The 273,409-nt window shown below is 45.6% G+C and overlaps 2 protein-coding genes across 9 annotated transcripts; one reads left to right on the plus strand and one right to left on the minus strand.

Moving 5' to 3' along the window:
• Window positions 1-30,426: 30,426 nt before the first annotated feature.
• Window positions 30,427-158,096, minus strand: RASAL2 (RAS protein activator like 2). 8 transcript variants are annotated; one of them, XM_054515736.1, is made up of 20 exons: window positions 157,980-158,096; window positions 113,998-114,125; window positions 105,339-105,462; window positions 77,932-78,038; window positions 67,565-67,674; window positions 58,729-58,882; window positions 57,102-57,200; window positions 55,779-56,333; window positions 53,512-53,656; window positions 50,756-50,900; window positions 49,645-49,881; window positions 48,790-48,991; window positions 46,307-46,506; window positions 44,274-45,126; window positions 40,856-40,990; window positions 39,618-39,820; window positions 39,093-39,180; window positions 37,145-37,175; window positions 35,207-35,266; window positions 30,427-35,105 (listed from the first exon to the last, which is right to left on the minus strand). In XM_054515736.1, the coding sequence occupies exons 1-20, from the start codon at window positions 158,026-158,028 to the stop codon at window positions 35,041-35,043; spliced, it is 3,690 nt and encodes a 1,229-aa protein (XP_054371711.1). In that variant the 5' UTR covers window positions 158,029-158,096; the 3' UTR covers window positions 30,427-35,040. The 8 variants fall into 8 exon arrangements, with proteins under 8 accessions (XP_054371711.1, XP_054371714.1, XP_054371713.1 ...); XM_054515739.1 differs by lacking the exon at window positions 37,145-37,175; XM_054515738.1 differs by having other exon boundaries at window positions 35,002-35,266; window positions 46,307-46,485.
• A 65,498-nt stretch (window positions 158,097-223,594) lies between these two features.
• SEC16B (SEC16 homolog B, endoplasmic reticulum export factor) lies at window positions 223,595-244,448 on the plus strand. Its single transcript, XM_036388114.1, is given in 26 exon segments — window positions 223,595-223,854; window positions 224,820-224,926; window positions 225,444-225,543; window positions 225,660-225,756; window positions 227,279-227,423; window positions 227,760-227,917; window positions 228,510-228,571; window positions 230,175-230,310; window positions 231,473-231,697; window positions 232,329-232,426; window positions 233,376-233,457; window positions 233,573-233,690; window positions 234,206-234,317; window positions 234,506-234,611; window positions 235,542-235,682; window positions 238,528-238,641; window positions 239,274-239,346; window positions 241,347-241,574; window positions 241,577-241,597; window positions 242,052-242,127; window positions 242,381-242,537; window positions 242,699-242,806; window positions 243,652-243,733; window positions 243,835-243,926; window positions 244,019-244,087; window positions 244,386-244,448. Coding segments are annotated over 26 exon segments (3,030 nt in total).
• The last annotated feature ends 28,961 nt before the right edge of the window (window positions 244,449-273,409 follow it).

Here is a 273,409-nt window from a genome sequence, read left to right on the forward strand (position 1 = left end):
GTTGTGAGGAAAAAAGCAATGTCATAGACCCAAAACTAACAGAGATTGAACATGTAGTCATTCATAATCATGGTGAAAATCCAAAAGAGGAAGGTGTTTTTAATTTTGTTGTAAATACCCTTAAAATAATCTAGAAAAAAAATGGTACAGAAGGAGACAATATTTGTAGGAGATGTAACATTACTCCTAATTTTGGAGCAGGTGGTGGAGATACTTGGGAGTGACCCAGCTGTGTAGGAAAAAAATATGGTGACATTCAATATTAATAAATAATCATCAGTACAATGCAGAGGATACTGGAGGAAAGAATTCTGAATAGGCATCACAGAGGGGTCCAAACCAAAGGAAATAGTTTAAAAAATGCTCAGGCATCCTGGGCAGTGTTTCAGTAGAAATCTCTCCTCAGTTTATGAACACAGTCATGGACACAACACATCAAGAGATAAAATGAGAAAACAAGAAAATGTTGTCTGTCTTGCCTTCATTTCATATAAAAAAGTTTTACAGAATGACCAGGGAGGAGAATGTACATTAGACTGTGAAACTGAAATGTCCAATTCCACTCAAGTTTTACACCAGAGCCCCACATTTAGCTGCTTTTCACCTACAATTCCAGAATCTTTTCCAAGAAACACCTTCCAATACTCACTTGCCAACTCTATACACACAGCTGATGTTCCTTATTATTTTACAGGAACAGATCTTCCCCATTTCCCTAAATAATCCATTTAAAATACATTATTAGTTAAATATATTAGTTAAGTATTCCATTTAGAATACATTATTAGTGGAATGTTGCAGCTGTGCTGTTAGATATTCAAATCACAAGAAGGAGTGAAAAGAGGAAACGACTAGATGAAAATATGTGGCAAAATAGTCAGTTAAAATGAAGAAAGCTGCTGTCAAAAATAACAGGAAACCACTGTCCCTTGTGACTGGCAGCTTGTGATGAGGGGATGGGTGCAGAGGCCAAAGCTGAGCCAACACAGCCACGGGAATTGCTGTGAACACAGCTGGAAATCTTACAGCCCACGGGACACCACACTTGCCATGATCAGCTTTCACCCAAAAGAGCCAATTGAGGGATGGTATTTGTCTGGCCAGCTTGCAGTATTCTTCTAGTAGTAAATAATTATTTACTATGGATCTCATAGGTTCTTTTTTGGACATGTGTATCTTAGATTTTATTAGGAATGATTATTTTTATAATTCACCGCCCAACGAGCTGCATCTCCCTGCAAGACTGTAACCAGCTTCACTGTACCTAACCCTCCCAAATTATAGAGGATATAACATTTCCTTTTGAAAGCAGTATCTTGCATCTTCAACATAATCTTCCAATTGAGAGGAGAAAATTTATCTGTCTATTTTTAATTTCACACATGAAAACCATTTTTCCATTAGGCAGCACTGAAGGTGCATGCTTCCATACACAAGCTGCAATGTGCCTGCAGGAGTGGCTGTAATGAAATGTTGACATTGCAATCCAGGGCACTTGTTGATGTAAATTTGAAGTCTATAAAAATGCCAGCAGAGTACAGTTTATTATACTTTTTCATTACCAGAAGGTAGCATAAGCAATTTAGAATAGAACATTCCTAATGTAAGTTACTTTAATGCAATCGGCTTTAGTTGTGTGGATTATAATGCAGATTATTCTACACCATTTAAGAAAAAAGGAGAAATAGTACTGTATTATGGGTGCACATACCATGCTCTGGGATTAAAACTATATATTCATATAAAATCAAATTATTTTTGCTGCCTTTCCTCCAAGCTTCCTCAGTACTGCAGAAAAGTACTCAGGAAATACCTTTTTAATTATGTAACAAATGATTTGAAATAGTATATCTTATATTTTGGTTAATTAATTTCTAATTGCTTGGCACTAAGTAAAGTTCTTCTATCATTGCCTGAATCTAGAAACAGTTACTATCATAAAAAAATCATCAGTTAATTTGATATAAGATGTCCCAATGGATGTCTGCATAGGCATTTAGTTCCCTAAGGAATGGGAATATAGTAGAAAATATCTTATTTATATAACTGGTAAATGTTATTTTCTATTCTTACTCTTTGACTAAGTTATTCCGTGAGTCTGACTGCACTTAATTCACACAAGTACATCAGGGTGAGAAACACTAAAGAAATGCAAAATATTGCTAAATTTACTTGTCAACTTATGAAAAGAAAATGGTATAATTTTTTGTTGAAACTGCATAATCGTTTCTAACAATTGCAGCACAGTTCTGGTATCTGCCACCTTAATTCTGTTATTTCCTGATTTTAGAGTGCTTACCTATACAGGTCTTTTATAAAAGCAGTGCCACTAATATTAATTGTGCAATTAATATTCAGGTTCTAGTAAGGTGCACAATCTGTGCCATTTACACCTACATACTCCTACTTTTGGATCTGTGATCCTGTGTGATGTCCTTGCCTTCATGACAGGGAAAATAGGAGTCAGAACTGGATAAATATAACATTGCTGTAACTATCACCTTCTTCCTCTTTCCTTTTGGAGGATGTTTTTGCTTAGTACATAATACAAATATATTAGCTTCTAGCCCTGAATAAGGAGGATGAGCTTCCTGCTTCAATCATAACTAAATGAAATTTTCAGTCCATTCAGTTAAATTTGAAACCAAGCATTAAGAAAATATTTTAATTGATAAAAATGTCTGTACCAGAGAACTCTGGTTCAAATAGACACTAGACAGCCTATGTGTTTAGAGTTTAGAACTAAGGAGAGCATTCCTTCCTAGGAATGCTGTGCTGGAGAGTAGATGGATGTTTCACAGCTCCTCTCACTCACTGTGTTCAGCTGATGTGCTAATATTTGCTCCCCAAGGTGTTGGGATTAACGCTAGAACACCTCCTTAGGCTCACACCTCTGCTTGTTTCTCATTTCCCACAACCATGAAGTGAGGAGCTGGAATTAGAACAACACAAGAGCACTCTGAACCAGCTTGGGATTTTTCTTAATATTTTAAAAATCACAACTTTTAAAGAGTGTATCCAGGGAGCAGCTTCTGAACTCGCCCAAGCATACACGTAAATATTTATATTTACATGTAAAGTGAGTATATACACGCACAGCCGCTTTAAGAGGACTTCCTCTACATCTGCAAAACATTGTTTTCCCAAGGTCAGCAAAGGCTCTTCCACCCGCCTCAGCAGCGAGGAAGCTGCCCCCGGATAACACGGATACCGCGTTATTTCCTCGCTGTCTCTCCCACAACCTATGGATTTTTCCACAGAAGGAGGAGGCTGTTCTTTCTGTGCTGCCTTCCCACGCTGCAGATGCAGGAACTCAAACCGCGCTTTCTGTTGGAGCCGTTTGCGGCAGGGCCGCTGCTGGCAGCGCCGGGGAGGGAGCCAGAGGCAAAGCCCGGATTGGCAGCACAGAGGCTGAATGCAGATGTCTTTCTTTTTCTGCTTCCCTGGTCCATCACCAGAGACAGCACAGCACTGCTGCTAAACTGCTTAAAAGGAAGCAAGCACCATTTTTATGTGGTATCAATATCTATCTACACATTTTCCAAAAAGGATGGAGATGCTGGGATGCCTATATGATTTATGCACAGTATGGAAGTAGCACAAACACGATGATTTACAACAGATTTTAATGACCCTCTGAAAGGGGAAAGATACCAAATATGGTCAACAGCAACTGTTAATTGAAACAAGTCATATTTCATCTATGTAAACAAAGTAATGATCACGTCTGCCACAAGATTTCAAGAGATTTATCTTCCAGGCTCCCTAATATGGTTACATCTGTCCCCTCCTTAAATCCTATGTTCTTGCCATCTGCTCCTATGCACTTCTTTTCACCCTAAAGCAGTGATTAAACAACTATCTGGAAAAGAAAAAAAAAGTACTTTTCAATTTTTGAGCAAAATGTTTAACAACTGGAAAAAAACTAGAAAACCAAACCCACAGCCCCTTTGGGTCTCAATGGTTTTCTGTGGTTGGGAATGTTACTAGTGAGATGCTCAGGTGAAGTTTCCAGGAATCTTTACATCTCACTGTACAAAAGGAAACACTGCACCCATAGACTAAGATAGTTTTGTTATGGAGTGTAATACATTTGGAGCAGATTAAACTACCACTCAGTCAAATTGTCACTGAGAGGTAATGTTATATGGGGAGATCAGGAAGCATTTTGCTTTAAAAGGAAGGAAACTTCCTAGAATTCTTTATTTGCGCTGTGGGAAGCCTTGCTAGTTGTGTTCCTTTGAGATGTGCTTTGTACTTACCTCTCCTTGTCCAGACATGGAGCAGCAGGAAGGACAGAGCTGCAGCTCACTCTCCTTTCTGTGTGAGGAGGACCAAAGAGCAATTCCACAGGTGCTGTGCTCCTGCCTTCTGGGCAAGCCTGCAGCCTGCTGGTCCTCATGTGGGTCACATTAATTAGGGGAGCACTCTGCTCTGCATCCCTCACCCTCTGTGGCCACAGAATGGGCAGTCATAATCCATCCCTTGGTGTTTATTTGAAATCCTGAAAGGTATTAGAGATGCACTGAGCATCTTTTTACCAGAGAGACTTGATGCAATGACAATACTGTCATGATAAAAAATTGCCTCATCTCTTAAGAGTTTTGTTAAACTTTCTTTTATTTGCTTGGGCTGCTGCTTTCTCCTGTATAGAAGAAATTATGGATATCACCTAATCATTCCCTTGAGCTTCATAGGAAGTACCTGGACTTGGTAGCTCTGCTTTTCAGTCTTTGCTGCTTTGCTGGTTTACTCTGCTGCTTCTACCCCCTACCATTGTAATTGTTACTGCTTGCAAAGATGGGAAACCAGAATTTTTTTGTACTGTTTGTAAAACATTGTGAAGTATTTTCAGAAATAATGCATAAGAAGGCAAATTTACCATGGCTTTTTTATCCACAGGTAGTAATCCTTGTCTGAAAATCTAGGCCTATAATTTTAATTTCTACTGGTATAAATAGGTGCAGCTCCATTAAAGGCCTTGCCATGCACTACTGGAGGGCTTTGCTATGAAGGATGTGGAGAGTTAGGCAGTTCAGTTTTAGATTCAATAAATACCATTGCTTAAATTACTAAGATACACAAACCACATTGTTTTACAGGCAGCATTTTTAAAGCAACTTACACAATTTTCTTGGGAATAACTTTGGGATGAGCAGAGCCCCCAGCCATCATCTGCTGCAGTCTGTGCATCTTGTCTAGAAGTCTGAGCTGCTGGTAATCCCTTTGGTACTGTGCTGCTGTGTGCCCCAGGGCTTTGCTGGCTGCTGGAATTAGCTGAATGTTGTTTTTTTAGGTGGATGGATGACGTTTTGCTCCATACCTGCCTCAGTGAAAGTCAGAAAGCCAAGTTACAGTATACTCACTCATTTTCAAATGAACAAAAAAGGTAATGCCTCAGCTAATCCAAATGCTGTGTTTTTTCCTGTGTATCTCAGGTATTGTCAGGATAATTGGGTTCAGTTAAAGCGTCAGGACATGGAGAAAATGTCAAATGTTTGGATTTTGCAAACACTGTTCTAGACAATTTACATTAAAAGGAAAAGAAAACATTTAGGAAAACACCTGCATAAGGTTTCAGTATTCTCTACCCAAACTAAGAAATCCATGTATAAAATTAATCCAGGTTTCTAGATCAAAATTCTGTCTTAAGGCATGAAAGACTTTTCTTACCAATACAAATACTACAGGAAAAGTAGAGAGTTTTTAAAATTTCATTTTAAATAGGATGATAGGATAACAATGAAAGGATAATAATGACATTTTCACATTCTTCTAATGTGAAAGGATTATAATGACATTTTCACATTCTTCTAATACCCAAGCTGAACAGTCACTTTAACATTCATCAGAATAGCTTCTGATAGAAGAAAAAACCACACCAATAAATATATTTTTAAAGTAAGTAAGTCAGTGTGTACGGAAACAAGGCTGTTTCTTGAGAAAAATCTGACCTGGAGCACTTGGACTAAGCAGTCCAGTGTTTATAAATGTGACTCAGCTGGAGATGGTTTCTGAACTTCTGAAATTTTCAAGAGATTTTTCCTGTATACTCTGGAAAGGCTTCAAAGTCCACTCAGCCAGCAAATTTCAAAAATACAACAGCTGTACTTTAGCTGGTTTTCACCTTAAGTTTTAGTGCAGTCTGATGGAGTCTGTGGCCAAACCTGACATGTATAGGCTAATTATCATTTGCATATCATCCTTTCCCATTGCAGTCCTTGGAAAGAGGAAAAGATTTATTCAAATACTGAAATCTGAGTCTTACAAACCTAAACAAGACACATGCTGACTCTGAGAGGATGAAATCTCTGTTTCCAGAGTTTTCTTTTACTTTTCAACAGGAACCCATCCATCATGAGGACAAGGAACCTAATCCAATACTGATTTGAAAAGAGAGTTTCTGACAGTTTGTGGTTAATGCTTTCTACAAATACATTAGAAGTAAACATTCAACACTGCTGCAATCTAAGTTCATCACTTTAAAATGTCCTCTCCAGCTACTTCTGTGTGTCATGTCATGTTAGGAAAAAAACATACCTGAGACTCCAAGGAGCATTGTTACACCCTGAAACACTAGACATTCATTATAAATTATTCTTTGAGAGCTGCAGGAGAAAACACTTTCCCACCAATTATCCTGACATAATGTGGGACTGGAGTAGTTTATTCTGTACCACAGTTTATGACATTGCTTTTGCCAACACATGAGGTGAACACTTTTCAGCCCATCATGAACAGCAACTAAAACTGGACCAATTTATTATCTTGTTCTCCCTGGAGGAGAAGGGTAAATAAGCTCCATTGTTTTGCAGTGCTTTGTGTTTTAGATGTTCCTCAACATACTCTTAGTTTTCAGTAGAGAAGATAAGATTGAAGAGGCACATCCTGGACTTGAGTCAGAAATTAGAGTTTTCCAATGGTCCTTCACTAGGACTATTCTTCTGGACACTGTTCAAACAAACTGAATTTGGGAACCTCTGTCTCAATCAACAGCAGCTCAGGTGGGGTTTATGGAGTTACAGGAGTATGATATAATGTAGATCTGGTGTTGGGAGCAGATTTTAGAAGATGAACTTAAAATCAAGCAGTTTGCTTAATTATGGGCATATGACAATAAAAATTGAATAGGACTCAAGTATTATATAATTAAACAGAGCAAAGGGAAAACATGAAAAATATTATCATATTTTTAGCAATAGATCCTTAGCTTAAACACTATTTTGCATTTTGCCTTCTGGCTTAAAATCCATATCAAAAAATAAAAGAGGATTATGAAGAAGAATTTAAAAGAGCTACAAGAGAAGATTGTAAAACAAGAGAAACTAGAAACAGTGTGTTTAAGTGCTTTGTTCTGTTCATGTTACTGAGAATGAGAGACAAATTTCTTCCCTCCATTACCATCATCATCATCCAGTGACATGAGGAGGCCATGCACTTGTAGGTACACACATCTGCAGGTACTGACAGTTTCTCCTCTCTTTAGTTGCATATTAATGCAACATACTTTGGCTCTGGGACTGTGTGCCAGAGAACAAATAGCTCAGCCAAGGAAACAGAGCTTGGAAGATTTTTATAATGGCTTGACACATGCATGTATAATAACAATGTGCTGACAGTGCCAGCCTTACTGTTGGTGATGCTTCACAGCATAAACTGATCCCTCACTAGAGAAATTTCTCTCCTTTATTTTACATAAAGTTTGGGTTCATTATGCCTTGGTTCTACTACTTGGAGTTTTTATCACCAGTTATTTATAATAGATTATTAAAAAGTCAGACTGCATCAATTTTGCTTGGAGGCAGAGGGAATAAGCATGTGCATATGTGAAATTTATGTCACTGCATATTTGGAAAAAGAACATTAAGATAGGATCTTAGAAAAAAGGTCATCTGTTTCTCCACTGAATCCTCTAATCCCATTTGAGTTAACTGCTTATTTGGATCCCTCAGGTAGGAAACATCTTTCAAGACTTTTCCCTTTCAATTCAATAAATCTCTTCTGCTGGTTTCTTTCTATTAAGTAACTGGAGACAGGTACTTAAAGCAATTGCTGCACAATGAGCCATGAGGAAAGGCAGCAGGTTGGATGGATGCTTACAGAAGTACACTGAAGATATTACCCAGTTCCCAGCTCTTATCTTTGTGAGCAGAACAGAATGAGGGCAACTTGACTTCCTAGCTGGTCTACTGACCCTTGAGAATAAAGGGAATAAAAATGTCACTGGGTGATAAAACAGGCAAGACTTGCAAAGCAATAACAGAATATGCATAATAGCTCAGAAAACATCCTTAGGAAAATAATTTAGTAATTTTATGCTTCTCTTTGTATTAGGAAAAATATAAAGGGAGAGAACCACTAGCAACTGTGTGGAACAGAGCTAGCTTTTCAGGAAAATACACAGGGCCAGATCTTCCCTCCTACTTCTTTATATGTTTTCTGCTCTTCAGGCCCATGGAAACATGCCAGGAAAAATTAATTGGCAGAGGACCATATTATCTCTTCTGGACAGTTCCCATGTAGTGTCTCAGAGAAAGACCATGCAGCTAGGGAGCTGGCTGGAAAAGCTGCCTGCCTGGGGAAAACTGTCCTTGACTCCCACAGATCCCAGAGGATATGTCAGAGTCCAGCAGGACCTCTCTCTCTTGTTGTTCTGAGACAATCTGAGGAATTCTCTGAGATTTCCTTCTATAGATGAAAAGCTGGGGCTCATTTGAGCATTGGGGTTTTCCCATGAGGAGGTTTTGGCTAGAAGGATGAATGCTGATTTAAGGGCAGCTCTCTTAAAGCAAGCACTACTGATGGGTCACTGATTGAATGCAAGGTCAGTAAGTCTGCAGCTGCCTCAGAAAAGTGGAAGAGGATTTGATCCTGGATAAATGAAACAAGGAGAGTATAAAGTCCTGCTGTGGCTTGCTCCCACACAACCCACCCCCTCCCCAACCCTTCATATTTGGAGTTTCCAGGTTCTTGGTACCCAGGAAGGAGGATGGATGTTGTTAAAAGTAGCTGATTCCCCACTTTAATATATTATGAACATAAAGCTTGATCCAGCCTACTGATTTACACAGGAACTATCAACCACCAACCTTCATTTCAGTTTCCTATTAAGTAATACACATCCTTCTCCTTGATGTCCAGTGGAAAACCCCATGAAGTAGAAAAAAAGGAGTCCACATTGATAAATTACTTAGGCTGCCTCTCCAGTTGGGGTCTGTGAGGCACATGGAAGGATCAGAGCCTCCATGTCCTCAGCCCCTCATCTCCTCAGGGGATTTCTGCATCCCTTCCATTAAGTGCCATTGGAGCCCTGTTCCCTCCTCCATCATTTCCTGCTCCCTTTGCTCTCCAGGGCTCCTGCAGCAGGGCTCAGTTAGGAACTGTTCTGCATGAGCTCCCTCCCATATGGCCATGCACTAATCCCCCCTCCCACACACAGCCAGGCAAACAGGGAGGAAACTATGGATGTGCAAGAGATGCTTCCTGAGCAGCAGTGTCTGCTAGCCAGGCAATTAAAAGGTGCAAAAGATTCCTGCTGAACAGTACTGCTGTTTTCTTCACCATTCTTTGCAACATCTGCAGAGCTTCCAAGTATCCTGAATTTGCAAATAAAGATTCTTTATTTTTTTTAGGGGGAGTCTTAGAATTGGGAGATAGCTTGCAATCATCTTTCCCATCCACTTACAATGTCAAGGTACTTTCCACAGGTTTTTTAATTATTAATTTTGCTCCCTTGTCTCTTCTGATTGATCAAAAGAAAAATCAACCCTGGAACTTACTGAAGAGTGAGAGAAGATTGAAAAGAAGTAAATCACTGACATCAAAATTTGTGAGAGTTTTTGAAAAAGCTCTGCTCTTGCCTATTCCCATTGAAGCTTTTTTTGCGTATGCATAGAAAGGCTGTCAGGAAACAGACCATTTGTCAGGTCGGGCTGTCAGCCCAGTGCCCAGCAGCTCCCCGTGCCTGCACAGGGATATCCTGGCATTACAGCCACTGTCACATCTCATTGCCTAATGCTCGCCCTGACGCCGCCTCCTGCCCGAGAGCGTGCTCCATCAGGCTCTCACTTGGGAAACACCGAGCGAGCGCCACTCGGTGTCACCCGCCCCGCTGAGCTCACCTAATGACACCAACAGGAACAGCATCAGCATGGTTTCTCCAGGTGGCAGATTTACCTCACTACACAAGTCACACGGTATTAACACACAGTTTTATGTTAAGCAGAAACTCAGCATATACATCCTCAAAATGTCAACAGGCATTTTGAAACTTATTTCTCAAAACCCCTTAGTGATTCCTGGGAAAGAAAGCCACAGTCTTCAAACTAGGAAAAAACAACCCTCCAAGCACATAAATAAACTCCTTTTGCTTTACCCACATCAGCAGCATGGCAGTGGGATTTGGGGATTAAAAGAGGTGAGCAACATTTTGACTCGAGAGGTCCTGGGTAGGAAATCTGAGGCTGGAGCCTTAGCAATGACAGCAACCAGGGCCTCAACTGGCTGTCAGGTGCCATTGACTGTCATCTTGCAGGTCACAGCCTCCCCCTCCCAGGGCATCCTGTTCTTCAGAGCCTCTCTTGTTATACAGTGCAAAAGGAGAACAGAACTGAGGATCAGAACCCTGTATTACTCAAACCCTTCAAGAACACATAAGAAACCTTGAATTGAACTCAGCAAATAGCAGCCAGATCTCAGAGGTCATGAGAGCACTAATTTTGCAGGTGAAGCCCTTTGAAAAAGCCACTCTGCTGTTTTCAACACAGCTGTGTTCAGGCCTTTTATTCCCAGATCTCAAGCATTTCAGTGAGATTGGTAACTGTGGCAAACAGCTAATGCTTTTTTACTTAGGTCAAGAGTTTGGAAATACAGGCTTTAATATGATACTGAAGAGAGAAATGACTTCAGTAAAAAGCATTCTAAGCCAAACAGAGGTGTGTAACTGCCTCTTTCACTGAACATCAAATAAATATACTCTAAGCTTGTGGATTTTATGCATACATACAACTCAGTGCATGTACATTTTTAATTGACTACTCACTTCTATATAACACTATGGGAAAGAAAAATACAGAACTTTTCAAACATTCATTGAGAACAGTATCAGGAGTGATCAGGACATGAAGCATCTCTAACCAAGAGACAAAATCTGCACCTTAGAACAGATTCTGAACAGATGTCTGAAATAAGTTCCTCCAGATGGGACAGGGAAAATAACATCATTCTTAGGAAGTCAAAATCTATGGAATCTTAATTCAAAGATATCTTCCTTCCCATTAACTCTTTTGGAAATTACCGAAATAATTTTCTCAGTCAGTTGTCTTTAATACAATTTTTCTGATGAATACCCCTTACACAAAAGGATTTCCCATAAGAAAACTGCTAGTGATAATTGTAACTTTTGTATTATTCAATACAGTAAAATAAGATAGTCAGTGAAGGTGGTTTTAATCTAATCAACTTCATTTAGGTTTGGAATAAGGCCCTTGGCTGGTTATACATTATATGTACCTTCACATAAGTAGCAGTTGATGATCTATATTGTGGCACTCCTGGAATACAAGTAGGCATACTCAGCTCCATTTGCAGGTCACTCTCTAAGCCACCACTATTATTTTCAATAATTTTCATTTTCAAAACTAGGGATTTTGTGGTACAAATAAGAGAGGAAGGCACACTTGAAACACTCAAATGGAAGAATTATCCATGGCAATGTATAATGTTTGCCAGAAAAAAAATGCAAATAGTACTTGGACTCCAAACAAGAAAACTGTCTCACGGATCATGCATCATTGTGTTAACCCAATAATTTCCCAATTCCATAAATGTTGATAGTTTTCAGCTTGTTAAAGAGACCATCAGATTTAGCGTGTCTCCAAGGTGATGCAACTGCATTTCACTGGGCAACCCATCGAGCTGTCCCTTCAGTGTCACTCTGCTCTCTGCTCAGAGGAGCAGGCTGGACATCAAGGATGAATTTTCCACCTCTGAACCCCTTGGCACTGCAGAGCCTCCCTGCTGAGCAAAATCTGAGCATACCAAGTGCAGCTCAGTGTGCTTGTCTAGACACTCATGACCCAGCCCTGCCTCATTGTCCCATCTATCCCCACACAACAGACAGGCCTCTCTCAATGATTATTTCATTCCTCATGTCTCAGACAGCAGATGGGACCCAAGGAACAAATTAAAATTGTTTTAGCTGCAGTGTCTGCAGGGCATCTGCAGAATGCAGCAGTGCTCCAGCCATGCCCTTTCCTGTGTCAGAGAAATGAGGGTAATTCCCAGCTGTCTACACAGCTGTACCCTTTCCAGAGCTCCCCTGACACCTGGGAAATCTTTCTGCAGCCAAAAAGAACAACTACTGACAACTGCTTGGCTTTCTCCTGTGCTATTCAAGGGTCTTGGGCGGGATCACTGCTGCCAAACACCACTTTCCACCTGGCACCTCTGCAGTGGAAGTGAAAACACCCCCACTGGAAAGGAACTGGAGCTGGGATGTCTGCCATGGTCTGGGCAGCAGCTGCCCAAGGAACAGCCCAGGCCTGCACTGCAGTGCTCTGCGGCTGTGCCAGAGCTCCAGCACAGCTTCATTCCCAAGGAGTCAACACCCAGTGCAGGCCTGCACTGCAATGCTCTGCCAGAGCTCCAGCACAGCTTCATTCCCAAGGAGTCAACACCCAGCCCAGGCCTGCACTGCAATGCTCTGCAGCTGTGCCAGAGCTCCAGCACAGCTTCATTCCCAAGGAGTCAACACCCAGTGCAGGCCTGCACTGCAATGCTCTGCGGCTGTGCCAGAGCTCCAGCACAGCTTCATTCCCAAGGAGTCAACACCCAGTGCGTGCCTGCACTGCAATGCTCTGCTGCTGTGCCAGAGCTCCAGCACAGCTTCATTCCCAAGGAGTCAACACCCAGTGCAGGCCTGCACTGCAATGCTCTGCGGCTGTGCCAGAGCTCCAGCACAGCTTCATTCCCAAGGAGTCAACACCCAGTGCAGGCCTGCACTGCAATGCTCTGCGGCTGTGCCAGAGCTCCAGCACAGCTTCATTCCCAAGGAGTCAACACCCAGTGCAGGCCTGCACTGCAATGCTCTGCCAGAGCTCCAGCACAGCTTCATTCCCAAGGAGTCAACACCCAGTGCAGGCCTGCACTGCAATGCTCTGCCAAAGCTCCAGCACAGCTTCATTCCCAAGGAGTCAACACCCAGCTCTGGAGGCGCAGCTGGGCTCCCGGGCAGGCCCAGACCTGTCCTGGGCTGAGCACACACCCTGCTGCAGCAGGGATGTGGCCATTACACTGCCAGAACTCTGCAAAAACACCTGGCAACTCCTGCCTTCTTATTCTAGTGTTACCAGAAAGACACGAGACAGCACATGGCTTTTGCAGCTTTTTGGTTGGTGAAGTTATAAAATTTTCCAACATTTTCACAAAATGGTCAGGAAAGAGGAATATAAATATTCTCAAGTCATACAACAGTAAAGACTGGCACTCCTTGCAGTTTTGCCACAGAAGCTCACAACCACTGTCTTTTGCCCTTGCCTACTCCGACTGCTAACACAGCCAACAGTTCAAATTTGGAAGGAATCTGCTGCTGGTTTTCTCTTCCAGACCCTGAGCCCTCATGTGGGTTACTATGCTTCTTCTGGCTCAGGTTTCACAGACACCTGACTCCTAAGGATTTCCAAGGATCCACTCAGTTCTTGAAGAATCCATACAACTGAGACTACGCCATGTTGAACTTAGAAGGGAGGGCAGAGTAGATTTTATATTATGTGGATGACTCCTGTGAGTTTTCCAGTTTGGTTTAATCCAGATTTTAATGCTTATTATATAGAGAAAAGTACAATCATGAATAATGGGAAGAAGTTTCTTTATCTCATTTCTCCTGCATTTTTAAATCCAAATAAAAGCTTCACAAAGTTCTGATTCACATACCTGGAATCTATAAAAACAGAAAAACATCAAAGCACCTCTAAACCTGATCCAAAAGTGGTGTTCTCTGGAGTTTTGCCCATGACAGCTTGGCCCAAAATCATGATAGGTATTGGGTCTTCTGACAGCAACAATCTCTCTTAGAAACACAAGGATTTCTTAATTGCACAGCTCTTTTTAAAAAATAAAATATGTTTTAAACAAAAGATAGATGAAAACCAGGAACAAAAAAGAACCAGAACACGGTATCACAACACAGTTAAGATTAGGCCTTCAGATGACCTTAAACCTGCATGGTAATACAAAGGCTTTGACCCAGCTGTATGGTATTAGCCCTTTTCTACATCTGCTATGCAGCTGCAATTACAAATAGCCTTAGAGGATGTGCTGATGCTCAAGGAAAAAAAATGGGAATTCTGAGTTGCAGAAAAGGATATTTGCTCAGCTAGTTCTGTATTTGCCATGAACACTAATCTGGACCCCTTGCTTACAGGAGATAAAAATAATTACAGATAAAACCTTCATAACCCAAAAAAGTCTCTGTTTCTACAAAGAAATTATCAGCTTACTAATGTGAAGTCAACAATTTGTCTTAATTGTTTGCTGGATTTTTTAGATTTTAAAACACATAAACAGAGCATGTTTGTTTATCTAACCTGAGGTACTGCCAGCAGTCATCACCTCAATACAAGTTGTGTAAAGTGCCAGCTGCGTGCCCTTTGTGTGACAGAGAGAAGTCTGACACCTCAAAAATATCACAGGACAGAGAATTTGATAAAATGGGTTATCTGAAAGTAATGAGACTTTAAAATGGATAATTTTCTCATCCATTTTTCTCATTTATATATTGTGCAAATTTAAACACATATATTCATGTTCCTTACACATTCCTATCTTACAGCTTTCTCAGTGAGCAGGTTAAAGTCTCCAGGAATGTTCAAAGTACCATGTACAATGTCACATTTTCCTGTTGGCTCTGATCCTGCCACAGACTTCAAGAGAAACTGCTGCTGGGGTGGCAAGCTGGACAATCAAAAATACCTAATGAGAACCAAGACAAAGACAGTGTACCTGGCTAAAAACACATACCAGTGCATGCAGGCAGAATGTAAGGGAAGCTAAACAGAGGGAAAAGATCTTCTTTGCAGTGGAAGTCATAAAAATTTGGTCACACATGGAAAAGGAGCAGTACCAGGGGTTCAGTGTCAAGCCTGCCAACAGCCAGCAATGTGTAATAATGCACTGCACTCACTACAAATTGGAAAGGAATTTAAGACCAAAACAAATACATTCAGAATTAGTTCTATTTATAATAAAAAGCATTTTTCCTGAAGTGTTTACAAATTAAAAGAGTAAAAAAAAAAAAAGAAATTTTATAACTATGTAAAGAAATAAACAGGAATGAACTGAAATCTGAAATGCAGTTACTGCAATGCAATGCAGAGTAATTGTATCAAGAGTATAAAATTTCACTGGGGGGTCTACTTTAAAACAAAAGAAACCCTAATAGTCTTTGAAATGTAAGCATGTGGCAAGCCACATTCCCAAGAGCAAATGTAACTCCCCAGGATTTGTAAGAGCAGAACAAACAGTCCCACATGTGCTCAGGTTAAAAGCACCCCCCAGATAAAGATGATCAAATTGGTACACAAACCTGCCTGCAGAAGAGGATGCACAAGATAATCCAAAGGAATTTGATTAAGTGCTTAAGAGCCTATAATGAATTCAGGAAGTAAAACACAACATTATTACAGGTACAAGTGCATTTATGTGTTATGTAAACACTGCTGGCACTGAAAGTTAACCTAAGGAGTGAGGCTGACCAAATCCTAAAATGAGGCTTTATTAAGAAAATATCACTATTGCCCAGATGAATTAATGATTTACTTCCTATAATAACACATATCAATAATGTTCCTAGTTTCACTGCAATAAAACCAGCCAATACTTGGTGTTATTTCACAGGGCCAGCTGGGAATACTGATATTTCTGGGTAATTCCAGTACATCCTTCTCAACAGAGAAGCTGTAAAATTGCACTCACAACTCACTTTCTAGAAGCTTAAAAAAGGCATCTCAGAATCATAAATTTTATACAAAAGCACTGAAATAAGAGTATGGTTTTAAAAAAAGAAAGCAACCCTAAGATTTCTATCATTGTAAACACTCATGTGCTGGGACCCATCCAGCAGGAATCCTGCCCACCAGCTTTATGTAAAACTGAGGTTTCTATAATGTAGAACACTTCCTGCTGCTCAGAACTGAGGCTGGAAAAGAATGTACCAGCTGTGGAAATACAGCAGCTTCTAACACCTTATAATCCCCCATTAAGAACCCAAAGCTGTAGGAAAAAATGGGGGGTTTTAGAAATACGACTTAGAATATATCTTTCTGAAACACAAGGTGATACCATGAGCTCAAATGTGACATATAAAGTGACCCAAGCTTATCAGTGCTTGCAAGCTCCTCCTGGTGCAGGTATGGATTGTACTGCTTTAGGTGATGGGATACAGGGCAAAATCCTCTGTGATGTGCTCTTCTACCCCAGGAAAACTGTCCCCTGGCCTAGAAAGGAAAGATGATAGGACTTGGCCTACCTTCTAAGCCTGCTCTGTCTCCACACTTATTTGCATTTGAGCTCTCTAGTTACAGTCACTGTGCCACCTTTTTTACTTAAAGAGTAAAAACTTACTACATCAATACTCCTCCCAACACCAGCTATGTCTGGAGAAATATTCACCCCACAAGCACTTAAATGCATACAAGCTTCACACTGCTGAGGTGTTGTGGGATTGAGGAAAGAAAAATGACTTGTCAATACCTGAGGTGCATGAAAACAAATCCAACTGAGCAGAAGATGAGTCTGCTGTGTCCTGTGAGGTGCTCCCAACTACTTCTCCAGAGATGGACGTGCTGCTCGTGGAGAGATGAATGGACAGTGTGGAAGTTTTGGTAATAAGTGGTTTGGTAATACATGGTTTGACCACAACAGCCCCACTGGCACAAAGCACTAAAGGAACAGTTGCAGAGGTCCTCAAGCTATCCAGGAAAAAAAAAATAGCACATAAGGCAGAGCAATTAATTTGCTGCTATATCCATATTGTATTGCTGTATACTGGGAAATAATTGAGTGGTGTGATTTAAACATTTAATTTGAAAAGTGGTCTTTCCTTCACTAGAATTGTAATATATTTTTACGAATGGAAGTTTTCCTTTTTAACATGATCACTCTTGAGAGATGCTGAACGTGCACAGCCAAGGTCACAACTCAGTTTTGCATTTTTAATAGTACTCTTAAATATAAACAATATAAATGCTCTGTTGAAAGCAACTTTGAATACCCACGATTCACACTGCCAGCCTGAAGGGCAATTAAAAACCAAAAGAGAGAACTATTTCAGAGCTAATAAAGGCTGCAGCAGAATGGACAGCATGGAGCACAGCACTCCAACCCTTTTCAGAGCTGTATCTCTCCCAGCCCTTACAACTGTGTATCAGCCCAAACTCTCCCTGGCACTACTACACCCTTGTCTCACAGAGAGGAGTACGTGAGCATTGCTCACATATTTTCTTTTCAGAGAAATAAATGATAAGAAATAGTGTTTTAAGATGCTGGCTTGGGAAAATAACTCAGAAATGACATCAATCCATGGCAGACAGCCTTGTGGAACTACAAACCCTCTGAGCCAAAATGTGAAAATGAAGATGGCTCTTGAAATCCTCACAGAGAGACTGCCAGCACAGGAACACACAGACCAACTCCTGTGAGTGCTTGGGGAGATCATCAGCGACTTGTCAGGCCTGGAGCAATCCTGTGTGAGAAACCTCATCAGTTACAGGCACCTACTTGTGCTGCAGAGCAGGAGAGAAAGCATTTTCTTCTTGCTAAAAATATTTCCTTCCCCTCTTCAAAATGACACAAGTATAACTGCACCTGACCTATTTTTCATCCTTATTCATTTGGTGGAAATCCTGCAAAATTGACACCTAATTTCCAGGTGCTGTTGCTTAGCTTCTTAAATTATTAATGAGTGTAATAATGATGCCTTTGCATCATCACCTGGGTCAGGGAAGAGATGCAAAGATTACAATCACATCAGCACCCTCACATCAGAGCATTTTTATGGTATTGGAAGATCTCTCTGCCAGTTTCAATCCATAAGCTTGCATTTGATACCATGGCCTGATGATACATTATGTTATATACAGGGGAAATAGGGACCAAAACCACGGATGTCTCACCAATTTGGTGTGTTCAAGAGTGGTGCCAGCTGGAGCCAGAAGCCACCAGGAGTGGGGGAGCACTGGGTGTGCTGATTCTGACACGGGTTTACACAGAAGTGAGGAGGAGAGGAGAGATGGGACTGGTGATGGGGTCTGACAGGGAGCTACTGACTTACAGGAAAATTTCAGATGTCTTGAAAATGTCAGAAGTATTTCAGAAGTGAAAAGCAGGGATATTTCCACAGCTGTACCCTTTCCTGCAGAGCTGTGTCAGCTCCTATTAGGATGTGGCCAACAGGGAGAGCTTTTCTGCTGGATTAGCTGTCCATTCTCCCGAGGCCAATGACAGACTTCTTCTCAGCACTTCTGGCTGAGCTGGCTCAAGATGTTCTGCTTCACAGGTGCCCATCAGCACCTGCCAGCTGGGAGCTACCCACAGAAACCTGTGAGCCCTCTCACACTTCGGAAAAGGCTGGATGAGCGAGCTGTAACCCCTTTGATCAGCACTTGAAATCTCACCTGGGGTGGGGCAGGGCACAGTCTCTGCTGCTGGCACATAAAGGTGACTGCAGCCTCCAGCAGAGCCCTAACAGGTACAAGAGGAGAATAAGGTCTTCCATAGTCACAGCTGCCGTCAGTGTGTCTTTTCATGGCCTGAACAAAATCCACGTAACAAAAGCACAGCTGCTCACCAGTGGTAGATCCACACCTACACCTTCTCCTGGCACAGCTGACCCTCACAGGACTTGGAGCCACAGGCCCAGCTGGATTCTGGAGCTGCTTTTGCTCTCAAAGCTGTAGGCATGGAGACATTCAGCCACCGTAGCTAAACTCAACAGGGATAATGAAATGGAGCTCCTGACCAGCAGGACACACGCTTCGGGAAGCTGCTCCTCAAGGAGAGGCAAGAAACAGCCACAGTGCCACCTCGGCTGGCACCGGGCACCCTCCAGGACCGGGCAGAAGGCTCTTAAATAGTCCCCAACACGTGGCCAGCCGTCAGGAGATCAGGCTCTGCTGCGAGCCAGCTGTGGGAAAAGGGCAGTGAGAGGAGGAATCGGTGAGATAAGGGGAGTCTGGTTGCAGGTGGAAAGCAGGGAACTGGAGCCCGAGTAAGCAGGACGGGACAAAGAACAAATAACGAGCACCAAGTGATCTGAACAACCGCGTTCGCCCTCCCGCTGCTCGGCCCATCTGCTTGGAATTTGTTTTCAAAACAAGTCCTATTTTCCCTACGCCTGCCCCATCCAAGCTCCCATCCTGTCCTTCATGGATCCGGTGCTGTCACTCAAAATCATTTCGAGCAGAAAAGCTGAATTGAGAAACAAAGAAAACGTACTGTTTAACATACACATTCTTCACCCCGATAAGTTCCTCTCGGCTGTGTTTTCCCTTCACTTATTCAGGTCAGAGCCTTTATTACAGGCACTCAGAGACAACGATGATTTCACATGACTGACTGTGCTACGAATGCATCACAAGTCCTGTTTGTGTGGAGATCCAAACAAGAGCACCCTGTTGGAGCACCCTCAGCCCCCGAATGCGTTCCGTGACCTCCCCTAGAGCGGAATGAGGTCACCGCCATAATGAGCGCTCCAGAGGGGGCTGCCAACAGCCCAAACCGGCTTTTCTCCGGGAACGCCAAGTTACACAAGGAACGGCACGAACTAAAAGGGCTTCAGCTCCACCCTGTGGTCGTGAGCAGCTTCCCAAACCATTGCTCTGCTCCGGGACCAGGGAGGGACGGCACACGGGATTTTTAAACTGAAGCGCTGGACGCCTCTGCATGGGCACTGCCGTTTTACATCTTGAGGTGTTCCAGGCCACAGTGGGACACCGTGGTCTGTGCCTTCATAAACGGGGGTTAATCGTTACTCTGATTATATGCACCAGCCATCACCATCCTCTTTGGGATTTGTGAATTTTGAACATTTCACTCACCATCTTACAAACAACCAGCTGGCCAGGCTTAGCACCACGACCTTGTCTCTCCCTGCAGTGATTTTGGGAGCAATTAGGATGTAAAACTTCTCTTTTCTAACTCATGTTCCTGCCTTTAACCACTTTTCATATTTCTCTGATGAGACACTGCTTGCATATAACTCTTACAAATAACTTTTAGAATTGGGGATGCTTTTAAGGAATGTTTATCTTGCCCAAGTTTTAAAGAAGGGAATGGTTCTCTAAATGAACTTGCAATTTCAATGACAGGAACCTTGAGAAATTCAAAGCCAGCTTCAGCTCTGTTGGTTGGCCAAAAACTAAATAGTTCATGTCTGACCTAATTAATACTCAAATACACATCAGCAACTTTCAGGCTCTAAGGCACAAATTTGTGATGAGTGAGGCTCAGGAAAATACTGTCTCTTCACCCAGCACAAAACCCCCTCAGTATCCCTGTCATGCAGAATACTTTGGGGTGGCACCGAAATGCCTCTTTGTGACTCTGGGGAGCAGGTTCTGGGTTAGACAGACTCAAGTCCTGTGTAAAATGTTAGAGCCCTTTATTCTAGCTCTCATCACTGCTCTGGTCCCTCCTACCTGCCCCAGGTGCTCTTCCTCAGCTTTTCAGAAGGTGTGTCATTTTTACCTCTTTATTACCCCCATATCATACTGATACTCCCATATCAGTATCTTTACTGTGGCGTTATTTACATTTCAAAGCGTTGAGCCTGTAGCATTTGTCTGTGAGTTTTGAGAGTCTAATTAGATGCAGTGCCTCATTTTTAGCTAAATACTCAAAAACATATGCAAAAGTTGAAATACATTTTAACCAATGTGTGTTGCATGTAAGCAAAGCTGTGGATTTTTTCCAGTCTGAAAAGCTTCCAAACCTATTCACTTCAAGCATTCCCTTGTGCACTCCCTCTCACCTACTTAGAGAGGCCCATATTTATTTTCATTTTAATAATATTTTCACCACAAAACTGGTTTGATATGTTTATCTTTCAAACTATATCACATTCATCAATTAAGGCTTGGAAATGATACACAAACAACATGAAAAAAAATGCAGCCATCTTTCCTTCTCCCACGCAAAATCTAACTTGTAAAACCAGAATTTCACGGCATTTTATAGCAGCTATTTAATTTTTCAGTTCCTCCCAGATCAAACTAAGTTTTATATGCAGCAACAACTTGGACAATGCATTGAGTACAGCACTGCAATGGTTTCACTTGCAGGACGAAGGGAAGTAGCCAATGCATGGAGGCTCTAGCACACACCTACCACTGCCAGTGTGGGAAGAGGGAGGAAGGTGAAGAAAAGGTGGATGCTTCTGTCCCATATAAATTCAGCAGGCATTTTATCACCAAACCCCTCAAAATCTGACCCCTTGTTAGCACAAATGCAATGCCAAGGGAGTTTGGGAACTCTCTGATTTGAAATAATGGGCTCCATCTGTGCCCATCTCCCCACCTTTTGGGTAGTGCTGTTGGTGGTTCAGGAGATTCTTGTCAACTGAAAGTATTTCTATAGTGCACAAAGTTTGTTTTTATGGAAGGTAGGGGTTGTTCCCCCAAGCTGTGTGTAGGTAAAACAAAATCTGTAAGAGACATGACCGGCAAATTTCTAAGAAAAAGGGTTCACTTTACAGCTAGAACAGTTGTTATTTCAGTCTTCCCTTTTCCATGTCATATAGCAAAGCCAGAAGATAAATATTTTGGGGTTTGCCATTTAGTCACTAGCACAAGCACCTCATTTCTAGTCTTTCATTAAATCTTTAGCCAAATACAGCCTGATGTATTTGGTGCTCTAAATACTGCTTTAGCACTCAGGGGAATTTCCAGGGAGAAAAAGCCATTTCAGAGCCCCTCACCTTCCAAAAGATCACCCACAGTTCATATTTTAATAAAGCTCTATCAGGTAGAAACAAGCATCCAGCTGCCAAGCATTTAACTGTTAAACCACAACAAATGAGGAAAAAAAATCTGTCTTCTACCAAAATCATGGGCTGAGGGGCAGAAATGCTTTGATGATACTTTTATGAAACATTAACCTTCAAACATAATTACCACAGGCACTGAGGTTGCACCTGAAGGCTGCACTGCTGGGGAGAATTGCTGCAGAAGTGGCCTGCAGGGCAGGAACGTGGCAGGTAAACACAAGGAATGTCTGCACAGAGATAATGGGATACAGGGCAGCAGGAAGAGCATGGCTTCAGGGGATGGAAGTGCTGCCACTGACACTTTCCACATGCCAGCAGAGGTGATGGTGACTTGGTTGACATTGCATGAACAGTAATCTTTGAAAACAGACACTGAAGCATAAAGCTGAGCTGGAGAGCATGAAACCAATGCAATCCCTGCTAAAATCTTGTAATGCTGAAACCATTTTAGTGGCAGAAAAAAAAGAACTGAGCTAGGTTCACTCTGAACAGTTCTACATCTACATTGTACCTTGAGATCAGAGATAAAAGGAGCAGGTATTTCAGTCTTTGCAAGTTTTCCATCCCTATTTTGCAGATCCAGGAGTTAAGGAAGAGGCATAAGCATCCAAAGTCTGGTATGGCTACATGATCCTTATCTCCTGCCTGCATTACCTGGTGTCTGCAAAATGCAGTGACTGAGACTGTGTGCTGTGCCTTCTGAAATTACAGTGAGGGGAGGGACAAGACAAGACTGAAAATCAGCTTTTTAAAATTTCTAGACCACAGCACTAGTCAGTGCCAGTACACTTAGATGTGTATCAGGACAGTCTCTAGCCCAGAGTGATTTCTTCTTCTTCAGACATCTGAGGTAGACTGATCTATTCAAACTCCCTGCACTTCCCCACTCAGCCTGACCTTTACAATCAGCTCAAAAGCATTCAGAAGTTGTATGCAAATATAAAAGATGTAATTGTTGGAGCTCGTGTTTCAGGGCATGCAAATAAGAGCAGCATGGAAGGGGGCCAGGCCTGTTTGGGGTGTGATTTGCAGAAGCAATTGATGTGGAAGATCCCAGTGTTAGCAGGCACAAGAGAAAAGACACACAGCCAGTTTTGAAAGGCAGCAAATTCCAAGTCTTTCTTGGCCTTCCAGTTTTTTCTCCCTGGGATGAGTTTTAGGAGGTGTGCCAGGGATGAAAGGCCCTGGCTCACACCACTTGCATTGCACCCTGGACTGGGTTTCTGCCACTGTAAAGCAGAAGCAATGGGTTGGCTTTAGTGCTTAGTGTCTCAGAGAGAACATTACCAAAACAGCTTCTCCAACAGTCCACTGAACCAAACATTAAGGGCCTTGCTCTCAACAGCCACAGCTGTGTGTCCCAGGATAGTGCAGGGATAGCACAGTATCCCTTGGGATTTGCTTACATCATCTCACAAATCTGCATGCTCTGATGGCTGTGATAAATTTGTGCTTTAAACCACTAATGCTTCAGTCAGAGCTGAGCTCCAGGGATTTTACAGCACTATTCCTGTCTGCCTCCAGCTCCACAGGGGGCTTGTCTGCCTCCACAACAGGGAGAGAGGCACCAGCAGGAAACACAGGGAAGGAACATGTCTTACCTAAGTTCGTGCCTCCACAATGCACAGCATACAATCCAGACAATCCTGAGTTTTGCTTCTCTGTTGGTTTTCTGTTCCTGGCAAACTGGGTGCCTGAAGAGGGAGAGAATACACCAAATTCCATGGTGGAAGTCATCAGTCAGGGTGTTCTAGCTCAGTGTGAAGCCAAGGTAAGCCCCACAAAGCCTCTGCTGGGAACATGGCATTAAAATCCTCACATGGAGATAAACTCCCTGCATTCAGGGCTGGATCTGTCCTGCTTGCCTAGCACACACTTTGGATGGAGCTGCAAAGGCCAATGCTCAGAGGATCCTGCCCTCTTGGAATAACACACTGAAATGTGCAGTTAGCATCCTCCAAAATGTTGCCTGAGATGGCACAAAAGCTGAGCCTCTTTTTAGCCCTGTTTGCAACAAAGCACCCAGCCCATGTAACAACAGTTCATTCTCCTCAGGATTTCTGTTGGCACAGGGGAGAAATTAAAATCCCTGCTATGTGTAACAAACTTCCATCCCTGCAAAGGAGATGCAAAGTGGGTGGTGCTGCCATGGCTCTGCCCTGGTTTGCATGGCTACATGTGGAACAGCCTTTCTGTGCCTGCTGTCTGGCTGGCTGATAGGCCAGGTGGGATTCCCTCACACATTTCTGCACAGTGAATCACTAATTACTACATCCAAACCCAGTCACAGTGTTATTACAATTTGTAGCTGTATAACTTGTCTAACTGTCTGTACTTTCAGTACTTTCCTTCCTTTTCCCACACCTGAACCATCGTTTTATTCCAGCCCTTTCAGTTAGTTTTCCAAGATGCTCTAGTCCTCACATGTTTGAGGATAGCTCCCAAATTTGCATCCTCCAAGTCTTGTTAGCATATCCATGCTGTTTATCCTGAGGTCAAAATCAATAAATGCCAATCAGTGCCACAGTTGAGACTCACCATACAACTTCAGAAGGTTTTAAGCATTTGCCCACACAGAGTAACACCAGACCACCTCAGAAGGCTGCAAGCACCTCCCTTCTTGTTCTTTAGCCCAGCCTTTTGTACCCTCATGTTCACACACTGCACCTGTGTGCCCTCTGCTCCCTTTGGTGGTTGCTCAGTGCCCCTGGGCACTCCATGGCTCATTGCTGCCAGTGCTGCTCACCTGCTGCTCACAGCTGTAACCCACTCCCAATCACCACAAACTGTGTCCCTACAAATCAAGGTCTTGGAAGTGCATTTTATGACAATTTACTGCCCTCCTTTCCAGAGAGATTCTTACCTTCCAGTCTGGTTGTAATCTTCTGACCTCCACTTAAAGCAACAGCTTTCTATGTCTTATCCAGGATCTGTCCAAAGCTGAAGTAGCAAAATCTGCTGCATATCCCTCATAGGGAATGCCCCCAACTCCCAATTACCACTCTTCAGTCACAGAAACATGAAGCCCTTTACTCACAGTCTCAACACTTGACCTTTTTTGCTGGGGTGAGAATTTGCCAAGGGGGAGTAGGTTCCATGGTGAAGAGCCTTCAGAAATACAAACATGAAGGCTACAGACACCTATATTGTCACCTCTTCCAGAATCCAGATGTGGTTCCTTGAGAGGCCAGGTTCAGAGTGAACCACAGCGTTCTGTGGCAGCTGCCTGACAGCCCAAGAGAGATCCTTCACCACAGGACCCAGCAGCCAACTTCCCCACACGGGGCCCTGCTGCTGAGATGGGCTGTCCTGCTCTCTGTGAGCACAGACATGGGTTCCCAGCTCATCCCCATGGATACAAGCAAAGCCTGTCATTATTGCTCTCTGTCCACTTCTCATGCCAGGCTCTTTATTTACATCAGTGTGTTATTGCACAACCATTGATCATTAGCTCACTTTTCCTAATAATCAGTTCTGTAAGGGAAATATTGCAGCCCAGTGCTGTGGGTAGGAAGGAGAGATTTGTTTAGCTGGGCAGCATCTGCTTTGTCCTGCTTTTTATGTTCCTAGTTCTTCAGTGGGACACAAATTAGAGGGCAGCATGAGTGGGAAGTCTCCATGGACAGTGTCACAGCAACAGATTTTGATGTGATCTCAGAGAGGTCTGGAGTTAGCAGGGATGGCCTAAGGCTTTCAGGAAAGATGAGCATTCTACTGACAGCCATTCCAAGTGGATTGAATTGCAAATGTTACTGAACCTGTTTGCTGATAAGGCTTGTAGCTCTCCCAGCATCTGCACAAGTGTATTTGCCCAAGATACTCCACATACTTGTTTTTCATGCTGATAAGGGAGCAGTGGTTAAGGAAACACTTGTAGCAATGAGTGTGTTCATGTCATGCCTGCGTAGGAATCATTTATCAAATTCATTCCAGACTCACTCCAGTAGAGGCCCCTCTGATAGCTGTGACCCTTAGGAGACAAAAAGTGTAGCAGGAACGTGAGAAATGAGGAAAAACTGGGCTTGAGTGTGGTATGTACCCACCCACCACTCACAGAGCTATTAGAGAGACTAAAATGAAATTAAACACTTGCAGGTTCCCTGTGGAGCCCTGGCAATGAAAATGCCAATCCCCACATGGAAGAACTACAGGCAGGTTGAAATAGCGATGCCAAAACTTTTGATTGACTGCATTTTCTCCTTTCCCATGGGGAAAGCAGCCAGCCTGCCACAAACTGGACTGGGCCAGATCCAAGTTAAACAGATTCCAGGTCGCTGGGCTCCTCCAGGTTTTCCATCAGCTGATAAAAGCATTACCACTCTGATGAGCCCACCAGGATGGTCTCTCTATGATGATGCACCTTCAAATCCCTGATCAAAGTCAACTGCAAATGTTGCATTGGAAGGTGTAAAAGCTTCACTGTCACTTTAAAACTTTCAAACTATTTGATTGCACCCTGCTTTGTGTCTGAGGGGTGAGCCAGCAGCCAAAGTACTGGTGCTGATGCTCCAAAGACTGTAAGACAACAACCCCACCTTTTACCTTGTGCCAAGGTGCACAGTGAACGTATCTGGAGCAAAAATTGCTTTTACTGTTTAGGGCCAGGCCAGGTTAGTATTTATTGCCCCAGTCTGGAAGGGCGTCTGTTGTTGGGGAGCATCAGCATGAGACCAGGCCTGCCCCAGTGAGAGAATGAATCAGTACCAGCACAGTCCTACACCTGGGCAAACTGCAGGAAAGCTGTGAATCCAGGAAAGCTGCACAGAGCCAAATCACCAGGGAAACACCTGCCCAAATTCTTCACATCCAGAACCAGCCAAATACTTGGATCCTAAAATCATCCTGAAATCAGATGCCTGTGTATTTTTGACCCAAGGACCATCTGAGCTGCTCCCCAAGGACAAATCTGCCAAAGGAGCTGATTCCTGCCCCACAGCATTGCAGCCATTCCTGCCCTGGGCTGAGGGCAGGGCAGCAGCTGTGCTCCCACCAGAGCTGCTGACAGGACACCAACCCTGGCTGGGACCCACCCAGCTCCTCTGGGAGTGGAGTGGCTGCCACCAGCTGATGAGGTCATTTTAGTCGTTTGGAAAGGCAGCTGAAAAGCCACTATTGACAAGAAATTGTTCTTTTCCCTCAGGATTTCTGATCTCTGGGATAACCACTGCTGCTTGCTGTGAACTCCCCAGGTGCCCCTGATAACCCTGAGCTTCTGTCCCTGGCCAGGACAGGAGAAACCCTGCAGCCAAGTGGGAGCAGCAACTGGGGACATGATGCCAGCTCTCCAGGGCACATCACCACAGCAAACACCCTCAGGAAAACCCCCCAGACAGCAGCACACGGGCAGAGCTCTCACAACAGCTGGGAGCCACGAGGGAGCAGAGCATTGCTGTGGTGAGCTGTGAGTGGGACTGGGGACATGGCTTCCTTCAGCCTTTCCCTCTTCCCCCTTAGGCACTGATTCCAGTGGCTGATTCCAGCAGCACACTTGTCAAGTCAGCAGTTGGGGCAGATGGACTTTCCATTTTAAGATCCCTGTTTTCCCAAAGCCTGTCTGGACTCTGCCCACGGGGAGAGTTTTCAAAAAAAAACCCCAAAACAAAAGCAAAAAACCCCAACACAAAACAAAAGCCCAAAAACAACAAAACCCACCAAAACTCCCAAAAGCAACAACCAAAAAATCCATCAAAAAACCCCAACAAAAACCCATGACAAAGAATTTGTAACTGAGGGAGCAACAATCTTTCCACCCTTCAGTCAACCCCAGAGGAGATGGCAAGTATTTTATCTACTTTTTGCTGCAGCAATGACTTTCTAAATGCTTCCCAGTAGAGCACAGATTCTGGCATGACAGGGAGCTGCCAATCAGTTTCCTAAAGAATGAGAAAAATCTGAAAGGCTCTACTTAATCCCAGTTATGACAGTCTCTATCACGTCCAAGTTCTTCTGGCCTTCCTGATCCTAAACAACATCCAACAATATAAACTAAATATTTGCAGTACCTTTTCTGAGGAAAAGGGAAGTCAATCCTCCACCAATCCTTCCCACCAGGGAAGTCCTGAGTCCTGGAAAAAATCCTTTGAAAGTGCTGAGGGAACCAGTGCACACAGAGGTGTCACTTAGGACCAGAGCTTTGAACTGTGAGACACACCTATGATCCACACCTGCAGTCCAGGGAAAAGGGACTTGTTCTGGGTACAACCCCATGCCCAAAGGGATGTGTGCTCCCAGGGACTGCAGCTAACTGGGAGGCCACACTCTCACTGGTAAGAACTGAAATCCACCAAGCATCTTTTCAAAGCCTTCAGAGAGCTGTTTTTTACTGGACATTCCTAATTTGTGTCCCTGGTGAGGGCAGTTCCTCCTTTCAGAGACGCTGTTGGCTCTGCAGCAGGATGTTTTGCACAGCTCTGGAATGCTCAGGAGTAACAGCCCTGCTCTCTGAGGGAGGAAGGGCAAAACCTCACAACGGCCCCTGCTACACCAGTAACAATCCATAGTGGAGTTCAGGTAGGGTCCAGCATGGATGGTCCATGTCAGACCCTCGTGAAGGCAGGGAAGGGCTGAGCACCTGCATCCTGCAGTAACTGCATCCTGCAGCTCAGCTCTAACTCCTCCCTCACTGCAGGCAGAACTTGCACCTTGCCATGCAGAGCAGGAACTGCTCCCACTGTCTGCATCTGCTGGACAGCAGAGAAAAGGTGGTGAGAAATGTCACTCGTCTCTGTGCAGGTCACTTTTCACTCTCAGTTAGATTCTGTCATCACTGTGTCATTCTTCACTGGGGTCAGCACTGGGTCCCTTGTGATCCCCCTCCACTTGTGACACAACAGCCCTTTGGGTCCCATTATAGTGTGAAAGCTGGAAAACTTGGAGGGTGCTGGGACCATCAATCCCAAATGCCCTGCTCCTGGCAGCCACCATGGCATCTGCAATATTAGTAATAATTCCTTCCATTTCAGCCCAGGCTGCTTAGCTACTGAGCTGGGCTAAGGAGGGTCTTGAAAAGTGGGCTCAGCTCCACAGAACTCACATTTCCAATCACGTTAGCAGGATGGAGCTGAGTAAGGACAAGGAATTCATGCTGGCTGCAGGAAGAACAGACAGGTAGCCAAGTCTCAAGCCTACAACCAGGATATTTGATCTACCCCTACAGCAAAAAGCAGGAATTTAACACATCTTCTGGAGACATGAGGATATTTAATCTGTGGGACCAGGAGAAAGGTGAAGGGCAGCAATGTGAGATGGGTCCTAGCAAGACCAAGCACTCTCTTCTGACACTCATATCTCAGAGTAAGCAAATTGCTATTCCATCTGCTAATGGATCTAAGCAGCAGCTGCTGTTCAATGTAAAGCAGCAGCACACATCCTTGGAAATCAGTCAAGGCTGCACACTTGCATCCTTTGGGCAGGAGGACTCTTGGAGGGGAGCTTCTCCCAAGAGATTTCCCAAGGGAACTTGGGAAGAGTGGCAGGACAGGCTCCAGAGCCCTGTGTGCTCTGTCCAGAGTGGCTGGAAATGGGAGAAGAATTTGCACATTCACATACACAGTGGAGTAAAGTGGAATCCAAAGCCCTCTGCCAGACAGAACACCTGGGTTTGGGACAGAAAAGCCCAGAGTTGCCCCAGTTTTACTGCTGTATTATCCCAGTGCCATGCAGAGGCTGGAGCAGAGCACATGGGGTAGGGCCAGCCCCAGGGCACTGTGGGTCTGCTGTGGGCATCCTGCAGGCTTTGAAACTATGGAGAAAGAAGAACTCTGTGAAATTCAAATAGAGAAACTTTGCCAAAACCCTCCCTTGAGTATGGATTTTACACTCAGTAAGTTCACTGTGGAAGGTTTTCCCATTCACTATTTCATACATATATGAAGAATAAATGTAAATATCTTAGATTCCAGCATTTGATGTGAACCTGTAAATAATGTCCCTCTGCATGTTCACGCCTCCAACTCTGCAGCTTTGGGCTGCTGTGTGAGAATGTGTAATTTAGGAATGGACTGAACAGGAAAACTAGGCTGATCACATTCATTGGTTTGGTGTGAGGGGAATAACCACAGTAATTAATACACAGAACTCTCTTTTCAGCACTCAGTGAAAAACCCTAAAACGGCTAAAGGAAGCAGAGAGCAGTTCTCAGTGTCTCCACAGCTTGTCGCTCTCTCACTCCACAATGCCAGAGATTTCCCAGCCTCAGGAGGCAGGAATTGATCCTGTTCCCCTCAGCCCTTGGTTTGCTCAGGCTGCTCCAGGTGGGAGCTGCTCTGTCCCAAACATTTTGTCCCAGTGGGAATTCCTTCCCCTGCACCCCCTGCATTTACACGAACACAACCTGAGCACAGAAAAGAGGGGGACTTAAAATCAGTGTAAGTTTACAGAGTCCAAACTGTTTAAAGTTAAAGTTTATTTGTATTCTTTGTAGGAATATCAATAAAAGTCCTCAAATGTATCTATATCTGTACATATTACAAGAACCTTCAAAAATTATTCACAGAACAAAAATAAATCTTCTTTAGAACAAACCCAGGCAATGAAATGCAGAAATGGATCTCAGAGACCAAACAGTCCAGTGCTACAAGCATAAAAATACGGCTTGAAAAACAAGTTTATTCCTTTTTAAAGGTGTACTTTGTTGAAATAAAAAATAAATTATTTAGAGCTATCACTGTAGAACAGTTCTGTGTAGTAACACTCTTATTAAGGCCCTTGAGACAGAAAAATCTATTTTTGCAGGTAGGATTCCTGGCAGGCATGATCTGTAAGGACATGCTCACTCTCCTGGGGGTTAACTTACTGTGGAGAAGGAAAACATTTAAAAACATCACCCTAAATTTAACCCTTTTTCCTCTGGCAGACCATGCCCACCACTGATGGAAATGCACGTCATGGTTCAACTGGGACAGGAATTGTTCTCCAGGAACAACACAGACATTTTTGCAGAACACAAGCAGAATTCATCCACACAAGTAAGTATTGCTGACACATTCCATGGACATGGCTGTAAAATTCATGGACTTCTAAGTTAAAAGCTGGTGGGTTTATGCAAGCATCAGAACATGAAATGAATATATCATGGGGGAAAATCTCACAGGCAAACCAAAGCAATTACATGAATGCAAAATAAACCCCATTTCTTTGATGATTTTAGATGGATGAATAATTTATTAGTGGATACACCTCATATTCTCTAACTAGAAAATACACACATCCCTTTCCACGCTCCTGTAGATTCCCTGCCTGAGTTATGCCACTGAAGAAGAATGTGGCAAAATGTGTAGCTGTATGGATCTGTGCTTTTGTAAAAAGCTACCCATTTTGGATACACCAGGGAAGTAACAGTTGGTAATTCCTAGATGTGAAATCTATTTCCCCTAGAAAAAAAAAAAGGCCTGAATTCCTACAGTTGCAAGAACAGGGATTTACAGGATGCTGCCTAGGCCATGCTCCCTCTGTCCTCTCAGAGCCCGTCCCTGCTCACCTCACACCCTGCAGACACCACACACAACCTGCCAAGAGGCCACACACAGGAGGCTGCTCCATCTCCCTGCCCTGCTGTGCTGGCCTCAAGCTTTTCCTGAGCACTCAGGAAGCCCAGGTGGCTTTGGGGTTTGGAGAGAACCCTCCTAGAATGGTACCAACGTGGCCAGCATGGACTGAGACACCAAGATGGGGTGACTTTCCTGTTCAGTCTGAGGAACACGAGTATTCCTCCTCCAGGCTATCCAATTTTTCCTGCACTACATCATCTGTTCCCCAGTGAGAGCAGCAGCTCCTTGCACAGATTAGAGACAGCCATCAGCCTTTGCTCAGAGTGTGAACACAAAGCCAGCTCCCCATCACACATTGCACCATTCACTCCCTCAGAGCCCACTGGCCATGAGTCTAAACCCAAACGTGATCAGGCCCAGGCAGGGCTCCTGCTCCTGAACAGAGCATGGATTTCATCAGTCTGGACAAAATGGAAACTGGCATTTTCACATATTGTCAGCTTGAGGCGGCTGAAAGTTTTCTGGAAGGCTGCTTGGTAACAAACTAGGAGAGACAGCTGCCTGCAGGACTCAGGAGCAGTGTTTTGTGCTGCAGCAGATCAATTCCAGTCTAGCAGCACTGACTCTGCAACCTTCACCCCTCGGTGGCAGAGCTGGAGGAGCATGCCTGGCACCTGAGGGGAGAAAGTGGAAAAGCAGAGAAACAACCAACCTAGAAACGAGCTCTGAGACCACAGCGAGGGGTCAGGCTCTGAGAGAGCCACTGCTTCTTCCTACAAGCATTCTACAAGCTTGAGAAACACACAGGAGAACGTACAGTACTGGAATGATGCACTACCAAAGACCTCACCAATACTGAGGCAGGGATTTTTATTTCCCCTCTAAAAATCCAGGCTGAAATGCTGCCCCTATTGCAGAAACCAAAGTGGACACCTCAGCATCAAACCACACAAGTCAGCCAGTGACCCCTGACATTACCAGAGCACTGGGGAGCTCTGGGGAAAGGTGTTTCCCAAAATAATGCTGGAATAACTCTCCTAGACCAACGCATCTGCTTCTGCCTTGTTCTGTCAGTGCAGCCCCACGGGCACTCGCTCACACCTCGCTCACAGCACACCCACATCACCTGCACCGTGCCACAAGGGGGGCAGGTTCACATGCCCATCCCAAAAGGGATGGGAACACGTTCCCCCATGCTACAGCTGTACAATTACAGTACATGGCTCCAGGGACATGCAGATCCCACAGAAAGAGCCCACAAAAAGGGTTTGTGTAAATGAGGCCCGCACATGACAGCTCAACACAAACTGGAGAAGTTGCTACGGCTGCGATGCCTGAAGGGAGAAAGGAGAAACTCAAAGGCACAGTTTGAGGAATAAAATATCAGAGGTCAGCAAGGATCTAGAGCTGGAAGACGGTTTGGAAAGTATGGAAAAGTAACCACTGCTGAGCCAATGCAGAGCACAACCCCAGGTGTGTCAGTGCCACCAGCACCGAGTCCCGACCGAGCAGCCAGAGCAGCTCTGATCCCAAAGAGCTGAGCATTAACCCCACATCCCAGCTCACTGCTGTGCTCCAGAAGGCCTGGCTAGGATTGATGCACACACATCCTACAGCACAGGGGCTCTGCACTGATGCACAGAACACACGGGGGTGGTGATGGTGGCTTGAGCATCGTGACACCAGAGCACACACACTGCTCTGCCACCTCCTGCATCAGCCAGAGGGCTGGGATGAACTCATTTCCAAAAACCAGGCAAACTTAGCAACAGACACCAGGTTTGGGTCTTGGTATTGCCAATAACTCATGTGCAGGGAACTGGCTTAGACACTCCTGCATTTTTCATGAGACAATCCCACACTGAGGCACCTCTCAAGGTTTTGTCTCAAACTGAAGTAAACTTTTCCAATTTCCACAGCACATGAGAATGGTTAATCACACTTGCTGTTATCAGTATGTTTCTGTAATTAACAATTTCAATCAGTGCTGCAATACTTGCATTTACTGTGAGGGTTTGAGGGCTAGAAATGCACAGCAAAAGCTGAAAGTAAAAATTCACACTTGACTTCAGAATCTGAGATTAAAAAAAAACCAACCCTCTCTCAGATAAAATATCGTGGCACTTGATGAATCATGAGAATTGACAATACCAAGCCATTTAGTGTTCATCTGTTACAGGTTGTGAATGTCACTGTCTCCCAGGAGAAGGTCACTTTGGAGCAATATCCCATTCACACACAGTCTGGAATCATGCTTCTATGAAACACAACTGAAAGAAACTGGAGACAAAAACTTAGTCAAAACTCCTAAAAAGAACTGCAGTGTACAGAACTCAAAAAATCCCTTTAAATTATCCAGAGAAAGGAAAATTTCAGCAGAAATGGAAGATCTTTCAACAAAGGTGCAGAAAGTACCTTTCATTGGAACTACACTGGCTAAGCAAGTGGCTGAAATAGTGAAAATTAGTGAGCATTAAAATACAGAAATCCTCTAGAAAAAGGGACTTTTGCATATGGAATTTCCTGTGCTGGGCATGGGCACCCTTTGGTTAGCCCTTTCCCGAGAGGATTAACCTGTCTGTTCCTGATGGAGAGCAGAGAGGGAATTCAGGGTGCCTCTGCAGGGGGTGTACAGTAGGGATTGGCTAGAAATCGTTAAAAAAGTATTTACAGGTCTGTAAATCCTCCAAACAGAAGAAAATATAAAACTGCATCAGAACTGGGCTACAAAAGAAAGAATCCTACCACAAAATCCTGCAGATTCCCTCTGTCTGACAGGAAGCCTGACTGTGCAAATTCCAGGAATCCAGCTTGCTGCTCCCACTTTGTACCTTCTCCAGAAAGGCTGTTTTATGACAGAGCCCTATCAGAAGTAGGTACAGGACACAGCAAGAGCCAGTTCTCGTGCTAAAACATTTGCTATCAAGTTTGCATTCAGCTAAAGACCAGCTGGGGAAGAGGGGAATAAACCCAGCCGGTGAGTTTTCCTATGGAATTCATTTCACTCCATTCATGTCCTTTGATCAGCCAGTTGCTGCCTCGGGTCACCCGCTGCTCACGTCTCACCCACAACACACACGCACACACACCCCCCTCTTCCTCCTCCCAGGACTGCAGTGCTTTCAACAAGAGAAAAACAACAACATCAACAATAACAACAACAACATAATAATAATAATAAAAAAAATAGCAATAATTAAAAAATCTACAGTATTCACTTCCTTTTGGTATATTACATTGGCATTTTCTGTACACAACCCAAGAGCTCCCTCTATTTACACAGTGATCCACAAGGACTTATTCTGGGGAGCCTGGTTCTCCTGGCCCTGAGTGGGGAATTAAAGCCCACCCTTCAGAGTTGCTTTTCAATTTTATTGAATGTACAATACTATCTTAAAACAATTTAAAATACAATTTTAAAATACAACTCTAAAACAATTTTCGAACAATCTTCAAACAATACAATCTTCAAACAATACAATTTTCCTTTTACAGAAGAACTATGTGCAACAATCAGTGACGGTGAGGGGTCTTGGCTCTGCTCCGTCTTGCTCTTCCACGGAGGTGGTTGGCAGCACCTGCAGAATTAGAAACTGCTGTTCTTAAATTCACCATTCTCCGTGATGGAAAGCTTGGGAGGGTTGCCATTCCGGACGTGCATGGTGTAGCGCTCCTTTACCTGCGTCAGGGCACTCATCAGGCGCGTGTTGGCCGAGTCCAGGAACACGATCCGCTTCTCCTGCAAAGACACCCCACAGTGTCAGAGCTGCTGCCCGCCCTGGCTGGGAGCAGCCTGGGCTCTGGCAGAGGCAGCTGGGCCAGCGCTCCCTGCCCAGATGGGCTGTCTGCCTCTTTCTGTTTTCGGGGTGCCACGGGCTCCTCTGCGGCCGCTCCGGCCCTCCGGGGCTTTTTGTGCGACGAATCCGAGTTACAGCAGGGAATTGATCCGGGCATGGAGGCTCCACCCAGCCAGGCAGGGTTTCGCCACAGGGAGTGGGAGGGGGTTGGTGTTAATAACAATGGTAGCCAATTTCCATATTACATTTTAGAAGTATATTAGAAAAACAGAAACAGGCAGCAGAAAATAAAAGTGGTGGGGAGGTTTCATCTGGCAGAGAAAAGTGCAAGTGGTATCTGCCGACCATTGTCTCTGTGCTTTGGATGGAGTGTGCTCAGAGTAAACTCATGGGATGCTTGAAATAAATAAATAAATAAACAATAATAAAAAAAAAAAGCAGATAATGGCAGCCTGCGGTGACGGTGCAACAGCAACACAGAGAAGCAGCAGCCAAAGCTAACGCTGAGGGTTACTGGAGGTGAGGGGGAGAGGGCGCTGTGGGTGGAGGGAAGATGCCATCGACAGAACACAAAGAACAAACATGGAACACGCTGCTCCTAAACCCATTCCAGCTTGGGGGGCTCCTGGGCTCCTCAAATGCACGTGCCTGGTTGATTGTCCTTGCACAGAACGTGCCAGCCTCCACTTGGAGCAGACAGCTCAGGGATGTGTGCAGCTAAATTGACATAACCCATCACCAGACCCAGCCTACTAACAGTGGGATACAGCACGGAGGGGCAAGCCAAGGAGTTGTTGGCATAATCAGAGATGACAATTTCCATCTTTCCCCAAAAAAATAATAATAATGCAGTTGCAGAAAGCAGTGCTGGAGACAGCGGGAAGGTAACTGTGCTCTCCATGCCACCAGCTGATTGGCTTTTGTTCTTTGAGAAGGGAAAATGTCTAATTTGCTCAACCAAAACAAGTTGCAGATAGGAACTCTTCCCAGTCCAGCCCATTGAGAAACAAAATGGAGGGAAGAACGATGCACAGAAGGCATAAACATTAAGGAAAGTTCAGACACACTGCTCAGGAGACTCACGTGCTACCACAGCCCCTCGGGATTCGGATCCCAGCACATCAGTGCGTGCTACAGCACTAATCAGCAATGCCTGCTTTTCTCAGTGGGCTCCCCCACAGGGCTGAGTGCTTGGGTGCAAAAACAAAACAGAATTTAAGTCCTGCTTCTGTTACAGCCCTCAAGATGCTGAGTTCTGTGTAAAGCCAATAGAGGAGGAAGAGGCACAAGGCACAGGGCCTGCCTTAGCCCTCATCCCAATGCAGCTGATGGGAGCAGGGAGAACACGGAGCCAAGGAGTTACAGGCCTCTCCTCCCAGGCTGAAATGAGCCCTGCAGCAACTGCCTCAGAAGGAATGTGCTCCTCAGCCAGGCAAAGCTCCAATTCCTCCAACTGTATTTCACCTGGAACATACAATTTAAAATGAAAGTTTTCCTTCTGAAACTTTTCCTGAAAAATTTCTAAAAATTCTTTCCAAAGAGTTGAGAATGAAGGGGTGGGTGTTTTCAGACACTGCTGAGCACTCACTGAGCCAGTCTGCAAAACAGCTGGAGATCCACACTTGGAAAAATCAATCTGAAAAGCACAAGGCTGGTGAGTTGAGGCATCTTCTCACTGAAAGGAAAATTGGATCTACCAGGCACGTCTCTGTAACATGCTCAGGGCACAGGGAGCAGGAGGAGCTGGAATGGGTAGGAGGTCAGTGTGCTGGGCCAGGACTGGGTACTGCTCAGCTAGAGAACTGATTGGGTTTACTTGCCTGTTGGAATTATCTCATCCCCATTTATGACCTGTAATTTAACACAGCGGAGATGTCACTTGCAATAGCAACCGGGCCAGTTCTCTTTGCAGCTGCGCCGCTCCGAGGAGAGACTCTGGCCAGACCTATCCCTGCTCAGCTCCAGAGCCAGGAGAACAGCTCGTGTCTGTGTGCATGGGGGCAGTGCTGGGAGCTGCACTGCACCCCTCAGACCATCCCAGGCTGGTGTCCCTAGGCACAGATCCCAGGTCACTGCTGCTCCTGGCAGCCTTTAACTCTTCAGCTGGGTGCGACGAGCCGGGGTCCAGCCCCACACGATGAAATCTCACACAAAAAACCACCTTTCCTTTTCTAGCCACTGAAGGAATCAGACTAAATAAAATCTTCCAAGCACGACTTCAAGGGATTGCTACAGAACCCAGCAGACCCCTGGGCTCCCCTGGTGAGTCTGTTCTGAGTCTTTCACCCGTTTCCTCCTCTGCTCAGGTACTCAAGGAAGGACAGTGACAACTGCACTTCCCCCATGCACTGCCTGACAGTGAAGCAGTTGATGTTTGCCAGTGACCTTGCTTGACCAAGAAAAAGAGAAATCATTAATGCTGCTGTTTTGCTCCTGTTTTTTCACTGTTTTTTCACCGGTTTCCACCACAGGTGATAAACACTGCATCACTTGATGAAGTGTGACCAAGGACTACACCCTTCCAGCCCTGAGGGTCTGAAGGTCTCACAGGTCAGTAGAGGTCCCCTCTGCCAGCTGGTGACACTGGGATCACAATGGTCCATGCTCCACCTTGCTAGCCCATAACCAACACCAAGGCTGAGAGCCTCCTGGCACGCACAGGTAACAGGCAAGTTTCTTACTCAGTCACAATCTCTCCCCTCCAAAAATCACTTTGCATGTTTGCCCAGTGCCCTTCCACTGTCTTGAGGTAGATGAAAAATGCATCCACCAATTTCAGAATCCAGGCTGCTGCCTGGATGAGCTGCCATTCCATGCCTGTAACAGCAAGATGCCCTAACTGTGCCTATCTCCAAAAAACACAGATCTTTGCTGCTTTATATTTTCCCTACAGTTCCACAGGAGTTCAAGTATTTCTAATACCCCAGTGCCATGTTTAACCATGTTCAGATGAGACTCCCACCACCACTCTTTGTGTAGGAATAACTTAGGTTATTCCTGAAAAAATGGTTAAAGAAACTTTCCATATGGAACTACTGAAAAGCCAGAAGCAGGAAAGAGACCCTCCAAATGCAAATACCACAAATGTAAACATGGCAGGCAGATACAAACCAGTCCCAGGTTCTGTTGTGGGATCAGCACAGACACAGAGGAAAAGCTGGAATGACCCCACAGGATACACCCACATGCACTTCCCACTGGGTTCCCTCCCCACAGCTGCCCAGGGTGACCAAGGTGGGAGCTGCAGGTTTGTGGGAAATGGGCATTTCCCCAGGACTGCTGGGGATGGCCAGGGGGTGAAATGCCACACGTGACATTCCCAGGACAATGCTCTGGTGCAGCATTCTCTTTCCTGGACTCCACTGTCCAAAGCCATGCTGTTGCTGGCACAGCTGAGATGCATGCACATGGCAGCTAAACTATGCTGGGGTGAGGCACAGCTTTCCCACAGGTGCCAGGCCCACACTTGGAACAGCATCTACACAATGCACTGCTAATCCTTTACTCCCTTGGGATCTCACAAAGCAGCAAAGGTTTTGGAGACATGATCAGTCCTGGGATTTGTTGCCAGGCTGCCTGGCTGCCTCAAAGCCCAGGTCAGACAGTATAAAATAAAGTCCAAAGTTGTCTCCCAGAGGCAATAAGTGACCTGTGTCACACTGAGGGCTGATATGGCTTGGAAGGTAGAGAACAGTGCTGGGGCAGGAGAGAGGGGCCAAGAACAGGTTCTACACACAGGTTCTGGGAGATCCCAAGCTCTTTACCTACCTGTGCATCAATGATTTTCTGCTTTGCATCAATGACTGCTTGCATCTCAGCATGATCCTTTTTCAGCTCCTCTTCAACAGCCATGAGTCTGATGAGCAAAGAGAGGGACGAATTAGGACAGTTTAGTATCATTCCCAAGTGTTTCAGGTACTCTGGCCTATTGGTTTGACTTCTCTGCTTCTCTTGGCTCTCCAAGAGAAGAACTCTGCTGCTCTCAGGAAAGCTTATCTCTCCATATGACACTCCCAGTTGCCCAACCTTGCTATTTTCAGAATGGACATTGCCAAAAACGCCACTGCTCTGAAAAACTAATTTCACGTACAGATTCCAAACAACAACAAAAATAAAGACCTGGACCCAGAGACCTAAAGTAAAAATTCCTAAATATTTTCTTTTACCTTCCTGACAATCTCAGGCAAGTTTCCACACCTGCATCCCCATTTCTTCAGCTCTGAGGATGGAGCTGCACAGGGGAGCCGCTTGTCTCGTTTGGAAAGCCCAGTCCTGAGCTTCCCAAAGCCTCACCTGCTGATGATACTTTTCATCTGGCTGTCCTTCTCCTCCTGCTGCCTGCGCAGCCTGTCCTCACTGTCTTCCAGTCGAGATTTGTAGTCTGTGAGCAGCTTCTGCATCTGCTGCTCCTGCACCAGGAGCCGCCGCTCGTACTCCTCCAGCCGGCGGCTGGACACGCGCAGGCGCTCCTTCAGCTTGGCGATCTCCTGCTCGTACTGAGGGCCAGGGAGGCACCAGGGAAAAAGCAGAAAAAAGAAGAGGTCAGATCCTTATAATGCTCTGCTGCTCTTTAGGGGAGTGTTGTTGTTTGGTTTTTTTTTTAGGGAAAAATAAGCTGACGGAAGTAAAGGAAGTGAGAAGCAAACATAGGGGCGACCACAGAGAAGGAGCATCCAGCTGCTCCCACGCTGTGGGGTTATCACCCTGCAGCACAATTCCAGCAGTCAGAGGGCTCTGACATGGCTCCTCAGCCCTGGCTGGTCACATCCTGCCTTACTCCAGACTCCAGCAGTTCTCAGGCAGATGCTGCTAACAGTGCTCAATTGCTGGCCTGGGCTGCCCAAATTTAAAGACCCAGACTTATGCAGAACCCAAATAACTCACACTTTAGGACCTAATCAATCAGGGCAGGTCAGAGCAAACCAGTCACTGCAAACCAGAGCCTTACTTGGCTGAGCTTTTGTTCTTCTTGTCTCTCTGGGCAATAATTTCTGCAATAGTGCCATGAATCTCAATATATTGCTTTGTTTTGGGTTCATTCCCCTTTCCTAACAATCCTATGTTTCTGCTTCTTTGTCCACTAAATGTTCTTCTCACTCTCTGCCTTCTCAAAATACCAGACCTCTTACACAACAACTCCATCCTCACAGCAACACATGGCTGTGACTGTATTTGGAAAAATGGGATCTACTCCTGAAAAAACACACACTTTCAAAAACAGACCATGCAGATTTCTGTGCAGCTCAGAAACCTTGCAGTACCTGGGTGGCAGGCAATTGCCTCAGGAGAAGCCCAAGACAAAATCTGATTGCTGCTACTGATAAAAGCTGAGCTGCAGCCCTGCATAGTCCCTGTGCATGTCCTAAGCTATGCTCAGTGGGGTTAACAATCCTAATTTACTTTATTTACAGAGTTAGTGATCACTGTAACTAATATAACCTGAGTGAGAATGTGTGATGCTGTGACAGCAGGGCCTGAAAGTCCCTCTGAACTCTCACTGTGGGGTGCAGAGCACTCAGAATCAAATCTACCTTCTCAGCATGCTTGACTTCATCCAGGCTCTGAGTCGTGTCCTTCTTGGTGTCCTCGTACTGGCCGTTGTTGAACACCCACGCCGCCGTCCTTTCCACCGGGGACAGCGTGGCCGAGTCCACTGGTGACTGCACCTGGGGCAGAGACACCTGGTGTTGGCATCCACCAGAGAAACTGCACACCTACCAGCTCTGACATCCAGCTCAGCTAGAGGAGAAAGATACCCATGGGTCTGGCAGCCTCAAAGGAGCCCCAGAAGATCTCCTGCAGGGATACTCCATCCTGCCTTGACTTTGGACCTACAGCACCTACCTGAATCCCTCTAAAACCAATGCACTTTAGAAATTTTTCTTCTTCTCCAAGTGAGTTACTCTCTGAAAAAGTTCTTGTTTCCCAATCCCATTCACATCCACCTCTACCCTTTACCACACTGCCAGCAAGGCTTTCTCACCCTGCCACCTCTTGCACAGAGAACACACAGTGACAGAGCTCTGCTCACAGCGTCTTCAGGTGAGACAGGCTGGTTTCCCTGAGTGCTGAGGAGCTCCAGGAGCAGCTTCCTCAGCCAGGCTGGGACAGACTGCAGTGGGGCATGGGACTGCACAGCCTGGCAGGACTTGATGTGGCAGGGAGGTGTGACATGATCCCAGCAGTGCCTGCCAGGTTTGGATGGTCCATTGCAGTGTAGCTGCCCTGCCAGGACCAGCTGTGCTGACTGGGAGAAATGTCCAACCTCTCTGGAGGCTCTCTCTCCCCTCTTCAAGGGAATCCAAAATGAGAGCCAAGAAAAGAGACAAGAAACTCTCTGCCTGGCTGGGGAAAACATGGCTTGCTACAAATTCCAAGCAATTTTCACAGACAAATACAAGTTTATAAGCGCAGGAATTAGCATAATTACTTCTGAAAGAGCAACATTGTCTTATGTTTTTGAGAAATGCAAAAGATCAACTTCTCCCCAACTGCAGCTTCTTTTTGTGCCCAGGCAGCTCTTCAGCTCCCTGCCTGGCCCAGTGGTGCACCCAAGTGCACTGTGCTCCCTGAGCTCTCCATGGGGGAGGAAGAGCTTCTTTAGGAGCCAGGGATCATGCCACCCTCTTGCTGTGTTTCTGCTGTTCAGGAAGACAGGGCTGGTGCTGGATCTGCTCCCACAGCTCAGCTGTCCTGAGCAGCCATAGACGCTCCAGCAAGGGAAGAAGCCTCAGCAGAAGTGTAAAGGCAAAGAAAAGGCATAGGAATTAGGCTAAAATTCTTGGATTTAGGCAAAGGCCTTTTGCATAGAAGGAAGTTTTCACAACAAGTTAACAGCCCCTTAGGTGTGGTGTGGCAGCCTGGCAAAGCTCATGAATTCAGATTTTTTTGATGGCATTTGCTGTCAGGCAGCCAGAGCAAGGGAGACCATGGCCCATGTGTGGCTGTGAATGGCTGGAGAAATCAGGAACAGGAGGGATGAACACTGTCACCAGCCACTGGAGCTGCAGGGGACTCAGAGAGCAGAAAGGTGACATCCCCAGCCCTGCACCAGACTGCTGAGCAGCAGCAAACCTGGCCAAACAAGCTTCCAAGTGTAGCACAGAATATTTCCAGCAGCCAAATTGTAGAAGCCGTCAAGACCAAGGGGATGGCAAGTCACACATGCTAATGGGTTACAAGTTATTCTCTAATAAAGGGCAAAAAAAGAATTAGCCTGCTAGGATTGTGTATTAATTCCCCTCTTTGCCTCTCTTCCAGAGGAACACACTGACATTTCTGTTCCCACCTACCTCCTAAATGGAAATGGAAGGCAAAAAGTGACCTCTCCCAGCAAACAAAGGGCCCAGCTCTATATTCAGAAACAAATGGGACTTGTAGAGAACAGAGTCTAATAATTATAACGCCCACAAAACATGCCTAGAAAGAACATGCCCAGAAAGAACATGCCCAACTTCTCTTTTCCCTTTCTCTTTTTTAAACAAGAACAGAATTCCACAACAAGATTTGCAATTAAAAGAACCCAATGGAATTTGCCTTGAAAAAAATGTTGGCCACTCTATTTGGCACCATTCAAGACATTGTTGATGGGTGTGGGGAAGGAGAGAACAAATTGATTTCTCTGAATAAAGCAGGAGCAAGAACTCTAATGAATCCAGTGGAAACAATTAGTACAGAAAGTACAGTGGGAAAACAAGCGGATGCACATCCCCTGCACATTTATCCTTGTTACTGGCCTAAAATGTGCTATCAGAACCACACAAGGTCTGGTTGTATTCCTCAAAAAACCCTTCACCTAGCCATGCCCCTATGCCCCACTGTAAAACACACACTGCAGGGAGTACAAACACACACACACCTCAAATAACAAACAATTACTTCCTTGGGTATTACTAACTTGGCATACTAAGCTTTGGCTTGTGATTCAGTGTTTCTGGTCTCATACTTCAACGAATTTGAGGTATCAAAGTAGTTTTGAAGCCCTGATTGCTCCTGGGTTCCCAGGCATCACCCAGGGATGTAACATTCAGGAGTTTCCCAAGAAAGCTCCACTGGCAGGGAACACCAAGAAAAGTTTGGGCACAGCAGAGATTGTTCTGCCACCTTCACCTCACAGCCCAAAGCCTTCCCTCTCCAAGAGCTCTGATCTGCAGATCATGTTTTCCACCTTCACTGTAGCATTGAAATACTCACTTCTTCTGTAAAATTAAACTAATGTAGGAAAGTATTTTCATACACAGCAAATCACAACAGGATTTTTTTTTTTTAAAGATAAAGGAATGTTGGCGCTTTGACAGGAAAATCTTGATTTATAGTTGCCTATGAGCAACTGATAATGTGCATTAGGAGTTGGTAGATATAAGCACTCCTTTCCACAAAAAAATTTGCATTATTCATAGTTTGGGATGATTAATGAAAAAACAGCACTTTTCTGAGGAACAGCAAGAGATTGCTTCATCACGGTGAAATATGGATTTCTCCACACTTTAGACAACTGTGCTTATTTGTTATTTTGGCAGCAGTTATCCTGTGATGTTTTATCTTTGTTCATTTCCCTGTTTCGAGGCAGCTCTGCTTTTAAATTAGCACCACAGGGCAAACGCAGTCTCATGTGGCGATCTGAACTACCACTACAAAGCTGCTCCTGTTTTTTTTTTCCTTTGTGTTCAGGGAAATTTTCCAGTTTTGTTTCTTTCAGCAGGTTTGCTGCTACCTTAGTTAAATGGAAAACAGTTGTTTTTTTCTTCAGATTTAGCACAAAAGCATCCCAGTGGCACAGATAAGGTGGCTTGCCGAGCTTGTGAGAGCGACAAGCACGATTATTCCTTACACTTGCTACTGGCCACTGGTGTAAGTGCTGCTGTTATTGATTCAGCTTAGAGGTCAAGAAAGCTTTGGAGGCCGAGGGCTGAGCACCAAAGCAGAGGCCTGGAGGCAGGACTGCCTTACCTGCTGCGTTTGCTGCCGCTGAATGGCCCGCACCTTGGGCACGGGGCTTTCCCGGGAGGACGAGGACTGGTGCCGGGAGCGGTTCCCGTTCTGCACGGGCTCCGTGCCCAGGGCCGCCGAGGCGCCGGAGACGCTGCCCGTGCTGCGCAGGGAGGGGCTGTGCGTCAGCGTGTGCAGCGTCTTGGCCCTGGTGCCCAGCACGGCCTGCTCCATCTTGCGGATCTGCGCCTGGCTGCTGCTGTTCTGCCGCGGCAGCACCACGGGCACGTGCCTGTCGGGGCGCCGCGCCGAGTCCTCGCTCTGCGAGCTGCGCTTGGCCGACTCCTCCAGGCTGCTGTTGCTGCGCCCGCTGGGCTTGAAGTCCTCGCTGTTGCTGCGGCTCCGGGAGCTGGCCGTGCTCAGGTTCTCCGGGCTGGAGTCCACAGAGGCCTTGGCCGTGGGGGGGCTCGGGTTGTTGAGCTGGTAAACCGGGTTTTGGAAGGAGAGGGGCCGGAGGCTGCCCTGTTGGTTCCACGCCGGGTGCAGCGGCCTCCGGACCTGGGGAGCGCTCTGGGGCGTGCTCTGGGCGTCCCACAGCTGTTTGATGTTGGCCACCTGGGTGACGGAGAGCTGGCTGCCCGCCAGGCGCAAAGGCACGTCGTGCATCATGGAGGCGGCGTCGCCGTGAGCTGCGTGGGGGTCCTGCAGGTCCATGAGGGAGATGCTACGGCCGTTGGGCAAGACACTTACCTTCTCATCCTTCTCTGAGCAAGTCATGCTCTGGGTGGATGCCTGCTGAACCAGCAGTAAGGTCTTGCCCCTAAAATGTCCATCTACATTTTCCTGGGTTGGAGACTTCATCTTGTTTATGTCACTGTGGAGTGGAAAGGAATTTGGTTAAATTTTTGAGCAGCCAAGACCCCGAGAGATCTGTCCCAGAGAAGTCTTTCTACCTCACTTAACCTCCCCCCACTGAAAGCTTCAAGGAGCCAGACTTCCTTTTAAGAGCTCTTTGTGTGCAAGTCAGAACACACTCTTCCTTAATTATCTCTTATCTTGGAGAATGGTGTTTGATTCAAGACGTCCTTCATCTTTATTTTTTTTTTACAGGTGAAATCTAAACCATTCCCACTAAATCTCCCCCCTTAGTCACTTCTGTCTCTAGCAACACCTCAGATGCCATTTAACCCTTTGCCATTACAAGAGATGGGACAAAAGGAAATCGCCTCAAGTAGTGCCAGGGATGGTTTTTAAATTGGATACCAGGAAACATTTCTTCACCCAAAGGATCGTGAACACTGGCTCAGGCTGCCCAGGCAGTGCTGGAGTCACCATCCTTGGAAGGTGTTGAGATGTGGCACATGAGGACATGGTTTAGCGGTGGCCTTGGCAGTGCAGGGCTAATGGCTGCACTTGAGACTCTTAGAGGGCTTTTCCAACTTGAATGATTCTGTGACTCTGTGTATTATGGAGGTCTTAAAATTCAGCAGGAGCTGTGTGAAGGCTCCTTCAGAGCTGGATGTAAGCTCAGGGGGCACGTGCCAAACTGGCCCTTGTACCTGACAGCACAGGTACTGCAGCAGCTGAGCCCTTTGGCAGCTCTGCCATGTCACAGCTCCAGATTAACAGCTGTTACGGTGTGAGAAATGCTGCATAAAACACAGGAGGGACTACTTCTGCTGTTCCACAGGCAATACATTTCACCTACAGCTCAGTTTTTCCATTAGCAGCCTGATGGCCAGAAGGAAACACCATGGCTGACTGTGCACTCAGGCTGGCAGTAAATCACAGAACTGTTTTTTTTATCAGCTCAAGTCACTGACTCCCAGAGATGTGGTTGAGTCCTGGGTAAGTCCAAAGCTCCAGGTGCCCAGTGCCACCTCGTGCACCTCTTACTGGGATGGTCTATTCCCTGTGAGAGAGGCCCCATTCCACAGCTCAGGTGATGAAGCCCCCAGCCCTCAGAACCACAGAAGGATTTTGCTGGAAGGAGACCTCAAAGATCATCTCCTTCCAACTCCTCACAGCTTTACAACCCCACAGCTGGGACGTACCCATCGCTGGGGTCCTCAGTTATCTTCTGAAGTCCCGAGGAGAGACTTCCAGCGACGTTTGGGCTGGAGCTGTGCTCCGTGAAACGCTTCAGCTGCTGCTGCGTGGGTGTGGGGCTGGTCATGGATTTTGTGATATCCGCAAGAATACGGGGGAGAGGTCCCAGTTTTGCCACGGTTGCCTGTAGGAAGGAATTTTCACCCTAATTGGATACAAGCACCACGACATCCGGCGGGTTTGTGATTTTTTTGGTACCGATGCACAGAGGCGGAGGGATGGAGTGGAAGGAAGGAGGGTGGGTGGTTGTGTGCGGGTGTGCCAGGATCGGAATGCAGTGTTATGGAGCAGCGCAACGACGGCGACCAGATGGATGGAGGAGACGAAACGGGGTGCAGCAGACATTGAGGAAAGAAAAGGAAATAGAAAAGAAATTAGGATTGACCCCCAAAAAATAAAAATCATGCTCAATAAAACAAAACTACTGCCATTCCAATGCAAAACTATCATGCAAAGCACACTGTGTCCCGGGTGGGTGAAGTCAAAGTGAAAACTACGGCATCTGCTCATTGAAGGGCATTCAAAGGCTACAGATTCAGCTGGTGGGGGGGACTTTCCAGGCAAAGGGGGTCATGTGGTAAAGGAAATGCATGCCAACAGATGAGGGGATCATGAGAGGATTGAGGGTGATGGGGAAAGGGAAGGTTTTCATTTCATAAACCTTTCAGTTTTGGTATCCTGCATGGATGCCATCTCCTTTTGCACCGTTACCAACAATTAATTAAGCCATTCTTCCCTACCCAAACTTGAAAAAGAACTGCATGAGAGCATCAGTGATCCTCATCCCAGTATCACCCCATCAGCATGGGATGAAATGTGTGGCTCCAATTACAGGTTAGCACAGTGCTGGCCAGGCTGAGGGTAAGAGCAGCTGGCCTTCAGCAAGGAAGGCTGCTCCTCCAGGCCCTGGCTGCTCACCCCTTTGGGCCACTGCTGGGAGATCAGCTACAGGGCATCTCCAGGCTCCTGGGACTGCAGGAAGAAGGTGAAGGAGCTGCAGATTTATTAAAAAATTAAAATTCTGCTACAAAATCAATGTTCTTCTCAAAGATACCCTTGTTTTCCCCATAAGCAGGTATTCAGCCAGTTTGGCTCCAGAGAAAGGTCTCTTTAAAGACACTTTCATACAGCACTGTGGCTATTAAAATCTCCAAGGTGGCTCCTCTCCTTATTTCCCAGCCATTCCCTACAGTAAAGCCATAATGCATGTAACTTTACCCCTTAATTCTCTTTTTAGGAAACCACTGTACCAGCTCCCAAGGGCCTGCTAGGATAGATCCATACATCTAACCTACAGAAAGGGCCATGCAGATCCATACATTTGGAATCTACACTGTCTACATGGATGAGGTAAACTGAAAAACAAAATCATAACTTATTATCAAACTAAGATTAATACACAGACTGTCTTTTTGAGTCAAGGGCACTTCAATTTACTCTGACACAACAAGCTCAGATTTTTGTTTTTTTTCTTTTAAGTAATGTACAGTGAAAAAATAGATACACAACCAGTAACTACTTTGGCAAACCCTAATGCAATAAAAATTGAGTGCATTGCTATTCACCTTACTTCTCCAGTTTCAAAAGAAAGAGTAATATACATGGAACATGGACAAAATAATGCACCTCTAAAAATTGAAGTATGGAACAGTTCCAAGCACTTAAAAAAATAAAAATACTCAGTTCAGCTTTTCTGGGCCTTATCAACTACCTTTGCTATCAAGATTTTAATGATTTTGGTTCCTGCAAACCCACATAGCCAAGGAAGATCAAAGCTCTGTCTTTGCTGCTTCTATAGCTAAAAGGAAGCAGTGCTCATTGCTGGTGGTGTCTGCTGGGATCAGAAGAACAGAACCTGGACACTGCACACGAGCCCAGCCCAGGGCACAGCAGAAAGCATCTTGCTCTGCTGCAGGATGGCACTCGGAGCAGATCCAGCCTCTTACAGGGCATTCCTTGCGTGCCAAAACCAAAGACTACGGAAATGAGAGCATCTCAGCAGGCTTTGGATCGGGCTCTTGATGAGAACAGCTCCACAGGGCCAACTCATTCCTCCATCAGAACCAGGGGAGGGCCTGCTGTGCAGCAAAGCACCACAAGGCACAGCAAATGTGGCCTTTTCCTGTCCAAATGCCTCACTTATGAGACAGGACCAGCTGCCCAGGGATTTCAGGTCCACTTCCAAGCAATCCCTCAGCACCTGACCTTCCTAAAGGCTCTGCAAAGGGTCTGCAGGGCTGCTGAAGCCCAACCACCTCACACACCCTGCTGCAGGCCCTGATCCGAAATCCCAGAAGGAGCAGCTGTGAAACAGCACCATCACACATTCCCCTCCAAAGCTCCTGCCTTCCCCTGGTACTCCCCAGTGTTTGCTGTTGCCATGGAACCATCCCTGTATTCTCCTTCCAGGGCCTCCCAACAGCTTTACCTTATCAAGCTGGGACACAACCTCCCAGAGGAGGGAATGCAGCACCGAGAGCTCCTTGCCCAGGTCGATGTAGCCGTCGTATCCAGGCATGTTGGAGATGGTATCTGGGTTAGAGAGCTCCCTCAGAAAACGCTGCATTCCTCCCCACTCGTGTTCCAAAAACTCATTCATGAAGGCCATGTACTCTTCCTTAATACCAAACCTGCAGGAAAGGGAGGTGGGGGGAAACCCAGTCAATAACCTCCACACAATATACAGAGTACAAGTGCTTACAGACAATGACTTAAACTCTTTACTTTAGACCTGCCTTCCTGAAGATTTGGAGTATCTTCCAAAAAAAAAAAAAAATCAAAATCTGAAGATTTTGAAGCCTTGGAGGGAAAAAACCACATGGACAATTTAAGACATACACTGCTTTGTTGTACTTACTTAAATACTACTACCTCACAGTTTATATTACAAATCACAGCTCTCCCTGCTCCCTCCCACAGATACTCTTTCTCTCCTCCCATGTAGGAGATGTGCTATGCCCTTTGTATCATTCAGTGAGAACTCTGGAGGGAGAAAACATGAAAATCATGATCCTTGAAACAGTAAGGATCTTCTTTCCCTTTGAAACAGCATAGACACTATCATGGTAGTGCATGGTTTTATGCTGTGTCCCCTCCACAGAATTCAGCACACTCCAGTCTGCACGTAAGGAGAATTTATCTGACGTGTCTCAAGTGTTCACACCCACGTGAGAAGATTCCCCCTGTGCTAAATCTGTTTTCAGTCTGCCACAGAAGCAGCTGCCTGTGAGCACAGCCAGGAATGGGGCACGCTGCAGGTTTTGGTTCCCCTGGCAGCACCTACTTGGCAAAGTTGGCGAGGTTCTGGATGACCTTGGCGATGAGGGTGAGCGTGCGGGAGGTCTGGTCATCAGGGTACTCCTGCATCAGGTTGAAGAGGCTGGGGGACATGATGGCAGGGCACAGGAAACGCAGGAACAGCGAGGCACTGATCAGGCGCTCACTGATGTCCTGCTTGCCCCTGTTCAGGCACTGCTGCTTCCAGGATGCAAACACCTCCTTCAGCTCGCGAGGGAACACGCTGAAAAGCAAAAGAAAACAAAAAAACAGGGAAATAAAATTGCACTGGCAACGAGATGCAAAAAGTTGAACTGGTGATCAGTCACCCAAAACACTTATCTGTGAGAAAACATCTTTTTTTACCTCCCCTTTTTTCCTCTTTCTCTCTAGGCTAGGTAATGTCATTAAGCCTCTATTCATAGATCCCCATTTAATCTGGTGGCACTTAAGTAGTCTTTAAAGCACCCCTTGTTCATCTGTGTTAAGTGAAGCCATTTCCAGACAGGCTGATTTGCAAGCTAGAACTACTTATCCATTGCTACCCTGGAGCAAACAGGCTATTAGAATACTGAAAACAAACGAGCCAAACTGAGCTCATCTCCATATCTGACAGTTTTACCTTGCTTGTTAAGCTCTCAATATTATGCCTTTGCTTCATGCCAAAGCAGAAAGGCCCCTCTTCTTCCACTGCTACTCAGAAACAGAGATGAATAGAAATCTCCCTGCCAGTGCTTCCTCCCTGTGATTTCCTGTTCAATTCCACATATCTGAAGGGTCTAAAACTCTTCTGTACACATCAAAACATGCAGCTTTTTAAGCCAAGTCCAAGCTAAGCTATTATCTTCTGACTTTATTCCCTCCTCATCCAGTCACTCTCAGTATGTGCTCCCTTGGCAGGGGATTTGGGGAGGTGTGGTTTGTGGGCTGGGACCCCTCAGTCTGGGCACAGGTTCCACCTGCAATCTGGAGGCAGGGAGGAGAGGGCACAAAGGCAGCCTGGGAGGATGGAAGGGGCTGTGCTCTTTCCCTGTCCCACTGCTGCTCCCTCACCCTCAGAGGAGGAACAGGCACCCCTGAGCAAACAGGGACAAAGGGAGGGAAGGAAGGTGCCTTACCAGTAAGAATTGATAATCTTGCAGAAGACCAGCTCACAACACATTTTCAGGTTGCACTGATGATCTGCTAATTCACTCTGTGAGCACCTGCTGGGATCTGCTTCACAGTTTTCATCTGACTCATACACAGCCTTGATAAACTCCCCTGGAAAAAGGGAAGAGGAAGGAACCAGGGTAGTTACAAGAAAAGCCTACTTGACACACCTTTAAATCCTGCTTATGTCTTTCCCTGGCAACTGCCTGTCCTGCTCTGGGTGTCTGCAGCTCAGCCTCCAGACACCAGCTGTTGGGGACACTCCTCCCAGCCCTTTCCCAACAGAGCACAGCCTGGGCTCTGATGCTGCAGCCTCCTGTGCCCTTGTGTCCCCAAGCACAGATGCAAAAACAGGATGGCTCGGCTTAGCAACCCTACAGGCACTTCCCTTATGGCCTAGAGAGGAGGATTTGACTTGGTATTCAAACAGTGTTATCAACTATTAAATTATCCACAGTCCTAGGAATGAAGCTGTGTGTTATTTGTCTTCATAATTTCCCCAGAAAATGCTCTGGCAATGATATTTATTTATATTATTGCTAAATCTGCCCTTTTTTTTTAATTTTAAAAAGTGTCACCTTGCTCTTGAATAGGAGTAATACCCAAGCCCTAGCTAGATGCTGCTGACTTTCTCAACCTCTTATATCAACACCTTACAGCGTTTTTATGGCCTGCATCTTCAAGCTCCTTGGCATTTCTGTCACCCTTCCCTTTCAGCATCACAACAGAAACTGCTCACATACAAACCACGTGAAGCTGGCTTTGTCTGACAGACTGGAATGAGCTACTCAGTGGTTTCCCTCCTCTATATGCAGGCATTCCAAGTGATTTTTAAGCTGTTGGGTGTTCACTAGGAAAAACCCTTTATTCACTGGTTTAATGATTCAATGTCTTTCAAGTTCATCTCCTCAGATGATCTCACTGGCTCTGAGCTAACACAAGGTTTATTTGTGGAAAAGGGGTTTGTTTTTAGCCTTTGCTTTCCTAAAACCCCTTAAACACCTCTCAGCCCCTTCCCAAATCTCAGCTTGGTGTTGTTGCAAGCAAAGCCGGCACATTTTCTTAATTTTTGCTTGCAAAACTGCTGGCGTCACTTTTGTTGAGCCAATTCTGTTTTAACTCTTGTTTACTGGATAATATTTTTTTATCCTTAAACATATTTGAAACTTACTCTTTGTGGCCCAAAAGACCCTGCTATAATCAGATATAAGATTCCCTTCCAGACATGTTACATTGCTAACACCAACCACAGTGTCATTAATCCTTTCAAAGAACAGGGCAGCTGAGTAAAATGACATTTAAAACCTGACAAAGAATTAGATGGGGATATTGTCATGAGTGAAGTTGCCCCGAGCTGCAGACAAGGCTGGACAGCCTTAGGGGCATTTTCCATCTCTCCTGCCTGTGATTTACCATCTTATCACTCAGTGCTAAATGATATATTAGAAGTCATTAATGATAGAATATTTTATGCAATTACTGCACATTAAGGAGCTTACAGTCAGCTGTAATGGAGTGGTCCCACAGCTGATGTTCAGCCTGCTGGGAAGCACAGCACAAAGCACCAGGCTGCTCGTTTCTCTGTACCAGGTGAGAGCCTACAACTGTGACTTACACTCAGTGGTCCCACCCAGGAGAATAAGACTACCAGAACAGGCTCATTACACTCCAGAAATGGCCAAACTGGATGTAATCCCAGAGCTGACTGCAGTGACCCTTGGAGCACTAATTTAGCCAGCTATCTCCTTGATGCCTTGCCAGTGTCTGGGATTGCTGAGGACAAGCGAGACTGCTGGGAAAGCAAGCAGCTTGGCTTTTTTTCCCCTTTTTGTGAAAGGATGTGGTGTGGGACTTGGCTTTGGCCTGATCTTGTTTCTCTTGTATCAATTTCCAAAGCTTTCTTCATCCCAGAAACAACAGGGGGTGGGTGGCTCATTGTGCAACTGTGGAGAAGGAAGATTTGTGTGGAGCGGCTGAAACCCGACTGTGGTGAGGCTGTGTGAGGCAGCCAGCCTGGGTTTGGTGCCCTTTGCTGCTGACTTTGTGTGGCCAGGAATTCCCCAGGCACTGGGTTATGACTAGAGCAGAACCTTTTGGTGGAGGGGGGACAATAACAAAATTTTCAGAGTCCACCCTGGCATGTAACAGTGGGCATGAAGACCCTGTGGGGAGAAAGGAGTAGGAGATCTCAGGATGGCCAGAGAGTTTTAATGAGTCAGTGAATAAAGAGCAGGGATAAACACAGGGAAGAGGCTTCCCAGACAGGATGCATCTTGACCTCCTGTCCTGGGATGCTCAGCAGCCTTGCAGCCTCACTCCCTGGCCTTGTCTCTTCAAGGACTATGTGTCAAAAGCCCTTTTTCAAGCTGTTTGTATATCAGATGGAACAAGCACCATTGCTCACAAAGAAATTGCAGTGTTAAACCTCTTTAGCACACTAGAGACACAAAAGAAAGTTACCCAGAAAAACAGAACATGGTAATACAAACTTGAAGAGGGACTGAGCTACATCAAATCTTGCCTTGCCTTGGGTGCTACTCCTGCAGGCAGCAAAGAGCACCCTCCTCCACGTGGAGGAAGGGCATGGAGAGCAGGACAGTGTGCTATCTGGCAATGAGACATCAGGCTGAGTGCAGCTCCTTCCCATCCCACATTCCCAGCTGCAGCCTCAGCTCAGGGTCAGCCCTTGCTGTGCAAACAGGTGGCAGATGGAGTTTCTTACCCAGTGCATCCTGGAGGTACTTCTGTCCTACCAGCTTGAGGTATTCCTCAATAGCTTTGGTAGCAAGTGTGTTCTCCCTGAAGATCAAGACATCATGTTCTGCACAACGATCTACCTCAGCCATCACCAAATCTGTCAAGAAGTCCTGAGGGAAAAAGGTCAAATGGCAAAGGTGATTTGAACCAGCTCAGTTGTGCCAGGCTAACTGCAGAAGCCAAGAAGAAAGGATATTTCAGGATAATAAATAATTTCTCAGCCTGAGACAAGGGGTGCAGCTGTTACATGAAGTAATGACCGAGGAAATAGCCAGGTCTCCTCTTGGGTTTATTATATTTGTAGAATGATATAAATCACAAATTATAAAGGGTGAAGCAAACGTCTCTAAAAAAAAACCCTTTATAGCCAAGCTTGTGTTTCAGTTTAGCTCCAGAACAGAACCTCTCAGCAGCTTGTTTATCAGAGGCTTTGTCTGCTGAAAGAAACTGTGCTATCATATTTATCCTTATCTTTATAAGCAATATTCCATAGAAACATGGATTTAAAAATCCAAATTGGAAGTGACACACAAGTTATTAGAGCCTGATGATATTTGAATAAGAAGAATGGCTTAACAAATTAAATTCACAAACCAAGACTGCTTTAGGATTTGGAAAAAAAGAAGTTAACATTCAACTTGCTGGTTATCTACATGGCTTAACTTGAATGTATTAGATTGTCCAGGCAGGAACTGTCAGCAAGCCTTGATACAGAGAATAATCTCTTGATATAGGGTCTAATTCTACAGTAATACTTATTTCCTCAAGTGGTAACTTTATGTGAGTAAACAACATTTAGTACTCTTGGATTTCAGTCCATTATTGCTGTTCCTTTTCAACAAAATCCACAAGAATTCTTTTCACCTGGCACAAAGTGGGAACATCCAGCTGTATCCCCAACAGCAGAAGTACGAGCTGGAAGTACCCTCTTAGGAGCTTTATGGCAGCCTGAGCCACCTGTGCCTCCCACAAATAGAGGTTCAAAACTTCACACACCAGGAATGCCAAGTTATAACACTAATTTATCAACTTGTTGCAGCAGGCATTGCAGCAATCCAGAGCCTGTTTTCCAGCAGGGTTTCAACATAATCTTAGCTACCAGCTTCTCTCATCAGATCACTTAAGGAACGTGTTCCTGTCACACACACTGTCACAGAGATGTTTCCAAGGAGCAAGCAGAAAAGGGCCTTTGCTGGAATAGTTAGGTGAGGCTGTCCCTTGGGTGTTGTCTGCAGCCGTCCTTCCACATCTCTATCCCTCTAATTTGTGCTTTACTTGCTCTAGCTGGATTCACTGGCACTACTCACCCAGCAGCAGCAGCAGCAGCCAGAGAGATCAGTGCAGGCTAATGCTTCCAGAACTTCCCATGACCTGCAGGACACTCTCCCACAACCCATCTGAAGGAACCAGTGTGCACCCAGAAGCCCTAAGAGCATCCTTGGGGCAGGGGGGATCACCATTAAGTCGGTACAGATCCCCCAAATGGCTGTTCAAACACTGACCAGATCGATGCTGCATTGATCTGCTGACTCAGTGCTGACTCAGCACCAGCACCCACTGCTCAGTGTAGTACAGTGGGTATTTATTTATAGAAGTTTACCAACCTCCTGTTCACTCCTCTCTTAACCTACATCCTGATTTTAGAAATGCAAAGGACACTCAAAGGTAGGTGCTGATTTCAGAATAACACGAAGTTACAGAGTCCTCCTGCTTACACTTTGTACACAACATCTATTGTAAATCAGAGGCGACTCTGATCAAGGAGAAAGAATTATGAGGAGGACTCCATGGATATCAGAAGGCTAATTAATTACTTTATTATACTATACTATAAACATTTCATCTAAACTGAGTCTGCCAAGCACTCACTCTGCACACACCTGCTCACACTGCACAGAATCTCTTGACTGTCAGCCACAGTCCCCACACACACTTGGCCCTGATAGGCCAAGGAAACAAAACACCATCACTTTGGATAAACAATCTCCATATTGCATTCTACTTTGGCACAACAGGCACAGCAGGTCATAAGAATTGTGTTTTCCCTTTCTCTGAGGTTCAGAGAATGTGAATCTTAGAAATCCTTGGGAAGAATTGTGCCTTGCTTTTCTCTGTGAAGAGGAATGTGGTAACAAACATCTGCTGCTGCTTACTGTCATGGGCCCCCCAGTTTCCACCAGGAATCCCTTATCAGTGGCCAGAGTCACTCCAGCAGGAGCCAGCTGTGCTTACCTTGGCTCTCCCAGTGCTCTGAAGGATGTGCACCAAGGCAGAAGCCATCTCTTCCTTGTTCTTGACACTGATCACGGGTTCCAGCACGGAGCACAGCAGGGCATAATTGCTGGTAACATACTCCCCAAATTCTTTGTACTGCTCCATGGGCAAGATGGTGATGGTCTGGTAGCGGGATTTGATGCGAATGGAGGGGCCCCCTGCCTTGCCTTTGTTGGCTGTGGGGGTGCTCACTGGGTACCATTTCTCCACAAACTGGCGGCCGGTCACGCTGGCCGTGGGGATGTTGACCAGCCCTACGTAATTGTTCTTGTCCTTTTTCTTCTTCTTCTCCACGTCCTTGTAGATGTGAACCGTGATGCTCTGAATGTGTGGGAGGCTGTAGAACTCAAAGTGCTCCCCCCAGAAAATGTTATCTGCTTTTGCTTTGCTGGTGGTGCGGGCAAAGAGGGTGTCATCAAGGCACAGCTCACAGAAGTATTTCTTCTTAGGGGTCAGGTCCTTGGCCTCTATGATCCAGAGGCGAAGCACGTTTTCAGCTCGACGGCAATTGTCCTGTGCAGGAGAAAGAGATCAGTTCTGACTCAAAACCCCTAAAAGTTGAATATTTCATCTTCTGAAGCAGCAGCAAAGGTGCTGCCTTTTCTGTCTGAGGCAAGGACAGAGTCAGAATTCAGAATCAGACAGTCTGATCCAGAGAGAATTGGAATCTCTAGAAAAATTGACATTTTCTAAAACAGAGGCAAAGGGCTGTCTTTTGTATGTCAAGAGTGTTGGAATATTTTTCTTCTTCAAAAGATGTATCTGAAATGCTTTAGAAAACAAACACTCCACACAAGGGCCTGTCCAAAGCTGCCAGACTGGCGAGGAACCCCAGAGCACTGTTATCCTGCCCCTGGAAGGTAGGATTGCAGCTGTGGAGCGACTTATCAGACATTTCCAGCTGATCTATAACTTGATTCCTTGTCTCACTCCAGCTCCAATTGGTTTAATGTTGGTTTTTTGGGTTCCTAGATTAAAACATGATCCTAATGAAGGCATGCCCCATCTTTCCCAGGTGCATGGCCTCAGGAATCCAGCCTGCATCCCAGGCTGGCACTGGGCAGGGATCAGGAAGCAGGCTGGTGTGTGTTTACTCATTAAAGCTCTGCCCTGCTGCACTCCTGGAATAGCACAGGGCAGCTTTAGGCACACGGATGAGCGGACGGCTCCCCAGACTAAATTAATTGAGGATGCATCTGTGGAAGGCCTGGTACACTGGACTAAAATCCAATCATGCCACCTCCATTCCCCAGCTAATCTCATTTTTGCAGTTCCCCTTACCTTCATCGGCTGCGATAGTCTGCGTATGTTTTCCATCCACCAGTCCCTCTCTGCTGCAGAGGAACAACTGAAGCATTTACTGCCCTTGGAGTAGGTTACCTGGAATGAATAAATGACAGACTGAGCTCAGGCAGGCCTAGGAGACATGGAAGAGGCTGCAAAAAGCAAGGAGGAAGATAAACAGTGCTTGAGTAACAAAGTAAATCTGAAAAAGGGAGGCAAAAATACAGCGGCCTAGAAGGCAGAGAGGATAAAAGGCCCACAAAATGCAGAGAGCAAAAGAAGTTTGAGGTTCTATAAAACTAGAGAAACTAAAGAATTTATATAAAATTAAAAGCACCAGAGGCTTCTCTTAAAGACTTTTAAACAAAGCTTTAATCATCCAGTTAATCTTTCTTTTTTTAAAGAGTTGTTAATTGATTTGTGGCTATTAAAGCTTGCTGATTTCCCTGTGAAGGCCCAGGGACACAGGATTTGGTTACCAACAGTGTAAAGACAGAAGTGACAATGCATTAGCATAAGGCAAAACACACTGGCCATAATGACTTCAGTAAAAACAAAATATTTCCAGGGGTCCATAAAGACAGCAACAGCCTAAACAAACTGAGGGTGTTGTGCTCTGCTCCAGCCCTGACAGCTCTGCTTTCCCACACCAGGGAACTGCCTCGGTTCCTCCCCCTCTTACGTGGCCTGACAAGCCTCATTTACTCTTTCCATTCATTTGTGCTCACAATTACAAAGCAGTTTGAGGCAACAGCCTCAGAGCTAAGCTGTTGCCAATGTTTTCCACCCAACTCCCCAAGCCCAAGCAAGCTGCAAAGAGTTTCCATCCAGATGAATGAGGCTGAAGCAAACAGGAACAGTTTCTGGATGCATCATGAGGGACCAGAGCCTGATATGCTGGTTTACTGCCAGAATTTTCCAGGTTGTAAACAGATCTTTGTTCCAGAAGTTCAGACACATCTGACTAATCCTGCTGAGGACAGAGTGACCTGCCCCTGCCACGACAGGTGACGTGGCCTCAGCTGCATGCAGACACACAGGGCTGCACTGCTGGAGCTGTGATGGCAGGACTGAGCTCACACAGAGTCTGTGCCTGTGTCTGGAGCAGAGCTCAGAGCCACAGCCTGCAGCCTCTGCTGAAACAGCAAAGGGAGCTTTGGATCCTGCTTCACGGAGCCATGGACACGTCCTCAGCCACTGAGGCTTCTCCTTCAGCAACTTGAAAGCACTGAGCTAATGGAATGGGGCTCTGACTGGAAAGCTCATTTCTTGGTTACAGTCACTTTTCTAAATTCAATTTCAGGTGAATTTGGAGGGGTAACACACAGCTAATGTACATACTATTGCATATCCATTGTGATGTATGTATCAATCATACATTTGCATGCACACTACAAATGCTTATCAAACTGAAGAGATTTTTCAATTAGAAAAAGATTTCTCTCTGTTCAGTGGCTGATGCCATTAGCCTCAAGGACTTCAAAAGTCACATGGTGGCTCAACAGCCCCCACCCAAACCTCAGCCAGGCAGTGGCTGCTGCTCTGTTTTCCAGGCCCAGTCCTGGAGCAGCATTCCCAAGGGTTCGGGGGGATGGCAGCTGCCTGTGTTGGAGCCTGTCCCTACCTCAAAGCAGAAGTCTCGTCCAAGGATACTGTTGTGAAGTGGTTTGACAAAGACTGCTTCTTCTGCTGCAAAGTCCAGAGTCTCTATGGTGCTGGCTTGGTTCAGTAAAGACTCATGGGAACGGGACTCCTTCAGCTTGGGCAGCTCACGTGGTCTGGAGGACAAGGAGGAAAGGAAATGTCTTGGTTTTTCTCACAATTACCAAAAAGAGCTGGCAAGATGCCAGACAAAGCTGCAGCTTGTCTCGGTGCTTATTCAGAGCAACTTCCACAATTAGTCTGCAAACCTTATGAAAATAACATTAGGCCAGCAACCCCAGACTCCCAAGGCAATATCCAGCCTAGGAAGTCCATTCCCACTGACCTAGAAATTATAGCTGCCAAGCTGTCAGTGAAAGAACAGCAGCAAAAAATTCAGAACTTAACTGCTGAAATTTTTTAGAAGCCCATACAGGTAGCTTTGGGTGTAATACTGGAAATACTTGTTACTAGCTAGATTAGTAGACAGATGTTGTGTATTAGCAGCAAAGAGCACATGGATCCCTAAATCTGTAACCAATGCAGAATGAGGATTATTCATTAGAGCAGATGACCCTTCACAATATACTTGATTTTTAACATTCAAAGCCTCTACACTAAATATACAAATACACAAAACACACAAATTCCATCCCACTTCACCATTGCTCAAACCAGTAATTTTACATTTTCCTTTTCAGCTGCTTCTTCCAACTTGAATTTCCAATTTTTTGGGATACTTTCTTTCTCTTTTAACTTCTCACTTACACATACTGCTTCTCCTTTCCAGCTCATTGTCCTGTAAATCCCTGAGCTCCACCAGAGCTGAAATCTCCCACATTCACAGCATCTTTTTATCAAGGCAGTTTTCTCTTTGTCCCCACCAGTTCTTGAACACTTCTCAAAGACACTTCCCTCCCTCCACTATGCCACAGCTTGGCAATCAACAGTGACATTATCAAATGTGTTTTAACCCTTTCTGTAATCTCCCAATATGATTTAATGCAACATTTGTGCATGGTGGGGAGCTCTGCTGTCAAACAGAACTGCAAAATGTGCCCAGTTTAGAAGTGATGTGGCTTCTCCTTCTGCCTCCAAACCTGCCCTAGAGGCTTCTGCAACAGTCACATAACACCTGAGGCACAGCTTCCATCTCAAGGTAAACATCACATGCAGACACATCTTATTTTTCCTGTGGCAGGAATTCAGTCAAGTCCTTCACAGCTGACCAGCAAGGAGGAAGAGCACAGAGTCCCAGCTTAGCAGAGAAGGAGCTGTTGGCCTGGCAGGTCTAGCTTTTGTTAAGATACTGAAGTCCCTGTGCTCAGTGATCCCTGAGGCAAGTCCATAAATGTGGCTGCCCATCCAGCAAGTGTGACTGGGCACAAGGAACAGATGTGGAAGCAGAGAGGCATCAGCTCTCTGCACACCACTCAGAGAAACACAGTGCTCCTGTGTTCATCCTCACAGCGTTTCCTCTTTGATTCAGTCCCCAGTATCAAACGGAAATTGTTAAAAAATGTTATTTATAGAGGAAAGAAAAGCACAGCTACCTCTAACAGCTTCCCTAATTTTGAAAAGTAATTCATTTCTCTACACTTCTCTCACATATACAAAAAACCAAAAGTTCCTCACATTCTTTATCCTTAGCAAAACCAAACTCCTCCTACCTGTGAGCAATTCTATAGGGGAACTCGGAGGCAAAAAACCCCAAACATTTGGAAAAGGCACCTGAATGAAGGCTGCTTAACAAAACCTTGGGTACCACAAAGGATCCAGGCAATGCAACAAGCAGAGCTCACCCAGCTGCTCTTTTGTATGGAATGAAATGCTGCAGGTATTGGAGCAGATTCACACACGATAAGATTTATTAAGCAGCGAGGGAGAACTTTGTTCCCATTTAATATACTGAATGACCTGAGTGCAGGCAGCAGAACCCTTTGATGGGAGGAATATTCCAAAGACAGATTTCAGATGCAAAGCAGCAGCCCTGGTAGGAGCCTTGGCTGTGCTGTGCTTTGTTCTAACAGGTTCCAGCAGCAGCTGAACCAAGGCAAACCCAAACCTCAGCCATGTATAATTGAGCACTTGCTGCAGTTAAGGTAGGGCAAGTCTAAAATAAACACACCACAATACACCACTCTAATGTCATCTCTGCAAAACCCTCTCTAATTTCTCCTCTCAAGAAAGCACTGCTGAGGTCACTTGGCTTCTGTCCCTGCCTCAAACTGAGCAATTCCTGTCCTTACAAAGTACTGGGAGCCTGCAGCCAGCACTCACTCAGTGGAGGAAAGCATGGAGTGAGCACAGAGAGGGGGAAGAGGAGAGAAAGAGAAATAATTACCAAAGAAAGGATGAAAAAAAGAAAAAAAAAAGATATGTAGCAATTTGCAGTTAGGCAGAGGCTGCACTTGGAGCAAGACAAGGTGAGCAGACCTACACAAAACAACTGTAGAGCCACTTAGCAGAGCATCTCCAGATCATAGCGGTGCCTCATGCCACAGCCCTTCCCTCCAAACCTCCTGCTCCCTGCTACATCTCACACAACAAATCCTGCCCAGAGAGGAAGAAAGGCACAAACAAATCCAGCAGGAGCTCTTCCTCAAGCCTCAGGTTACAGATTTCAGAGGAACACCGTGCCAGGCAGATAGGCTGGGGCCAGGAGAGCAGCCACAGCTACGGTGAGGAAAGCTCCCTCCTTGGTGAGGAAAGCTCCCTCCTTGGTGAGGAAAGCTCCCTCCTTGCCAGCTGTGCTCCCACCCCACAGGGCCAGGAGAGGCTCCTGCCTGCTCCTGGGTTGCCAAGGCACAGCATCCCCTAAGGAGATTAGGGAGGCAGCTCTGCAGGCATGGCTAAGGTGACCTTCCCAGACAGAGAAGTTCCTCCTTGTCCTTTCCAAGAGCTTTGATGAGATCCAGACATTAAAGGCAATGTGAGAGAGCAAGGAATCTTCCAGGAAAGCCTCCAAACAGCCTCTGGGAACAGGGCAGGGGCAAAGGCAGGTACACACAGCAGATGTACTCCAAGCCTGCACATCCCATCTTGCAAGTCACACCTTTTAGGAGCATCTCTGCTGCTCCACTGCTCTTCTGACTAGTGGGCTGTGAGCATTTGGGTTTGCTGCAGAGCAGCTGGAGCACTGGTAGTTTTGTTGACTCAAGGTCCTGTGGCAGACAAATGTCAGTCTGTTCCAGCAGTCCTTTGAAGTTACCATATTTAAAACAGCTCAATAAACTGATGAAGTGGCTTAGAACTGGCACTTTATCTTCCACAAACATCAGAACATCCTAAAGCTGTTGGTTAGATGCAACCACATGCATTTACAAACACAAGTACATGCATTTGTGAGCACCACGGTATAGATTTCATCTATTGATAGATCTGCAAAGCAAATCTTTGCCTTGTGCCTGTATCAGCAGCATCCCAATCAATACAGGCAATAATTATACAGAAATAATACTTCTCTGCTGCTTTAAAGCCTCATCTGATATGCTGAATCTGCAAAAAGGAAAGAAAATTGCTTGCTGGCTTCCTTTGCCATAGATGCCACTAATTCATGTCCCAGTGTCCAGCAAAGGGGCTGGATTAACAGGGTCCTTCCTGTATTAGGTAGGAAGCTACTGGGAAAATGAGCATTGCTCAGACTCTGTCAGCAGAGAGGTAATCCCAGGGAAGCAGATTACTGTAGACAGGAAGATCACACATGCAAAAAGTGGGGGAAGGGTTGTTTGTACAAATCTGTTTCTGTTAAACAGCTCCATTACCAACACAAATCCTGTTTTAAATTACAACTAACCTCCCATGATCAACTTTTCATCCTGTTGCTTTTTCTGTCTATGTCTGTAAACAACAGCGATTGCAAAGGAACTACATGGGAGTTCAAACAGTTATCAAGGCACCAAATAATACTTATATATTCTCCATAATTTCTTTCCCACAGGAGAAACAGAGGAGGAGCATGTCAGGGAGCATTTTAAACTTCTCACCTCTTTTCACATGTTTTGGAGTACTGGTCTTCAGAGCTGCATCACTTCCTTGTAAATCAGAGCCCAGACAATGCCCTAAACCACTGACCTGGCAGCAGCATGCAACTGCCACTGGAAAAGAGCTCTCCAACCACTCCATCTTGCTGGCCCAGCCCCAAGCTGACCCTTTCTCCTTGCACACCATAATTCAGTAATTTTCCATGACAGGAAAATCTCAGTTGTAAGCTGGGAACTGGAAACCTCTGGCTTTCAGTGGCTGCCCATGGCACACAGCAGCCTATTAGCAAAGTTCTGTTGTATTCTACTGTCTATAAGGCACATAGAATAAAGGGTTAAAATCCTAATTGCTCTGGTTATGAAGCTCTCCTGCTGATTTTGACCTATTTAAAAGCCAACCTACAAGGCACAAAAGACTTCCAATTACCGAGCTTACCAGGGAGAGCTCTATATTACTTGTAAAACAAGCCTGTGGACATCAATAATCCAGAAGATTTGAAAAAAAAAAAGTTTAAAAATGAACTTTCCTTTACCAAATTGGTGTGAAAGGAAAGAACTCAGCCCGAGCACCCAGCTACAGCCAAGTCTCCAAATTGCCTTACACCAAGCTGCTCGTCTGCATGCTTCAAATCATTCCAGCAATCCCCATGTGCAGGGAGGCACTCCCCGAGAGCAGAAAGTCGAATTCAATACTCAGCCACTCTGCAAAGTCACAGGGGAGAGCCTGGACTGTAATGTAGAGAATTTTCTGCTGTTCTCCCAGCTCCCAGCCCCGTGGAACGGGACCCTACCGTCTCCAGCATCACCTGCAATTCACCCGGCTCTGCCCGTGCTGCAGCACCAGGATTTTCCCTGTCCAAATGCTCATTTTGTAGGCACCACACCCCTCTTCATTTTCCAACTGCCAATTATCTGAACATCCTATTACTTGGTCAACAATTCTACAAGTCTAACCAGTTTTATTATTAATTTTTTTTTTTTAAATCAGAAACTTAAGGTAACTTATTTATCTGCAAGGTTACTCTCAGGTGTGATTAAACACTGGGTTTTTCTGAGTATATAGTTCTAGTCTTCCACTGAGATTCTGGTCTTTTCTGGCAAAGTCCTACCCAAAGCCTCATTGTTTGAATCCTGGATTTGCAAAGCCCTTCCCTGCCTGCCTGCTCTCCCTGCAGATCACAGCTTGTCTAGCAGACACCTCTCAGGGCTCAGCCAAGCAGACTGCTGAATTTCACAGCAGGAGAGTTCTCCTCTCTCCTCTGGTCTCTGCTGTTAACGTTTCCAATTGGTTTGTCTTGATGGACCAGAAATGCTTAATTGATGCAGTTTCATTTCCCTACTAATCTCAAGGTGAATGCTTCATGGAGGAGCCTTTGCAGAGAAGCATCAGCCATTAGGAAATATCTATTTATAAAGGGGTCAAGTGAGCTTGCAGGTGGGAGAGAGCAGCCCAGCACTAAGGGGAAGGTCTGTGACAAATGCTGGGGTCCTGTTCAGTTCTCAGTGAAAAACCAAACAACTGCTGAAAGAAATACGTTCACCAAAGCAGGAGTGAGGCATCCCTCCAGAAACAAACCACTCCTCCCTCCCCTTTCCCCACACTCCAGAGTGCTGATAGCTACAGATATGCTGAATGAATGCAAGCTGGGAGTGAGTCAAGCCTTAATAAGGCATTGTGTAACACAAATTTCCATCCTGACAGCTAAATCAGGGTGAAAATCCCCCACCCTTTTTTTCAAAAACCGGCGTTAAATTAGAGCGAACCTGAAAAACACGGCGGGTTTTGCTTCTATGATTTACACGAGCCCTGCTATTTTCTCACTGCAAAGAGGCAAGGAGGGAGGAACTGGAACTCACCCAAAGTAGAAGAAGCTGTGGCTGGAGGAGTGGTACCTTTTGACCATGAAGCCCAGAGCCATGGCTACCTGCTTCCCTGTGCCCTGCCAGAGCCCATTCCCAGCCCTGCTGCCACTGGCTCATAATGCCATAAAATGACTTTTAGCAAAGCAGGAGGATTCCCACGTGGCAGTAAATCCCAACAGGGCAAAGCCCTCCCAGCTGTCTGCAGAGCTTTGCTGCAGTCACTGACACCATATGCAGCCAGTCAGAATCATCTTTGCTCCCTCTCTGTAAACAAAACTGCTGGTCCTCTTGCAGATACCCTCAAATTCCTGGCCACAAACTGGAAATATTCATTTGGTCTCTCCTTTCAAACAAAATTTTCCTTAAGTCTTTTTTCATGCTTTTTAAACATGCTTTATATATTATGGACACTGAGAAAACATTACAGATGAATGTGTGAGTTGAAAAGCCCAAAGGAAGCAGGAGGAAACAGGCTGGAAAAGCTGTGAAAGATGCCACAGTGACACGGTGCCAGGTTCCCTCATGGTGAGAGTTGTTGGCAACCTGGTGAGATGCTGCACTGGCCACACATTAAAGAGCCTCACTCCCACCTGCCCTGGCTCACAAAGGAGCACAGTCTAAGTCCTGCCACAGCAGTGGCTTGTAAAGACAACATATTCAAGTACAAAAAACCACCAGCAAACAACCTGAGCCTGAGAAACAGGAGGGATGTGAATTACAGACTGAGAGGTTATGGATTTATTCCTACAGGACACCTGAATGCTGATCAGTCTTTCTAGAGGGGCACCAGAACTCTCTCCTCTCCCTACCCACTAACCCAGACACACTGAAATAAAGTTAAAAACCAGAAAAGGTACATTGGCCAATTGCTTTCTGCTGAAACAGAAAATCTGATTACAAAAAAATCTGCAACTCATCTCCATCCCAGCTCCCTACAGCATTCCTAACTCCCTTCTGTTTTAAATCAACTCTGAACAGAAAGCATCCATCCTCTGTCATCATGCAGCATGGCATGCAATGTTACAGTATCCCAAATCTTGATGTGCACCAGGATAACCAATCTTCCTTAGTCCAGAATTTTAGAGGTATTTATCTGTAAAATCTCCACTTTCTTGACAGGTCCCAAACACCCCAAAAGCATGAAAAGGCAGTGTGACAGCAGCCTCTATTTCCTTCTAATCCATGCAGGGTTTTAATTTATAAAGCTGTATAATAATTTCTTTGAAGGCAGGGCTCTTGTGTTTGTCAGAGCAAGAAAAGGGAGATGCTATCAGTTCTCCTGAAAACCTGTGCAACACCATGACATCACCTAGAATCACCTGCTTGAAATGGGAACGGGCTGACTCACCAGGGCAGGACAGGAAAGTTCTCACTGCCACAGACTGAGAGGCTCAAACAGAACGGGGGGGAACAGAAGGTGAGAGAGTGGCAATTCCTCCTCATGAATTTAGAGTCAGCTCTATGTTCAACAATTGCCACCGTGTGAACAAGTACCTGGATTTTATGCTTTTGTGCTTTCATGAATTTATTGAAAGTTTTTGAATTTTCATCAAAGAAAATTCACATTTCATTTCAGTCTAGTTGAAAATTTGTGCCCACACTGGCAGGGAGTAGAAGGGGATCTGCTTTTTAAGAGAAGGCAGCTTTGCTGAGTGTTACATCATGTCTTAAACCAAAGATGTAGGAATTAATTATTGCTATATTTATTAGCTTTCCCAGAACAACAGTACTTCCCTGACACTACAAAAGCAATCCAGCATGAGTGCCAAGCTCAGGAAATACAACCAGATTATTTATGGCAAAGAAATCTTCACATTACAAAAATTTAAGCAAAGCTGCTTTCAAACAATGGCAAAAATAACAGGTACTTGATTGCCTGGTGGCATGATTGAAGATGCTTATGCTCACTGAGTTGCTATTATAGCCACATTGCAACACTCTGAAAGTAGAGATTTATAGGAAAACTTGCATCAAAGCAGCCTGGGTGGACTACAGGAGCAAGGCTATCTAGATGGTTAGTCACATCTGGTAAGCTGCAGGCTTTTCTGTAACTCCTGATGTTAACAGACCTCCAACATCCACAGCCTTGCTATCTCTATGATTTTATGGTCTGCCTTTCAGATGGAGAAGGCAGCACCATTGATTGAAGCAGCACAGCATGACAGATACAACTAATGAATGCAGCTCAGCTCAAGGAGAAGGGAAAATGCACTGAACAATGTCAAATCACAGGAGCCTGCCGTGGCCTCGAGTACAGGCCAGCTGATTTTTCACTCTATCTACTTCTCCTGCTGGGCTACTGTGGAATGTAACACAGAATATGTTTAATAAAAACAATCAAGGGACTTTGCAAACAGTTAGGAAACACTGTGTGTAAGAGCCTTTGCTTGCCTTGTATACATTCCCAGCCTGGTTCTCCAGCCAAAAGCAAAGATAAACCAAATGGAGCACTAAGATGGTCAGAAACTACTGAGTTTTCCAGTTTTCTGAAAAAACAGATCATCTGTTCCTTGTGGTAACACCGCAATAACCAAAACACCAACACTGCAAGGGTCCTCAGAGTGCCTGAATTGCATTGCACATCTCTGGGCTGTGCCAGCACTGGTGGAACCACCCTGCTCACACCAACACAACTCCTCCTCTCACTGGCCTGCAGGCAAGCCCTGCATGCAGCAAGGCAAATTTCTCTCCAGCTGATCAATCCCGTGGTTTTGTATCATAAAATTGGAAGTCTGCAGCTTATTTGAAACAGATGCAGGACAAGGTACTGGAGTCCATCTGCTTGACCTGAGCTTTTGGACAGATGTGAAGATCAGCAGTTTCCCATCCTGTATCAGCAGCACACTGCACACTAAGCTTAAAGGTACAGAGGCAGCCCCACAAACCCCCCTCGTGCCAGCTGGACAATAAATCCCCTTCCTGCCCTCCTCCCCTGAGTGCACCCACGTGCTGGGTGTCAGCTCTGCACCTCACCTGTCCTCAGAATTGTTGGGAGATGGCAGACGGAAGCTGATATTCCTGTCCAGCTTGGATTGGCTCTTTGTCCTCTTGATGGATCCTTTCAGGCGCTTGCTGAAGAAGCCCTGCAATGAGAAGGTGCAGGAGTGAAACAGGGAAATTGATGCCAGTCATGAATCACTCAGGGCTCTGCCACTGAGCCCAAACACAGAGGTTTGGTGGCACTCACAGGATGGGCTCTGGGATTGCTCTGAGCAGGGGGAAAGGCAGGGCTGGCTTGGCAGTGACAGTTCCAGGAGGGGAGAGCCTCAATTGCAATAATTAGCACTACTCACATTACTGGGGCACTTCAGTGGATTCCAACTATTATACAAGAGACCCAAACCCCCAATTATCATTTATAAAGGAGCAATCTTCAATATCAGTATTTGTTCCTACTTCCCCTCTCTATGCCATGTTTTTAATTCTTGGTGAGCTTCAAAGTACAGAGGTTCTTACATTATGAGCTTCTATTGAGCCCACAGTTGCAGCCAGGTTTGCCTTTTTAATTGGGATATAGCACATTAAATCTTTAAATAATTCATAATTTCAATAATCTGGCTAGCCAGAACAGAAAATTTCAAAGCATTTCCCACACCAGTGGCTTCAGAGATCAGTTATAATATTGGTAAGAAGCAAAGTTCAATTCAAAAATCTGCTTAGGATCTAAAAATAAAATAAATCTTCAAAGAATCTGTCTTCAAACTACAATTTTTCACCCAACAATCACAGCCCAAAGCCATGTTAGTTGGAGGGAGCCTCTGGGATCATCTCCTGCTCAATGGGAGTGTGCTGCCTACACTAGGTCAGTCTAATTCTGAGTTGGTCTAGCCAAGTACTGAAAACCTCTGGAGACAGAGGGAACAAAGGAAGAGGAATCTGCTTTCTGCATCTGAAGGCACTGCTACATTTAAGACTGCCCTTCAGTTTTAGTTTCTGAGCCAGAGGCTCCTCAGGGGTGAAAGCTGCTACATTCTCCTGATAAAAGTGGAAAAGAAAAGGCCTGATATCTAAATATGAAAAAAAAATTTAAAAAACCCAAAAAACCCAAACCTCCAAAACCACCCCCAAACAACAAAACCCACAAAAACCAAACCCCACAAAGGTATACAATGTGTTGGGGGAAAGGTCCTGTCAAAAGAGAAGAAGTGTTTTCAGCTGTGTGTGCCACTCACACTCTGCCCATGATGCTGCACTTCTCTTGGTCCTGGTATTGAAAAAGTGCCTTTGAAAAAAGCCTGTAATCAATAGATGCTCCTGGGCTTCTCTTGGGGCAGTTGCTGGAATTCAAGTAGAGGATGTACAGCCCTTTCAAAGGCACTTTTGTATATTCTGACCTCTCAGCATAAAAGGTAACAAACCCAGCCACAGGGACTCAGATCTGGTGGACTCTGGCTTCAGCCCAGTACCTCCCAGTCTACTCCAGCTGCAAACATCAAATAACAAGGCTTTTTCCCCTTAAGGGCAAATAAGACAAAGCTGACCCAATTCAGCAGGGGTCCAGAAGTATTTGTACTGAATAATTCCAAATCCCACCCAGAGAAGGATGGTGAATATTCATTTTTGTGTGCATGTACAGTTTTAAATTGGTACTGTTTTAACATGGAACATGCTCTTGGTTTAATTGAACATAATCTATACCCCAATGAAACAAATGTTCTATCTGGGGTTGAATAAGGCTAGCCAGAGTTGACTATACAAAAAACCAAAATAAAACAAAACCAAAAACCAAACAGGGTAAGAACATATTTAAAGACAAAAATTTATTCAAACGAAGGGTGTGCTTATTGGTCATCCTCAAAAGAGTTGAAAACATTTTCAATATTTGTTCTGTGCTGGCAGTTCATGCAGGGCCAGTGCTTACAGATGGACAACCTGGGAGCAGCATGAAAAATTCACACGTGCCAGAACTGAGCAGAGTTTTTTGACTCCCATTTGCCAAAGGAAATGCTTTTAAGTATCAAATGCAGATAGGAAAAAAAAATATAGTGATGAAAAATAAACTTCTATCTGCAACAACACCACCTAACTGAAAGTTTTATTTCCTTTTACTCCTATAGACAAGAAATCCCTGCCAATGTTTATAAAGCAGCTCGAACCATTAAAAGGACAAAAACACCTCTACTGCTTTTCTTATTGTGCAGGTATTTCTCCTAAATACTTATTTCAACACAAAACTGTTGGGGTTCCAGGAGTTTCTGGTTCTTATACCTAAATGTAATGGAGTGTCTGAGCTTTAAGAATAATCATGGAGCCTCTTTAAAACAGCGAGAATTTTATTGCTTAAACAAACACCCTCAGACAAAAAGATGTAAATTATTATTCAAACTGCCTAAATTGATGAGACTATGTTCTTAATCAAAAAAGTACAAAATATTTGGTAGGACTAACTAGGTAGGATGAAATTTGAAAAGAGATAGATTTGAGGTTCATACTTAACTGCTCTCAGAATCACAGGTTTAGGGGAACAGGGATAGAAAAGAGACATGAGGAGAGAGCAATGGTGCACAACCACACACACACAATCAGGAATAGGACAGGGCTGGTTTGTCACCTCATCCAAAAGCATCAAACACTGGCCTAAGAAAACCCAATGATAACAACCTCTAAAAATAATTCAATCCCACTGAGAATTCTATTCATCTCATTTGGAAGTGAAGCCACTCGACTCTGCCCCTCTGCCAAGAAACAATCTCCACAGGAGAAGGGATAATTCAGCAGGCTGTTGGAACCTTCCCCTCATAGCTGCACAGGGAAAGCACAGAAACTCTCACCCCCAAGTATTTCCAACCCCAGGGTGGTGGCTGTTGAGGGCAGTTTAGGCTTTAGGAAAAGATGACTTTGTCCAAAGATGCCAAGTGGCTGTTTGTCCTTAACCTGAGCAGGGCAGCACAGAACTGTCTGACAAATTCAAAGCCAGCCCAAGTATGAGCTACTCAGCTCCTGGACTGCTGCTCCCTATGGACATGGTGATTCTCCACTCCAGGGAGAGCAGCCCATGCATAATAAATAATGCTTGTCCTGGCTGTTTTAAAGGGAAAGGTGAATTCAGCCATGAACAAATGAAACTGTGTATAACCATAACACAGATCAGCCATCTATAAAAGGCAATGGTATCAGTGGAAGTTTCAAAGCACTAAAGTAGGGTAAAATGGGCAACAAAAAAGGTCCACCTTACACACAGTGCTGTTACCTCCATTAGTTCTTTCTGGGGACAAACACACTGCATCTGAGCCTTGCAATGCTTCTTGAACATCTGTAATTGTTGATGAGGAGCACCAATGCATTATTAATAACACCAGGTGGGTAACTTCATTTACAGAGCTATGAGACTCATCTTCTCTGAGGGGAAGGGCTGATGGGTACAAAGATAACCCTCAAGTGGCTGAGGATGACAGCAGAACTGCCTCCCCATGAACGTGCCTGGTGAGGACATGAAGTGTTTTATTCCTTAAGCTGTTCACAAGCAGCTATCAAGGAAAAAAACAATGTCATAGCCAAGTGAAAACAGTGTCCTGTGCCAGTAATGTTGTACAGATATGGGAAGGCAAAGAAGCTGGGGAAGATGGCCAGGTGGTAAAATGGAAAGATCAAACTAGAAGGATATTCCAGGAATGAGCAGCAAAATGCTGAAGTTTGCTATTCCTTGCAGAACAGCAGCAGAAGGCCAATTTAACCAGCAAGGGAAGTGAAGTCTGCTTATGAGCCCAGTAACACTCAGCATTAAAATATCAGCAGTGACTCCCTTTGAAAAGCCTCTGGAGCACTCACACAGTAGCAAAGCAGATGAAAACAAGCCTGGATACACTTTGGAGGTGATATCCAGAACAAGACAGGGACTTACAACAGCCACGTTCCACCATCCAAAAACCTCGCTCTATGTCACTGAAGAGGAGGTTTGTGCACAGGCACAAAACAATAAAAAGCATGTTTGAATGTCCAAACAGAGGATAAAGCCCAATAAAAGCAGAGTGGTGTTATGTAAAGCTGCTGTAGCTTTCACACTAATGCATCACTCTTCCGATTTTCTCATCTCAGCAAGAAAGCTAGAACAAAACAGAACTCCAGAAGTATAAACTGATTAAAGGCAGACAAGAGGGGGATTTACAAATGATATATTTTAGAGACCAACTATTTATTTTAGGAACAAAGGCAAGACAGGATTATAGATGTATAAAACAAATAGAATGGAAATTATCTAAGCTCCTCATGCACCCTGTTACATAAGAAAACCAAAGGGCAATTTAACATGAGAGGCAGCACGTTTCAGATTGTCAGGAGACTTTTCCTAATGCTATCTATAAATGAGCCCATCCAATTCACCAGCACAAGATATTATACACACATTTTTTTTCAGCAAGATTAAAAAAGGATTATGTGTTTATATAAGGAAGAATAACATATGTAGCTGCATTAGTCAGGTTTAAAAATAACAAGAGTGAGCAATAATCATGCTTCAGGACACAAGCTGATCAACAGCAAGGATCAGGAAAGATATTTTTCCCCTGATGGGACAGCACTGCAGATTTGGCCAGATAACAATTTCAACTTTCCAATGAAAGATGGTCTGCAGCTACAGGAGGGATGCAGAATAGGAGGAACAAGTTTAGGAACAGTAATAAGAAACCCAGGGAAATGCAGAGGATACTGTAACAAGGGAACATTGATAATACACCTGTTAATAAAATGCATCCTAGCATTGTGTGCACTCTGCATGATGTGCAGCCAAAAGTCCTGCAGGAATCCAATTTCCAAGTCCCTGGGAATTGTACTGAAAAATGCATGAAGAAGCAAGAGCTACCTGATAGCCAAGAGGGCCACATCAGCTTTTCAGATCCCAGTTCAGCAAAGTGTTTAGCACAGACACAACTGGGAGCAGCACCTGGCTGCCCACAGCAGGGACAGCAGATGGAAGGAGCATCCTAAAAAGCCCCTATCCAGGAATTAAGGAATAAAGGTAAAAAGTCTGTCTGGAGAACAACTAAACAACAGTGATAAAAAATTAACATGATAAGAAACAGGTCACCTGAGCCTGTCAGGAAGGGCAGGCAATGATTTCCTGGCCCTGGCTCTTTCCCTGGCATGCAGCCCAACACTTCAGAACACCTTTTGATAACACAGCACACATGCTAATTACAAAAAAGTTATTAAAAATGAGCTTTGGTAAAGCTCGTAACATGAACCTGAGGAATGGCTGCAGGAATATCTAAAAAGAGTAATTACAACAAGTGATAAGGTATCAAGGCAGAAGGAAGGGTCCAATGGGATGTGGTGGGATAGTGGCCTGACTGCTTCTGCTTAACATCCTTGTTAATCATCTGGAGGCAAAGTTAAACAGCACATTAATTACACTGAGCTATATTAAATTAGGAGGTGAAGTGAGGGCCAGGGAGGACAGAGAAATAACACAAAGGGCTAGGAGGAATTAGGAACTGGTAACACACATTCCTGTGAACTTCAGTACCAGAACTTGGAGAATCAATTGAAGGGAATTAAAAACACAAGAGCAAGAAAAGTGATAAAAGGGCCAGAAGGACTAATTTGCAGAGGATGAATTAATTAAACTTTGCATAACTTGACTAAGTCATGATTTGGAGGCGAAGAACAAAATGAGTTGGTGCATATTTAAATACTACTAAGCCAAGGACAACTGGGATGTGAGCAGTGTTTAAAGCTATGTACATTCATAGCTCCCCTACAGTAAGTAAGGAATAAAAGGAATTGGATAAAGTCAGGTTTACACCAAGCATGAGAATAATGCTCATGCTGTTGAGGTCCACCAGACAGTGTCAGAGCCTGGATATCCCCATCATTGATGCAACACTGGAGTTTGATGTAATGAACAAATCTGCTGTGGCAGCAAGACACTGTGAAGGTTACAGAGCCTATGAGCAGCACTACCCCAGAATAAATATATGGATGAAAGTGTGGTGAGCACCCTGGAGATAGTCAGTCACCTATTTATGCTTTCTGACACAGAATTCGTGGAATAGCCAGCACATCTAAGGCATCACAGCACAGGCAAGTGATAAAAACTAAAGGAGATACAAACAACCATGTTACAAGAAGTAAAGAGTAGAAAGTGGAAGGAAAAATGTAAATTTCAATGGAGGGGACAGATTTGAGCACAGTATTTTTCATGGGGGATGCTGTGGTGCCTCACATTGATGCAAATCAACAATTCCATCTCTGCATTGGTGCTGATGCAGAATTAAAAATGTGTATTTGTATGCCACAGGGTCACACAGGCAGCACAGCTCAGCCTTGTCCTACCCTGGCAGCACAGCAGGAGCAGAGCAGTGCTCTGGAGAAGCAACAATCTTGCTGACTGCATAAAAGATGAGGCTGGGCAGCCACGAGATCTCATCAAGCTTTGACCTTCACTGGGGCTGGCTGCATTGTCTTCTGTTCCATTTAGCAGTACTCTTAAAGAGCAAAGAGGCAGACAGCACTTCTATAGATCCAATTATACCCTCAGCCAGAAACAAACCAAGGAAGGCAATCTGCAAGTATCCTACATCAGGGTTCCTATAAAAATCATTGTATTTACTTCAAGGATTGTGCTCTGGCTTTCCTGTCTCATTCACACTTGTTCCTTTGCCTCTTTCTCATCTTTCTCTCCCCATTAGCCAGCAGACAGGGATGAATCATATTATTTGTAATAACAACTCTGAGCCAAAACTGGAGAGCTCAGCAAGAGTCTGAAGGGTGAGTTTAGAGATTCCTCTCCATCCTGCAGGAGCTCTGAGGACGTGGACAGCCCCATATTTACCCAATTCCAACTGCAGAGCAGTGAGGGAATGTGCCAGGCTGCAGCAGTGCTGCTGGGGCTGCACAGTGCCCCAGCAGGGAAGGGGATGCAGGGAGATGGAGGCAGTGCCAGGACATGGTGTGTGTGGGAAGGGAAAAGCTGCTCTCTCGCCCACCCATGCGTCACAGATCCCACTGGGAGCCAGCTCCCTCTGCCTCCCTGTTTGTTCAGTCAAGTAACATCCATTATTAAAAATATGACTTCTTCTATAGGTGTATTTATAAACAGCACACATCTGTCTGTATGTGAGTAGAGACATTTCTTCATCTCTGTTTTGCTACCTTTTGTGCCCTTCCCTTCTCTTCTGACACACCTGGAAATTGTCAAACATCAATGTACACAGCTGAACTTAGATGGAGACTAATGCTTCAAGTGCAGACAAGAAAATTTGGGGCAATGGGGAAGAAAAAAGAAAGGACAAGCACCAAGAGCTCTTCTCTCTGTATGTGTTGTGCAGTGTCAGCATTTGCAGAATACTCTTTACTCCCCTTGGTGGGAGATAACCAGAACAAATCATGGAATCAGAGAATGGTTTGGCTTGGGAGAGACCTTAAAGATCATCTCATTCCAACCCCCTGCCATGGGCAGGGACACCTTCCACTACCCTAGATTGCTCCAAGCCCCCTTCAGCCTGGCCTTAAACACTGCCAGGGATGGGGCACCCACAGCTTTTCTGGGCACCCTGTGCCAGGGCCTCACCACCCTCACAAACACATAGGACATGCTGGTCCATGGAGTGGTTCATCCTATGAAAGAGCATAACTACTGAAATTCTGCATTTTTTAGTAAACTGAAATATACATCTTTTCCTCCAGTGGCCATGCAGGAAGTAAAAAGGCAAATTTCCCAAACTTTACACATCAGCCCTTAAAAACAAATCCCTCACTGACCACCACTGCTGAAGAGACGACTTAAAAATGCATTGTCAAGGAAATGTTTGCTTAAAGGCAATTATGCTGTTATGAATCAAAATTCCAGATGCTAAAGCAATGCCAATTAGCAGTATTAAAAAAACAGATGCCTTGTTCTGAGTGAGTACCACTGCCTGTGCTTGAAAGGAAAAAACCTGCACAGAACATGCTGGAAGCCACTGTCCTATTGAGAAGACAGCTTTTAAATAGCTGCTCTGAGAGACAAACTTAAAAAGCTGTAAAAGCAACTTATTATGAAAGTCTCAGCATAATTTTCCATCAGGATGGAAGAAGGTTAAGCTGTCCCCTGCCTTAAGCTGCTTTCTGTTAGAAATCCAAGCAGTGAGTAGACAAGGTATGGCACAGGGTCAGGGCCAGGGGAAGAATCACTGAGACAGCACTATGCTGCAGCTGCCTGTAGCCCTCCAAAGCCTGGAAAAACAAAAAAGCAAGTTCTTTTACTATTAATCTCCTTTATATGCAGAATAAATCCCTGTCAACTAGGGACAACCTCACAGACACAAATTTGAAGCCATCTTTTGCATCCTTCACTTGCAGCTCTTCTCAGATCAGTGATCCAAGACTGAGACTTTCATGAGGTGCACAAGTCACCTTTCCTCCTTCTGAGAGCTGGGAAATTCTTATTATCAGTCAAAGGCAGGAACATGATTCCTCCCCATCTTCTCAGCCACCTATTAGGTCTGTGCCAATCTACCAAGTTAACAGTGGGTTTGGTTTCAGCAGTTTTGGCTTGAGCTCATCTGTATTGTTAAGAAAGCTGACTTCTAACTGCAGCTTGCTCTTTTAAACAGCTCACAAGGTGCCATGCTTTAAAACAGGGTGATCTCAGCCCCCATTTAGGAGTAACAGGCTATAAATGGGTTACTCAGAACAAAACCTCCAAAGCCAGAAGCCTTGTCCCCATGAGGAGGACAGGAGGGTGCATTATGCTCCTGGGTGTACAGGTGGTCAGGCAGACAAAGCAGCAGAATCCAGCTCCACGTGGCACAAATAGCTTCTAGCTCTCTGCTGGTTTGTGCCCAAGAAAAGCAGCCAGGTACTGCTTCCTGAGCCTATTTGCCAGAGTCCTAAAAGCACAACACACCACCAGGGGAAATGAGAAACATTCTGCAGGGTTCTTGTTTTGAAAGGGAACAGGAGCTAAGAAATATCAGAGAACTATTAGAGAAGAATTAGGGAGCCATTAAAACATTACTTAAGAGATAAGATCATCATTAAAAGGAATGGTACAAAAATGAGGAAAAAAGGAGGCATGTAAAATAAACAATACAGATAGTCATCAAACACTTCTGACACTTGTTAGACAAAGGCTACTACAAAGCACATATACATCTAAAGGATTGAGCTATTACTTATAGATGAAGGCAAAGAAAACAGAATTTCTGATAAATGAAGACATGGACAAGACTTTTTAAGGTTCTCAGAGTTCAGAAATCTTCCTGGAACTCTGTGAATCATGGACTCTATCAAAATCCCAGAACTTGACATAACAGAATATTCTGGTATCAACTTCACATACAACTAGATCAAGGCCCTTTTTTCCCCAAGTACCATCTAGAAAACAGATCTCTGAAGTGACAGAGATAATTCACAGAACACAGAATAGCTCAGGTGGGAAAGCACCTCTGGAGATTGTCTAGTCCCTTCCAATCTGTATTATTCTATAACTCTGAAAAAAGCCCAAGTAAGTATACCCACTGCATTCACTGCTTCCTTGGTCCCTTTCTGCATTCCAATATATCATGAATTCACAGGTTGCTTTAAACACCATGTATTCTATACACTCTGACCAACCTTAATACTTGAAATATTTAAATAACTCTCATTAAATCTTTTGGCTGTTTTTTGAATTTTATTTTTAAAATGACATGATGCAGGATTTATTCTGAAGTACGAAGATTGCTTGCCAAAAGTAAAGGAGAGCATGAAAACATTCACAATATTCAAGTTAGATATTTTAAAACATGAACAAATATTGTTGAAAATTACTGGGCACCTCATTTTAACTTGATGATTTGTCCTGAGTCTAATAATAGAAATGCCTTTGTGCTCCTGGACACACTGACCATAGACTGCCCAAGCAAAACCCAGGCTGTAGCTGAACAACTCTCATGCAGACTCACAGCCAACCAAACTCAGGACAAACCCCAAAGAGCTAAAGAGGAATTAACACACCTGCAGAAATTTCATCGGCTTCTGAATAAACTATAAAGCATTTCAATTTTCTATGTACTTCACTGGCAAGAGGGAAAAATAACCAACCTAAAGGAACTTGTTTCCTAGTCAGGATTGAATATGGAATGCAATCCCTGGAGGCGACTTCAAAAGTATTTATATAGGTCGCTGCCTACATTAACACTGATGTTTCTCTATCTGCAACTTTACATCAAGGCAATGAAAAGGAGCAAGTTCGGGATACATCAGGAATCTTACTGATAATACATGACACTTGATGGCAAAACCTCTTGGTCAACTGGCAATATTAACCAATAATATTCCTCTGCCCCCAGGCTCCCCCAGCCTGGCTGTACCCTTGATATTTGAATGTCCTCCTCCCATCCAATGAGACAAATGCCCCTGAGCAGGGAAGGCACACTTACTGGTACTCTGAAAGGAGAAGTGTTCGGGACATCCATGGAGTTGGTTTTCTCAGAGGTGCTGGTCCCCGAGATGCTCCGTCTGCGAGGAGATCTCTCTGCTGGGACCTCTGAGGAAGAGAAGGAGAAGGTGGTGAATGGGTGCCCGGGGGTGGGGAATAGTCAGGCTTTGTGCTCTCTAGGACAGGAGCCTCAGGAAAGTTTTGAGTGCATTACTAAACTGCCGAATGAACTCACCTCTATTTACCTGTATCTCACTCACTTACTAACCTACAATGGCATTTTCACTGGCAGATTCAAGGTTGTGAATCTGATTTGACCATAGAAGATTAAAATAAAAAGTGCTGGTAAAGATCAATACCTGGACATACTTAATATTCCGTTACTGTTTGAGAGACAGTATTCAGAGAACTTAAATCTATTTTGTTTTAGATGGAATTTTTTAATGTAAGCAGTGCAGTAATTAAGAGAAAACTCCAACCAAGACCCAGGGAAGCTCAGTTTTAGTCCCAGCTGAATGCAATTCGGCAAAGGTCAAAGTTCGGTCGCGTATGATCCCACTACTTGCTCAAAGCATGCAACCAGCAGAAGACTTATAAGTGCCTGGTAATATGACATATATATCTCTGCAGATAAAAAAAAATAGGTCAACTTCTCCTTGTTCTGGCAGTATGACCTTACTAAGACACGACTTTGGCATCTTAAATCCATGCAGACCGATCTGATGAGCACAAATATTCATAAAAGCTGCACTAGTCTTTGACTAGTACAAATACTGGAATAACAGCATAACAAAGTACACACAGCATTAAAAACCTCTGCACAAACACACATCTATGCATTTTTATATAGAGCTAGATATGCACATGTATGCAGACAGATACCTTTATCACAAGTGCTGCCCATCTCCAGCTCAATTGCCAGACTTTAAGAAATCCAGCTTCACAAAACACCCCCCGACTCGGGGAGGGAAAAAATCACTTCCTAGCAGAAAGTCCATTGTTATCTTCTGAACCTTAAAGAGCAGGAGCAAGCCGTGACTCCAGGCAGGGACATTGTGACTCCTGCCGTTCTCCTCTCAAGAAGAGCCAGATGCTGCTTCAAGTTCCATCGCCGGCCCCGGGGATCCGTGACTCGCCCCGGAGGGATCGCGGGTGCCTCCGACCGCCCTCCCTGCCTCCCTCCCTGGCGGGGAGCAGCGAGCGGAGCAGCAGCAGCAGCGCCCAGGACTGGCTGCAGCTCCTCAATCAATCGCTCCGGCTGCACATCCTCATTAGTTACTTTCAGGCTATTAACAGACGCCCAACTGCCGGCTTCCCTCCGCTGCCGAAATTTTCCCTGAGCATCCTGATCCGCGGCAGCGAAAAGCAAGGTTTATGGGGAGAGACAGCCAGCTGGTGCCACGAGAGCGGCGTTTTCCTCCAAAGAGCCGGGGGAAATAAAGGAGAGAAGCCTTCTTCAGGGATAGCATTACTTGTGATGCCTTTGCACGCCGGATTTTGATTTCAGCAGAGTTATGATACGTCTCTCCCATGGATGCTCGGAGACTGACAAAATGGAGCACAGAGGAGGAGAGGCGAAGGAATCCGGACCCTGCAGTATTAGTGTCTCACTCGGCAGATATTTATCTTTTAACAAAAGCAAACTGCTGACACGGAGCCCCTCGGTGTTGGGGAAAGGAGTGCCAAGAGGGGGAGCAGCCTGGGGACCGGGCAGAGCCCAGCACACACAGGTGTGGTGCTCCACCGAGGCACAGCCGGCTGAGGGGGCGATGCCTGAGCCCTGCCCGCACCCACCGAGCCCATCCCGGCCCGCCAGAGCCAGCGGGAGCAGCAAGGGACAGATGCCCTGTGGGGAGAGCCCTCCTCCTCCTCCTCCTCCTCCTCCGGAGCAGCACCGGCTCTGCTACAGCATCACCTGCTCCAGAGCTGCAGGGTGAGTCCCCATCAGGGCATCCTTGGAGAACAAAGCACTTGGAGCAGGGCCAGTCCAGCCCAAGGTTTTTGAGTCCGTCAGTCCCAGCAGCTCAGGAGCCTTTGCAGTGCTGGCAGTTTTACCTGACAGTGCACTTTCCTATCACCAGCTGCCTCCCTGGCCTAGGTGAAGGGAAACTTTATTTTCTGCAGCACCTGTAAGTACTGCTCTGCCCAGAGCTGTGCTAGGTAGGACACAAAGAATTGTCTCTGCCATTCCCATGTCCATGTAACAAAGGCAAACGGGATTGATGTGTTACTCCATTGGAACAGGGCTAGAGTGAGCACCTTTGATCTCACTCTGCCTAGGAAGCAGTAACGTAAGAGGTTTGGCTTCCTCCGCTCCTCACGAGCAGGAAATCACATCAAAGCTGCCCCGGTAATTTAAAACACTCTGTTAACTTTGCTGAGTCATAAATGGAAACACCAGCACTAATTCCCCACTATTTTCCACAACACGTTCTGCAGGAGGGGCAGTTTGGGGAAGAGCTTAACTTTAAACTGAATGGAGTTGAAAAGCTGCCACAAGGAATGTGCCTGGCTCCCCCACCTTCCCTCTCCTCCCCAACATCCCCCCAGCAGCAATCCAACTTTTCTGCAAATAAAATGTTGGCATTTCATCAGGAAAATGAATTTCTTCTTTTCTCACACCATCACAGAAGTGTACCAAATGAAGAAGGGAAAATGAAATATTCACTAGGTGCCTGCAGTGAACTAAAAATAAAAACTACCTTTCCCTCTCTTCTCCTTCTAAATAACAAGAACAAACAGACACACTTAGTCCCTAGGACTCACATACGGCAAAATTGTCGGGATATATTAACTGGAAATCAAAAGCTGAAGCAACTTGCTATGACGCCTGTAGAACAGCATTTTTGCTGAGTCTTGAGAAAGAAATCTATACTGTCACCACCAGGCAAAAAATTGAGACAGTTCCCTCCCCTGCTCCACTAGTAATGCTTGAGGCTACTCTTGCATAATCTTCACCTGCTGCAAAAATCAATGCACCTCTCATCAGCTTAGTATTAAATTACAAGTGCTTTCTGCGTTGCTCACTCTCAGGGACCAAGGCTACAGATAGATCACATTGTTTATCCATCAAAACAACCTGAAAGCATTTTTAACCGGTCTGTTTCTGGGAAGAAAAGGGAAAAAAAAGGCAAAAGGGAAGAAAACCCACCTGACAGCTCCTCCCCATTTCAACCTTCAACAAAAAATTGTAGAATCTTACAATGGTTTGGGATTGAACAGGCCCTAAAGATCATCCAGGCAGGGACACTTTCCACTATACCATCAAACAAATGAGTTGTAAACATCCTAATGGGTCACTTTTATCACCTGCTATCTTGGTGATACCAGTAATACTTATGGAAGTAAGTATTTATCCAAATAACTATTTACACACCACATAGCAACAGTCAGTTCCTAATTAGTTGAGCCAATTACTCTGCAGTGGCAGATGCCTCTGAGGAGGGAACTGCCCAAGGATACAATGCAGGTAGGTCTCTTCTCCCATCCTGTTGAGCCACTCTCTACCCACAGCAACACCAAAGCTTGTTCTGTAGGCCAGGAGGAAGGTTTGTGTAAGCCAGGTGCCACTTACTACATGGAGCAGTGGTGAGGGTTGCCCTCCTTTGAAGGGAACCCTCTCTGCCACAGTGGTGTAGCCTCAGTGCCCTCTGGTCACAACAGAGCTCTGGGGGCTCACCTAAATGTCCTACTGCTGGGTGCTGTGGCCACTTGAAACATTTGCTGTGGTGGAAATTTGTATTTTCCCTGTGAAGAGCTTTTTCTCCAGGTGGGAGAAGCAGACACTAAACAAACCTCCCAGCTTTGTGGGACAGCCACACCAGGTAGGAATTATTTGCAGATATAGAAGGAAGAACAAGAAGAGAAGAAGTGTCTCAAGAACATTTTTCTGATGGGGATTACCTAGTGAAATATGAAGCTTCATATAAAAGTAAATAAAAATGTTAATGTTTCATCTTGCAATAAGCATTCTATCTCATTTTGCTCACTTGGGGAGAATTCAGACTTGGGCCCACTCCACAGATTATCATAAAAATTTCATTAAATGCCTGTACAAGAAACCTAAGGTAAAAGCAAACTCAAAGCCCCCTAATCTGTTTTAAGTCCTGAAGTCCAAGTTTGTATTCTGACTAAAATACATTATGCAAATTCTCCAAGACATAACTTGAAGGAAAAAATGGAAATTTACAGAGATAGCTTTTCCACATTTATCAAGGTAACCAGATGGGGAAAATAATCACAAGAAGATACATCAGAGTGAATGCAACCAAGTTTCAGGACACTGAAATGCACAAAAGCTGCCAAGCCTGGAAAAGGAAACACAAAGGGAACCCTGCAAAGCTCACTGGCTGTAGAACTCCAGCATCAAACAACTGCTAGATACAAACTATGATCAAAAACTCTCCCAGTCCATCAGCAGGGGTTTGAAAAGACGTTACTGTGCTTTACTAGGAATTGAATCAATCAGATAAATCTTGGAAGATGATCCAGGTAACCATAAAAGATTTTCAACTTACAGACAGGCAATTCTGTTGGTGTTAGACACTTGCATTGTGCTGGCATATAAAAAAGGTGTAATTGAATTAGTGCCCAGTATGGAAGGTGCATAGAAAGCAACCTAAATTATACAAAACGTAACTTAAAAGAGTCTTAAGTCATTGATTCCTAAACGACTTTACAGTCTGAAAGACAAGACCTAACATGTGAAGCAGAGGAATCCTAGAGGAGGCTGGAAGAAAGGGCACAGATATCACAGGAGAGAATAATTTAGGGGTTTCAAGTATAAACTCCCACAATTTCTTTTCCCTGAAAGTTTGGAGGAAACTGTACATGGCATTGAGTGAGTGCAACATCAGCTGTGCTTACACTGATGCATTCACTTTAAAGCAGAACAAATCCTCCAGCTCTGCGAGTCAGAAATGAAGCAGATGCACATCCCTAAACTGCTCAACACATCCTCTGCCTGGCTGTACAAAATTTGGGATAGTTGTTCCTTTTTGACCTCCCCATGAAGCAGCCTCTAAAACCTCCCTTAATGGTTGACTCCACACACAGCCAAACAAATTGCCTGGACAACAGCGCCAACACAAAAGCAGAGACAAGGAGCTGCTGCCCATGACCTGGAGATGCTGATGTCCTCGTTAGTTGCTAATGGTCTTGGACTGCCCCTGCTAATTCAAATTACCTTGTGTTTGCTGCAGAGATTGCACACAGACAATTAACACGGATCAGCTGAGGCATGGTAACTTGTTCCTGCAGCCTAATTTGTTTAGAGGCTTATGACTTAAACACACATTAGTATGATATCAATATTTATTGTCCTCATTATTAAACAACAGCCTTGAGCCACAGCTTTCCAAACCAATCTTTTTACTGTCTGTAACAGGGCTGTGAATAGAGGCATTCTCTAAAAAGCAATCCTTTGGGACAGCCTCACTGGCTCCTGAACACACCAAAGCTCAACAGCTCCTGCCTGCTCCTCTCCATGGCCCAGAAAGCCGCTCCAAGCCTCAGCACTTCTTGCTCTGTGGCAGGATTTTGTCTCTGAGCAGTAGGAATTATTGTTACGGACACAGGAAAAGACACAATGTACTGCAGACATCCAAGAGGTGCCACTGAACTCTAAACGTGGTCCCAGAGTTAAGACACCACTTGGGAATTTTTATTCTAAATGCATCTGCACATTTCTCCTAAGAAGAAAAACTTTGAGCAGTCTCCCCTGATTTATCTTGCTACCATCACACAGTTCAGAAGTCAGGCAAGCTGACAGAAATGAGAGGAAGTGGACTGAGCCCAGTGATCAGCTTGTCAAACGGCACAGAGAAGAAAACCAGAGCAGTAAATAACATTGTTTAGTCCAGTTTAGTTCATTGGCTGCAGGGCACATGCCCATTTATTTACAAGGTACCCCTTGCCCAGTGTGTTTGTAACTATTTCAAACAGGCTGCAACCAAGTTTAATTAAAACTGCACACCACTTAAAAGCTCTTAAAAAGAAATAAGGTCAGGTAACTGAAAGACCCAAGAAATTAAGCACAAAAGTGGTAAAGTTTCCCAGTAAAGTGTTAAAACCCCAAAAATGCAGTTTGTACCCTACCGTACCAAGGAATGAGAGAAGGCTTTTCTCATCTTCCGTGCTGCTATCCAGCCATTCAGCCACATGCCCAGGGGAAAGCAGACTTATTCTCCAGCCAGAAAACTTTTCCATACAGAACACAGTAAGGGAACGAAGCAGGGTAGGAAGGATGGAGAGGAGCTGATGGTCTTGGGATTCCAGCACTCCAGTTAGAGCCTACACTGGCAAACATGGGAGTGTGATCCTGCCCTGTTCTCTCAACCCTACCTCTGCCACGGCAGGCATGGGTGGGAGCAGCAACTGGGACTTGGACTTGTCCCTTTGTGTCAGGTTTCAGTCCAAGCAGGAACAGAGAGAAGGCAAAAGAGGGAAGCAGGGGACACCGAGGTCTCAAAATCCAGAAGAGGCAGCAGGTTATGACAGAATCAACTTAAGTAAAAAGTAGAAACACATCAGTGCTGAAGAAGCTCAAATAAGTCAGCACAATAGCTCATCAGCTAAGTGCAATGTAGCCCTACCACTCCTCACAGTGTTGGCTTTGTTTGAAGGCTCAGGTATTGTGCTTTATGCTAGGAAGAAAAAAAAAAACCACAACCCAGCAAGCTCAGAGGCAATTTAAATCCCCTCCCCTCTACTAACGAGCCTGCATTCCCCTGTTTACAAGCCCCTTCCTGCTCCAGCTATTATCCCAGCATCCCAGCCTTCCTTGCAATGAATTTGTTCATGCAATGGCAGGTTGATCAATGTGTGAATAGGAAGCTCCCACCCCTCCCTCTCCCCTCCTCCTGCATGGCGGCGGCATTGATCGGCAATAATGGAATCTGCTGCTGGCTGCCAACAGCAGCACGGACAGGGAACTGCTCCTCTTCCTCAGCACCAGGACAGGGGGAATCCCTCCTCTTCCTCAGCACCGAGCACAGCCCTGCTGGATTCAGCCCCCACTGCCACAGACACAGGTAAGGACACAGCAGCAATCTTGGGGGCTCAAAGAAGCCAGCAGCACTGATGGGTGTTATTTATCTAAAAAAATTAAAACCAAGCCATCAGCACTGATAGGTGGTTATTTATCTAAAAAAAATTAAAACCAAGCCAGCAGCACCAATGGGTGGTTATTTATCTAAAAAAAACCAACCAAACAAAACAAGCTAAATGGGAAATAACTCTGCCCTGCACGGACAACGAGCTTGCTCTGCAGTGAAGCCTCGTTGCTGTGGCTTTATGAAGGGTCACATTTAATCGTGCAGGATTTACAGTGTAAGATTTATTCCACACAAAAGAGCGTTTTGCAGGTTTACACATGCACGAGCAGTGACGAATCCTGGTAAGTGAGGGACTCCTGGGCCCCACAAATCAAAATTGCCTTTGTCCTCAGGGGATGGGGCTGATGCTCTGATCAAACTGCACTCTTTAAAGAGACAGCTGCCTTTTGCTCACCAGTTTCTGAACCTGTCTTTATTTTAAATAATTCATACACTTGCCAGTCCCTATTACAAATAAGGATATTTGCTGACCACTGACTAAAACCCAAGCTACACCAAAAAGCCATTAGATCAGCAAAGCAAAAAATGAGATACCAACCAACAAATGAATTGAAAAAAAAAAAAAAGAGAGCTATCAAGTCCCAGCAGGGAGGAAAATTCCAATTACTAAGACAAACTGTAGCAAGTATTGTTTGTGCAGGACAGATATTTTCATAAAACACCTGCCAAGCAGGGCAGATGCTCTACAGAATTCCCAGTTAATGAGGGAACATGGGACAGGCAGCTCAGGAGCCAGGTACCCCAGCAGCATGCCAGACTGAGCAGAGCTGTCCTCCTGTTCCTGCTGAACAAGTGCATCTGTATCCCATGGCTGGGATGGAAACCCAGAAACATTCCCTACATCATATAAAATCCTGTGATAGATAGATAGATTTTCCACCCATGCTAAATGAGCTGATTTATTATTTTTTAAATTAACTGTTCCAACAAATTTCCCTCTGTGTGTGGGAGGATCACATTTTGTCCACCTTCCACAAGTAAAACCTTTTCTTTAAGACTGTGCAAACTGATGATGTAAATCTACTTGCAATGAGAATGGAATTAAATAACTTTTAGAGAAAGGATTAGATAGTTATTTTGGTCTATCTTGTTGGTCATATGAAATGAAAATTTCAACTCCTTTCTTTTAGTTCCCTAATCGAATACTGTACTCACAATCACCTGGGTGTCTTCCCATTAAAAACTTGCAATATTAACTACCATCTCTATAAATAAAAGGTTCTAGAGAAAACAGAGTTATGAGTATTGATTTCCCATGAACACTCACCAATTTTGTATCCTTTCTAAGAGTACAAATCACATACAGATCCTGTTTTCCTCCCTAGCTGCCTCATCTTGAGTAATAATTTAGCTTTATTAATCCCTTCCAATATTTTAAAATGTTCATGATAGCAGGGAAAATATATTGCATATCAAATAAGAAACTGGCTTATTGGAGTATTTTAAAATATGGGAAGATAAAAAGAACTTTGTTAAAAATGTAGCTAGAACTGGCAAAGACTTCAGCCAGGAGGATGCAACTAGGAACTGAAAGGACAGTGAAGTTTTTGATAAGCAGATTTTCCTGGGAATTAACATTCCTGGGGAAACCCTACATAAATACATCCCTATTATTTATCTTACTTCTGTGTGGTTTAACAGGTCACAGTAACATGCAGTGCAATGCAACAGTCACCTGCCTGCAAGGGACTGTCAGGAGGTGGAGACAGACATCAGAACAAAAGCAAGAATTAAAAAGTCCTTGTAAGAGAGTAAGTCATGAACACAGTCCCCCTAGAAGTCCTGGGAATTTGAAGTGATAGAAAAGATGTAGAAGAGACACCAGATCCATCTAACCTGACTTGAAACACCTTTAGAACCTCCCCCAGTGACTTCATCCATTCACTGAATTATCTCTGAACAAAGACCTGGTTCCAGAAAAAAGGACCCCCAGTTGTCAGCACCCTCACAAAGACACAAAGAGCCTGTCTGATCCCCTGTAAGCTGTTCCAATGGTTAACTCCACTCTGCTTAGCAAATTGCTCCTTAGTTCCAAGACTGAATTTATCAAGCCTCATCTCCCAGCCATGGGCTCTGGCTGAGGTTTGTGTGCTTTGACAGACCATTATCAAACACTGGGATCAGAAGTGTCCTCACTGCTTACATCCTTTGAATTCCTAGTTTCAAACAATCCCTTCAAATATATCTTCAGACTCCTCTGGAGCATTGATTTTGATTTTTAAACCTTTGCTGTGCAAGAAAGCCAGAGACACAGCTCCACAGCTGCAGGAGGTGCTGCTCACAGCAGAACTTTTATTGGGAATAGCTTCTTCAATTTGTCTTAAAGGAGATCTTGTGCTCTAAAGCTTTCCAAAAACCATACAAATGTCTTGTCCAAATTTTCCAGGACAGCCAGATTGTAAGATAAAATGCAAATCAGCATGAGAAGACTATTCAAAACATGACTAACTTATTTTCATGCTGTGGGATCTACCTACACTGGGAGTTTGTTGAACCAATGCAAATCCAGATACAAATGGCTCTATTGACCAGAGCAGAAGTATGGAAAATATGAAAATATAGAGAGGTGGGAAGCAAAGTAGTAATTTAAAAAAATACCAAAACAAAATACTAATCAAAAAGCAGGGACAAGAAGCAGTTAATATCCATTTGAGAGACTGCTTTCCAAAATTAGCACCAGTAGCTGTACAGAGTAGCAGGTGAGAACATGAGAAAACCTGTTCAAAGTGTTTGGGTTTATCTCCCTCACCCCTGAGTTCTAAAAGCAGATGAATTCTCAAGCCTGGAAACTAAACCAAGCCCTTCTGCTTTGGAGCATCTTGCAAAAACCAATAATTTAAAACTTTTCTACATCCCTCCCTGGTAATTCCTGCATTACAGCCACTGACTGAACTCTGCAGTTGTCACAAATGTCACTGTCCTGAAGTTATGAGTCTGAAACCTGTGAAGCTAAGCAGCTTTGCCATCCTGTGAATTTAAAAATTAGCTTTCTTGATCAGTGAAACTACCCAGAACCATGAGTCTCAGAGTTTTCTACAGGAATTTTTAGTAAATGAGAATTCATAATATATGCAAATAATAGAGCAAAGATGACTTGTGATGCAGATGCTTTGTAAGCACATAGTCAGTGTGGGATTATAAATCATAATGTATTAATGTTCTCTGCATGAGGCATTTTCAAGGGGAGGAAAAATGGGTCTTACATGCACTAGGGACAGGTGCTGACAGACTGACTGATGGATATTGCTTTAGGCAGGAGATGATGTCCTCACAGCAATATATGTTAGATATTGTACACCCAAACCATTCTTAATAAAATGTCTTACAGATAATTTAGGAGGGAATAAGAAACAATGAGTGTTTGTTTCCTCAACCCCTGGAACAATGTCATGTGTCAGGCAAAACCACTCACCTTCATACCTGCCCATCAGGAAATAACAGGAGTTATCTGAGCACTTTGCCCCACAAAAATGCAAAGCAGTACTAACTTTCCAGTCCTATTCTCAGTGCCACAGCATGGAATAAGCAGCTGGCTTGAAAATAAGTTTCCCAGACAGCTAAAAATGTCAATTCTATATGCACAAGGCTCCGTTTCCTTCATTAAATCATTTTAAGTGCCTATCTATAATGAAAGTAATTTTGCTTTGAGGAGCAGCATTGCAATATAACAGCCTCCTAACCAAGCTGTGATCTAGTTCAACAGGATCCCAGTGGACAAGGCTGAGTAACTCAATCTGTATTAGGAAATCATGATGGGAGTATTCACAGTTATTTTGGAACATGGGTAACTTTTTTGGCTTAAGCTACCTGAGCAAAAGCAGTGTGTAGTGAGTGCTGTGACAGGACCCTGTGAACAAGCTACCAGCAGAATAACTCTGTTGCAGTGTAAATCAATAGCAGATTTATGTCAGACATGACAAGATGTGGGCAGCCCCAATGGAGCATGGCAAAGCACACAGAAAGCCCTTTTTAATCAGAAAAAAATAATAAATATGGATGGACACTCAAGCCTCTCTTCAAGCCAGTTCATTTATTGTGGAAAGTGAAACCCTGCTGATGAAGTGCCAGCCCACACATACACATTATATCCCAGTGTTTTATCCTTTCAGATTGCTTAATGAAGTGATTTTAGCACAGTCACTGATCTCTACACTTACTCTCAACAGCTCTTAGCCAGCTGCAGATGACAACCTCTGCACACTGATGTAATATTGTCACTTAGCTGGGTAATTGTTCTCCTCCCTTCCAGAGTGAGCACCACCAGCCCTCCCAGCCCAGCTGGGATCAGAGACTTTAACCAGTGGTTACTCAGGAGGGGGGCAGAAAAAAAGAATTTCCTAAATAACAATTTCTGGAGCACAGAGGAATCCAGGGGCAGTGAAAGCTGTGCCTGCTGACAGCCTGGAAAGATAAGTAGGGACAGAAAGGCTCAAAATGAAGGTGAGAAAAACAACAAACCTTGAACTTCTGTAGTATATAACAATACAGGTAATTCAGCTGGGCACAACTGTTGGATTTTCAGAACTTCACTGATGAACAACCATGGGGTATTTTTTCCCACTTCCACACCAACTTAATTACATTTTTGTACTCAAGCCAACTTCCTTGGTATCCTCAGAATAGCCAAGGGATTCAGCTAAGTTACACTTCTAGCAGGACTGCAAGTTTCTAAGTACCTATTAATGACCACTCCAAAAATATTAAGCTAATTTAATTCCAAATTAGGGCCAAGATGTTATTTACAGAGCCATCCACTCTGGAGTGCCTTTCCAGACTGTGAACCATATGCCTCATGTCAACAGAAATCTTGTATTAAAGTATGAATACACCCAGCTATATATATTTAATGAGCAGAATGTAAAGGGTGCTTCATTTCTGATGCTGGCATTCACAAGATGTCATTTTTCCCAGGAATTTTTCTTGCTCACCTTGCAGGCCACATAGTTTGCACAATTCTTGTCTTCACAAGTGCTGTATTTTGTGAAAATAATTGATTAAGGCAGTTTTGTTGGCATGCTGCCACCATTCATGTTGGTCTCTACTATTATTTCCTGACCTACTGTTTTTCCTTGGGCATAGAGGCTCAAGCAGAGCTGGGAAACACCCAGGATAGATTTTTCTTATTTAGACTCATTTGGATGACATCTCCAACAAGCAAACAAGTGAAAGAACACGTTAGTGAGGGCTGGGGTTTGGGCGGTGGTTGGTTTGGAGTCCTTCTATGACCTCATTGAATAACAGAACTAGAGTTTTGAGAAAACCAGTTCACATGGAAGAGAACTAAATATGAGAGAGAAGTAAGTATCTTATCATTCAGTCTGCACCATTCTGATTCCATCAGAATGCCTGACACCCACACAGATGGCTTCCAAGTGCTGTGGGATGCCATTAACCATAACCAATGTGATGATCTACTGACCATGACACTTAAGCTTCTGGGCAGATCACACAGGAACTGCCCAATCAACTGAAGCATTATTTACCCTCTTCCTCCAAGGTTTGGCTCCAGGTAACAGCCTCACAGAGCACTCCCACAACGAGTCCAACTTGTTGCTTTCAGCACAACCTAAATACCAGCAATTCCTGCAGAGCAGGGTTGAGGGTGCCCTGCCAGCAGGGAGCTTTACTCCACCCTCAGGTCACTGCTTGCTCCCTTTATGCATTAAGAAACCACAGCTTTGCCAACCATCAGGTGGGAGCTGAACTCTCCATGACTGGCACAGACTTAAAAAGAAGTTACCTGCATTTTTAACACCGCATAAGGAGACATAAAACCACCACCAAAAAGCTCTCAGTGTGCAGTGGCCCCAAAGCACGTGGCTGGCACTTACCAGGTAAAAAACAGCACTTCCCAGGCAGCAGAAAAGCAGGAGCATTCCAGAGAAGGAGTGACTGTGACCAGCAACATGATTCCCTACCCCTGCCCATGAATCATGGTCTCCCTGCCTCTCACCACTCAGTTCCACCTGTGTTTATAGGAAGACTTGGTTAATCTCTGCCTGAGCACCAAAATACAGCAACTGGCAAAGCCCAAGGCCCTGCAAACACTGGAGATTGGTGCAAGAAAGGCAGCATACAGAGGGGATTTTTAATCTGTTCCCAAATTAGAGACCAGATTTGGTGGTGAAGGAAGGAAGCACAGCAAGGGAAGAGACTGCAGAGTTGAAGGAATTTTTACAAGGACATACCAAGTCCTCCATCTTGTGGACATGACCTTAATTTCTGACTGATGCAGTATCTTAGAGCTTCCTCCTGGACACTCTGTATGGAGAAAATACAGCTGACATTTTGGAGTGACCTTGGGACATACTGGGCCAGGGCTTTAAGGGCATGAATGCTTTAAGGGCATGAATGCTGTGAAAGCTGGCATTAGAATTATGCTTTCTTTTGTATAGTTGGCATTTTTCTGTAGCCATTACCCCTGGAACCAAACAGATGTGGAGACAATTACAACATCTATTCTAGAGAAAGGACCTGTCTGTAACAGTTTCAGTGAGACTGAGCTTGGGAATCTGACTGAAGCCTACTCCAAAATGAATCAAAACAATTAGGAAAATGGATAAATAAATAGAAAAAAAATAGTTTCAATCCCATCTTTTTAAGCCAGACATTGATTTTTTCAATGCTTGGGAGTTGGCAACTTTTGAAGGTTGCCCAGAGACTCGACTCTAAGGAAACATGTTGGCAGAGCTGTTTCATTTCTCTGGCAGGTGTTCACATCACAATATTGCCCTCCTAAATTCCCTGCTCAGCACACTGCAGGTGCAGGAGAAGAAAAATGCAATATCACACTTTACCACAGCAGACCCACAGCCCAAGGATCAGCACTGTTCTGCTAGGCAAAAAGGCATCAGGAACAATTTCTTCACTGAAACAGTGGTCCAGCACTGGAACAGGCTGCCCAGGGAAGTGGAGTCGTCACCTGGAAGTGTTTAAAAAATGTGTGCATGTGGCCTTTAGGGACATTGTTTAGTGGTGACCTCAGAGGTGCCAGGTTAACGGTTGGAGCTGATGATCTTGGAGATCATTCCCAACCTTAATGATTCTGTGGTTCCACACAGAGTCACCACAGCCATTCTTAGCTGCCACCACCTGCTCAGAGAAGCAGCCATTCCTCTGTAACCCAGTTTTTACAGTCATGTGTATGCACCACGACAGTTTCACCATCATTTCCATTAAATTTGTTTCCCATTAAATACACACTCCTAGCCTGTAGACAATTTCACATGTGGAGGTGATAGTGCTGAAACCATGAGTTCTGCCTGTAGTTGCATTATTTGCTTGCTGACTTCCTGTGCAGATTTCCCTCTCCCTTACCAGAAGCAGTCACCCATAGCTAAAGAAAATTAAATGGAAGGGCATCATTAGGTCTCCCTTCTGCCACTGGCCCAGTTTCAAATCCCACCATTATTAGCCCTCCTAAAAAACATTTGTGCTGTCTGATGCCAATTAGGCAAGAAATGTAGATAAAAGGAAGCTCTCCCTTTGTGGAGAATTAAAGCTTGGACAAGGTACATACCTCTAGAGGCTGGAGAATGAATCTGTCTCTTGATGCCAACGAGCCATTTACACATGCCATCCACACCCTGTAATTTGCTGCAGCCCCAAATTCTTTGACTTCCAATATTACACGTTACACTGACTCCCAGATATCAGAAAATGGCAAGATAAGGCTCAGTGTAGCAGAATGTCCCTTCCTCCTGCTCGTGCACAAATGAAGCTGATTTGTTCCCATGAGCTGTAAAGAGCCATGACAGATCTTTCTGACACAAGTCACCTCAAGTATTCATTGCAATTACACTTTTTTTCCCTCCCTGGAGATTTTAAAGAGAGAAAGAGTACTCACAGAGTATCAGATAAAGCTGGGCAACAACATGAAGAATTTGCAGGAATGTAAGTTGCTGCTCACATCTGCCTTCCACAGCTCCCCAGTATTGTACTTTTAATTCTCTACCCTATTAACATGTTAATCGTATGAAAGAGCCCCAAAAAGACAGGAAATTCTAAAGGCAACCTCGTGGTAACTACTCCAAAAATCACTTAAATGAAATTTGGAAGGAATAGGCATTGTGGTGCCTTGAACTTTTCTGAGCAGTTTGCCAAAAGTTTGCTTTTTCAAAGAATTGCATGTTTGTCTGAAAAAAACGCTGAGGCAGAAGGTTTTCATTTTCTGATCATGTAATTCAAAAGCAGCTGCAGAACAAGCCCATTGGTTCAGGCTAACAAAAACAGTCTCTCCAAGTTAGTAAATTAGTATTCACCCTGTCTATGGATGAGGAGGAAAATGACTAAGGAGGAGGTTGTAATCAGCACCTATTAAAGGAGGTTTCCAAGGTAGAAAACATTTGACTCAGGAGATTCCATTCCCTGGTTCCTTAGACAACATTTATTGGTTTTGTACCTACTGGAAACTTTTCAACCATAGCAAAAGGCAGGAAACTTAAATGCTTTCTAGCTTGCTATCAGTTAATACATTTTAGCACAAAAGCTGCTGGAAAAGCAAGTGGCATTGCTAACGCATTGTGCTTTATATTGAAAAGAAACCAAATCTTCTTGTTTTTTATGTGCAACCTGTAGGATGCCCTGAACTGCTTGATTTACCATCACTTTCTGGGGGACAGGAAGCAAGGTTGGCAACATCCTTCCTATATTGGAAACATCACATAATGCCGGCCACAAGTAAACTCTGACAAATGTTCCCACAGGGTGCCCTTGAATGATGATGTCTGGCCTTATCTAGAAACCCAATGTCATTTAAAAATGTACTGACTTAGGTAAGGTAAGGGCTTTCAGTGAGAGGGAGAAAAATAAACCTCATTATTTTAGTGGTAATAAACTAGATTTTAAGCTGTTTACAAAAACCTGTTCTTCATCTTTGCATCTACACGCTGTTCTAATACTAACACCTAATTTCTGTACCAGTGAGCAGAAAAGTACCAATGTAAACATCTCTTTAAAGGAATGGATCTCTTTAAAGAACTTTGCACCAAGCTGAAACAACGAATAAAAGGAAAATGCATAAATGAATAGAAAATGCACAGCCATGCAACAGGGACAAAGCCCCGGCAAGTTTCTAGTCGCTTTGAGCCAAGTCATTTAAACCTCCAGCAGAACACCTCTGTGCCTCCAGCCAACCCCGCCCCGCTGCGATCGCGGCAGGAATCACGGTAGGAATCGCGGCAGGGATATCGAGGCAGGGACATCGAGGGCAGGGATATCGCGGCAGGAATATCGAGGGCAGGGATATTGAGGGCAGGGATGTCGAGGCAGGGATATCGAGGTAGGGATGTCGAGGGCAGGGATATCGCGGCAGGGATATCGAGGTAGGGATGTCGAGGGCAGGGATATCGAGGTAGGGATGTCGCGGCAGGGATATCGAGGGCAGGGATATTGAGGGCAGGGATGTCGAGGCAGGGACATCGCGGGCAGGGACATCGCGGGCAGGGATATCGAGGCAGGGACATCGAGGGCAGGGATATCGCGGCAGGGATATCGAGGCAGGGACATCGAGGGCAGGGATATCGAGGGAAGGGACATCGAGGGCAGGGATATCGCGGCAGGGATATCGAGGGCAGGGATATCGAGGCAGGGACATCGAGGGCAGGGATATCGCGGCAGGGATATCGAGGGAAGGGACATCGCGGCACGGAATATCGCGGCTGGGAATATCGCGGCTGGGAATATCGCGGCAGGAATCCGGCCGTGTCCGGAGGGATCTGTCTCACCTGTGCCCTGCATTCTGTGGGGATGCTGTCAGCTCCACCATGGTCCTGCCAGGATGCCAAGCAGGGGCAGCGGAGGCTCCGCGCTCTGCTCCCCGCGGCCGGGCAGGAACGCAGCGCAGCCGGAGCCGGGGTCCAGCCCAGCCCAGCCCAGCCCAGCCCAGGCTCCCTATGGAGCTGCCCGGCTCGGGCTGGCCGAGAGCCGCCCCCCGAGAGCCGCCTGCCCTGCCAGCCCCACGGCTGCTCCCCAAAAGCGGCGGCAGGACCCAGGCGGGACGGGCACACGATCCATTCTCCCGTCCCCAGGAGGCAGCGCAGGAACTCGGGGTGGGGTGGGAGGGGTGTGGGCAGCAGGAGACGCTCCTGTGAAAAGGCGCCTGGTGCTGAGAAAACTCAGGGATTTCGAGCAGCTGGCTCCGAGGCTAAAATCAGCGACAGGGAAACTTAGGAGGGTGATAGCTCACTGCAGACGCTGCCCAGAGTGCAAGAAACCGGTTTACACGAAAACATCTCATGAGCTGGACCAGGAAATGTATCTGAATCTGCTCGATAAACTGTACTTCCTTTGAAGATGTTTCCCCACTTCAAATGCTTCTACAGCTTAGGAAATACACAGCAGCACAAAAGCCCCAAGAGTCACTTAGGCAAACAATAAACTTCCCTCCCCCCTCTTTGTTTTCTGCACTGCCTTTTATTTTTGTCTTTAAATTCAAAGATCTGTGGCTTTGGGAGTGAAACGGTGCAGTCTGATACCAATTGCCTTTTCCTGAGCTCTGTTCTTTTTTTTTTTTTTAATTTTAGAAGTGCCGAGAGCTGAACTTGCAGGCATAGCATTTTCATTTATTTATAGCTCTTTAAGGCACAGAAGCAAACCCTACACAGTTTGGTTGCTCCTGCCACCACGTTGTGACACCCCGACAAAAGAGTGTCGTGTTTAAAAGCCCATTTTTAAAGTCTGCCCTCCAGCAGGTCCCACCTGCCAGCCAGGGGCACCAGAGCACACACACATACACACACAAGAAGAATGTGAAGTTGCTCAGCCTGTTGCTAAACAAAAATTACTCACCAAGAACTGAGGGGCTGCCTTTTGCTGTTGTCAAGAGCAAGAGTTCTCTTTATTTTTAATTTTCTTCAATTTTTTCCTAGTTTTCTCTAATTTTGCCATTTGATTGCAATACCTCTGATTCACCCCTTTTTTTCCACTACCTTTTCTTCTTGCAGGGTTACTTAAAACAGCTCCTGCACATTGGCTCAGGTAACAATTTCCCACACCCTCAGTGTCTCCCCTGGAAGAAACAGCTTTGGTCACCCTGCCTCCTGCCAAGGCTCAGGTGGAAAATCTGTGTAAAAAAGCAAGCCTAACCCTTGGGAAAGAAACTTACTGAATGTGTGTGTGCTTAAACAATACTGACTCCAAAATAAATAATAAAAAATTGTTACTGCTCCATTGCCCTCTAAAACCATTCACTAAATTACACCCAGGGATCCTGCATCAAGAATGGCACTGGAAGAGAAGAGAAGCTCCAAAAAAAAGGCATTCTCCCCCAAAAATAACAGAGTAACATAATATACAGTCCCTCCAAAGGACAAATTGGTTTGACCTGCTGCTTGGAAATGCCAAATTACTGGAAGCAGCAGGGAAAACTTGGGACCAGGTGGAGCCAGACTTTGTAGAAGGGCAGCAACAGCTCCTAAGGGCCCATGATCTCCTCTCTCCAAGGCAGAGAGCCAGGAATGCTCAGTAATTACACAGCATCTGCATTCTAGAGCTGGGCATCAGCACCACAGAAAAGCATCGCTCCAGAGGGTGGAGCAACAGCACACAATGCATGTGTACCACAGGGCACGAGGGAAAAAATAGAAAAGTTAGGTACTGGGACATGAAAGTTAGCCTGTACATCTCTACAGAGGGTTCTTGTGCTTTTTTGGGCAAATCGTGGCTTCTTGTTTTTATTATTATCATCCTCATCTTAATTATCATTATCATTACCACCATTCTTATTACCATTATTATCACAATTATTATTATATTTACTTTTAATTTTTTATTATTTTTATTTATTTATTCTTAATTTGGATTTGTTCCCATGTTTTGCTTTTTTTCTTTTTCCATCATTTAGAAATCCTCTGTTTTAAAGTCAGGTTCTAACTGAAGGGTTAAAGCTTCAGATTAATCTCTGCAATACGGCCATAATCTGCCTATTTCTCCCAAAGAAGCCATTTTTAGTGATGCAGGAAGGTTCCATCCTCATAGCTATTTTTGTCAATCCTACAACTTGCTGTATGGGCCCCCAAAAAAATTTCTGAAATGCTGAAGAATCTGTCTGACTCAAGCAAAGGCCTCTGCTGAAGACTTAGGTAGAAAGAGTGAATGGGGCAATAATAAATAAACATATTAGGGGTGGAAAAGGCAGATTATTACAAGTACTTGGAATTATTCTAGAAATCTACCCAGATTCAGAAATTCAAAATGCAATTTGTAAAGCCTAGGGATAAAAGTTGTTTCCAAAAGACTGTGACAGTGACTAAAAATTATTAGAAACCCCTGATAATATTAGATGACTTCTGTTCAAATAATAGGACTTCTATGCTACTGCTTTAGCTTGTCCATGCCACAGAGCAGTGGAAAAGACCATTGGTGAGGAGGAACAAGGGGGATGACTGAGTTCTCAGTGGTCAGATCCTCACCTATACTGCATCCAGCTTACTGAAAGGTCAAGGAAATATTTGCAGTTTCAACTGAGACAAAAAAATAAAGCAGAAAAATCCTTCACTGGGTGATGCACGAGATCAAGCAGCCTCCAAAATCAAGAATTATTAGTTTTTATTAGCACTTTACTGGACACCAATTGTACCTTAATGGGCACTAATCACTGCTGGAGTGTACAGTCCTCTCCAGCTCCAAGGCTGCTTTTGGGACTCCAGGATTAGCTTGCAGCACAGAGGTGCCTGCTGGAGGAGTTCCTGATGAACTCCAGTGGAGTTCAATAGCCCAATTTCCTCTTAGAGGAGTTCAATTTTCCTCTGTGGCTTTATTATTTCTCCTTTAAGTAAATTATCTCTCTCTGCTGAGCTGCTCAAACGTTTTTTGTCCATTTTGCAGATAAAAATCACAGTTCTAATCCTTCCCTCCCCTTGTGCCATTCAAGAGGGATCACTGACAAAGGGTGGCAGGTTAATAAAATCCCCAGTACACACTTGGGCTGTGGCTCCACTCCTACTGTGAGAGCACTGGCTCCATCAAAGCCAGCACAGAGAGCAGCTCTGTATTACACCCAAGCTCCTGGAACTCCAGGCTGCTGCTGGGGCTGATTTGGAACATGTCCCATGTCAGACTCAAAGCCAGCCCATCACCACAACAAGGATGTGAGCAGGACTTCTCTGCATGGAGCCGAATCCATTCCCCTGGCAAGCGACAGCTGCAGCCCCAAGGAGGGTGGGAGAGCAGGGAGACAGGAATGTCACAACCCTGCACAGAACAGACAGCTTTGTACATTGAATTTCAAACTAAATGCACCTAATCCAATCTCATCAATACCTGCATTTTTGAGCATCAATTTATACTAAAGCAATAAACTGATCAACAGCTTATTCTGTAAACTAAAACCCAACTCTGAATCAGTATGTTTAAGTTCACCTCAACAGTTCAAACTAACTCTAGACAAGACAAGGTAATTCAGGCAGTAGGAAGGGAGGCTAATTGTCCATTAAGTGTTAAGCCAGTTGTTACTGATGGAAAAAAGGTAAGTATACATGGATGAGTGAAGTGTACTTACTTTTTGCCACAAGATAAACAACTAGAAAAGAGAAGCTACCAAATTGAACAATCCACAGTGAGTTCATGTATGATTTAAGGTAGATTTGTCTAAAGAACTTAAAAATATTTTTTTATTGCTATTCCTGAGAAAACAAAGGAAAAATCACAGGGTCCTTCATAACAAACCAAGGTTTGGTTAGAACACAGGCAACAAATCTGCCCCAGATGGCCCAAGAGCCACCAGTTCTCAGAAATTACTACATTGCACAATATGCTCTCCTCACAGGGTGCTCTTTATACTCTCAACATAAAATTAAAAAATCACTGAAGTGATTTTTTTTGTGTATACTCTGGAAGCAGTGGGCAAGGATGTAATATACATTTCCAAGGGAAAAAAAAAAGCCCTAATGGATTATGTGTCAATATTAAAAAGCTGAGATTATGTGTTCTTACCCTTTATCTCTGCCCTAAAAAGGTTTAAGATCTAAACAGATAAAATTTGCTTCATGATGAAACTCAGCTTTCAGCACAGATGATCTATGTGCAGGGGAATAAAGTTTCAGCAGCATTCAGAACAAACCAAAATCCTTTGGCTTCGCTTGTGTTATAGAAGAAGAAAGATAGCAGCTTGGCAATTTTCTGTATACAAATAACTCCAATTGCCCAGGGGAATGTCACTGAGATCCAGGCATTCTGTTTGTTACATCCAGCCTCCCTGGAGTCAGCTTTAATTTCAAGCAGAGTTGCCTAAACTCTCCATCCTTCCAAGGCAGGCAAATTGCACTGTACACTGTCCAAATTTCAGATCACTTCAGGGCTTTTCCCAAAGTTTCCTAACCTCTTTTGTGGATGCAAAAGATAGCAGGGCACTTTTTGCACAGTAGATGTTTCCCTCTGTAGCCTGTAAAGATGTCCAAGATGTCCTGGATTTCACAGGAGGTTTTTTAAAAGGCAACTCATGTTTTGCATGCATTTGCATTTTGGGATAGACCATGATGGGTAAACAATACCATCTAAAGACTTAAAAGTTTTAGAATTTCAATTGATCTTGGCATAATTACACTCCCTACTCCTCGTACCCAAGTCACAGCACTAAGAGATCATGACCCAAGGCAGCAGACAGTGAAGCAGGCAAAGGCTGTGGTTGTCAGCAAAGCCTTGTTTGTGTAATTACATGAGCCAAAGGCTTCAGATCCCAGCTTGCTAAAGGCTCCCACACATGGGTTCTGGCAACTCTGGCAGGTCTGGGCTGAAGGGAAGCAGAGAATGAAAGCAGAGAATGCATGGGAGCACCTGCAGCCTGTGGAAACACAGGGAGGTGTCACATCCCCAGGGTGCAGAACCCTGCTGCTCCCTGTCCCCCCTCAGTCCAGCAGCACCTTGCAGCTGCTGGGGCCACTGCAACTGAGCTCTGTGGTACAAAGCACAGCTCAAAAAGGAAAAGAAGATCCCCAACCACTCAGTGAGGCTTGCTAAATGACATGATAAAGGGAACTGGCAATAAGGAATCTGATTCTCCTGTGTCTGCAGAGAGGAGGATGGGAGTCTCTCGCAGGTACACACAAACAGGCTCGTGCAAGACCAGCTTGGGCAAACCCAGAGAGCTGCAAACATGTCAAGTCAGCACATCTGAACCCATCTTCCTGCCAGAGATACTGCCAAACACACCCTCAGTGTGAGGGCTAAACCCAAGCCCTGTTTTGTATCCCTGCCATGCACAACAGTTGGCAGTAGATGGGTATTTTGCACATGGCAGCAGGGTGAAAAAGCAGACAGGGCTACTGGGAAAATTACTGCACCAAGACACATCATAGGTCCCTACAGATGAGATACAGGGAGCTGTGAAGTACATTTTTGCATCCCTGCTTTCTACCAGATATTCTTTTTGGCCAAGCTGAGTGGTGGAAGGGGAAGGACAGCCCTCTTCTTGGCACACAGTTTTCTCAGAAGTTACAGGGCTTCCATTATATCAAATTCCTTCATATCTCCTAAATAAATCTTTGCTGAACATAAAAACCTTTCCTGAGTGTAAAAACTGGTGCATTGCAGATTCTTCCATTGAGCAGGTCACAAACAATCCATTTTGTTCCAATACAAGCTGTCTCCCTCTCCCCACCTCTAAAACTAGTAACCCTTTCCAGGTATTTATCTTAGCTGTTACTGCACAAGGATCTTAATTATGTGGTGAGCACAGAGTAAATATATTTTTTCTTTCATCACAAATACTCATTCCAGCTGGAATATACAGAAAGCAAAGCTCAGCTTTTATAGTTTTAGTTGTAAACAACTTTGTCTTAGAAAAAGAAGTTATTAAAATCACCCCAGAAATCTTTTTGGCTCTTTTCTGCTCTCTCCTGCCAGGTTTTTACCTGAAGGAAGAGCATGGGCTGGGTATTGGAGCAATCCTCCCCAGGCAGGAGGGCTCAGCAGAGACTTGCAGGAGCTGTTCTAAGAGGCACACAGCATGCAGCAGTGAAACCAGATGCTGCTTAACTCATCTTCTGATGCTCACTCCAATTCCAAAGCCTCTGGATTTTTAGGAGAGTAGAGAGGCAGGATTTCTGCCCAGCTAACTGCTCACCTGGTAGCAATGCAATTTAGGTCTGGCATCAAAACAGATCAGAGCTTCATTCTCAATGCTAGTGACTCGGGGTGAGGACAAAACCAAAATTTGCAAGGGGCACCTTCATCTCTGACCTCCTTTCACCAACCCTTTTTCAAGAGATGCATATTCAGACTGAGAAAAAGCAGGGTTAACTTGTTTCAACAAGTGAAACAGTCTTTTTTTATTCTTCTTGGATTATTTCACCTCCAAATATAAAAAGATTTATTTGCATCACTACTAGCTTTTCCAAGCATCAGAGAATCTCAAAAACTCTCGCTGATGAGGCTCTTTCCTAATACTTGAAAATTTAAAAAAACAACAGCAACAAAACCAGACCCCAAAGCCTTTCCTCACTTTCAATTCCTCCTGATATTTTCACATATTCAGGCAAAAAAAAATCTCTTATTAATGCCACAAAGCTGCCAGAATCCAAACTTTTGCTGTGTAGTCTCCTTAACAACTCTCATTTAGAGTGAGCAGGTGGCAAGAAGGAAGCAGAGCAAGAAAGAAGACAATTATTTTGGGAAAGGAAGTGGTAACTGCTACTAGCCTGTCAAACAGCATGAATGGTGAAAATCTGAATCATGCTTTTACTGTATGAATGGGCTAATTCCAACACACTGCTATAAACAACAATCCTCTAAAAGGAAGTAATCTCCCTAACAGGAAAAAATACACCTGTTAGAAAAAGAGCAGGATCTGAAGCAGAAATCAGGCAAAACAGAGATGGGCCAGCTTGAGTTCCTCTTCCTGTGACATTTAGGTGCTGGTCTCCAGGGCCTGCATCACACTTTGTGACAGAATTACCCCATTGCAAATAACACTTGAAAGAAGGTTAGAGGCTGTCAAGCTGGAGTTAAGAAGAAATTACAGCTCCATTTTTAGCTTTCTTGAATGGAGGCTCCTCTGAGTAAGTGCTGCCAAGATGAAATCCTAGCAAGCAAATGACATATTTAGAGTGTGCCTGTTCACTCACAGAGGTATTACTACAACGACAGGGATTATGCACCAAGGAAATTTCAGGGCATATATTTAATGGATGGCTTGCTGACACCACCCAGGCTACAGTGTATCTTCCAGACAGGAATTAAAAATCTCAGCATTAGCAACAACCTCTGCCCTGGCCTGCAAGCAGAGGGCAAGTTTCTAAGCTAGCTGCAGATGCTGAGTGCCTCTGGAGTTAGAGTTTTTAAATGATCTTATTAGCTTTCAGTGTTTAAACAAGTCACTTTATATCTTGTCCTTTTTTTTTCCTGTGCTGCCCCTCTGGCCCTCGTTTGAGGGTGACCACAGCGGTTTGTGCTGCTCAGAAGGGATGGCTCAGCTGCTCCTCTGGCAGCTGCTGAACCATCACAAATTACAGCTTGCTGTACAGAAGTATGTGGAAATTGGTGTCTATCTTAGTACAAGGGACTGTAACCACAGTGGTGCAGCAGCTGCCTCCCAAACAGCTGAGCCAACCCTGCAGCAAGGGGGAAAATGAAAGACACTGAGAGAATGACTTCAGCAGCCCTTGGGTGAAGCACACTTGACTGAGTGCTGAACTTTGGGGAGCTACACATTTCTTGCTTCCATTTCTCAGATGTAACGTGGGTAGTTTGTCTCCCACACACTTCCTAGGAATGGTGCCACATGGATGTGTGCATAATTCTGTAAAGAATGCCACAGAAATCTGCAGAATGGGTGCTACAGCTGATGATGCAAAGCCCTTGAATAACACGCACTGTTCCACTTGCTCCAGTAACAAAAAGACTCTCATACAAGTTCTAACTTTATTGCTACCAATGAAAAAGAGCCCCATCACCTTATCCCTCCTTTTTGATTTTTAAGAAATAAATCTATTAATTAGTAAATCACAAGAGAGCAAATGCCTTCACCTCTGCACTAGAGCCAATCCTAAGGAGCTCTTGTGCAAGGAGTAATTTCAGATATCACTGTCAGATGCACGGCCTGCAGTTACCATGTTATCCACATGCTTCCCTGGGACAAGCTTGATATTCTTATCAGCTCTGCATAGCAATTTCTCTACCAGATACTGTAGCTGCCTCTGCTGTGCCTTTCAGCTTTTGGTGTCCATTCCAAAGCTATTTTAGTGCAGTTGTTATCTGTACTGCTTGTGATACGTCCTGGCTGCCACCATCTGCTTCTTTCTCTGTATAAAGATGTGCAATGGTTCCCTTCACTAATGTGTCCTCTGGCTCAACATCTTGACATAAAGCTATTCCCACTGCTTGCTATCAACCCACTTTTTTCATTAGCAGGAATTCTGTAATCCTGACAAGAGACATTTTTAACCAGGATGTGAGAACAAAGGGACTACCTAGGGCACTGCAGTCTGAGATTATATATGACCTTCCCCCCACTCTCATCCATACTCACAGAAAGGGCATTGCTCAATTTTCCCCTTCCCACTGCATGTCCAGTTCCTTTACCCACACACTCTGTGACATCTGTATTCACTACAGTTGTAGCTCTCACATGTATCTTGTACTTTTAATATATTCTTGTCAGGCATATATCAAATAACACACTACAAGATGCCACTTGCATCTGAAACTAAAGCAAGATACACAGCAAGGCAGATACCAAATAGCAGAGTCATCCATTCTCTGTGGCCTTCAAGGAAAATCAAGAATGTTACAAGGTTCCATATAAAAACATAACACTGGGGTTTCCAGCTATTGAGATACTCAGAGAAGTCTAGAAAATCCACTCATTTTTGCACATGGTATAGAAGAAGGAATTTAAATCTTAATTTTTTAAAGGTCTTTCTAGCTTGTGAAGCTATAAATCATATTCACTGCCTAGTGCAGACTGGCTGCAATACAATTCTTTATTCCCCTCACTAGCCATATACCTGGAGTAAGTATTTTGCCTACAACACTATGTAAAGATGATTAATACCAGGTTTAGTTCCAAACAAGAACGAACATTTATTCATCTGGCAAAACAAAATGATCATTTAGAGGTGTATTTGAAACTCCACAAACAAATCCAATCAGGGCACTTTTCATGTCACTCATCTCAAAGAATTTTGCGGTTTTTCCTCCTAAATCCCCAACTCTGCCCTGTTTATTTTCAGACTTCCAATCCGTAATCTAAGAAATAAAAAAAGAACCTTATCTACCTTCCTCAAATGAGGAAGAGTTAAACAGTGCTATTGACAAGTACAAATAAATAAGCAATATAATTCAATGTATTAATTAACTGTCTACAAGGGTGGGATTTTCCTTACTTGTGTGCAATATACTCACAAAATAAAATACTTAGTAAAAAAAAAAACAAACAAAACAAAACAGCCGAGGCTGTGAAATGAAAAATACCTTATCTGCTCTTTACCTTGGATAGCAGCTATCAAGGCTCCTTTACTATTTACAGATCCATGTTCATTCCTCATAGCTCAGTCTCCCAGGAGTGACATTTTTCACAGCTGAACCAGGGAAGAACTGCTGCTAAGTCTCACCAGCCTATGCAAAGGAAAAGCTTCTTGCATAGGCTGGGAAGAGAAAGAAGAGCTCATTTCAAGAGTGTGGTTGCTGCCTCTTCCTTCTTTTCTGGGAAGAGCTGGAATGGTGTTCTTTATGCAGCCACAGGTGGGGTGAAAAACACAGGGAACTGGGCCAGACCTGGACTTGGGGAACCACTGCAACTTTGCCTGTCATTTTTAATACTTTTCTTATGCTTTGCTTAAATTTCAACGTGTATAATTATAGCCAACAGCAGGCAGATGGCTGCTTCTTTTAGGAACAGCACCCTGAACAGGTAAGCTAGAGAAAAACCTGTTATTGGGTGCTTGTTGTGAAAACACGAAGCCAAGGAAATTCCAGAGGTGAGGTAAAACACAACCAGCTACCAGTTCTAAACCAGCAGGAACCACTTAGAGCCATCCACAAGAGCTGCATTCCCACTGACCCGCATCCAGCAGCTCTCACCTCTAAATCCCAGGGCTGCCTAGTGAGTTTAAAAACACAGCCACAAAGCTGCCCATGTGTCAGCATCCCATAACCATCCCCCTGATATCTGGATAAATCCTGGCGCTTGGCAGTCGCTTTGCTGGAGGCATTTTACACACAACGCCTGGGCTGTGCGACCTCTGCATCCCGCGGTGGTACCCGCCTGGCCAGGCTGCTCTGGCAGGTGCTGCCCTCTGAGAGCTCGCAGCTCCCGTGATACATTTATTTATTTCTTGCCTTCCCGTGGTTCTCTTACCTAGTTGGGCGGCCCCCTCTGCCGGGTACTCGGGGAACTGGCCCTCCGAGGGGACGCTGACCGTGCGGCGCAGGCAGCGCCCGCGGGAGGCATCCTGCGGCTCCTGGATCCCTTCTGCAGGCACCTGCGGAAAAACCAACAGCTGAAACCTCGGCACCAGCCCACCCTGTTAATATGCCATCTTGATAGGGGACTGTCACTGCCAAGTTTTCTGAAAAATCCTCTTTGCCCAGGATTTCTTCTCCTGGGAAGCTGAGAAGCCTCAGAGAAGAATAAAAACAATAATTATCTGATTGCTTCTCCTGTGTTTTGCTGCTTTGGAATGTGGTCTGGAGATTGTTATCCAACAGGTGGTTGTTTGATTGGTTTTATGTGAATTGTTTTGACTTAATGACCAATCACCATCAGCTGTGTCAGGACTCTGAAGCAGTCACGAGTTTTCATTATCATTCTTTTATAACCTTCTGCCTGTATCCTTTCTCTAGTCTTTAGTATAGTTTCAGTACAGTATATAGAATCAAATTCTGAATTCCTCCTTCATCCTTGGAGCCCTGAAAATACCACAGGGGACTTAATTTTCTCCTCATCTGCTAATAGCTCTCAGGCATAGTGTGGCATTTGTGGCCTTAAGACAAAATTCCAGAGGTTCCCTGGGAAAGTGTGGTGGCAGAGGGCACACTCAGCCCAGCGATGGCCACGAGCAGCTGCCAGCATCCTCTGACCCCAACTAACAAAGCCCTCCTGCCTTTCCAAACTGCTTCCCCAGTGCCAGACCATGGCTGCTTCCAGAAGCTGCTGCTCAGATGGCTCCAGGCAAAACTTGGAGAAAATAAAACTTGTGCCGGCTACCTGGTGCACTCCGGCACTGCACAGGCACTCCCAGGCTGCAGGGAGCCTCACCCTGAGCAGCAAACTCAAGGCTATGGCCCAGCAGGTCCTGCCATGCTCAGGTGGTAACTGAGCTCAGGATTGGAGAACCACTGGTTCACCAATTGGTGAATTTGTGCTTCACCACCATTGGTGAATTTGTGGTTGCTCCAGCCCAGAGAGACCTGCAGCCACCTGCAGCACGCAGGCAACGGCACCGCTCAGTGCTGGCCACCATAGCCTCTCTGTTGGTTGCCACCACACCTTCTGGTGCTTGTTTCCATGCCTGGAACCTATGGCTGGGCAGGGCTCTCCCCTGAACCTTCCACAGCTGGAAGGAACCTCAGGGACGAGGGAGATTCAGCACCCAGGGGCTGTGGGGAGGCACAAAACATCTGAGTGTACTTTTGATGAGGGCTTTGGTTCCAGCAGTACATGTAGCATGGCACTTTCTTTTCATGTGGCTACATAACACACAGCTGGCACCTAAAGAAATAGAAGCCCCTGTCCTATTTCCTGTGCTGCTTCTCCTTTCATATCTTCCATCAATTCTGAAAAATGAGTATTAATAGCAAACAAAAAGCTATCATTCATTTGCACTGAAGGTTGTAAAAGACCTCAGAGATACTGCATTTTTTAGGCTGGACACTACAATGGCTCTCAAAACCATTTCTGGCATTTCCTGATTTCTAAGCACTTAACATTCTCTTAAGGTCATTTTTAATGCTATTTATTACTATCCCAGTCTGTTTGTCTCCTTCAAACAGTGCCCATTTTTGAAAACAAGTTTCCCAAACTCCTGGTGCTTATTCTGATCAGACTATTGTCTCCTCTGGTGATTTTTACAGCTGTATAAGCTCTGTGCAAAAGCACATTGGTAAGTTAACCAGAGACCAATTTTGTTAGTTTATGCCACATTTGTTCAATCAAATTCAGGTATTAAATTTTTGGTTCTCATCTGGAGGTTCCATTTAGTCTTACTCCCTTCTAAACATTCTCCTGATCCTCTGCCTCTCCTGATTTTCCTGATTTTCTTCAGAGAATTTTTTGGTGGGATGCTGAGAGCCAGATTTCCAGATCAGCTATCACCAGTCACACCCCACACCTGCTTCAGCAGCCCTTAAAGCCCTGCCCCACTCCTGTCACAGTGAACTCACTGCACCTACACCCACCTGCTTGCTCTAGACCAATACAGCTACTGCAGCATTTATTTCCCCACTAAAGTAACTCAAAAAGATTCCCTTAAGTCTGACTTGAAAATGCTTTGTTATTTACAGTAAAACTCCTCCATTTATATTGACAAAAAGAACCAACATAGTCTCCATTTATATTGACAAAAAGAACCAACTCCAAGACTGCAGGACCAGTATTTATTGCTTAGCATGAGACCAGCCTGCTCTAAAAAAAAAATAAAATAGAGATTTGTGAACATGTAAAATGAGCTTGGCTCAGCAGCTCTGCATCCCTTGGGACTGGACACATTTTAAACAGTTTTATAAAGTGTTCTGTGCTCAGACAAATGGATTCATGGATGGGGAGACACCAAGACACAAGGAAGTGCACAAATAAATACCATGTGAAAACCAAGGTAGACATCTGCCACCTTCCCAACACTCCTGTAGCCCCTGCCATTCCAGCAGGCACTTCAGCAAAGGATTGAAGGGAATGACACAGCCTTGAAGAGTCAGGACTCTAATGGTGATTCAGTCTTTCAGCTCTTTTTTTTTCCCCCATCCAGCTTTATCCTCTTCTTTCCCTGCCGAGACTTCACCACCCTGGGAATTCTCTGAGCCTGAGCTGACATGCTGAAGCTGCTGGTTCAGGACTGGGGTCTGAGCAGTGTTAACTCTGAGAAAAAGGGACACAGGGACAGTCCTGATGCTGAGCATTTCAGCAACCTTAACAATTTTCATCACAGGTCATGTTTTCATGGAAATTTCACAATTTAACAAGGATGGGTTCAGAGCTCAGACTCTAAATCCGTGAACACCATCCCAGCTCACCTGCCACTGAACATACTTTTTAAGTATAAAAAGTCTGTATTGGGGATTTCTAACAGTTTGATGATGAGGAGATTTCAGAAGAAATAGGAGCAAGAGCTTTCCAAGCATTAATGCCTCTTATAGGCAAACTAAGATAGTCTCTTTTTAAAAAAGCAGATTAAAAAAATGTCTTCATTGCAGGTAACATTTTTCCAGATTGGAAAGAGTGGTTCAAGACAAACTTGAGAATTTGCAGACTCTTCTGATTTAACAGTCAGCAAGTTTGGAATCATGTCAAAACCATTAAATAATGCATTTTAATTTCTACCTTCCTTCAGAAAGTTTGAAGCTAGCTAAAATTCTGACACGGAAATCCACTTTAAAAATGTTGACAGCAAACATTTCTCTGGGCTTTTGGAAATTAAATCATTAAATTTGCTTGGGAATTAAGGCAAATCTTACCTTATGGCTGGGTTCAGCCTTAACAAACTCTTATTTACAGGTGAAACATGTTTGCTGTAAGACCCCCAACCTGACAAATCCTTTGAGGAGGGCAGTGAGATCTGGGAAGAGCTTCCCCATGGGCCCCATGCAGCAGTGTTTGCTCCCTTGGGATCACCACTGTCACACCACTACTGGTGTCAGTCACAGGAGATGGAAGAGTAGGAAAATACCTCCCAGGTGTGCTGCTGCTGCTGGCCTCTGTCACCAGCACCAGTGAGCAGCAGATCTTGTCACAGTGCATGTAGGTCTTTGCTATCCTTTGCCCTTGATTAAAACCATCTCTAAATCCAAGAAGAAAGATGAGGTTTGGGTGCAGGGAGGGGAAAAAGGAGAGTCTAACACAGTGAAAAGTGTTGTTCATCTTCATTTCCAAGTGAACACAAGACAAACATTTTGCAGGACTGCAGCCAAGTTGCTGACAAAGCCCAGCTGAAAAGCAGCCCAGAGCCAGGTGCAGCCATTTGTCACATGCCTCCAAGTGGAAGTGCTGTGCACAGGGTTGTGTGTCTGGAACCACTCTTCATGAACACTCATTCCCTTTCCTTGTTTCAAATGGCTCTGATTTTACAGACATGCCTACTTGTTGGTACCCAAGAAATTCCCTGGCTGCCCTGGAGGACTCAAGCCCCTACCCAGGGGGATCAGAGACCTTGGCACAGAGCCCAAGACCTCTGTGCCTTTGATTTAGCCCTTGGAAAAAACAATTACCAACCTTATATGAAGAATTACAAGCCATGAAAGTTTAAGTAGAATGATAGTGAATTTATCAGAGGGTGAAAAAATAGATTTTTGGGGTTTTTAGCATGGGGGTTCAGGGGACAAGATGGAGGAATCTGGGCGTGTTATGTCTTTCTCCTTCTTCTTCTTGGCCTCCATCTTTTGGGTGATGTTGGCACTTTCAGATTGGTTTAGAGTAGAAGCTCACTGTCTAACATAGGTGATAGGTATTGGAAAGTAATTGTAAATATTGTACACGTGGTTTTTGTATAAAAAGATAACACTGCCCCAGGGGCAGGCAGAGTGCCTGGACTGTCTTGCTGAACGGAACTTGGCTGGACAGGAGAAAAAATTTTATAGATAAGGAACAATAAACAACCTTGAGAACGAGAACTGAAGAGCTCTGACTCCTTCTTCGAGTGCTGGACTGGGAAAAGAGACTTTCTAACACAACTTGGGGTCACTGTGAGCAGCAGAGAACCTGAGACCTGCTGTGCCCTCACAGACCCTCCCACCTGATGGAACAGGTTTCCCAGAGCAGATGACAACATCTACACCTTCCTGACAGGGAAAACTCTTCCTTGTAGAAGAAATACCTGATTTGTATGGGCATCAATCTAGGCCTGTTTTCCTTGTCTTGGAAAATGCTGTTAAATATTATCACACTGTGTAATAATTGCACACCTCCTGTCACTCAGGACTCCTTATTTGCTAACTCATCTCCCATGCTCCTAGAGGGATTAATTTTCATTCTACTTACTTTTTAGGCATTGAACTCTTCCTTTCATTAATAATTTTCATTCTTCAGTCTCACCTATTCTCACTTTATAAAGTTGACAAGGTGTCAAGTAATTAATGTTTTTCTACACTACACAAGGTGATACTGCCAGACTATTTTTGTCTAAGTAATTACAGATATTTTTGGATCAAGTTGCACTTCAAAAGGCCTCTGATTTTCAACCTACTCTTGCACAGCACAAACTTTCTTTTGCATATTCTTCATTCAAACTGCCTTCACAATAAATCCATAGTGGTGGGACACTATGAGAAATGAGTTTTCTCTACTACAATGTTTATTTCTGTAGTGTTCCCTTGGTCTTAAAAATCTGCTGTATTTTTCGCAGGACTAACTGTAAAAACTCCAAATTTAGCATTATAACTGAAACAGTGGAGAATTCTTCCATTTACCTGCTTACATTTTGTATATATTTTTCACTTTCTGACTTGGACACACATGCCTGCGGAAGGATTTTACAAAGCAGTATAAACACACATCTCTGTTCCATTCCAGACTCACATGGGCCAAGCTTCTTGGATTTCATTCCATGAAGTAACAAGCAGATGGACAGAGAATAAAATGAGAGGTTTCAGACTTACACCTTTGAAGTTATGTCAGCCTTGTGATGATGCAAGTGCTCCTAATGCCTTAAGTTTGAGCTTTCTTATGTTCCAGATTCTGTACTGCATTAATATATAACTCTGAACTTCATATAAAAAGTCTTAGCAAGTTCTCTTCACAGTTTAGTTAGACAAAACAGTCCTTTTCCAGCCCCGGAACCAAGGACACCATTGCAGCTTCAGGCCCAAAAAGTTTAAAGAACAAGGAATTGAGGAGAGCAATCTGGGAGGATGGGACTGCATCACCTGGAGCTGGAATTGGACAATCAACCCCAATACGGAAATGGACCAAAACTTATAAAAGTGTGAAAACTCATGACCCATCTTGGGTGTAGCCTCAGCCAGGCACTTGTGCTGCCCAAGGGGTATCCTGTGAAGGCCTTTTTAATAAATACCTATTTTATTCCATAACACTGCCCAGCCTCTGTTCCAGGCAGCCTCTCAAGGCATGCATCACTCCCTCTGGGCTGCAAGGGCACTCTGCTCTTGCCATCTCTTCCTTCTTCCCCCACTGGTGGGTGTCCCTCTGTCCTGAACATGGTTTCTAAGATTCTCCTCAGCAGACTGTGTTCAGAGCAGGAATCTCTCCTGCTTCTGTTCCCTATTGCCTGGTTTGAGTCAACAAAACACTTCCTCCAGCATCACCTTTCCAATAATTTTACTCTGAACATAATCCTCATTTTTTTCTTAAAGTAACCTCCCTCTTCTTTGTTCACCTGGTCTTTGCTTAGGCTCCCTGCACCAGTGGTCCCACCCAGGATCCTTTTATGATTCCCCTTATACAGACTTTTCCATCATCATGCTCTTAACAAGCATCTCACCCCACTGCTGCCTTAGGCCTTTGTGCACTCCTGTTTCTAGATCACATTTCATGGAGCCTCTTTCAACTCTGAATGACTTGCCAAGAAAAATTTAACTGCATTGCCTCTCCTCCCCTTTCTCAGGAAGGCTGCAAAGGGATACTCCTAGTTCAGAAAAACTAGAAGAAAGTGTAAATCCAGAGTACCAGCCCCGTGTCTCTCTCCTGACTGGCAGCTCTACATGTTGTGTGTTTCTGTAAGGGACTGTGTGTCCAGACTCAGAAGCCAGACTAAACCAACCTCTGATTTTCCTACTGAACACTCATGGCTCTGCAAGGAGTTCCTTTTTTTCTTTCATTTCACAGTAGCCACAAATTACTTGAAAATCAGAATGGCAAATCTGACTCCAGCTACAGGCTTCTGAAACAAATCCCATTATCAGCATGTGGAGTCACACCTGCACCAAAGGCATGTCTGCTTGGCCCATCTGCATGCAGCATTTCCCAAAATAAGACATTTCTCATTGTGGTAGTGCAAGAAGATTCCTTTGAAAGAGCACTGCAAGAATTTACACTACTGCTTGCTTTTTTGGGGCTTATTGCTACTCTTAAACCTCAGGCCCTCTATAGCTTTTGTTGAATTTCCTCACCTTCTGACAAAAACCAGTGTATTTAACCATAGAATATAATGTGATCCATTGGACTTCCCACATTTACTCCTCAGGATCTAGTCAAAGGACTCATCTTACCCCCAGCAAAATGCTTTCAGCTGTCTGTGGTAGGGGAAATAAGAGCCCTAAATGCATGATTATCCCTTTCAGGTAGCTATTTGTGATATGAACCAGTGTTGTTTCAATTACATTTCTTAATGAGATGCATCCTTTTGGTCCAGCCATGCTGGAACAGCACTGTTTTAGAAATGATTCTCACATCTCCTTAAGTTTCTTCAGTGTACACTTCAATTCCTCGGGTGTCAGTCCTGTCAGACTAGAAAAGGAATTACATAGTAAATAAATACCATTAAATGGGCCTTCCATTTTGCCTGCTTTTGATCACCTCTCCCACACATCAGCATTAATGCTGTTCCCTTCTAATAACTCAAGTCCTTCTCTAAACCATTTCCTCCCACTCTCCCTATGCAAGGCAATATTTCATTGCAAATAAACCTGAGCACAGCTGACTAATATTTTGTTCCACACCAGAAACAGGTCTCACTGTCAGGCTGTAACAGCCATACAAAAAAGCTTCAAAAGAATCAAGAAAAAACACAAACATTGGGGTCATCCATAGGAAACTATGGAATTAGACTAAAAGTCATGGATAAAAAGCCTTCACTTTTCTCTACCTTTATGCCTGCACTGCCATACAGAGGCAGCTTTACACACCTGTGGTGGCTTTAACCACCATTAAAAGAAGTGGTAACACAGGAAGACACAGTGGCAGACAAACACAGGCTGCAGAACTCCAGGAGGGGGTTTGCACTTTGGCTGCTGTCACCTCTTCTGTGCCACCAGCACCTGGGCCAGCTGCATTATAACTGTGTGTACCACCCCACTCACACACAGGAGAGCTTAGCTCCCCTTTTCATAGAATGGGAAGGGGCTGGAAGGGACCTTAAAGATCACCTGTTCCAACCCCCTGCCATGGGCAGGGACACCTCCCACTAAACCAGGTTGCTCAAGGCCTTATCCAACTTGGCCTTGAACACCTACAAGGATGGGGCATCCACAACCTCCCTGGGCAGCCTGTTCCAGTGTCTCATCCCTCTGGCAGTAAAGAATTTCTTTTTAAATTCTCTTTTCCCCATTGCATGTGTTTCAAAGGATTTGTGAGTGAAGTAAAGGGGAGAAGAAGAAAGCTGCCTTCTCCTTTTACCAATAAAGGCTGATGCCTTCTGAAGGCTGACCTAGAGCAGAGACTAGACCGAGCTAAAGAATAAGTAGGGATTTATTAAGAGGCCTCAATGGATCCACCTTGGGCAGCACAACCCAAAATGGCCACAAAATGGACAACTGGTCCCAGGTCATCCATTTAAACTTATAAAACTTTTATAAGTTCTGGTCCCTTTGCATATTGGAGCTAATTGTCTATTTACAGCTCCAGCCCATGAAATCTCATCCCTCTTGTTTTTCTCTCTTCAGCCCATGGTGTTTGTGCTCTTGGGCCTGAAATTTGGATCATTTGTCCTTGGTGCCCAGCTAGAGAAGGAATTGTTTTGTCTCCCTGCTCTGTGCAGAGCTCACCATCCCCTCATATGAAGCCCAGACCCACACACTAAACAGAATCTGAAAAATACAAAAGCCAAAACCAGAGGCATCATTTCCCCCTGTTCCCAGAGGGCAGATACATTTCTCCCCTATTCCCAAAGGGCCCCAAAGTGATCTTGTCTCACCTCCTTCTCCCTGTTGAGCAGCACCAGCTGGCTGTCTGTCAGGATGCAGTATTTCCTCTCCCATGTTGTCATCTCGGTGTAGGGGGACTGGCCACAGGACAGTCTGTGGGTGGGTGGTCCTTTCACATCTGGGAACAGAAAACCACCACCTTGTTAGCACGTGGCATTAACACCTTCTTTGCTTTCACAGCTCTGCAGTGAGATCTGAACCAAAAGCTGCACTCTGTGCTGAGTGGGGCCTGTTTCAGCATTTTAAAAGGTGAAATGGGAATCCTGGGAGGCACCCATGTGCTACTAATATTTATTTACTTATAGCATGACTTACAAAAATAGCAATACCAGGGATGAATATGAATGTCTTTGTCAAAGGCTGAAATATATTGAAAAGACCAAGAGCTCTTATGAAAACTTAATCTTCCTTCCACTCCCTTCTCAAAACCATGATTCAAAGGAGTACAGCCCTGAATGTACTCTAAATCTTAATAAAGTGGATTATTTGAGACTAAGGATAGAGAGATATAGGAAAGAAGACAGGGATCAAGGAAGGCATGATTGAAGAAGGGAAGGAAAAAATTCAAAGGGATGAGCATTTAATCGAGAAGGGCTTACTAGCACCTTTTGGTGAGGAACTACTTGATGAAATTGTGCATTTTCATTTAGCCACAGACACTATAGTGACAAAAACTCATTCTTGAAAAAAACCCCAAACACCACAAACCAAACCATAACCCAACTTGTTTGGTTCCCAGTCCTGATCTATTAAAATTTATTTTAAAATCTATTTCCTGTAAGTTTCTTATGATTGAGCTGCATATGACATTGTGCCTGTCACTACTAACAAGGTCCCTTCCAACCCAAACCCTTCTAGGATTCTATGATTCATCTCTTTACAAAGTTTTGATATAAAGTTCTGATTGCTTTATAAGATTAGGCTTCATTTTTATTTCACACTCTAGTTCTATACAATTTACTTGAAATGATCTTAAAATCATCCATTTCCAATGGATGTAGATCCTTCAGGTCCCAAGGGTCTAAAACAGACACTGCAAAAATCAAGGGACTTCCTGCACAGGAGCCCAGGATGTCCTTTAACTGTTTGAGGAGCAAAGTGAGCGTTCAAACCCGAAATGTTTTGCAGTACTACCTTGCCTCTTAGCACACCCAGCAGCACGCACAGCCAGAACACGGCTGCTTCTCGTAGCTTCTCCCCAGCGTCACCACTAGAGGCCAGCGAATCCTCAATCACCCAGCACCTTCCAGGGACAGCCAGCCCAAAGGCCAGCCTTAAACCTGGCCTCAGGAACCCCCCCAGCTCACTTCCCTCCTTGCAGACCCTGCTTGTGCCCCCTCTTTATCAAAAACGCTGCAGCATCTTCATGCTCTCTTCCTGCAGCTCTGCCTCTGCACTGCGAGGGATGTGTCAGACTTGGGAGATGCCTTTCAGTGCCTTGCTCAACCTCACATTGCATCAGGATTTTGGTGATCATTCAGGAAAGTGCTTGGAACAGGCAACCTTTAAGCAAGAAAAAGGAGAGGGCTGCATGGCTCCTGCTGCTCTGAATAACAAAGAACGGCACCTTTGTGCCCTTAATGTCAGGTAAAATCATTCAGGGAAGAAGCTGAGATGCAGACTCAGATGACACACTGTTACTTCTGATACAACTCAGTTTGTGAGAGTGACAACAAATGCTGTGTGGCTCAAAATTGTCCAAAACTCTATTTAAGCATAAAGATAATGAAGAGAAACCACCATAAGCTCTCTGAAGCAAAAGTGTATTTGTGCAAACCCCTGGAGCACAACAGACTCACCCACAAGTTATGTATTAGTCCATTTTACAGACATGAGCCCTCCAGGTAGATTTTTGGCATAACTGCAACTCACATTTATCATGGTGTCCAACCAAAACCCAAACCAGATGTAAAACAAAACCACTGCTGCTCCTGCTTTGACCTTGGCTTCCCAAGCAGCACATGAGCCTTACCCCTTCCTAGCACGACAAACCTGACAGAGAGTAGAGGAGAAGGATGAAGCCATGAGCTCCTGGTATAAGAGTGCAACAGAAATGGGAAGATGAGAGCTTTGGGGATCTGGTCTCCTGGGTAAGAAAAGCACATGATAAATCTGCAGGGGGAGAAAAGGATGAAGACATGTGTGCCCTGTCCTGCTGATGTGGGTGGGCTGGCAGTGAGAGTGCAGCCAGCTGCTGCACTGAGCACTACCGAGTAACTGCATTTGGAACTGCTGGTAAACTTTGTGATGGCAAAAGAAAACCCTCCTGGGCCATCAGCTCCAACGCAGAATCTACAGTCACGACTTGCCCAGCCCCGAAAGATCTTTGTGTTATAATTTCTTCTAACTACAGGCCTTGGCAGGATACCATCCAACAGATCCATGGGCTGCACAAAAGGAATTAAAGAACAGAACGACTTCTTCCACTGCAATAACAACTCCAGGACTTAACTGAGTCATCAGGCACTGTGAGCCAGCCATGGCTGTGTTGCCAAGTGGGTTGGCTACGTCAGAACAGCTTTCCACAGGCTGCTGGCAGAGTGACATGCCATGCCTATGCTGTGTCTGGAGCTGTCAGTCACCCCTAGGGAACACCACAGTGTTTTGTGTTTGCATTGGGGTCCTTTTGAACACAAGTTGGGGCACAGCCCAGCACCCCTGCAAGCCTCTCTTCAGCAAGCTGTTTTTCCAGAGCATGGGACACCATAACTTCAGTCTGATGCTGTGAGCACATTGCAAACTCCACGGATGTGGAAGCATTTCAGCAAAGACAAGAAAGAGCCACAGGAAGGGAGCAGGTGATGAGATAGTGCCCACAACAAGCTCCAGATGAACAACTGAAACCAAACAGGCTGCCTTTCCTTGCAGCCTGAACTACATCATGCAGGCTGTCTCTTTTAGAAGCTTTCACCTTTGGCTTTATTTCCAGAAAGCAGGTATTTTCATTGTCACTGATGTCACCCTATAAACTTCATTTCCCAGAAAACTCACAGCAACGAGGACCCCAGTGTAGCTTTGGTGCCTCAGTCCCACCTATTTAAATTATTTCTCAGCTCTCCCTCCTGCATGGCTGATATCTTTGGAGCCTCTCACAACAGCTGTGACTTCAAAATTTATTCTGAAGTATGTTACCAGTTTAGACAGAAGACTCTTTGGGACTTTGCACAGTATCACATACACGCTTGGTCGCCTCACAAACCCTGTTCTGCTTTCCGGTGCTCTTCATCTTCAGTTTTCGTTTTACGTTCTTGGCTCCAGCTTTTCACGTGAATGTAATAAAACCCACCGACCTCTTCCACTAAAGCCCCATAAAACTAATTAAGCACCATGCTTTGGATCACTACAGAAGTGAATTGCAAGAAGTCCATGTGTAACGAGGAACACTGAAACTTTTGGGAAAGACTGCAGGTCAGGATTGTCCTTTTTAACGCTCTGTCAGCTCATACATAAAGGCTTGAGCTTTGGAGATGAATGATCACTCACTGATGAATGCAATGATCACTCCTTCAGACAGGAGCTAGAGAAGAGATCAGGGAGGTGCATCTGAGAGCTCTGAGTTTGCAGATGTTATGTGTGGGATGGGCTCATGCAGCCACACACCTAAATAGGCAAGTTCTGGTGACAGAAGATTTCTCTGGGTCTGATGCAATCCCTTCATTCTGCAGCACTACAATGAGGCATTCAAGTAAGCAGATCAGCAAGTCTACACATAGGATTAAAGGTCAGGCCTTATGTGCCTTCAAATGCTAATATCAGTTAAGTAACAGCTTGGAAAAAATCCCTTTTTTGGTACATCCCTGCCGCTGCCTCCTGCCACATCCGACATCGCTGAAGACTGGAAACTGTGTTGTTTTTCCTCAGGGCTCTGAAATGCCACTAGCCATGATATAAATACCCACAAAGCTCCCTTTCTTTCAGTCAGATGACAACTTGTACCTTATTATTCTTGAAGTACAGGGCTTATTTTTAAAGAAGGGGAAAAATAGAGGGGCAGTGATTCCATAATCACATATCAACAGCAGAAGTGTTGAGTGGTGCAGGGCAAGGAAACGTGGAAAGCAGCAGCAGCAGCCAGTGCCAAGCTAATCCCCACAGACAGGGAAAGACATCCCAGGAAAATGATGGCAGTTTAGTAGTATTTATGGAGCAGAGCAGTCCTATCAGATGGGAACATTTCTGAAAGCTTCCATTGCAAACATGCAACAATTATTTTCCTTAAAATTCCAAATGTGTTCATGAGCGGAGAATATTTTCCAAAAAGCAGGCAATGGGCAGAATCAGAAAATTATTTCCCAGAGATAATGGGTGCTTCAGTGTCATTAAGTCCCCAACAGCTCTCCTACAACCAGAAAAGCAGTGAAAAGAACAGAATTACCAGAAACCAAGCCAACAAAACTACATTAAAGGCAAATTCATGCCTTCAGTCTCTGCCAAAAAGCACTCTCTACTTACCATCAATAAAAACACAGAAATAACCCTCCATCCCAGTGATGACAAGAGCACCCCTGGCACGCCTCAGAGCTCCTTTTTCTGAACTGCACTATTCCTATGGTGAAATCAAGGGCTAACTGAAGTACTTGCCAAATTTTCCTCCACTTTATTAGGGTCCATATTCTGTTCCTAGTATTTCCAGCAAGGAGCTGCCAAGCAGCTGAGTAACTAATGTGGTGGCCAAGTGTGTATGCTGGGAGGAATTTTTTTCCCCTGAAGAGAGATTAGTAGGAGCCCTAACACCTTTTGACAACAGGTCTGCTTGCCCAATGTCAATGTTTCCACAATGTTTTTATGTACTTGCCATAGAGACAGGATGAGAGAAAAGCATTTTAGGTAAGTGCTGTCATCTGAGAGCTTGTCAGAACCCCAACCTACCCAGCTGTGCATGACCACACAGTCCAGTTTGAATAACCATCAGTTCCAACCTTAATAAAGCAGGTTGAAACAAGCCTTACTACTGACAGGAAGCTTCAAAGATAAGTAAGAACCACAAGTCCTTCCACTGAACTTCCACCATCTCAAAGCTCATGAAGGGATTCAAGTGCAAGATGTGGCAGAAAAGGAAATACAGTGTCTCAACATGCTCCATTCCCTCAAATCTTGGAACAAGGCAGGATTTCTGCAAAAGGAGTCACTAATGGGACTGAAAAGAAGCAGCAGCAGTGGCTCTGTGACACACAGCTGGGTGGGTATGTGCACCCAGTTCAGACAGCTGTTGAAGGTGAAGACCAGCACAGGCATTGGAGCAATCCTGGCCCAGCTGCAAGAGGGGCAACATCCCAACATCTGCACAGGGCAGAGGAGGAGAGAGGTCAGCCACTGAGGGGCTGCTAGAAAAAGCACAACCAAGGCAACTCCTATTTTCTCTCATGCTGCCATACAGAGCCCTTGTTTGCATTTCTTATTTCTCAAACCAACTCCCAGCCATGTGCAATGGTTTCTGATCCAGCCAAGACCAGAACAGTGCAGACAAACACTATCAAAAACTGCTCAAAGAGAAACTTATCACAATGCCCAAATTCACCTGGAAGAGGAAGGGACTCTCCTCCTCCAAGTTTGTACAGACAATCACCACACTGCCCCAACACAGAAAACACAATGCTCATGGTAAAATATTAGGAAAATTCAGCACATACTGGGTGCAGCAATGCAGACTGCCATGCTACAGAGAAACATGATGCTCTCAGGGTTGATTAATTTTTCTCTGAATCACAACACACTTAGAAATATGACCCGCACACATTATACTAATTTTGCCATTTTGTTTCAAAGCACAATGTGGGCTTCCTTTCTAGGAAACCTCTCATAGCTACTGTGAGATCCAGCAGCACTCACTTGCCCCTCTAAATCACTCTGTGGCACGGCTCCATTTCAGCTATGAGGTACCTACATTTTCGTGGTCAGCAACAGATCCCTGGTGCAGCAGGTGGCATTTAAAGTGTAGAAAGTGTGAGCAGATCCTTTGGGATGAGAGGCATGCCATTCATGTAGGATGTTATTACAGAGGTAAGTATCTGGTGTGAATTCTTCCCGTTACATATCACAGCCACACTCAACAAAGTTCAGTCCACATGTAATGGGCAGCCCTCAATTCAGCTGAATCCAGTTGCTCTCCTCCAGCAGCTGCAGGCAATGATAACCAAATTCTTAGATGGAAATCTAATATCCTGGGTAGGAGGTAGAGAAGGCTTAGTCAAACCATCAGGTTTCAGAGATCTCAGAAGCTCTCACGCCAAGCGCTTACAGCCAAAACACTACCTGGAAAATCCATTCTGCACAGAATAAAGTCATAAAAGGTTTAAGTAGGTGAAAACAGTATTTTAGAAGCTGGCAGAAGCCATGACCAGTGCCATGGCTTTCTCAGATTCCAATGTATTTGGCACTGTAACACACGTTCTTCACAAGATCTTTAATTTTTCTAGCATAGGCCAATCTTGCCAATCTAACCTATTAACTTTCCACTGCTCTTTTATTGAGTGGCAGTGATCAGACACAGTCTTAAGACTGGTTTTCCACTCTCCCAGTGAAGAATCTCATGAGCCACTGGGAGATTAAAGTAAAAACTGTTCAGTCAGGTGCAATTTTCATGTCCTATATCCTCAAAGAAATGTGACTGGCAATTTTCGTGTTTGTTGTGTGTGCTTCCATTTCCCTATCATCAGTTTGTCAGCTCTGGGAGAAGGAATCTCTTAAAATTTAGAGATGGGAAGTCTGAAGGTATCTGCTGTTCACTGCTTACAGGTGAGGTTTGAAAGATTTTCCCTTCCTCTGAATGAGGACTGTGTGTCTCTTCTGCCCTCAGCTAAAGGCATAGCTTTTCCCCAGCAGCTGCTGGGAAGCTTTGCTGAGAGCTGTGATGGGCTGGAAGAAGGGTTACCTTGCTGCTCAGAATTTCTCACATGCAGCAGTCTCACCTTGACACCAAGAGGAAAGATTAACCTTTAAAACTCAAAGAGTGAGAATCAACGTTTTGTCCACTACCAGAGCTGCCAGCCAGATTCTTAAATTTTTGCACTAAGAAAACACGTCAGGAGCAATTTTTAAGTGGGGAGGAATAAGCCATCAGATGAGCGAATGCCTTAGCAGCCAAGGGCTGTCTCCTCTGCAACCAGCAGGAGACAAAATACAGAATACTACTGTTCAACAAGCCTGGCATCTCCCAGCAGGACGGGATCTCTGGCTGACATCATTCCCACCCCTTCAATTCCTTCCCTAGGAGAGATCTGACTTGTTTGTGCAAGAGTCGGCCGGCGGCGAGCAAGGTACAGCAGCCTCCCTGCTGCAGCTGAGCTCCCAGACAGCTCTGCCAACTTCCCCTGGGCCCAAGTCCATACATCTGCCCTGTTCTTGCAACGTCACCACTGTGCCTATCTCCAGCTCGGGAGATTTCACACCAGGGCTGAGACTACGGCAGAGATCAGCCAAGATTTCCCTTCTCACCTCCCCGTAACACACGCAATTCCAAACCCAAACCTTTCCCAAGGCCTGTGCTCACACATTTGCCACCCTGACGTTTCCTCAAAGGCCTCAGTGTTCCCTGGTACCCAAGGGCTCCGCAGAAGCTCGAGAGCACAAATTCAGTTAGGCCACAACCGTGCGAGCAGTTGCACCGAGATTTTATTTTCAAAAGGAAAAATTATGGAGCTGTTCCAAAAAAGAAACCGCAAGTCTTAAAATCTTACGACTAGTTTAGTGAGCAGATGCTGAGTGTGCCAACAGTCTCAAGCTTTCTTGCAAAGTCCTAAAAACTGAGAGCTAAGGAGCTAATGGCAGAGGCAAAAATTAGGCATAAAGCTCACAGGGTAATTCTGACTAGAAAGCAGAAAGTTGCACCAGCTTGCTGTCATCGAGCAGCTTCTTTGAGCAAAAGGTGTGGGAGCTCTTAATAGCAGTTTAAAGCTACCAATTAGCTTGAGCACTACTGAGCTCCTCTAAGCTTCTTACTTGCTGCATAGCCGATTGCTAAATGTTAAACTTACAGAGGGCAACTGATCCTCGCCTTGCTCTCTGTCCCCTGTCCTCCTGGGCTGTGCCCAGCCCTGCTCAGGGGACACAGCGTGCAAGATGTGCCTGTCAGGAGACATCAGCACCTTCTCAGATGGATCAGTGCCAGCAGCTTCCAATCAGGCAATCGGTGAGCAGTTGGTGGCTCAACAAGTGGAACCAGAAATGACAGCCCAGCCAAGGTGGGGACCTTACAAACCACGCAGGTGCGCCCTGCGCTCGGCCCGGCCTCCCCGCGCGCCCGCGAACAAGGGGCTCTTTGTGCGGCCTCGTCAATCTCATGACATCACCGCAACAGAAGCTGCTGTCCCTGTAAAAAACCAATTTGGTTCCCAGGATAACTAAGATTTCAAATAACCTGCAGTTGCTTGCAGCCATGGCTGTGACCCTTCCTTTCCTTCTTATTCAGGTCTCATTCCCTGCCCAGGACCACTCATCTTTGCTCCTGAATATTAAGTACATTTTTCTCTCACAGTTAAATTCCCACTTGGCCTACAAAACACTTTGGAATCTCAAAACAGAAATGGTTATTACAAACCTGTAGAGAGGATTATAAAAGATTACATGCCCCTATTACATAGCTGCCAAGTTCTGAGAAGGTTCTCAAGTGACACTTCTCCCTAAAGCAAGGAGAGGCTTTCATGAGAGGTTTAGAAAGCAGAAAATGGCGAATAGCAGAAAAGTTAATTATTCGTGGGAGGAAAAAAAAAATCTGCAGTTTTTCCTCCTAATTTATGCATGGTCCTTTTCTTATCCAGCTCTATGCCCTTCACCTTGCTCTGTCCTCTGCAGTGCTTGCTCTCACCAACCCCTAATCTCCATCTCACAGCCTCTTCAGCACCAGGCATCCAGAGTGGGCTGTTCCCTCTTCATTCTTTATTTTTTGCAGCAGTGCAGGAAGAAGACAAAAGAAAAAATGTCCTGAACTTTAAAGGACCTTGGTCCAAGGCAGCTGTGCAAAAAAAAACCCCCAACAAACAATTTAAAAGCAAAAGCTGCTCAGTTCCTGCACACATTTTTGGTGCACACACGCAAAAATGTACCAGTGTACCAGGGGTCACAATTAAAGATGCGTGGCAAAAGCAGTGCACAGAGCCTGGCAAAAGCACCAAATCACAAAAACACCAAAGTTCACAGACTGCTTTACCCCCACCCTTGCCAAGAAGGCATCAGCCAGATGGCATTCATCTGTCACAGACCACTTTCAAAAGAGCAGGACCCTTCTGCTTTTTCCTGTCAAGGAGGGAGGTATGGGAAGGGCAAAGGTAGGGAAGCATTTCTGCAGAGACAAGAAAGAGCCACAGGAAGGGAGCAGTGATGAGACAGTGCCCACAACAAGCTCCAGATGAACAACTGAAAACCAAGCAGGCTGCCTTTCCTTGCAGCCTGAACTGCACCATGCAGGCTGTCTCTTTTAGAAGCTTTCACCTTTGGCTATATTTCCAGAAAGCAGATATTTTCATTGCCACTGATGTCACCCTATAAAATTCATTTCTCAGAGCAATGGCAGGATGGCTGAACTCCTCAGCTCTGAAACTCACCTCTAGAGAAACACACCCTATGTTATCTCAAACCAACCCTCCCTGTGTGTGGTGGTGTTCATGACAAGAAAGAATAAGGGAGAAATAAAGAACAACATATTACAAAAAACCCATGAAGGTCTCACATGATGCTTTAAGCACTTGCTCACCCTGCCACCACTGCACACAGTCAGTTGCTGAGGTACAATTTTAGCTATTTTCAGTCTGAATGTTTCTTGACTGTTTCTGGGTAGACACACAAGCTATTAGGTGCCTTTTTTTGGGCTTGGGCTTTTTCTTGCCTCAACAGATTATGGGGAAAAGAGGACTGTGAGCACTGCTGCTGTCTCATAGAAGGAAGTTTATTTCCTTTGTCAAAGGAAGAGCTCATAGGACACTAAAATCTGCTGCAATAATGTGCATGTTTTGCATATTTTGCAGGTCATTCAGGCATATAGGCTAAAGTTAGTTTTTGTATTTTAACCACTTAAAACAAATGACTAAGGGACCCCCTCAAGGGATTCAAATATCATGTACAAGAAGCCCTGCAGTACTCCCCTTGCTATTTAGACAGACCCACTCTGCTTCCTTCTGACATCTTCAAAATGTTTTCAGAAGGACCTGGAACCACCAGGTTATTACACACGAATTTGTTGATTTGACCTACTTAGAAGCAAAAGCACCAGAATGCTCCTCATTCCATTTTCCTCATTAACATCTGAAAAGCCTTCCTGTATCTCAGTAAATCAACATTAATACTCAAAAGATGGGACTTTTTTCATCATTACTGAGAATGGCACAAAACTTTATAGAGGAAGGAGACTGGATCTTATAAAAGTGCAATGGGGATCCTGAGCCACATTTACATTTATGCAAAGAGATGTCTTGTGGCAAATAACCTGAACCCCACATTTAATGCAGTATGACAATGACCTGTAGTACCTCTTTCATCAGCTCTACCCTTTAACCTTCAGTTAGAGGTTATGTGAGGTTGGTTTCCCTGTGTAATTTAACCCAGCTACTGCACCTGGTTTAGGGAGGGAAACTGGCTTGGGGAGAAAAATCCCTTTTGGTTCGGCATAAGGAGGTCACCACCAAGATGGTCAAAGCAGGACACTGAGCTGTAGGCTGGCATCAGGGCTTAGGAACATCCTGACTCAGAGTGCTTTGCTCTCCTCATTACCACACAGCGTCAGGATTGGCAAACCAAGCTTCATTTTGTTCAAAATTTCAGAATACAGTGGGTGATTTCTTTCTTCTTGCTTACTCTGCATGATATTGCCCAGAGAAGCAGTGTGGAAGTTTCAAAAACCAGGCTGGGCAGGGCTTGGAGCAATCCAGTCTAGAGGAAGATGTCCTTGCCCAGGGCAGAGGGTTGGAAGTGGAGGATCTTTAAGATCCCATCCAACCCAAACCCCTTTGGGATTCTGTGCTATGGGAAGCCAGCTGGGAAAGTAAGAGGCAACACAGGAAGAAGTAACAGTGCCAGGCAGAGAACTGCAAGGGCTCAGCTAACCCTGTGCCAGGGGAAGGATGTTTCCTGCAGACCAGCCTGGTTGGGACATTTTTGCCATGCTGAGCTCCAGGCTCCTGAGGTAGCACCTGAACAGGAGGAGCAGGCTCCCCACGCTTTTGGCAAACCCCAAGCAGCACGATTAATGTATCCTTTGAGCATGGGCTGGCTAATTAAAAGGATCTGGAGGTAGGGTGCAGTATTTCAGGTATTCTTCAGCTGGGTTTTCCCTCTACTTAATGTTCCCTTCTCCTTCCAGTAGCTCAGGCTGTGATGAACAAAGGCTACATCCTCACCCCAAACACTCATTACCCTTGAGCCCTCACCTTCTCACTTTCTTCCTCCTTACTCCTGCTCTGTTCCTCAAAACTTGTAAAATATAAAGCTCATGAAGGCCAAACTTTTTGTTCTTCATTACACTGCTTTTTAGCTGATTTGTATTTTCAAGACGGATTTTTATACCTAAAAATTTATATTTTAAATTATATTTTAATTTATGTTTACATCTAATGCCTAAGCACAAACACACACTTCTCCCCAGCTGTCCTCCCTTCTGAATGTTTTGCAAACTGACAGCACAAAGCTCCCAGGGCAAATCCAAGCCCCCTTTTATCTGAAAGGTACTCCTCTCCAAAATCCTAGAAGGAGAACACCAACTCAACAAGAATAAATAATAACCAGTGGAGAGAAAATATCTGTCCTACAGCAATGCTAAAGAGAAATTTATAGGTCACAACCTTGCAGAAACAGGCCTGGTAACATCTAATTAGCAGTCCTACTGAGCAATTGCATCTCATAACAGTAAACCCAACCAGACTGGAGGAAAGGGAGAAGGGAATTTTTATAGAAACACAATAATTACAATATTTTGAAGAGATTTGCTTTATGTTGCTGTTTTGTGGGGATCCCCTCCCCAGTAGGAATAATCAACCCACACAAGTGATTTAATGAGTTATAACTGAATTACATTTCACTCCTATGGGGAAACAATTTAGAAGGGCAGCACAGATTTTTATTAATTATTTTATTTTTAAATTGAAATGCTAAGAATTCTGTTTGCTGCCAAAAGATGGGTGGAGGAGCCAAGGAAAGTTCACATACCCAGGAGACTATTAACTAGAACCAACTTGGACAATGCATTTGAGAAGCATTTCCTTCCAGCTACTGTAGAGAGCTGTCCTTAACATGCCTTTACTTAAGCAGCCAACTTTCCACCACTGAGTACAATGAGATTTCAAAACACACAAGAAATCAGACTATAAACAAACACAAACATCCCACTTAGTGACATAACAAAAGAAAATCCGGGGCAAAAAGCTTCAGCTTCTCTATTTTGTGTCCTTCATAAAACAGCTTGGCATTTTTGACAAATTCTGCTCCTCTTTTTTTTTTTTCTTCCCTTTTTGCTTATTTTTTTTAGTGCCAGTATTAGCACATTACTGGCTTAGCTGCCTAAGTAATGGTGCTCCTGAACAAAAAATTATTTCTGGGGCTTGAGGGATGGATCTCACCCAATATGGAATTGGAGGGATGGAGTTCCAGAGGAAACAAGCAGCTGAAGAGCAGGAATGAGGCGGCAGCAGCAGCAGGGCCAGCAGGAAGGAGTGGTGAACTGGGCAGAGCTGGTCCCTGCCAGCAGCACAAAGCAAGAACGTTGAAAATACGTATGAAGATCATGTCACAGAGAGCAGGAATGGCAAACAGATGAGAGGCAGCCCCAAAGAGTGAAAGACTAAGGAGCAACTCCCTTTCTTCAAGAGTTTTAGTTTGCCAGAGACAGATGGTGCTGCTTCCACATGGTTAGAGCTGGATGGTACCCTACCCCCCAACCCTTGATGGATGTCAAGCTTATTTTTGTAAATCTCTGGTGATAGAAACCATCCATGGCTTCTTGCTCATTTCCCCCTCACTACTTTGCCAAAAACTTCCAGCTCTGCTTTCCTTGCCACATCGACAGTCTGGTATATTTGTCCTGCTCTCAGTGACTAATGATGATTGTGCACATCCCTTGTCTTTGAAAAAGCCTTTTTTAACAATAGCACAAGAACTGAAAACGGTACCTCAGTACCTGGGACCATTTTTGTTAGCCCTGAAGCAATCAGACATGATGATGAAAAGAAAAGAAAAAAATCTATTTTTTTTCCCCCCAAACTCTCATGTGATTAAAATCCATTAAAATGCAAACAGACATGAATTTTATTTTATCCATCAGTGACCACACTTCACTATCCCTGGGCTATGGCTGTCTCTTTGTGAATTCTCTGCACGTAAGAACAGCCAAGCTCTAGGTTTAGGAGCAATCAATCTAGCAAACCTCACTAAATATATATGTGTGTGTATGTTTTATAATGATTTCCATTTTTCACGTTGATTTACATTGATCATTGGAAAGCACATTCAGCTTCATGTTTGCTTAGCTCTGAATAAACAAAGCGAAGGCTGTTGGGTATCCAAAGACAAATGAGACATTACAGATGTAGACAAAACCTATCATCACCCTGAAAGCATTTCTCTTTGAAATTATATAGCCATGCAGAAGTTATTCAGAGTGAGATTGCTGTATGTGTTTTTAATTCAGGCTGGGCCTGTTGGGGGCAGGGAGGGAGTCTGATGAGCCTCTCTGCTGTCACTTTCTCCCTTCTGCATACCTGATAATTCAGAAATGTCTGACTCTCCAAGGATGTTTTTTCTTTCCCTTGCATTCCCTAATTTCCACTTCTCAGGATAGGTCTCCTTAGGTCCATATGTCTCACTGCATTTACAACACACCCACCTGGATTTTTACCATTAAAATTACAATGAGCACATCAGCATCCATTTGAACAGGCAATTCCACATCAAGCACAACCATGCAAATCCAGCACTGTTAGTGCCCCAGCTGGCTTCACACGGCACAGGAGTATTTCTTTCTCAACTGCAGACCTTGTCCCCTTTTGCAGATAAAGCCCCCCTGTTTCAGGGCTGTGTTGGAAATGATAGTTTCCACAGTAACAGTAGGAAGGTGTCAGAAGTCTGGGTACATATGCTGCACAGCACAGCCAAGCTCCTGCATTTGGTGGCTGCTGGCTCTACAAGATGCTACATATGCACCCAATAAATTGCTTTGGTTCCTGTGCAAACAGAAATTTTTCAATTAGTACGTTTGAGCCATTCATGTCTTTTGTCAAAGTAACTCAAAACTCCTGTCCTACACATATCATTCCCCCCAGAAAAAATAACAATGCATTTTACAATTATATTTAAGGACATTCACTTCTCTTTATAGGCATGAGGCATTCACAGAAAACTCAAAAGAAACTCCACAATGAAGAAGGGAAAATAGATTTTCTGGAAAGAAGTCTTTCCCTTTTAGAATATATCCAAGCAGGAGATAAGGAACTGCCATTATAATGAGCTCCTTAGGCAGGTTTGGTGGCAGCCTCCTCCCTGCTGCTGTGGGTCCAGCAGCTGAAAATACCTTGTTAGCACAGCTAAAGCAGTGAACACAGCAGCCACAGCAGGGTCTGTGTGAGGAGGGGGACAACAGCATTAGCAGAGCTGTGTTGGGTATGGACAGACCCCACAGCAGCCCCAGCTCCCCAGCCCTGGCCTGTGCTCAGCAGCACTTGCGTGTAGGAGGGCACCAGCCTGGTTTTGGATTTTTCAGGATTTGTCTCTGCACTGCCAAGATGCAGAAAATGTTGCACCACCTTTTCCTGACATGTGTTGGTTTGCTCTTTCCTTAGTATTAACAACATAGACTGATTGTGCTGAAGTACCAGGGTGACTGCCCCGGACGTTTTCTTGAGATTATGTAGTAACAATAAAAGATAGAAAAAAGACATATAAAAGATATACAAACCTCTTGATGCCCAACCCCACAAAGGCACAAGGGTCTCACCTGCCAGGGTACTCAACACTCTCCTAGATGCCCTGTGCTTTCAACAAGCTCTTCTGGACTGAAAGGCTTTTACAAACACAGATCAGCCCTAACACTGTTTTACCACAAAGAAGAGCCAAATTACCACATGACAGTTGCATATGCAAGTGGGATGGGAGTCACAGTTGGAGATAATGAAAACCAACATCAAGACAATTTGACTCTGCCACAAAAGATGGAACACTTATCCCTTCTTTCCCCCCTCCTTTTCAAAACTTTATCCCAATTTCTGTAAGTCTCAGTATCATTTAAGTACTATGTCAATAAAGGAACAGGCTATCATACAAGACATCAGTGGCTTGAACCACACGTTTTATCAGCTACAGAAGGGCTGACAGGAAACCTACAAATAAACCACAGTGCAGCCAGAATCCCCCCCTTGCTGAGCACCACGTGCTCAGCCAGCCCAGCCTGCACAAGCAGCATCACAGTACATCAGGCATGCAAGGATCCACTGCTTCACAAAGCTGGCAGAGGAAGTGGTTACTGAGAGAGGCTATTTATACAGGACACAGCCAAAATAGCCCATCAGAAATGTTAAAAAAAGCCCTGCGTGAGTGGAGATAACTGAAGGCAACTGGGAGCTGTTTGGATCTGTGTGTTCACCTTCTTCCCTTCACAGGCAGTTCTCTCAGGGCCACTGCCTGGATCTGTGCTGCCAACAAAGGCTCTTCTTGTGTACAAGTGCAGCCAGAACTAATAGGAGAGAGAAGGTAGATGGAGACACACTGCAAGAGGTTGGCAGATTTTTTTGTAGTACTGTGTCAAAACCTGCCAAACCTGCCTGCCAAAGCATCCGTGTCACTAAATGACTGTTAGAGAAAAATTGCTTTTAAGAGTATCTACATCAAAAGGGCTACTGTTTTTTCTATGAAAATGGGTTGTAAGTTCATAAGTGTAAGTAGAAGAAAATCGACAGCAACTCATCTTAGGATGAGTGAGGTGAAGCTAAAACTCTGACCATATTATCATCACAGAAATATCTGATAGTTTCAGAAGATTTTATTTGGGAGCAGTAAGGAAAGCTCCCAGGAAAGAAAGTTTTATAGTTTTTAAAGTTTTATTTATATATGTAAAACATGCAAAAGCAGCTGAAGTCAGACATAAAAGGTCTGCTTACAACTTGCCATTGGACTTGACAGAGTACTTTCTTGCACCTTTTAGAAAGAGGGATTTGTCTTTGGCAAAAAAGGGCTAAAAGAATCAGAGATCATTGCATGATTAACAAATCTCAGGAACCAGAATTCAAACCTCAAAAAACATATAATTCTGATCCCTTAAGTCTCAAACCTATAGACAGCATCAATAGCAATGTGTGGTGACAGCTGACACAAATAAATGCATTTGACTGCAGCAGTGGCTTTGCTCACTCCTGTTCTCACACATCACTGTCACTCATCTGGTTCCTCTCTGCAGCAGTTTCCAGACAAGTGGTTTTTCATAGAACCACAGAACCCCAGAATGGTTTGGATTGACAGGGACCTTAAAGATTATTTTGTTCCACCCCCTGCCATGGGCGGGGACACCTTTGACTAGACCAGGTTGCTCCAAGCCCTGATCTGGCCATGGATGCTCCCAGGGATGGGGCAGCCACAGCTTCTCTGGGCACCCTGTGCCAGAGCCTCATCACTCTCACAGAGAAGAATCTCTTCTGCATGTGGAAACTAAACCCACCCTCTTTCAGTTTAAAACCTTTACCTCATATCCTCTCACTACATGTCCTTACTAAATTCCCATGTTTTGAGAGAGATCTTCTATACCAAATGCACAGATTAAAATGACCAGCTTATTCCCCACATGGCACAAAGACAGGGAATGCTGACTCTCCAAAACATGAGCTTCTTTAAGAAGCTATTTTGGTAATTTTTTTTCTATCACCTTCTCTGTAGGAAATATTTTTTAACTTCATTTGAACAAGCGGCCCCATAAGTTGTAAAAAGCTCTCTCGCCCACAGAAGAGCAGATGTCAAGCTTCAGCTTTCCTCAGAGAAAGAGGAAAGGAGAGACAGTTGGTTTCGATGCTAACATGTCAAGAGTTTCATGCATTAGCCTATTGTTTACATAAACAGCTTCCTTTAAACAAGTGATGTTTTACAGGATTATGAAGTATTTATTTCAGAAGAGTCTAAAGAGTCTCTTGAGTAACTACCACAGAGAAAGTATCACCACAGAAAGCATAAGGCTAAATGATAATACAAGTTAATTAGTTAAAGCAGGCAATCAAGTAACTCTCTAGCAAAGTAATGGGATAAATAAGTGCACAGAGATAATCTTGCACATGTTTACATCTAAAATGCCATCACTTTGAGTCCTAAATCACATACTGTTAGCACTGCAAATCTGCGCCATTCGTTATTTGGAAAAAAACCAAAGGCCTAAACCCCAAATACTTTGCTCTGGGTTTGTTATTTTAAGGAAAAAAGGGTCAATGTGCCTCGGAAGCGTTCGCTCTGTGAGCACGCAGGCAATTCTCATCTCGCGCCAAGCTCCATCGCGGGCAGCGTCTGTGCAAATGCAAACCAGGGAGCTTTGCCTGGAGAAGTCACCCTCTCACTGCAGGCCCCAAATGGGTGTGTGTCAGGAAGAGTTAAGGCTCCCATTTCCAGTGTCAAATAAGCTTAGCTGGAACTGAACCACTGGGTACACTTCCCTTTTCTGTACCCTCTGGCAGCTGCGATTTAGGGCTGTCTTGAAGAAGAACACATAATTTTGAGAAGAGTCTAACACAGTTTCTTTCACACTTCCCAAGCCTGGGCTTGCTGACCCCTCAAGGGGATTGGCAAGGACCAGTCTGGGCCCCTCCTGGGCTGAGGGGCAGGTGCTGACATCCCTCAGAAAGCCCTGGGATGTGAGCATCTCCCGCTGCCCTCCAGGACATCCTTCCCTGTTGGGTCTCACAGCCCAAGTTTCTCTTTCTGGAGACCCCACAGCTGGAACACAGAGCTTTGTCAGAGACTCCAAACCCGCCTGCTCCAGACACAGCTTCTCCTTTGGAAAGCAAAAACTGTTTTTCTCTCCTCCAGCCACCTCTTTTTGACCCTGTCTGGCCTGTTATCAAAGGAAAAGCTTCTCCCACCAAAACCCCAGAGCTTTACTTCACCAGGAGTCCTTTCTCCTAATCTCCACACTTCCACTCTTTGGCTGCCTCTGAGAAAGCTGCATCTCTTCAAAGCCCTCTCTCCCTGCTAAGAAAACACAGGAGACAAGACGTCTCCAGGACATGATTACCCTCTCCTCAGATAATTCCCATGCAATAATTTCTCATGATCAAGGCAATCACAGATAATATTCCTGCATGCACCAGCTGTCAGACTGCTCTGCACAAGCAGCACAAAGTACAACATCCCAACAGTCCCACAGATACAGGCCACAGAAATGGCAAAAAGGAACATAACACCCTGCCAGTCACTTGCCATGATTTCATGAGTCAGAAAAGAGCTCTTACAAATAGAAATATCCTCATTCATCCCACTGAATGTGAATTTTTGGATTCTGACAAAGTGGTGTGGGGATTAAATACATGAAAATCACAGGTCAACGCTGAAATGACTGCAACTGCTTGCACAGAGACATTGTCCGTTAAGTGGAATTTAAATCAGATCAGCCTAATTTTATTGGCTTCAGATATTACAGTAATTATCTTGTGTTGTGTTCATAAATATTCAGCTGTTAACATTAGCCTATAGCCCACATTAAACATTACAATGGTTGGGATGAACCAGGCAGAAGGAAGTAGTGGGGAGGGATGTTTAAGTGATACTTAAAGCTGTCAAATGCCAGAAATGTTTCCTGTGCATCCCCAGATCCCTGTAATTTCAAAGATACCATGTTAACATAACATTTACTACCATGAGACCACACTACGGTTTAAAAAAGAGAGAGAAACCAGGCAGCAATGTGTTATTTTTGTATTTATAACTACACAATTATTTTAATATTTATAACTACACAAAACTACAGTTTAATACAACGAGGGATTTTGTGCAAGCAGCTATCTTGAATCTGCTCTGATAATTAAAAGTGCAGGAGTTTGAACATTGAGACTACACCTTTCCACAAAAACATCAGGTTTCACAGCACAAGGCATTTGCACAGCACTTAAAGGAACACTTAAATAAGCTCAATTGTGTAAAACTTCCCTAATAAAAACCCCACCAAAAATAAACTACTTAAGAGCAAGAGAGGTTTGGGAGTGGAGGAACATGAGTCAGTAGAAGGGCTTCTAAAATGAGCAAGTGGTTTTAAAAACATGAATACAGAAAAGCTGCTCCAATGAGTAATAAATACTGAATTCCTACTCAGGAAGAAACAGCTTTGTATTTGGGGAATTGCTGAAAGAAACTAAACAGGGAACTGCCTTGGTTTTGAGTTATAAATGGGAAAATATAAATCTCTAGATACGTTTATATGGAAATATGTATGAAATGTAATACAATAAACCCACAGTGTAAAGATCTTAAAGAGGGCAGAGTTCAAATTACTTTAGTGAATTATAAAAAAACCCAAGCACTTCTGGAAAAGCAAGGATATAAGATATTCTCTCACTCAAGGAACAAAAAATCCTCTAGAAAATGAATGAAAGCTTGAAATCAAAATTAAAAGACCAAAGAAACATATCTTTATCCAGGTGACAAAAGAGAAGGAAGGAATTCTGAAGAACTGTCTTTATAAAAACATTAACAAGAGAGTGATTGTGAAAACCAAACACACACTAAGTAAAAGAACCCAGTGTTTACCCTCATCCTCTCAAACCAAACCAGAGATACCCAGGGAAGATATAGGTAAGGCATTCTACTGGAGGATTATTTTGTCATCAGTCTACAATTAAACACACACCACCCTGAGATCCAGATAAGCAACAGTGAAATAAATGTTATCTGAGAACTCTCTCCCAAACCCATTCTCAAGAGTGTGAAAGGGTCACTGGTATTACTCAGAAATAATAAGAACAGGTGCAGCTGCTCACCCACAAGCCTGGATCCAAGGCTTTGTCTGCATAGCTCCTTCCTTATCTTCTTCTTTCCGCCCATATCATGGTATGTTCTCAATCAACAAGTTTATCAGAACGACACTTCTCCTTCCTCAAGCTAACATATTTACTAGAAATTAATATGATATTAGATTTCTTAAGTAGTAAATTGCTGGATTAAGTATTTTCCTGACCCAGAGATGGGGCAACTGAGAGGGATTTTAAAATATTTTATTCTATTTTCAGTCTCATGAGAAGGGTGAGATGTTATAATTCATGCTATTACCATCAGAAGCCAACTATTTCCTAATTACAATACAATAAAAGTGTTAAATAATAATAGTAAATAAATAGTAGTAATAAATAAATAGTAATATATATTTTATATATATACTTATAGTAATATTACTATAAATAGTAATAATAATAATGAGTATAAGGCCTTTTACCTTCAGGCTTTGCACATGCCAGGGGAAATGCTGGTTCCAAATGGCTGGCTCTAGGAGTGGTTAGAAATCAGCAGATATGCACCAAAATCACTTCATTCCCAGCCAAAGCCAGCCCAGGCTGCTCCTGGGAAGGCCCACGCAGCACACCAGGAAAGAGCTCTGCTGTTCCTGCTGAGTGCTCCCTCCATCTGTGCCCTCCTCCCCACAGCCACCCTGCAGTGCCATGCACTTGGGGGAGGCTCTGCATCCAGCCCAGGCTCTGGGCAGAGCCAAAGGATGCAGCTCTCCTGGGGCTCAGCATCCTTTCATCGCCTAAGAGGATGAGTGAGTCCATCCAGGAGGGATTTGCACAGCCAAGAACTGATGAAACAGTGTCTGAACATGCCTCCTAGACTGTGAGACCAACTGGAAAATATTTACCCAGATCTTGTTTTTTCTTTTCTTTTTAAATCCCACTTCCCTCTTCGAGTTGCCATAAAAACAACTGCTCCTCTTTTGGGAGTTAAGCATTTCCTGAAGAAGGGAACCATTCTGCCATTCTGGCACAGAGATGAAGCAAAACACAAGGAGCCAGGCAAGCATTAGAAGGAAGACAAACTTTTAAAAAAGTTGATAATCTCCAAGTATTTCAGAGGAAAGTGGAAATACTTTTAATTGAGTGAGGCTGTGGAAGTAGAGGACTTGGCTTTGTGGACAGAAGAGGGATGGAATGTGCACCCCTGGGTTCTCCTGGTCCAAGTCCAAAGTGTGCCTCTCCCACTGCGTATTTCACAACACAGAAAAGGTCTCTTGGGTTTCAGTCATTGTGACAAGAATTTCTGTCCAAACAGACATTTCCTGGGGCACTTTTGATCAAGCTTTTCAGTGTAAAGCTGTTTGCATACTTTGGAGAAACCCCATGTCTCACACCATCCTGTGGTTAGGTTTACCACAGATCTCAGCTGCATGAGGATTACCAAGTTCTGCTTCTTGAGGAGAGGAAAACATCCCTTACTTGGATTTTTCCTTGAACAGTAAACAGGACTATAGGCATGGAAAGACACCCTCTGCCCACCCAAGCACCAAAACAGTCAGTGGACAATTCAGTGACCCTCACTGAATTAAACTAGTGTGGTTTTTGGAAGAACAAGAGATTTGATCCCTTCTGAGCATCTAGATTGTGGTTGAAGAACATAACAGATGGACATTTCTCACCCCTTTTGTCCTCAAGTCACCTCCCACAGACCTCAGCTGTAAACCTCAGGAGCTCACAAGTTTTCCCACTGCTTTAGCAGGACTCAGCCTGCAGCCTTGCACAGGGCAGGAGCCTCTGCCCAGCAGCTCCAGCTAATTATGGCACAGGCAGCACTTTAAGGAAAAATAAAACCAGTGGAGAGCAATTAGTTGTCCTCTGACTGTATATCCCACACAGCTGCACCTCTTACAGGGTGAGCTAGCTCTGTTAAACACAAGCTGTCATCCACCTGAAGGATCAGAGATAGAATGTTTGATGGCAAAGGGTAAAAAGAAACCCCATGGAGGTGTTTGTCCATCCCACCAAAAGCTCTGTTTTCCTGTGAGGTGGCCCAAGCAGGACCTGGCTGTTGCAAGTGATGTTATGGGTGACTTCATCAAACTTATTTCCCCAAACACCTTCTCAGCGACAGTTTCCTCCCTCGAGAGAGTTTGACTTTTAATCTAGAGACCCATTGTTTTTCTCTCAGTTCCTGAATTGTGACTCCCTTTGCAAAACCAGTTTTGGCAGGCTCAGACAGAGGTTTGGCCCACCCAAAAAAGAGCCAAAAGGATCTGCCACTGTCCCATAACTGACATGAAGTATTTACCAAGTGGTGTCTTCTCACAAATCGTCCTTTTCCTTTGTTTACTTTACACACTACTAAAAAGCAAAGCATCCCAACAACACAGAAACTGGCAATACTTGTGAATTATGAGAGAACCATTTGGTATCAAAGAGCACCAGAACAGAGGAAAGAAGGATGCTCAGCCCTGCATACACTGTGGCATTTTGATCCAAATGCTCATATCACATAGAATACCTTCCCAGAAGGTCTCACCAACAGTGAGAGCCTGTAGTAGAAACCTTTGTTCCTAATCTGAATAAATACAGAGAAAAAACCGAACTAACTCCTTAATTAGAAGACTTCAACAGAAAAGGAGGAAAAGTAGTTCTGTTAGTTCTGTTACTTTCTGTTACCCCCACCATGTGTTCCACACAATCCATTAAGCATCATCAACCCAAATTTCTACTGAAAAAGGTCTTGGAGAAATGAACCAGTGACTGTAAATAAATAGGCTTGTACAGATATAGTCCTTCTTAGTTATTTCTTGGTTTTGGTCATTTGTTTTTGTTTTAAAGCAAGGTGGCAGCTTCCAATGACAAACACAAACCTGTCAGGGACATTTCACTGTGACTGAAAGACTGAATACCCCTGCAGACATAGTATATTCTTCTTTCACTACTACCACCAAATTTTTTGGAATATTGATGACTTGTCCAGCAGCCTCAACCATATCCAGATGTTATCTATCAGGTTTTTAATATGATAATCTAGAGGACTCTGAAAGGTGCTGAGGTTTTGGGAAGCAAGAAAGTTTAAATTAGTAATAAAACACAAAATAAAGTTTGTGGATTTTTTTCCAGGCATCATCAGTTACTGGGTTCAAGCTGGGTAGCCCACTAAAAAGTTTCAGAAAAGCCTGAGAAAAAAGGCAAGCTTATCCTCTTTTTCCCCCACTTTTTTTCCCCCACCCTGCCTTAAGAGTGTTATCAGCAGGGTAGATTGAAATGAAATCTCAGACTGGCATCTTGCTGACCTCAATCCCAGCTGGCTAAACCCTCACAACACGCCTGTCCTTGGCATCTACCAGAGAGCAGACACCAATCCAGCTGCTTGATTACGAAATGGAGAATCTGGTATGAGGAACTAGATCCACTCCACTGTCTGGAACTCTGTTTAAAAGACAGCTTAATTTCTCTCTCTCCCTGGTACTTCATTGACAGGAGCAAGCTTGATATCTCAATCAGGGCAGCACAACACCACAGAGGATACTGTGCCTGCAGGACTGCATATACCACACACTTGAGAAGGAAATGCTACTGCTACCAGCAGGTGATGCTTGTTTTAAAGGGACCTCTGAGTTTGAAAGCACACACTGAAACATCTCATACCACTTCCTTATCAGGAAAGGACCTTTTTTCAGTTGCTTTTAAAAAGTTAAGACAGAACATCAGAGCATCACTGTCACATTAATAATGACAAGTTACAAAACAGTTCAAACAACTCTCGTGTGTCTCGCTACCCTCACCTGTTACACAAACAGAACCAAACAAAAGTGAGCTCATTACCTGGACTCAAAACAATTGCACTGTCCTCTGTCTTGCCTTCAGTTATGGGCTCCCCTTTGCGACTCATGATCTTTGCCAAGCCACTTGAGAGGGAGGAGAAGATGCCCTGGATGAAGTAGCCCTGGGGCTCGGCTGGCAGGGACGGCGGCGCGGCCCCGCTGCCGTGGGGCTCGGACAGCGAGCGGCTGAAGGGAACCCGCAGAGGCCTGCTCCTCGTTGGGAAGGGTGCCTCAGGTGGGTCCTCCTGGAGATTGTCAGCACTGGCAGCATCCATGCTTGCAGAACTTTTACCAAGACTTGGGTCACTGCATTCCCCTTTCAAACTGGAGGAATCTGCTCTTCTGCTCACCCTCCAGGGAGGCCAAGGATGCATTTGCCACCTGTACGCTCCAAGAGGTTTCTCTGAGTCAAAACTCATCTGTTTATTTAACTTCTTGCTTTTCATTCGGTGGTACCAGTGATAGTCCTTCAAGGCAGCTGTGCCAGCTTCTTGTTCTGACAAAGATCTTCTGAAGGTCCTGGGAGAAAGACTGTGATGCTTTTTGAAAGCGCTCATTTTCCACCCTTTGGATTTGACACTTCACTTACACTCCTCGTTGCTTAGTAGTCACGTAGCTGTAGTTCCTCACTCACCATTTTACGTCCCCAGTTACTTGTTCATGGCTGTGAACTGCAGAACAGCAGAGGCTCTTCCTGAAGACCTTGAGCACCAATCCCAGAACCAGGTATTCCTACATCTCCACAAGAAGGATGTGCCCTCACCTGTAGCACACCAACTTCTAACAGCACACGAAGCTTTGCTGAGCGTGCTATCGCTTCCTGGGCTGTCACATTTCTGCACCGAGCTCTCAGGAAATGACTAAAAGAACCCAGAAATGAAAACCCACAGTGCTGTTCTGTACCAATCACACTTCACTTTTTTCAGTCTACATTAAAGATTTGGTTAAAAAAAAAAAAAGGAATGCAAAAGTACTTTGCTCTAGAGACACAGCGACGTCTCAGAAAAGCGTTGAAAAATTGCAGTACTCAACTGAGAGTCATGCACACGTTCTTTGGTTAAGTAGCAAAGTATATTAATATATATAGTTAAGTATAAAGTTTCTCTTTACCACAGGTATGTTGTATCACTTAAGAGTACCTCAGAGCTGCCTTTTGGAGAAAGGCAATACAGACAGATTTATCAGAATCGAGACAGACTTATCAGAATTGTGCTGGAAGCACGAGACAGGAAAGCAAAGAGGAGGAATGAAGGAAGGAGAACAAACCCTGCAACTCAATGCAGTGAGAGTGTAAATACACTGAAGTGAAATAAGTAAAGAGGAGGAGAGAAGGGTGGGTGGGACTTCACCAAACACAGACCAAAGGGAAGGGTTTGAGACATGGCAAACAGAACAGGGCAGCAGGAAGATAGTCCTTTTTCTCCTCCCCCTTTCTTCCCTTTTTAAACAGCAGAATAGGGGATTATTTTTAATAAATCTAGTTGCAATAAATGAGATGGAAAAAATAGTCCTATCTGCTTAACCAAGAGGAAAAACCCCTCTTGCACTACAATTTAAGAAACAGCTGACCGTTCTAAAATCTCATAAAGAAAATATCCGCTGGTGAACGAAGAGCACGCTTGCCAAGTTTTAGACCAGAACACTTAAATCTCAAGTCTACACAAATCCCTGAAAATAGGGGGTTTATAATGGAAATGCTGACACACCCTTGGCAATAAAGTAACAATGAAAACTACTCCTCTGGTTAAATAAAATGATAACCTGGTCTGGCAGACCAATAAAGCTTAACTGACCCATTATGGGATCCTTCCTTTAAGCTAGGCTGCATTCATCAGCCAAAGTATATTCCTGACAGCTGCAGATGCAAAAACTTCCTTACTTATGTGTATATGTGGGAAAGGGTACCACTACTCCCTAGAACAGAGAGGGAGTTACCCTAAAATCTCCTTCAAATCAAAAAATAATTACTCAGTAGCAAGTTAGATTTTTCAATTATAAACAACAGAAGCAACTAAAAATGAGCATGTTTATGAAGTCACAACAAATAACCCCAGAAACAGAAACAGCTCAGACACTGCAATGCAATTTCTGCATCAAATAATGATGCTGCCTCTTGTGCTTTGTCAACATCACACTGCTCAGAATGTAAGTCTGGAATGCCAAAATGTACCTATACCACATCTCTGCTACAAATTTCCATCCAAAGCAATCAAAGAAGCACCAGCAGTGAACACAGAGATGCTTCCATGAAAATGAGACACAGACTTCACCAGAAGATAGATAGCTGGCTTTTGTCTTCTGCTTCTTGATCCCAAGGGTTGTTGATCACCTTTGGCTGCTGCCCATCTGGCCCCATGGACTCACACAGGTTCTTCAAAATAACTCCTGCCTTGACCTTCATCTATTGCTGGTAGCTGTTCTCCTCCCTGATCCCTTTCACCAAGCACAGAGGCCACAGGTGTCCATGTTTTCAAGACTGAGGCAAATCCAGAAGCACTGAGAACCCCAGAGTTTTTTTGGGTCTGCTGTTACTGAGTCCCCAACCCCTTGCAGCAATGGGTCCTCCTTCTCCTTGTTGAGCCTTTTGCTGCTCATGTGGCAGCAGTGCTTTGGCCAGAATGAGGCAGGCTGGTAAAGCAGGCTCTGTGGAACGGCAGGAGCATGAATAAATCCGACAGATGATGATGTGGTTGGCTCCAGTGGCACAAGCCATAATCAGCAGGGAAAGCTGAGAATGTGAGGCAGGTTTCTGGTCATCTCTGCAAGCTGGGTTTGCACAAGTTTCCACTAACACATTGACATCTCCTTCTGGGCTGGGAGCACAGAAGGGCAGGAGAGGACAGAAACCACAGACAGGCGGTGCAGGAGCTGAAGCCCTCCTGGGGTTGCTTGCTGGGGATTCCTAGTGTGCTTTGTAACTGCTGCTGATCTCTGCCAGGCTGGGCACCCACACAGGCTCCTGAAACAGCCCTTGGAGAGCCCTTACCTGCCCTATCAGAGCACTTGGTACCCCTGAGGAATGACTCAGCTTGGATAACACGAGCCCAGCAGCACCAGGGCAGGGATTTAGCACAAGAGCACTCTGCAGAACTTCAGGCAAGGCACCAGTCTCTGCATGAGGACAGAGATGATCTCCAGGATTCTCCCCTCCTTTTCCACCACCATCCTGTGGACACCTGACTGTACAGAAAGATCTCTCTATCCCCTTCCCAATACAGCTGGCATTGCATTGATCACTGACTCACACAGACCACCCATTTCAGCCAGGGAACTCACAGAAAGATTACCCACGTCTCAAGTTACAGCACAAAGCAACGTGCAAAACCAGTAATGGGTTAACTGCTACTCAAAACTATTTTTACTGGTGTGGCCAGGGGCTGGACCACAGCTCCATACAGACCTAACAATACAGAGAAAGGCTTCAATAAGCACTCTACATGAAGCCCAAAACATCAAAGTCACAGTTTAGTTTAGGTTTGAATAATATTCAGAAGGCTTTTTACTTTTTTTTCCTTCTGGTTTCACTTTTTATTTCATGTTACCACTGCTCAGAAGAACACATTTTGTGATCAAAGGAACGTTATCCTTGGCCTAGCTGAGGTTTCAGAGTGTACTCTAGAGAGGGTAAAAGGGTCTTTCTCAAAGTACTTCTAAAAAGGCAGACAAGGTTTACATGTTTATTAACACAAAAACACTGACAGACAAGTTTGCTTAGTCTACCAATAAGACAATTCTTTAAAACAGCTAACTCAAATTTTAGCCTGGGCTTCGAGTCAAACTGATCTCTCCCTCCCTTACACACAGCAGCAGCAGCAATGGTGATGTTCAAAAAACCCCTTTGTCTACACTAATTCAGTGGCACTGAGTTAAAATTTGTCTCAAGTGGCTCCAGCATTTCTTGTGTCCACAGAACATGCAGTGAGTAATCCAGAAGGCAGAACTTTCTCCTTGATCTCCAGGCCAGTTACTCAGGCTCCAGCCCAGTCCTTCCAGAGCAGCAGCTTCCATGCAGACTGGAAGCATTTCCCAGCCTCAGTATCACAAAGAAATCAGCTTACAGCAGAGACTGACACTGTATTAGTGATGTGAGATCCCAGCCATACTGAGCCTCCCACGCAGCTGTCAGCAGGTAAAATAATGTCAGGGGAAGAAATGAGTTTGTCAATTAAGTTGAGAAAATTTGAAGTATTTTTACTCTTGTTTCTAATACCAACTGCCTACAAACGTGATCCTCCACCAGCATATTTTTCTCAGTTTTCTTTTTTTTTTGGTAGTGTTTGCAGTTCATTGTGCCAAATCATTCATTTAGCTTTTCAGAAAATTACTATTTTCTTCCTAACAATCCAGTCACTTAATCATCACATTTGACATGTTTAACAGCATTATATTTCACTACTCCTAGATATTTAAGTAATTTATGCACAAAATGCAGATTTGCTGTGTTGGAATGTAACTGTATTTCAGCTTTAAGATTGTATTGGGAAAACAATCTTTCTTAACTTTATAACATTTCACAGAAAATATACACAAGCAGCCTTACATTTGCACCAAGCATATGAAGATAAATCTTTGCCAAGGGCCTCCTGTGTGGGAATTCTATTCTCCATCATTCAGCTCTCCAGAAAAAACTACCCAGGTCTACTGCAAGGAGCTTCAGCAATTTCTCAGAGTAGGTTGTTTAATAAATACTACCAGCCAATTAAAAAAGTAAAAAAGCAATACCACAGAAAACCCCAAGTGCACCATTGCCAAGCAGCTGGAAGAAGGAGAACCTGGCTCTGATGTTACAAATTAATCTTTAATGCTTGCTTGCTCTCTGGAAGCTGTCTAGTGCTTGAGTAAAGGCACTACAAAGTGTAAAATTTGAGTTCATAGCTTATATTGTAAAAAAAGGATGAACTACAATCTCCCATGACCGAACTGCTCCTTTCTAAATGAGTTTTGGACCAAACAAACTTACCAGCTTCTCATTTTTTACCAAGACATGGAGGGGAAAAGGGGAAAGAGAGTTAAAAGAGAAAAAAACCAAAACCAAAATGCCACACAACCAACATCCATGATAAACCCTGAACATTTATTCACCACACTTGCTTTCAACCAAATCCTCTCTTTTAATTGAGAAAAATCAGCAGGCTAAGCAAATACCATTTGTGAAAAGATACCAGCTTAAGTCCCCAACAACCAGCCATCAAATGCGCTTTAACCTGTAGAAAAGCAAAATAAATTGCACCCTGTATCCTTCCCAGAGGAACCAAAAGTAATACAGAGGGTCAGGGATATGGATTTAGCAGTCTGGCTCTCCTTAGCTCTTCTCCCATTTCAAACGAGCCCAGTGCTCAGTGCATTGGAACAGTTCATGGAGCAGTAATCAATATATAAAGCAGGAATGAACACAGAAGTTTCCTAATTGACCCAACATGACATGTAGTTAAATAGCACAGAAGATGAAAGATTTTTCCTTCCCTTTAAATTAGAGACTTTTCAAAATATTAAGTTTTGTTTATGCAAGGCTAAGTAATTAATGACCTAACATCCCCTTCCCATCTCCTATCACCAAGATGCATCTGTTTCCCCCTGCAACATTTCCTGCAGGTGGATATGGCTTTTCCTCAGCTCAGGGCAGACCAGTGCACCTGACTTACTCGACCTCTTAATATTTAGTGCTAATTAATGTTTAGAAGTTACACAGAGGACAAATGAAACAGCACCTTAGAAATTGTTGCATTTGGGGTTAAGAGTGACTGGAATTGACATTGCTGGAAGTCAGAGATCCCTTCCTGAGCCCAAAGCAGAGCTCCTGAGAGCAAAGATGCCCCACGTGCCTCTCACAAGCCTGGAGCTGGCCCAGCCTTCAGTGACCAACTGCAAGCCCACCTGTCCCACATAAATCAAGATGTGCTGTTTCCACTATCCCTATGCTGAGACTGAAGTGCCTCTGGGCAAGCTACACGGTGACAGAAGAGCATTTTAATGCCACCTAAATTTTGGTGTCAAGGCAGGCTGTAACTGCTGTCCCTGCCCCGTGACTCCAAGCCCAACCTGTCCCTACAGCTGCAGCAAGCCAGCCTGAGCCAGCTCTGCTTCTGCCATGGTCTAGTTTATGAAGGCAGGTACTGAAAACTCCTCAAGACACACAGGAATTTCCACCTGAATGTGAGGAAGAACTTCTTCACTGTGCAGTGACCACGCACTGGAAGAGATTGTCCAGAGAGATTGTGGAGTCTCCCTCACTGGAGATATCCCAGACCTGCCTGGGTGCAGCTCTGTGCTCTGGGATGACCCTGCTTGAGCAGAAAGGCAGGATCAGATGACCCCCTGTGCTCCCTTCCAGCTCTGTGATTTCTGCCCTCTAATTCCTTGGCAAAACCCCTACAATTTCTCTGCTGATACAAACTCCCCATGTGAAAGTCTCCTGGTTTCATTTTTCCACGCTGTTCCCGTGATCTGCATGAGAAGCTGCTACAGCCCTGTCAACTGAGCAGAGCAGAGAGAGATAATATAAATTTATGAGATGCTGGGCTTTGGATGGATGCCAGGAAACGTTAGCAAGAAAATCCCATTTCAATACATCGCGAATAAACCTGGAGAGCGGCGATGCCAGGTTTTAATTTCACTAGCAATCTTTTGTTGTTGTTGTTGACGACCAAACACAGCTCGTGCCAAGTTTCAAGGGCTATAAAAATGTACATTTAAGAGCCAGCCAGACACAGGCAGTGGCTGAGCCCACACGCAGCTGTGAGCCACCCCAGCCAGCCAAGGATTTCAGCAAATAAATAAATAAATAAATAAATAAATGCATGACCTGGATTTCAGCAAATAAATAAATAAATAAATAAATAAATGCATGACCTGGAGGTAAACATGCCAGCAACTACTCTGAAACAGCAGAATGACCTGTGTGGAGAGAGTGGAGGCAGTGCCCTCAGAAATTTGGGGAGATTTAGGGATTTCTGTGAGGAAGGGGAGCCCTCAGCCCTGGCCTGGGAGACACACAGGGAGCTCAGGCTGGAGGAAACCCTCTGGAGGCACAGATCACCAAGCAGAGCCCCTGGAGAAACACAGCTGCACTGACCTACCCCACTGTCAACTTCTGCAACTCCACAAATAAATCAGTTTGTTTATATAAATATATAAACGTTGACTGCATAAGAAAAAGCACTTATGCCCAGCCTGACATCCATTTCTGCATGATTACAGGTTGGGCTTCATACCATCAGAAATATCATCCACAAGCTGCTCATTTCAGTTTGTAATAGCCTTGGTTTTCAGCAGGCAAAATTAACTTCCCATCACCCCTCTTCTTTCCCAACTGAAGTGTTTGGGATTTTTGTGGAGAGAGTGGGCAAAAAAAATCAATACTGCTGCAATCTTAAAGCAAGGGTTTTACCAGCAAAACACAGTTTTATTGCTAGATGTGATCCCTGTGTTCATCAAACCAATCACAGCTATGCTACTAGGGGAGGAAATACAGTTATAGTATATAGGCAACTTAATGGATAAACATCCCAAAAATGGTCTTGGTAACTCTGCCCAAATAGCAGGTGCATTTATTTGAACTTTGCAGCCTTTATTTTTATGTAACTAGAAAGGAACATATGCAGACCACTGCAAAAATAAGACCTATCAACTCTCCACCAAGGACCTAAGGAGCTGGGATTAAAAAGTATTCAGAATGAAATTATAATCAGGTGCTGCAACTGTTATTTTATTTATAATTTATTATCTTATTTTCTCCTTTTTTAGATAGTTTATCTTTATATCAGCAACTCCTTCACACAATACTAGCTCTGTAAATAAATTTTAAAATGTAAATATCTTTTAAAAGCTTCTCAAACCCTGGAAATCCCACTGTAAGAGCCAACTGGCAGCAAAAGATAACCACCAGCTAATTGACAGCACTCTTCAAAATCACTGGAGAGTGTACTCTTACAGAGTATATAAACAAAGAACTTTAGCAACATGCATAATTAAATTCTTGCATTTATCATCTAAACACCACCAGTAATAGAAATACTCTGTCTGCTGTGACGACCTTTCAGACTGAATCCAACCATGAGCCCAAAACTGTCAAGAGCACCACTAAGCCAGGTCCCTAGACAGCAAAACACAAGGGAGAATTTACAAATCCAGAATTATTTTAGGCTCTGAATTTAGGTAGGGAAATTCCTTGAGCTGGATGAGAAATATTCTAACACCCACCTTGCAGCCCCATTGGAATGTTGTGTTAATATCAGCAAATTAAAGTGCAACAACTGACAACAAATCAGTGACAGCTGGAATTTAGAATCAAACCTTCATCTAAATGGAGAAATAATCTCCAGAGAGGAAAGATTAAACATCCTGGTATCTCAAAATGCCAAAAGTCTGAAATGAAAACACTTAGGAGCACTGGGAAAAGGGTCTGTGTAAAATTTCAGGTGCCCTAGCACTGCATTGAGAAAGTAGTAAAAGAAACAACCAAGAAAGAAATAAAAAAAGAGATGGGAGGCAGGGGAAAAAAAAGAGCATTTCTTAAATGTAAATGACCTTCTGAGCAGCAGAGATTTCTCTCCACAGGCTGTCTGTCAGGAACAGCCTTGACTCAGTGCAGAAGTCACATGTCAGGGACACTGATGAAGATGTCCCTGCTGCCAGGCCTGGAGGAGATTCCAGCCCTGCCAACAGAGCCAAGGGATGAAGCAAGGTGACCTGCAGGCACCAAAACAGCACAGAGAGAGACAGAAAGGAGCACACCCTCTTTGGTTGAAGCTCTGTGCTTGCAATTTAAAGAGTGATTAAAGATGTCCAGTGTAGGACATGGCTTGTGACACACCATGTGATCTCTGAGATGAACCTGTGTGTCCTGGGAGTTTCAGTGTACAAAAAGATTCTCTCCCCAAAAGGGAGAGAAACAGGAGAATTTCAGCCTTTGAAGGGACAGGAAGGAGGGAGGAAGAGAAAGAAGATAATTTCTCTTTCACAGACTATTTAAGGAACTAATTTGTGACACGTGCACACACTTCCTCACCACAGGACAAAACAAAGAAGTGGCCATTGTGGAAAAGGATTTGCGTGAAGCACCAGTCCTTGCATCCCAGGCCACCAGGGCCACCCCCAGCACTGCTGCACATGGAGCCCCATCCTTCAGCAAGCCATGCACAAGCACTTCATCTCTTTTGTGTCTTTTCATTCATTATTATGGTACCAGAGATCACTTCTTTCAAGCTCCAAAATGACTGGTTTAGTTTCATTAGGTGTGAACACCAGATGACTGGAACTGCCTCTCTCTGAGGTCAATCCTTCCCAAATTTAGCACAGTCCCATTGTAAGTCTGTACAAGCAGCATTTTCAGTAGGCAGCCACTGTTTAGCAATCTCTTTTTAAAAAAATACATTCTCAATTATTTGCATTGCAAAAAAATGAAATTTTGACCAAAGGTTTAATGGAACCATGAAAAAAATCAAAGGAAACAAACCCCCAGACCTGCATACTCCAGCTGACATTTCTGAAATGCCTTTTTTTGTTTTCACACTTCATGGGTAAAAGGGAAAATGAGCTGATATTTGCTTTTTTTACCTTAACCACACTTGCACTGTTAGTAAACTGTGCTCCATCCTCACCAAGCAGCATGGAACTGCTGTGAACAATAAAGCCTGACTTTGAAATTGTACCTTGAAGTCTTAAACCAACCTGCCAACAAGTCCAGAATATTTGCTCTAAATATAAAACACAAAGGCACTCTGGGTTTTTATAAAGACACAAGCAAGCACCAGAGTTAGACTAAATTAATGAACATGTGTATTCCAATTCCAACAGACAGGACAGCACCCGTCTGGCTTCACTTAGGAACTTGTTATAATCTCTGCCTTATAAAAAGGTTTTTACACATATGATACACTCACATACCAGTGAGACATAAAATCAGGATGTAATCAAATCTCCACAGTTTTATGTACAAATCCCTCGGGACTTTAAGCTGCAAAACCAAACGTGAATAATTGCATCTATTTTCTAATAAAGACCATGTGCTCTGGGGCACAAGTACACAAGTTTTCAAGAACTCTGCATAATATATTTGGAGGTATTTCTACTTCAAATAAGCAATCCAGTTAAGCAGAGATAAACATGCACACACATCCCTGACCTTGTTCAAACAATGCACCAATTGCTGTGATAAATCTGGTTGCCAAATCTAAATATAGACTTTCAGGAAAAAACAATGGAGTTTGGGCAGAAGAGGCCTTCTCCTATTTACTGTTTACCTAATTATCCAAATGAATGTGCAGTTTGGCCTCTGTCCCCTGTTGGAGCAGCTCTCCTGTCCCAGTGGGAGCCAGGGGAGCTCTGGCTGTGCCTGGAATCGCAGCGTGCTCCGGCACATTCGACGCTCCCGGTGCACTTGGTGCAATTTCAAAGCTTGTCTCACAGTTTGGGTATGTGCACACTCTGCTTCCCCCAGACAGCCCCATGCCTGACTCAAGGCAGATAGGCACTGCAGGACTGAGTCACTGCTACAGAAAAAGGCTTTGAAAAAAATTCCTTAAGAAAAATCCCATTCAAAACCCACTCTTAAGTTTCCAACTTCGGGTGCCCGAGCAGGAAACGAGGGGAGGAGGGAGCACAGGGCAAAAGGAGGAGGAGAAAGTTCTATTCAGGGTTGTATTTTTAGACTATTACTAATTTTGTTTTGTCAGTGTGCTACAGAAGCTAGAGCTGGGTGAATTAATGCAGCATTATCCTTTCTAATTTTTGCTCAGTCCAGGCTGCAGTCTAAACTTAATCTCCTTACATGGGACCTGGCAGGGCATTTGCTCCCCCTGCCCTGCTGTGGCTCCCATCTTTCCACCAGATATTCCTGCCTGCAGCACACATCCAGCCATGTACTTCCTCTCTTCCCCAAAGCATGTAAAAAAACAAGGAGAATTCCCCCCTTTTGTGTTTGGAAACAAAAATCTACGTACTGAGGACACCAAACCTGAAATCCTGATTTGTTGTGGAGTACACCAAGATAATGGGATTTATAACCACAATGTATGGGAAGGAGCACACTGAAATGCTTTTCCCTCTTGCTAAAAATACATCTTAAAGTGTCTTAGACCTTCTTGATTTATGGATATTAAGCCAAATTTTGTTGGGCAGGCTGAGGCTAGAGGAGAGAAATCTGTGCCCTCTATTCCCTGCTCTATTTTAGTCTGTAACAGTTATGCATCCCATTTATTCTTATTGTCTCAAAGCAAGTTAGTTTTAACTTGTATTTTTTTAACAAGTTTCTGTCCCCAGCTGTTATTATTAGGGTTATTGTCAACCTATTTTTTTATTTCCTTTCTCCACGTTTGCACAGCACTGGCCCAACCCATTTGTGACTTCCCTCCCTAGATGCAAGTTGCCACACATAGATCAATTACACAGAAATACAATGACTTACAGTAAAGAAATCATTGGGGAAAAAACAAACATGTGGACCTCAACTTATTTATAAATATCTTCAAAAAGGTGCCTGGAAACATCCCACCCCAGGCTGGCAGTGCACAAGGCAGAAGTTGCAGGGAGTGGCAAGGGAAGAGGGAGACAGACAAGGATTTTATTTTTTGTCTTATTAAAGTTTTGTTTTATTCTTTCCACAAAAAAAACAAGAAAGGCCAGGAAATCCTCAGAATTTGGCATTCCCAACACCATCTCTTTAGATGAACACAAGGTCCTCACTTCCTGCTCCCTCCTCATTTCACAGCAAGTGAGGACAGAACAGGACAATGCCAATGTCAGGGGCTGGCATCAAACAACTGTTCTACAAACAGAGAAGAAGCCCTGTAAGCCAACCCTGTGCCAAACTGGGGTTATTCTATTTATTTCTATTCCATACTAATGCACCCATGTTTTTTTAACTATGAAAACCCAGGTCAGGCCTTAAAAGTCACTAAAGCTCCCCCTACACTTCTCATCTCTGGAACAAAGATTAACTGGCCCAGCTTCCTGCAAAATAGTCTCTTCTCTGACCATCAGCAGCCAGAATTTAGGGGTAGAGCTGGTTAAACAGGAAAGAAATAGGAAAGGAAAAGATCCCAAAGCTCAGAACAACCCTCTCCCCACACTGCTGCAGGGGAAAGGAGGGGACACAGGAGCCCAGTAATTGCTTCTCCTGTTCACACCAGGCATGGAAATGTAGCAAAGGTGATGGAACACATAAAAGTCTCTTTTCCAACCTGTGCCTTAGGCTACAGCTTTGGAGCAGCTGTGCCCTCCTGCATCTCAAGCAGAGTGCCAGGCACTAACAGCTCTGGACTAAAAGGTGCTGGTGCTTAGGGTTGACACAATTTTGGGACCCATGAGAAGCTGCTGTGGTTTCACCATCATGCAATTGGCATGATGTCCAGAAACAGGGGCCAAAACTCACCTCCCTGTACAAACACACATTTAGGGATAACTGAAACCAAAACAAAATCAAGTTCTTCCTGTCTGAAAAGCTGTCAAGCATATCAAGTCCTTCTTTTACCTTCTTGACTGTCTAGAAAACTGACATAAGAAAACTGATTATTACTCTGGAATAAACTGGAGTAGAAGACAAGAAAAAAATAAAGGGCAAATCTGAGTTTATCTTCCTAAAATATAAGCCCCTCAAGGAATATAATTTACTGCAATTAAGTACAAAAAGCCAATCCTCAAGATAAGCCTTAATAAATTGTGGTTTGGTTTGGGGGATTCTTCAGTGCATCTGTTAACGCATTTACCTGGCCTGTCAAACATATTCTGAAGTTCTCACACTAGATGAACACAGCAGCCAGAGTAGAAAGTGGGCAAGACAGTCTGGGACCACTGAAAGGACTGTTTCAATAAAGAGGGTTTGAATATTTAATTATTAAACTAGAAAGAAGTCTCAGGTATCAGCTTGTATCATATAAAATTTCACTGAAGTTATATGCACAAAGAGTAGGTTTAGATTAGATATTGGGAAGAAATCCTTCCCTGTGAGGGTGGGCAGGCCCTGGCACAGGGTGCCTGGAGAAGCTGTGGCTGCCCCTGGACCCCTGGAAGTGTCTAAGCCAGGCTGGACTGGATTGGAGGAATCTGGGATATTTGAAGGTGTCCTGCACGTGGCAGGGGGTGGAACAAGATAAGCCTTAAGGTCCTTCCAGCCCAAACCTTCTGGGATTCTATGATAAATCCATCTGCCAAATGCAGCACCGCCACCGTGGGAAGCTGCACATCTGCCATCTAACTTTTGGATTATTTTAACTTTCACAGATGAGCAAGAAATTACTGATACCAAAGTGCTTGAAAAGAGCTGATAATGCTACAGATATTTACTGTCCTACAGTATATACACAATTGCCTTTACACTTAAACAATTTTAGTTGCTGATATTTAAAATAACTCTTTATATCTAAAGACTGAATAAGAGTTATCTTAACAAGCTCTCTTTTGAGTCTGCAATTCAAATCTTTCCTGTCTGGATCTCTAAAGATTAGATGCAGGCCATATTTCTGATGCACAGAAGGCATGAGCTCCTCTTTCTCTATCTTCTTATTTATTTTGTTCCACAGATGATGTTCCCCAAGCAGCTGAGAAGTGGAATGCTCTGTTCTCAGAGCCAACACCATGAGTCACTGTGTTTTCACAAGTCAGGGTACACAAGATCTCCCAGCACTTTCCCCCCAAATCCCAACCACTTTGCAAACTTCTATTGTGCCTAAATTAAACTGCTTTTGTTATCAAGTGAATAAAAATTCACATTTCCTGCCAAGCCACTAAACCACATTTAAATGGTAGAATGTACACCCAATTTAGCATTTCTTAGTGGTTTAGGTGGAAATTCAGGTATGCAGAGAATGACTTGGCAAAGCTGCAATGGTCATCTTGACAGAAGGAGGATAACTAAGCCTGTGAAGTCCAGAGAGAATCAACAACTCAACATTTCCTGGATCTCAGAAGTCAGGCAAAGGCCAGCAAATCCAAACCTCACTGCTGCCACTGGGCTCCTGTACCCTGCAGGAGCTCTGGCTGTGGGCTGGCCTTGTAGGAGCACTTTCTTGTTCTGAGCTGTTTAAAACCTTTCACTTTGGTGCTTGTGGTTTTACAATTCCACAGTTTCAAGCAGCTCATCAAAGGAACCTGTAAGCAAAGGTGGGAGGTCACAAATACCTCTTAAACTGGTTTTGTTAACTAATCAGTCTGCAGTGGAATCTCAAGTCTGCAAGAAGTTTTCCAGAAATAGTGCATGATTTATGCAGAGATGATTGCACATCCATTTCTTATTCAGAATCTTTGTCACATTCACTGGGAAAAAAAAGTTTGGTTTATTTCTGTCCTTCATTCTTCTCCCCTACTGGGTTCTTTCAGTTACTTTTCCCACTTACTCTCCTCTGCTCTTCCCAGGCAACAAACTATCAAACACAGCCAATGAATGGATTAAATCCCACAAGCTTTCCTGCTGTAGTCACTGCACTTTTCACAGCTGAATAGTCCATATCTATTCAATTTCCATTTACAGGGACTGATCACTGAATTGAACAGCAGAGTTCATCCACCTGCACCTCTCTGCTTTCAGCCTATTTTTGAAAGTCCTTCTTATCTCAACTCTAGACTATCAAATGAATCACAGTTCAATAGATTCTATACTGCAAAAAATTTCTATTCCAACACCAACTTACATTTTCTCTTTTTAAAGCTGGCAGTGAAAGAATACTAAAATAGAAGCTGCAGCTCTTCTATCATTAAGACATCTAAATTTTGTACTACATAAATTTCAAGGGAACTTCTGAATGAACCAGAAGGTGGCAATTTCTGGGTAATCCCACCAAAGCCAGGAAAAGGCAGGGGGAAGGGAAATCACTGCTCTCACATTCTTTTCCTATTATTAAATGCAATACAATTAAATGCAAGGGTTCCCTGTAAAATAACTGAAGCCAATCACCACAAACTACACTAGAGGGAAAATTAGGCAGAATTTATGCAGCAATACAGAAGAAAACAGTGACACAGAACGCAGTGTCTCACTAAAGGATGAATAAATGTGCATTTAAAGCTCAGAAACTTAGAGCCAGAAATAAGAGGCAAAACAAGACAGAGAGAGGAAGGGCAAGGGAAGAGAAGGAAGAAACATGTGCTCATTATCTCAAGAGCTTAACTCCAGAGATTCCAGGAGTGAAGAAGCAGCAAAGAGACTCCAGTGCAGCAGCTTCTGACACAGACAGGTCTGGTGCTGCCATTAGCTCGCCATACACATCTGAGGATTGATGTGGAGCTCTTGAAATGTGACAGGTAGAAAGGTGCAATTTAGCAAGAATAGTTATTTAAAGCACTTACTCAGGAAAAAGCTGGATTTAGCTCAAAGAAGAGCCCACTGCCTGTGACTGCCCCAGAAAATACCTGGCCATGGCAAGAATTTCATATAGGGACTTTTAAGACTTGAAAATCTACAGACACCATCAGGAAATTAATGTTTGTAATTTTTTGACTAGCCTAATTACAACTTTCAGCCCCAGAGTTACTTTCAGTATCCACAAAACTCAGTTTAAATTCACTGTTCCTACTGCCTAAGCTATCATCTAATTGTTATCTCCTCTCAGACTGGAAACCTCATTTTCAAAACTAATTCTCTTACTGTTACTGATAACAACCCTCAGGATTGTAACAAATTTAACAGTAACAAATTTAATCACAATAATAACTGAATACACTGACAGGTGAACCCAAATACTTACACTGTTTACACCAGCAGCAATAATTAGTGTTTTTTCATGTCATGAAAGTGACTGCAAATTTACCTCCACAAGGAAAGTGACTGGAAAAATACAAGTAGCAGTCCCTTACTGAAGAGAAGATACAGAGAAACAAGTCGAGGAAAAAGGTTACTTTTAATACAAGGTACCTTCAGAGACAATACAATATATTGCCAAAGTGATTTATTTCTAATCCAACTGTTTTTTGGGGGCTAAAATGTTTTCATTATTAAAAGAAAATTAAAAGAAAAATATATCCTAAGTTCCCAGCAAACAGAAATAGGAATTTGCTCAGATTTTTTACTTTACATGGCTCAGTTTCCTCTCCCTCCTGCAATTATCTGTCTGCAGAGGAAATAGCACACAACATTCTGTGCCTGGCTGGGAGGTTCATAAGGACAATGAATATACAAGGTAATACCATGTTATTTTTAAACAGATTCTTTTCTCTCTTGGTGTTTTTTTGTTTGTTTTGTTTGGGGTTTTTTCTTTGTTTGTTTTTAAAGAATATTAAAAGCCTTTCTGCGGACAGGATTCTGATGGCTCCATGACAGAAGAATGCAGCACTGCTAAATGCAAAAGAGATTTGGAATATTTCTGACACCTGTTCATTAGAGGAGATGCTTTTCTGGGTAAATATATTCTATAACATGTTCACTTGAAGGGGCAGCATAAATGTCACTGCACTCAGGTGATTAAATCCATACTGAAACTCCCTTAGCCATGGGTCCTGACATCTCAGCTCAGGGGCCACCACCCTTAAATCCATACTGCCCCACATAAAGGCAAAGGTCCCTGATTTATCATCCTCAGCACTCTCAGACAGAAAATACTCCTGATGCTCAAATAAAACTACCCAAGATCCCTGTTACTGCCATTATTTACCTGCTACCAGACAGAAATGTAAAGATGGTGCAAGCATTAAGGCTGTTACTTTTTTTGAGAGCTTTGATGTGACAACTTGAAAGTTCATTTAACAGCTCCTTGCAGCCACTGTCACCCTGCAGAGCCTCCAGGTGATGTGGCAGCATCAGCTGTGGGGATGCAGCTGAATCAGGGCTGTCACAGTTAGAAAACAAAGGATACTGCTTAGTTAAGTCCTTCTCAATAAGTTGTTGCTGCTTTGCTGTTCTTTAATGTGTTGAGTTTTCATTCAGTTAGTATTTTTATATAAGAAAAACAATAATGCTCAAGAACAACCAATTTCCATTGACTTAAAAGTCTCTTCAGCTAGGGCACAGCTCAAGCTTGTTTCAGTTTACCCCCAATCCAAACAAGGGTTTGCATCTTCTCTGCAGCTGCACACCAGCAGACAGGCAAATTAAAGAGTATTTAAAAGTAGCAGGGATCTCAAGAGAGGAGAGATAAATCCAGCAACATTTGTTAGGCTGGCAAAATGCCATTTGCTGATTCTGACCATGACGTTTTATAACCTTTTTGTTTTAAATAAAGATCAAAACCTTAGGATGTTCAGTTTCACCACCACTTCAAGAAATGCTCTCAAGTTCTCTGCTTTAACCAACCTTAAAGATATTTATACATTAATAGGAGTCATTAAAAATATTTCATTATAATTAAATACTGCATTCTAAAGGGGTCATTAAAAAAAACCCTACTGTCTCAAAGTATGTGGAATATAAATCCTGCTGAAATAGTATCTGACCACATCTGTTCTTATACAAAAGTCACCACTTGAAAGTCCCTTTTAAAGTCTGATATTTCATGTACTTCATTAATCCTGAAATCTCTGAAAGCTGCTGTAAGTTGTTAGTGGCTAATCAAATGCATAAATTGGGACCACACAAACCCATGATCACTTTCAGATCTCCTTCAAGTAAATCTCTCACTAACAACTAAGAATGAAAGAAAATATTATTTTTTAATTACACAAGAAGCACTAAATAAAGAAGAATGGTCATCAAAGACTCTACTTAGTAAAGACAAAATCAGCATCTTTTGCAGCAGACTTTTTCTGCCAAAATTAAATGTGGCAGCACAGAATAAGGTGTAGATCTGTATTTTTGCTGCTCCCCATACCATAAACACTGGAAAATAAATATTCTAAGTGTCATTTGTGCTTCTTTGAAATGTTTCCTTCCTGTGCCATTTCTTTTTCCATCTGACTGCTAATTGCAGTGGTCCTTTCATCCATGGGCTGGTATGGAGACCTGGGCAGCAGGCTGGGATTACAAACCAGAACTGAGGTCCCAGCACTCAACCCCCTGCAAGTGCAGAAACCAGACTGGTTCAAGCACAAGCCTTCCCTGGGGCAGGAGGAGTGCCTGGATTTACACACCCTACCCAAGTGCTTTCTCAAGGGGTACACTTGCTCCAGGATCACATTCCCCTCACCTCATTCTCCCAGCATCCTCAACTTCCTAGCATCCTGCAGGCATTTAAAAAACCCATCTAACACACCTCCCCACAGTGTAAACAGTGAGATTTAAGGGAAAAAAACCCAACCAAAACAACACAGCTCTCCGGGGGCTCTGAAATCATGCTGAAAGTTACCAAAGCCAAGGCTATTTACATGTTGTCCTCTTGGCTGTGTTTCCCTCAACAAAGAATTGTGCTTTCAAACACTGATGGACTAAAACTTCTCTGAAGAAATGTACACAAGGTATGTACACAAAGTACACTTGACACAAAGTAAATGTGTGCTCTAGTCACTTAATACCTGCTGGACTTGCCTATAAAAAAAAACCCCTCTATGGTAATGCTCAGACTGACTTTAAGTGAAATTTCAAGTAGAATAATTCCATTCTCCTTATCCCTAAAGCAAGTAAAAGAGGCCTAGAAGAAACCTGGAGAGGGACTTTTGACAAGGGCATGTAGTGACAGGACAAGGGGGAATGGCTTCACACTGACAGAGGACAGGGTCAGATGGGATATTGGGAAGAAATTCTGCCCTGTGAGGATGCTGAAGCCCTGGCACAGGTTTCCCAGAAGTGCCCCATGCCCAGAAGTGTTCCAGGTCAGGTTGGAGGGGACTTGGAGCAACCTGGTCTAGTGGAAGCTGTCCCTGCCCATGGCAGGGAGGTTGGAATGAAATGATCTTTAAGGTCCCTTCCAACCACATCATTCCATGGTTCTATGACATTTCTTTTCACTCAGCTTCTTTTTGTAAAGACTGGTTAATTTACCCAAAGCCCCAAGCTATTTATAGAGAGATCAAGGAGATCTCCTCTACAGTTTCCTGTGTTTGTCACACGGCATCTGTCACAATGCAATCAAGGAGATTACTCTGTTTCAACTCATATTTCAAGGCAGAAAGTCATGGATTCTGAGAAGTCCTGAGTGAGCAGGGAGAGATCAGTAAGTTTGGGCTAGAAGGGAACTGCATTTGCCAACAAAACCTCCTTCCCAGCAAAAGGCAACACACAAATAAATAATTTGCTAAATACTTGGCACATCCAGTCTGTAACTTTACACAAGAGAAGTGCTTGTGCCTACACTGCTCCCTCCACATTCTCAGCTGCAGCCCTGGGAGAGATGGGCAGCAGCCAGTAACTCACACCAAAGTCCTAATTTCAAAGAGCAGTTTTTCATTAAAATTCACACCCTGATAAAGTTGGCACTTGGATAAACTTTACCACATGTGGCTTAGGTTGTGTCCTCCTATCCTTATCCCAGCCCAGGGCAAAGAAGTTGTCCTGCTTCAGGAGGGCTCTTTCAGTCTTTGATAATTCGCCTAATCAGTCCTAATTAGTCAGAGTCATTGAAGAGCCTTCTGCCCTACTAAAGAGTCATTCCCTCAGATATGGCACTGCAGAAATTGTTTCCTGCTGAGGCACTTTGGAATGTCTGCTTTGCAGATCAGCAGCATGAAGAAAGGTGCTTGCACCAGAAAGACACAAGGCTAATAAAATCAATTCTTGACATTTGAGACAGCCTCTTAAAAGCAGTCACTGGGTATGCATATAATCACACTCCATAATTACACTAATTTGCACAATTAAGAGCTTGATAAACACCATAAATTTAAATGAAAAACCCCAGGCACAGGCTGGTGCTGCTACCGGAATATTTTAAAATCCAAAATATCCGACACTGCTGATGACAATTTCTGTAACCACGCAACACAAGAGCACCTCACTGAAATCCAGAGAGATACTTGCCACCAAATCAAAAGAATAGGGACAAAGCAATAAAATAGCTTCTTCTACAGCTCATCAGTGCTGTTTTCTTCTCAACCTCATCGTTTGGTGCAGTCACAACTGACACAACAGTTTAAATGCTCCTGAGATGCCTGTCTCCTGCAAACTGCCCACTCCCTCCAAAACTTCCAAATTACACAGAGTGCTGCTGTTAGAGAGCCAAGCTGAGGCAGAAATCCCAGGGCAGGGAACAGACTTTAAACAGAAACAGACTTTAAACACACATTCACCTGGATAACCATCTTCTCCACGGACAATGCTTTGGCATTTGTTGCCATCTCACACTGGAGATGAGAGATGAAAACAACAGCAATACCCAACAGCTCCTGCCACATTTCTCCTCCCAGGCACCCAAATCCCTCTGAGCAGTTATCTTTCCCATCAGACAAGATGTTTCCCGCACTCACCGCTCCATGTCTTTGCCTGCATCAGCATTTTCCTCATCAGGCTTGTCATACTGGAATTTTTACCCGTGCTGCCTAAACCTGCTCAGGCCCAAACCAGGTGGAAGAGGTAAAAAAAGCCACCTGCATCTTGTGTGTGCCAGCAGTGTGGCTTTCCCTGCAGAGCTGCCCAGGCACTGGAGCAGCAGGGCTGAGCACACACGCGTGCATGCACACGCACAGGAAGCCTGGGACTGAATCAGTGTTCAACTCACTGACTTCCTTCTCCATGCTGCAGTATCTGGGCTGTAAACAAGCACTGCACATGAGCTGAGCGAAGCCGAAAAGTCCAGCAGTGAAGGACAAAAGAAGGGAGTGGCTCCAGCAAGGAATAACTATTTTAAATACACAAACATCTTCCCATCAGATTAAAAGTAGCTTTAAATTAGGCAGATTCTGAAGCCATTGTTGTGACAGGGTAACACAAGACAAACAGGAGACGCTGCTTCCTCCTCTGGAGAGGTCTCCTGGATTTCCAGGACGAAGAGTCCCAGAAGCATTCCAAGTGCCTGGTCAGAAAGTGTTCATGAGAAGAGTTCCAGTCACTCCAGGGATAGAAGCAAAGAAGGGGGAGGCAGGTGTAGAAACAAGCTCCCAGAAGAGGTACCACCAGCTACAGCTGCTGCACCTTGCAGTGCAGGAGCAATGGAGGAGCAGAGGAGGATGCTGAGCTTGTGTACAGGTCAGAGCATGTGGCTTTGGCTACCAGCCTGCCCCACAAGCCAGTCCCCACCCCAGCTCTCCAGGAACAAGGTCAGCCTGGCAGAAATGAGTGTGTGTGCAGGGATTTGGCAGGACTCAAACACATCCTCCCCAGCATGGTTTCAAGCACAGCCTGCTCATGTTCTGGGAGATCCCCAGCTCACCACACAAAGCCTCAGGCTCCTTCAGCTTCCAATGGCTCTTCTCCACCATTTTGTGGCATTTCCCTCACACCATCTCCACGTCTGAGCAAGCAGAGCACGCACCAGCATACATCAAACCCTTTTGCACATGTCCAGAGGGCTCTAACATTTGCTCCACTGCTGGCAAAAAAAGCTCTGTTGATGGAGAAGAGAGCAGACAGGTCAAGTTCTACTGACCCAAGATGCTCCAAAGGAAGATGCTGATTTCTTTGACAATTCCACTGGCTCCCCAGCAGGTCTGTGCACTTGGCAGGCATGATGAGCAAGGGCAAACAGAACCCATGAGAGAGACAGCAGCAGGCAGTTGTGTCCAGTGCTACACTCACAGACTGTGACAAGCTGGGTGGCTCTGGACAGTGCCCTCCCTGGTGTGTGAAAGGAGAGAGACACACACAGACTCTGCCCATTTGCTCTCCAAAGCTGCATGTCAGGGAAGCCTGCCACATACAAGCATCCCTGGAAGGAGAGAGGAGGGAGGATGGACAGCAGAGCCTTGGTCCATCCCTGAGGGTCAGCCAAACAGTGACCACTCTCAGCTTGGCTGGGACACAGACAAAGCAGCCCTTCTGCTCACAGTAATCCAGTGCTGGGAAAATGCCAGTGCAAAGGTGGACCTTCCCCAACCACCTGGGGTGGGAAAGGCTTTGCAGCACTAGAGACCCTTCCTGTGTCTGAAAGCACACCAGAGTTACAGCAGGTCTTGGTCTGGAGCCTTCAGCAGGCTGTGTCCTCACTGAAAACAGCAATGAAAAGGTGCCTGACCTCTGTGTGGATTCTGGAGCCAAGCACACTGTGGCTGGTACAAAAGGCTGAGTGAGGATAAAGGCAGGAGCTGGGCAAGCCTCAGCCTCAAGATGAGAAGTGCCTGTCTGAAAGAGCTGCCATCCTATGTGTTTTCAGATATGCTTTTTATTTGTCCTTCTCTCAAAGACCACTTATCTCATAAAAGGCCTTTTTAACATCTAAACTAAAACGTTGAGAGATCTGCAACTATTCAAAGAGCCTTTTAATCACCATCTTGCAAAGCTGGCTCCTGAAGACCCCCATCTTTTCTTATTCTCTTAATGAGGCAACAGCATATTCTTCTCCCCTCCTCCTTTCACCTTCTTTCAAGAAATTAAATTCTTATAAAAATACAATTAAATTGCTGATATCCCTTAATGTTAACTGTGAGATCAAGGGGTTGGAGTCAATAAAGAAACAGTGCTGCTCTCAAAACCAGAGAATTCACATGAATCTTTCCAGGTACAGTGCAGAAGTTTCACAACAACCCTCCACATAAGAGAAGCACAGCTGCAGAGAGGCAAGGGGGCACAGGTGAAAGCAGAGTGAAAGCCCAGGGGCCTTTTGCTGAAGGGCTCCTCCTCCTCCTCATTCCACCACCCAAGCCTGAAAAGCAACACTTCATTGTGGAAGGATTGCACCCAGTTTCAAACCTCGTTTCCATTTCAGCAGGAAAAACTTGCCAACACCTAAGAGTTGGGCTGAGCAAACATCCCTCCACCTTTGTTCCCTTCACTTAACCGGGTTTGGGTTGGAAAGGACCTTAAAGATCATCTCATTCCAAGGGACAGGGACACCTTACACTAGGTCAGCTTGCTCCCATCTGGCATTGAACATCTCCAGGGATGGGGCAGCCACTTCTTCTCTGGGCACTCTGTGCCAGGGCCTCCTCACCCTCACAGGGAAGAATTTCTTCCCCATATCCCATCTAACCCTGACCCCTGTCAGCCATTCCCCCTTGTCCTCCCTTTGTAAAAATTCCCTCACAGCTCTCTTGAAGCCCCTTTAGGTATCAGAAAGTGCTGTAAGATCATCCTGGAACCTTTTCTACTCCAGCCTTTCTTCAGAGGAGAGGTACTCCAGCCTTTTCTCCTCCAGATAATTTCCATGGCCCTTCTCTGGACTTGCACCAACAGATTCTCATCCTTCTTATGAGGGAGAGGTTGGTGTAGTCCAACATGCCAGCTAACTGCCTCAATACATATTTTTATGTACACATCTACCACATGACATTCAGTATTTAATTCTTCAAGTGTAATGAAATCACTGCTACAGCACAAAATATAAATCATTTCTTTAATCAGCCAAAGTAGGCTTCACATTAGTGCCCTTATCTCTGCCAAGAACCAAAACAATTGCCACATAAATATTAACAGGGTTCCTTGGCAGGGTGATGGGATTATCACAGGGAATCTCAGGAGATCCTGCAGGACACTTCAGATCTGCACCAATCAGCTCCTTCAGGCAGCAGAGGCTCCTCAGCCTGGTTGTGGAGGGGTTCCATGTAGTAAAAATAAAAAGCCCTGGGATGAGACCACTTGGGAGCAAAGGAGAGAAAACACTGCTGCTCCCAGAAGCAGTGCTGCGAGGAATCAAAGCTCTCCATGCTTCAGAAAGGAAAATGTGATAGCAACTGTGCAACTCCTCATTCTCCCATCGGGAGAAGAAAAGCAGTCTTGAATCTGTGACCCATTTAAGGTCACACAGAAAGATGAGTTTGGTCAGTTAAGCCCTTGAAGAGCTTTTCTGGGACAGACCAACACTAACATATGAAATGGCAATAGGAGAATGGAGAGCAGCACACAGGCTTCAGACCAGCAAAGTCAATGCTCAAACTCTTCCACTTTCAACACCACTTCCCCAGTGCTTGGGGCATTCACCTGTTACACACCAACTGAACAGAATGTTCTGCACTTCACTGGTGAAAAGTCAATTACAGCTCCTCACCTGGCTCCAGAAGCACCAGGAATCATGCAATTTCCTGAGCTGAGCCCAGGAAATTTCTTTTTTTTTTTTTCTTCCAGCCAAGGCTTTCAAACAGGCTTCAAAGATTTAAACATTAGACTAAAGCTTCACCAGCTGCACTTTAAACCTGTGCATCTCCCATTTGCTTCCCATGTGGTTACAGAAAGTTGTAGTAAAAGCTTGTTTCAAACAGAACTATAAGACCAAATATATTTTTAATATTACATATAAAAACATCAATTAGAATTTTTACTTCAGTTACAAATATACTCAAAACCAGAAAAAATTATCACCTTGGGTAGGTAGAATCACAAGGTATATTTTAAGGTTGGAATCTCATATGTTATGATACCTGATTTTGGACCACAACAAAGAGGGTGCAAATTCAGATCACATTTGTACTAAGGATGCACCAGCTCCTCTAATTTTACAGGCTTTACCAAAAAGGAAGGACATCCTCTCCCCACCCTTAGATACTGCTCCTTCTATAGACTCTACAAAAAAGAAGAAAAACAAAAAAAAAAAAAAAGCCAACAAGTTGACACCCAGCACAGTGACCTGATGTTTTCCAGGCATTTGCCCTCTGATAAGCACAGAAATGCCTTCTGCTGGGCGTTTTCCCTGTCAACCTTCCTGAGCAGAAACATTAGTGCTGCAAGAACACGGAACCAATGCAGTAGGTAATGATACTAAATATAAGCATGAGTCAAATCACTTTGTTTCTCAGGCAGGCAGCTCAACAAGTTGCTTCAGAACAGCAAAAATACAGTCCCTGTGCAGACCCTAGGACAGCTGATCATTCCTCATTTTTATGGGGTTTTTGGGGTTAAGCAGAATGTATTCCTAGAAATAGTTTCACAGAACTCTGTGAAACAGATGCCCTTCAGCAAATTTTTTACAGCAGCTGCTACTATGAAACACCCTCATCACCAGTGACCATCTAAAAAAACATTCTTACCACTGGCCTAAGGAAAACGAGGGACAGAAGAAAGCACATGGTACATATCCAGGGCACTGCTGAGATTGGCCTCAGGTTGCTGCTGCCAACAAAACCACAGACTCATAGCATGAACTGTTCAGGCAGGACAGATTAAACTGCCTTGGTGGCCATGCCATGAGTGAATCTGCTCCCCAACTCCTCCAGCTCCAGCAGAAAGGCAGGATAAGCCCAAAGTGTTCAAGCCAAGTCTCAAGGCTGGCACAGTGACAGAAAGCCAGCAGGAGATGCTTCCCACCATGCAAGGGACAGTGGGAGGCTGCTTTTGAAACAGAAAAATACACACTTGTTAAAAAGGAGAGATTAAATATCTAATGGACAAGTCAATGGAGGAAATCAATGATGCATTAATAGCTTCGATCATTCTCAAAGTATTTGCACAGCCTGCATTCAAAGATTCTCTTGGGGGAAAAAACCAACCAAACAAAAAAAGCCCAAAACATACCACAGATCAAAGTATTATTAAAAAAATTAATAAGTTAGTTATTTAAAGTCTTCCTCTACAGATACTCACAAACTCCCTACCTACCATCCCCACAAATTGCATCCAATCTGAAAAAGCCATCTAATTGAAAAACCCCATATCTTAAGCATCTCCAATACCATGTCTCTCTCTGTACATTAACTAGGAATTAAGATAGGCAAGGAAAAGAACACTGAGACTACATGGGAGATCACTACAAATTTGTCTCCAGAGACAGTCTTTATTTGGGAGCAGAAGTTTATTTATTTACTATGTTTAAATGCCAGTTGCAATTCCATATCTCTGTTTTGCTTTAGCAAATTTTAAAGCAGAGTGAAAATGATCAGTACCTGCAGGCAGCACTAGCACTGCTGTGACTGATAGAACAAACAGGGTTTAAGGGCCATGGAGAGCAGGGATAGGGGATGTGGGGAGAAGCACACACCCTTCCAGAAATATGCTAATAAAATGACATATTGTCTTCTTGAATCCAAGACATCAAAACCAAATGTCTCTAATAACTCTTGATAAGACAAAAAACCACCATAAAGAAGTCACAAACATGGAGTCACCCTTTTTTGCAGCAGGAATTCTCTAAAATGCAGCTCACTACTAGATCCAAGTCTCTGCAAAAACCAAAACTTCCCAGGAGCTGCTCTGCAAGTTCTCAGTGCAGGGCTGAGGTTCACCCTCCCCTCAACAATAACACCCACCTTGGCTGTGGAGGTCTGAGCACGTGGCACAGCCTTCACCAAGGTTTCCAAGAGCTGTTTTAGCTCAACTTTGTCAAACCTCAGTCTCCTTCCCTGAGTCAGGTGTCCCCTTCTTGCCCAAAAATGCACATCCTCTGGAAGAAGTCCCCTGTCCCTGCAAGAATTTCTGCAAACATCTTACCCATGTTTGCACAATTCATAGTGATAAAGAAAAGGAGAGAGGAGGACAGGGAGATAAAGTCAGGTCCTTTCACAGAGGGATATGGGGGTTTCATGTCCTTAGTGGAAAGGGACCTCAAAGTCCATCTCATTCCACCCTCCTGCCATGGGCAGGGACACCTTCCACTGTCCCAGGCTGCTCCAAGCCCCCTCCAGCCTGGCCTTGGACACTGCCAGGGGCAGCCACAGCTTCTCTGGGCACCTGTGCCAGGGCCTGCCCACCCTCACAGGGAAGAATTTCTTCCTAATACAAAATTTAAATCTACCCTCCTTCAGCACGAAGCCATTCTCCCTTGTCCTGTCAGCAGCTACAGGTGGTGGCAGAGCAAGACAGGCAGTCCATGAGTGCCTGCAATTGTCTGCTCTACCTCCACACAAATCCTGCAAGGATAAGGCAAAAAATTCCTCCAAAATACGAGCTATACACAGTAACAAGTATTTCTCACCTCTTACACAACAGTCTCAATGAAGAAATTAAGTTTCTTGGAGTTCATACAGTATTTTAAAGTGCACTCCAAAAAAAAAAAACCCAAACAAGTGAAGTTTCAATTTCTGTCAAAGGGTTTTGATAAGGAAGAATTTGTAGCTTGTTGCCTCTTCTCCCACTACTCTCCCTCCCTTGGGACACAGGCAATTTTCTACATAAACGTGCAGGAAAGACATACTAAAGACTGCTTTGAGCTGCAATTTGAGCCAGACAGAAAATAAAAGAAAAAAACTCAGAAAAAATACAAGAAGAAGAGAAAAAAAAAGACAAGAAGCTAAATTCAGAAGATGGGAAATCTGAACCAAAAGATGAAAAATAACTGCACAAGTGATGCCATTGCCAGTAAGGGGTAAAGCCTTTGTGGCTGAGCCACAGCAGCCAGTGCCAGCCTGGCAGATCTCAGCCACAAGGAGCTTTCAGCAGCTTAATTGCCTCCCTTAACTGGTGAGTGAATAACTCAGCATCCAGACAAACAGGAAATTCATTGGAAACTGAACAAGAGACAGCCAGTGGCTCATTCTGCAGGTTAATGTGCTTTTAAATGAAATGAACTATAAAAAGATTACAGCTTCCTAATCAAACCACACTTTTTAAAGATGAAAGGGAAGGAAAAAAGGGGAAGTCAGAGAGGCTGAGGATGGGAAGCTAAAATAAGATGAGGTATCTACAATAGATTAAATGGGGCAAAACCAGAAGAAATATGCACTTGGGTTAGTCTTTACATACTCTCCTGGATCCTCACACAGGACTTTGCAGTCCTTCACCCAGAGTGAGCAAAGCTGGGAATGCAGAAGGCATTTCTCTAGAAAAAAATATTCTGGGCTGCATATCAGACAAGTGCACTTCTATAACCCCGTGCTCAGCACAAGGAGGAAATGCTGTTTGCACCTGCAGAACATCCATCTCACTTCTGACCACTGTTACCACAGCACTCTCCCAGTGTTTGCCACCAGCTCTGCTGGGAGGTGAGATAAATGATTTTCTTGTCAGCAGCAGTGCAAAGAAAAGCACATCAGATCTCAGCCTCCCCTGCACTTCTTGTTTTAGAGGAGGATTTCTAGCCAAACTATGCTAGAAAGACAAAAGAACAAATGTCTCCTCACACAGTTTACTTGCTGGTGCACCACAGAAAGAGTACATCATTCATTAGCATGCTAATAAATTTTCTGTTTCATTGCAGGATACTGCCAAGTTAAAATAACAAAATACTGTTATTACTCTGTTAGTTCACTATCTTATCTTTGTAAGTAACAGAACATCCAGCTAACTGACAGTAATTGCAGCTTTGGCTACTCTGCAAGGTACAAGAGACTCAAAGGTATCCATTTCCCTCCTTCTCATTCACCCCCTGGTGCTATAAAATTGATTCATTGCAGCTCTATTGATAATTTGAAAGTCTGAGATTTATCATATTGGCACCTGCAATAAAGATGAGAAAGATGCAGATATTAATCTTTAGTTAAAGGTTTTCTTTACCAAGAAGGTAAGCCAACCAAAATGACCACTTTAAAAAACAAACAAAGAAAACAACTCCCCACCTTTCTCTGGGACAGTGCTGGCAGTGAAAGGTCACACAGCTTTCAGTGGGAGGTGATACTGCTTTAGGAATATGATGAAACCAATCCAGCACAAAACAAACAGAACCAACTGTTCTGTCTGTGGACTTGTGGGAGAGCACAGTGCAGAGCCAGCCCCAACCTGGAGTGATCCTCCCAGCAGGAATTTATTATCTTAGAGGCCAGACTGCTGAGTTCCTGCCCAATAACAGCAGAATAAGTTTGCTGGTCTCTTCTTTTCTCCTCCTGGAATCTCCCTTTTCCCCACCACAGACCAGACATGCTGTTGGCAGACAGCTGCCAGAAACCTACTCTTAATCCCTAAACTTGGGCACATCAGTAAGGAAAACAGGAGATCAGAACCACAGGAGAATCTTGTAATTTGCTCTCTGAAATAACCCTGAAAGCCCACTGCAATCCACGTGCAAAAGAATGTGTTTTCCCTCAAAAACCCTCAAATGAGCATTTCAGTCCCATGTCATCGTGGGAATCACAACTGCCCCTTTTGATAACTCATGGATTCCCATGTTGGCTGTGTGAAACTCTGAACAGGCAGCCCAGTGAAGCAACTGTTTTTCCTTTAGCAGAACAGAAAGACAGTTGTTTTCAATTGTTTTGTACAACTCTTCCTCATGGCCCTTGTATTTTAGTGTCGATGAGAGATAAAAAAAAGCTACAAGATGTGATTTGCTTTTTTGGGCTACCATATCTTCACACCAGATTTCAGGTGTGTTGCTGAATGGTATTTTGTGAACTTTCCCTCCTATGTGCTGGCGTTCCTGGGCTTTTTTAGAACTACAATTAGAGGACACCAAGCAGGGAAAAAAAAACCCACCGACCTTCATCTCTTTCCTTGTTTTCAAACATTTGTCTGGAGAGGAGGAAAGCATGAAGCAGCATTTAGGAGATGCCAGTTTTACTGCAGAAATCAGGAATACCTTTAAGCATAAGCAACAGCTGCCTTGTTTACTGGGGCAGAGTTGACCCAACCACTCCTTGCTGTCTTGTGAGTGGGACTGAGTCACCAGTCGGCTGCAGAACCTCAGCTGAGGGTTATGCCAAAGCTGCTCAAGTTTTTCTAAGAGGGGGTAAGTCAGTCAGACATTTGACAGCCTGCTGGACTGCAACCAGTGCAAGCAATAGGCAGACAAAAATGCAGTTCCCAAGAGAGAAGCTCTCCCCCCCAGCACAGAATAGCTCTGGGATACCATTTTTGTGCAAGGCAAAAGGCACTCTGGACCCCCAGAGCATGGATTCACATGCAAACTCACCACTGGCATGTCAATAACTGCCTGGAACAATCTGTGCAAAATGGTTTTATGTAAAAGGACTCTCCCAAATGAAAGTACAAACATGGAATTTGAGAGAGGGAACTATAGAGTCCCCTTGGCCTGCAGAGAAGGGAAGGCTTGGCCTCTTTGGGGCAGCTCCTGCAAACCTTTCTAATTCTGCAACAACCTGAAAAAGAACGCAGATAAAAGATGTCCTAAAAAACATCCCTCTCAAAAGGATAAGAATTTTAATCTAAAAATGAGCAAGATGGCACTACTGCTGCACGTGGGGCAGCAATAAGGAAGGGAAGCACACGGACAAAAGAGACAGGATGAGAAATACCATGAACTGCAGAAGAAGGAAATGAGAGAGGAGGAAGAAGAGAAATAATAAACCAGACTGATTGTTTTGGGAGTGGAAGAAAAGATGAAATATAGGAAGTGTCATAATTAAAGTGCACATTATTGCTTCTTTCCTATAAAACCACAGGGGACAGGATCATACAGGTATTTTCCATCTCATCCAATAAGCACACATCCCCCAGCTAGCGAGTGCCAGGTGTATTTTTCCTATGACTTGAGGAAACACTCGTATTAAAATTAAAAATAAAAGGGAATGCTCACTTAATCTGCTCTGCAACCTGAATCCCCACTTATAAATGGCAGGGGCTGGAGACAATGAGAAATTGCTAGATTACAGAGGCCTCTGCAATGCAGTGAGCAACAGCTGAGGGGTAAAGTTGGAACACCACCAGCGGGCTTCAGAATGCCAAATTAAGTTTGCTTGCACAGTTGTTGCTAATAAAAACCACAAAGCCTTTCTCCCTGTCTCTGCACCACCTCATTCATCCTGCTCCATAATGCTGAAACACAACTAAAATCAACAGAAGAGTCTCAGCAAAATAATTCTGTCTCCAACACCTTCCAGTATTCCCTGCAGTCAAGGGAACAGAGATGCTGCAAAGCCAGGTATGGCTTTACTGAGATCCAATGTAGCCATGATATTTTCTGAAAAATCCCTTTGCCAGGATTTTTCTCCTGGGAAGCCTCAGAAGAAAAGAAAAACAATAATTATTTGCTGCTGTGGAATGCAACAGGTGCATCTTTGATTGGTCCATGCTGGTTATTTCTAATTAATGCCAATCACAGTCAGCTGGCTCGGACTCTGAGCATTACAAGCTTTTGTTATCATTTCACTTCTTTCCTTGCTAGCCTTCTGATGAAATCCTCTCTCTTCTATTCTTTTAGTATAGTTTTAATATATCATTTTCTTTTAATATAATATGTATCATAAAATAATAAATCAGCCTTCTGAAACATGGAGTCAAGATTCTCATCTCTTCCCTCATCCTGGGACCCCTGTGAGCACCACCACAATCCTTCACCATGGAAGTGAGGATCCTCCACAGTGGTGAAGTCCATGACTGACACAGGTGGGAGTTGGCACTCCAAAGACAAAGCAACCCAGCAGGAGAGGCACTTCCAAAAGTGCCATTGCAAGCCAGTGAAGTCACGACACACAATCAGACAGACAAATATTTTCATACTATGTCACGGATAAGCAGAACTTGCTGATGTTTATTGAGAGGCCTGCTGGGAGCTACAAATGATTTCTTCATTTTTTAAAGGCACAAACTCCTCACCAAGAAGGAAGGGCTGTCCTGCGACTCAGAGAGCAAATGGAAAGCAATAATGTGCACTGAGCTGCTCTGTCAGAGCTCAGTAATTACATGAAGGAGCTGATCTGTTAGCAGCCAGTCTAAATACAGCCCCTCAAGGGGCTCCAACTCAATCACTGGCACTTTGAAAGGCACAGTGCTGCTCCAAGGGAACTGCAGCAGCAGAAGGGAACACCAGACGTGTGGTTATCAGCAAAGAGGAATTACCTACTTATGGAATAATAAATTGTGCTATAAAAAAAAAAAAAAAAAAAGAAAAAAACCATCATGCTGCAAGGAACTTCATTTCACACAGGCCACATTTAGAAGCACATCAGTTAACTCTAATTTGCCTTAATATAGCAGATTAGCAATAGAAATTCTCAGCTTGCCTCTAAAGTGAAGGGTTTCCCAGCTGCATTAGCACAGTGAAAATCACAGCACTGTGATTTTCCTAACAGTTTTATTGTTGGGAAAATGGTTTGGACTTTAGAAGGGAGCTTCTCCTGCAGTAAGGAAGATGTCTCAGGGAATTGTTCAGCCCAACAGGTCTTTGACACTGAACCCTACCAGGCATCCTCCTTCAGACAGGGGGAATAACTACCAGAGTACAATGCATTGTGCAGAGCAAACTGATCCCAAGAGCCCCCAGTAAAATTGTGCTGTGGCCAAAAGAGTCATCTTTCAAAGAAACACGTGCTCCTGACTGCTTTCTTGTGTAAACAACACTGTAAAACAGGTATTTACTTTCACAGGTCAAGCTTACCAAAATTCATCACATAAAATACGTGCATGTTTTCTACAAATTCAGATTATTTCCATTTTATCACAGTCCTACACCTAATGACCACGATTCCACAGAACAGAAAATATTTGGGGAAATACTTAACTTTGCTAAACAACATCACATTTTCTTCTTTTTGCAAGGAGCCACTATAGATGTCCTCAAATCCATGCATGGCTCTCAGCCCAGTTTAAACCCTCCCTCCATGGCACAACATACTGTTCTTCACAAAGAGCAGCCCTACTTGCATCCTAGACTTGTTCAAGACTGTTCTGGCTTTTTAACCATGGTTAGAAAAAAGGAAATGCTTCTCCATCACTCACCTCTCCCCATTGCAACAGGGAGAAAGCACAGAGCAGAAGCTGCTCTTTTTTTTTTTTTTCCTCAATCTGTATTATATGCAACCCACAGGAAAAGCCCTTTAAAGGAGGAGGATCATTTGCATGCAGCTGAGCCCAAAAAGTCAAAGAGCAGACATGAGGAAGGCTGCCCAGTCAGATGTGGTGCTGCATTCCTTAGAAATACTATCATTTCATTACATTCCTCTTCAAGGAATTAGGCAAAGCTGCAGTACTTCTGAAGATGAATGAAAGGAAAATGGGATAAAGAAATGAAGGCGTGGCAAACCCTGGTCAGAAACCAAAATGACAAAGACACTCTTGTAAATAAACATGCTTTGTTGCCTGCCTTTTATTTTGCATCTTTGACATACTTCTCTGCTTATATTCCAGCATATGTTTGTTTTTTCTTCAGGAAAAAAAAAAAGAAAACTGCACACAGCTTGGATTGTGTCTGTGAAAGTGTAATTCTGTATGAGCAGGGAACAGCCACAGGCCAAGTCAGCAACTTTCAACACAGCTGGCATCAGGGATTCCACAGACTATGGTCCTTTTGTTACCAGAGCTGAAGGATGTCAAATATTTTGCTCATTTGACTAGCACATGTTGCTCTATCCTACTTGGATTTTATGCAGTCTAAGCCTTCAGTCTGAAATAGAGAGGAAGTTTTTAAAAATTGTAATTTTATATTTCCAAATGTGACTGAAGGATCAAACATGAGTCCACCACAGAAAGCAAACCAAAATGATTGCTTTTACAAGATGTTCATGTTCTAAAATTTTTATCATCAAGTCTGTAGTAAAGCAGGATACTTTAATTATAATTTTTAATCAGCCATTTTTATGAGGTTTTCTTCAACAGAAAAATAGAGGAGATGGAAAACCCATACAAGAATATGTTTGAAAGATCAGATATAAAAGGCATAGCAGAAAGGGAAAACTTCTAATTGAACAATGCTAAATGTAAATGAAAACAAAAGTTGAAAGAGAAACGTTGCTACACAGTGTCAAGTGTTACTTCATCAGTAAGGGACCTGCTGCAATGTCACACTTGGGGCTGTGCTCAGACACCTCAATGCCCCATGGCAGCAGGTGCTTGCAAAGGAAGAAGCTCCTGCTTCTTTCTGCCTTTGTGTTTTCAGGTGGAAAACCCACCCTAAAATCACTTCCTTTCTAATACACAGTGTCAGTTTGTGATATTATTTACTCCAAACACTAACACAAAGACCACTCCTTGTGCTCCTGAGAACAACAGTCTCCAGATGCAGTTCCTTGGCACAAGAAGTCACCACCATAAATCACACTTTTATTACCCATGGTTTTCCCTTTATGTTCAGTTATGCTGCACCACCATCAGGGTTCTTTGGGGCACTCACACTCCATGATCCCAGGGACTCTCTTACAGTCCATTAGGCTTTTCTTCTGCATAATACAATTCTCAAGCTTTCCACTAGTCATCCTTGGGCCAAGTCCAGCTACCTTGTTCAGTATCCAGCATCTCTCCAGGAAGAACATACACACCACACTACACCAGAGACACTTCAGACCCCATCCACGGGCACAAGTCACAAAACAGGACACAGGTGTGCATGAACATCCAGTCAGAAACCTTCTGGGACTGCTGCCAGTAAAGAAATAATCATAAGAACAGGTTTATTCAGCAAGAGAAATTATACCAGTTATGCAGGAGGCCTTCTTGTTCCTGTTGCCTAGTTAGGCAGTAAATCTGGACTGGGTTTAAGGTACAAGGCTGACTCCTGCATGGCACTGCATTCATAAAATAGATATGGAAAATCTCAGCTTGCAAACTAAAAATGAAATTCAAGGCAGCTATGAGTGTAAAACAATGAGGAGGTGGAAGAAAAAAGATAAGGACATTTCTCTGAGGCCAAGTATTGAGGCAACTGTTGAGGGAGGTTCTCCTTCATGCAATCCCTCCTTGGTGCAGAGGAACACTTCTAAGCTAAGCTCCCACTCACTGAAATTCATCAATTAAATTGGAGTAGATACTTTGAAACAAGCTTCAAATTACAGAGAGTGGCCCTGAAGGCTCCTTGTAAAATTTATTTATTTAGGTAATCAATAAAATAATAAAGACTGGGGACAAAGGGGCAAGACCAGCACAAATATCCTACTTGAAAAAATAAAACCCACAAAAAAAGACACCCACAGTAAAAATAACTACCAAACTCCTCACTTCAGCCTTCAGAAGTCATCTTTCTGCTGCCCTGGAACAATAGGGCTGTGTTCTCTTTGTGAGATGTTTTATTTCAGCCACCACACCCAGTTCTGGGAAGGGCAGGACGATAGCCGCTGATTTGTTTGCAAGATGGTGCAAGGTGAAGTCAAAGTTACTGTTCCTGTATCCTGTTCAATTTTTAATTTTTTTTAATTTCACACTAGTAAATATGGAGACAAAATTCACTCCTATGCTAAAAGGAAAAGGGTGCACAGCTTCCACCACCTCACCAGCTCAGCCTTAATTGGCACAAGCTTCAAAGCAAGGAAATATTTTCCCTCCCTACATTCGAGCCTCAACTTCTGCAAAATCAACACCCTGCACAGAACTTTCTTCAGGAGGGAACAAGTCAAAAATCAGATTTGTTTTGCATATAATACCCTGAGCTTATTTTCACTTATGACCTAGATAGACAAATTATAAAAATCCAGACTAAATCAAAATAAACCAGCACATGCACTGGGGGAGTGTTTGTCTAATGTTTAAGTTGTACATCACATGGTCCTTTATCCAGACTGGGGACCTGAGGAGGACAAGCAGAAACCTTTTTTAAAAGCCTGTTGTATTAACCATCACTAAGCTGGCCACTTGGCTGAAACAATAAAAGGATTTCAGCCAAGTGAGCATTACTTCCTCTAGACTGTCTTTTAAAAATTAAACTCTGGAAAGATAACAACAGTCATGCTCAGAGCTAATTATAGCAGAAACATTGCAGCAGCTAAAAATGCTAAAAAGAAGTGCTGGGAAAGGAAGGAAGGTAGCTTAAAGGGAAAAAAAAGCAGGGAATGACAAGCCTGTCATATGTGTGACACTTGGCCTTCGTGCAGTGCTCAGAGAGAGGGAGGGTAAAACCTCATCAGATCTGTGGACAACCAAAGTCCCAAACTCTGAGAAAGTCAAAGACACACAAGACCCAAAAATACTGCAAGAAACCAGGGGATGTATGAGCAATGTGCAAATTAAGTGGAAAAATTAAGAAAGGATTCTCACCGTGTTTTTCATCCCAGCTGAGAGCACAGCTCAAAAAAACTGTGCTGCTCCCATGCTCACACCCAACTGTGAAAGCCCAGCCCGGGCAGGGCACAGGTACGAGGCTGTTTTATTTTAGGCTGTTTTATTTTAGTGATTTTAACAAGAGAACTGTAAGCCTGCAGAAATCCCAGAGCCATGGAGCCTCGTGAGGAGCAGCAGAGTGTGCTGCCAGCCTCCCAGAGCAGCTGATGAGCAATCTTGTTCTCATGTATAATCTCTACTTGTGTTTTCTTGTCATATTATTTTCTTTCTAACCCTATAATCAAACGTTTAGAAGCTACTGCGACAGCACACATACTACTTTGTCCTTCTATTCCTAAACTTTGGCTAGTAATCAGGTGATCCAAACAAGGGCAGACTACTCATTTGTTTGGGAGTGGCAAATCGATGAATGGAGGAAATTCACAACACCCTTTGCCCAGCACTAAACCAGGTTAGTAGAACCTTTTTCTGGCTGTGCCTTGGGGAATCACCCCACCCTGGGATCAGCAAGTGTGAGAGCAGTAAAATGTCAAGGAGAAAATGAGAAGGCTCTGGTTAATGAAGCTTTCCAACAGAGCAGAGTATGTGCACAAACTGCCTTCCACAGACCCACCAGAGGATCTAACACAGGCTGCAGGGGGATCCACCAGCATGAAATGACTGTAGAAATGACTGATGCCTCCCTGCCCTCCCCCAAAAATCCTCCAATCATTAAGGCTGGAAAAAGAAGGCTATTTCTTTCTGCACATTCAAGTAGCTGTGAATTCATAACTTCTCAAACCCACACACACTAACAACTGTCCTCATTTAAAAGATTTCTCACAGTTGCTACAAGCCAGGAATAAAATAGATACGAAAGTACTGCAAAAGGCACCAGAACAAGAAAAAAATGTCAGCAGAAAAGATACTGGAAAGAGAGGGAAAAGTTTTGATGCTTACTCATACTAGTTATATGGCAGGATGATTTTCCCCAAGTATCTGTAAAATCAGCTTGTAAAATTGGAAAATAAAGTTTCACCATCTGTGAAATCAGCACAAATATCAGAGATTCTGATCTGAAAAAAAGTTCAACTCCATGCTAGGTAGGTTAAAAAAACCAGTGGGTTTGGTTAACTGAGGATGCCTAATCAAATGGGACAGTATTCAAACAAATGTGCCCTAAGCTGCAGCACATTATCATTCTTTATTCTGCATGGGGGAAAAATAATCCTTGAGACTGCTCAGGAAAAGGAGCTGGGACAATGTTTGATCATAAAAATAAAATCCAAAATTTAAACAGAGCTGAAATTAGGGGGAAAAAATAATTTATAATCAGTTTTGAGAGAGGGTTCCAGTCTCCTCTGTAAGTCACCTTTCTCTGTATCTTGTCTCCAACAGCAGGTGCAGCCAGGTAGGATATTGCTCTAAGTCCATGATAAAATGCCATTTGGCCCTGCAAACACTAATATTCATCAATTCTGCCTGCAGATAAACCAATAAATGTTTGCTTCCACAAATGGAGGCGATGTTATTTAAACCATGATCTATTCCAGTAAATCTGAGCCAGATGGGCCAGGATTCAGGGATAACTGAACTTGCTGTGGTTATGATAAGGGAATTAGAGTGACAGAAAGCCTCGTGCTGGGACATGTGGGATCTGGTAGATCTGCATTTGCTTCATGGAGATGAATGTCCCACAAATACACTGTTCAAGGTCAGTGAGCCAGAACAGTTTGGAGGTAATGGGTCCATCCTAAAAGAGGGGACCCAAATTCCAGGCTGTTCTACCAAGGAACATCCACAGAGTCTGGCAGGTCACTGCAAACAAACCTGATCTAAGTTTTTGACAGAACCCATTTTTCTCTCTCTCTGGAAACACTAAGTAAAAGTTTGGGGAGAAGGGGGAAAGTAGGAGAGAAAACATCTCTCAGATAACAAGCATAAGAAATAGAGGGAAAATGTATTCAAAGCTAAATTTGAATAATATTTTTCTTTAGAAAGTGATACAGTGTCTGTGATGTACTGATACCAAGTACACACAGAGTAATTTAAACTTTTCCATCTCATATAATCAAAATACTGTTGAAATGAATTCAGGATTAAAATATCCTGTACCTCCAGCTCCAACTTGGCTACAGCTTACTTAAACTGTTGGGGTTTTTTTTTGAGCCAGCAAAGAAAGAGTCAAAGGTGTTAACAGAAAAGTCAGCCTAGTACTCTGTGAGCAGGAAAGCCAAATTTATCCCCTCCAGCAAAGGCTGACAGAGCCATTACTCAGGCAAGGCTTCAGATAAGGCAGCACTGAAGTGGAGTCCCAACATAATGCAGGGGTCCCTGCTCTTGGTTCATCTACCACAGCTGTTAATACAGTGGGGGAAAGGGAAACAAAAGAATATATAAAAAAAAAAAAGGCAAGCTTGCATGCACTATTTCTACAAAAAAAAAAAAAAAAAAAATAGAGGCACAAGGCTACATTAAGATGATGTTAAAAACCTGGCATTTTTCTAATGAGCCAGTATTTTAAAGATGCTATCTGAAAGAAGGATCAGACTAAAAAGGCTGCAGGGCAAAAATGAAGACATGAAGAAACCAATCACATGTATATTAACTAAGGCAGCTGCCAAAACTTACTTAAAATGTTTAATTAGACAGGTAAAACTAGGGTAAAATCTAAGTGCCCAGGTTCAGTGAACAGAATCTGTACAATTTCAGGCATGAGAGATGCTGTGCATCTTTGTATCCTACTGTCAGTCTGCTTTCTAATTGTGTACCTTCAAACCCCAACACTGCTGATAGCATCTTGCTGAACTTCTAACAGGGAGTTTTATTTTTCCACTTGAGAAAAATTTTAAATAAAATAACAAAGCAATTCCTTTACACTCTCTATTTCTCACTTCAGCATCACCCTATGAACTTCAGCCTGCTGATAATATTAATATCAGTGTTACTAAAGGCTTAGAGCATGCAAGAGGAAAGACAGCTCCTTTTATTGGGCTTTGTTTGGAGTAAATGAGGAAGAAGCTGAGATACTACAAGTTGAAACCAAGGACAGAAAAAGCACAGAATGAGTACATGTTTTATAGCTTAAAATAAGCAAAAAATATTACTTCCTCATGGTCAACCTTCAGATCTAAGGAGAAGGAGGAAAAAAAAAAGTCTCCTTCCAACAGGAAATGAAGGTCAAAACCACTGAAATCAACAACTTAACATTTGAGATGGGGAAAAATAAACATATTGTTATTGATGTTCAGAGGGACAGGGTCAACAGGCAGCAGCAGTTTCCTACACCACTTGTTAGAAGCATGGCAAGTTTAAAAGGCCATCATATTTGTATGGATTTATGCCTTCACTGATTTTATACAACAAAATTGCAACTAAACTAAAATGGAAAAACAGTGAACAGCTCAGGCTTAGCAAAACAACCTTCTAAACCTGTTTTCATCACATCTCCTGATTTAATGGTTGGCGTGACATGTCAGAAGTAAACGAGCTTCGTGTAATTATCATGTCTCCTGCTTGATCTCTGTCTTCCTCAAACACTTCTAAAAGAGCAAAAACATTGCTTAAAATACAAGTGCAAGGAGCATTTCATCTTTACAGCAAAACCTGTTTCTTCTGGTCTTATCATGAGAGGTGCTTTTACTCCTATCTTCTTCCATCTTTACTACTTTTATCCACGTCGATGTTGAAACACTGTAAAAGTGTGCTGCAGGTCACAGGCTTAAGCACTGCTCTTTTCTTCCTCCTTTTTCCAAAAGTTTCTTAGAAACCATTTCTTCCTGCAGCAATGAATCTGTTCCTCTGCACCAGACTGGAATTCCAAAGCCTCTTTTGTTTACTCCCTCATTTGCACACAATCTCCAACTCTCTATTTTTACAATAGTGCAAGTTCTGAGAGTATTCAATTTCTTAATAAGCTGTCACTGGAAAAGCCTCCAGACAGCAATAATGCTGACACTTACCAGCAAGCAGGTAGTTTCAAAAAAGAAAAAGAATAAAATCAAAAAATATCTAGACTTGGCTGTCTATCCTCAGTACTAAAGGATATAATCACTTCAAAAGTGTCATACATTTTATCCATGCTTTATTTCTGTTACAGAGGTTTTGATAGGAGGCTTTGACAATTATTACATTATTCTTGTGCTCTTTTCTTAGCTCAGTAAATTTAGCTAGTGCATTTAATGCATCTTTAAAAACAGGTCTCCCACCCCCAAAGCCTAAACAGCAAAAAAAGGGAGGTGAGGGGGAACCATATGCAGAAAAGGGATAGGTTAGAAAAAATCAGCTTTACACGCTAGAATTGTTGATTATGCCACTATTTTGCTGGGAGATTTTATTTTGATTTCAAATGCTCACCTAGCCTTCCCATACACAGCTTTCACATCTCTCCTAACTGATGTGCTGCAACTCTTCTACTTGCTGACAACGAGCTTGGGAGAGTGAGAGACACAGAGGAAACAGCTCAAGGCATGAAGACAGGTATTCAAAGCTACTGGTGGGAAACAAACTAGGGAAGCAGGAGCTTTGGAGTAATCATGGGCAACATACAGAACAGGAGATTGTCATAGAAACTGAGCCAGGACAGGTCTTGGATGCAAATGAGGGATCCCAGAGGATGTATGCTGTGATCAGTACAACAGTTTTTGACATTTCTGGTGCCACTCCTGAGCTGTGAGTGAAGAAAAGCAATATAAGAATGTTGAGTTGCAAGGCTCAAAACTATGTGGTGCAACAGCCTGAAACTCCACCAGCTTCAAGAAGTAGCTGTAAAACCATAGAATGGTTTGGGCTGGAAGGGACCCTGAAGGTCATCCACTTACAGCTCCTTGCCATGGGCAGGGACACCTTCAAATGTCCCAGGGTGCTCCAACCACATCCAACCTGGCCTTGGAGCAGCCACAGCTTCTCTGGGCACCCTGTGCCAGGGCCTCCCCACCCTCACAAGGAAGAGTTTTTACTTTACATCTAATCTAAACCTACTCTTTCATTTTGAGCCCATTTTTCCTTGTCCTATCATTCCATGCTCTTGTAGTAAATAGTGTCTCTCCATCTGTCTCATGGGCTCCCTTCAGGCACAGAAAGGCCACCATGAGGTCACCCCAAAGGCTCCTCTTCTCCAGGCTGAACAATCCCAATTCCCTCAGCCTCTCCTCACAGCAGAGCTGCCCCATCCCCCTGATCATCCTGGTGCCTTCTCTGGATACTCCAACAGGTCCTTGTCCTTCTCCTGCTGGAACTCTGCAGCAGAAGGCAGCTCTACACAGATCCCTAATCCCAACAAATCTCTGCCATTTAACAATGCTCTACTCCTACTTTCTAGATTCCCTCAGCCTTTCAGTCACAGCATGAGCAGAATACAAGGCTTTAGTTGTTACTGTCAGCAAATAACACACATACCAAACCAAATACTGCAGCACCAGCCTCCTTGTTCAAGGTGCTGGATGTTTGCTACAGCAAATTGTTTTCCAGACACTTGAAATATTTAAATAGAATATGATGTGACTTCTTTGCATTGACTACCAAATAAAATTATAAATTCAAAGCTCTCAAAACTCCCCGAGTGTTTTCTGGGAACACCCCAAATGCACAGAGAGAAACTGCTGAAGCAGCATAACCTGGAACATGAAATTATAGTGGAAATACCTATAAGCATTCTTGTAAACAGATCATGCATGGCTGATTGGGATAAAGGCTGATGTGAAGACCAGATAACCTACTGAAATATTCAGCTGCTGAGGATATGAGGGAAGGATAGGCTATTAAAATGTTTATTATGGTAATCATAGAAATTAATTTGAAAAAATCAGCTCCCACTGTACAAGCCTCATAATGAGCTTATAGCCTAAACACTGATGCTTTGTCAGATTAAGCAGACTTTCTTCCTTTGTATTTTTTGATGTGATATAGCTACATGCTGGGTTTTTTTCTTTAAAAGACATCTTCAATATTCTATTACCAGAGAAATAGGGCTGAAAGACAGAAGTGTCAGCCTTTGAAAGGCAACAGGATTTAAAAATGAACTGAGGGGGAAAAATGTCCTGTAATCTGTTAATATGAGACCTTTTAATTTTTTTTTTAAGCAAGTTAATGTCATTTTACAGTTCAGAACTTGGGTTACAGAGATAACAGGATTTACATGATCATGACAATTTTTAAAATACCCCATCACTGCTACTAAATTTTACTTGTCCTGCAGACAATCAAAGCAATTTTCTACTTGCCAGAGATGATAAATCAGTTGTCGGCTGACACTGACAGCTGGATTTGTCAAATCTCCCATGAAGAGCTTTGGTCACTGCTTTCAGGCTGCCTGTGAACTCCTGAGAGGGCAGTAACACAATTGATTAAGACACAGATTAGGAAGAGTTTGGATTTCTAGGGCTGCTGCCCCTTTCCCCAGCTTCTCTGGTATTTTTCTTTCTGCTTTACCATCCAAGTGGGTGCACAGCATCAAGCTGCTGCTGGGTTTTATTCTAGCATTTCACCCACAGAATTCCAGTTAAAAGTAGAACAGTTTAAAAAAGACCCTCCAAACCACACACTGCCTTTGAAAATACATTATTTGGTTTAAAAATAATGATTTCTCTTTTCTTCCAGACAAAGGCACACCTTCAGAAAGATAAGGATCAAACCCCATTTTTTCTCCCCATTTTCTTTGCCACTATATAAGTTACTCAAAAGAAACAACTGGTGTTTGAGTGAGCGCAAAGAAGCTATGGCAGAGATGTGTGAATGGAAGTTCATACCTTGTGTGTACCAGCCACAAAAAACATCCACTTACTAAGAGTAAAGGTGGAAATGTTCTAGTGAAATACTTCATGTACTGACATTAAACAAGTTTGACAAGACAACTGAGGCAAGCTGTTCCCTTTTTAGCCCTTTCTTCACAAAATAAATGAGAATGATGTTAATATTCTGTCTGGGCTGCACATCTAAATTTGTTTAGGAGCCATGGCAGGGGTAGCAGACTAATTTGGAAAAATAACAAGCTACAGATAGTAGAAATTAGAAAATGCAGAATAAGAAATGTTTCTTCTTAGTACCCTTGGGAGTCACAACCCTTGGGCACTGGGGTGATGCTCCAGTGCTCTGCAGAGACTTTCCTGATGCAAAGACAAATACAAGCAGCAGCTGACACTGGTCCAGCAGATAAGAAAAGATGGGAAGGCCTCAAAGTGAAGCCCAGAGGTAGAATCTCAAATGGAAGGCTCCTCCCAGGCAAGGGAGTCTGTCTGTGAGGCCTCTCCAGGAGCCATTGAGCCCCACCTCACCTTTCAGATCTTTCATACAGACCTTGGAGTTGAGTTTGACCTCTGGGACTTGCTCTGCTCCATCTCCAGGACACTGCAGGCATGGCTTCCCTGGGATTGCACAGAACTCTGCTGTGTTTGACATGCAATTCCACTGCTCTGAAGTTCAGAGAAGCAGGAGATGGAATTTCCATCCTGCCATACAAAATATGAGCTACTTCCCAACTAAAAAAAGGCAACTCCCTACTCATGAGCCTGTTCACTGATCACCTGAAAAGAGTAAGTTTTTATTTTCTGTCAGCAAGGAATGCCAGAGAATTTGCAGGTTTCAGATGGAGCATTGGTTTTGCTGTGTCCTAGGATAACATTTGTACTGTCCTCTAAATATCCACATTCAGTCCTCAAGATTAAGGACTTTTTTATATCATTTTGACAGGAAGGTAGTTCATCCTGATTCCTGAGCTGTTGTAAAGCAGGTCTTCTTCCTGCATGTTATGCTCAGCATTACAGTAAGTGGGGAGAAAGACATTTCCAGCCAGTGACAGAGTCTGAACAAACTGCCTGGCAGCAGCACTCAGTTCCCTGTATTCCCATTTATCCAGGGCTGAGTCAGAGCTGCCTCCCCCCACTGAAAGGAGGCAGTGTGGAAATGATGACAAACTGTTTCAGAGGCTACAAGATGAACTAAGACCTTTGGCATTAGTGTAATGCAGACACAATTCTAATTCTAATAAAGTCATTTATTGGAGCTGCTAAGTGCAGCTGTTCTTCCCTCACTGTACTACGAGCAGCAAGAGTGAAGCTGAGGGGTGAGGCAAAGAAACCAAGAGGGAAAATGAAATAAATCATTTGGAAAACAGCTGGACAGTAAAATGGCCAGCCCTTAAGCAGGAGAGCTCTAGATTTACACTCCCATTAAGATGAAACTAACTGCCATTTGTGTAAGCAAGCTGGATTTTAAAAGACACGGGTCTTTTAAAATTAATTTGCAGTTATTTCTAAAGATAAGCTGTAACTGGAATAATACTCTTGCCAGAGAATCCAGAGCAGAGTTGCTCAGTGTCTTGAGAGGCAAAAAGTTTCTTCCTTGGAAGAGCTGTGATTCCCCAGGAAAAATATCTGAGGATTTCTTCCTTGCATGAATAATTTATGTGCTTTGGTAGTCATAGTATTAGAGAGACAATTATGAACAGGAGATAACTCTTCAATTTTAAAAGTTGTTACTAATTCAGGCTTCATTTGTACTACTGTGGAGGAAAGAGAATCATACTAACCACTCTCCTTCTTTCTGCTGTCACAGGAAAATTGTGCAAAGCACGGAGCCAGCCAATATCTCTTTTAATCCTAAACCAACAGCATTCAGACTGCAATATGAGTTTCAAGGAAAAAAAAGTGAAAAAAACCACAGAGGAATAATACCCATGGTGGCTCATCAGCATATTAAGGAGATTGCAGATTGTCAAAGCTCTGGAATCAGATGCTGATAATTCAGAGCTCCTGCCCAGCTCAGATTCCAAACAACAAATATATTCTGCACGTGTTGGGGAATAGATTTGCATTCATTGTTTCCTATATGCTGATGAAGGGAAAGATTAAAAAAAACCCAAGGTATGAAACTCAGTAGCTATCCCTCATGGGCACCAATGTTTCACTTGCTCTGCTGGATATTTCAACCAGAGAAAAAGAACATCCTAAAAAGCCCCAAACCACTAACAGCTTTCACATGCCGTGCCTCTGGACCAGCATGGCCTCTGGTACCAAGCTTGCTTCCAACAAAAACAGCACCACCCCGCTTTCACCCAGCATCCTGCTGGCAGGAGACATGGAGAAATGGATGGTGTACCCAGAAAACCACTGGGTCTCTCCAGCTGGCACCCCCACACTTGCTGAATTCTGCATTTTCTCCCCAATCACACAGAGCTCCTTTAAGCTCAGAGCCCTGGTGACGCTCAGCACGATGCCAGAGGTTGCCTTTTGAGGCAAATGACTCCATTGCAGCTACTTTCAGGTGTATTTTTAGCCCCCAGACTCTTCCAGCACTCCATTTTCAAGCAAAACTCCACCTCCTGTTTATAGCAGCACAGGAGCCCACGGCTGGTTGGACACCAGGCAGCAAGGGAGGCAGGGAGGACTCTCACTTACAGCAGTGGCTACCAGCACGTGTTTCTCCTCCAGCACTGCTGAACATCTCTTGTAGTCCAAGCTCTCCATTCACCTTCTGGTAAAGGTTTTCCTAAGAGGCTTAAGGGCACTCTGCACCCAACCCCAGATGAGCAAAGACAAGTTCAACTCCAGACACCAATGGGAAATGAATGTCACCTTTGTTGAAATTCCTTTGACATTGACACACACAAAAACAATTTCCCTCATGGCTTGAATTGCTGTTCCAAGCAAAAACTGTGTAGTTAAAATTAATAGCATGCTCATTTTATAACAGAGTCACACACACACAAAGCTGGCTAATCTTTGCTGGAAACCAAAAAGCCACCAAGGTTCCAGAAAAAGGACTGGAGTAGATTTTTCTTTTGGGTAACCCAAGTGAAATGGAGCAGGGAGAAAAGCAGCCAGTTTTATGAGATGATGATTACAAATGCTGCATCAGCTTTGTGAAATTACAGGAGTGAATTTTTTTTTCCAATGAGGTATTAATCCCCCCATAAGACTTAGCTAAATGTTACATATCTGCTGCAAACTGCACATCTGCATCACACTAACTGTTTTTGAAGTGTCCCCACAAAGAAGTAAACACACACCTCCTGCCCCAGATAAAAAGCAAAGGCACCACTAATTGAAGAGAGATACAGCCTCAAACTGAATCACCACCAGTGGAAACTACAGAGAAAACCACAAGGAGCAACAAAGATGAAGAACACCCCAGAATGAGTAAAAGGAATAAGAACTGGGATGTTGCTTCCTCCAGCTGTGTAAGTGCTTAAGTAATAAGCACATGACATACTGCAGGCCCCTGCAAGGACAAGAGGCCAACACAATGGCCCTAAAAGTCACAGGGCTGGCCAGTTCCATCATGAGTAATGAGAGCTCCAAGGAAACACAGGCATTTCCTTCCCTAATTCTCCAAACACCCAGCTCCAGGGTCTCCAAGTGGTCAGCAACAACTCAGTAAGGAAAGTACCCAAAAGTCAATTACATCATCTACCCTGGCTGTAAGCAGAAGGCCACTCAGGCTGGTCCAGTTTTCATAAACAGCCTAGTGAGCTTCCAGCATTTCTCATGGAAGGCACTTCCTTTTGGAAGGGAATGAAAAAAGCAACCTTAAAGCAGAGAAAGTAGGTCACAAAGAAGCCACATCAATAAAGTCTGGAAACAAACCAGGGAGGGATACTGTGTCAGCTACAGAATTGGGTGGTTCTTAGAAATGGAAATCAAAAGTACAGCTAGAACACCTCAACTGGCAACCTGATGAAACAGATTAACTACACTCCAAGTGATACATTACAGCTTTTCCTCTCTAAGTCTCCTGCAAAACTATCTAAGTTTAAACTTAATTGCATGCTCTTTGGACTGAACTCGTGATAACCCTTCTGAACTCCATCAACAACAATAGCAGTCTTGACAGCAAAGATTTATGTTGCTGGGTATCAACCTCCCAACACCCCTCAGTCACCACAGCTTTCATTTGAGACTCATCCCAAAGCTTTTTTAGAGCCATCCAGGTAGAGACTGATCTGCAAACAGATGTGGTGGTTATGTTTTACAGTTTTGTATATGTCAGCCAAGAGACCTCATGGCCTGGCCAGCAGATGCCAGTGGTAATCCTGCAAAGATGGCTGTAAAATCAGCCTGAACCCACAGAAAACTAGGGCCCAGCAGTCCACTCTCACCTTTTTTTCCCCACCAGAATTAAGTGAAACATCAAAGCTAATGTAACCTGTAGTCAGAGCCAGTATTTCCTCAGCATGGAAGCAGCAGGTTGATTGAATTCTTGGCACCTTTTTACAGGAAAACCTATGTGCTCAAAGGGGAAACTACCTTAACTCCTACCAGAGCACTTGCTCTGTCCCAGGCTGTCTGGTTTCCAACCATTCTGAGAAGAGAGTTGGACACCACTGCAAAGAAAACAGTTACTGTCTTTTGACACCAACAGCTATTGCTCTTCAAATTATCTAGAAGAAAGGGATTATAATCTATTTTTATAAAAATGTGTAAGTCAAAATATAAGCCTGGTGAAAAAGCCTCCTTCTAGTTGCTTATGTACAATTCACAGTGGTTTACTGGCTCCCAAATGTAATAATTAGGGATGAGCAGTATTAGATCACCATTTTATATAAGCAGCAGGTTAAAGGTGCCAAGAGAGCCAGTAAACCCAAATTACCAAAAATGTACAATTTGAGATAACTGGCCAAAGACCCTGCTGAAGTCAGGATCCAGATAAATTTGAGACATGATGATTCAGGTGAATGCTGCTCTCACAGCAAACATATATTAATCACTGACAGCCATGCTGCATTTTCAGACAGTTTTGTATTTTCACCCTTTTCTGGTTTTTAACACAGAAAAAGCAATGTATTCTGACAAATAAATAGCAGAAAGCAAGTTGTGCCAGAATTGCAAAGATTAATGCCCTTTCATACCACTAAGGTTTTCAACTATTCTTACTGCATTCCTCTCAATTTTTTTTTCAGCAAAGTTTCAGACATATTTTGACTTTTACAACATGCAAATTCCCCATTTCTAGCACTGGTCTGGAATAAAAAAAATATTTGCTTCCTTCTTATCATCCTTCCTATTATCCTGTACATTCATCATTTCTACAAACAGAGGCTGTTTACCTCACATTCCTGACTTCCTTTTAGTAAGTCCAAAAAAAAGAAAAAAACAGAAATTAGAGCAGAAAATGCTTAATTTCCGTCCCAGGCTAAAAAAAAAGAAAAGAGGCTTTCTTCCTAATTTGATTTAATGGTTATAATGATTTAATGGCTATAAATGGAGAAATTAGCAACCACTGGCATCAAAATGAGGAGAGTTGAATTAGAAATGGCCTCAGTTCACACTGCTCTGACAGTACTTGCAGAACTGGACATGAACAGCCACAGGAGCTTCTTTAAGCAGAGGAGTCGCCAGCCAAGGGTATGTGGAAGCAAACTGACATAAATATTTATGGCAAGACCATAAAACTTTTTTTGCTACTTCACTACATGGGATATAAAACTCATTATCTCTAGGGACTTGAGGCACTTTGAAAACTTCAGTGAGCAGGGCCTGAGCTAATGGAAGGAGTTAAGGAAGGACCCCATGAAATCTATTCAACAGGATAATTAATCACACCACACCTCACTGACATCCTAAGCAAGTGCTGCCAGAGAGTGAGAGAGAAAGGGACCCCATAAACCAATGCCATTTAGAAGATAAATCTTCCCAAACCTGGTTTAGAAGGATGCTGGTTTCTTTCCTGACTTCTTATTTTCCAGGATACCTATCAACTACTCACCATTCTGAACAAAAAAAAAAAAAAAGATGGAAAATAATTACAGAAACAGACCTCAAAATAGGAAATACTCGGTATTATTTGACGAGGAAGTCTAATGATTTCCTAGCAAGTGTGAGCCCATTGTGTTTCTGCTGCGTGATGTACGTGTTCCAGTATATTTAAACAAGTGGGAAATGCAGCAGAGGCAGCAGCTTGTCTGTACAGCTTGAGGTATAACCTCATCATGTAAATAAACATCTTCTCAGGAAGCATTTTGTCTCCTCTTCTTTCCTAGAGCCTGCAGTGCACTGCACTCCTAAGATAAAACACTTAATTAACATGGAAAACTACTATGGATCAGTCAAGTGTTGGCAAAGCCAACCAAATTTGTGTTATGCACTGGCACTGGGTCCCAAACGCCACAGGAAGGATGTTGGAGCTCAAAGGGGTTTAACCATTGTTCTATGGTTTTCCAGCTTTGATCTGTGAGGTATTTGCTTCCCCCAGTCAGCAGTGAGGAGTTACCCACCTGAAATTAATGATTCAGGCACCACCCAGCCCTGCTTACAAATCAGGAAAAGCTAATGAGTGCTGGCTATCCAACACCTTCATCCCAGTGGTCCAGCCTGCTATCACTGTATTGAGACAAGTTTATTCCATTTTGAAGGCCAACTAAGCTTCACCTTTGGCTTCTTGGGGAGTAAGAAAAAAAAAAATATAAAAGGAACAAGTAGATGCAATCACCTGAACAGAAGTCCCCCCCTCTGAGGGCATCTTGCCCTGCTGACCTACAGATGTGACAGCTAATAGGGTGTTTGAGAGGATTATTAATAGTTACAGAGGTTCCAAGTAAGGCAGCAGGCTCAGAGGCACCCCAAACACAAAGCAGTGCAACCCAAGGCATGCAAGCAAAGCACTGTAAGTGTCTCAGGAGATCTGGCTTCTGTTGCCAAGCTTCTTGGATGTCCTTGGACAAGTTACCTGATCTATTTGTGCCTCATTTCCTCACCACCTCAGCTCAGAGCAGCCCTCTCAAATAAAACCATTAATGCTTTGGATGCACTCATACAACAAGGCAATGAATGGTGCAAGTCAGTGAAACTGATCCTCCTTTAACCCTGATCGAATTGGTAATAAAGCAGTCACCATTTGTCAAGACAAAATGGAACAGAAAACTGAAGCAAAGCGATCATTTAATTTCCAACTGAGATTCAAGGACTGCATTCAGCCCTCCCAGCCTCTGCTGCTTTGCACACATTTTCCTGGAAGCCTCACAGCACACACTGTGCTGAGTAGTGCAGCATCTGTCCCCTATCTTGTTGAGACCAGTATCAGAGCACTAAAGAGTCAGCTAAATGAGGGTGTGAATTACCTCTGCTTATCTCAAGCCAATCCACTGACTCAAGTAATGAGATCCTGAAAAAAGCAAGCAGGTTTTTAACTCTGTCCTGCAAGCATCAAACGGGGAGCAGAAATCCCTCCAGAAGTTCCAAACCCACCTATATTTCCTCCAAGCCCTTACTAGCAAAGGATGATGTACATCCCAAGAGGAGAAATGTAGTTACACTGTGGTATTCCATGGAGTAACTTCCAGTTCCTCTGTGAGGGATCTCCCAAAAAACAGATGTGTCAAATTTCCAGGCTTTCCAGCTTACTCAGCCTAACCCTGAGGACTGCTATTCCAGAGCTGGGGAACATCAGAGCTCTCTCAGGAGAGCATGAAGCTGTTGTTGGTGCAGTTTGGCTCACTGCCATCCAGTGCCTGTCCCACAGACCCCACTGCTTTAAGTTTCCTCCCTTTCCCCACACAAAACATCTCCTCTTGAAGCCCTAGAACAAAACCAAAACATCTCCCCTGAAGCCCTAGAGGAAAAAACCAAAACATCTCCCCTGAAGCCCTAGAGGAAAAAACCAAAACATCTCCTCCTGAAGCCCTAGGAAAAAAAAACCCAAAACATCTCCTCCTGAAGCCCTAGAGGAAAAAACCAAAACATCTCCCCTGAAGCCCTAGGAAAAAAAACCCAAAACATCTCCCCCTGAAGCCCTAGGAAAAAAAACCCCAAAACATCTCCTGAAGCCCTAGAAGGCGGTAGTGGGCATCCAGCGTTTCTTACATTATGTTACATGGATACAATGGACACAAAATGCTTATTCCCAGGAAGTTTTGTCTCCTTGTTGGAAATTTCAAGTCATAACCCAAGTAATGCACCTCTTTTTCAATTCCCTGGCCCCCAGTACCTTGCTTGAATCCCCCCTGCTACCAGAGTTAAGACAGCTTTCTCAGACTGAATGGTATGATCTACCTGAGGAAATTTCCCACACTCTTTTCATGCCACCCAGACTGAGAACAGGACCAAGGTGAAGAGGTTCTGCTGAATCTCTTGGACTGTTACTGTGAAAGCCTAAGGCTGGGAGGGATTAAGTCTGAGATCATTTTTAGTCACAGATTCCTCAACATTTCTTTTCCTCTCATCACAGCACCGATTTCCATTCCCACACTGCCTTGGAAGCTGGGACTGAATACACACAATCCCCTCCCAGCTCCTGATACTCCACCGTGTAATCCTCCATCCACTTTCAAACACATTTGCCATTTTTCATGTTTGCTGTATCCTTTATTCTCTGGTCCTGGCTACAAATTCCAGAAGACAAGCAAAGCACCCTCTGTCTATACGGCACCAAGCACATCTACAGTACAGCACTGTGTAAATAAAATGAATTATCTTAAGACAGAAAAAACCGGGGTATTTTCAATTAAACCATTAATAGCCAAGAATGCAGACACAGCAATAGAAGAAGAGAAAAGGTGCCTGCAAGTTTTAATCAAGGCAGAAACTCACAGAGAAGCATATGCATTCTTATGCAAATCTACACCAGACGCATGGCACATCTGCTGAAATGGGTGTCGTTTTCCCACAGTTTGCAGAATTAATGTGTTTAACTAAGTGCCTGCCAGTGCTTGCAGTCTAAGAGCTAATTTCTAATGGGGTATTCCCAGTTGGAAAAAAAAATCCCTTTAGATAATAAAGGATCTAAATCCAGGACTTGGTTTTACATTTACTTAAGTGCAAAGACCCCTTCACCTCCAAGAGCTCCTTGCTTGCACTGCTCCAGCTTGCTTTACAATTAAAAATAATCCCGACTCCTGGAGAAGAGCCTTTCTACATTCTTGTGACCTTTGGAAACCCTATTAAAGAGAATTGACAAATGCTATTCCCTCCTGATCAATTTTATAAAGGCTTTCTGAGAGAGGAGGGTGTCAAAACACACAAAGAGCTTTGAGTGAATTTTACAAACCAAAACGCAGCAATATTTCTTTTCCCTTGGTTACTTTCCTTGCAGATACAATTTGTATTTCTGTGATTACTATGTGTCTTCACAGAGGATTTTGAAAGAATTCAGATGAGATCTTAACTTCTGACCCTGAGGCTAAAAAGGCATGTATGTCAGAAAATACCAAAGCCTCAACTATTTTTTATAAAAATCTATAAATATCAGTTAAAAGGAATCCATGATCTCATAATAAGTCAACAGGTCACAGTTATGCTCTTCTTATCTTCCTTTTTTTTCCCCTATTGTTTAAAAATAGGAAACAGCACCACATGAAAATGTTCAGCCAGAGATAAATCGTGTGACTGAAATACAGGAGTCAGGAAACCAGTGTTTTAAAATAATGTCATCCTCATTTTCCCCAGCATACTCTAGTATTGTTGATGCCTCCAAATATTTAAGTGACTTAATAAATTAGTAACCTAGGCAACACTTGCAACAACACAGCCAGCTGAAGGAGTCCAGCTAAAAACTTCCCCCCCCCCCAAAAAAAAATTTTAAACTTCATTTATGTATAAACTCCTGTCAGTGTTCCTTAAAAAGAGGAAAGGCAAGCAGTTTTAATGTCAAAGGGCTGATTATGCAATAAGATTTTGGAGTAAAGCAACCAAGGAGAAAACAGGCTGTGTCCAGCCCTCAGCTCCATTTCAAGTCACCTCTGTCACTGCACAGGAGAATGAGCAGAGAGGATCTGTAATTCAGCCCCTGCATGCTTGTCAGAATTCCCTGGAGTCAAAAAGGGCTCCTGGAGGAGCTGTCACAGAGCAGGCATGAGCAGATCACCTGTAAGAGCACTTCACTCATCTTCTGATATGATATCTTCCCTGCTGCTGGCTGGCAAGGGAAAGCAGCATCTCTGCCCACAGCACACTCGACTGTTTTTCATCTGTAGCAAATGCAGTCGCTTAAAACCTTGGTTTTGATTAAACTCTGCCTTTTACAATGGGGCTCCAACTAAAATTCATTGTTGCTTATCAACAAAGCCAACAAAAGCTTTATGCTGTCGGCATTCAACGTCTGTCCCTCATTGGGTACCTGAGGGCTACGATAAGGTCAAATACCACCACAGCAGGCATTGTCCAAACACTCAGGAAATGACATTTCCCGGCCCAACAAGGTTTATCTTCCAAGCCTGCTTTTGCACCAACTTTCTGGGTGAGTTAAAAATAAACCTATTGATCAGAAGGGAAAGAAATGCTGGTGAACACTGACCTTCTCTCCTTTCCAACACAAGAGTGGCTGCACAGATGCCGTGCAGCTCTCCAGATCCTTTTCAGCTTTCCAGGGCTCTCTGCACCTTCACCTTATCTCCTGTTAAACCTTTCCTAAAAGCAAATGTTCTCCTGCAAGGAATTGCAGCTCCATACCTGCTCAGAAAGGCAGCAGTATACAAACCCCAGCAAAGCTCACATCTCAAGGAGGGGAAAAACCTTAGTGACAGTCATCTCACCTAGCAGATTGCCTGGCTACGAGGGGTTTTATTTGGTTTTTATATTAACTACACCGTTCCTACCTCCCCCTTGTTAAGCGGCCTCTGGAGTAGTTTGTAACTGAGCTGGTGGAGATGAGCGATAAGGTTTGGGAGAGGAGAGGACCGGATCCCCCCGCGTGTTCCGGGCATCCTCGGCAGGTCCTGCAGCAGCGCAATGAAGATGCCGCCACCTGGTGGGACCTGCTCGGGCTCGGCTGGAGGCCGGGGGGCAGGAGGGACCCCGACCAGGGAGGGTGGCGGCTCACACTCCCCATCCCCGTGCACACATCTCGGGGAAAAGCCGGCCAGCAGCATGAGCAGGGCTGGAAGGAAAGGATCTGCTGACAGCAAGATGCTACTCGTTACCAAAGCCTGTTGGTACTCATCCAAAGCAGGATGCTTCAGAAATGGATAATCTTTGCGTTTTTAGATAAAACTGCAAACAGTGGAATAAAACAAGAATTTTAAAAGAGAAGGTAGATAGAAAAAGCTACTTTCAAAGTCATAGCGAGGCAGGCTGTAAAGAACCAGAAACCCCTCAGAACAGAGTTGAAACCATTGATATAAAAGAGGCAGATGACAAACTGCTGGAGTAGATAGCTCACAGAAATTGGGCTTTTGAACTGAATTTCACATGATTAGGAGATGCTTCTGCTCAGTGCCCAAGCCACAGCTATTTTTTCATCTCTGCATGACACCACGCACATTACCATGGCTTCAGTCCTGAGCATGAGTCTGGTATTTTCTGAGAGCCAATACTTAAAAGCCTGGAACTCAGGTCTGAGGCAGCCAAGAGATGTTTCTGTCTGCTTGCACAGGGACTAGGGCTTTTTCTGGAGTTAGAAGCTCTGTCTGCAGATTGATATCCATGAAAAGGCATGGAGCCCTTCTAGCCTACGCTTAGAGAGCCTCCTCCTCCTGCCAGGAGAAAGGGGGGCGAGGAGGGTCATTCCAGCAGTGAGGAATGTCTCCAGGCTGCCCGCAGGATTAGAGGACAAGGTGATGAAAGAGTCCACATCCTATCTGCACTCGAGTTTGTACAACCACCGTCAGCTTTTAGCACTGCTGCTAAAAGAGAAAGACATTTCCTAGTCCAGATAAGGCCCCAGAGCAACAATGTCTGTTTGCAGGATGAGCACTCAGGAACAGACTCTTCCCTGTGCTATTTTTTACATATTTCAGCAACTCTTCTTTTGCGATTTTAGCACAGGAGCTTTTGCAGCGAGCTTAGAGCAGGCACCCCATCAATGAATCTGACAACCCCATCACAGAAGTTTGCAACCTGTGATGTACACAAATTGTACATCAGGCAAAAACTGATCCTACCCCCATCACATGCAACATTTAACACCAATGCTGTGATGCTGGCTTTAGAATTCATTCTTGCAAAATCCATGGATGTTCAGTCAGCCACACCAGGCAGTGTAATTGCTCTGTTTCCACAGTTAGCACTGAAAATGCTGTCTATTCAGTTATTGCCCTGCCTCCTCCTCACAAAACCTGTTTCAAAAAGCAGAGAAAAAGACCTTGAAACACGGGTGGACGCTTTCAAAAGTCAGTTGTCACTTTTAGAGAGAGGAAAAAAAGTGAAAAAAAAAAAATCATAGCATTAATCCAGGCAAGACACCTCCCCCCTCCTACCCCCTGCACACATGCCACGAGCCTGAATGGAAGCCGTCACCCAGAACACATGTCGATACATATTTTACAGAAACATTAGTTGTGTGTCAAAACCAGTTCTTGGAAACATCATCTAACAGCACTCACATGATTTGTGTTTCACGAGCAATTAAACCTATCACTCTGACAAGCAAATCTGCTGCTCCTGTCCACTATTCAAACATCAGGTTAGAGGAAACTAATTACATTTCAAACTCCGTCCATGGGTAAGGAAACTGTATTTCCATGATAATGTCCTGGCTAATTCGCTTAAGCAGAAGCTGCTGAACCTCCAGAGCACAGAATGAAACAGCCACCCTTGGAACTAGTGCAGCTAAGGCAGGAAATGCAAAAATAGCCAGACTGTGATTTAGACCTCGTAGTGAAGTCAGACAAGACCTCAGTGTCACACTGAAATCACATCCCAGACATTGTAAAGTCCTACTGTATTCACATCACTGTCATACTGCTGGCAAGCCACAGAGACCAGCAATGATGGGATTTCACTGCTAAATTCTTTTCTCTGTGCTAGCAGATGAAGTTTTACAGGCTCTGCAAGCAGACCAGCTCCCCTCATGGCAGTAATTACTTCTTTGGACAGACAAAGTGGATGGCACACCACTGCCAAGTAGAGATGCACAGAAATAAACAGCTGTCTGTCCTGAAGTGGCTGCTGAGCTCTTTTTCTTTAAAATACATGCTTCCACTACTAGGGACACTTTTCAGACAGTCACCTTTCATTTGGAACAACACCCCTACACAGAGGTTCACATTCACAGAGACACGTGGAAATGAAATGCAGTGACATCAAAAGCTGCATTTCTCACCGTGCCAGACAACGCTCCTCCACTTTTCATGTGCTCGATATTCCTTCCCTCCCCCAGCAATTCATGGTGAAATAATTAGTGTTAGTGTTCTCATTGTTTATCAGACAATACAGACAATAAGGCTAAGCTTTCTGCTCCTGTTTTCTTTCGCTATGCTGCTGTGGTTCCTCAAACAACTGTGCAAGGCTTTACTTTTAATCCTATGAATAACACTTGTCACTCATAGGTTTGTAACCCATATTTAGCTGTGCACAAACACAGTGCACATGGCACAGTTTCAGCTTGATTCATTGTCTGCAAACTTCTCCAGATGTGCTCATGCAAGGAAAAAAAAAGCTAATAAACAGGAGGAAACAAACAAATACCAGCTAATCCGATTGCAATTTCTTAGGGAAGGAGAGAAGACACTAGCACATCAGATTCTTTATGAGGGAGAGGGATAATGAGTTGTTTTTAAACACAGACTAGGAATAATTAGTTATTGTCCTTGGGCTACAAGATGTATTTTCATGTGCTTGAAGTGCACGGTGATTTTTATAGCCTGTGAGCTAGCTGGGCCCTGTCACAGTGGATTTTCCCCATTTATCTACACGTTAACGTCAAACTACAAGCACATCACAACATATGACTTTATCAACAAGCAATGTTCCTCACTGTGGCTAATTTTGAAACCACATTCCTGCTTCCACTCATGGAAGATACAACCTTGGGTAACAATCAGATAGGCTGGTGCCAGACATCCTCTCCTTAAGTACATTCTCATTTTACCTTTAGAAAGTATTCTCAACAAACAAACAATCTGAAGACAAATGGCTTTCTTTGGAACTCCTCTCAAAACAGCAGTGAGATATTGTTACATAAGGCTGCATTTTATAGTCCCAGCTCTAGGCTGGGATTAACAAAAGCAAGGTAAGCAAGAAGCAGCAGGCTAAACAGTGCAAACTACTAAAAATCCCAAACTTCTATTACAATTAATTCTGCTAAGTATAACTTCACTCATTGATGCACCAGACAGAAAGCAGACAGACAACCTCATCCCACTGCACCAGCTTTTCAAGCTTCCAAAATAAACACAAAGGTCTTTGAACAGACCATGCTCTCCAGAAAACCTGCAGCCTGATCTTCCTCATTTGATATGTGTGAAGGCTCAGGCTGCTGGTACTCACAATAATTACCTGCCATCAACCAAGAAATGCAGCAGAGTTGTTGCAGATAACTTATTCATGTCATCGTTGTGTTTCAGGAATAACACATCCAGTAACAGATCAATGACACGGGTAACACAGAGAGCATTTGCTTCTAGTTTTACAGGTCAGGGAAAACCTGGAGAACCTCGCTGGGAATCAGGACAGGGGAGGAAGAAGAAAGGGACAATCACCAGCGTAAAACATGTTAAAAAGTCCCAATAAAAAATGTTTTTACAGGTTCTCCATCATCATACAAACCTGGAAGGGTTTGGGTTGGGACCTTAAAGATCATCTCATTCCAACCTCCCTGCCATGGGCAGGGACATTTTCCACTAGACCAGGTTGCTCCGAGTCCCTCCAACCTGGCCTTGAACACTTCCAGGGAAGGGGCAACAATAATAATACCAGACAAAGGTAACATGTGCACACACCACGACCTTTTCGAGGCTGGACCATCAAATTTGTTACAGGAGGGAAAACAAAATAATGCCTGCAGTACTCTTCACTCTGAAACGTGGGAGTAATTATCCTCAGATTACCAAGACAAACAAGAGGGAGAGACAAGGAAAAGATAAAACAGAATTTCCACTATTTAGGTGCTGATCGAGAGATAAAATCCGACTGCACTTCAGCTGGGAGCCTAAACAAACCAGAGGCCCGGCCACATAAATCAAGCTAATTTAAAGAGGTTACATACCAGGGAGAGTTTGACAAAGAAGGGGAAACAAACCCGCGTCCTGCACTGCTGAAGACCCAAACATCCTTTTTATAAATTACAAAGGTGCCAATGTAACACAGACCAGTAAGTCTGGGGCGACAGGACCCACGGTATCAGCACCTCGCGGGCCTTTCGCAGCTCATTAATACTAATTAGATCCGGGAGTGCTCAGCCCTGCCGGCACCGCATCCCGGGCACACATCCTGGGACTCCGGGCACACAAAGCTTGGGACGCGGATCCCGGCGCCGGAGCATCCCGCACCTCGGCGGAGGGGAAGGCGTGGCCGGGGCGAGCCCCGGGAGCCCGGCGGGGAGGGGGAGGCAGGGAGCCGCGGGGAATTGGGAGCTTCGGCCGCCGGGAGAAGAAGAAAGGGAGAAAGAAGTTGGGGCCGGGAAGTTTTCCGCCGCTCCCCGCCCCGGCGCCCCTTACCGTAGACGCGGACCCAGCCCTGCTGCTGGCAGACCGACTCCCGCAGGACGCGGTCCAGCGCGCTGCCCGCCTCCAGCTCCTCTGAGCCCGGCTCCGGCTCCGCGAAGGGCTCTGCCGCCCATGCCGCCGGCTCCGCCGCCGCTCCCGCGGCCGCCTCCATGCTGCCGTGGGGACGAGGAGGCGCCGCCACCGCCCGCGCTGCACCCCGGCCCCGCTTCGCCTTAGTGCGGCTCCATCCCTCCCTCCTTTCCTCCCTCCCCCGGGCCGCCCCTGCCCGCCCTTCGCGTCAGCGCGGGCGGAGCCCCGCCGCCCCGCCCCGGGCCTGAGGAGAGGCGGGCGATGGCGGGAGGCCCTGCCTCCGCTGCCCCCGGAGCTGCTGGCGGCCCTTTCTCCGGACCCCGCCTGCCCCTGAGGCCGCCTCGCTGCGCCGGGCTTCGTGTGGCAGCCCGGAGGGGACTCAAGATGGTTCCTCCCTTCAGCCCCAAGGCGGCTCGGGAGAGGCGTCCCGAAGGAATACGAATCGGGAGGGTCCGGCCGGGGCCCATGCCCCTCACAGCGGCCCGTGCCCCTCACAGCGGTCCATGCCCTCACAGCGGCCCATGCTCTCACAGCGGTCTGTTCCCCTCACAGCGGCCCTTGCCCATCACAGCGGCCCTTGCCCCTTGCCCATCACAGCGGCCCGTTCCTCTCACAGCGGCCCTTGCCCCTCCATGCCCCTCACAGCAGCCCATGGCACGGTGGCCCGTGCCCCTCACAGCGCCTCATGCCCCTCACACTGGCACATGGCCTGTGCCCCTCACAGCGGCCCTTGCCCCTCACAGCAGCCCATGACACGGCGGCCCATGCCCCTCACAGCAGCCCGTGCCCCTCACAGCGGCCCGTTCTCCCAGTCATGCTGGGGTGATGGGGTCAGTCTCAAACAGCCCCGGCTGCCGTGGGGCTCCTCAGGCTCAGACCTGCGCTCACACGCCTGACTGAGACTGATAAATCTTTCATGCCCTCACACAGGCTGTTTCTCTCAGGTACATGAGGAGATGTGCTGCAGGGAAAGGAGGGCAGCTGGCTTGGTTAAGTGTGTTTCATTTAGGGGATTTGCGGGCTGGTTTCTCCTGAATGTGTATTTACTGACCTCTCCCAGTACATCATGTTTCAGTTTTCTATTTCCCGTTTGTATTTTGGTGAATTTCCCAGTGCTTAAGGTACATGCTGTTTAAAAGTCTAGACTAGAACAGCTGTGAATAAAGCATGCATCCTGCAGTGTCTTTTGAATCGTGGCATTGTGACTTGAATTTTCAGGGAAGGTGGGCAAAGGGGTTCAGCTTGCTTTGGGTTCCATCCCTGTAATCTCTTGGACTGAGTCTGCGCCTGTCCATGATCAATATGGACTGTGTGGGTTCACTCCAGCACCCAGATCCAGTGATTATCTCCACTAGCACAGGCTGTTTCCAAGGGCTCACCTCTGTACACTACTTAGAGGCACTAACAGTTTTTTTCTTTATTGAAAGAGCAGTTGATTTAGTGTGGACCTGTAGCAGTTATGCTGCCATAAAGCTGCTTTAAAGTAGATAACAGCTCCCACACCTTCTAAACACACTTCTGTCATCTTGTTTTGTTTCGCAGCAGAGCAGAATAAGAAGGTTTACACAGCAAGTTGTGGCTGAAGAACAGCAGCTTCACTTAGAAAGGAAGGACTGCAACTGTGTGAGTTCTGCAGCTTGGCAGGTCCCAGTCCATTGCCTGAACATGAAGGTTTGTCTTTGCAGTTCCCAAAAGCTCCTCTTGGGAGTGAACAGTACCCTCCTGAAACACGTGAGTTGCAGTACCCTCACACCACCTAGTTGTGTCTGTGATGGAAGCTGCATTAACTGTTTCAATGGAGGAAGAAAGTCCTGCCAGCCCCATGATTAATTGATGAAACCTCATTTCTGTGAGTTTCTGTCTCATGCTTGACTGAGAGCTTGACCTGAATCTTGCCCTACAATTGGGTTATTCTCTACCCAGCTGGGAGGGAGCAGGATGGGTGGGTATGTGCACCCTGCTGCAATTTCCAGGCTGAGTTGGAAAATGAAGTAACCTCCTTATTCCAAATATTAGGTTGTTTCATGATTGGCAGAACTGGTGTAGTCCAGTTTCCTACAGATTCATCCCTGGCAGAGGGTGGACACCCTCAGTGAAGAGGCTTGGAGGATCTCACAGCACCAGGATTAGCTCTTGCACCTTTATCCTTCTGTTTGTTTTGTTTAAAACAAACCAGTGAGTTCAGCACTTCCTGAGGTTGTAGGAGGTAAGAGACGGGACCAGGGGAAAGAAAGATCCAGTGAGTTTAATGGTGTCAGCCTCAATCCTCTGGGGAAAAAAAATGTCTTTAAAACTACCCTTTTAACCAGGAAGAGTTAAACTAGGATGAAATCTGGTGAGGATTTGACCCTCCACCACTGTGACAGGGGTGATTCTGCACAGAAGCAGCACAACTGGGACACCCAGTAGCATTTCCTTGCTCCTTCCCACCCTAAAACATGTTCTGCAGCCTGGTTTCCAAAGTTCTGGGAGTTGAGGGTGTGCAGGATACTCCTTCCAGAGCAGACATCTGCATAAATTGCCATAATAATACTGTAAAGCAGTAGGGAAAGCAGTTTTCCCTCCTACGTGCTCTCTACCCCTGCTCATTCCCAATGCTCCTGATAATATAAAATGTACATATTCTCCCAGCTTATCATTTAGTGGCCACAATCCAATAGACTCCTCAAAGTTTTCCCCTCCAACTCTCTCCACAGCCCCCTTCTTGCTGCCAGCCTCCCAGAGACATCCCCATCCCTGGGCTCTTTCCCTGCTGCAGGAAACTCACACAAGCAGACACGGGGGGAAAGGGGGATGAAGCTGCTTTGAGAAGCAGGAGAGGATCTGGCCTGTAGGGAGGGAAGGATATGGCTGCTAAGCTTCTGCCAAAAGTGGAGATTGAAAAAGCTGCCACACAATCCTGGGATGGTGTTTATACAGGAGCAGCGTGAGGCAGCAGCAACTGGTTCCCATCAAGTGAGGACTGGTTGGATCTGCAAGTATGATCAAGCCATCCCAACAGCAAGGTCTGGAAGGACTGGCTAGTGTGGTTTCTGAAATTCTCATGGCACCAGAAGACAAAATCCATTCTCCAGCCTTTATTGGTGGGGTTCAGGGCAACATAAACAATAATAAAGAGCAGGGATGACTAAAATAGGAAGGCTGGTTTTGCGGGCCTGACAGGAGCAAAAATAGACATATTTCATAAATAAAGATGTCCTGGAAATCAGAGACTCCCAAGTTTCATGCTCACCAGTTCAGCTGTTCTGGCTGGGGGTCTTCTCCACCAGTAGTGCTCAGGGGATTTGTGAAGGCATAAATGAGCAGTAATATAAGCACATGCATGAAATTCCCTTCGTGTAAACCAGCCCCATTGGTCGATGGACTTGTGGATGTCATTTTAACCAACAGATTCTAGTTAAATTAGGGCTGGGGGTTTGCTCAGAATAGGTTAAAGTCAAGATTTTTGAATGCACATGTATTTTCATTAATACTGCTGTATGTGTTTTTAAAGAACTCAAAGTACACCAGTGTGGCTTGAGAAAAGAAAGCTTTTGAGCTGACCTTCTTCCAGGAGAATGAATTCATGCCTTCAGAAGTGAGCAAGTCTCACTTCAGTGATCTTATCTCAAAAAAAAAAGGCAATAAGAAAATGAGAAGAGACACGGAGGAGGGCGGTAAGGACAGTGGAAGTGATGGGATAGATACCATATGAGGAGGAAAGACTAGAAAAACAAGGAGACTCCAGTTTGGAAGAACAAAACCTTGGGGCAAATAAAGACAGAGAAGTCTGGAGAGGTCAAGAGAGGTCTGGTATAGACCTGGAATTCTTTTTCCCTTTTCTTCACAACACAAGAACATGGAAAGAAATGTTCAGGAGCCAGGTCTCAAGCAGACAAAAGGAAGTACTTTTTCACACAACACATAATTACATTGTGGAACTTATTGCCACAGGATGTCATGGAGGCCAAAAGTATAAATGAATGAGGGAAAAAAAAAACAAAAGGGATTACACAAATTCATGCAACCTCCGGCTTAGGAAGTCCCTCAACTGCTGATTACCAGGAGCCAGGAGGAAATGCCGGAGGAAGGATCACTTTATACTCTCCCTCATCCCATATCCCTTCCCAAGCATCTGCAGCTGGCCACAGCCAAGCCCTGGTTGTTGCCCAAGGTGGACGTTTATTCTGACACAGTCTGACAATGTTTGGATCCTCCTGGGAACTCCCTTAGGGATGGAGCCTTAGGGACTGGAGGTGTCTCCTGCAGAGATACAGGACTGACCCCTCATTTTGTTACCTGCAGCCCGATGCGGTCACAGTGAGGTCCGTGGTGGCCACTCTTTGCTGATTTAGGCTGCTGTAATTGAGGCCAGATTGAGCCCTGGAACCTTCAGAGAGACTCTTCCACTTTCCCTGCCCCTGGGATTAAGCACTGAAATCTCTGTGCTAAAACCCTCTTTGAACAGGGATGGCAGATAATGCACAAACTGATTAAAAAAAAAACCCAGCACTGTGGAAAGTTAAATATTAAAGAGCCACGGCCCAGTTTTAACTGCTGCTGTCGTCCCTCCTTCATCTCGTGCCAACTGCCTCCAGGATACATGTGCTGACACTGAATTTCTACCTCACAAAAGCGGCCACAGCACAGGCTTTAAAACTTAGCCCATTAATACTGGGATAGGAAGCAGAAAATAGAGCAAAGGCAGCAAGGGACTCCTCTGGTTCCCACTGTGACCATGCCCAATCCATCCCTGCAGCATCACAGGGCACGGTATCCCTACCCCAGTGAGGCATTTTGCCCCTTTGACTTCCCAACATTATTTGGTTGAAAATATTTTGCTGCCTGCTTTGCCCTGCTGTAACTAAACTATAATTTTCACTAGCAGAGAGGAGGGATTTGGGAGAAACATCTGGTCTCATTTCATCAGGATAACAGCTCCGTCTCTATTTATACCCGTGCCGGGATCGCGGTGCCTCTCAGCTGTTCTCCTCCCGACAGTCCCTTTCAAGCTGCCGTGTCCTGCTCTGTTGGGGCAGGCACCAGGTCGAGGCCAACCCTGCTGCCACATGAAACAGGAACCAGGCCCAAAAATGTGAGCTTGTGGGAGCTTGTCCCCTCCACACCTGGGGCTTGCTGTCTGCCACGCTGGTGACAATGTGCCTTGATGGATGGTTGCTCCTGTCCTTGTATCCTGCTGGGGAGAAAACAGGGAAAACCCATCTGACTAGACAGTTTGCTGAACTGGATGATCTTTAAGGTCCTTCTGACCCAAACCATCCTTTAACTGGAAAATAATTTTCTTGGTAATCCCAGAGACTTTGCTGGTTAGGGATCAGGCCTGCAGTGAGTCAGCCTTATTGGTTTGAATACACCAACCTCAATAGTCTGAATTTTTCTCCAAAATCACAGTGTGGATTTTGGAGGAAAGCTCAGACTATTGAGGAAAGACCAGCCAGGCTTTTCTGTAAGGTGTTAGCAAATAAACTGTGACCTTACAGAGACATGGGAAGGTCAGGGACTCTGCTTGGGAAGGCAACGCGTCCTACTTAATTCACCACAGTGGGGAAAATCCGCTCTGCTGCCTCCCCTCCAGTGCTCACAAGACATCACATCTCATCCAGCATGTTTAAAAAAACCCTCAAGTCAAATGGCCAAGTACCTGGAAAATTCCCACGTAGCACGTTCAGCAGTGCAAGTCAGGGTCTGAAAGGAGCTCGTACCCTGAATGATGATGGGGTGTGGGTCAGCATTCATCATCTCAAGCAAGTCTATCCCACTGCCCTGCTTTTCCCTCAAACAGGCTGTGCCTCTGCTCCCATCCCAATCCACTTACAGCCCCACATGCCCCCAGCACACAGCTATTTCAGCATCACTCCCCCTCCTGTTTTCAGCAGCTCTGGACTGTTCATTAATTATTTTCTTACACTCAGCTGCTAAAGGAGGAGTCACTCAGAGACACGGGGTTTTTGTAACCCAAATGAGACCAGCGTTTTCAGATGTTCCTATTGATTGTACTAAGGCTGCAAACTCCCTGGAGCAGGGTTGAATTTCACCCTGCATTTATATCCTCTGATGTGATCCTGCCCCTTCAATATACTCCTTCAGAACGCTCTTCTCAGCTGTGACCTGAGGTTGAGTAGATCAATATTTGTTTACTCAGCTTGGGTCTAATTTTCATATGTGCTGGGTAATCCAAGTCCACCTGAGAGCAGCAGAAAGGGCCACTCCTGCCTATTGTGTGAATCAGACTGAAATGTGGACCCTGCCTGAAACACCAGCCTCTTGGAGCAACTTGAGGCAGGAAATATGACTCAGTCTTGGGGGAACATCCTCCAGATATAAACCCTGGTGATGCTGTGGACAGTTCAGGCTGAGGGGTCACCAGCTGAACCCTTGTGAGCTCTTCGCTTCCATGACTTTTCCGGCTGAGAAACATTTTTCTTCCTCATTTGAGTCACTCCTTTTGTGGTACATCAAATATTATTGCAAAATGTGTCAGAAGTGCACCAAACCAGCCAATTTCTATGTAGTTTCTCAACCTAAGCAAAACTATTCAGAGGAGACTGAGGGAGCAACCTGAGATAACAGCACCTGATCCTTCCAACAGGATGTTCTTAGGGTGAAATGTGCCTTCATCTCTACCCCTTTATAGAAAGCAAATGTGAAGGCATATGCAGCACTAAAGGTAATTTTTTTCCCTCCTCATTGGATTTGGGGAGGAGGGAAATGAAGAAAGGCTGTGCTGGCATAGAAAGGTCTGATTTGGGAACTTTTCTTTGGAAACAAAGCTTGAGGAATGAATGGATGTGGCCATGCCAGGGTACCTGAAGTCTGATTAAAGGCTCTCACAAGTCAGCACAGAGCCCTTGTTAAAGAAGGTGGAGGTTCCTCTCTGTCTGCTGGAGCTGCTCAAATCCTCTTCCATGACAACACATCCCCTCACCGTGCAGGTCAGGAATATCCAGACATAAAAAATCCCTCAGCCTGTCAAAAGCAGTCAGCTGGCTTTAAAGCCCAAATGACTTTTTCTTTTTTAAATTTCTCCTTTTAATAGTGGATACCTGTCTGCTGCTGCCCTGACTTTAAAACAAAATCACCAGCCTCCAGCAACCTTCAGAACAGATCTCTAAAACTCTCCAACTGACTGTAACAAGCAAAGGCAAGACTGTGACAAACGTGCCAGCTTTCTCTTCATGGGCTGGATCATCTTCAGGGAGCCCAGGACTGGCATTTAAAAATGCAGCCTTTGAACAGGTCCTTTTTTTGGTGATAAAGCTGGTCCCCAGGACACTGGGGAGGTGGTGGCAGCAGATGCTGTGATGAGTCAGTGCAGAAAAGGTCGTGGGATGGACAGAGGGTCAGTGCTGTAACTCAGCCAAAGAGGTTTGGGGGTTGTCTTTGAGCAAGAAATGAGGCCAATAAGGAAGGAATGATGTATTTGTCTCTATTTTTCTTGTCAGGCTCCTGGTTAGATGACTTGGCTTGAGCTTTGAAGGAAGAGTAATCACTGGATTTATCTCCATCTCTAGAATCATGGGCTTCTTTCTCTGGGCTGCCTGTATTACACATATAACCAACTTCCCTCTGCTGTACTTTTGTTCTCCCTTGCCCAGACAGATGGGTTCCCTTCCGTCACTATTGTGAGCAGAGGCAGATGCAAATAAATAGGCACTTGTGCTCTGCTGTGTGGTTACCTAGAGAGGCTGTTGTTTGCAAACAAAGGCTGTACCAGCACACAAATAACCTCACTTGGTGTAGCCTGGAGATGGCTCTTCATTACAAACACAGCCTGGGAGTTCTCCATGCTGCACTGCCACATTTACCACAGCATCCTTCACCAAACAGGAGTGATCAAGAGCACTGTGAGATGCTGAGACTTCAGAAGAAAGGAGGAGCAAACTCCTCTCCCCTCCCAGTCCAGCAACCTATTGTTCCTCGAGATGTTTGAATAAATAAGGGAAAAACGCTGCTCTGGAGCTTGTAAGAGCTCACTCACAGACAAATACAACATCCAGCCTTCTCCTCTGTCCTATGAGCAGATCCTGAGAGTTGATGCACATTCCCTTGCACCACAAACAGGAGCTTCTCCTGGTTTTACAGGGCATGGATGGATGCCAGTTTGGGGAATTTCCTCCTGGCCCACACAAAAGTGCTTGACTGGAGCTGCCAGCTCTCAAAGGAAATCCAGCCCTGTGTCCCACTAGGAGGGCACCTGCAAAGATGCTGGGTTGGAGATGCATCCCTGCCACTCACCTGTGAACCTCCTGGGAGCAGAGCTTATCCCACAGCTTATCCATACTGGGTCCTGGTCCAGGAGCAGGCATCACTGTGGCATGGATGAGATACTCAGTCCCTGTTAAAAACACAGAGATCATTAAAGCTTTCTGCTGATGCTTGTGGTTGTTCAGGCCACCTTTAAAATAAGATGTAGGAACCCCAGAAGTGGGCTGCACAAACCAAAACTGAGTCTCAGTGCAGGAATGATGGAAAATGGCTGTATGGTGCTGGCCACAGCAGCCCTGAAGCCCTAAGAGTGAGTCAAGGCATAGGGTTGTGAGGAGGAGATTTGGGACAGTGGTACAGAGGCAGGCTGGAAATCACAGAAACATCTTGGGAACTTGAGAAGAAGCACCTGAATAGCTGCACCTCCACTGAGCACAAGGATTTAAGCACATGACAAGAGCCACAATGAGAGCTGTGATGTAGCTTTGTGTTTCTCAGCAGTGTTGTCTCCTGAGGAGAAGGTCTGGGCTCCCTTAGTTACCATGTGACCCTCAAATCTCATTTCCCAGGTCTTTGTTTTTCCTGCCAGGATCTCTGCAAGGATTTTGATGCTCTCTCTCACTGGCTGAGAGAGTACTAACCTACCTGGCTATTTATTTTACCTCCAGGAGGCACCTGCTGCTCATGCTGTGCCTACAGGGTGTTTGGGGCATCAGATATTCTACCCAAGTCAATTAAAATGTCCCAGGGAAAAAATACATCCATGCTTTTCCAGGAATAAAGCAGGCAATTTGGAGCACAGGTGACAGCAGTGCTATCCATACAGGAGGGGAGAGAGTCCTGAAGGTGCTGAGCAGACTGGAGAGCTGCTGCAGCACAGGAGAAGGCCAGCAGCACAGGATGGTACTCTTTTTACAGTCCCTATTCTTCCCTTAATTACAAGCTTCAGTGATGGCTAATAAAGATGATCCAAAACAAATAAATTGAGATGCTGCTGTAATTAAGTGGCTTTTGCTGCATGCAGTGAGCCAGACCCATCTGTGTCGTAGTTCAGCAGAAGCCAGGAGGGTTCCACAAGGGATTCATTCCAATTGCATCTGAGCTGCCTCAAAGGTGGAGCTGACCATCCCTTTTGCTACACTGCTAGCCAAGAAACACCATTCTGTCCCCCAGACAGTGATCCTGGGCAGGGGCACAGTCATTCTCAGACATTCAAGCTGGTTGCATCTGCCTTCATGGCAGGTACATCCAGGTGAGACCTTCCTTGTTTATGGGAGGGAAGCTGGAAGCTGGTGGGAAGCAGCATTTGTTCCTCTGGGCAGAAAATACCACAGCGATGACACTTGGTGGCTGTGGCCCTGGTTTTTAATCAGGGCTGTACAGCAGAGACAAGGAGCAATTACTGCTGGCTGTGTGCTTCTTTGATGGATGAAATGAGCTGACAGACTCCCTGTGGCAAAGTGCAGCAAAAGGCTTTTCAGGTTGTCCACTTGAGCTCACAGGTGAGGGCTGATGCCTGGCAAGGGCAGATGTGAAGGGCAGTGTACACAGAGCCCTGACTGCCCTGCAGATGTACAGCTTGGATTGCAGGAGCCTGAGCTCCCAGAGCACAGCTAATGCTCCTACAAGCCTCCCCTGTCTGGATGTGCAGCACCCACTCCCCTCTGCAGTCGAAAATGTTTAGTGTTTCCTGTGCATGGGTGCAGATTTTTGCCTGAGAAATACTGAGCATCTGGGAGCTGCATTGGCTATTTTCCTCCCACTTCTGTATTTTCTATGGGAGTGTAGTCTCAGTACTTCTATAATCACAGCTGATGTTTTAAAATCCACTTGCCCCCAAGAAGAGCCAGTTCATGGTCCTTTTGCAGGATTCCAATCCAAGTTGTGAATGATGTCTAGTAACAACCTGGTATATCTAAAAATGGCACCAGCACTCAGCTAGAGCCTGCTCCCCTTCTCTTTCACATCACCACAAGGGCCAGGGCTAGTGGTCATGACCCTAGTAAGAGAGGCACTCTCCCTAAACTACTAAAATCCCACCTACTGGAGCTAATCCTTGAAGGAAAAAGGGGATACACAGAAAATCTCACACCCATTGTGTTACTGTGCATCCCACACTGTGGTACCAAGCACAGGGCACAGATCCTGTCTCTCACTCCCATTTGCCCTTTAGAGCTCTTGCAGGATTTTATGAGAGTTCACCTCTCTTCCTGATCCTGTGTGTCAGATAAAAGGGTGCTCACATGCAAACCTGCTGCTTCACTCCAGATAAAGAAGCACAGGTGGTGTGATCACCACTGCCAGCCAGGAGCTGCCTCCAGAACAATCAGCCAGCCAAGTTTACCCCACACCTGGCAGGACACAGGCAGGACAGCCACGCTGGCACTGCCACACCTAAGCCCAGCCCTGGCTTTCTGTCAGGCAGCTGCTGTGTGCAGCAGTAATGCTGGGTGGGCTCTGGTCTTCCTCTTAGGGTCACAGCTGTAACAAACAGCCACACTGATTTCTCCACCCCCAAACTTTTTGTCTCATCATCCCTCCCCCACATGCATTCCCATCTGCCTTCTGGACAGAGAGTTTTTATAGGATGTTTCAGCCCAAGAAGCACATTATTTTCTCTGAAAATAGTTTTCTCCAAAAATCACGCGCAAGAGGCAGCGCAGCTTTGGGAGTGTGGGATCCCCTAGGGGAAGGGACAAAGCTGTGGTTAAACTGTGGGGTGGAGAGTCAGCAGATCAGGGTTCTCACCCCCTGCTCTGTGAGCTCTGACTCAACCCATGGCCCCTGAATGTTTGGTTTCCCCTTTGGGAAAACCGGTGTGATGACACACTGTGATGGCATCACACAGCCCTTTTTACTGCTGGGAACCACCACAGGCTTCTGCTAAGGCACATTCTCTCAAAAATATATAAAAAATTAAAAATAATTCTTTAAAAAATCAAGCTTTTGGAAGCCAGAATGCTCCTCTGCAAAGTTTTCATCTGGTGTGGTTCACTGAAGCTGCAAAGATCTACTTAGATACTTTAAATATTTACCCAGAACTTTTATATTTACCCAATATTGAAAGCACCAGTCAGTGCTCAGTCCCCTGGGGATGCACAGCTGTGCCCTGGGGTGCTGTGCTGGGAGCAGGACTGTGAGGAGCTGCAGTGACCCTGTTGCCTCTCAAGTCCCCCCAAGCTGGGACAGGGCATTCTTTCTTTTTTATCATTCTCTTTTCTCCATCATTCATCTCTCCCCTTCAGCACCCTCTGGCTTCCCCAGCTGTGCCTGCAGCTCAGCCCTACTGCAGGGCTTCCTTTGCTTTCCCCCCAAGCCCAGCGCTGAAGATCTTTGCTCTCATACCAACATTTGGAGCACCCCAAAGATGCTCCTTGGCTTCATTTGTGAGAGCTTTATGAAACACTGCCCTGGCAAGAGCATGGTGGAGCCGTCCCTCTTGCAGGCTCTGGGACAGCCCTCCTGAACAGGAGATGCTCAAGGCTACCAAACTGGCAAAGCTTCTGCTCATGTGGGATGCCCCATGCCCTGCTCTGCAGCCTCACAGAGTACAGGGATCACTGCAAAGGCTTGTGTGGCACTTACTGGGTCACTGAGGATAAACTAACACCCTTACACTGAGGAAGTAAATCAAGTCATGTTTCTCAAGGGGGCTTCCAGCTGCCCTGCCTGTCTTTGCTGTTCCTCTGCTCCCCTCAGCTCCAATCATCTCCCCCTCCAGCACCCCCTTCCCTTTGCATCTCTCCTTGTCCCCTCTACAAGATTCACACCCTGGAGAAAGCCCTGGTCTGGGAATTTGATTGTGCCTCCAGCCCCCCTCTTCAAACCCTCTGCCCTGTCCCTTTGCCCTGAAAACCTCCTTAACATGAGAACCTGCTTATTTTTTACAGTATTTGGGCAACACCTTACGGCAGCATAAGCCCTGTTTTCAAATCAGCCCCTTTAAATGCTGCAGTAGTAAGAAAAAGTTCCCTCTCTTCGCTGATACACCTCCAGGCTCTTTACCAAGAGGAAAAAAGAGACTTTGGCTCCCTTTAAGAAGTGTGGACACTGAATTTACACAGGTGATTTGGCCAAGATCTTCCAGAGGAGAGCAGCAGCGCAGCTGAAAGTTATTTTAAGTCCCATCCCAGTGAACCTTGCTAAGAACAGGAATAAACAAAGTTACGTGCCTGTTGCAAAAAGTGTACAAGAAGGAGGAGAAGAGGAAGGTTAATCCAGGATGCAAGGCAGTGATGTTCAGAGCTCCCTCCTTTCCCACATGTCACTTCCAGTGTCTGCCAGCACATCCCAGACTACATCCCTACCACAGTGGAGTGTTCAGGATCTACTTGTCTCATTTTTTGAAAAGCAGCCTCATTTTTCCTAAATATTTCCACTGGGGAAAGAGGAATGTCAAGCTTAAAATCCACAAGGCCCCATGTACCTGCACCCAAATCCACACAAGCCTCCTGCAATGATCAAAGACTAAAAGAAAAAACCATCCAAAACTGTCCTAGCACTGCTGCTCCTCAATGCTTGCTGCTGAATTCCCACCATCTCCCACGGGACAGCATCACCTGGATCAGGTAAATGATGCAGAAAATCTACCTGCCCTAAGGATCTAAGATCCATGGAATTCTCCTGTAATGATCCACCCAGGGAGATGGATCATTCAAAGGAAGAGCACCTTTCAGGGCCTGGGTAATGCTTACATGGTCCTTTTCACACCAAGCTCTTCATGCTGAGCCATTTCCTTTTGTTTTCCAGTCCAGGTGTCTCTTGTGCCTCGATCACAATCCAAAGGGGTGAAAATGTCTCCTCTCCTCTGCAAAACCACCTCGGTATTCCCGGAGAGAGGAAATCCCTCTCCAGTGAAGCAGAGCTGTTGCTGGGCTGTTGCTGCCATCTTCTGCCCATCTGGAATTTTGCTGCTCACGGCTTCCCCAGCCTTTGGCCATCAAGGGAAAGGAGGTAAGGGAAATGCAGGGATACAAGGGTTTAGGAACGGGCTCGTGTTCCCTCATCGGTCAGAGTGGGTGGAGATCCAGGGGTGTCTCATGGGGGGTGCCCTCTTGAGCCTTGGCACCTTGAGGGATGCCGAGCTCTGCCGATGGAGAAGGCACAGGCTCTGCCTGAGGAGCCACATTCAGGAGATGAAGGGGCTAAATCCACTCACTTAATGCAATTGCTAAGTGGACTGTTACTAGACACAGCATGAGCTGTTCACGGTTCTTCCTGAAAACATAGGGAAATCAAATGTTTAATTCAGAGAGAACAGCAGGACTACGTGATTTCTCTCCTGACACCCATCCAATGAGGGATTTTTGGCAGGGAAGCAGAGTGAGTGGTGTGACTGCCACTAAAGCTGTGGCAGCAGAGTGTGTCGTTGATCAGAAGGTGAGGATACAGAGCCATTGTTTTCCAAAACTGCAAAGACTTTTGTCCATTTGTTCAGGGCTTTAGTTCTGCCTGAACCACTGCCTTGCAACCCTTAGATTACTTTTTTTCCCCTTACCCTGTCATTTTTGGCAGAGAGTGATGTTTGGGGGAGGTTTATCCTAACAGTGGGCTGTTAAAAGATGTAAAAAAACTACTTAATACCAAGTATTTTTACAGGCTCAGTATAAATACAGCATTTTTAACAGGCTCAAATACCAAGCTCCACCATGGGTTCAGCTCAACAGATCTTTGGCCCCATAACATTTGGGATTACTTGTGTCACAGGTCCTTAAGCAGGTGCTGTAGCAGATCCCTGGAAGTGTAGTATAAGGACATGGTGCAATTTCCAACCACCTGTGGCACAATTTCACTGGTTCTTGGCCATGGCACATGGACTTAATCAGTGTAAACAGCAGCAGCTGCTCAGGGGGCAGCACATGAATCACAACCCTACACCTGGGTATTTCAGCTGTCAAAAATTTATCCAAAAAGCTGACATCTTGTCTTTTTGGCACCTATCTGTGTAAGCTGAGGTGATCATTTCAGGTTTGCACCTTGATTTTCCTTCCCTCTAAGCAGGGGAAAGCATGCAGGCCCCACAGAGGTGAGGATTGCAGAGGGTCCAGCTGGGATGCAGCCAGTGAGAGACTCAGTCAGCAGCCCCAACCTGTTGAATTTCAACAGCCTGAAGGTGTCAGGGGCTGCAGGAAAGGCAATTCTTACAAACCAAACCCACACAGACACAGTGCAAACTTCAGAGCTGCTCAGCACAAACTTCCTACCCAGAATGTGACATTCCTGGTGAACCTGTTCAGTGCTGAAACAACACAGGCCATGTGCAGTGGTGAGTTAATTCCCCATTCCCCTCAGTGGGGAGCGTCCTGAGCTGGCCCTGTCACAAAGCTGTCTCACCAAAGAGCAGCTCAGGGTCCCTTGATGGGCTCCAGGGCAGCAGCTCTGGTTGTGAGCAGCAGTGTCTGTGCCACTCAGCCCTCACCAGGGAGCTGCAGCGGGGGTGTCCAGCTCCTGCAATATTCAGCAGCAGCTGCTAGCTGAAATGCCAAGTTCTCCACTCCTCTGAAAGATGGGAACATCCTGAGACAAAGCCATTGAAATGAAACAATGTCCTGAGACTCTCAGGACATACAGAGAGACAGCAGCAGAGGAGGGGACAGGCCGCAGGAATCATTTCTATACCTTGACCCATGCCACCCTGTGGTATTTTTGGGGTCCCCTGTGGCAGGAAGGAAGTGATGAATCTGACTCCATGTTCTTAGAAGGCTTATATTATATTATATTATATTATGCTATACTAGAACTGTACTAAAGAATAGAGAAAGGATACTTACAGAAGGCTTAACAAGATACTAATGAAAAACTTGTGACTCCTTCCAGAGTCCTGACACAGCTGGCTGTGGTTGGTCATTAAGTTAAAACAATTCACATCTTGGATAAACAATCTCCAACCACATTCCAAAGCAGCAAAACCCAGGAGAAGCAGATAATATTGTTTTCCTTTTTTACTGAGTCTTCTCAATGTCCCAGGAGAAGAATCCTGGGCAAAGAGGATTTTTCAGAAAATATGACAGTGACACTTCCCTCCTCCTCCTCCTGCCTCCTGCAGAGGCAATTACATGGGCTGTGTGAATGGTACAGCAGTGACATTTTCAATACAGCCTGGAGTTAATGTACTCCTGCTTGTAAAGTTGGCATCAAACACAGGTCCTTGCCTAGCAGAATGTTTCACTTCACCACATCAAAGCTTTGTGCTGAGGAGAGGGGAGGGGATGAGGCTCCTTTCTGTAGAGGTCTTACTTGGGTGGTAGCACCCAGCACATCCCTGATGGCAGGGGAGTTCCCATGGCCTGGAAACACTGCACCCTTCAGAAATCAGCAATGTTTTTTTCCACTGTGCCATATACACATTTAAATATATACAGAGGAAGAGTTGGTCACAGCCCAGCTTCCCACTTGCTTGAAAAAACCTCCTGTGTGCAGCCTGAGGTTCTCTGAGCAGAGCAGCTCTTGCACAGGGTGCTGCCTTCAGTCTCTGGTCACAGGGGCAGGGGAATGGCCCCAAATGTGGGAGGGCAGCACAAGCCACAGCAGGAACTGCAGCTGGAGCAGAGAGGAGCTGAAATGCTCACACAGCCATTGAGGCCTGTGGTATTTGCTGGGTGCCCAGGACAAAGGAGGAATTGAGAATCTGACTCCATGTTCTTAGAAGGCTAATTTATTATTATATGGTATTATATTATAATTATGCTATACTAAAACTATACTAAAGAATAGAGAAAGGATACTTACAGAAGGCTTAACAAGGTACTAATTAAAACTTGTGGCTGCTTCCAGAGTCCTGACACATCTGGACAATGATTGGCCTTTAAGTCAAAGCAATTCACATGAAACCAATCAAACAACCACCTGTTGGATAAACAATCTCCAACCACATTCCAAAGCAGCAAAACACAGGAGAAGCAAGCAGATAATTATTGTTTTCATTCTTCTCTGAGGCTTCTCAGCTTCCCAGGAGAAGAAATCTTCTTGAAGGGATTTTTCAGAAAATATGACAGATGCTATCAGTGGGGACAGAATCACAGAAAGGGTGGGGTTGGGAGGCACCTTAAAGCTCATCTCATTCCACCTCCTTTCTTTCTTTTTTTTTTTTTTTTGTAGAAACAGAGTTTTGTGAGCATTTAGGCCCCTGGCACAGGAACTCTCCTGGTTCTCTAAGAAACAAAAATATTAAATCAAGAAATCCCATTTTCCCCTCATCCTTTTAAATCTTCTTTCACTGGGTTGGAGCCAGGATGTCATTAACTCCTGGTTGGGTACTGCAAGGCCAGAATTGTGATGTGCTTAGTGGCAATGCCATAAAAACCCTCTCATTCCCATACCAAAGGGCTTGTGTTCTTAAAGAATAATGTGTTGGGATAATGCCTTAGAAGTGGATTAGTGGATCCTGATGCTCCTTCATTTGCATTTCTCCCCTGGAGCATGTTTGAAGGTGTTCAAATAATTTTTTTAACTTATTCAATGGCATTTTAATCCTTAGGTAATGGCTGAGCTCCACAGAAATATTTACATAGCCACCATCCAGCACACTCAAGGATGTAGAGCAGAGGGATAGCCAGGAGCCGGTCTGATCCTGCATTGTTTCAACCCCAACAGTGAATCCCAGGAGTGGAAAGCCCAGGCTCAGCTGCAGACATCTTCACACACCCCATTCTGCCCCTTCCCTCCCTGCAAAGCCTCATGGCCATCACCACAAACACCTCTGACTGAATTTGCAGCTAAATGAATCCTTCAACCACCTGCTCCAGCACAGGGCCACAGGAAAGGTCATCATCTCCAGGTGTAAGCTGGCTCCTCACACTGCTTATCCAGCCCCATCACAAGGCTGGGGGGCCCTTTTCCCCCCTGAGAGCAGCTCAGTTCTGTGTCTGGGCTGCAGTCAGTGGCTATGGCAGCAGAGCATCACAGCTCACTTCCAGCTGCTTCTTCCAGCTTGAGGTGGAAGTACAAAGAGCAGCTGAGGCTAATCAGGGTCCCACTGGTGCCCATTTGGGAGCCACTGCCATGGGGGGTGAGGCACAGGGTGCCCAGAGAAGCTGTGGCTGCCCCTGGATCCCTGGAAGTGCCCAAGGCCAGGTTGGACAGGGCTTGGAGCAGCCTGGGATAGAGGAAGGTGTCCCTGCCCATGGCAGAGGGGTAGGACAAGATGAGCCTTAAGATCCCTTCTGAGCCAAACCACTCTGTGGCTGTGTATCAGAACCGTGTCCCACCAGCAGCTGCACAGAAAGGTCTGAGCTGAAATGAGGCCCAAAGTCAGAAAGATGGCAGGGCACAGGTTTGTGTGCTTTGATCAGGGAATGAAATCCATCCAGCCACCAGCAGTGACCAGCAAGGAAGAAGGGACAGTGCTCTCCTGCCCTCCCTGCACACAGCCTGCCACATTCCCAGGCATTTTTGCCTGGGGAGAGTGAATGTGCTCCTGACCCCGCATCAGCCCAGCCTGGTCCCAGGAGGGGCCATTACAGACTCTGTTACCTCTGAAAGAGCCGCTGCAAACAAAGGGACCCTGAGACGCCACTAACGAGCTGGCTGTTACTCTTTGAAGCTTAACGAGAGAAACCTGAGCTACAAGGGGCTGTGGAGTCACAACAGTCAGACCATTTCATCTGTCAATGCTTCAATTTGTCTGTGCTGTGCCCTGCTGTTCCTGCATCACAGCAGCTCTGGCTCCTGAGCTGCTCCAGCACTGCCTGTGCTGCAATACCCCTCCCGGCTTCCTTCTGCAACTCCAGTCCTGCTTGGCAGTGCCTCAGACCCCGGAGGAAGTTTTTTTAACTCCTATCCATCCTTTAAAAGCTTTGCAAATTCATCACATCATGCACAGCTTCTCATTATGGAAGAAAAGAAGTGGGTGTTTAGCTTCTTTCACTGGTAATAGCAGAAAATGGTCTATTGCAGCAAAGAATTTGTCCAAATAAGCTGTGAGCCATAGCCTTCCTGCAGATAAAATCCAGCTCATTTTAGTGCCCTGGAAGCACTCTACAGGTATCCACTATTGAAGCATCATTGTACTTTAGATAAATGTGCTGCTTAAAGATAGCTGTCAGCACAGGCTGCTGAATAATGCCTTCATTTTACACACTCAAATTGTTCCCCAAGTTATTGGCAACACCTAAAGTTGGTAGTCTGACAGCAGAAAAATAGTCAGCATGATGGTGGAAGAGCAGGACCCTGACCCTGTGGCACCCACTGAGCTTCCAGCAGTGTTAAAGGGCTTTAATAGGTTACACCCAAGTTACTGCATTTATTAGTTGTCAGTCATCACCCTTCCATCAATCTGCTCTGGTGGAGTCATGTCTCTGCTGTGCTCAGGTCACACCACTGGAGGTTCCACACTTCAGTTACACACTATACATACAGAAATCCCAAATAAGCAGATTTTAAGCCCACCTAATAGCATATATTCTTATATAATATTAGAGTTACAACAAGTATTTATCACAGAGGGAAGGAATGCTGCTTCTCTCTGCCATTTTTTCTTTTGCTCTTCCTTAACTCACCTAAAAGAATCTTTGAGCCTTGAGAGACTACTAAATGTTATAGCCTTACCTCTTCCAGGACAGGGAAGCCTTTCTAAGGCTCCTATTCCTCTTTCACACATATTTATTTAAATTAAAGTTATAAGCCCCTTTATTGGCTCATAACTCTCGATTATTTTTTCAGATTTTAGCCCCTACTTCTTCATCTGATCTATAACTTCAATAATAATCTCAGTTCAGCTCTTTCTTCAACAGCCAGCCCTAGAGCACAGCAGCCTTTAGCTGCTCTACCTCTCCTTAAATGCCTCTGGTGCAACCCCGCCCTTGGGCTGGGGCTCTAAATAAGCTCAGCCTGGGGGCTTTGCTGCTCTCTAAGCCTTGAGTAGCAACACAAATCTCTAGCTCAGCTCAGCAGTCAGCCTGGCCTTAGACCCTGCTGCTCTGGGCCTGGCCAAGCCTGTTTGCTTCCCTGGACCTGGCCAAGCCTGTTTGCTTCCCTGGACCTGATCCCAGCCTGGGGATTCCTTCCCAGACTGACCACCTGGACTTGAGACCTGTTTCATCCCTGCAGAGGTGCCTGATGCCTGCATTCTCAGGGGTGCTCAGCACTCTCTCCTCCAGCTCCAAGAGGAGGTAAAACCTTGGCTACTTATTTTATATTCTAATGCCAGCAATTTATCACAATTTGTTGCTCTTGCTGAATATTTTCCACCATCCAGGTGGCTCCTGTGTGGTATCTTTCCTGGAGCAGTGCTGATTGTCCCAGTGCTTTTCCCACTGAGGGTAGCAGGGGTTTTGGTAGAGCTGGGGGGCTTTTGGGGGGACTCTGTGGGATGTGATGCTCCTCTTCCCCCACACCTGGACGGCAGGAGGCACCCTTGGGATCCGTTTCCCATTTGAGCTCCTGCAGCTGAGCCCTGGCACTGCACGTGGAGGCTCCTGAGTGCTGTGGGAAGGCTGTGCCCCCGAGCCAGGCTTCCTTCAGCACATCAGGGGTGCAGTCAGCTCTGGGGGGCAGTGCTGGGTGGCTGGTCCTGCCTGCTGAGCACTTTGTTATTGCTCCTCCTCAACAGCTGCTCCTCAGCCTCACGGTGGGGTCGCTGAGCAATTTGGGAGAGGAGGGGGCATTGTTGGCCCGGGTGTTTCACACCCCTGCTTGGTAGAGTTAACTGAGGGGGGGAACATTGTGACTACCCACAGGGTGTTGCCTTTTTCAGCAAGCGTGAAGGATTTCTTTAGTTCCTCAAAATGTCTGGAGTTTTAGTACTTACAATCAGCAAAAATTGGCGTGGAATATCAGCGGCGCACAGCTTTCAGAAACTCATTTTCTTTTTCTTTTCAAACTGACAATGGGATTTTAAGAAAAACTTTGAATAATGGATATACTTTTGAATAATGGATGTTTCACAGGCAAAGTCCCTTGACTTTTCTTTCTGTGCCTGAATGAGAAGCCTTTTAATTGCACAACACGTGGCGAGGAGGTACAAAACGCTTTGTGTCTTGTGCTGCTGATTAACTGATGCATATACTCCCATTAAACATTCAGAGAGGGCTAAGTGTATCCCAGCCTGAAGCTGTGTGCTATGCACGTTGGGTTTTTATCAGCTGAGACTCTGGCATGAGATGTTTTGTGATTTTCCTTGTCTCTGTCATGGCTGCTCATTATTTTCCCTCTTTTGTGTGTGTGTGTATACTTTGGATCTTTTCTTTTTCTGGGGAGGCATTTTCTACCTGGAGAGCTTGTAGCTTGTGCTCTGAGCTGTGAGGTCACCTTGTGAAATGAAGAAGACTCCTGAGCTGAGAGGTGGAATGAACCCTGTTTTCCAAAATAGCAGTGTTTTTTTTTTTTTCTTCTTATTTCGTTGGTTTGGTTTTTTGGGCTTTTTTTTGCAAGAGTTTTCCTGAGAAATGGTGAAAGTGGTGCCTGGTGCCTTTGCCAGGCTGGATGTTCTGCCATGGTGAGATGGAGAAGCTGCAGTGCATGGAGCAATTTGAGCCCCCTGGAAATTACTAATGTGGGATGCAGGCAGGGGAATTAGCAGGAACAGCAGTGGTCTGGGTCTTCGTTGCTCTCATTCCATCATGTTGCTGTCTGTCCCTGGAGCTGGCTCTTCTCCAAGTTAATTCAGCTTTCATGAAGGTTTAACTCTGCTGCAGAAGGGAAAAGACAAGCCACTGTGCCCCTGAAAAGTGTAAAGGGTGGTTTGGGGCCAAGTGTTTTTTGTCCTCAGTTTCCCCAGGTCTTGGTGCAGTGCCCAGCACTTTGAGTGAGCCCAGATGGGCCCAGCAGAGTGAAACCCTGCTGTGTTAGTACTTCTTTGTTTGCACAAAAAACCCCCAGCAAACCCCAAAACTTTAAACAATGACCCCATCAGCTTCCCAGTTTTCTTTCCAAGCCCAAATTCAGGCTGAGGACCAAGCCTCAATGAATAAATGCTGCTGGAACCTGGCTGTGTCCTGGTCCCAGCCCTCTGTGTCCTGGCTGTGAAGGACTTCAGCTCAGTTTATGAGTGAAATCCTCTGAGTCTGGACTATATAAACTCTTGGGATTACCCCACAGAAGACCTACAGAGGCAGCCTGGGGTGGTCCAGAGGGTCCTGTGGGCTCCCTGCTATCAGGATTTTCTCTTTCACTGAGGGGTTTTTGTGGTCCTTGCCTCTTCAAGCCATGGGAGGCTACCAGCAGGGTTTCTGGCTTTAAACAGAGCTTATTCTCTCTCAATTTTGCAGCTTCTTGCCTTCAAGTACAACTGCAATTTAGCTTTATTTCACAAAATCTGACATGACTTGAGACCGTGATTTACTGGCCTTGGAGGATACGGTGTATGTAACTGTGCAGGGCATAAGTGGCTTTTCATGGCAGAGGAGTCATAAATTGAGATGAAAAAAAGCGAGGGAAATGGGTTAGTGTCCAACTTTACAAGGTAGCAGTAGGAACAGGACACAGGCAGGTGATCTGTAACTGTCACGGGGCTTTATTGCCCCTGATTGCCTGCAATAAAGCTCCTCGAGCAGGCTTCAGGTGTCTGGAGAGACACAAGGTGGCAATGTTTTCAAAAGGACACCCTGCAGCTTCCCGGGGCTGAGGGTGTCCAGCTGAGCAGCTTTCCCTGCTCTGGCACTTGATGGGGACCTTGGGCAGAGCCTGTGGTCACCCCTCCATGGCCACCAGGAAAGGAGCCTGGGGGTGGGTGGGGTGATGTGGAAGTGTCTGGGGGCACCAGCTCAAGGAGGGCTGGTGCTGCCCTGGCCTCAATCCAGAGCTTGGCATCCCTGCCCTGCTTCTGCATGGCACACACAGCAGGAGGTGTTGTGGCAGCAGTTGTGGCCACTGGGGTTTCTTCTTTCAACATCTGCATCCCCTCTTTGCCTTCTGTGCCCTCCACACCTTCCAACAGACCCAGATCCAGAAGGACATTTTAGACCAAGGAGATTTTAGACATGGAATAACAACCTTCTCTTGGTTTTATTTTTCTTTTCTTTTCTTTTCTTTTTTTTTTTGGCTTGGTTATACTTAATGCCACAAGAATAGCTGCAGGATCTGTCCCACTTAAACATTTATTTTCCCTGGTTGAGCAGGGGGTGGTGTGGGGCAGGTGGAAGAATTGCCTCTGCTTTGTTGTTTTTTTTTTTTGCATTTGCCTGACAAATATTTCTGGGTCCCTTGGTATTATATGTTAATTTTCAGCTTAAAAGTTGTAAGGCATTGCAATGTGGCACGGGAAGGGGTGGTGTGACAGTCTCCAGGCTGCCTGTGCTCGTTTTATCCGCAAATGGCTGCATTTGCAATGTGTAATGATCTCTGTAAGGCAGTTAGAAGTGAGATAAACATCAATTTTATGGCTGGGAAAACATAAGGGGTGTTGCACAGGAAAACGAGAGGAGCTGAATACTGAAAACTCTCCGGCCTCCTCCCTGCTGTTGGGTTTAGCTCTAGGTCCCTGTGCATCTCAGTCCTTCCCCATGCTGGGTCCAGGCTGGTGAGGTGCTGCAAGCCAGCCTTGAAGGGATGCAGGAGGAGCTGCACAGCCTCTCCTTTAAGGATGGGGGATGCAGGTAGCAGGACTTAGTATTCCCAGCCAGGTGTTAAGGAGGGTTGGCTGAAGTGGGAATGAAGTAAGACCAAGATTAGGAAGTTTTTTGGGATTTGTTTTGTAACAGGAGCTCCCACACAAGGCTAAGGTCACGGTTCTGGTGCACCGAGACTGGGGATGTGTTCTGAGTTTCACAAATAACAGCTTTTTGCAGCTCTGTTTCTTCACCAGATATGATGCAGGGTACAAAATGCTTTTTCTAATATGCTGAACACCTCTGGAATGCAATTAATATTCTTGCCTAAGTCTCCAAAAATTAACAGGCGTGTCTGGAAGCTGCTGAATGTGGCTGTGTGTGTACAGGGGGGTGCTGGGGAGGGACAGCTTAGTCCATCCAAGCTGGAGAAAAAACGACCTCACATGGGGTAGGAAGGTGCAAAACCATGAGAGGGAACTGGAGCTCCCAGAGTGGCTGCAGGAGAACATGGAGAGTCCCACCACGGCCAGATCACAGCCACAGGATGGTGCTGAGGCTTGCAGGTGGGAGCAGACCCCATCCCAGCTGCTTTAGGTGACACCACCTTCCTCCCACCAGCATGCCCGTGGCTTGGGAAGCTCCAAATGCCACCCCCTAGCTGGAGCAAGGGCTCTCCCAGCTCCTTCCCTTTGAGCCTGACAGGGGTGATCAAGGTAATTATTAATTAGCTGCCGTTGAGACTGATTGGGGATGAGGGCTCTCCCCATGTGGTGCAGGTGCTTAGCCTGTCTGGGAACCTGAGCCTGGGTGGTTTTTGTTTTCTTGCTCTGTGTGACATGAAATAGGCTGCCAAAAGCTGGTAGCACATTCAGGGCTGGTGTTTTTTTGCTGTGTAGAATATTTAAGATGAGTTTTCACATCTTATAAAGCTCATCTGCTACTTGCATTTTTGCCCTGCATGATGCTCAAGACATCGCCACAAAAACAAACAAACAAAAAACCCCCAAAAACCAAAAAAACATTTGTTTACATATATATTTTTCACATTTATAAGGGGCTGAAGCTCAGAGATTAACAAAGCTTCCTATCAATTTTGCTTAAAAAAAGAATAAACCTCATCTCAGAACCAAGTAGAAACAACATAAATCACCTCAAAATAGCTTCAGGTACTGAAGACACCTGAATTTCTTCTCTTGGGTTACAAAGGTTTCAGATGAGGTTGGGTTTTTTGTGGGGGACTGACCTGAGAGCCTGAGGCTGGCTGTGATCAGGGCCCCAAGGAGCTGCACAAACACACCGAGGGCATGAAGAAAAATGTTTTCCACCTAATCTTGTTACTGTAACAACACCAGTGAAATCTTTTAAAGCAGAAAAATGTGATGTTTTAACATGATAGCGCTGTCCCTTCAGCTCTGTGACAAATGCTCTCTGCTGCCTGCATTGCAAGAGTCCTGTAAGCTTGATGGCAGTCCTAGGGCACAGGGCTTCCATTTCCAAGAAAGCTATGACTCCTTTAAAATAGCCATTTTTTGGCTAGATGTGATGACATTGAAAGGTTATCCTTTTCTCCCCCTCTTTCTTGCCCATCTGAGCCTTTTTTCTCTGTTTTTCTTCTGTCACTTTTCATTCCCCAGCTCCTTTCCATGGCTCTTTCTTTTTTCAGCACACTTTCCTGCTTTTGCCTTAAAGTTGATGCTCCCCATCCATTTTAAACCACTTCTGCTCAAAGCTTTGTGTTGGTGGTAGAGTTTCTCACCTCTTCTTCCCCTAGCAAGAACAGAATTGAGTTTCCACACATCTCAAACACAAGCATCACAAGCTGCAGCTGTTTTTATGCAAGACAAGCTCCCAAATCTTCCTTGTAATCCAAACCTCCCAGGTTAGGCTGGCAACAGCAGCCTGAGGATCACAGAGATGGAGTAGTTTGGGTTGGAAAGGACTTTGAAAGGTCATCCAGCCCAACTCCCCTTGCAGTGAGCAGGGACATCTTCAACCAGATCAGCTTGCTCAGAGCCCCATCCAACCTGACATTCAACACTTCAGGGATCCAGGGGCAGCCACAGCTTCTGTGGGCAGCCTGTGCCAGGGCCTCACCACGCTCACTGTAAAAAATCCTTCCTTATATCTCATTTAAATTGACTCCCCCTTTCCAGCATCTTCATGTGATGCTGACTGAGCCCTGCAGGCTCCCAGTATAGATTTGTGTTGTTGCTAGAAAACAGGTTGCAAACATCCAGCAGTCACCTCTTGGCTAAAAACCCTAAAATTATTAGCCAGAAACCAAGTGGAATTATGTTATTTATATTTATGAAATATCCTATCAATTTGTGTATTTTTAAAGTGTGACTTTCATAGTTCCTAGGGATCCTTTCTTGCTTCCCCTGAGCCCTGATCTGTCCATGACAGACCTTTTACTTCAAAACCTCCTGAAGTTTTGAAGGGCAGCTGTGAAATGAAGAGGAGATGCTTAATTTCACTCTACAGCAGCAGCTCAGCAGCACGAAGACAGCTCTGCCCTGGTTTGTGTTTCTCCCAGTCGGGTTTCTGTATGGCTGAGTGCTAAGGATATTTTTTTACTTGAAATCTTGAATTCTGCAGAGGCTGAGTGCTTATTTCTCAGGATCACCAGGGAAAATTTCTTACTCTCCCAGCAGGGTGGAAATTTCAAGGTCTGAAGCTATAATATATGTAGTCTTTCAACATCATTAAAGGAGGGGGTTTCTGACAGTGCCACCATGATGCAAAGCAAACTCTCCTGCCTGTGAATCCCAAATCAGTCAGTGCTGTGATGTTCCAGTGGAAGTAATTTGGAGGCTCTGGGAACAGGGGAGAAGGTGAGACATCACTAAACTGCTGGGTGGTAGATGATGGACCTTATATCTAGCTTTTCATGTGGTTTTCTGTGATATCATTTGCCTTAATTTGCTCATTTTCTCAGTTTTTAAGGAGCCATGGGGAGTTCAGGATGGGGTCTCCAGGCAGAAATCTCTGGTCACTTAGAGAACAAGGCCATTATGGTGTTGTAATGACTGAGATGAGGCAGTGCTGGGGTGGAGCCCAGCTCCATCCTGCCCAAATTCTGCCCTGGGCAGGACATGGTGGGATGGACCTTGTTTGCTTGACTTGTGGCTGGGTCTGAATGAAACCAACCAGGTTTTATTTATTTATTTATTTATTTATTTATTTATTATTATTATTCTTGTCATTGTTGTTGTTATTTAGGAGGTGAGAGGATGTATTGAGGAAGACACTTCATAGTATCCTGAAATGATTGGGGTTGGAAGGGACCTTAAATCCCATCTCATTCCACTCCCTGCCACAGGGCAGGGACACCTTCCACTAGCCCAGGCTGCTTCAAGCCCCCTGCAACCTGGCCTTGAACACTTCCAGGGATCCAGGGGCAGCCACAGCTTCTCTGGGCACCCCATGCCAGGGCCTCACCACCCTCACAGGGAAGAATTCCCTCCTAACATCTAATCTAAATCTCTGCTCTTACAGCTTAAAGCTGTTCACCTTTGTCCTTTCACTATCAGCCCCTACTCACTTCACAGCATTAAAAAACTCCCCAGGAGAAACTTCTGGGGTTTTTCTGAGCTCGGAGGGCTGCATGCTCCTTACCTTGGGTGGGAGGAGACCCCAGTGATGGGAGAGGTGACCCTCAGGATGCAAAGAGCAGCAGGAATCCCCCGGGAGCTGAGTGCAGGCGACGTGGGGCGGAGGAGCAGGGGCTGCCCTTTGCCCCCTGGCCTATGTGGAAGTGGACTTTGGAAGTGGCAACAGGGAGCAGAGGAAGGGCCCTGACAGCCTCTGAGCAGGTGTGTGTGGCTGCTGAGGGGGGAGGATGGTGGTGGGAACCCCTGGCCAAAAATTGGGGTGGGCCCTTGGTGGGACTGGAATAATGGGTGCCTGGATGTTTGTGTCTGGGGGCTGTTTAGGGGAAGGGTTTACCTGGATGTCACCTAGAGAGCCACAAACTGAGCCACCTCTGTTCAGACCTGTGTGCTTTCCAGTCCTGAAATTACCCCAAAGTGCCCTAAACTTTGAAGGGGACGAGTGAGGAGGGGTTCAGACAGCGTCTGGCCGTCTCCCTGCGTTGGGCAGGCCTGGAGTGGTGGGGGCACTTCGGGTACTGATGCTGCAAGAGGAGATGTGGGGGGCTTGAGGGTGACATCCCCCTGGCAGCTGGGGCTTCACCCATGTGCCACCTTGGGCTCTCCTCAGGATTTCCTCTTCTGCCTGGCACTGCTATAACCAAATCTGGTGCCCACTTGGAATTCTTGCTGGAGCTGAAAGGCAGGAGGAAATCCCCATTTCCACCCCATCCATAGCTCACAAGAACAAGCCTCCATTTCTCCCTGCTTGCTCGTTTCCTTGTCCTGCCAAAGCTTTGCCAATGTCCCTTCCCTCAGTGCATATCAGATGGGGTTTCACTGCCTGTCACAGAGAGGAGGGGGATTTCTCACCCTCTCACAGCTTGAGGGGGCTGTGAGTGCTGGTGCTTTGCAGCTGGGAGTGCAGGAGGATCCTACCTGGGTATAAGAGGGCTTTTTAAGGTAAGGACACATTTTATAGCAGGGCCTGTAGCAATAGGGCAAGGGGTGATGGTTTTAAACTGAAAGAGGAGAGGTTTGGGTTAGGTATTGGGAAGAAATTCTTTCCTGTAAGGGTGGTGAGGCCCTGGCACAGGCTGCCCAGAGAAACTCCTCATCTCTGGAAGTGTTCAACATCAGGTTGGATGGGGCTTTGGGCGACCTGGTCTAATGGAAGGTGTTTGGAACTAGGTTATTTTTAAGGTCACTAGATTATTTTAAGGTCACCAAACCATCCTGAGATTCTTGTTCTGGGAAGAGATGAATGTGTGTTGCTTTCAAAGACAGACCATTTCATCCTGGTGTTTTAAGGGGAGCTTCAAGTTAAGGAAGATTTAGAGATGACTTTTCCTTGCCTCTGGGTATTTTGGAAAGGTTCCTGGGTTTCCAGGATGCTCCCAAAAATCAGAGAGTAGCTGGCAACGGGCTTCAAAGGGGGCTTGGAGGGGGTAGAAAAGCTGCTGATCAAACACTTTGTGACTTATCATTTGCAGGCCACTAAAGCCATTTGGGGCTCAGGCTCCCCAAACCCAGAGAGGATTTGGCTGGTGATGGAGCCCTGGGCCCCTGCCCAGCTGCCCCAGCCCCGGGAGAGGCCGGCAGCCCGGGGCTCATGGGCAGAGGGGCTCCCCAGCCCCCCGGCCCCGCTGCGGCGGCACCTCCTGCAGGCAAGGCAGGCTCCAAGGCCCGGCTCCTGGCACGGGAGACACGGCCCTGGTCACCCCTGGGATGAGGGCCACCAGCCCCGCGGTGACGCCCGCCGGCCGGCTTCCCGCGCCGACAGCACCTACCCCAGCCAGCCCCACGCCAGGTGAGAGCCCTCTGCTCCCTCTTCCTGGAAACCTTCCTAAAATAAGAGCTGCCTATTGCACTGCTCACAGGTCTGCCCTTGTGACTGCACAGGGACACAGAGGGTCAGTAGGTGATGTCCAGCTATTCAAGCAGCCCCATGACTTCTATATTTAAGGCTGTGTAGCATTTGCAGCTCTGATTTCTTCTTAAAGCTGTGGCTTCTGTGGTTGCTGTTTGACAAGCTCTGTCTCAGCCCTGAGGTGCATTTTTCTTACAGGTTTGATTAAATGCAGTTCTTTTTTCCTAAGTGCAAGGTGAACAATAAAAATACTAGTGGTAATATAGGAGCAAGAGGCAGCCTGCAAGCTCAGCTGCTGAAACAGTGAAGAGTGGACAGATAAAATGTGGGCTGGAGGATGTTCTCAGTGCTGAGAAAGAGCTTCCAGCAAATCTGGGTTGATTTGCCTGAGTTATCGCCCTCAGTGAGTTATGGAGTCGGTACGTGGGGTTTTGTGCTGAGGTCGTGTGATGCAGATGGGATATTAGGAAGTAAATTTTCTCTCTGAGGGTGGTGAGGCTCTGGCACAGGTTGCCCAGAGGAGCTGTGGCTGCCCCATCCCTGGAAGTGTTCAAGGCCAGGTTGGACAAGCCTTGGAGCACCCTGGTGTCCTGCCCATGGCAGGGGTTGAAATGAGATGATCTTAAAGGTCCCTTGGAACCCAAACCATTCTTGGATTCTATAAAACTGGGCATCACTGAAACTGCAGTGCACAGCTTTCTCCTAGCTGGTGGCAACAAACCATCCAAACCTCTTCCTGCTCCTTCCAGGTGTGATGCTGGACCAGTTCCTGGCCCTGCCAGAGCAGGGGACCTGGCTTTATTTCCATCCCCTTTGCTGCCTCCAAAAGTCCCAGGCAGGAGGGACCCTAGATGTGACCCTGGAACCCTTTCTCCCCCAGATCAGTGTGTTGTGTTGTTTTCCAGGCAGGGCTATGAAGATCCCCACTGGCAGTATCCTGCAGCTGGCAACAGGGATGGCTACTCCTACCAAAGCCACCAGTGGCAGCCAGCGGCATGGCAGGATGACAGAGGTATGGGCTCATCCTTTGGGTCTGGAGGCAGCTTGCAGGGGAAGTGATGCTTTCCCCAGGATGGGTTCTTCTCCCAAGGCTTGCACACATCCAGGGCTCTCTCCTGCCCATGCTCCTGGGTGGTGGTGGGTGCTCTGTGCAGCACTGGCTCCCTGTCTGCATTTAGGAAATGTGAGCAGGAGCTAGGTGCACCTAAGGGATGTTTGATCTTCATTACCACGGCTAAAAACCTGTGTCATTCCTGCTTCCAGCCTGAGTTTGATGGTGCTGTGTGATCAGGATGGCCATGGCCTCTTCTTTGCTGTTTCTGGACAGAACAGAAGAGGAGGGAGCAAAGAGAAGAGGATATCAGTGTGTGTTGGCAAATGTGCACAAGGCATTATTATCATATCTCCAATGTGTTGGGACCATTTGGAAGCAAACTGAGCGGGCATGGCAAATTGCCTGATTCATGGATTTTCTTCTGCAACTTCATTGTTGCTCTGGAGGGGTAATGCTGACTCTTGATTCTCTCTAGACCTGAGGCAGGGAGAGTCTTATGGCAAGAGTTACCGGGACCAGCACTACTACAGGGGCTACCACCCCAACCTGGCCACAGGCCCCCCAGGGCACGACAGGTAAAGCTGGGGAGTCTGTGCAGCCCTGTGAAACCACCTGCTGCAAAATGAGTGGGTTTGTGGGTGGTTCAAAAATCTCAGACCTTCAGTGTGTCTCCCTTTGCTCCCACCTGCAGGACCTACAATTTCTATGAGGAGAGCTACACCTCAACTGCCAGGAGGGAAGGAACCCTCAGCAGTGATTCAGGGGAGGCTGGTGGCTGGTCCAAAGAGGTAACCTCAAGATGGGCAGGGGTGGAGGACAAGAATCTCTCAGAGATTTGGGAACAATCCACATGTCCCCCTCCAGCTGAGAGAAGGGCCCCTTTGCAATGTTGCGCTCAGTGCCTGACAGTCCCTGGGGATTATTGCAGTGGGTTTTTAGTGTTTGTGTTCTCTCCCTCTCCTGGGCTGTCACTCCCCCAGGTGCAAGGCTGTGTGCTCAGCCCAGGAGCAGCACAGAAATCCAGGCTTAGTGGGATGTTCTGCAATGGAGCTGGGGAAGGGTCTGGTGTGATGGTGTTCACAGGGATCCAAGGATGAGGGAAGAGATGAGGATCTGACTCCATGTTTCAGAAGGCTTGATTTATTATTTTATGATATATATTATATTAAAACTATACTAAAAGAATAGAAGAAAGGATTTCATCAGAAGGCTAGCTAAGAATAGAAAAATAATGAAATGATAATAAAAGCTGTCTTGGACAGAGAGTCGGAGCCAGCTGTGATTGGCCATTAATTAGAAACAACCACATGAGACCAATCCCAGATGCACCTGTTGCATTCCACAGCAGCAAATAATTATGGTTTACATTTTGTTCTGAGGCCTCTCAGCTTCTCAGGAGAAAAAAATCCTAAGGAAAGGATTTTTCATAAAACATGTCTGTGACAGTCTGGAGCACAAGCCTGATGAGGAGAGGCAGAGAGGACTGTGGGGGCTCAGCCTGGAGGAAAGGAGGCTCAGGGGTGACCTTGTCACTCTCTACAACTCCCTGAAAGGAGGCTGTAGCCAGGTGGGGATCAGGCTCTTCTCCCATGGAACAAGTGACAGAACACAAGGAAACAGCCTTAAGTTGTGCCAGGGAAGGTTTAGGTTGGATACTAGGAAAAAAAACTCTTCAACAAAAGGGTTGTCCAACCCTGCCATAGGCTGCCCAGGGACATAGTAGAGGCACCATCCCTGGGGGAATTTTAAAGACATGTAGATGTGGCAGTTGGGGACATGGTTTAGTGGTGAACATTGCAGTGGTGGATAAATGGTAGGACTCAGTCTTAGAGAGCTTTTCCAACCTTAATGGTTCCATGATTCCACAATTCTAGCCCTCCTAGGTAGATGACAGCTGTGTGTCATTGTCAGCTCTGTCCACCAAGTCATGCTCCATCACACTTGTGTCCTGACTGCTGGGTTTTGCCAAGAGAAAATTAAAAGATCAAATCAAAGCTGCTCTGGTGATTTTGCTCCTGGGTGGTGCTTTTTTTGGGTTTCCAAGCCCCATCTCCTTGGCTGTGGTGAGGAGCTCACGTAAGGGCTAGGAAAGCTGTCAGACTACAGCTGTGGCTGATGTAAATTACTTTTCTAAGCTGTTGGGTGTACCCAAGCTGGTGTAGGGTGTGAGCTGCTGGGATGGGAATTGGCTGTGCTGTTCCTGCTGGGCACTTCCCTGCAGCAGCAGAGCCTGCCCCACTGCCTGGGAGCAGGAAATCAGCAATGTCCCTAGTTTTTGAGCCAGGTTTGTGTGCTCTCCCTCCCTCCCAGCCCTCGGGCCAGCCCAGCCTGCTCCTGCAGTACCAAGAGTCAGGACTCAGCTCCAGCAGCCATGAGCTCAGCCAGTACATCCGTGATGGTGCTGATGACTACAGCCCTGGAATGGGGTCCTGGAGCACAGGGACAAACAGGTCAGGTGGAATGGGGGGCTCTGACAAGGGGGAAGCAAGGGAATAAATGGCTGGTGGTAGGGTATTGGCTGTCTCTCAGCTGGGTCCTCTCCTGGAGGAGGTTGTGCAGGCACAAGGCATGACTGGGGGGCTGCAGGGTGGGTGAATGGTCCAGGGGCTCTGCCTGGGTAGGTGTAGGAGCTTCTGTGCACATCTGCTGCTTTGGGGGACAATTCTTGCACAGAGGGGTCAGTGGAGGGCCACTTAGTTGGGGGACAAGTTTGGGACTGGTGAAGCCCTCCACAGTGGATGTGGTGTGTGATCAGTGTGAGTGGCTCACAGTGGCCTGTGTGTCATTGCAGGGGAGCCCTTGGTGTCCACCCCACCCCCAGCAGTCCCCCTCAAGTTCCCACAGCTGCACACAGCACTGTGCTTTGGAGCTGGGGGCCACCTGGTGCTGGTGTGTCCCCACCACCCTGCTGAGGGACGGCTGCCCCGTGTCGAGCTGCACAGCCTGGAGGTAGGACACAGCTGGCCCTCCAGGCCCCCCTGTCCCCTCCCTGGAGTGGCTCCTGTCACCCTGAGGGATGCAGACATGGTTCATAATCCAAGCAGCCTCCTCAGCAGCCTTCCCATTCCTTGCTCCCATCTTCTGTCCATCCCATGTGAACTTTTGAGTCTCCATCGTGCCAGCCTGTGCCTGGGTGGTGCCTTCAGCCTTCAGCTCTGTAACCCTGGGTACCAGTGACCTGCTCACAGTGATCCCTTCTCATGGGGACAGATGTGGTGTGTTCCTCTCCAAAGGACAACTCCATTTATCTTCCTGAAGTGCTCCAAAACAGGGGCCTTGTCCCCGAGTCTCCCACAGCATTCCAGTCTCCTATTTTACCTCCAGAAGGAAGCAGATGCCATCTCAGCAGACATTTCTTTACTGGACCTTAGCACTGGAGTCCATGTGATAGCTCAGGGTCTGTGCTCTGTGGTTACCTGATGACAGCACAGGGTTCACTGGCACTGTTCAATCCTTGGCCAAGGCACTGGCTTCCCAATAGCCCAGGTGGGGCTGGTCTGATTGCTGGAGGCCAGCTGCTGAATTTACTTTTGTTTTTTAGGCAATCCTTCATGGCACAGAAGAGCTGGAGGAGCTGCAAGCCTTCCCTGGGCCCCTGGCCAGGTATGGCAGCACAGGCAGGTCCAGGAGCTGTGTCCTCCGGCTGTCTCCTTTATGAGGAGATGTGAGCTCCAGGCAGACTCAGAGGGTCCCTGTGGTTTTGAGTTATTTACAAAGGTCTAAGTTCAGGCAGGGAGCCCAGCCCCTTTGATGCAGTCTGGGTTGGTTTGGGTTGTGGGATTTGGTATTTTGAATATTCATAGGATGTGGGTTTAGTGTGGTTTGTACATCTGACCTTATTTTGTACTCATTTTGTCTCAGAAAAATGATTTTTTTTTGGTTTCTTTGAACATCTGAAGCTCTGGGTCAACCTGTGGCTTAGCTTTTCCTAAAGTTTTTGTCCCCTGAGATGGCTGAGCCACAGCAGGGTCAGACCCAGTATGCACCTTCATCCAGTGTGAGCCTGGAGATGAATCAGGGGTGCTGCATCAGGTTGTCTCTATTTCTGGCCACTCTCAACCAAAGCAGGGAGAGAAAAGGAAAAAGTATTTACCAAGCAAAAGAGCTGTGCATACACAGAAGCTGGGGGGAGTATCTGGAGCTTCCTCTGTGAGCTCTCGTGAGACCCACCCGGAGTGCTGCAAACAGGTCTGGGGCCACCAGCACAGGAAGGACATGGAACTGTTGGAGCAGGTCCAGAGGAGGATAAAGGGACTGCAGAAACCTCCCTATGGAGACAGGCTGAGGAAGCTGGAGTTGGAGAAGAGAAGGTTGTGGAGACATCACAGCACCTTCCAGTAACTGAAATGGCTGCAAGGAAGCCAGAGAGGGTCTCATTGTCAGCAACTGTAGAGCCAGGACAAAGGGCAACAAGTGCAAATTGAAAGAGGGGAACTTTAGGTGGATATATGGAAGAAATTCTTCCCTGTGAGGGTAGTAAGGCCTCAGGTTGCCCAGAGAAGTGGTGGATGCTCTATCCCTGGAAGTGTTCAAAGCCAAATTGGACAGGGCTTGGTCTAGTGGAAGGTCCCATGGCGGGGGGGGCTGGACTAGATGAGCTTTAAGCTCCTTTCAACCCCCAGACCATTCTGTGATTCTGGGTTACCACTTGTGCCAAAGGGTACACTGGGAATCTCCATATAATATGTTGGAATGACTGAGTCAGGATCAACATCTCCACCTGCAGTTTCTCTGTCCTGTTTCATCCACTCTTCTTCCTAACTGAATGGTTATTTTATTGTATGGCAGCACTTCTGCCTGGCTTGCACATAGCTGAAGGGTTTCTGTGGTCACACAAGTGACCCTCCCACTCTGCCTCCACAACAGATTGTGCCTGCTTCTGCAGCCTTGGACATCCATGGATGTAATGGCAGCACAGCAAATCCAAACTGTTTCTTTGCAGATGGATTGAGGAAAATATTATCAGGAGGGCAAAGAGTGGGTTTGAAATTTACTTTGCATCCCTGAAACGCAGATCTGCTAGGTGTCACCATAAATCTGAGTGTGTTTGAACTTGAAAGTACTCATTGGTCCTGGGGATCTTCTTTCGTCCAGCTCTTGCTTGGAATCTTTGTCATCCCCATCAGTGAACCTGGGGACTGAGCCCAAATGATGCCCTAGGTTGCTTTGCCTTGGGTTTCTTTGATGCTTCTTTCTGCTGCTGTAGGGAAGATCTGCACAAGGTGGATGTGATGACGTTTTGCCAGCAGAAGATAACCACAGGCTGTGATCTCTCAACACAGAGGGGCAGAGATTCCTGTCTCCTCTGGAAACTCCTGGTCCTCCTCTGCCGGCAGAATGGGGTAGGTATCCCATGGAAGGGGCTGACCCTTTTGATCTTGGACATGAGACAAGTAGTATGTCCCTTAGGTGCCTCTTGATCCAGTTGCTATTTTTGGGGGTAAGGGGTGTACCTTAAGAGGATCTGATTTTCATTCCTCAGTTTGATGCTGCCTGGATATTTGAAGCAAATCCTTCTCTGTGATTGCTTTTTGTCCTTGGGAACTACCAACAGCCCAGTGAAGGGGACTGGTGCCACCTTCATGGAGGACCCAGCACTTACACTTAAAAGGGGGCTGTTCCCTTAATCCACTGAAATCCACCCAATCCAGTCTGCAGCTGCTTGTTGGAAGCAGGTGGATAAGGTCATCAGAGAGAGTGTTGTGAAGGTCTTGCTAATTGTGCTGAGTCCTTTTCCTTCCAACTCCCTGTGCTGGTGGCCAAAGCTGGTCTTGTTTGGGGCATGTGCTGGGACGAGGATGCAGGTGTAAGAAGGGGGCAGACTGGAAGTGCCATCAGCCTTTGCTTGTGGGGTTTCAGGTTTCTGTGGTTGAGATGATTCCTGAGGTATTAGAAAGTCTTTTTTTCTTAGTTCTGCAACCAAAGAAGAAGTCGAGATTCCTCAGTTTTGCTTTTCAAGGTTGTTTATTTTCTCTTCTCTGTTACACTTTTTCTCTAACCTGCTGAGGTCTGGCCAGCTGGTCGGGTTGTGGCACATTGACTGGTGGTGTTAACTTTTTATACTACAAACTATGTGTACTTTATTTACAATAATTTTCTAATACCTATCACTTATGTTAGACAGTCTGCCTCTATTCTAAACCAATCAAAAAGAAGACACTATCTAGCAGAAGATGGAGGACAAGAAGAAGAAGGACAGGACATGCCTAGATTCCTCCATCTTGCTTCTTGAACCCCCATTCTAAAACCCCAAAATTCTACTTTTTCACTTTGTGACAAATTAACTATCATCCTACTCAAACTCTTATGGCTTGTAAATCTTCACATAAAGTTGGTAATTGTTTTTTCCATGGGCTAAAATCAAAGGCACAGGTGTTTTTGACTCCATGCCAAGGTGTCCTGAGCCCCTTGCCAGGGTCTCAAATCACCCAGGGCAGCCAGAGCAATGTCCTGGGTTCTGACCCTGGGGCAGCCTCCAGGTGGCTCCTTCCTTCCCTTTCACAGTCCATGGTGGGCTCGGACACGGCGGAGCTGCTGCTGCAGGACTGCAGGCGCCAGGACAGGTACAGGAGGCAGGAGCCTGCAGCCAGCCTGCTGGGCATGGCTGATGACGAGTGGGCGCAGCAGCAACCGCTGGACCTCATCACCGGGGAGCTCCCGCCCGTCGTGGAGACACAGGCACAGATCGTGGAGAAGTTCACCAAGCTCCTCTACTATGGCAGGAAGAAAGTAAGTGGTGAGTGGGATCCAGGATGTGGGGCTGGAGGTTTTGTTCTTCTTGGACCTGTTGGCCTCTTCAGGCAGGTTTTAAAGGAAAGGGTGCTCCTTCACCCTTCAAGAAGTGACTTGTGGTTGTGGGATCAACCCTCCAAGCTGTGGTAGTGATTTCCCACCACTGGGAACTGGGATGGGAGACCCAAGTGAAGATGAGATGCAGAGGCTTTTACCAGCACCTCTACCGCATTTAGTTTCACAGAGTCTAGAATGATTTGCTTTGGAAGGGACCTTAAAGGTTCTCCTGTTCCAAACCCATTTGTAGCTATGTGATCTCACAGGATACCTAAGGCACAAGGAGAAGAGAGAGGAGGGCTGCAGACTGAGTGCCCGGACTGGGATCCCACAGCTTTGAGGGCTAACAGGCAGCACAGACCTGGAAACGTAGGGGACACAACATTGATTTGAAGGTCCAAGTTCTTGTAAATTTTCAGGGTAGAAAGACAAAGGGATGCAGAAGATGCTAATTTGGAGGATGCTAATTAAAACCAGAGCAGTTACTGGGACTCTCCTCTGAGCTGGGGGAGCAGAGGAGGGAGGAAGCAGAGTTGGTGCAACCCCTCTTTCTTCTCCCCCTCACCTGCAGGAGGCTCTGGTCTGGGCCATGAGGAACCAGCTGTGGGGCCATGCCCTGTTCCTCTCCAGCAAGATGGACCCTCGGACGTACAGCTGGGTCCTCACCGGGTAAGCTGGAGAAGCTCAAGCAGGGTGTGATGTTCCATGGCTGGCTTTCCAAGCCTGCTATTCCTTCAGTGCCCCCTGAATTGGAAAAGAGCATTGATTCCAGCTGGAGCCTTTCCAGAGGGGGCAAAGGGGACAGAGGACATCCATCCAAACAGGCCTGAGTCCTTCAGGCTTCCCAATGGACAGGAGAAACCAAGTGGGGGGCTGGAAAGCAGGAGGAAAGCCAATCCCTGGAGATGGAGGGTGAATTTATTCTGAGTCTTTGGTTTTGCCCATGCTGCCCTAGCAAAGACAGCCATGGGGCAGGGGGAGCTGAGCATTTTCACTGTGATCAAGTCTAGTCCCAGCTGTTCACCCCACTTGTATGAGCATTTTCTGGTGAAATTTAATGTACTTAGTCTGGATTGGGTTGATCCCTTCAGGGAGAGTTAAGCAGAAATTTTCTGTCTTGTGGAACCCAAATCCTTTTAAGGAGGTTTTATGCAGTGTTGTCCTGGAGACCTGCCTTCTCTGAAGGTAATACAGATCATCACCCCCAGAGGCTGGTGATCCTCTCTGCCTCCTATTTACAAGGGCATGGAGTGATAGGATAGGGAGGAATGGCTTCAGCTGACAGAGGGTAGATTTAGATTAGATGTTAGAAAGAAATATTTCCCTGTGAGGGTGGGGAGGCCCTGGCACAGGTTGTCCAGAGCAGCTGTGGCTGCCCCATTTCTGGAAGTGTCCAAGGCCAGGTTGGACTGGGCTTGAAGCACCCTGGTCCAGTGGAAGGTGTCCCTGCCTATGGAAGGAGGGTTGGACTAGAAGGTGCCTTCCAACTCAATCGCTTCTTGGATTCTCTGGGAAACCCCTAGAGACATCAGTTTCCTGGGGCATTTGGGCTGTGCTCTGGGAGGTGAATGAAGGTCTGGGGTCCTGGTGTGCAGCCCTTCTCTCTGTCTCCTCACAGGTTCACCAGCACACTGGCCACCAACGACCCACTGCAGACCCTCTTCCAGCTGATGTCAGGAAGGATCCCTCAGGCAGCTCTGGTCTGTGAGCAAGAGGCTGGCCCTGGCATGTGTTCCCCTGTGCTGTCACCTGCCTGTGACACCCACCTTTTGGTCACCATCTCTCCTCACCTCTGCTCTCCTCCTCTCCCTCCAGTGCTGCGGGGATCCCACGTGGGGGGACTGGAGGCCCCACCTGGCTGTGATGCTGTCCAACAAGGTTGGAGACACAGAGCTGAACCACCGAGCCATTGTCACCATGGGGGACACTTTGGGTGAGCTGAGATCAGTGGGAGCAGCCACAACAGGGGTGGGCACTGCAGTGTCACCGTGCATGTCCACACTGAGATGGTTGTGCCTGCACCTCTGGAGCTGCAGTGCCTGTGTGGTGGAAGGGGTGAGGTGCCAATGGATCCTCAGGTGAATTGGGCCCAGTCACATCCATTAGATGCTCTTGTGGAGACACCTGGAGCAGTTGGGGCCAGGGAAGGTGTAGGTAACTGCAGGGACTGAGCCTTGCCACCAGTGGTGGGATTCTATGTATCCTGCAAGAGTTGGAGCTGGCCTTGCTCAGGCTCACCTAGCTCTACCATTGAACAGAAATCTCCTGAAACAAAAAGCAGCAGCTGGGGAAAACAGACAAACAACAGGGACAAGGGAAGGATCAGGATCTGCATTGCCAGGAAAGTGAGGCAGTTCAGTTTGTATTTTATGGGTGAGCTTGAGGGCCTCAAGCAAAGCAGACCGTGTGGTGATGTCTCAGACTAAAGGTTTGTCTTTTTCCATGCAGCCAGCAAGGGAGCAGTGGAAGCAGCTCATTTCTGCTACCTGATGGCAGATGTTCCCTTTGGTTACTTTGGAGCAAAGGCAGATCGCATGGCCCTGCTGGGCAGCAGCCACCGGTGAGCAAGCACTGCAGGCTGGTGTTTTGCCAGTCACCTGCCCCACGTTTCCGCCCTCCCTGGGGTCTCACTTTGATGCAGAAGCAATCCCTGGTCGGGGCTTTTCTCGCTGCTAGTGTGCATTCTGTGTGGGGCTGTTTGGGGAGGAGCTCTGCTCCTGCCCGCTGACCCCGCCCCTCTCCCCGCAGCCAGGCGTTCTCCCAGTTCGCCCGGACAGAGGCCATCCAGAGGATGGAAATCCTCGAGTACTGCCGGCAGCTGCGACAGCCCGAATCCTTCCTGCTGCCCTTCCAGGTAGTGCATGTGCTCAACTACATCTCGTGCAGAGCTCAGACTTGCCCCAAAACATGCACCCATCTCCCTGAAGCCTGGAATTCAAGCTGTTCCTGAGGCTTGTCCCCTTACTGGGCTTTGGGAATGATGTACAGGTTGCCTTGGCCAAGGGACTCATTCAGGGCAGGTTTTGGGATGCACAGTGTGTCTGATCAGTGCTTGCTCAGCTCTCATTGCCTTCCTGCTCTCTGGCTAACGGCTATTTGCTTTCCTATTTATGCTTTCCTATTGCAAAGCAGCACCCAGCTGTTGCTGCCTTGGGGTGGACATATCCCTGGAAGTGTTCAAGGCCAGGCTGGAAGGAGCTTGGAGCAACCTGGTCTAGTGGGAGGTGTCCCTGGCCATGGCAGGGGGCTGGAACTAGATGAGCTCTGATGTCCCTTCCAACCCAAGCCATTCTAGGATCCTCTGAAGCTCCCTGCTTCAAGGAGGGAGGGCTGGATGACTCCATGGGCATGGGTGGAAGTGGCCCCACATTGCAAGTGACCTTTGGGTGCACGATCCAGGGTGCAAGATTCTATGAAGCTCCCTGGTTCAAGGAGGGAGGGCTGGATGCCTCTATGGGGATGGCTGGAAGTGACCTCTGGGTGCAGGATCCAGGGTGCAGGATTCTATGAAGCTCCCTGGTTCAAGGAGGGAGGGCTGGGTGCCTCCATGGGGATGGGTGGAAGTGACCTCTGTGTGCAGGATCCAGGATTCTGTGAAGCTCCCTGGTTCAAGGAGGGAGGGCTGGGTGCCTCCATGGGGATGGCTGGAAGTTGCAAGTGACCTCTGGGTGCGCGATCCAGGGCGCTCTGAGCCACGCTGGGGCGATGTGCCTGGCACAGGGCACCCACAGCCCTGTCCATGTCCCTGTTCCCACCCCTGGCTGCTCTGCCTCTCTCCCCCAAGGTGTACAAGCTGCTCTACGCCTCCCGCCTGGCTGACCACGGGCTGCCAGCCCAGGCCCTGCAGTACTGCGAGCTTGTGGCCACTGCGCTCCTGCGCTGCGACCCTGCCGCGCACCCCGTCCTGGCACGGCAAGTGGTGAGGGTGAGTCTGCACCTCCTGCATCCCAGCCTGCGTGTGATCCCTGCTCAGGAACTGCTGGGGTGGGAGTGGCTGGCAGCTCTGAGCAGCCCCCTGGGATTTGCTGCCAAGTACGGGGTTTCTAATCCCCGTGGATTTCGGGTAGAAAACAAAGGTGTTATGTTGACTGCCAAGTAGGAGCAGAGTTATTTGGAAACAAAGGATGTTTTTAAGTCTGGTGGGATTTTCTGAACTTCTAAATGTCACAGGCTTAAGAAGTGAAGTCTAAGTGCACATTTCCCCTCCAGCACATCTTCTACAACTCTCTTTACCTCCTGAGGGGTGTGTGCTGGGGTGACACTGAGAGAGAGCATGGCCCAACGTGTAGCACCAAGTGCAGCCCCTCTGCTTCCTGAGCAGGGGGCTGGGGTAGAGAGGGACAAGGGCAAGTGTCCCAGGTCCCCTTGGGGCTCTCACAAGACCAGGGCAGTGCTGAGGCTGCTTGTCACCTTCCTCCAGCCTTTAGGACCAGGTTGAATGGGGCTTTGGTGGGTCTAGTGGAAGGTGTCCCTGCAAATGTCAGGGGTGTTGGAACAAGATGAGCTTTAAGATCCCTTCCAACCCCAAACCATTCTGTGATTCTATGAAAGGCACTAAAGCCATGGTGCTTTGAGGTGAGGGGCAGCAAGACGCCTGTCTGAAGTGGGTGCTGCTGAGTTCACCCAAAATTTGGCTGGCACTGCTTCCTCACCCGATCTTCGAAGCCTATTTGCTGTCTAACAGCCTTTTAGATCTGCCATTCTGCTGGGGATAATGCTTCTCCTGGGAGAAAACACTTTCATCTGAAAAACTAGTGCATTCGTAGATGCTCTTGTCTTTGATGTTCTAGACTGTGTTACAAATTATGATACACATTAGTGTTTGATTAAGACTTCCCCTCTTTTGAAGCTGGGGACGATATACAACCAGGTGCTGGTTCATTAATACTGGATCAAAGTGCACATAAGCTTTTGGATTAAACATTCCCCCCGTTTAGGAGTAATCATGCTTATAATTTCCTTTTTCCTGTGATTGATTCAGGATGAGCATAGGTGTGTTTGTAAAGAGATGGGACAGTGGGTAGTGCAGGCTCCTGCTTGGCTGCAGGGTTGCTTTGCTCTCCTGGCCAGTCCCATGCTGGGGTCCAGTTGTGCAGGTCCCATCTTGCTGTAAACTCACAGACCTGAGCAGTGTGCTTTGTGCTGGTTTAGAGTTTGTGTTTTAAAAGCTCAGGAATAGAAAGAAATGGCTGCTAGGACTGGTGCTGGAAGGAATAGCTGAGTGTTGTGTGGCTGTGGAGGGTGGCTGAGCTGTAGTCACCTCTGGGTGGCTTTTGGTGGCCCTCAAGGTGGCAGCCTTGTAGCAAAGCATTGAAGATAAGGCAGCATGAAGTAGCCAGAGGAAACTTGAGAAATCCCCAAGAATCCTAGAATGGTTTGGGTTGGAAGGGACCTTAGAGATCACCTAGTTCCAACTCCTTTGCCATGGGGGACTCCTTCCACTAGATCAGGGGCTGATATCAGCAAGAGAAAATCCAGTAAAGATGTGGATGAACAGCAGTGCTTTGAGTGCCATCTCCCCTTACCCAGCTGTCTTAAAACTGGATCCTTGTCTAAACAACTCCTTCAGTCAGGGAATTAGCTCTGCAGGGAGCCCTGCATCTCACCTTGGACTCCTGGGTTGCCCTGGAAGAGCCTCCTGCTCCATTGATGGGAGCTGGAGCCCCAAGTCACTGAGATGGCTGCAGCCAGGGCAGCACAGACCCTCTTCTGCAGGAGAAATTAAACACACAGCAGCAATACTGCAGAGAGGGACCTGGGGGAGATAGTGGAGCATGGAAAAAATACTGAGCAGCAGCATAACAGGATGCTGTTACAAAAGGAAAAAAAACCCTCACCATGTTATAGTGTTATTCTGGGTTGTGAGAGTACAACTGTCATATCTGAGACAAGGAGGTGATAATCCCCCCATGCTGGGGTCTCAGGGGTCTTGGCTGGGGCCTGTTTGGGCTGCTGCATGTGGAGACAGGGCTAAATTGGAGTGAGTGTGGGAGTGGAGAGCTGGGGCGATAAGAGACTGAGGGAAAAATGACCTCTGGAGAAGGCCTGAGGGTTATTTCTTCTAGGCAAGATATGGTGGGGGAGAAAGGGGTTTGAGGGATGTGATAACAGCCCTCCAGCACACAGGAGGCTGCTCGTGGGGGATGCTGGCTGGCTCCTCTCACAGCTTCCATGGGAGCAGGGATAGAGGGGCTTAATTTGCAGGACGGAAGATTTCACTTAGATATTAAGAAAATACTCTTTAGCTCTAAGGACATCAAGCATCAGGACAAGCCTGGGAGGCTGTGAAATCTTCTCAGAGATTTGTAAATGCAGATCAGAAAAACACCAGCTCCCATCCATCCTCATGGGGTAGGTGAGGAGCTTAGGAGCTGCCCTGGGAGTTGGGCTCTTTCCAGGGCTTCTGGTGGGGTGTCCTGCAAACCTGCCAGTGCCCCAGGATGCCTGTGAGGGGGTTGATTAAAGCCACTCATTTTCCTCAGGGGGGAAAAGGGATGCTGATATTTACCTGTCTCTTTGATGCAAGGAGCATCTTTGACACAGTATTTTGGCATCTCTGTGGAGGTGCTGAGCCAGCCCTGCTGAGACTGTGGGGCATGGGATGGGCCAGCACCTCTGTGAGGGTGTGGGAGAGGGAATAAATCCTGCACAGGAGGCTGGTGTTATTTAACCCCTGTATTATGAAGTGATGCTGTTTTCCCAAGCCCCTGTGTGACAGATCCCTGTGGATCTGACCCTGTGCTAATCCCTGCTGTCCCCCTGGCCTGCAGCTGGCTGAGAGGCTGAAGCTCTGTGACCCTCTGCTCCTGGAGATGCCAGAGCAGGAGCAGGCACTGGAGCCTGACTGGCTGGAGCAGCTCCGAGCCTGCTGCCAGGAGTGGGAGGTAAGGAGAGGCAGTGGGACAGCTGCTCTGGGCTGTGCTCTGTCTGCAGGAGCATCTCCTCCTCTTCCCTCAATCTGAGGGGATGGAGGTTCAAAAGCTGCTGTTCTTCTCTGCTTGTGAGCTCTGAGATGTGGTCTCTGCTCTGGGGCCTGCAGATTCAGTGGGAGCAAGGGGCTTGCAGTGCCTGAGGGCTGCAGAGCTTCACACAGGGCAAAACTCTCTTTGATTTGGCTCAAGGGGGGCAGGCAGGGGCTGGTGGGGGAGTGATGGTCTCCCTTTGCAGGGGGACCTTGCAGAGCTCACTGATGGGGTGTCACCTTGTGGCTGTACTCTGGGGTCTTTTAACTATGGTCTGGTGCTTGGATTAATGCTTTTCATTCAGATTTCACACCTGCTTTTGGTTTTGTGGCCTTTTCCATCTTGTTTCCTCTCCTGCCGGCTCTCAGGGGTGCTGCAGCTCCTCTTGCTTACTGGGAAAGAGCTGGTGTGGGTCTCTCCTGCAGCCTGGGGTGGGCTATGAGCCCCAAATCCACAAGGACCGTGCTTTCTTTTGCATTGGCTTTGTGATTTCTTTAGTTTTTGTCCTGTTCCACCCTTTTTCCTAGCCATTTTACCATGTTTTACCTCTGCAGGTGGAAGATGATCTTCCTCCAGAGGTGGCACCTGCTCAGCTGGAGCTGCCCTGTGCTGTTCTACCAACAGCAGGTAAATACACCAAAGCAGCAGCTTGTGGTCTCCCCAGTGGGCTCTCCCTGCGTGGAACTGTGCTGCCATGGGCTGGGAAGCAGCATCCCAGTCCCTGGAGTTTTTACCAGCAGCAACTCCTTGCTCCTTGCATCCCCCCAGAGCTCAAAGGCTCCTCCTGCCTGGATGCATCCCTCAGGCATGGGCTGCAAAGTGAGGGCTCAATGCTTGGTGCTCATACAAAGTCTGAGTAATTGGGCCTAATTACCACAGCTTCAGGGTCCCTCTGGGTGCTGTGGGAGGAGGAGAGCAGCTGGGGGTGGGTGCTGGATGAGCCTCCCAGCTGAGCCTCAGGGGAGACAGCCCCATTCTCAGGCAGTCCTCTGAGGGTGCAAACTGGAGCTGAACTAAAGGGATTTCACACTTAGACAGCAAAGGATTCAGGAAGGAGCTCTGTGCCAGGCTGCAGGATGCCTGTTGCTGAAGAATCAGCATTTCTCCTTCCCTGCTGCCTCTTTGATCCCTTTGCTTCACCCTTTGGTGACCCCAAGAGTCCAGAGACATCAAGAGGAGGGGCACAGCCATCCCCTGGTGTCAAGGAAAGAGCAGGGGGGCTTTTCTTTCCCACGTGGGCAGGCATCCATTGGGATGTCCCATTGAGGAGAAGTCAGGGGGAGGTGTTGCTTCACATCCAGCTCCATCAGCAGGATGCTCCTGCCCAGTCCCCTGCTCCTTGGATGTGCCTTTGCCTGGGAATGCTGGCACTGAAGTGTGGAGAGCAGAGGCTGCTGCAGACAGGATGAAACACAACTAATTCCTTCAAGCCGTTTCTTCCTATCAGCTTTCCCTCTTGCTGCCAAATTCCTTTTCAAAGAGCTCTCCCAGGCAGTAAAAAGGATCATCAATCCTGATTGCCTTCTGCTGCTATCAGGGCTCAGACTATGATCTTCCTTCCCTGGAAGGAAATTGCAAGTATGATGATCCCATTGGCTTGGCTTCTCTGAGCAGCCAGGTCTGCTCCATGTGGTCTCCCCACAGCTCACCTTCCCTGTGCTTGGCCCTTTCCTCATGGTGAAGGCCATCCAGAGCCACCACCTGAGGGACCTGCATGCAGAGAAAGCTGGCTTGGTGCTGAGTCCATCCATCTTGGAAAGACAAAGCCCAAATCAGGTGCCAAGCTGGGATCCACGTGGTCCTCCCTGACTTGTTCCAGCTGAGCTTGCCAGGCAGCATGAGTTTGAGCATCCATCCTCCTCCTTGTGGATCTTGAGCATCTCCAGGCCATGTGGGAGCAGCTCATGGTTGTGAAGCCAATCCTGAGTGGGCTGGAGGTGATGCTGGCAGCAAAGCAAAGGGTTTGACAGCATCAAGAGGTGCCCTAATCCTTCCCTATGGGATCTGGGTCCTGCCTGCCATGCCTCACAGCAATGGAAGAGGAGTTTCCCAGTGTCCAGTATTTCTGGCAGGAGGCTGCTGAGCTGGAATGAGCAGGACACACACCTGGGACCAATGTGTGTGTGAAATGAAACCAATCCTGCTTGCTCAACTTGCCTTTCAAACAAAAAAATCCCAACCCTGAATAAATCTGCCTAGAGCAAAGAACCTGGGTGCTGCTGTGGAACAGGAATGAAAGCTACCTGCTGAATATTTCCTGCTCAGGGTGTGCAGCAGGAGTGGGGGAAAAGGCTGGAAACCTCAGCCTCCTTTGAGCTGCTGGTGCATGCTGCTTGTGGGCCCTTTGCTTCCATAGCATTCTCCTTCTGAGTTCATTTATAGCCTCAGGTATATTCCCAGGAATAAAGAAATAATTCCCCCAGTCTTTCCCAGCCCACCTTCCTTGAAATCTCTGGAAGGTTCCTATTGCTGTGCTGTGTCCTACCTCCTCCCTTGCCTGGTGCCTGAAGCCTTTCCTCACTCCCCCAGCTCCTGCTGATGTTTAATGGAAAAGGGGAGAACAGCCCAACAGAATTATAAACATTACAAAAATTATAAATTCCTGAGGTGTGGGGTTTTTTTGGCAGGTGAAGAGCCTGGCAATGAGATTCCCCAGAGTGAAAGCTACCAGTATGACCAGTGGTTTGAGCCTGTGCCATCGCAGGGACTGAGGTCCCAGGAGGATGTGTCCCTGAGGTCCCCAGCACCTGCTCAGGTCGTGGCATCTCCAGTGCCCAGCGTTGGGAGAGAGCTGCAGCCCCCTGTGCTCAGCCAAGAGACACCTGCCCCTCTGGGAGGGGGTTTTGCTGAGCCCCCTCACAGCCAGTGCTGCCAGCAGGTAAGTGCTGCAGCCTTGTTTCCCTGCAGAAATCACAGAATCCCAGAATGGTTTGTGTTGGGAAAGGATGGTAAAGATCAGCTGGTTCCCTGCTATGGGCAGGGACACCTTTCACTAGACCAGGCCCCATCCAGCCTGGCCTTGGACACTTCCAGAGATGGGGCAGCAACAGTTGCTCTGGGCAGCCTGTGCCAGGGCTTTACCACCCTCATAGCAAGGAATTTCTTCCTTAGAAGTTGCCTTTGAGATGCACCACTTCAGCCTCACCACTTATTCCCTGGTTCTGGCAGGGATCACAATGGCCTTTTGCATCTCTTGGGGCGACATCTTGGCCACCACGTGGGTGGCTGTGCTCTGGAGAGGGGCATGGTACAAGCTCTGCAAATACCTCTGATGGATAAATCCATAGCTCCACAGATCAAACCTTGACTGTGTCCTTCCCTCTGCTCCACAGGAGAAGCTGAGGAGCCCTGGGGTGCCAGGCTGTCCCCTGGAGGGGTGCAGCCAGCCCTCCCCAGCAGAGCAGGTGAGTCAAAGAAGCCAGAGAGACCATCCCACTGAGGTCCTGGCTGGATCTGGGATGTGCTGCCCCATCCTTGCATGCACTGAACTCACATGGACCCCCATCATGGTGCCACTTGTTCCCTTGGGTGAAAGCTGTGCCCTGCTGTGTAAGGCATGTAGGGGAACCTAAGGATGCTCCCCACTAATCTGGGTGTGGAGCAGTCTCAGGGGGGCTCTGACCATGCTTGGTGCAGCTCCTGTGGGAACAGCACGTGGCAGCTTCCATGTCTGATGGCAGGAGGAGTTACCAGCCAGGACTCGGACTCTGTCAGAGACCTCCACTGTGTCCCTGGGGGACAGCCAGCCCTCCCTGGACAGCGCAGGTGAGGACACTGCTGAGGAGCAGGCAGAGGCCATGAAGCCAGAGGAGAACAAGGTGAGCATGCCAGAGCCATCAAGAGCCTCATGCCCTGAGCTTGCCTGGCCCTGATGCCAGCCCTGCCCCTGGAAAAATGATGCCCACTCCCAGCAGGCAGCTGGAGAAGCCTGGCATCCATCCCTTCTTATTCCTTTCCACTCTTTTCCTTCATTTCCCAGAGCTCTGGATTCAGGTGGTTTGGCTGGTTTCGGTCAAAACCCACCAAGGAAACTTCTCCCAAAGCTGAGTCTGAGACAGGCTCAGACTCTCCCACATCAGGACCACAGGTAGGGACAAAAAGCCATCCTGTCCCTGGTGACATGCAGGGTGCAGCTGTGAGAATGGGTGACACATCTCCCCATTTCTCCCTGTCCTCATGCAGGGGCCATGGCCATTCCGTGTGGGGGGACATGGGGACTAGGAGCCCTTTTAGCCTGTTAGTGAATCCTTGATTAATAATAACTGTAAATTCATATAGCCTCTTTCATATATATATATAATATAAATTCATATAGCCTCCTTCAGCCATGAGGTCATGCAAGCCCTTGGCAAACTCTGCAGGGATCCCTCGCCCTCCGCTGGAGCGGAACACAGCAGCTGTGAGCAGCAGTGCTCTGGCAGGTTTTAGGAGGGAAAGCCTCTTTAATTGGAAGTGCAGCAGCAAGGAGGAAGCAGCCATGCTGTGGTTATCCCAGACCTAGCCAGTTCCTAAGGGCATCACATCCCTGATGGCTTGGAGCTTGGAGCGAGAACCTCCCCTGGAAATTTCTTCCTGGTAGAGAATGATCTACAGTCCCAGAGCAAAAAAAAAAATGTTGGGATATTCTTCTCAAACTAGCAGGAGATGAAGAACAAAAGGGGACCCATGGAGCTTGGCCCCTCACACTGTACCCAGGCTTGGTGTCCAGCCTCCTGCCTGATTTTGAACCCTCAGGCTGGTTCAGCTTTATGCTTGTGTTGCTTGCCCTGACCCTGTAGCCCCTCCTTAGCCATGATTCCTGCAGCTCCTGGGGTACCTCTGCAGCAGGAGGGGTGCAGAATGGGTACCCCAAAAGCCTGGTGTGGTGTCTGGTGCAGAGGTCTTCTCCCAGCTGAAGGAGCTTCTGCTCTAAACGGGTGGATGTGATTTCAGGAGCGGGCATCACCATCCCCACCCATTGCCCCTCTGGCAGCTGGGACAAACCCTTTGGCTCAGCCTCTCTCCAGAAATCCCGGTAAATATCGCACAGTTCCCCTCACCTCTCCCCCCATCACCCTTTCACAAGTTTCTCCTCTTAATTTTAAGTTGGCTTTTGTTTTTGGTTGCTGGCCCTAGGAGGAATGGAGGGTGAAAGCACCTTTGCTGTTAATCCAGTGTCTGCAGAGGTGAAAGGCTCATGGGATGGAAGGCAGTCAGCAGGACAGCAGGTGAGGAGGGGAGGGAAGTGTACCCTGTGTGTGATGGGGGACACCTCTCTGCTTGGGGTGTCTGTTAAGTTCTCTCTCTTTGGTCCTTCCAGGCTGTCTACCGTGGACCTCTGCCACCAGTGGCTTCAGTTCCTCTCTTCAACCCTGCCCAGGTCGCTCAGGTGAGAGTACTTTTATGAGGGTGGTGCTGTGTGAGACCTGGGGTGGCTCCTGATTTTGGGGTGGTGCCACATTTCAGGTGATCTGCTATGGGCGGGGGGGGGGCGGGGTTTAGGTAATACCAGTTTTGGGAATAAGGGTTTTTTATAAGTAAATCAGTGGTGGGAGGACAGCAATGGGAGGGTGTGATGAATAAGCAAAATGTAGGGAGGATGGTTGTGGTTGCATCCTGATGATGGCAAAGCAACATTTTGGGGTACAGCCCGTTGCTCACACCACCTCTCTCTCTGTGTTTCCCAGCTTCCTGCCCGACCCACCCAACCCAGGCTGCTTTCCCAGCATCGCTATCCCAACCCACTCTGAGGTGGTGGGTGGGGACAGCAGAGACCAATTACACAAAGTTTTTTTAACCAAAATGGTGTTTGTGGTTATTTTGTATGGGGTAGGAATGGTTGGACTTGCTTGGTGGAGGGTGTTGTAAAATAAGGGGGAGGTTTCTGGCTTTAAAAGCCAGTAAATGGGGGAGGGTGTGAGGCTGGGAGGGGGGTGAATAATTTGATGATTCAGGTGAGAACACAGGCCTCTACCTTCCACTTTCACAAAACTTAGGTCTGGTTTGCGTGATTCATTATTGTCATCCCTTATGCGTGGTTCCTGAAGTCCACTCCAGTATTTCTTTTTACCTTTCTTTGCTATACATTTAGGTATTTAAACATAGATGATATTTAAACGAAGTCCCCTCTCTTCACTCACTCACCCTTTCCTCACAAGCGAGATGCTCCTTAATGATCTTGGTTGCTCTCTGCTGGGCTCCAGGTTTGGGGGGTTGAAGTCAGTAATAAACAGGGGGAGGAGTGGAACACTGAGGTGTGTGGGGAAGGAAGGGAGGGTGGAAGAGAAAGGTAAGGAGGATGGAAGGATGGCGGAAAAGTGAAAGTAAAAAGGGTGTCCGGGGGAGAGTAGTCTGAATTGGGTTATGGGGCGCTGCCCCACCTCACCCATTGGACTCAGCGCGCCGGCCGTGAGTCTGTCTCAAAGCACCGCGGGGCCACGAGCATCCGCCGGGGCTCCCCATGGGAACCGCCGCGGCTTCTCCTGCCCGGGCCGGCCCGCGCGGCGCCCCCCCTTGCTGGTGGCTCACCCGCCCGTCGCGGGCGGGGCCCTGCTGGGGCCGCGGGCGGCCCTTCCCTCAGACCTTCCCCGAGGCGGGGCGCGGGTGACGCGCACCCCGTGGGTGGCCTCGGCAGTGAGCTTCCCCCGGACGCGATTCATGGCGCTTCCGCCGTTATATAAAGGCTCAATGACATGACTGCTTCAAAGTTAGGGTGAGACGCTGGTCCTACCCGGCCTGCATTGCGATTATATGCTGATTTAGAGTCGCGCATTGGTCGGAAGGGGGCTGAGGGCGTGTCCCGGTGTGAGGGTTAAAGCGCAGGCTCATGGCCGGGGCGGGGAAGCTGCTGCCTGAGGGGCTGTGTTGGGAGCTGCGGGCACGGACCTGTGGGGTAGATGTCGTTATGCCAGACCTAGCCAGCTCCTGAGGGTGTCATATCCCTGATAGCTTAGAGCTTGGAGCGAGAACCTCCCCTGGAAATTTCTTCCTGGTAGAGAATGGTCTACAGTCCCAGAGCAAAAAAATGTTGGGGTATTCTCAAACTAGCAGGAGGTGAAGAACAGAAGGGGACCCATGAAGCTTGGCCCCTCACACTGTACCCAGGCTTGGTGTCCAGCCTCCTGCCTGATTTTGAGCCCTCAGGCTGTGCCTGAGGTGGGGCTGAAACCTGCCCATGACGGGCTGTGGGGACTCGGTCTCCATCTGAAGGACTGCGAGGCTAAAACTTGGCTGTGGTGGGCTGTGGGGTGGGGATTCCCCCGTGAAACGATGTGGGGTTGTCTGTGGGGTTCGTGACCCTCTGATCCAAGCGCTGTTGGTAGCAGGCTGTGGGGCTGGAGCCCTCTGGGGATGGGCTGTGTGATGCAGTCCAGGCTCCCCTGCAGGGAGGTGCTGCAGGTGAATAGTTTAAACCCCCAGACTCACAGTGCAGGGACTGCTGGCTTTTAATCATATCAGGGTATCAAGGCTGACATAAACTTGGGGCACCTGTGTGGTTAGATCCAGGTGCTGTCACCTGGCTGTCCCTTCTTCCAGGGCTGCTTGGCTCCCAGGACCTGTAAGTGACTGGCCGGGCCCAGGATGCTGCCCTGGGGTGAGTCTGGCTGCCTGCAGCACACACTCCAGTGGGTTTCCTGAGGTTGGAAACCTAAATCTGGGATGTTTCTGCCTCTGTAGGTGCAGGGGGGGGACCTCCATGTGGCTGGGTGCCCTCACAGCTCTGTGTGCTACAGCTGTGTACTTACACACCTTTATGTCCCTCAGTCTCAGCCAGAGGACGCTTTGGGCAGCTCTTTGGGGGGTCTGTATGTTGCTTTTTGGCCTGGCAGAGGCTTTTTGCTGCCCTACAGTCCTTTGAGTTGATTTAAAGGTGTGTGAGTGTGCAAATCTCTCACCTCAGGGCTTAGACATTGCTCTTAGTCTTGCTCTTCCAAGACTGAACATGGTCTATCCTGCTGCTCAGGCAATCTCTTTTTCAGAGGAAAATGATAAATACAGGGGACTTCTTGCTTGTGGAAGTTGCAGATCTGGTAAATAATTTTAGAACTAAATCCTATGATTTTAGATTTGTTCCTCAGATTTTTGGTTTCTGACTCTTCTTCTACCCCATTCACCTTGACCCTGGACTCTCACTGCAGGAGCTGTATAAGGGTTTAGAGCAGGACCTAGGGCTGTCTCTGCCATTCTATTAAGCACATATATTACATATTACTCTTCTTCTGCACTTCATCCCCCTGAAGCTGGAAGGACTCAAATAGTAAAACTTTTCTGAAGTAGAGAGTGCTGCAAATCCCCTTAGACTCCGTGTGCAGCCATGCACGTGGGGTACAGGAGCTTCCTTGCTTGCCTGTTGCTCTCTTGATACCACATTTGGACATTTGGAGATCAAGGCTCACAGAAGAGTTTAGAGGCTGAATCAGCCTTAACTGATGCACCTGAGTTGGGTATCAACATCAGTTAAAGAAGTAAGAAAAAAGAGCCTGTGGCATCTTCCACCCCTGAGGTTGTCTCATTTTTGGTGAGGGGTGATTTTCCATTAGCTACTTTCTTTATGTGGGAATGTGGAGGTAGAGCAGCTGTCTGCCTCGATAAGGAGGGCTGAAGGAGTTGGTTTTTTTCCTATGGGGCTTTTTCAGAAGTTGGAAATATCCCAAGCAACCTGGGTATGTGGAAAGTTTGCCTGTGAGTTGCTTTCTTGTGGCCTCCCAGTGAACTCGAGGTAAACTGGGACTAAGACTCCCTTTTCCTTCTCCACCCTCTCCTGAGAGCAGTGGAAATGCATTAACATGATGCTAATTGTTAATGTGATGGATGGCAGCAATTAGGGTCTGTAATCCAGTCTCTGCATGTGGAGTGCTGTAGTGCAGCCTGGGGAAGCTCTCTGCTAAACACCCTGAGCTGGGATGCAGCATTCCAGGAAGCCCTGGGGTGCTCCTAAATGCTACTGCCCTTGGAGGGAGTTGTGTGTGTTCCCTGCAGTGGGCTAACTGTGCCTAAAGCAGCAATTTAATTCAGATTTACAGCCCTGTTTTGGTGGATGTTGCCTCCTCCAACAGCATCCCCCTGGTCAGGGTTGCTGAGAGGAGGCACGTTGCAGTTTGGGCATCCTTGTCCCTGATGCTTCCAGTCTCACGTGGGTCCTGCTGGGCATGGCAAGGCCATGCTCATTTAGAGCTGTTATTTATTAAAAGAAGTGCTGGGTGATGACCCTGTCTCTGTCCCTTCAGCTCCTGGTGACAACAGTGATGCAGCTGGTCCTGCGAGGTCACTCTTTCCCTTTGTTTAATGATCTGCTGGTGAAAACGAGCTTCCAGTGCTCTCTGGGGTGTCACTAGGACATGAATATTGATGAAACCTCGGTGGTCCTGGTGCTGTCACAGCGTGGAGGGCTCATTTGGAGCTGCCAGGCAGTGTGGGGAACTCTGTGATGGAGTGATAATAAAGTTGTGCTGAACTCTGCTCCAAGGTTCTGCTCGACACTTGGAACTTGCAGGCTCCTGGCACAGCAGTGAGAGGCTGGGCTGGTGTTTTCCAAAGCAGGGACACAGCACTGTGAGCATTAACAGGGGAGGGATTCATCCCTCAAACATCCATGGGGTTGCTGCAGGTACAGGAGAGTTTGTTTGTTGCAGCTTCAGGTGGCAAATGGTCCAGTTAATTAATGTAATATTTTCCTATATATTGTTTTCCTAACATAAATATTTTCCAAGGTGGAACTGGCACGAGGGCAGATGCAATGCAACATCTCTTGAAATTACCATTTTGGGCTGTTGGTATGGAAATCACTATAAGAAATGGGATGTAGCTGTTATAGATGTGCAAAGGAAGAGCATGATTTTAAATTTGCAGACTGCATTAGTCCAGGTGAGTCCCTTCCAGATTCTGCTATCCTGTGAAGAAAAGTCAATGTGACACCTGAATTCTTGTAAACAAAACAGTTTTTCTTTGAAAAATGAGGTATTTTACATGCTAATTTAGAATAGAGCATGCAGTATGCTGTGCCTTTAAGAAGAGTATATTTAATATATGTGCTTGATTGGCAGAGACAACCCCAGGTCTTGCTCTGAGCCCTGATGTAGCTCCTGCAGTGAGAGTCCAGGGTCAAGGTGTATGGAGCAGAAGGTTGATGACCTTTATTTTCCTAACTGTGGAGAAAGATCTGCTTCACTCTTGGTGTAATGCAGATCTGACCTGCTTTTGCTTGCAGCAGTATCTTCCCTTCCTGCCTCAGATGTTCTCTGTCTAGAGAGGTTGCAGGAGAGCCCTTCTGCAGGGATTTCTGCTGGATTGAGGCCATAGGATGTTGGCACTATATGGTTTCAGTAATGGACACTAAAAGATACACATTCTCCCTCAAAACCTTCATGTAACAGTGTCTGTAGGAGCTGCCTCTTGATGGGGTTTTTGCACTGTGTTATTTTGCTGTGCAGCCCCTTGCTACACTGAGGGACTGTACCAAACTCCTCTGATAAAACAGCACTGCCATTCTTGCAGGTCCTGCCAGATGTGGCAAAACTGAGCTCATTTAGGGTTTTTTTTTTTAAAGAAAAGTGGATATTGGCTTGTGATCTCCAAGCTACTGGTCAGCAGCAGCTGTTGTGTCTTAGCAGTGTGGAAAACCTGCTGTGGTAGGAAGACTACTGGGCTGCCTTTGGGAAGGGTGCACATGGAAACAGATACAGTTGGACATGATTGTCTTAGAGGTCTTTTCCAACCTTAATGATTCCATGATTCATATTTCCTCATCTTTGCTAGGGCACATTGGACATCCTCAGCCCTCTGAGGATTTTAGGAAAGACTGTCCCATTAAATCCTTTCAGGGCTTGTCCCATGCACAGGTGTTTCTGGAGCATAATCTGTTTGAGTAATAAGTAGGAGGGGCTGTGAACCATGAGGGATCTGTGCCACTGCTCTTGGAGATTTAAGGGTCTGAATAGTACCTTGAGGATGTGGATTATATTCGTGCTGGGGGAAGGAAGCAAAAAAAAAAAAATTATCATCCTTTTGGCAGTGTAGGGTAGAAGCATCACCTTTCCTGACATGTTTGTCTTGAGAGGAGATGGTATCCAGTGGTAGGATGAAGAGAAGTTGCATGCTGTCTGGTGTTAATTACAAGGGAAAACCACAGGAAAATCAAACGAAATTGAATCCCACTGCATTTGCTATTCCCAGAGTTGAAGGCCTCAGTACGTCTCATTAGTTTAAAACCCCTGATGGAGAGAGCTCAGCTTCGAACAGGAAAATTGATATGACATTGAGACCTGGGAGAGGATTAGCTGCCTGCCTCAGAACTTGTCCAGAGGAGTCGAACATGCAAATGTTCCCACAGAGCAGCTCCCTGCAAGAAGGATCCTGGATAATTAAGGCCCCTGGGACCACACAGTTGCAGCGAGGGAGGGATGAGGTCTGTGTGTCTGAAAAGTCCTTCCACTGCATTCTCTCGGTGGGGGAAATAATGTCTGGGCAGTACAGACAAGCCCAAAGCTTTGTGTGTGCTTGACTGCTGGTCACAGAGATGCTCTGTTCCACCCCTCAGTGGGATTTGCAGGTGCTGGATTAGGATCAAACTATGCAGGGTACAGCATTCTTGGACTGATGAATTGCCTTATCTGGCAAAGATGTCTGTGGAAGGTGGGTGTGCTGAAGGCCCAAACACACCACTGTCTTCAGTGGTGTGAAAATCAACACCGAGGCAATGTGTGTAGAAAGGTGTAACTGCTTTTGTAGGGCTTGAGCTGCTAGGAGGTGTTTGCTGGGGAATGCAGGCCATGGGGTGTACTGTGCCTGTCAGTTTGTACTGTGAGTCTGTGCTTTGGGCCCTGCTGGGTTTCCTGTTGTGATGAAGTGTTCTCTAAGAGCTGTATGTGGAGAGAGGATAGTTCCCATTTTCTCCTGCAAACCCCAGCCGTGCTATGTGCGCTCCTAGGCAAGGTGCTAATGATGAAGAATCCATGACTTGGCAGCACACCAGGGTTTTCAGCTTCTGAAAACAAAATGTGTTGGTGGACTGGCTGTGATCTCTGTGGCAGGTGGAGCTTGCAGACCATACCAGCATCACTGTGCTCCTTGTGTACTCAGAGGGTTGTTTCTGGCTGGGACATTGCAGTCCTCAGGCAGGATTACTGGAAAAGGGCTGGCAGGACCCCCTTCTTCCAGCAGGCTGATGGAGGCTGTGGAAGCCTGCAGGAATCTGGCCATCAGCATGTTGCCTCTTCTCTGGACAGAAACTCCTACCCAATTAGCCAGAAGGTGACAATCTGTGCATCCCTCTGGCACAGGCTTTCTCAGAGGGAAATCTTGTCTCTTGTTGAAGCAGTGACCTGAGGCAGGGATCCTCTCACCCATCTTCTGCCTGTGCCTCTCTCTAGCCTGCTTAAAATAAACAGACCTTCAGATTCTCCACTGGAAGAGCAGCTCCAGGGAGGAGCCCCAGAGGAGAACACTTGTCCCAGCACAGGGCATCGCTCACGCCTGATATTGCTGCTGGAGAAGATGTTGGCAAGAGCAAGGAGCTGTGCTTTATATAACTTGGTGTCACAGCTTCCATCTGAGGGTAGCCTAGGTCAGGACTCACCAGCTTGGGAAAAGCATCAACAAGGAGGACTTGAGACATGGATAAAATCACCCAAGAAGATCAGAAGGTAATTGTTTCCTGCAGGGTAAGAAAATAATGGACTTCAGGGTTAAATTAAACAGCTTTACATGCTGTGTGTGTGTGGGGACCTAATTCAGCCTTGGAAATGTGTTGTCCTGGGATGTTGTGGCGGCCAAAAAATATCATGAACCTTTAAAAAGGAACTTGGCAATTTCATGGCAGATAACTCTTGATGATGGACCTAAACACAGCTCTGAAGCAATTTACAGCTTGGGAGTTTGTAAGTGCTGGGCTGCTAGGAGCTGGAGAATCATCCTGGGAAAACACTTCCACCTTCTCTTCCGTTTTTGCCATTAGCATCAAGCCCAGTTCCTGTGGGAGACAAGGCTGGGTTAGAGGGACCTACAATCTCTTGGCTGATGGCTTTCATGAGTGGACAAAGTGGGTGAGTGACCCTTTCACACAACTTCTGAAGTGAGAGCCTCCTTTTTTGAGAGACTGGGGTCAAAAGAGCCATTTTGGCTCTAACACTGGTGGCACGTGTTCCTCGGTACAGGCAGATGCTTGAGTGACTCCTGCGGTGCCCACGCCTGCCTGTGCAGGAGTGGAAGTTGTGTTGAGGGAGTTGCTTGGTGACAGTTCCTCTGGGAAGGTTTAGAGAACCAAACAGTTAAGTAGTTTTAATAAAAATGTATCAGAATTTGTAAACATATGTATCACATCTCTTTGATAATGAAGGAGCAGTTAATAAGTATTTGCAATCAATGTTCCTACCTGGAAGCTTTCTCTGAAAGCATTTCTGAGGCTGCTCAAACAACCCATTTATTTCTATCATTTTAACAACCTGTTTTCTCAAGGCAATTGAAATTATTTGCTCAAAGAGCTGTCTCCCCTCCTCTCCACCTACGACACGCTCTATTTTACAAAGCTTTGGCTCAGGCTCTGCCTTCTGGCTGTTTCCTGAACGACTGGGGAAGATCCTGGAACTGGTGCTGGCTGGGATCCTGCTCTGCTGGAGGTGTTGGCAGGGCAGGTGGGCAGCTTTGGGTGACAGTGATAAGCTGGGCTATAATCACTCACGTGGAGATCCCTACCTAAAAACCAGCTTATGTGGGAAATCAGGAGCTGCCTTGATGCACAGCTGGGGTGTATGTGTGCACTAGAAATACTTGCACTGGCTGGAGGAGCCTTGGTTTGGCAATGTGGGGAGCAGGGCACTTCTTCAGCTGTTCTTTAGAATAAAATGATGTGACATCCCGCTGATGTGTTTTGAAGACCTGTAGTACAGTTCTTAGTCATCTGACCTCTGTGCCTGGTGCTTTCAGCGTCTTGATGAGCTGTTGTTGTGATATATGAAAACCATATATCCTGGTTTTCCTCTGGCACAGAGGTCCAGGGCCCTACCTGCTGCTTCCAGCACGTGTGGGCATCATGTAGGTTTGGATGACTTCTTTGAGCTGTTGGATCAGTGTTTCTTTCTCTTCATAGCAGTGTGTGTGAGTGGGTGGCTGGCTCTCAGAGCAATGATGTGCCTTCTTGAAGACTGCAGGATTAGTTGGGCTTGGTGCAGGAGTAGTTTAGGTCTCCCAGCCTGGGCACATCCCAGGACAAGGCTTAATAGGTCAGTGTTGAAAGTTCCTGTTACAGAAGCAGCTTACTTTTGTCTAAGGAAAGATGGCAGATGATGAGTGAGAGCTTCAGCTTCCAGGGTTCTTCCCCACACACTTCTTGCAAGGATTTAATTTCTCAGGCTGTACTGGTGCTTTGCCTTTCCCTGGGAAACTTGGAGCCATGTGGTTCTGACATTCTCTCATTCCCTGGGGTTATTGCCTGTCCTCCTCTCTGGGGCTGTGTTAGGGCGCTCTGCTTTGTGAGATAACTAATAGGGCTGTCAGCCCCCTGTGTCCCCAGAACCTGAGAAGACAAATAGTCCACCATGTGTAGCCACCTTTGCAGGTGCTGGGGCCCTGGCAGGAGGCAGCAGGGTGAGAGATGAGCTGCCGAGCGGGGCTGACACAACTGGGTCAGCACCAATGTCAGAGGGGTGGAAGCTGTGCCTCCTTCTCCCCTCTGCTTGGCACCCCAGCGCCTCTGGGCCAGACAGTGGCCACTTATCACCCCTTCCTTCAGTGCCTGCTCTAAGCTGGCAGCACCAGAGCCTTGTCTAGAAGAAAGACACGAGTCATGGTCCTAATGCTCTGCTGTGGAGCTGCCATCTGTCCTCTCCTTGGATGCCGCTGCCAGGGCAGCCTGGGAACATAACCCAGTGCTGAGGCTCTGTCAGGCAAACATCTGGTTAGACTGTGCTCTGTGCCTCTGCCTTCCCAGCACGCTGTGGTGCTGTGTTCCCTCAAAATGCTGAGCTTCATGTACCTGCACATACAGATGTGGATATATATCCTTTTTTTTAGAATTCCAACTCTGTGCTTTGCATCTTAATGCTCCTTTCCTTGCCTGGCCTCCTACAGCCTCTCCTCTCTCATCTGGAGCCAGCTTCTGTGCTGTGGGAAGGGTTTCTTGTTTGGAGAGGACCGTGCAAATAATCTCATGAGTGGGTGAGGGAAATTTGGCAAAGTGGCTGCAAGTGAATCTTGTGAGCATTCTGGAGGGATGAGCTGAGAGCCCTGAGCCAGTCTCAGTGTGCAAAATCCATTAGCCACGAGCAGAGCTACTTCTGGACTCGGCATTCAGTACCTGTTACGGCCTGAATTAGTCCCTAATTTCTGTCCCTTACAGTTAAAATTACTCAGACATTTCTTTTTGAGACGGGATATTGCTTCTGACTAAATACCCTAAAGCCATGGCTCTACTGACTATTAAATTGTTCTCAGGAATGCACTGATCCTCTTGTCTCCGGGTCAGGGTAGGCTGGTGCTGTCATCTGCGTGCTGCTGTGGGGTTGGAAGAGGTACTTTGCTTTGCTGTAGGCGAGCAAATGCTGAGACACATTGGAGGACTCGATGGCTGCAGGTTTAATAAGATCAATACTACCTCTGGAAAAGATTATATGGTATACTAGGCAGCAAATAGAGCACTTCTGCTGGATTTGGAACCGTTTATTGAGTCTAATAGGGATGGTGAGCTAGAGGGGATATAGCTGGAGTGAATTGCACAGTCGCAGTAGTTGAGACTCCCACATTAAGGGTTTTGCAGTCTATTAAATAATGGAATTAAAATCAAAATGAATGAAGAAGTTTTATCCAAGAAGTCCTACCTGCAGCCACATCATCAGCCAAAGAAGAGAGGAGAAACATGCTGCCCAGAAGACGAGTGCTTGCTCCTGTATCCATTGGCCTGTGCCACCTTGCTGAAGCCCTGAAAGATGTCAGGAAAAGGGGAGGGATGTCTGTCAGGCTTTGTCAGGACAAAGAGCCAGTCCAGGTGGAAGCTTGGAGATCCTCCTTGTCCCACCCAGCAGGCTGTTGGCTCTTCCACCCACAGCTGGCAGGTCAAAAGTTGTTTTGTGCTGTGGAACATCCCTTGTGCCACCCTGTGTGCTCTACAGCCAGGGTTAATGCTGCTGCCTAACGCAGCCCACAGTGGGCTGGCTTGAGTTAAGGAGCAGCTTTTGGGAGCTCTGTGGGGCTTGTCTGAGCTGCCCTTGTGCTGCCATCACCTCCTGTGGTGTGCCCTGGAATAATTAGCTCTAATCAGACATGAGCAATAGCCTGCCTGGTCGCCCTCTCTGCTCCTAGGGAGCACGGCAGGGCACCTGACTCCTGTCATTTCTCTGGTGCTCTGTCCAGTCTCATTTGAAATGCCTTGCAGGATGAATTACAGTGCTCTAAGGGAATCTGCAAAATAGGATCAGAGGCCAATTGAATCCATCCGCAAAATGCGGGAGGATGATGGATCGCCCTACGGATGCATTCTGCTCACCCCTTAATATTTTTAATTTTATTTTAAAACTCTTGGTGAGAGTAAGAACAACAAATGCTTGAGAAACGAGGAGCTGGATCAGGCAGTGCTGACTAAAGGTGGGTGATGCAGAAGGGAAGTAGGGAAGCAAGGAGAGATTCACACTGTCTGCTGGCCAGCCTGGTCCCTCTGAAAGCAGACTAATCTATGGGAGTGTTTCATGGCATAAAATGTGCTGGGACAGGCTGGAATTACCACCCATGGGGAGGCTTTAGGGACAAATAACAACCTGCCCAAGTCAATCAAAGCAGCTTCTAGTAGGAGCCGTGCAGGTGCTGTGAGCCATGTGGATGTTGCAGGTACCCCAGGGCACAAGGGCAGCTGAATGCAGCCCTCAGGATCTGATGTAGCAATTCCTGGCTGGCTGGCCTGGCCATGCTCCCCCAGGAATGTGGCCAAGGTCACCCATCTTGGCCCTGCTGTGGTTGGGCTGCCTGGGACGATGTTAACCCCCTGCACTTTGGGTGGATTGAGGTTGGGCTGGTGTTACTGAGCTTCCTCCTCCTCCGGCTGGGATGCTCCAGCCATGGCCTGAGGGGGAAGGGAAATGAATTAAACCCATCTTCAGACACGTTTGTATTGATTCTGTCACTTTCTTGCTGCTTGCTGACAGGTGATGGATGGCTCATAATGCGACTGGCACAGTACATTACGTTTCCCATCCAGGGACTCCTAAATCATTTCAAATTTTCAAATTCCCTAATCAATATTTTATCAGTAGCAGAAGAAAGCAGAACAGACCCATTTCTCAAGAGGTAGAAGAATGAGTGTGTGTGGATGCGTGCCTGCACATACATAGGCATGGGAGTTTGGGTATTTATAATCACAACTAAGGCACCCTTAGTATAACAATTATATCTGCAACCAGAAAAATAAATACAGAAGTAGGACCAGGAATGATGCTTACATTTAAGTGACTTCAGGATGAAGTAAATTAGAGATTTGGATTTCTGATATGAACATGGAGGATTAATGCCATGTGGGATTTGCACTCATTGCTCAGCTGGTCGCTCCATCCTTATGCAGGGTGCAGGGGGGTTGAGGCAGGTGCAAACATGCCTCGTTTTTTGGGGAAGGAAATTGGATTTTCAACCACCTCTAATGCAGCAGGACTCAGATCTCTCACATGGCACTGAAGCAGTAATGGGGAAATATCCCTAGCAAGCCTGTCTGGAGCTGGATTACATGGCCTGGATGGTTGTTTGTCTGGCACTTTACCCAAGCATGGTGCTGCTTGCTTGGGACTGGGGTGGGCAGAGAAGCATCTTGTTGCTGCCATGGTGTGTTGGCTCCTGGGGCACTGTAAGACTAGATGGGAATGTGCCTGCAATGATGTGTGCTTGAACTGGTCCTGAGCAAACAGGGTGTGCCTTTCTATTCCAGTGCTGGCACTTCCTGCTGCACTAGGATGTGATTCAGGTGAGGATAGAGAAGGAAGGACTGGGGCATTTCAGAGGAGGTGCAGGTGGACTCCATGTTGTTAAGATACTGTGTGGAGTGGCTGGCTCCAAACTGAGTCCCAGATTCAGTGACTTTCCATGTCTTCCACACTGGAGTTCCTTCAGTAGCTCCCAGTTCCTGCCTGGCATCTGGCTTTCTGCTGAGCTGTGGGATGGAAGAGCCCAGGGAAGAATGGAGCTGGTTCCCCCTGTTGTAGGAGGGTGGTCTGTGCAAAGTGGAGGCAGCACAGAGCTTTGTTCTTTCCCCTCCAAAAGATGATCCTGGTGAGACAGCTGGAGTCTGCCCCAAAGATGGCTGCTTTCCCCAAACCCTTCCTGTGCTGGTGGTCCTTCCTTTGTGCTCCTTGCACGCCCTGACCTCGCCTGCTCAACAATCTTTCTCCATCCAATTACTCATTCTCCTAGACTCTTGTTTTTTATTCCCAGACTGGATGTTTTCCAAGTAAAAGATTTATTCTTAAGCTATTTTTTCCGTCCCTGTGAAGAGAGCTTCCAAACAGCACAGATGTGGAGCTAAACATAACCTTCCTTGTTACTGTCACCTCTCCTCAGCATTTGCCTGGCTGATCTGGTGTTGCCTTCGCTTGCAAGTGTTGTTTCACAGCTCAGTTGTAGCTTGCTGATGGAATACTCAAGGTAGGCTTGCAGGGGGGAGCAGGGCTGCTGCTCTTGGGGGCACAAGGTGGAGCTCAAGGGTGGCGCTTAAACCCCTGCTGACTTAAACCTCCTGGCCCTTTCCCAGGCTGTGTGGGGACCCTTAGCCCTTTGGGCTGGTGTGGTGGCATGGGCTGAATAACAGGAGAGTCAGGCTCTCCTTCTAGAGGTAGTTTTAAAAACTGGTTTTTACTCATAGAAGAAACTTCTGTGCCTTTCCATCCTGACCTCTCTGTGGTTTAGGGAAGACACACAATGCTCTTTCCCCGAGGCAAGAGTGGCCTCACCACCAGCAGGGAGGTCTTATGCTGCAACCCTTCTATGCCAATGTTTTTTCTCTATGTTCAAAGTTTTCTGTGGGCTTGGTTTCAGAGACTTGATCCCTGCTGTGCCCATGTGGAGGTGAAGTTTGCAGCTGTACCCTTGTCTCTCTGTTATCACAGCTCAGGGTTTGTCAGGGATGGGGGAGGCCTCTGCTTTGTGCTGTCCACACGGCTTCCTCCCCTGGAGGCACCGTGTGTAACAGGAACCTGGTTGAACAGTGCAAAAAAAATGTGTGGAAATAACTGATTTTCTTCTTCTGAAAGCCTGTGCCTGATCTACAGGAGCAGAAATCCTTTTGAAGAGCTCCTGCATACTTCATGTGTACCTGAGGCAGATTGCAAGGCTGTTTTCCTTTTTCTTGGTTAAAGATAAGATTTAATTGAACCAGGGAGAAGTCAGTGTTTGCAGTGTCATTTACTGATCTGATGGCTGTTTGGAGTTGGGTCTGAAAGTGTCTGGAAGCAGAATTCCTTCAACCATGCTGCTCTGGGCAATGTGTCCATGATTCCTGGAGCACAGCAGGAGAGAGGAAACAAGCTACTGAGGTGCCTCCCAGAGAGACAAGATATTTGTCATGTAGCTGTCACCAACCACTCTTCAAACAAACTTGGTCACCCAGACTGCCTGCTGCTTTCCCTCTTTTAAGTACAACAGCAGAAATTGCCTTTTCCCTCCTGCTTTGGTGTTAACCTCCTCTTGTTCTGGTGCTTTTTGAGGACACAGCATGTGTTTCACTGTGAGCAGGACAAGACACAGACCCAGGCCTTTGCAACACACGTGTGAGTCCCTGTCAATGACAGCATTGGGCTGATTATCTCAGTCCTTCTGCACAAGAGGTGAAAGCCCATTGTTTGGGCACAGATGGCTATAAATACTGTTTCCCTGGATGAGAGATGTTCTGAAAAAGTCTGTACCTGAGAGAGAAATGGGCCCTTACCACCTGAAAAAGTTTGCTGTGTGTTGCAGTTCTTATCTTTGTGGTTGCTGTGCCTGGGAAAGAGCAGAGGAACTGGGAAACTCTCTGCAAGCAGTATTAGGATTAGCTCAAACAGGAGGGGATGGGGTGAACTGGCTTCCCAAAGGCAGTGCTTAACCCCCATTTGTCCTTAGGACCAGAAATGTGTACACCCCTAAAGCTCCAGGATGCAGCTCCACCCTACATCTTAAGAGGTCTTTTCCAACCTAAATGATTCCATGATTCTGTATCTTACATGCTTTAAAATATACTTGGTGTCCTGAAAGGATCTCAGGTTAGGAGCTGGGATTTATGTCCCTCAGGATAAAAAGCCTGGGGCAAACAGATCTCAGCTTGGCTTGTCACCTCTCTCAGCTGGCAGTGCCAAGGTTTCCTGCCCCTTCTGTAGTGGGACAGAGCTGGACATGGTGGCACAGCTGCTATAAGGAGAAGGAGCTGCTTGGGCAAGGAGGATGTGGGCTGAAGGTACCTTGAGACTTCATGCCAGAGCTGTCACTTGCCAGCCTGACCAGAATACCGTGCAGGAAAGTGAAATTTGGGTAACTTAGCAAAACAACACAAAGGCTCTGTGTGCTTTTCAAATGAGCTGTGGTGGCATGAAGGGGAAATGCCCAGCTGGTTTTAATATCCAGCTTAAGGGAAGTCCTTTTGTTCATTTAGTCTTGATTTCAAGTGGTCTGAGGAGGTGTAATCCTCTTGCCTCATCTGGGTTTAATCTAAGCTGGGTACTGATAAGCAAAGAGCTGTTTTTCCCTGACAGCCGCTTCTGCCAAGCCAGAAATAGCCTGCCCGAGTAAGCTCACCATAGCAGCATTTCTCATTCAAAAGTTAATAAGCTTTGAAATTGGATTTCAATCAACTAATCTTTGATCCTAGGCACTGGAGCTTGATTAGGAGTGTCCAGTAAACCAAGTTACATCTCTCTTCCCTGATGTCTTCCCCCCCAGTCCAGCAAAGAAAAGGTTGCGAAATGTTTCAGCATTTGAGGATCTCTGGATTTTAGGGTTTGTGTTGTCCCTGTTCTTCTGATCTGATCCATTCCATGCATGAATGGAAAAATTGATCTCTGCTCAGTTTGCTGACATTTGCTCTTCCAAGGCTGTAAATGTCTTTTATCAGCTCCTTTAGGGAAAAGGGATGGACCCCTTTTTTAGCAAAGGTTTGGATTCAATCACATGAGGTGGGATGAGGAATAGAAGATCTGCTGGGGTCCTAACCATATCCCTCCTATTCCCAGCATCAAAATAGAGTCCCATAAATTCTGCATCCCCCAGAATCATGAAATAGCTGAGGTTGAAGGGTCCTCTGGCATTTTGCCAGGCTGCAGAAGAAATCATAGCTGGACTTCAGAGTTACACTTCTGCTCAAGGGATGGATTCAGTTCAGACCTCTCCAACTCACTCCCCCTCCCCATAAATCTGAGCAAACACTTCTGTCTCAATTTACCCTCCAAACAATTTTCTCTTGATCAGATAGAGGCTGTTTTTTATTTTTTTAAATCTATATTTAGATTTGGAACAAGCTTCTGTTTCCTACAGAAACACTGGCTTAGTGAGCTCCCCAAGGACCACACAGTTCATCCCTATGCTTGTGGAATGGTCAAATCAAATGGGGGAGAGGATTTGTTTGGGCAGCAGAGTGAGCACACAGAGGCACTGCACTGCTCACATGCTGTTGTCTTGGTATCTTGAGTCACCCCTGACACTGCCATGGTGCCGGGGCTGGGGTGGGCTGTCACTGTAGGACACGAAACAACACAAGGCTCTTTCTAAGGTAAAAAAGGGACTTTATTTTTCTGACTCTTACATTTATAGATTTCTAAAAGTGACAGTGGATTGGAGGGTGAAAGTGCCACCTCCCCAATGACACTGGACAAACTAACAGTCTATCAAATTCCTCCTCCTCTATAAAAGAATATAAAACACTAAGTTATTTACATAAAGTGTGTGAGAAAGTTCCTTACAGGAATGTAAACATCAGAAGGCTTAGAAAATCTGAAAAAATCAGGGTGGGCTCTCTGAGGGACACACTTGGGGTGCTGGGAGAGTGGCACAGAGGCCCTGGAGTGGGCTTGCCATGGGTGGTTTGGTTTTGATGGGATGCTGGGGAAGCCGGTCATGCGGGCTCCAAGCAGAGTCTCTGCTCTCTGGTACTTCTGCTCACTCCTCCAGAGGATGTTGTATTTCCCTTGCCCTGGGCTATGAACATCTCCTGGACATTTATCTTCTTTCCTCTGAGGAAAGGCAGCTGAGGGAGTGTAATGATCCTTCTGAACACGCTTTACAACCTAGAATATCTATTCCATATAAAACTACCCTAATGGCCAGCTTTTACCATTTCCAATGCTTTATAGGGGTTTAAGCTCTGTGATGGTGCTTGCCAGGAATATGAACTGTGGTGTGTCAGCTTTTGGGGGCTGTCCAGCCTGTGCTGGGCTGACAGGTAGCTTGAAGGGAAGCTGCTCTAGTGGGCAGGACTGGCTGAAAACTGTTCAGAAAGCAGTGTGCTTAGGGTGAGTCAGCTTCCTCTGGAGGTGATGCTTCCAGCCAGGCACAGCCACATGATGAATGAAAAGTGACATTAATCTACTAACCCTCAGGCCAATACAGTTAGCAGAGCTGATTGTACCAAGGGAGGGATGAAGTTAGCCTGGTTAGGATCCTCTGAGGCCTCTGGATTTTAGAGACTTGAAGGGTGCTGATCCCCAAACCTCCCAAGTTGTGAGTGGAATTCAGAAGCCCTCAGTGGGCCGATCCTTAGAAGGAGTCCAGAGCAGGTCTGATGCCCCTCAGAATGGCAGGTGGTGTCCCAGAATCTTTTTCCAGGCCACACTGAAAATAGAGGAGGTCTTGCCTTGTGTAGCCCCAGCTGTGAAGAGATGATGGCCTTGTACAGGGAAATCTGCAGAGCCTTTCAAGTTTTTCCTCATGTTTTCCTTTCCTACTTTATATTTCTAGCTAGGGCTAGTTTTCTTCTTTTTAAGTTCAGATGAAGACCTGCCTCCCAACAAACCTCAGTCCTTTCTTGGGTAACCAAAGACCAAACTGTTCTCACTCTGGTGGCATTTGGTGGTCAATTATTTTGTGCAGCTTTTTGCAGTGAGGTTGCCAATCCCATAACAGAACAGCAAGTCTGGTGTAGCCAAACAGCATTGCAGTCCTCAGCTTGTCCTCCAGGCTCCATGAAAAGTGTGAACAAGCTGCTAGCAGCCATGGTGGGTGTGAAGACCAGATCCTGCTTACTTTGGGATGTGTGAATGTTTTGACCTTCTTAGGGCTTCCCATTGCAATGTTTCAGGGCCTGATTTCTGACAGGGCTCTGCATCGTCCAGCTCTCTTGCCAGCTCTCCAGCTGACCCCAAATCTGAGCATGAGATCGTGTTTGGACACTTCTCCATGTGCTGTGGTACATGTTTGTGTGGCTGAAGAGAACAGGCATGGCTCAAAACCTCTAGGAGAGAGTAACTCATCCTATTCCTTCCTCCTGACCATCTTTTCAAGGTGATGCCTCCTGTTGCTTCCAGTAAGCCACTGGAAGGACTAGAATCTCTGGAGATGTCCCTTCTGGAGAGCCAACCAAGATAGAGCCAGCTGGTGAGCTACAACTTTCACATTTGAGATTATTTTTTTTTTATGGTGTTTAAATGGAAAGGTTGCCTGTCCAGTGAGTTGTGCTTGTTTGGTTTTGGTTGGGTTTTTTTGGGGAAAAATGAAGGCTAAATGAATTATGTTGTGCAGGTAGAGGTAAGCAGCTGATGGTCATGGAAGTTCAAAGTCTTGGAGACCTACATGAGTTGAGAATACAGGAGAAGCAATTTTGAGTCATGTTCAGCTTGATTCAGAGCAGTGTTGAGCTTTTTCCTTCTGTTAGGCTCATGGCCTAAGGCACCTCTCTTTTGATCTGTACTTAAACTCGCCTAACATGGATCCATCTCCTTGAAGAAGGCTGGAAATATTGAAAGAGCATTTTACTGTCTTTTTCATGGTTGTGTTGTGTTGGGGCAGGTTTGGTTATGACTGAGGGAGCTAGTAGGAGGATGCTATGGAAATGCAAGCCTGGGCAAGGAGGAGGAGGAAGAGGAATGGAAATTTATTGTAAAGCCATTGCTGCAATGGGAGGGGAGGGTGTTTGCCTAGGAATGTTTTTAAGGACTGGTGCTCAATGGGCTGACTGTGATGAACCACTTGGAAGATTTGATGGTGCTTAGAAGTTTAGACACTGGGGACCCACCAGTGACATTATTCTTTCCTTTTAATGAGGGCAGAGTTTGTCTGTATCCTTAAGGAGGAGGACCAGATCCTGGACTCGTGTAGGGATGGTAATGCCCAGCTCTCCCCTGGGCTGTCCTGGATGAACTATAGAATTTACTCGTCTGCCCTTCTCCCCATCCCAGCACACAGTGACCTTCAGCTCAGCCCAGGATCTGTGGCTCATCCCTTGCGAAGGACACAGTGAAATCTTGCCCAGGTGACAATCTCCAGGGACTGCTTTGCAAAGACTTGCCAGAGCCGTGGCAACCACAGACTCACTTAAATTCCAACAGCGAGCTAGTTGGTGCCAAATCCCATTTGTATCACTGAGAAAAATGGTAAAATCATTGTTAGGTGTTCACTAAAATACTCTAAATTTTAGAGAACGCGAAGCATGAGTCAGGCATTGAAACCAGCATCCAAAGGAGGGAGGGAGTGGCGAGAGGCAGCAGGAGTGCTTATGAAATATTTTGTTTCACTGGCAAGAGGACAAGAAATAATTGGGCCTTAAATCAAGGAAATGGGGAATAGGAACAGCAAATCAAGGGAAATGGTGGAAAATTAGGTCTTAGAGTAGAGAAATGTGTACACATGATCACCTGGTGGTTCTGGCAGAGACATATGCCCATAAATCTTCCCTTTTAACCTCTTCCCTGTTGCTTTATGGGGAATAGTGTCAGGCTTGCTGGCCCCATCCATCTTTTCTAGAGACTACTGGTTTTGGTTTCAACTTGCTTGGTGGCCTGAATCTGCTTTAGAGCTGGAGAGGGAGCTCCCAGCCTGCCTGGACTCCTTGAGCAGCCTGGAGACTGTGACCCCCAAGAGAAGATCCATCCTGTATGTGGGATGGGTTGGATGGTTGGGGTGAGCCATGGAGGACTCTGTCCTGGAGCTGTAGTGTGTGGGTACACACTCACAGGTGTTGAAACACAGAACTCACAGATGTTAAAACTTAGAAGAGCAAGGTAACCTCTCTGGAGACCCAGGCACCTCCCTCCTATTTAAGCACAGGACATCTCAGCAGGTTCTTCCAGCTGCAAATTCTGCTATTAAAAAAAAAAAAAATTAAAAATCCCCTTTACACCTCCCTTAAGGTCCCAGGCTTATTTTTCTTATAAAAATAATGAAATGTAAAACTAAAGCTTCCCCTGTTTGCTTTGTGCCAGCCATCCCTCCCTTTGCACAGTGCTCATTAACTCCCCTAACGCTCCAGTCAGACGCGGCCTCTGGTTAAAAACAGCAACCGCCCTCGTGCCGTGCCTGTTTCCCAGGAGCTGACAGCCAGACAATAACACCAATGGGATCATCCTCATCAGAAGATGTCAGCCCCTCCGTGAAATTTGCATAACTTGAATTTGGAGTCGGTGTCGGGGGGGAGAGGAGGGAAGCAGATTGAAAAATAAATAAAGAATGTTGGAAAAAGAAGTGGAAAGAGGGAAGCTGCTGTTCAGGAGAGGCTGCTGGGGAAGCTGCCTCTCTGCATGTCCCTGCTGAGGGATCTTTTGGGCAGGTGGGAATTTCTGCTCCAGGATCACAGGTGATGTGAGTTATGAGGCTGCATCAGTGGTTGGACTTGATCTTGGAGGTGTTTTGCAACCTTAATGATTTTCTGGTTTTCTCCAGCACAGCTTTTCTGATCCACTCTGGTACCTGGGGTGAGAGTACTCAGCAAGAGCGGGGTGTTAAATTATTCTGTCAGAAACAAAAGTCTCTGCTGAACGTTGTTTTAAAATAGCCAGCCTGGGCCACATGGTTTGAGGAGCTCTATTAGTCAGATAAAAACATTGTCTTCTGGTATTTAGGCAGAACGGGGGTGTCCAGAAACGTCTTAACACAAAAGCTGCTCCTGCAAAGCCTTTAATCTGATTTTGTTTGGCTGTTGGAACATCCTGGGGGGAATCTGATGTTGGCCCACCTTTGGCTGCTCCAGGGCAGCTGCCCAAGGAAGGCAGGCCCAAGGCCAAGGTGTAAGGACTGTTAGGGTGACACTGCTGATCCAATTCCTGCTTGAAATGGCTGCATGCCCAGGGACAGCCTTCCCCAGAGGGAAGGGGAGACAGCCATCACTCACTGCTTTGGTGTGGGAGGAATTGTATCTGATTTGGGCACCTGGGATGAGGCTCCTGAGATACCTGGAGGAAGCTCCTTCACCTGTGGCTGTCAACATAGCCCAGTCTGGTGTTCCATGGTTTTGGGGTTCAGTGCTTAATGCTATCGTGGAGCCCCTTTCAAGGCCTGGACATTGGGGTTTTTGTTTTGTTTTTTTAGTTATCATCTCTCCAGAGTGATGCAGAGGAGCGAACATTTGTGCAAGCAGCAGCTGAGGGTATCAGCAGCTGTCTGGGGCCATTATGCAGAAGTTCAAGTCCTGGCCAGTGTGCTGAGTCCTAACAATCCCTGACTGAAGGCACATCAGAGACATGTCAGGCAAAAACTTATTCCTTGTTAGTGTATGCTTTTTTGAATGTGGAAGATGCTGTTTGAAATGAGTGTCTGGGCACAACAGCATTGCTGTTCCTGCCTGCTTTTCCATCACCTCACTCTCTGTGCCTGTTTGTTTGCTATTGTGGCTGTACTATTTTTTTCTCTCCCCCCTTGTTTCATCTCTGGCATAAGAAGTTATTCAGCCCCCGAGTGTGCAGGAGCCTATTGTGCACAGAGAGCTGCAGCACAAAGGATTCCAGAGACAATCTTGTTCCCTCTCGTCAGCACTAGCTGCCCAGCCAGATTCAGAAACACAAGTGCAAGTCTTAAAAGGAGTTGTGCTCTGTTTGACTGCAGCTTAAAGCATGGGGAATAGGCGAGGGAGAGGCCTTTCAGGAGCCTGGTGGGTTTTATCAGCCTGCTCATGGTCCTGTGGCACAGCTGCAGCCCAGCCCATGCAGATGTTAGTGAATGCCCATGTTTGAGATGGAGATTTACTTTGCAGCTGGTCTGAAGATAAGCAGTGGACAAAGGCTCCCCTTGAGAACCTCTGGTTTGTGGGGTATGGAGATGCCCCCCCAGGCAAGCTGCAATTTTAGCACCAGAATGGCTGCCTTGGTGGTGTGTGAATGCTCATTAGTCCTGATGTTCAGCAGGGCTCAAATGTGGGTGCAGACCTCCTTAACTGCTTTCCTGCAGTGGCAGCTCTGAATGGCACTGTGCTGTAGGCATGGATCTACTTCCTCAGCAGTAGCTTTGTGTTTTCCAGGGCTCCCAGAGAAGTGCCTGTGCAGGGGCACCAGAGGCTGTGTTGCCAGCCCTGGCACACAGTGGCTGTCAAGAGCACTGAAGCACAAGAGATGAGTTCAGGAGACCTGGGTTCCTACATCTCCCAGAGCTGTTCCAGGTAAGCCTGCTTGAATGCCTTCTTGACACTTGGCATAACCCCTAGCTTCCATAGCAGGGATGGGAGAAGCTCTAAGCTTGGGTTCTGCAGGTCAGTTTAGTCACTGCTCTGTTTGAGTACAGCTCTGGTCCAGCTGGGGCAAAATGGGGTTTTTCTGACTACAGAATAACAGGATGGTTGGGATTGGAAGGGGCCTTAGAGATCTTCCCATTCCATGGGAATTCCAGTGGGTAATTCCCATTGCAAGGACACCTCCGACTGGACCAAATTGCTCTGAGTCCTGTCCTGCCTGGCCTGGAACACTTCCAGGGATAGGGCAGCCACACCTTTTCTGGGCAACTGGTGCCAGGGCCTCACCACCCTCACAGGGGAAGAATGTTTTGCAAATATCTAATCTAACCTCCTCTCTTTCAGTTTAGAGCCATTCCTCCTCTTCCTGTTGCTCCAGAACCTTGTTCAAAGTCCTTTTCCAGCTCTCTTGTAGCCTCTCTTAGCATGGGAAGGGGCTCTAAGGTTTCCCTGGGGCCTTTTCTTCTTCAGGCTGGACAGCTCCAACTCTCCCACCCTATCTCCAGTGGAGAGGTGTTCATCCCTCTGAGCGTCTTTGTGGTCTTTCTCTGGACTGGCTTCAAGAGGTTCACATAAACCTGTGGAAAACCAGGGAAACCCCTCATCTCTAGATCTGCACAGATGGGGGGGGGTTGGTTAAACCCATGCCACTAATCTTTCCTTGCTCCAGTCTTGTGAGACAAAGTATTCCCAAGCTCGTGGATCGACCTTCAAGCTGAGACGTGCTCTGTGAAATGTCAGGATTTGGGTGACCTCTTCCATTTCACCTTGGATGCTGCTGGAGTTCAGCGCTGCACCGAAATAGGAGAAGAGGAGGTGTCCAAGCAAGTGGCAGGGACAAACAGCTTTAAGAAAGCCCTGCCTTTGCAGAATGCTGTTTCTTTTAACCTTTAAAGGCTCTGCCTTGCTTCTTTTCAAAGCCTCCTGCTTTGATTTCCCGTTCACAGTTGTCTTTCTGGCCGCCCGTGGAAGAAAGAAGACACGGATGAGGGTTAAAGAACAGCTGCAGGAACATAATTAATGCTTTGCAACATTTCTGAAGGCCTTTAGCACCTTGCCGTGACCCAGCCTGTAACATCTGTGCGTTGGCAGCAGCCAAGCTGTAAAACTCCCCTCCTCCAAGTACTGCACAGAGCAACTGCAGCCCGCCCGAGGCGTGCAATCAGGGCAAAAACGTAACAAATCAGTACAAAAGGCAGGCTGCAACACAGATGGCAGCTCCTTGGGTGCTGGGCTTGGCAGTGCTAAGGGGCCTCCAGCTGTTGATCCTTGTTAGGTGTCCAAGGGGGGAGGTGGAAGGATGCTGCTATTGCAGAGATTTGATAGGAGAAATAGGACACAGCCAAGTGTGAGCATCCCTTCACTGTCCTGTGTTGTTCCCCACAGAACGGGTGTGGGCCACAGGCAGAGCCCCAGCCCTGCCCAGCCCGTCAGGATGATTGCCTGTGCAGCTGGCACCTACCCCCAGGGATGCAGAGTGTGTGTGTCCCCATTTGGATGGTGTTTTATCAAGGTCTGTCTTTGCAGCATTTTCCCTTTTTGTGGCTAAAGGGCACCTTCAGGGCTTGCCACCCTCATTTTTATGTGCACTGTAACTCAGTACAAAGAAGACACAAGTGACTTCTAACCCAATTCCCTAGGGTTCCAGCTGGCGTTCTCTTTTCAGTCCCAGACCCAAGGCACAGCTGGAGCTAACTTGGTGACCAAAGAGAAGATGAACAAAACCATTTTGTTTTTGAAGATTAGCTTTTTTCTTCTTCCATATCTCCCTTTGCCTCCCTGTTTCGCTGCAGCCAGCCCTGCTGAGTTTCCAACCTTCAAAGTCCATTGTATCCAGCTGGACAGGAGCGAGCTTGCCAAGGGAAACTGTTCATCCTTTGCTCTTTTTGGTTTTCTCTGAGAGGCCTGGGACTGTAGTAGATGCCAAGCAGCCCTGACCTTAACCTGACTGGAGTTCCCAGCTGCTGCAGTGTTATTACAGCACCTCTGCCTGATAAAAATTCAGCTTTGTTCCTTGTACCTGGAAATTTTGTATGACAAATGTGTCTAATTTCTAATTCTAGCCTCTTTTAGCTGGACCAGAATGTCTGCTGCCTGGGAGAGGTTTGTTGATCCGAAAGGCTGGAAGGAAGCACTACATTTCTCTCCTTTGCCTCCTGTTAGAAATGTGCCAGAGACACTAATCCAGCATTTGAATTCCAGCCAGGTAGCTGGAAGGGACTGCATCTCCTCAGCACCTTCCTCTGATGGACTACCCAGCTTTGCTTCTCGTCACGCTTCCCTGTGCTTCTCTTCCTTGGGGCAGGAGGGAGGTGTTGCTGGAGAGACCAACTTTCCTTAAAGAAATCTCTTGCTTCACAAGTCAGATGAGGATGTTTTGCTGCATCTCTGATGAATTTTCTCCCCTTTGGAAGGAAAAGTGGCTGGGTTTGCAGCAGGCTCCCTCCTGGTAATAAAAATTATGGGATTACTTCAGGGACTTCAGCTGGGGAATTAGGCCTGAGTAACAGCATATTCTAGCATCTCAGACATCTTTGTTTGTGCAGCTTAAACAATGCCTGAGCCATGACATCCCTGTGGGCTTGGTGAGCCCCATCAGCTCTGTGGGCACCTAGGGCAGCTTGGAGGCAGATCTCTGCTTTTGCAGAAGCTGTGGGGTTTAACTCTGTGTCTGTGGCTACATGCCTATGCACTACTTTCCTTGGTGAGGAGGAATGCAAATTTCTGCCTCACTGAGATGGCTTGGCTATGTTTAGATTTCTGGTGCTGAATTATTTTTCCTTTGGCTGGCATTCAGAAGGAGGTATTGTGGGCTTGTTTTCCCTGGTGTTAGTGCCCTAGGGTCCTAATTCTTGACCAGCTCTTTTGCTGGATTCTATGCAATCACCTTCTCACCCTACAATCAGGGTGTTTTTTTAAGGGAGCTGGAAGAAGCCATAGAGTATTATTTTCATTTGGGAATTCCAGCTGAAATAGAAAGTGCCTTGCTCTGGTGGTCAGTCCAGTGTCAGATGTGTCCAGCTGTGCTGGTTGGAAAATGGTAAGCAAGTTGCTGCATGAAGGAGAAAAAGGAGAGAGAATAATCATGGGGGAGCAAAAGCTGAAATGCTCTGAAGATCTGGTATCAACAGTCAGGAGTATGAGGGAACACTCTGGGCTCTGCAGGCACATCAGAGGCAAAGAGGAAATAAATGGCATGCCAGAGAAGAAAGGGCAGTGGATTAACAAGTTACACAAATAGGATTGCCATCACTCCTGCTCTTGGTTTTATTCCTCTCAGCTCCAAGACAGTGATTTTAAAAAGAAAATTAATGCCAAGACTGTGTGTGGAACATACATGAAATCCCAAGTGTTTGGTTAGGAAGCTTCTTGTTTCTCTCAAGAATATTCTTTCTCTCTGTGCAAATGTATATGCTCTGGAAAATCCCCTTAAAGTTACTCTGTGGTGAAGGCCCTTGAATACTGGTGGTTGAATGAGAGCATATTTCACTTTTGCACTGGAATTTCTAATTGTATGGGGAAAAAACCTCATGTTTCTATCCAATTCTCCTGAAGCAAGGAAGCGTTACATTCTTCTGTTTTGCCTCTTATTAACAGAGCTTCTAGAGGTGTTGAGCTCCTGCAGTTCCCAGTGACGTGAGCAGGGCAAAGCAACCTTGGAAACTAGATGTGAGAGCTCTCCAGAGAGAGCTTTCCTTGCAATCCCAGTGCATCCTGCAAGATCCCAGATGTGGGACGTGCTGTGTTTGCTGCATGTCAGTTTGCCTTAGGATTCTCACCTGCTTTCTAGCCCTGTGTGGTGGGATACTCAAACCAGTGAGTCAGTGCTCAGGCCAGATGATGGGACCTGATCTGAGCACTATTGCTTTTGGGTGGTGGTTGTTTCCCTTTGACTGCTGGGCATAAATCTCCTGGGGGTTTATAATAAATATGTCAGTGAGACCCTGGCTGTAGAGTCAGAGTGAGTGTCTGAGGCACTGCCTGTGTGCTTGTCCCCAGTCCTGTTGATGTGGCAGGGTGCAAAGGACTAGTTAATCAAACTGCAGAAATTAGGTGCCACCTGGCCATTTTTCAATTGTCACCTGGTGATCAGAGAAGCTGCTCCAACAGCCCCAAGCACTCAGCCTGTGGTGTTTGACAGTGAATTAAACAGCAGGACCATACTTTCTGCTCCTTTGCTCTTACAAATGGGAACTGAGTCCTCAAAGCAACTGTTCACCTGTGGAGGGGAGGAGGAAGAACGGGGATTGTAAAATAAAACAGACTGGTCAAGTAATTTAATTCTTAAATCTAGTCTCCCTTGGGCTAATCTACTCCAAGCCATTCTTTGCTCAGGTCAACTGCTTTTAATTAGCAAGCTTCATTGATCAGGGCAGGAGTGGGAGCTGGTGGGTTGCTGTCCGGGTCTTTTTAATTAGAAGCTTTTCTTCCTTGCTGGAGGAATGGTATTACCCAGAGAGGAACCTGGCAAGGAGGCCTGCAATTGTTTGAAGAAGGCTGACCTATGATTGCCTTCACGGCGTCTCTCCTGGCAGTGTCAGGGGTTAGCAAATTTTCAAGTGGAGAAAGAGGGAGGAAAAAAAACCAAGCCTGAAAGAAAGTTGTGGTAGCACTGGGAATTACTGTAGAGATATAGTTGCAGGCAGGAGTGTGGGAGTGTGTTTTTTGTCCTTCCTAGGGAAAAGCAGAAAAAACCAAAGGTCATTGCAGACACCTCCAGTTTCTCCAGCATCTTCAGTCTGCTTTCTGAAATGTTGCTGCCCAGCAACAGGAGCACCTTTGTGGGAAGGAGAGTAAAGAACACTTGCTCCCTGCCTTGGGGAGGAATGCCCTGCAGTCCAACACGGTAGAGGTTGCTATCACAGTTTTTCCCTCTCACAGGGATTCTCTGGGGCATTGATAGTAGTGGGGTGGGGTTTTTTTTGTGCCCTCTTACAGGGGTTCTCTGGGGCAGTAATAGTAGGGATGGGGCTCACCATGTAACTGCAGCTTTGGGCAGCAGTGGTGTTGTGTTGCTGGCTGGCTTCTCTGGCTGGTGTCCCCTTACGGTACAAGACTGAAAGTGAAGCCCTAAAATCTTCATCTTCTTGAAGGATTTTATTCCTCTTCCCTGTAAATGGAAAACAACTGATACTACCTGAATTTAATCCTTCTTTACTCCATTACCACAAGTGGTAATTTCTATTAAGTGTAGATGCCCGCACTTCGAGGATGTGGATTCACCTGTGTCTCTGTTCTCTGCCAGGTCCCCTCGTGGTACAGTTGTCCTGAATTTTGGATGTATTCTGGCACAGGTAGTTGGCTGTGTGGTGACTGCAGGTGCAAATCTATGGGCTGTCATGATCTGGTTCCTGGGTGATAATGCTCTCAGCCTCTGGGCCTCTGCAATTCATGGTTAAGGAAAATACATCTAATATTAATTAATTAGCACAAATTTGCTATTTTATATATTTGATCAACTCAGCCATGAAAATTCTGAAATGCAGTTAAATCAAACAGAAAGGAAGTGGCTTTGTATCAAACGACTGAATTAATATAATTATCTTATTGATTAAATCATCAAATCAACCTGCAGCTCCTTTATCTGCTTTACCTGGCCATTTGGGAAAGCATCAGCTCTCAATCACTGAAGCCCCATTCTCAGTGCCAATGCCTGCCTTTAAATTCCAGTCAGAGAGCTGATCTGCAGGTGATCTCCAGCTGAATCTCCCCTGGAGAGCAAGGCTCTGATGTCCATTACAGCTGTCAACCAAAACTGTATATATTTGGGCAAGAGGTGATCTCTTGTATACCCACTCTATTGAGAATCATAGAATGGTTTGTGTTTCAAGGGACATTAAATATCATCTAGTTTGTTGTTCCAGGGGTGGAAAGGCTGGTGAGTCATGACTTTTTAGGGTTCCATGTTCCATAGGAGCACAGGAACCTGTCTTGCAGGCCAAGGGCTACTTCAGGGGCTGCTTTTGGAGCTGGGGAGGTGCCCTTGAATGTCTTCTCTAATACTTTGTGTGCCTCTTTCTTGCAATGGGTTTGCTGTTCTTGCATCTTGAGGGACAAGTACATGAATGGAAAGATATTGGTATTATTATTAATAAATACTAATGTGGGCTAGCCTAGGGAGACCTCCCCACAGGACTGATGTTCTGCTGCAAGTAATTTTAGCCAGTGGGTTTAGTTGCTCAGCTATTTAATGTATCACACTGGTTCCTGGCTGGAGGTTGCTGTCTTAGTCCTGTCAACTACGAGGCCTTGCTATAATGGCCCTGATTCTTGGTGCCTCACCAGAAGTGTGAGAGGAAACAGCAATGTCATAAAGAAGTTTTGTCAGGGAGAGCCTGGCAGCTGCAACTTGGAGCTGTAAAATGTGGGCTTAAGTTTAAATGAGGGTCAGCTTCCCATTGGAGTAATCCAAGTTTTAACCAGGCAGCCAGCCAAGAGCTGGCAGTGATTAGTCAGAGCCATTATGATCTGTGAGCCCACTTCTGTTGACCCTGCAGGACTCTCAACTTGAAAACATTAAAAACTTGACACAATTTGGTCCTAAAATTATCATTGAGCCCCTCAAAGTTTTAATCTTCCATAGACATGTGCAAGAGCCAGTTGCTGTCTCTGCAAGCAGATAAGTTTAAGTTGGTTTTAGGCTTTGAAGCAATGCTGAGCTTTGTGCAGGAGTTGGACAAAAGGTTAGGTCTTTTGAGAAAGTCCCTGCTTTGGGCTCTGTTTCCTAGTCCCAATCTGTGGCTGTCTCAGTGATCCTGCAGCCACCTCAGTGCTGATAAGCGATGCCATTTCATCCTTAATCATCTCAGCTGACAGCGGCGAGGATGACTCACCCACAGCACTGTTGTTGGAGTGTGAGTTTAGCCTCCAATTGTGCTGTGAGGAGAGAACAAGCAGGAAGGGTTCCCAAAGAGGCTGTGTTGTTCCTGCCAGCTCAGGGCTGCTGGCAGGGGGCTCAGGCACCGACAGTATTGCTGGGCTCTCTGAAATCTCACTCCTGACATGCCTCAGTAGGGGGTGAAAGGGTAAAAAAAAAAAGGGACACAATCCAGGTTTGGCTTTGTGCTGTGCTGAAACTTCTCCATGGTTCCTCCTTCTCCAGGAAACAGTCGCTCTGCAGGTGAGGCGTGAAAT

This window comes from Molothrus ater, chromosome 9 (assembly GCF_012460135.2).
Source record: "Molothrus ater isolate BHLD 08-10-18 breed brown headed cowbird chromosome 9, BPBGC_Mater_1.1, whole genome shotgun sequence".
Taxonomy (NCBI): domain Eukaryota; kingdom Metazoa; phylum Chordata; class Aves; order Passeriformes; family Icteridae; genus Molothrus; species Molothrus ater.

Excerpts from the sequence above, each read along its gene's own strand:
- RASAL2 (XM_036387709.1), bottom strand. The coding sequence starts at position 158,028 with ATGACAAGCCTGATGAGGAAAATGCTGATGCAGGCAAAGACATGGAGC. Across the intron at positions 67,675-77,931 it reads CTTCTCCTTTCAGAGTACCA|GGCTTCTTCAGCAAGCGCCT; the intron begins GTAAGTGTGCCT and ends TTCTCATTGCAG. Across the intron at positions 50,901-53,511 it reads GTACCTCCAGGATGCACTGG|GGGAGTTTATCAAGGCTGTG; the intron begins GTAAGAAACTCC and ends CCCTTTTTCCAG.